General features: G+C 55.8%; 5 protein-coding genes, 1 long non-coding RNA gene, 3 other non-coding genes and 1 pseudogene across 21 annotated transcripts; 7 read left to right on the forward strand and 3 right to left on the reverse strand.

Moving 5' to 3' along the window:
- Positions 1 to 14,916: 14,916 nt before the first annotated feature.
- SLC29A4 (solute carrier family 29 member 4) lies at positions 14,917 to 40,253 on the forward strand. Of its 2 annotated transcripts, none has more exons than XM_074345602.1 (11): positions 14,917 to 15,007; positions 26,663 to 26,845; positions 29,943 to 30,068; positions 30,349 to 30,462; positions 30,909 to 31,037; positions 32,765 to 32,839; positions 34,100 to 34,347; positions 35,132 to 35,270; positions 35,412 to 35,599; positions 36,480 to 36,720; positions 37,794 to 40,253. In XM_074345602.1, exons 2-11 carry the CDS (start codon positions 26,674 to 26,676, stop codon positions 37,934 to 37,936), a joined length of 1,575 nt encoding a protein of 524 aa, XP_074201703.1. In that variant the 5' UTR covers positions 14,917 to 15,007; positions 26,663 to 26,673; the 3' UTR covers positions 37,937 to 40,253. The 2 variants fall into 2 exon arrangements, with proteins under 2 accessions (XP_074201703.1, XP_074201702.1); XM_074345601.1 differs by lacking the exon at positions 14,917 to 15,007 and adding an exon at positions 22,800 to 23,027.
- Positions 40,254 to 43,984: 3,731 nt separating this feature from the next.
- Positions 43,985 to 144,302, reverse strand: TNRC18 (trinucleotide repeat containing 18). 11 transcript variants are annotated; one of them, XM_074345606.1, is made up of 30 exons: positions 144,283 to 144,302; positions 127,006 to 127,435; positions 109,348 to 109,503; positions 106,954 to 107,079; positions 104,766 to 106,487; positions 97,746 to 97,848; positions 97,262 to 97,467; positions 96,739 to 96,885; positions 95,982 to 96,172; positions 94,245 to 94,674; positions 91,605 to 92,591; positions 85,868 to 86,043; positions 85,165 to 85,301; positions 84,825 to 84,953; positions 83,013 to 83,184; positions 81,265 to 81,649; positions 77,749 to 78,024; positions 72,961 to 73,209; positions 62,690 to 63,111; positions 58,855 to 59,007; positions 58,405 to 58,546; positions 56,365 to 56,482; positions 55,797 to 55,872; positions 55,600 to 55,708; positions 52,941 to 53,057; positions 52,106 to 52,270; positions 50,298 to 51,616; positions 46,080 to 46,316; positions 45,898 to 45,972; positions 43,985 to 45,526 (listed from the first exon to the last, which is right to left on the reverse strand). In XM_074345606.1, the coding sequence occupies exons 2-30, from the start codon at positions 127,190 to 127,192 to the stop codon at positions 45,320 to 45,322; spliced, it is 8,919 nt and encodes a 2,972-aa protein (XP_074201707.1). In that variant the 5' UTR covers positions 127,193 to 127,435; positions 144,283 to 144,302; the 3' UTR covers positions 43,985 to 45,319. The 11 variants fall into 11 exon arrangements, with proteins under 11 accessions (XP_074201707.1, XP_074201709.1, XP_074201710.1 ...); XM_074345608.1 differs by lacking the exon at positions 144,283 to 144,302 and adding an exon at positions 129,353 to 129,699 and having other exon boundaries at positions 94,245 to 94,671; XM_074345609.1 differs by lacking the exon at positions 144,283 to 144,302 and adding an exon at positions 129,353 to 129,699 and having other exon boundaries at positions 81,265 to 81,625.
- On the forward strand, positions 89,857 to 90,199 carry LOC105077493 (elongin-C pseudogene; annotated as a pseudogene).
- LOC105077485 (uncharacterized) lies at positions 129,891 to 132,267 on the forward strand. Of its 2 annotated transcripts, XR_012500231.1 has the most exons (3): positions 129,891 to 130,014; positions 130,423 to 130,550; positions 131,036 to 132,267. It is a non-coding gene; the product is annotated as an uncharacterized LOC105077485 (long non-coding RNA). The 2 variants fall into 2 exon arrangements; XR_006718857.2 differs by lacking the exon at positions 129,891 to 130,014 and having other exon boundaries at positions 130,021 to 130,550.
- Positions 144,303 to 163,260: 18,958 nt separating the features above from the next.
- On the forward strand, positions 163,261 to 163,338 carry TRNAV-AAC (transfer RNA valine (anticodon AAC)). Its single transcript has one exon. It is a non-coding gene; the product is annotated as a tRNA-Val (tRNA).
- An 11,885-nt stretch (positions 163,339 to 175,223) lies between these two features.
- FBXL18 (F-box and leucine rich repeat protein 18) lies at positions 175,224 to 209,189 on the reverse strand. The gene is made up of 5 exons (XM_010965879.3): positions 209,031 to 209,189; positions 203,333 to 203,548; positions 198,849 to 200,392; positions 190,632 to 190,850; positions 175,224 to 177,811 (listed from the first exon to the last, which is right to left on the reverse strand). Exons 1-5 carry the CDS (start codon positions 209,046 to 209,048, stop codon positions 177,655 to 177,657), a joined length of 2,154 nt encoding a protein of 717 aa, XP_010964181.3. The 5' UTR covers positions 209,049 to 209,189; the 3' UTR covers positions 175,224 to 177,654.
- A 3,300-nt stretch (positions 209,190 to 212,489) lies between these two features.
- TRNAP-AGG (transfer RNA proline (anticodon AGG)) lies at positions 212,490 to 212,563 on the forward strand. Its single transcript has one exon. It is a non-coding gene; the product is annotated as a tRNA-Pro (tRNA).
- Positions 212,564 to 216,708: 4,145 nt separating this feature from the next.
- Positions 216,709 to 220,125, reverse strand: ACTB (actin beta). The gene is made up of 6 exons (XM_074345616.1): positions 219,978 to 220,125; positions 219,138 to 219,266; positions 218,753 to 218,992; positions 217,882 to 218,320; positions 217,612 to 217,793; positions 216,709 to 217,456 (listed from the first exon to the last, which is right to left on the reverse strand). The coding sequence occupies exons 2-6, from the start codon at positions 219,258 to 219,260 to the stop codon at positions 217,313 to 217,315; spliced, it is 1,128 nt and encodes a 375-aa protein (XP_074201717.1). The 5' UTR covers positions 219,261 to 219,266; positions 219,978 to 220,125; the 3' UTR covers positions 216,709 to 217,312.
- A 26,370-nt stretch (positions 220,126 to 246,495) lies between these two features.
- On the forward strand, positions 246,496 to 246,569 carry TRNAV-AAC (transfer RNA valine (anticodon AAC)). Its single transcript has one exon. It is a non-coding gene; the product is annotated as a tRNA-Val (tRNA).
- Positions 246,570 to 260,904: 14,335 nt separating this feature from the next.
- On the forward strand, positions 260,905 to 270,267 carry FSCN1 (fascin actin-bundling protein 1). Its single transcript, XM_074345617.1, has 5 exons — positions 260,905 to 261,870; positions 267,584 to 267,740; positions 267,856 to 267,977; positions 268,246 to 268,413; positions 268,895 to 270,267. The coding sequence occupies exons 1-5, from the start codon at positions 261,039 to 261,041 to the stop codon at positions 269,095 to 269,097; spliced, it is 1,482 nt and encodes a 493-aa protein (XP_074201718.1). The 5' UTR covers positions 260,905 to 261,038; the 3' UTR covers positions 269,098 to 270,267.
- Positions 270,268 to 280,757: the final 10,490 nt, after the last annotated feature.

Consider the following 280,757-nt stretch of genomic DNA (forward strand, 5'->3'; position numbering starts at 1 on the left):
AAGCCAGCTGTGTCTTCTCTTCGCTCTGTGTGGCCCGAAGGCTGGCCCCAGAAGGTAAGCGTGAACCAGAGCCGCCTGGAGGCTCTGATGCTGCGGCGCCTGGGGTGGGGCCGCACTGCTGCACAGCCAAGTTCCCGGGTGATGCTGACATCACTGGTTTGAGGGGAGGGGGGCACACGGAGAACCACTGTCCTGAGGCCAGCGAGCCCGAAACACAACCCTGCAAGACAGTGGGGGAGCAGGACCACCTTCTGGACACCGTCAGTGGTCAGGCTCTGCTGCGCCCCTGACCCGGCAGGGCAGGCACCTCCGGCCTCACACCCAGCGCTCCACAGTGAGCGGCCAGTGGCCAGGGCGTCCTGCCAGCGGGGCGAGAGGGCCGGGCTCGTCCGGGCCGGCCCTCCTCCCCGCTCTCCGGGGCGCCGCGGGGGCCTCCGTCCGCCTCCCCGCCTCCACGCCGGCCTCCGGTCTGTGAGGAGTGGCGCCCGGGCGCTGGAAGCCGAGGCCCGACCCCTGCTCTTGAGTCTGGCTGGCTCACTGGGCATCACGCCCACAGGCCGAGGCGGGGGTCCTGTGTTCCCAGCGCCGCGTGGCTCTCCGTGCCGCGAGGCCCGCGCCGTGTGTCTGCGCGTTCTCCCGCGGATGGACGGGTGGGAGTTTTCATTTTGGCGCTCTCACAAGCACTGTCACTTCAAACGCCCTTGTGGGTCTTTTGGGGCATTCCTGTGGGGCTTGTACCTACGGCAGGGTCACGGGGTGTGCGGGTGTCAGCTCAGAAGACAGCCCCGGAGCGCCTGCCCAGACGCGCGCTGCAGAGGCCCCCGCAGCGCGGTGGGCCGCGCCTCCCCGTTGGCTGGAGCACCCCAGAGGCCGGCCCTGCTCGCTGGGCTGGGGGAGCTCGGAGGCACCGCCTTGCCCTCCTCAGGCTGCTGTTCGTCCTCGCAGCATGGCGGCGCCCGGGCCGCCAGCCTCCCTACCTGGCAGCTGACTTCCCGGAGGGGAAGCAGAAGCTACCAGCTTTCTTCACAAAAGTGATTAATTAATCATAATGACAATAATAACAAACAAATGGCAGGGCCACTCTGACGTCACTGCCTTGGCCGAAACAAGGCAGCAGACTGGGTCAGGTTGCAGGGAGGGAACCCCCCCCCCCAGCAGGCACCCGCCGGCGGAGGGGCTGGCCGCCCTCTTCGGAGGCTGCCCCGGGCTCGCACCACCTTCCCTTGCAGCGCGTGAGACCTCGATCGTTCCCATCTTCCTGGCCCCACTCTAGGCCCGACAGATGCGACACATTCAGATTTTTAAAACACGAGAAAAGGAGTATCTGCCAGCTCCCCTCCCACTGCGCTGTGGGAAGGCTGAATTAAGGCCCCGGGGGCGGCCGAGAGATGGGGGGGCCCCCCAGCCCCGCCCCGCAGGCCTGAAGGCTCCCGGTGGTCTCCAGAGACCCGGAGCCTGGTGGAGCGCGCTGTCTCTGCACTGGCAGTCGCGCGGGGGCTGCCTTCTGGGGGGTTTATATCGGCATGAGCTGGGGGAGAGCTTGGCTGGGAAAGAGCGCTGAGCAGAAGCTTGCAATCGCAGCACAAATGCTCTGAAGTGCTCAGAATAAAACCCAGTGGAGAACCAGGCCAGTTAGGAGAAGATGTGATTTTTAACTCATGTTCAGCCCCCAGATCCTCCTAAGTGTTTGCCTTACTTTCTATTTCAACTGGTCGTCGAATAGAGGCCTCGGCTCGGGTCCTGGGGGAGGGTGGCCCCGTGGTTCCAGCTGCGTGGATGGAAGGCTGGCAGAGGGAGCGGGAATGAGCTTGGGGGCCACGACACCCCTGCTGCAGCCTGTAAACACAAACGCACAACTGGGCTCAAAAGAGAGGCGGAGAAATTCTCAGGTTGAGAAAGTCAAAGGCAAAGCAGTGAGACTGGGTTTACAGCACAGGGCCCCGGGGTGTGGACCCCAGAGGCCAACCCCAGCTGGGGGCTGCACCTGGAATCTGTTTGAGGTGGAGAGAGAGACAGAGACTGCTCCAAACACAAATCACTGAGAGCTGCCCAGTGACAAGGGACAGGGCAGCGCTGGCCACCAGCCCCGAAGAAGACTCAGAATGCTTGTAACTTCCAGGAGGCCTGGGGTGGGCGCCAGGGCCCAGGGGAGGGCGGGGAGGCGGGCAGTGACTGTGCAAGGGCACAGTGTCTGTTTGGAGCGATCAAAAGTTTCTGGAAGTAGATGGTGTGGCGGCTACACAACATGAAGGTGCTTAACGCCAAGGAACTCTGCTCTTAAAAGAGGTTAAAATGCATTTTGTTATGTGTATTTTACCGCAATTCAAAACAAATGAAAACAAAAAATGTTGGCAAGGAGGAGGCAGGATGATCATTGTCTGCAAACAATGTGACTCTACCTGGATAACCAAGGGAACGTGTTAGGATCAATTAGAAGTGTGGTTTTGTAACCACACTCCACTAGATGTGTGGTTATGAAAGTCACACTCACAGATCGGTCATTTTCTCCATACCAGCAACAGCTAGTTAGAAAATAGAACAGTGACACGAGGCCACTTCCATGCCTGGAGGGTGTCACTCACAATAGCAGCAAACATCTTCACCGCTGAGTAATTAACTTAGTGAGACGAGAAATGATTCGGATTTCTATGAAAAAGGGCCACCAAATCGGGAACTGCTCAAGAAATACTTGTTGAATGAATGAATAATTACACATTTCTCCAGAAGGATATTAAAAAAAGAAAAAGAAAAGGGAAAAAGTATCTTTTTTTTTTTTAAAGGGAAATGGTGAGCAAAGACTTGAAAAGTCGGTTGGTGCCCATGCTGACGATGACAAAGGAAAAGGCATAATGACTTGTTCAGGGTGGCTTAAAACGTTGGGCACCCAGCAATGAAGCTCTGGATATCAGCAATGAAAGACGAGGCTCTTAACTTGTGAATCTAGGCGGAGGGGCTACAGGGGTTGGTAGCCTTGTTCTTTGAACCATCTTGTAAGAGTGACACGGGGCTTCGTGTCCGGCTGCACTGGCCCCGCAGGCAGAGCCACAGTGAGAGATGTTCCTGGGGGATGAGAAGGCGCCAGTGCCACGGAACTCAGCCCAGGCTGGGGGGCTGGGCGAGGGTCTGAGCTGTCCCACCTCAGGGACAAGGAAGCTGGGACATTCATCCTCCAACTGCCAGCCCTCCCAAGACCTTGGGCTCCCCACCAACGGTTCTTCTGCGTGTCTGGGCCGCGAGAGCCCTCAGGTGGAGGTGGCGGGTGTTTGCAGGTAGACAGGTAGGTGGGATGTCCTGGGCTTGTACCCCGCTGTAGGAGCTGGCGGGAGGGAGGTGGGAGGGATGGGGCAGAGACAGAAGAGAGGGAGAGGGGGAGAGAGACAGAGACAAGGGAGAGACAAAGGAGAGACAGGGAGAGGGGGTCTGTTCACTGCCCTCGCAAATGAAACAAACCCGCCATGTCCCAGCGCGGACCCTCACTCCCGTCACTGCACCCTGCTGTGCTGTCGGCCCTGGTCACCCATCCACCAAGACACAGTTCTGCTTCCTGGGGTCTGTGGGCAGAAGAGTAGCCTGGCTGGCCAGACCCCTCCCCTCCACCTCCTCCGTTCGGGCCAGCATCCTCATTCCTGGGATGAGAGCAGCTGAGGCTCCGTCCTGCCCAGCGAGCACCTGGGCTCTTCCCTCAGGGGCTGTCAGGGCTGAGGGGCCTGGAGGGCGGGGTGGGTGCCGGAGCAGAGCAGCCACCCCTCCGCCCGTCCAGTCGGATCAACCTACTCCATCCGCCACTGCGGAGGTGAGGTCAGCAGGCCAGGATGGCTGGCCCTGGGCCCCATGCTCCGGGCCCCCCTCCCCCAGGGCAGGCTGTTCTGAACGCACAGCAAACACTCATCTTCATGAGCGGGAGCTGCCAAGCCTTCTCCTGAGGTCAGGGACCCGTGGAGGTTCTGTAAGAGCCACTTACAGGAAGCCTGGCACCTGGCCAGACTCGCAGAGCTGATGATCTTGTGAAGCGTTTGCAAGCGGATTCGCCTCCCAGCTTCTCCGGGGGTCAGAGCTGAGAGGTGGGAGTGTGCTTCTGATTCCTGCATCCCAGGGGCTCCCAGGAGGCTGTGGGGGATGCCCACCCGTCCGCCAGGGCCAGAGGCCCGGCCATGCCACCTCTGACGCCCCCCAGTCTCCACCCTGGACCACGGCAGCTGAGGTCACATCCCATGCCTGAGACACACCCCACTCCCTGCAAAAGGTGAGAAATCTCTTCTGCCTTTTGCCAGAAATATTTCCACTCCAGCATTTCTGTCTGAAAGTCACTGGAAACCACGCGAGGGAAGAGAAGGGACCCCTCCCAGCCCAAGAGCCTGGCGCCCAGCAGGCGCTCAAAAGCTCGCGAGCAAAGCCAACTGAACCCACCAAAGGGCATCGCGTCTCCTAGCCAGGGCCTCACCCCAATTTTCACCGTCGGCTTTTTAGTCTAACGGATTTAATCCTATGTTTATGTCATTTAATTCTTAATAGTGCCTCGTTCAACAGCCAGCTTGCAGCATTTCTAAAAATGTATCAAGCAGCTCCCGGGAGTCCGTGGGAGCCAGCCTCGCCTGCTGGGCGGAATCTGGGATGAGGAGGGATTTGGGTGCTGGGCTCAGGCCGGTGTCTGCTGCTCGGCTGACTCTGAGGACATCTCCAGCCCTCGCGTGTGCTCGCCCACCCCTCTGTGCCTGGCTTATGTCAACACTCCTCCATCCGTTAAACCGGTTAGTTTTGCTGCCCTAAAATGCTCTGTGCTCCCCCTGGCCCTTCCTCCCCCTCCATCCCCTGACAGCCACTCATCTTTTACTGTCGCCATAGCTTTGCCTTTCCCCGCGGCTCACAGGCTTGGAGTCACACACTACGTTGCCCTTTCAGGTCGGCTTCTTTCACTTAGTCATATGCATTCAAGGCTCCTCCGTGTCTTTTCATAGCTGGGCAGCTCATTTCTTTTGAGCACTGAATAATATTCCATTGTCTGGATGGACCACAGTTTATCCACGCGCCTCTTGAAGGATATCCTCGTTTGCTTCCAAGTTTTGGCATTTTTGAACAAAGCTGCTGTAATCATCCGTGTGCAGGTTTTTGTGTGGACATAAGTTTTCAACTCTTCTCGGTAAAAACCAGAGGGTGAGATTTCAGGTTCACGTCATAAGAGCATTTTTAGTTTGGTAAGAAACCGCCACACTGTCTTCCAAAGTGGCTGCACCATTTGGCATTCAGCTTACTGGGATTTTTTTTGGTCAAAATATGCTAATGTTACTCATCTCGAGGTTGAGTTGGTCCCTCCTGTCCTTAATGCCACAACCAGCTTGGCAGGAATTAAGTCCATTTGGGCAAAATGGCTGTGTGCTTCTGGGAAATGAAGCTCTGGCGTGGAAGCTTCTATCACCTGGGGCAGCTGGAGGCTGTCAGAACACAGCACTGGGGTCTCACTCTGGACTTGGGACATGCCAGCTGCCAAGACGCCTGCAGCACCCTCGGGCCATCACGCCAGAGCTGGGGTCCAGTGCAGGGCTCTCTGGAAACCTGGGGCTGCCGCCAGCCGAGCCAGCCCAGCAGCAACGGCTCCTCCCACTGGTGAACCGGGACCCCCGACCTCGGACCTCTCCGTGACCTCACATTTTCCCTTGGGCATCTGTGACAGGTGGCCAAGGCTCTGTCTTTGAGGGCTGTCGGCCCACTCAGAGCTGTTCTGGGCACTTGGGTCCATACCCACCCAGCGCCCACCCAGCTCCAGCTCCAAAGCTTCCTGCCTGCAGCTTCTCGGGTCACTGAGTCTTCGATCCCATTTGATCCAACCTGACAAAATTTGTCCTGACACACACCCAGTGGAGTGTCAGGTTCTGGGGACGGGAGCCAGGCCCAGGCTCGGTGCCCTGGGGCTGGTGGTTTCAAAGGAAGACAGACAGAAAAAGAGACCACCCAGCCCAGTTTGGGACGTGAGCGTCGTCCCAGGTCCTGCAGGCGGGTGTCATGGATTAACTGCCGTGAGGAGGGGCAGACGACGGGGCTTTGATGGCCTAGAAAGGGGAGGCCGGCGGGCGGAGGGCCAGCCCATGCAAAGTCCGGAGGCACAAGTCATTGGTGCGTTGGGTGCTCTGGGCAGCGTGGCGGATGACGAGGGAGGACACAAGGCTGCAGGGGCTAGCCCCCAACCCCTGTTGCAACCCGGGATGTACCCTGAGTTCTACTCAGGAGCAGCCGAGACCCACAGCCCAAGCCACCAAGGGGCCAGTGACTGCAGCAGCTGAACCAATGTCTGCGCCTGCCCAGGCTGTTGGCTGCAGCGGCACACGGACCTCACAGAGAGCTCTCCCTTCTCCACAAGGATGAGCCCTGTTTTTGCTGAGTACCCACCATGCACCAGGATCCAGGCAGGGTATTCCCAAACAACCCCTGGTCCCTACATCAGCACCGGATGGATTTTTCCCATTTTGCAAGAAATCTGAGGCTCAGAGAGGTTGAGAAGTGTGATCAAAGACACACAGCAGAGCTGAGGGAGGGAGAGAGCCAGGTGTGTGCGTGTGCAAGATGGTCTGTTAGCATCACTGGGTATGGGAGCGGCTCCTACCAGCTTGAGAGCTGATTATACGCCCTCTTCCCAGCTCCACGTTCAGTGGCATAATGGCTGCCGGACACCTACTGAGGTGGGAGCATTTACACAGCAGGAATTGGCAAAAATCAGCTACAAATTAAGAGAGCTGGCGGTTCTCTGACTTGCACCTGCTCACTGGTGACACGGGTGTGCGTCTGTCTGAGACTGTGCTTGCATTCATGTCTGTGTGTGTCCCCGTGTGGGTGTCCTTGTCTGTCTGTGTCTGGGGTGTGTGTGTCTGTGCATGGCTCATGCACGTGGGTGTGTCTGAGTGTGTTGTGTGTGTGCATGTGTGTCTCTGTCCACGTGTAGTCTGCATGTATCTGAGCGTACGTGCATTTCTCTGCGTGTTGGGTGTGTTTATATGCGTCTCTGTGATGTGTATGTGTGTCATTGTGGGTGAGTGTCACTGTGTGGGTGTGTGTCACAGTGTGAGCATCACTGTGTCTCTGTGTCACTGTGTGAGTGTCACAGTGTGTCTGTCACTGTGTATGGCCTCTCAAGCTGAAAACTGCATTTTCAAGTGAAATCCAGTCTGAGCCAATAGATGTCACTCCAATTTGCTTGCAAATGTCCTTGATGAGGCAAAGGACACACAGCTGGGCGGCAGCCAGAGGGGAGGGGGGAGGGGACATGGGAGCCAGACAGAGGCAGCGCCAGTGGCAGGAATGAGAAATGAAGTCACGCAACAGAGTCGGAGGCAGCCCCCTGGGTCAGAGCCTGGGCAGAGCACCCCCCACCCCTGGGGCCACCGGGGGCCCCTGAGACCCTTCCATGCCCAGCCCGGCCCTTGAGAACACCATCGCTGGAGGGGATTCACAGGGATAAAAATACAAACTTCTTTGCTTACAAAATCCAGGGAGGCTTAAAAGCGCTCATCTCCCGGTTGTCATGGAATTGACAAAACCGATAAGGATCAAAGGGACCAGAATAGACGCACGGGGCCGTTTCCCACTCAAGTCTGAGAACCTGTTTTTCCCTCAACTTCAGGCTCTCGCTCTGCAGAATATTCTAGATGCCGTCGTGTCAGCCCATCACCCTGGTGCTGGCACCCTCTGCGGTCCTGAAACAGCACCCCTTCTTGGGAAGAGCGCCCAGCACCCCAGCCACGTGTCTGACCATCTGACAGCATCCTTGCTCACCACCTGCAGCCACGTGACCGGCACTGAGCCAAACAGGATTCTTCCTGGACCTTTCACACTGGACGGGAGAAGGGTCAGGCCATGCTGGGAGGTGGTGGTGGTAGCTGTGAGCCGGGAGCTGTGGGTGGCCAGAGACAGAGACAGAGAGGGCCCCTCCAGCCCCGCAGCCAACCTTCTTATCCCTCATTCATGCCTCTCTGAGGCCCAGCCTCACCTGGCCCTGGCCCCTGTTTGGTTACCCAAGCTGGGCTTGTGTCCCCTGCAACCTCCCAAGTCCTGATCGGGGGCCCCAGCCCACTCTAGCACCCCCAGCCCCGTGGAGCGGGAGGCGAGCTGTCCCTTCCAGGAACTGACCCCAGTTTCCTGGCTTAAACGTCACCTCTCTAGACGCCTTCCCCAACCACCTGTCTACAAACCCCCACCCCATCATCCTCCAGCCAGCCGCCTCATCTGTCGCCTTCATCACGTTTCTCACAGGGTGTCATCATCTGAAGGAGGGTGTCGCACTGGTCTGCTCCCCCGGGACTGTGAACGGCGAGGGCAGAGGCCTCGTTTGTCTGGACTGATCAGGTCTCCCAGAGCTGCATATTTCAGAAACCCAACTCTGGCTGCCTTGAGTGAGAGAGGGAACGCACGGCTTGCCTAACTGGGGCATCTGGACAAGAGCTGGCCCCCGGAGATGTCGCCAGACCTCCAGGGCCTTGTCCATCCATCAGCCCCTTGGTGCAGCCGGCTTCACCATCAGAGCTGGGGTGCAGTGGTCAGCAATGCTGTAGGCCCACACTCCCCAGGCAGGACAGCCTGCTCCCCACGTCCATGTATCAGAGCTCAGAGGACTGTGCTTGGCCCAGCAAGGGTCCTGTGGCCACCACTGAGCCAGTCACCACAGCTCGGGGCTTGAGCACCACAGCTGATTGGCTGTTGTGGGCCTGGTGCAGACGGAAGGATGTAGGGTCACATGGGGGCTCCTCCAGCAGGAAGGGCAACATACGTTCTCCGCAGTGACCAGGTGACCCAGCAGGGTCCACACTTGGCTGCCATGGAGTTGGCCCTCAGTGTGCGAAGGACTGAATGTCTGTGTCTCCTGAATCCCTGTGCTTAAATCCTTACCCTCATCGTGATGGCATTAGGAGGCGGGGCCTCTGGGGTGATTAGGTCATGAGCCCGGAGCCTTCGTTGCAGGGAGGGAGGGTATAGCTCAGGGGTACAGTGTATGCCTAGCATGCACTAGGTCCTGGGTTCAAGCCCCAGTACTTCCATCAAAAAATTAAGTAACCCCCCCCAAAAAAGTAAACCTAATTACCCCTTCGCAAAATAAATAAATAAACAAATAAAGGGACCCTGCAGATCTCCCTCCTCTCCCCCAACATCAGGACACAGTGAAAAGATGTCACGTATGAACCAGGAAGCAGACCCAGGGCTGACCCTGCCAGCACCTGACCTTGGACTTCCCGCCTCCGGAAACGGTGAGAAATACCACTGTCGCTGAAGCCGCCCATCCTGGGTTACTCTGTCACAGCCGCGGAGCAGACTAAGAACACCGCACTTTGTGCTTGAAGGAAAGGCTGGTAAATGAATAAAGACAGACCAGCTCCCCGTGCCCCCTTCCAGCCCCTCTCTGAGGCCCCGCAGAGTGCTTCTGGCTCACAGGGGCCTGCAGACTTGCTCCGCCCCAACCTGGGATGTTGGGCACAGAGGGGGCTGCGATCAGCTGGTTCAACCCCCTCTTTGCAGCCAGAGAACCCGAGGCCCAGACAGCAGAAGTCACGTGGTCAGGGCTCCAGGGCGCACCTCCCCACACATCCTGGGAGAACAGGAAAGCCTGGCTGGGACTGGGTCTGGGGTGGTCAGGCTGGAGGGGACATCAGTGCTGGGACCGGCAGGGTGTCCCAGGGAGTCGGCACAGTTGAGAAGAGAACGATGGTCAGGTGGAGGAGGAGGGACCAGGAAAGCCCCAGAATGGAGCAGAGTGGGAGGGCCCCCGGGGGGTGGGTGCTTGGCAGAGAAGGGGGCCCCGGGCACACCTGGCAGAGGCTTCTGGAAACAGGGAGCCACAGGTCAAAGGCACAGGGGCACACAAGGGCCAGGTCTGCCGGGAGAAGGTGGGTGGTGATCGTGGCTGCATCCAGAAGGGATTCCAGCTCTCAGCTTTGGCCACTCTGCACATCCCTGGCTGATGGTTCAGAGACTCCTGACTCAACCAGCCCAGCCTGGCCCAACAACAGCCCCACTCTCACAGACCAAGGTGATGACCAAGGCCCCAGGGTCGAGACGTGACCTGCCTGAGGTCACATGGCTGGGGTGCTGGGAGACAGGGTCCTAGAGAAGCTTCTGGGTGGCCTGCCACGTTCCCTTCTTCTGTGGGTTGAAGTGGAGAAACTCAAAGCTCCCTCGGCTCCCCGGGGTTCAGCAGGCAGCCGCGTCACCAGTTACTAAATACCCCTTAAAAGCCTAAGAAAACTGAGATGGGACGAGGCTGGAAGCCATCAGACCCTTCCAGCTTTCGGCTAAAAAGGGGGAAATTAGGTGGGGGTGGGGGTGGGGCACCGACCCACAGATCTCAGGGGCTGAGAGCTCCCGCTGCTGGAGCCCCTCTGGGAGAAGGAGATTTTGCAAATTGCAGGAGGGTCTTCAGGTGGGCTGTGTTCCTGTGACATGCTGGGGATGGGGGCCGTGTGACATGTGACTCTGTCAACCACACAGATGGAGGCGTCAAATCCTCCACCCTCCTGGGCTCCACAGACAAACGCTCAAGAATCCAGAGGGGAACGTCTGGCCACAGGCAGCGTTCCTTCACCCGTGATTATTTGTGAAGCCCCACGGAGCTTGGCTCACAGGGCTCACAGCTGTGCCGGAAAGGGATGCCCTGCCTGTGTCTGCGCTGGATGATGCGTTGTGTATATTTCACTACAATCTTCCTTTTTCTTTTTAAAAAAAAATGTTATTGAAGTGTAGTTGATTTACAATATTAGCTTCAGGTGTATTTTTTTTCAGTGGAGGCACTGGGGATTGAACCCAGGACCTCACGCGTGCTAAGCACGCGCTCTGCCCCTGAGCTGTACCCTCCCCCTCCCACTTTTCTTTTGAGTAGCCTCGCTTCCTCCCTCTTTTCCTTCTCACCACCAACTTTTTCTCCCAACCCAGCCACCCTCCAGTGAGAGGCCAAGGGCATCTGCAAATTCTTTGTCATTCTTTTTATCAAGAGGTGGCATTCGTGTCCCCACCCCTTGAGCCTGGGTGGTCCTCTGTGACTGCCACCAAGAACAGAACGAGGCAGAAATGATGACAGCGGAGGCTGCAGCAGAAAAGACAGGTAGCTCCTCCTGGGGTCGTTTCTGTGGGCCCTCAGCTGTCACATATTAGTGTCCTGTGGCAGCTGTAACAAGGTACCCCAAACTGGGCGACTTACAGCAACACCCGTAGTGGCTGAACTATGTCCCCTCAAAATTCGTATGTTGAAGCCCTAACTCGCAGGATCTCAGAATGTGACTGTGTTTGGAGATGGGGCCTTTAAAGAGGTAATTAAGGTTAAATGAGGTCCTTAGGGTGGGCCTGAATCCATTCGGAGAGGGGTCATTCTAGAAAGAGGAGATTAGGGCACAGACACAGAAGGACAGCCACGTGAGGACACTGGGAACAGGCCGCCTTTGGCAAGCCACAGAAAGAGGCCTCAGGAGATGCCAACCCTGCTGACCCCTTGTTCTTGGACTTCCAGCCTCCAGAGCTGTGAGTTAATAAATTCCCGTTATTCAAGCCACCCTGATTGTAGTAGTTGGTTATGGCAGCCCGTGCTCGCAGCCTAATGCACAGCACTTACTGCCTGGTCCAAGGCAGGCTCTGGTGGTCCAGGCTCCGGCCACTGTGTTTAGCGGGTGCTGTCCTGTGATTGGCCACCTGCTTCATGATTGACAGCCCGATCTCCCTATGGGGTGATGGGATGAGGAAGCTTTCCGAATCAGCATGCACTATGGCAACCACAGCCCACCCCCGCAGGCCCACAACACTTCAGGGACCACAGACCACCATCCATCTCTCTCCTTTACAGGTGGAGGAGCGGAGCCACAGATCAAGGTCACCCAGAGAGTCAAGAACAAAGTCATCTGGGCTTTCTCTTGGAAAGCCTGAAGCCTATTAAATCCTTAAACACATTATCAGGGGACGTGCATTGCGTTTCCTTAATCCTCCAAGAGGATTAGGAGAATTCAGCCTAGATAAGCTCCTTCCAGGGACGAGACAGGCACCTTCCAGCAACACCGTCCTTCTCCCGAACTGGGACCAGCCTCTGGAGGAGACAGTGGGCCTGCAGCAAATCCTGGGGCCTCGGATTTACAACGTAATCATAACACCACAGACATGAGTGGTTTCTGACAGCTTGGGAAGGCTTCCCAGGGGATGGGGTTCTGGGCTGGGGAAACCACACAAATGAAAGTGTGGAGTCTGGAACATAGGGTCAGATCTGCTTCTAAATTTGCAGGGCCGTGGGCAAGGGTCAAATGGGGGAAGGCTCACACACTGTAAGTCTAAATGGCTAAGAGTTAGGAAGAGAGCAAACAAAGTGTTAGGCAAACATGGATTGTCTCTACCTTCCTGAGAACCTAGAAGGCTAGGTGTGAGCTGAGCTCCCTGCGAGGACATGGGGCAGGTGGCGCTCTGCTGACCTGGTCCCAGATCCCGGCCAGTCCTGGTGTGGCGAAATGTCACACAGGCAGGAGCTCAGACACCGCAGCCTGTATGTCCAAGCTCTGTCCTCGCCCCCTGCACATGCACACCCCTTGGTCGCCCTTGGTTTGGGCCATACATGCCAGCCCTGTGGCCGGCCATCAGGGGAAAGCCCACGCAAGCCCTAGAAGGACGCTGAGGAGGACCAGAGGGGGCCTTGGGCAGGGACCCCTGACCAGGGCTCGCGAGTGGTTCTACTTGGCAGTGTCCATCTGGCAGAATCTGGGAGTGAACAGGGAAATGGACACAGCTGGACCTTGAGGACTGCTAAGGAGCTTGGATTTATCCTAAAGGCAGGTGGGAGCCATGGAGGATGTGGTGCTGTGGGAGTCAGCTTTGGGCTTAGAGAGATGCCTCTGGACGCCACGGGCAAAAGAGGTTGGAGGGAGCAGAGTGGGGCCAAAGGGCCAAGGAGACATGATGGACGGGTGACCCCAGGCTGAAGTCCAGGGCGCAGAAGTGCGGGATGTGTTTGGGGGACCCTCAGAGGAGAGGACTGCAGGACCCTAGATGTGGGGCGCGGCGGGGCAGAAGCGGTGGTGTGCTGGTAAGTGCTGAACAACCGGCTCTTTCTTTGGTGGGGAAGGCCCTGGTTTGTAGCCTTGGCCAATTTCCGCAGCGTGAATGCTCCCACCGTGGCCGATTTCAGGATGCCAACACGACGTCGTGGGCGGAGCTGGGAAGAGACATGCAGTAGCCCGCGGTCTTGTGGCGCGCCGGCCTGCTGGATACAGTGGGCGTCAGCGACCTCGAAAGCACGGATGATGGTAAAATAATTAGGACACAATGAATATGTATGACCTTGGTTCTCAATAGGGATTGCCTTGATAGGTTTACTTAATTTTTAATAATGGCTGAGTTTAACAACTGTTGAGCAAAATTTCCTCAGAATGTACTAAATGGCTCTCAGAGCCGGTGGGAACTGTGAAGGTGAGTGTGGCATCTCGAATGTTCCCTCCTAAGTGCACGATTCGGTGTGGGATGTGGAGGGCTGTGCCCCCTGCTCCCCAAAGGGCCACATCCAGCCTGAGGGAAAGCCTGGCCCCAGATGCCAACCACACCCACAGATCCTGACATGGGTCCCAGGTGGAGACGTCCTGTGTTGACCCCCGAATCCCAGCCCACACCCTAAGTGACCCTGCCCCACTACAAGAGGTGGGGGGCCCCAGCTTGGGCCTGCCCTGGTCCCTGGTTCCCCTACCCTGCAGGCTGGATGTTCTGGAACTGCCTGTGGGGGGAGGGGTTTCCACCACCACCAGACCACGCAGGTCACTGGTCAGCTGTCACAGGCACCCCTCTTGCCGGAGCTGTTCCCTTGAACACAGCAACCTCGGGAAACAACCTGGAAGTCCAGTCTGTCCTCAGGTCAGGTGGTCCCGCCTCACCAAGAAGTCCTGCCCCCCTGGCATGCCCTGCACGATCAGTTGTTACCGACTGGCAAGATGCCCAGGGCATTTTATTGTTAATCCTGCTGGTTGCAGCCAACAGCCACAGGGCCAGCCCCGGCTCGCAGATCCTCACACGTTATTAATGTAATTAGCAATGATCCCAAGACACAGCTACCATTGTTACCCCCATTTTACAGATGAGGTAACAGAGCTCAGCTCAGTGAGGCTAAGGGATGTCACAGGTCACATGACTGGGAGGCGGAAGGCTCAGGTCAAACCCAGATTCATCTGACAGTTCGAACCCAACCTTTCTGCTCCCCCGAGTGGGGGAAAAACATGGTTTGGGGGCACCGTCTCCGGGGACCTAGCAGGGAGTGAAATTGTCCCGGGATGAGGGCAAGAGGGCGGGAACCCCCCCAACTCCATCTCCACCTCTGAAATACCCCAGTCAGCACCCTCACCCCATGTGTAGGGCCCCTGCTGCTCCGAGAGCGGTCTGGGCAGATGTTCTCCTGGACAGATGTCCTCCGTCCAAGGAGAGGCGTCTCTCTCGGCTTACCTTTCTCAGCCATGCATTTCTGGACTGGCAAATTACCATCTTCATAATCAGAGGAAACCAAAAAGCTATTTTCAGCTTGGGAACAAATGAGTCCAACGGTAAATAAAGCCCCAAAGGCCAGTACTAGGGAGGCTGGAACTGTCCTCCTTGTGGTCCGAAGGTTCCCTCTGCCGGGTTGGGCGGGGCTCAGTCTGCACAGTAGGGGTGGGCAATGAGGATGAAGGAGGCAGACAGGGAGCATCCTGGAGTCACAAGGCTGGACAGGCCCCCTCGGCTTTCCAGGGGCAGCTACTGAGGCCCAGAGAGGGTAAGGGCCCTGCCCTGGGACACACAGCCTGCGGAGGCTGGTAGCGCTCTTGGCATCTCTGCTGGGCGCTCGGGTGTTTTCTCAGCACTTGGGAACAGATGGCTCCAGCTCCCACCCACAGAAGCCAAACATTTTCCCTGGTTACCCTGCTAATTTGCTCACAAGCGTCCTCTTGTAAATAGAGAGTACAAAGGCTCCTTCGCACGGCGTGTCTGATGGGCAAAATCTGACTCCACGGGAAGAGGCCTCGGAGGGAACACAGGCGAGTCCCAGGTAAGCTTCAGGTAAGGCCAGGTGAGGCCCAGGTGTGGCTGGTCCAGGTTCCAGTCCTGGTTCTGCCACTCCCGGGAGCCTGGCTGGGAAACCTCGGGCATCTGTTTTCTCATCTGTGAAATGGGCGTGCTAATTACAAAGGAGTCAAACGTGAGCCATCGTGTGGGCGTGCTGGGACTCGGGAGTATCTGTAAGAGTCTGGTCACCCTTAGCTGGCCATCCTTGGGCAAATGCCTTCACTCCTCTAGGACTCGTGCCCACCTGTAAACTGGGGTGTCCCGGAGCCTGTCTCAGAGGCCGTGAGGGTCCGGTGATACCTGATACCCAGGGAGTGCTCAGGGTCACCCCTAACATGCCAAAGACAGAGGAGGCTCCCTGGAGGAGGGGGCAGCGATGGTGAGAATCTGCAGATGACTAGGAGTTGGTGGGGGTAGGGAGTGTGTTGATGGGCAGGCCCTCCATGTGGCGGGAGGTGTGTGGTTATAAAGCTTGGGAAGAGAGTGGCCTCATTGCCAGGGGAGGGGACGCTGCAGGAGACTGGGTGCGGCTGCTGCCTCACGGGAGGGGCGGGGCGGGGCGGGCAGTCCCAGGTGGGCAGGAGGGTGGAAGGGCTTGGAGCTGCAGGAGGGGAGGAGGTGGGCGCTCCGGTGCAGCAGCAGGCCCGGGGTCCCCTGAGGCTTCCCGCCCCCACCCCTCGTCCTCAGCAGCAGTAATGAAGAGCTATTCCAGCTAAAAGCTCCTGGAGTCCGGCCAGCCTCCAGCAGCGGCCCCGGGAAGCGTTTATCCCAGCTCGCTGGCTGGCCTGGGATGTCCTGAGGGACGGAGGCCCAAGACACCACAAATGGCTCGGGGATCCCAGTCCGGGAAACCTGGCCCGGGGTGTGACTTGTTCTGATCCCCAGGCCTAGGGGGCAGGGCGGGGGGGTGCGGGGGCAGCACCAGCTGCAGGATAGATGGGGTGGCTGAGGAGGGACCCGCATCCGCCTGGCCTCGCTGTGTGACTTGGGTGAGGCAAGTCAGGGCTCTGAGCCTCAGCCCCTCCCCTCTGTGATGGTTTCCTCCGGGCGTCGCTGTGAGGATTTGAGCAGACGATGCACTTGGCTCCTAGTTTGTCTGTGTAAGCGCCAGCCCCCACCCGGTCCCGCTCAGGACCACACATGCCATCCTTGCCCTCTTAGGAGAGATTCCTGGGGTTTTGTTTATTCAGTTTGCCTTTTCTGCCCAGATGGTTGGTTCTATTTTCTCCTGAGTTTGATGACACAGTGCTCGAATGCAGAGGCAAAGGCAGTGACAGGACTGACTGTGTCCTGGCTGGTGACACCAGCCAGGGCCTCCTCCTCTGGGGCCCGGGGCCTGGGCAGTCCCAGGGGGCCTTTCTGTCCAGGTGGGAAGGCTGGGTCCCTGGGCCTGCCCTAAGGTGACCAACAACACTCCTGGGGTTGCTGTGAGCATGAAATCCAGTTCATGGACAGCTAAGACTGTGACCAGGGTTCCCCAGAGGGAATCCTCCCCCACTGGCTTCCTCATCTCTGAAAGGGGGCTCCTGGGGTACCCCGGTCCTTGTAAGAATCAGAGGAGGTGACGCAGATGAAGGCCACTCATTGTATCAGGGGGGAGACCCTCACCTCCCCATGATCTGCTGAGGCCTGGCCCTGCCCAGCGCGTCCAGGTGGCTGGCCCCAGAAAGCACCCTGTGGGCCCCCTCCCAGCCTGCCCTGCAGAGACCTGCAGACCCAGCCAGCCGGCTCCTCCTCCCTCCCCGGCTGTGTCCTGGGCAGGTCCCTCACTCTGGTCTCTGTCTGGCTCTTGGCTGCATGTGCAGGTTGATGGGAAGATTCTAATGTGCTTTAAGTTAATAAGTTGGGAGTAAATTAGGTTTGAGCTCCGCAGGAAGCAGATGGCCTGGGAAGGCCCTGTGGGAGCAGCAGTGGGGGTGGGGGCGGGGTGGGGGCGGGAAGGGGGTGGGGGTGCACCACTGGGCTCTCTTCCTTCTCCCCCTACCCCAACACTTCATTGTGAACGTTTTCAACATAAAGCAGAATTACGCAGGGAACCCTCAGAGGCTCCCTGACTGCATTTGGCTGTTTCTCGGTGAGCAGTCTGTCTCTCCAGCCCCCACCCGCAACCATCCACCAATCCACCTTCCTTTTTTTAATGCAGTTCTAGTCAATTTTCAACATCGGTACACTTCACCCCTAACCCTGCGTATCGTTAGCCAGAGGTCAATATTTGGTTTGGGTTTGGGGATTTTTTTTTTTTTGGCGAAATTTACAAACAGTGAAAGACACAAAGCTGAAGTGAACATTTGCTGAGTTCTGACAGATGGACACGTTGGATTAGCCAAATCTCTATCAAGATACAGAGCACTGCTCACCTTCTCTGCCCCCCACCCTCCCCAAGGCTAATCAGCGTCTCGATTACCTTGGATACATTTTGCCTGTTCTAGAACGTCACATGTGTTCTGTGTCTTGCTGAGTAGTGCTCCTTGTAGGGGGGGACCACCGTCTGTTTAACCACCTCCCCTTGAAAGGCCGCAGGCTATTATGAGTAAAACCTGTGTATGTCTTTTTGCGGGCATTGAGTTTATTTTTAAGACGATCCTGAGGCTCCCCTTGCTCCCAAGCAAGCCAAGCCCACTCTGCAGCTGGAGCAGACAGGAAAATACCTCAGTCCACCCGCTGGTCTCTGGGTGGGCGCATCGCCCCACACTGAGTCGCCTTGGTGGGACGTGGCAGTATGGGGTGGCTCCTACTCTCTGGGAAGGGATGGGCCAGGGGTGGGCAGGCTGGTAGCTATTGTCACTACAACAGTGGAGTTATTCTAAAAAGTCTACCTTGGTCCCCAAGTGCCTCCTCTGAGGATCAGAGACGAGGGCACCCACCTGGAGGGCTGGTTGGCTAGGCCACCAGGAGTAACAAACCCAAGAGCACTTGGGGAAGGGAGTCACCTAAAGGCAAAGATTAAACGTAGAGTGCTGCCCATAAAACGTGGCCTCAGGCCCAGCAGATGCTCCAGGTGCCACTGTCAGGAGTAAAAGACACAACTTAGGAATATTTAAGGTAGTGCCTCGAAATGCTCTCAGCTCAACAAAAGGCTTCCAAGAATCTTAAAATCAGGCATCTTTGACTCTCTGTTAGACTAGAGAGCTTCTAAAAAGCATAAGGGTCTTGTCCCACCACCCAGGACAGAGAGAAGATGTCTCAAAGAGATGTGTGGGTGTGGCTGTTACCTAGTGGAGGATTATAATCTGATACACAGGAAGCCCACAAGATTTTTAAGGTCATTATATCAGCTCGGGGGGAGCAGCTGAGCTGAATCCCTGCTGGTGGGACCTGAGGCACAGGAAGCTGACCATGACATGTACCCAGCCTTGCTGCCCGTTCCTTAGAAGTGAGTGTGTGGTAGGAAACGGGGGAGAGGTCAGCGGGGTCTGAACGCCTTGGGCTTTGGGTGTTATCCCTGCGGGCCCTGAAGAATCATGGGGGAGGGTGAGTGCGAGGAGGACACCTTCTAGAAGCTCACTCTGGCTGCCTAGAGAGGTGGGCTGGAGGGCGCCGTGGGGGAAGCTGGGAGACCAAGGAGGGGCCATGGTGGCCACCCTCTGAAAGACAATTTGGGGGGAGTGTCTGAGGCTGTTTAGAACAGTGCTCGGCACTTGTTTTGGTCCCTGGCAGTGGCACCCCAACCCCGGTCACTCTGTCCACAACGCAGACCCCTCCACAGCCTCTCCCTACACCAGCCCGGCTGCCCTCCGGAGCCCAGATGACAGAACAGGGGCGGCTGCGGGCCCCTCCCTCAGTCCCAGCCACAGCCCGTCACCTGCTCATTGGCTGGGGCCTTCATTGGCTGCATTTTTCGTCCTGACAGATTGCTTTTCTCCAAGGGAAGGTTGCTACCCGGGGCTGGAGGACAGGCGTCGATCAGCAGAGTCCGCACTGTGGTCCCTGAGGCGTGGGTGTCACAGCAGGGGCTGCGGGCCTGGCTCTGAGCCCCGCGCACCCCGGCACCCGCCGCCGAGAACCCTTTCCCGGGTCTGCCCCTCACCCCCCCGCCCAGAGGCTTCCGTGCCCAGCGGCACACTCACAAGGTGCGGAGCTGCCAGCCTCAGCTGGGACCTACCAGCTGGGGACCTTCCTGGGCCTCAGTCTGCTCACACATGACCTGGGCGATAACAGTAGCTGTCCCACAGCATAGGGCAGCTGGGAAATTAAATGGAAGGATGTCTGTAAAGTCATCCTCACCCATGTCTGAGGGCTTAGTGAGTGTCAGCCCCCCTGTGAAGTGTGATATATGTCTTTTACCCCTCACAATAGTCCTTTCAGAGCCACAGCTGGAGTCAGTTTATCTGCTATCACTGCCACAGCAACGCCATGTAACAAACCTCCCTAAAGGTCAGTAGAAGAGACAGTGAGTGTGTGTGGTTTTCACGTCTCAGGTGGCCCTGCAGAGCTCAAGGCTGGACTGTCCCTGAGGAAAGGTCCTGACATGGCAAGCTATAGTGGTGGTCTTTTCCTGTCAGTTCTGAGCCCTCCTGAAATGCATCTGCCACCACTGGCCCCCTGAGAGTCCGCACAACGCAGCCCTGAACTCCCCACCACACCACAAGCCCCTGCTAAGGTCCTTTGGACACTGGGCAACACATATCATCCTCCCAGACCTTGGCCTTCATCTAAAACCCGAAGTTTCTGCAACATCTAAGCAGACATTTTTGAAACCAAAAGGTCCTTCACCCCCAAGTCCTCATATAGCTTGATGCTGACAGGGGCCAGGGTGTGTGGACAGTGTGGGAACCGGGAAGGTGAGGCAGACAAGACGTCTCTGTCTCTACACACAGAAAGATTTTTAATTTCTCATGATAAATGTGTTCTTGGTGAAAAGCATTACAAACTGAAATGGTCTTACTACAGAAAAGGCAGAACAACAGGAAGGCAATCCCTCTCCAGTCCCCACGTGCAGGGAGGACCACGGTGCACTATTCTGCTGTTTCCTTCTAGCCTTTTCTCTATGCAGCGTGACTATACCGAATGCATAACTGTCCGTACGCACGCTTGTCCACCTAGTGTTAAAAAATTCAAAGTGTGCAAAAGGGTACAGTAAAAAAATCCTTTCTCGGACCCCAGCCCCCCAATCTCCTTTCTCAGAAGTAATCACTGTTTGCTAATATTTTTATTTAGGATTTTATACTGATATGCACAGGCGAAACTAGTCTGCTGTTTTCCTGGAGAAATCTTTGTCCGATGTAGGAAGCCTTTTCTTTCTTCCTGTGCTCTGGAGTGATTAAGTTGCATGTGGCTCTCTCTTCTTTGAAAGTGGGTAGAATTCTATAATTCTGTGAAACTGTCCACTCCTGGGGTTTGGAAGCAGAGGAGGAGGAGTTCTCTAAGGAAATCCTCAATTTCCTCTCCAGCAAGTATTCAGTGGAGATTTATTTCTCGTCTGCTTGCAGCTTGTCTTTTCATTTGTATTTTCCCAGAAAATCATTTACCCAGTTTTTGCAATTTGGGGGCACAAAGTGCGAAGTATCTTTTGTATTTCTTCCCATGTCCTGTTTCTGCGTCCCTTACTTTCACACTGCCATTTTCCCACATTACTGTAAATACTTCATCACCATGCCTCCTAGCAGTGATTTACATGTTATTCCACTAGTTTTCTTGTTTTTTTCCGAATATAGCGTCTGTCCCCTGCCACAATAATTATTCCTTATCCTGTCTTCTTGGATAATCAGGCTACTTGTGATGTTTGGCTATTAGGACGAGCATCTTTGTGTATAAAGCCTTTTCTGTATTTAGAATTATTTCCTTAGGCTAGATTTTTCTGGATCAAAGGGTAAGCATGTCTTTTAAGCCAATTTACTTTCAGGAAGGGTTGTTTCAATTTGCTCTCCCACCAGCTACCTCCGTTTAAAAACCTGGGTCAGGCCACGCTCCCTCCTCTGACTAACACTCCAGGGGCTTCAACAAGACCCCCTGTGGGCTGGTTTCTGCCCTTCGCCCACTTCTCCTCCCCCTGGAGTGGCTCCTCCCTTCCAGATACGCTGGCCTTCTTTCTGTTCTTGAATAGAATGAGCTTTTTCTGGCCTCAGGACTTTGCACTGGCTGTTTCCTCTGCCCAGAACACCCTTCCCACAAACCTCACAACAAGAGGCCAGTCTCTCAGGTCCAGTGTCATCTTCTCAGAGTGGCCTTCCCTGACCACTTGACAATGATGCCAACCCATCCCCACAGGCACATGCCCTTGTCTATCTCACCACCGTCTCCCAGTCTTCCAGGCATTGGATGCTTCCGGAAATGACTGTACCTGTTATTTGCCTGTGCAACCCCTGATGTGTCCCCTGCATCCAGAACCCAGTCTTACGGGCAGTAAATAACTTTTATTTACTGCATCTAGAATGCAGTTGTACGGGCACCAAGTAACTTTTATTTACACCCAGGGCAGCTCTGCATGGATTTCCTACATTGGCCCTCTCAAAGCTCTAGACCCAAGGGAGCCTTCAGGCTCATTAACTGTAAGATTAATTACTTTGAACAACTGGCCATCCCCCTAGCCCAGACAGCAGCAGACGAAGGTCAGGGGGCCGCATCCCACCCCCACATGCTCTCAGCACCCTCCCCAGCACATTTCCCATTCGCTTCACTTCACACACCCATATTTAACACCAAATTCAGTCCATCCATCAAACAATACTTTATTCCGGCCGAAAGCTAGGCACTGCATTGAGCACCCAGGAGCCAGAGAAAAATAAAGCAGACCCTTCCCCTGAGGGGGCTTCCAGTCTTCTAGGAGAGACAGGCGGGTCCTTGAGAACAGAGACTGACCCCTGCCACAGGCAGCTGGCCTCCGGGTTGATGGCGAGGGTGGGTCTTCAGGCGGGAGGAGAAGCCAGTCTGGTGGAAGGTGAGGTAAGGGCAATCAGGTAGGGGACTGGCACAGCCCTGGCAGGCACCTGTGCTGATTCCACGGCGGGGGGCGGGGGGCGGTGCTCAGCCCTAGGTGGGGACAGGGCTCACCTGATTCCTTCCCAGGGGCAGGCTCCTCTACCTCCCACCTGGTTCCTGTTCTCACCTTGCTGCCAGACTTTCTGGGAAGGAACATTCCCTCCCTCTGCCCCCCATGGAGGGCCCCTCCCGGGTGAAGCTTCCTGAGCCTCGGCACCATCTCTCTTAGAGGCACATTACAGGCGAGTAGACTGAGGCTTGGAGGGCAGTGTGCGCTGGGACCTACAGCCCTGGGGAAGGGTTATAATTCCATCTGCCTAGGAGAATACTGAGGCTTCTGGATAGGAAGCTACCTAATCAGGGTCTGACCCCAGGCTGCGGGTGGGGGAGACCGAGCAGGGCTGGGGACCCGGCGACGGAGCGGCACAGAGCGCAGCAGCAGCCTCTAGACCTGTCTGGAATCCGCACGTTCTCCTGCCCGCGGAATCCGACTCATCCTTCAAAACTTGAATCAGGTCACCGGGTGCCCTGTCTCACCCACCCTCCGAGCACCGCAGGGTTCCCCCCGCTAGGGTACCCGGGTTAGGGGAGTGAACCAGGGAAGGGGGACTGGAGGCCTGGGCACCAAGACGGGGAGCTGGGCATGGGGGTTGGCGGCTACATCAGTCACAGGTCACCCCGGGTCTCCAGGGCCGTCGTACTCTCCCCGGGGTGTCGGGGGCCGAGACCTCAGCCTCTGCCCCTCCCCTGCCTCTGCCGGTGCAACGGGCGGGGGAGGGCGGAGGAGGGCGGGGAAGGAGGAGGGGAGAAAGGGGCGGGGCTCCGCTCGGGGGGCGGGCGGGGGCGGAGCGCGGGGCCCCCTGCTGTGCTCGCCGATGCTGCTGCGCCCCCCAGACACGCTCGCCGACCCGGGGGCCCGCGGGCCCGGAACCCGCGGAGGACGCCGGCCACGCCCGGCCCGAGGCGGGGTGCAGGGAGCTGGGCGCAGCGGGCCGGGGCGCGGGCGCCCAGGGGTCCTGGCGCGGGGGCGTTGGGCGCGGGCGGGACCGCGCGCGCAGAGGACCCCCGGGCCCGGCCCGGCCGAGGTAAGCGGTCACCGCGGGGACGGCGGGCGGGGGCGGGGACCGGCTGGGGCAAGGAGACCTGTCGGAGCCTTTGTCTGAGGCGCGCGCGTCCCCACTCCGCGCCTCCTCTCCCTCTGCACCGGCTCCGGCCGAGTCCAGGGCCAGGGTCACGTGACCCCCAGGGAACATTTCGCCCCCTCACCCCGAGCCTCCAGCCCCCACCCCCTTCCGGAATGAACAGGCTCCCACCTCCAGCCTATCCAGCATCCAGACCGGGCCAGCCCCCACGAGCCCATCTGCGAGCGCAGGACCCAGACACGGAAAGGGTGAGAGTGGCCGGCGGCTCCAGGCCATGCCCAGCTCTAGGTGCCACCTGCTCCCCGGACACTCCCTAAGCGTTCTTCCACCTGAAGTTCCTCTCTGGAACCCCCTCCGCCCCACCTCGCCCCTTCCCCCAGCCAGCCCCCTCCCAGCTCTTGGGAAAGCCGCTGGAAGAGGTGCGGCCTGTTCCCAGAGGTCACCTCCCAGTGGCCCGGGAGTCTGTCCTTTGCCTAGGAGCACAGGCCTGGGAACTTTGTTGTTGATGGGGCTGGTCTCACAGAAGGAGCTTGGGGCTTGAGGGGAACTGTAGCACCAAGGCCAGGGGTAGGAGGCTGGGGCTGGGCACCCCAGGAGCCAGCCAGCGCCTGTGGCCAGTGCCCTCACACATCCTCCCAAGAATCCAGAAATGGAGTGGCCCAAGGGTCTTGAAACGCACTTTCCTGTGGGCAGAACCAACGAGGAGGATTTGGGGTGGTCCAGGATGTGTGGCTGGAGAAAGAACAGCAGAGAACTCATAAGCCAGCCCAGGCACAGGGGCCCAGGGCCATCCAAGGGCATCCCGCCAGCCAGGGCTTGGGGCTCACACAGGGACTTGGGGCTCACGAGGAGCCCAGGGAGGGCTAGCAGACTGGGTTTCCAAGTAAAATTCAGGCTCCCTTGTCCCCTCTGGATGGGGGTAGAGCACAGCCCCTGAGAGGGGCCAGCCTGGTCAGACATCTAGTGAGTGCCCTTTGCAGTGCCCTGGGACACAGTCAGAGCTTTGTCCACTCGGTCACGGCTGAAATGGCGGAGCCAAGGTGGTGGGCCTGCTGTGGCTCCGGTTACGAGCTGCGTGACCCCTGGGCCTGACTCTCTGTGCCTCAATATCCCTTTCTGCCAAGTGGAGGCATGAGCTGGGCCTTCAGGATGGCTGCGGTCAGCCCACAGCAGGTCCCTGGAGCGGAGGCTGTTGCTGGGTATCTCCTGTGTGCAGCCGGCCTGCCCTACTAACCACCCCTCACCCACTCATGGAGCACTTTCTCACCTTCCTTGTCCACAAGGAGATGGGGAAACTGAGGCCCAGGTGTGACCCATGGAGGCAGTGACTGGGGTCCCCACAGGATGGGGGAGCAGAGAAGTTCCCTGTCCCTGTCCTTACATTTTAATCAAAGAAGGACCCGGGAAGAGGAGGAGTGTGTTGGGGAGGAGCTGAGGTTCTGGGCTGCTGGTGTGGAGTGGAGGGGAGTCTGGGGGAGGGGAGTTGGGTGCCTGTAGCTCAGGAGAGGTGGGAACAGCCTCTTCAGTGCACCCTCTGCCCTGCCACCTTGTGAGGTCGTGTGAAGGTTCACCAGGCCTCAGCCGAGGCAGCCAGAACACCTCCCAAGAGGGGGCCAGGAGGGGCACATGGGGACAGTGGCTGAGGCGGGCACTGTGGGTGGCAGCTGCTGCCTCCGCCAGGGAATGGGAGGGAGCAGAGGGGCCGCCTCCTGGCTGATGCTGAGCACGTCCGCCTTCCCGGGTGGCGTGGCCTCTTGGCGGGGCGGAACCCTCAGCTCAGAGGCCAGGCGTGTGTGGGCACCATGTCTGTCTTGGGAACCTTTGCTGAACACAGACCAGGGCTCAGGGTCGGATTTCCTCCAGGGCCGGAGGGAGGAGTGTTCCATCATTGCTGACCTCCGCTCTGCTGCTGGCCCCTCCCGCAGCCCCTCCTGTCTGCAGAGGGAGGTGGATGGGTAGGGCCCGAGGGTGTCCAAGCCTTCAGTGCGGGATCCTGCCCAAGGCCACGGTCATTCAGACCCAGGCTGAGCTCTAAGTCCTGTTTGGCCCCCAGCTCCAGGTGTGCCAGGAGGCCCAGCACTGAGCATGGTGGGTCTCGCCTGGCTTCCCAGCCCCTAGAAGGAAAAGGAAAAGCCCACTACCCTTCTCTCCACTGCTCCTGGGTGCCCATCAGCCAGGTCAGGCCCCAGCTGGCAGGGGCAGTTTCCCCAGGCCCCAGGACCAACTCAGACTCTCTGTGGGGAGCTAGGAACGGGGAAAACACAGGACTGGGGTTGGAGGGTGCTCCGTAATTGGTGGGCACAACCGTCAGGAGGCTAGGGAGCGGGTAAACTGAGGCAGGGTTGCTGGAGGAAATTAGATGAAACAAGCAGAAGGGGGCAGGTGGGCGTGGCATGGGCCAACCTCAGAGAGCATGGGAGTGACTCTGGGCACGTGGGAGTGGTTCCCCTGCCCCCTGCTTCTTCCCTGGCTCCCCTACATGTGCTCGGGGTGGGCTAAGGAAGCAGAGATGCCACCCCCACTGCCCAACGCTGCCATGTCCCATCACTGTCTCAGATTCTCTCCCATAAGCGTGTATCCTTTTTGCAATCAGATAAATGAATAAAGGCTGTTAGAAAAACAAATTGATGGATGTTTTAGGGAAAAGCTAGACCCCCTCCTCCAACACACACAGGGTTACCTATACAGTAGGGGTTTCTCCATCGACAATCAGTCAAGTCAGCACCTTACGTTCCTCTGAAGAGGGAAGGGCTACAGATTCAAAATGAAGCAAGAGAAACCAAGGAAGACCAAAGGAAGGACTTCCTGCAGCTGCAGGGGGTCGGCCCCAGAACGGAGCGCTGCAGTGACTCCCGGCACCACTGCTGACTGAGACGGGCGTCGGGGTAGTGGCAGGAGGGCTGTTCACCCCCCCAACGCTCATTTTCCTCGGCTGTCAAATGAGGGAATATCGGACCCTCCTCCCAGAGGGAAATGTTTCGTGGGGCAGCCAAGTGCAGCGCTGCCATACAAAGTGTTCACAATATGTCTCCCCGACACCCCCCTCAATTCTATTTCTCGCCATGCCCCCCGCCCCCGCCCCCCACCGTGCACATCTCCATCCTTGCTCTCCACCATGGCCAGGGAGACGCAAATCATGTGACATCACTCGTCCGCAGAAGTTTGTGTGCTCCAGTGCACAGCTTCAAGGTGGGTGGGATGGAGGGTATAGCTCAGTGGTAGAGCACCTGCTTAGCATGCACAAGGTCCCGGGTTCAATCCTCAGTACCTCTGTTAAAAATTTTTTTAAAAAGTAAAATAGAAATTCAGGGAGAGAGTATAGCTCTGTGGTAGAGTGCATGCCTAGCGCGCACTAGGTCTTGGGTTCAATCCCATGAACCTCCAATAAGAAAATAAGTAAATAAATAAATTTAATTACCTCCTCCTCAAAAAAATTTTTTAATTAAATAAAATAGAAATTCGAAATGGGTAGGATGAGTAGAGAGGACGATCCCCAGGCATACAGGCTTGGCAACGTGGCAGGGGGTGGGGAGTCCTCTCCTGGGTCCCCCAGCCTGCTTCCTCTGCTTTCTTGGCAGCACGGGCTACCATGGGCTCCGTGGGCAGCCAGCGCCTCCAGGAGCCCAGCGTGGCGGGCACACCTCACAGGAGCGTGGTGATGAGCTTCAGCTTCGACAGTGGCCAGCTGGAGGAGGCGGTGACAGGGGCAGCTCAGACCCCGGGCGGTAGGGCCAGGGGCATCCCAATTTTCACAGACTCTGGTGAGTGAGGGTGCGGCCAGGGTACGCGTCTGCCCAGAGCAGGCTCTGTGCGAGCCCTCAGGAGCCTTCCTGGGACGGGGAGCTGTGGGTGGTCATTGAGCCTGGGAGGCAGCATCAGTCAGGACGGATTCAATGAGCTGTGGTAACAAACAAGCCCACCATCCCGTTGCCTTCACTAATGCCACGTGTCCAGAGAAGGTTCCATCTTAACATGGGCTTCCAGGACCGCTGGGCACACGGTGAGTCCTGTGCTGACCTGTGCATAAACTTCTGTCTGCAAGTGGCACATACGGTGTTGGTCACATTCTTTGGCCAGAGCAAGCCATGCTTCACTTCAGTGGAGGCAGGAGAGTGCCTGAAAAGAGGAGGATTGATGCGAGGTTCAAAGACCTGGTTTTCTGTCTTGCTCTGTGACCGTGGGCAAGTGTCTCAACCTCTGGAAACAGGCCAGGTGCCTGAGATCAGACTTGCAAGGTGGGCTGCGTGCGGGTCTGGAGTCAGGCAGGTTTGGGTCCAACCCTGTAGGTGACAGCCAGTTTTCGGATGGCTATGGTCATACTGGTACCAGCTCAGGCCCAGAAAGAGGGGCTTATTCTCAGGTCCCATCCCCTCTCTTTGCAGATGGGGAGTGGGGGTCCTGCTGGCCGAGCTGTGTGCTGGGTTTGGATAATCTCCCGGCACCCGTGTGCATGGAGAGTCAGCTTGGAGCCCATTCCCAAGATGCCAGACTTCTGGCCAGGCATAGCAGTGGGCGTCATGTGGCAGTGGCCGTGGAAGTGGTTGGTGGCCTTGGTGACTGTGGCAGTGGTGGTTTTAACTGTAATGGCTTCAGTGACGGTGGCTGGATCAGTCAAGGTTCAACCAGAGAAACAGAGTCAGTAGGAGCTAGATAGACAGACAGACAGAGATAGACAGTATTGAAGATATGATACAGGTATCAATATATAAATATTCCTATGGATTTATTACAGGAAATTGACAAACTAGAGGGGAGGCTGGCTAAGCCAGTCTGAAGTCCGCAAGGCAGGTGGTCAGGATGGAAGATCACAAACAGGCTGGAACCCCACAGGCATGAGCTGTCTGGGGTCCCTGAGCTCTGGGAAGGCCTCAAGGTCTTGCCTGATTAGGTCAGCCCCACCCTGGGTACCTCCCTTTTGATTAGCTTAACGTAACTAAGGAGAGACTTTAATCTGCAAAATCCTTTCACAGGAGCACCTCAGCCAGTGTTTGATTAAACAACTGTGGTTCAGCTGCCAAGTTGGCCTGTAAATGGACCATCCCAGTCTCCCCACCCCGCCAGCTTGGCTCCTACACACAGCTCCCTAAACCATAGTTAAGCTCCGAATAAGGACGCTAACAGTGAAACCCCCACCAACCGTGATGCAGCTGAGCCCTGTGCTAATGAAAACACACTCACCCTTTCCCCAGAAGAAGCAAAGTCCTTGTGCGATGCTCATACCTCTCCTTTGACACCCCGTACCTTATATACTGAGGTACAAAGACAGCTGTTATGCACGTCTTATGTTAGACGGGAAAGGCATCAGAGAGTGAATAAAACAAAAATATTTGGTTATTACATACACACGAACATACTCATATCAAAATAAGGAAGAGATATTCATAACACTTACTCCTCGTGTCTGGGACTGGTCACGTGGCGGCAGCCAGTGTCTATAACCACCCACCCCGTGTCTCCTTCGCCCGAGCTCTTCTCCTGGTGGGTCATGCAGCCTTCATTCCTGAAAGCTCAGGACCACTAGCAGTCCTGCTGGCACTGGGCTGGTAGTTTTCCACTGACTGTACCACAGGCCGTGGACGTCCTAAGAGAAGCTATAAAGGATCTCCTGTCTTGCAGACATACTCTTTCTTACTCCCAGTTTAGGAGCAGCCTGACTTCCCCTTGATAGTCAGGACCAGTCACCCCAGCCAGGACAGCAGCCCTCTCCTCGGCCGGTAGACTGGGGCAGGAGGCGCCCAGACCAGTCAGTGGCAGTCTTAGACTCGAGATCAACTATGTCACTGTGTCTCGGGGTAGAACCATTCCTCCCTCTGGAACTAAGTCCCGTGGACCAGCAGAGCCTCGGGTCGTAGGGGTGGGAAGCGAAGTGGATCTCTGAAGGTCATAGTGAGTTGCCCCATTCCCACCTCCACGCGTGGTTTCTGGATGTGTGAATGCTGACTGTGGGAGAAGCCGCCCGTATACTGGACGCTGACTTAGAGCGCATGCGGCCTCGCGGAGAATGCCGCCTCAGCCCCGCCGAGTCCCGCCTGGTTTGCTCTTCCTCTCCCGCTCGTCTGGCCCCATAGCTGAGTGTTCAAAAGGCCATTCTGTCATTCTGTAGAGCCAGCTGCTTCAGGGGCTGTGATGGTGATGGTCGTGGTGGACAGTGGTCATGGTGATGGTTGCACTGGCTGTGGTGCTGGCAGTTGTACATGTCGCCTCGCGGCCATGACTCGGATGACTGGGGCAGCTGTGGCCGTGAAGGTGGATGGCTGCCATGGTGACAGTGACTGTGGTTGGAGTGGCTGTGAAGGCGATGGCAGTGGCTGTGATAGTGACGATCACTGCCGTGGTGTAGTGGCTCTTGCAACCTTGGCTGTGGGGATGGATGGCAGCCAGGGGGATGATAGCCTTGATGCTGGTGGGTGCAGTGGCAGTGGCCCATGATGATGGACCATGGCTATGGTGATGGTGGTCACGATGGGGGCTACAATAGTAACAGTGGCCATGGTGTTTGGTGACTTTTGATAATGGCCATGATGGCAGTGGTGTGGGCAGCTGTGGCCACAGTGATGGAGAGTGGCCATGGTCATTATGGCTTGGTGATTTGGATATGGTGGGAATGGCCATGGTGATGAAGGTCATGACGGTGGCTAAGCTGGCAGTGGTTCTGGTGGCAGTGAGAGGTGAATGGTGGTGTGGGATGGTGAGGTGCTGTGTCTGTGGTCAGGGTGATAGCCGTAGTGCCTGTGGCTGTGGTGGTCCTGATGGGGGTGCTGTGGTGGACTGTGGCCATGGCAATGGTGGCCATGCCGGTGGACTGCAGCCTGGAGAGGGCTTGTCCACTTCCCACCTGGTGTCTGGGTTTATCGGCAGAGGAGCCGGTGCCCGATGACCGCTACCACGCCATCTACTTTGCGATGCTGCTGGCTGGTGTGGGCTTCCTGCTGCCATACAACAGTTTCATCACCGACGTGGACTACCTGCACCACAAGTACCCAGGTGGGCCCCCCACAGTCCTGTCCTGCCACCACAGGCTGACTTGCACACTCAGCTCTTGCCCCCTGCCTTCCAGTAGCCCCACAGGCAGTACCCTGCTCAGGGAGCCTATTTTATTCAAATCCTAGCTCAGCTGTGAACTGCTGTGTGACCCCAGGACAGCCATTCACCCTCTCTGGGCCGTCAGCCCCTTTTGGGCAGAGTGCGGAGGCAGTCCCTGGCGGGGGTGGGTGCAGGGGGTGGGGCTCTGCCTGAGCACCTGCTGCTGGCCGGCCCCCTGCAGGGACCTCCATTGTGTTTGACATGAGTCTCACCTACATCTTGGTGGCCCTGGTGGCTGTGCTCCTGAACAACGCACTGGTGGAGAGACTGAGCCTGCACACCAGGATCACGGCGGGTACGCTGCCCACCCAGGCCCATCCCTCACCCCCTCCATTTCCCTGTGCCTCACTCTCCTTGTCTGTAAAACAGGCACACCTCCTGTATGAAAATCGCATCAGGCTTGGATGCGTGCAGCACAGGCTGGCGTGATACTCCCCCTGGGGAGGCTTTTGTGCGCCCCGAGTGTGTCCCCGGGCCCTTGCTCTTCCCTCAGCCTAGTCTGCTCGTCCTAGCCCTTCCGTCTCCATGGTAGCATTCAGCTTCAAAGCCCAGCTCTAATGGCGCCTCCTCCAGGGAGCCGTCCGGGTGCCCTTCTTAGACCTCTAAGGTGTCCACACCTTCCCAGTATTAAGAGGAAGGGCAGAGAGGGGGCACTTCAGACCTGGCCCTATGGGAGAAGTGGGATCGGGGGCTCCCCAGCCCACTGCTCATTGCCCCCTCTCTGGCCTCTCCCCACAACAGGCTACCTCTTAGCCTTGGGCCCCCTCCTCTTTATCAGCGTCTGTGACGTGTGGCTGCAGCTCTTCTCTCGTGACCAGGCTTACGCCATCAACCTGGCGGCGGTGGGCACCGTGGCCTTCGGCTGCACAGGTAGGGCCGGAGGTCGGGGACTGGCCCCAGAGCGCCCCCTGCAGGCCGTCGCCCGCGCCCCGTTCGCTTGCTGAGGGCGGGGCGTGTAACACGAGGTGCGGGGCCGCATCCCCGCGCGCAGCGTTGTGTCTGCTTCCGCACGTGCACGCACACGGCGCTCCCGCAGGCCCCCACGCGCCGCGTGGGCGTGCAGGCAGTGCCCTGGTTTGCTCAGCTATAAACTGGGCTTCAGCACTCCCCTGCCCGTGGCACCGTGTCATGGTGTTTCTCCTGGGTGGTAGCTTTCCAACTTTTTTTTTTTTTTTTTTCACTTTTTGTGTTGAAACTATTTCACACCTGTGGGAAGTGGCAAGAATAATATAACGAGTTCCCGTGTGTCTTTCGCCCAGATTCATCAAGTGTTAATTGCTTTCTTTCCCTCTCTGGCTTTCTCTGTCCACCACCCCCTCCACCTTCTAAAGTATGTGTGTGTGTATATATATATATTTAAATATATATATATATAAATATGAAATAATATATATTTTCCCCTTAAACCATTTGGGAGTTGCAGACGTCATCACCCTTCTTGTCTAAACACTGACAGTTCAGAGTGTTTAACAGTTAAAGCTGAGACATTTACTCTAGAACCACATTTATAATTGCTAAAATCAGGACATCTAACGCTGATACAATACTATTATCTAATCTACAGTGCATACTCAAGTTTCACTGATCATCCTGATAACATCCTTATAGTTGGGTTCTGCTGATGCAGGACCCAGCCCAGGAGCACACACCGCATTATCTGTCACATCTTCAGTCTTCCTTAATCCAGATGTCTTAATCCAGCCTTCTTCTGTCGCTGGTGGCAGTGATGTTTGGAAAGGTCCAGCTCGGTTGTTCTGTCAACTGTCAAACTTTTTTTGACCATGACATCCAGGGAGAAATGCATTTCACATTATGACCTAGCAAACGTGTGTGTGTGTGTGTGTGTGTGTTTATAAATGAAATCAAGTCTTCGTGAAATAATATTCTCAGTCCAGGCATTGTACTCAGGTCTGTGTTGTCCTGTTCTGTTTCATTAACCAACAACGTTGACAACAAACGCTGGTAAGGACCAGGAGACGCCAGCTTGCCAGCCCTGCTCCAGAGTTCACATCCAGGTGTGGGCGAGGCTAGGACAAGAGTCAGTGCGGTTTGATTTCCCCAGAGAATGCTGCATTTCTGACCTGCTGGTTAGAATGGGAGAGGTTATGCTGTGGTAACAAATGAGCCTGGAAATCTCAGGTTTATTTCTGGCTCCTTCTACGCGTCCTGCGTGTCAGTTGGGTTGTGTCTGACACAGTCACTGGGGACTGACGGCCGCTCCTTGTGTATAACATGCAGCCTCTTCTGTCGCCACCGCTGGGAAAAGAGGCACTGGGAGGAAGACCACGTGGGCTTTTCTCACCTCGTCCAGGAGTGACACGTGTCATTTCTGCTCAGATTTCAGTGACCAGAGGTGGAGGAGGAGCCTGGCTGGCCCACGTGGCGGGGACGAGGGGGACAGTACAGCAGTAGGCAGTGGGCTTTGCTGTTTCCACCATGCCCTGCGAGGTGGCTGGACCAGACCCCTCTGCCACTAGCGGTGTTAATGTCTTTTCCCCGCACCCTCGCCAACACAGTGCTCTCAAACTTTCGAATTCTGTTCTGCGCGGACAGATAAGCGGTGTCTCACGGTTACTGCTCTCTCTCTCTCTCTCAAGTGCAGCAATCCAGCTTCTACGGGTACACGGGGATGCTGCCCAAGAGGTACACGCAGGGGGTGATGACGGGGGAGAGTGAGTATCTGCAGCCCCCGGAGCCGGGTGCTGGGACCCTCTTCCTGGGACTGAGGCAGGGCTCCCGAGCTCTGGGCGCGTGGGGCTGGGGATCCCCTGGCTAGTGGGGGGCGGGGCTCCCAGATGGAAGGGACATGGCTCTGATGTGCGTGATCTCGAGTGTGCGGTCCTATGTGATGTGGGAAGCACACACCCCTCTGAGCATGGGTTCAGGGTGTCTTGGAGAGCCGGTGCACCTGTGCATGGTATGCATTTTGCATGTCTGCATGTGTGTGTGTGTGTGGGTCCTCCCATCCACACCCCTGATGTACAGTGCCATCCCTAAAGGATCAAGATCCCTTGGAGCCCCAGATCCACAAGCCACCGCTGCTTGGCGTCCCAGACTAACTTTCCCAAGCCCACTTCATCATCTCCCACCCGCCCTTGCTCAGTGAATGGCACCCCTTTGCTCAAACCCCAGACTTAGCCAACACTGAGTCCTTCTCCCATCCTGGGGACCTGCCCTCCAGGCCAATTCCTTTGCTCCAGCTCCTGGTTCAGGCAGCTGACTCCCTCTCTCTCCCTGCCGCCCCTTTTCAGCCCTTAACCCAGCCCCACGCATCACGGGCCCCACACCTTGAAGCACCTTCCTGCAGGTGTCCTCAGTCTCCCTTCCGGGCCTGATGGGCCCGGCTCAGCCGTGCTGTCCGGCAGGAGGCTGGGCCCCGGCCAGGACCGACGTGGACTCTGGTCCCTGTTTCTCCTCTGGGGGTACTCTGCACCCTCTACCATACAGTGAGGTCGACCACATGCCCCCAGAGCTCCAAGCCTTGTGTCTACGGAGTTGGGTTCCAGGAAGGTACCCTGCTTGCAGTGACCCCCACTACTTTCCCCTGTAACCTCAGGACCTCACCCACGTGGTTCCAGGCCCATTACTTTCTTTCACCTCAAACACAAACGCACAGAGCTCGTGCCAGCCCTCTGCCAGGGATGCTCGGCCCTTAGTCTCTGCCTATCCCCCCAAATCATGCAGTTTTCGACATTTTTCTGTGACCTGTTTGTGGCCTCCCCCCACAGAGCCCCAGGAAGGAAGGGCCCGTGTGTATAAACCGCCCGTGTCCTCAGGGCGGGATGGTGCCGGGAATACAACAGGCACCCGATAAATGCTCCGGGGGTGTGTGTGAGCAGGGGGTGGCGCCGGAGGGGGGCGGCCTGAGCGGAAGCACTGCGGGGCCGCCGGCTGTGCGCGGTGGGGCCGACCCGCCCCCGGCGCTCCCGCAGGCACGGCGGGCGTGATGGTCTCCCTGAGCCGCATCCTCACCAAGCTGCTGCTGCCGGACGAGCGCGCCGGCACGCTCATCTTCTTCCTGGTCTCCGTGGGCCTGGAGCTGCTCTGCTTCCTGCTGCACCTGCTGGTGCGGCGCAGCCGCTTCGTGCTCTACCACACGGCGCGGCCGCGCCCCAGCCGCCCGGGCTGCGGGGCCGGCTACCGCATCCACCACGACGTCAGCACCGAGGACGTCCACTTTGTAAGTCGCCCAGATGGGGGGCGGGCAGCCGGGAGGCCCCGGGCACAGCCTCCGCCCAGTCCCGGCCGGGCTCCGACAGCTGCGCCTCCCGCTCCCGGAGTCTCAGGCGCCAGCTCCTTCTGTGGCCCGAGGCTCCTTCCCACCGGCCCTTCTTCGTTCTGTGGTCTGAGGGTTCGTCCCTTGGTGCCACCACCCGCCTGTGTCCGGAGACCCCTGGCTGTGATGGCCCAGATCTGCGGCCTGAGCCCCCTGGCTGTGATCTACAGCTGAGGCCTGAGCGCCCCCTGGTGGTGATGGCTCATACCTGCGACCTGAGCATCCGGGGGCTGGGGCGCCCTCTGGTGGCGGCAGGGCTGCATATCCCGCAGAGGGTCCAGGGATGGCAGGTGTGCCGGCCACGAGGAGGGCCAGGCAGGGGGAGCCAGAATGTTCTCAAAGACTCTGTTACAGCGAGTCACCCTCCCTGGGCCCTGGGCTGGGGACACTGCAGCGAGCCAGAGACCGGCTAGAGGGAGGCGTGCTGTGACAAGGCCTACGCCAGAAACGGGGGCCCCCTTGTTGGTCAAGGAGTTTCTCCGAGAAGTGGCTCTGGGCTGAGACTGGAGCCTTGGGGGGGGGGGTGAAGATCCACAGGAAGGGCGTTGGGGCAGAGGGAAGAGCATGCGCAAAGGCTCAGCGGCTGGGAGGAGCTGGGCGTGCTTGTGGGGTGGTGAGGAAGCCAGGGCAGGCGGGAGGCTGCGAGGGGGCTCCACCCAGACCCCTTCCCGCTCCGTCCTCCCTCCAGGAGCACCAAGGCCCAACCCTGTCCAACGGCGGGTCCCCAAAGGACAGCCCAGCCCATGAAGTGACCAGCAGCAGGGGAGCCTACACGCGCTTCGATGTGCCTCGGCCAAGAATCCGGCGGAGCTGGCCCTCCTTCAGAGGTGGGGGCGGGCTGGGCCCACGCTCCCATCGGTGCCTCCACCCCCGCGGGCTCGCTGGCCCCGTCTGCACGCCTGGGGTGCTCCGGCGGGAGGGGGCGGTCCTCGGGGTGCTGCCTCCTGACCCCCGCCTGGTGCCCACAGCCCTGCTGCTGCACCGCTACGTCGTGGCGCGCGTCATCTGGGCCGACATGCTGTCCATCGCCGTGACCTACTTCATCACGCTGTGCCTGTTCCCGGGTCTCGAGTCCGAGATTCGCCACTGCATCCTGGGCGAGTGGCTGCCCATCCTCATCATGGCCGTGTTCAACCTCTCTGACTTCGTTGGCAAGGTGGGCCCCCCTGCGGGAAGGACACCGTGGGTGGGGGCAGCAGATGCCGGGGAGGTCGTGGGAGCTGCAGGGAGGGTCCCCGGGGAGGCGCCGACCCCGAGCTGAGGATGCACGGGTCTCCGGGTGGGGAGGGTGGAAGCAGGAACGGCCAGCGCAGGGTAGGAGGGGCGCCCCAAGTGATCACAGGGCAGCTCTGTGGGGTCTGGCCAGGGCCGGCTCTCACCCTCCCACCCCATGCTCACTAGTTAATGGGTCTCTAATGACCATCAGGGGTGCAGGCACATGAAGTACAGGGGACAGGAGCACCTAGAAATGGCTCAGGGGCCAGACGAACCCAGGCAGAGCATCATGTGCTATGGGTGCAGGCAAGGTTGGGGTCAGGGCTCCGGCAAAACCAAAGCTGAGGTTTCTATAAGGCCCAGAGAGGGAAAGCCATCTGCCTGGAGTCACACAGCTGAGAGGTCTGAGAAACCCTCAAGTCCCTGCTTCCAGAGGGAGCGAGGCTAGTTAGTGGGTCCAGCTGCTGCCACTTCCTGCGAGTGGATGCACGTGGCCCTGACCTTCTGGGCCTCTGTGTTCTCGTTTCTCAAATAAGGTTAAGAGCCCCACCTGGCGAGGGTGATGTGAGGACTGAGCAGGCAGCACCTCCGTTGTGTTTAGCTGGGTGCTGGGTGCACAGCAAGGACTGTGTGCCTCTAACAAGGGATTTGGTGGGTTTTTGTGGATACAGCTAGGAAAGGGTGGGGACACGGCATGAGCTGGGCCGAGCCAGGAGTGTCCAGGGACCAGGCAGGATGGGGGCTGTCTGGAGGCTGCCAGGGAGATGCGAGGGCAGTGGGCTCGGGGACAGGTAGGAACGCACGTGTCTGGCTCCCCGCAGATCCTGGCAGCCCTGCCCATGGACTGGCGGGGCACCCATCTGCTGGCCTGCTCCTGCCTGCGCGTGGTTTTCATCCCTCTCTTCATCCTGTGCGTCTACCCCAGCGGGACGCCCGCCCTGCGCCACCCGGCCTGGCCCTGCGTCCTCTCCCTGCTCATGGGCATCAGCAACGGCTACTTCGGCAGTGTGCCCATGATTCTGGCCGCGGGCAAAGTGAGCCCCAGGCAGCGGGAGCTGGCAGGTAAGGCCCCCGGCCCATGCCCCCCTTGCCCGCGGGGCTGTCCGCTGCCAGGCAGGGAAACCGAGGCCCATGAAAGTCAAGGCCACACAGCGAGAAGGTACATTTGGGTCCCAGAGCACGTCAGCCTCAGAGCTCACAGGCGTGGGGACATCTGTCAGTCACTTACCCTTCATTCATCCTGCAGCTACTTGGTGAGCCCCTGCCGTGCACCAGGCGCTGTTCTACGCGCTGGAGACACAGTGGCAACAAAACAGTGACCCCTGTGCTTGTGGGGTTGACAGTCCAGAGGTGACAAGTAACAAAAAGATGTAATCTTTTGGATGGTGCTAGGTATGATGAAGAAATATGAAACAGGCAGTAGGATGGGGGAGTAGGGGTGGGGGCTTCACAGGGAGGCAGAGCAGTCTGGGAAGACTTCACTGAGGCAGTGACTTGGGCAAAGACTTGGAGGAACTAGTGAGGGCCAGCCTCGTGACAATGTGGGGGAAGAGTGTTGTGGTGGGAATAGCATGTGCAAAGGCCCAGAGGCAAAAGCAGTCGTGTGTGCCAGGGCAGTGGCATGAAGAGGTGGGTGGGGCCTGGACGAAGGCCCTGGATTCTGGATCGGTTTTGACGGTAGGGCCCACAGGGCCATTGGACAGACTGGGAGATAGGGTAGGAGAAAGGGACGGGGGTCCAGAGGATTCCCAAGTTTAGGCCTGCTGCTCAGCGAGAAGGTTGGATTGCCGTCAGCTGAGATGGGGAAGGGGCCCTGGAGCTGGGTTCTGCACAAAGTATGTTCAAGAGCCCATTAGACATCCTGAGGCGTCCGTGACGAGGAAGCAGCTGGAGATGGGAGACTGCAGTGGGGGAGGCGCAGGCCAGGCCTGGGGCCCCGGCCTGTGGGCGGCCGCCTCCTCGGGCAGGAGCCGACAGCGGTCCCTGCTTCACACCTGAGAACCCAAGGCTCGGGCTCCAGCCCTTTGTTAAGTGGCCGCTGGACTTGTGCGCGGGACTTGGCTGCTGTACCCCCAACCCGGGGCCTCTCGCAGCCCTGCAGCCTCCCTCCCGCTCAGGTCCCGTCCTGTCTGCAGGGAACACCATGACCGTGTCCTACATGACGGGGCTGACGCTGGGCTCGGCCGTGGCCTACTGCACCTACAGCCTCACCCGGGGCGCCCCCAGCAGCTGCCTCCACACCTCCACCACCAACGCCTCGGCCCCCGCCAGTCCCTGAGCCAGGCCCGCGCCCTGCGCTGCCCAGGGAGGGCCGCCAGGCCCCCCCCCCCAAAACCCCTGCCTGCAGTGCCTGCGGGGCCCCGCATCCTCCCCGCCACCCTCTCTGGACCCAGCTGCCATCACTCCAGCCCCAGGGTCCTGCCAAGTTCTTGGAGGCCTGGATGGGTCGCGGCCACCAGGGTTCTGCCAGCACTGTGCCCTCTGTTCGTCTCACACCTGCCCCCCGCCCTCCGCCTGTGTCCGTGGTCCCAGCGCTAGCCAAGCCAGTGCTCTGTGGGGTCCCTCACTGCCGTCCTCACCGGGGAGAGCAGACCACCAGCCGGTGTCTCTTCCTGGAGACCCTCACCCGCGTCTACTTTGAGGGCCCCCTGCCCCGATCACACGGTCTGCAGCACCTGACCCAGCCCCTCCCTTCACTGAGGACCCCACCCCACCCCACCCCACCGGCTTCCCCATTCTGCCCTGCTCTTAAACACTGCTTCTCCCAAACAAAATGAGTTCGCTGTGAAGGAGCTGTAGTCCTGGGTCTGAATGGTCTCAGAGCACGGCCTGTGCTGGCCTTTCTGCAACCCCAGCTTTGGTGCCGGCCTCCCCCATGCCAGCACGCCCTATGCACACTGGCACCCACCTAATGCCTCAGGCCTGGAGGGCTCTGCCTGCCTGGGGACCCCCATACACTTCTCTGGCTCCTCCCTGTCTGATACAATTTGGGGCCACAAAGCAGGGCCCACACCCTGCCAAAGTCAACTCTTGACCTCAGCCTTGAACCCTGTCCAGATAGGCCCAGGAGTCCTTGGCAAGTAGGAAGGGACAGGGGTCCCTCCAGAGCTCCCGCTGACTCGGTGCCCTGAGCTGGGGGGATTCTGGGAGCCTCCTGCCAAAGACGGGCCTCTCCAGGGGGAGGACACACGCCCTCCCACACCCCGGTACCGCTGTGACCACCCAGCCTCTCTGTGTCCTGTCCACCCGTCTGTCCACTAACTGTACCGCACTGGCCATTAAAGATGAAGGCAGAGCGACTGCCCCACCGCTGCCTCCAAGTAGTGTCCATGCCGCCGTCTCAGGCACTGGGGTGGGAGGAGGGCCCCTGGCAGGACGGGGCCCACCTGCCTGGCTGGGACCCCAGACTTCCTTCCACACACCTGGCAGGCCAGGGACAGGTTTGTGTGGATGGTGAGGGGGCCAGGAAGCATTTGGGGTTTGAAGGATACCTTGGTGCCCCTTTGAGCCTCAGGACGGTCAGGGAGGGTGGCTGCATCCCACCCACCTGAAAGGGGGGAAAAGAGGGGAGGCAGCTTACCACCTGACCCCAGGGATCAGAGCCAGAACCTAAGGCTGAGGGTTCTGGGATGGAGTCCCAGCCCTAGTGCTGATTTGTGTGATTTGGACAAATTCCCTCACTGTTGTGTCAGTTTCCCCAGGGAGCGGGGCTGGCCCACTCTTTGATGTGGCTCCCTTGGAGGGCAGTAGGGGAGGAGGGAGACGGCTGTCTGAGGCTGGCATCCTCCAAGAGGCCCCCCCACTCAGGACAGAGACCAGCTTGTTACCACGTGGGCCAAGACCGCGCGGGGCGATGCCACACGAGCCGCCAGGTGGCGCCAGCGCGCCGCTCCTCCCGAGACTGCGGGGATGGGGCGGGGGCAGACGGCCTCGTGATTCAGTTTCTCTGAAACCAAAGGACCCGCAAAGCCCTTTTTCTGGCCAGACACTGAGCTAGCTGCCCTCCATGATCGCCACACTGCCCTGAAACAGCAAAGCCACGACATCCGTGTCCTGTCCACGCCCAGTGCACTGGGTCGCAGGGCATGTACCCCTGGGGTCAGGCTGGAGTGTCCTGGGCTGGGAGTTGGGGGTGACCATGCCAGGACCTGGCTCACCCCCACCCCCACCCCCTGCCGCCTGGAGTGCCGTCCCTCTGTTTTGCACTGGCTCAGGGCCACTCAGACCATCAGCCCCGTTGTCAGCTCTGGGTGTGGGCATGGCTGGGAGCGCTCAGCTCTATGCATTTTGGGTTTTTTTTATTTTCTTATTGTCTCATTCTTCATAAAAGTCATCTCAGTTGTAGCCTCCTGCACTCTTCTCCTATTTTTTTATTTTTTAAAGTATCCTTGATGTATGATACGTAAGTTACAGATGCACAATAGAGTGATTCACAATTTTCATGGATATACTCCATTTATAGTTATTATAAAAATTGACTATGTTCCCCGTGTTGTACAAAATACCCTTGTAGCTTATTTTATACATGTTAGTTTGTACCCCTTAATCCCCTAAGTTGGTATTACCCCCACTCTTTTCCCTCTCCCCACTGGTAACCACTAGTTTGTTCTCTGTATCTGAGTCTGTTTCTTTTATGTTATATTCACTAAGGCGTTGTATTTTTTAGATTCCCATATAAGAGATATTGCACAGTATTTGTTTTTCTCTAATTTCACTGAGCGAAATAGCGTTCAAGGCTACAAATGGCATCTGTGTTGCTATAAATGGCAACATTTAATTCTTTTTATGGCTGAGTAATATTCCATTGTGTATATTTATCACATCTACTTTATCTATTCATCTGTTGATGGACACTTAGGTTGCTTCCATACCTTGGCTGTTGTAAATAGTGCTGCTGTGAACATTGAGGTGCACATTATCTTCTTGAATTAGTGTTACTGTTTTTTTCAGCAATATACCCAGAAGTGGAATTGCTGGGTCATATGGTAGCTCTATTTTCAGTTTTTTGAGAAATCTCCATACTGTTTTCCCCAGTGGCTGCATCAATTAACATTCCCACCAACAGTGTACAAGGGTTCCCTTTTCTCCATATCCTTTCCAACATTTGTTATCTATTCTTTTTGATGATGGCCATCCTGACAGGTGTGAGGTGATACCTCACCGTGGTTTTGATTTGCATTTCCCTGATGAATAGTGATGTTGAACATCGATCCATGTGTCTGTTGGCCATCTGTATGTCCTCTTTGGGAAAATGTCTATTCAGGTCTTCTGCCCATTTTTTTCCTGCCCATTTTTTAATTGTTTTTTTTTTTTTCTATGTTGAATTGTATGAGCTATTCCTATATTTTGGATATTAACCCCTTATCAGGCACATCATTTGCAAATATGTCTTTTCATTTTGTCAGTGGTTTCCTTTGCTGTGCAAAAGCTTTTCAGTTTAATTAAGGCTCATTTGTTAATTTTTGCTTTTATTTCCTTTGCTTTAGGAGACAGATCCAAAAAATATTGCTACGATTTATGTCAAAGAGCATTCTGCCTATGTTTTCTTCTAGGAGTTTTATGATTTCCAGTCTTACATTTTAAGTCTTTATGTATATGGTGTTAGACAATGTTCTAATCTTTCAGGCTTTTTATATGTAGCTGTCCAGTTTTCCCAGCACCAGTTATTGAAGAGACTGCCTTTTCTCTGTTGTATATTCTTGCCAACGTTGTCATAGATTAATTGACCATAAATGCTTGGGTTTAATTCTTGGCTTTTTATTCTGTTCCATTGACCTATGTGTCTGTTTTTGTGCCAGTACCATACTGTCTTGATTGCTGTAGCTTTGCAGTATAGTCTGAAGTCAGGGTGCATGATTTCTGCAGCTCCCTTCTTTCTCGAGATTGTTTTGCGTATTCAGGGACTTTTGTGTTTCCATAAAAATTTTAGCATTTTTTTTTCCAGCTCTGTGAAAAGTGTCATTGGTAATTTGAAAGGGATTACATTGAATCTGTATATTGCCTTGGATAGTATGGTCATTTTAACAATATTAATTCTTCCTATCCAAGAACATGGTATATCTTTCCATTTGTGTCTGTTGTCTTCAATTTCTTTCATTAGTGTCTTATAGTACAGGTCTTTTGCCTCCTTGGGTAGATTTATTCCTAGGTATTTTATTCTTTTTGGTGTGATGGTAAATGGTATTGTTTCCTTAATTTTTTTTTTATTTCATTGTTGGTGTATAGAAATGCAACTAATTTCTGTATATTCACTTTGTATCCTGCAACTGGTAAATTCACTGATGAGTTCTAGTAGGTTTCTGGTCGCTTCTTTAGGGTTTTGCATGTGTGGTGTCCTGTCTCCTGCACACCATGCCTGTTAAAGTCCTCCACCATTGTTATGTTACTGTCGGTTTCTCCCTTTATGTCTTAATGTTTTCCTTATGCATTTAGGCACTCTTACGTTGGTTGCATATATATTTACAATTGTTATACCTTCTTCTTGGATTGATCCCTTGATGATTATGTAGTGTCCTTCTTTGTCTCTTTTTAACAGTCTTTATTTTAAAGTCTATTTTGTCTGATAAAGGTGTTGCTAGTCTTTCTTTTGATTTCCGTTTGCATGGAGTACCTTTTCCCGTCCCCTCACTTTCAGTCTGTGTGTGTCTCTAGCTCTGAAGTGAGTCTTGTTGGCAGCAAATATACGGGTCTTGTTTTTATATCTGTTCAGCCACTCTGTGTCTTGATTGGAACATTTAGTCCATCTGCATTTAGGGTAATTACTGGTATGTATGTTCTTATTGCCGTTTGTTGTTTGGGGCTTGTGTTTGTAGGGTTTTTTTTTTTTATTCTCTTGTGATTTGATGACTACGTTTACTGATTTACTTGGATTCCTTTTTTTTCTTTGTGTATCTATTACAACTTTTGGTTTGTGGTTATTGTGAGGTTTTTATGTAGCAGTCTGTAGACATGTGATTAAATTGCTCATCTCTGAATCTCAAATGCATTTTAACAACCTTACACTTGTACTCTTCTCTCACAATGACTGTTTTTGTTATAATATTTTACGTCTGATTATTTTATATATCCCTTAACTGTGGGTGGGCTGGGTGAGCAGACTGCAGGATTGTGGCTTTCTGGTGTTTGCCCCCTGGTGGGTGAGGCTGGGCCAGAGGCCAGAGCAGCTTCCTGGAGAGCAAGCCAGGGCCCAGGAGTTTCTGGGGCTGCTGCCTGCCCACTGATGGGTAGAGCTGGTCCTGGCCCCTCTGGAGGGCAGGGCCGTGTCTAGACGTGGCTGTGGGCTCAGGAGGCCTTTAGGCAGCCTGACTGCTGATGGGTGGGCCATCAGCTGTATCCCCACCCAGTCAGGCGTTTGGGCTGAGGTGTCCCAGCACTGGTGCCTAAGGGCTGTTGGGTGGGGCCAGGTCTTGGCGCTAATGAGCCAGAGGGAGGATCCCACAGCGGAGACCGCCTGCACGAGCTTCCATGCACTAGACAGAGCCCCCAAGAATGGCCGCCACCACTGCGTCCCCAGGGTGAGCCACAGCTGCTCCCCTGACCCCAGCTCTCTCGGAGATGCTCCAAAGCCAGGAGGTGGGTCTGGCCCAGGTTCCTATCAAATGACAGCTTCCACCCTGGGTCCCAGAGCATGTGATATTTTGTGTGCGCCCCTTTAAGAGTGAAGTCTCCATTTCCCCCAGTCCTGTGGGACTCCCAAGATTAAATCCCGCTGGCCTTCAGAGCCAAATGTTCTGGGGGCTCATCTCCCCAGTGCAGGACCCCCAGGCTGAGCCGCCGGCGTGGGGCTCAGCACCCTCATTCCTGGGGGAACCTCTGCAGTGCAGTTATTCTCCAGCCTGGGGGGCGCCCGCCTCCTACCCGCCTCAGTGTGGTTCCTTCTTTGTGTCTTTAGTCATTGGAGACTTTTTTGGTAGGTTCCAGTCTTTTCCGTCGATGGCTGTTGTGCACGTAGTTGTGACTTTGCTCAGGGTCTTTCTGCTCCGCCTCCTTGGCTGGTCTCCAGTTCCGCGTTTTAAAGTTAGAAAAAGGAGATGCAAGTTCTCCAGCCCCAACCTGGCCAAGGAGAATGTTCTGCACTGGCGGACACGGTCCAGCTTTGGCTGCCCAGTACGGTAGCCACTAGCCATGGCTGGCTGTTGACCACCAAACACATGGTTGGTGCAACCAAGAAATCTTTCATTTCCTTTCTTTTAAATTAACTCCTGTGTAAACAGCCGCATGTGGCCAGAGGCTGCTGTCCCCCCAGAAATGCCCACACTGCCCCCCGGAGCCGCTTCTGGACACCAGGCCCACCCCAGCCCCAGAAATGAACTACTCCAGACAACCATACTTTTCCAATTATAGCTTTTTCTTTTTTTTATGAAAAAGATCACACAGAATCCGCCAACAAACAAAAAATTCCAAAAGAAACTTAAAAAAAAAGGAAAACAATAATTCCCCCAAAAAACGAAACCAAAGTCTGGCTTTTCCTTCCCTTAAGATTGTCTGGACGAGGCCTCCCGTCCCCTGGGAGGCGCGGGGGCTGCTAAGTGCTTTTGTGGGCTGAGCAGGGCCGCCGCCCTCGGCCGGCTCCCTCTCCGCCTCCCTCAGCCTCTGCTCTGAGTCCTTCTCCATCCTGGGGGCAAGTACAGTGCACCTGGGCCGGGGGGGAGCGGGGGGTGCGTTTGGGACAAGGGGCCGTGAAGCTGGGTGCTAGACACTCACAATCTAACAGGAAATAAAAAATAATATTCTGCACGTCAGAATGTGTTCGCTTTTTTTTTTTATAATTTCATAGCTATTTTTTCACAGTTTTAAAAAGTTTATATTTATATATATTTATATATATTTATCTTTATATATATAATTAAAAAGTTGACTCCATTTAAAGGCGTATGATACAGGGGAGAGAGTCTCTTGGTACAATAAAACTGTACAGGTTAAGAATTGCCGCCTCCCTCTGGGCTGGCCGGGGCCGGGATGAGGGTTTCAGCACCATCGGGGTTGTCTGTAGTGTGAGGGTCTGGGCCGGGGGGTGGGGCCTCAGGGCGCGCAGCCCCTCCACCTGGTGCCGGGCCGGTGCTCCTGGGTCCCACCCCCACCTGGCTCTGTTCCCCGAGTCCAGGCCATCCTGAGAGGGTGGAGGCCGGGCCTCTGGCAGCGCCCAGAGCAGGCCTGGCCTGGTCAGTGAGGCTGGCAGGTGTGGGGCTGCCCCTGTCCCACGGCGGGAGGCTTCGGGGTGGGCTCCATGCTGAGGGGGCTGGGCACGGGGAGGACCCACAAGCAGTGGGGACCCCCGAGCCAGCGTCAGTTTGGTTCCTTGGAAGCCCCCTCCCCTCTGAATCCCAGTCGGCATCAGCCTGGGGGCACCGGGGTCCTGGGGGCCCAGCCCGGCCAAGTGCTTACAAGGTGGGGGGGGCCCTGGGGGGCCGGCAGAGCCATACCCTGATAGCTGAGAGGAGCCCCTGTCTGGGGGCACCGAGGGGTTGCGGGAGGGGGTCTGGAGACGTGTGCACACGTGCGCACACACGTGCATGCATACGGGCACACACATGTACACACTCACGTGCCAGGGCGTCCACGGGCACACTTGCATGCACACAACCAACGCACGTGGCCCCGAGCCGTGGCAGTGATGGCGGTGGCCCGGCGGCCCTCGGGCGCAAGGCAGCGGGCAGTGCGCTCAGCAGAGCACAGGCACGCCGTCGGTGGAGAAGATCATGCCCGTGGTGGGCTCGTAGGTGCCCGCGAGGTAGTACAGGCCCTCGCTGTCCTGGTACTTCTTGGTCTTGAGCATCTGCTCGTACTGCTCCAGGCCCACCACCAGGCACTTGTGCGACACCGTCTGCACGTCGTTCTCATCCACGTGGGAGGACTGGTACAGGGCGCGCTGCAGGCAAGGCGGGCGGGCATCAGAAAGGGAGGACCCAAGAGAGAGCCCCCGGGGAGAAGCAGAGAAACAGGATGGACAGAGACTAAGAGACCCAGGGACTGATACAGAGACAGAGAGACTAAGAAACAGAGACTGAGAGACAGAAAGGAACACACAGACCAAAAGAGACACAGAGGAGTAAGAGACCTGAGGAGTAAGAGACCAAGAGTGACAGAGATGCAGAGACTGGGAGAGACAGAGACCAGGAGCCAACAGCTCAGACTCAGAGACACGGGGTTGGGAAGCTGAGGACACGGGAGCCCGGGCCCCTCCTGCGCCGGTTGGGGAGGGTTGGCAGAGGGGCCCCCACCCACCCTGTGCCCTCTTACCTCCATGAAATCCTTCCTCTGGCTGGAGGCCCGCAGGGCCGCGGGGAGGCTGCGGCCGGACTTCTGGTCCCAGTGCTGTGTGTGCAGACGGGGGGGGGGGGGGGGGGCTGCGGTGAGCCTGGGCCCAGCCCCGGGGCCGGCCATCACCCCCAGCACACCCGCGCGTGCGGGGCGGCGCTCACCTGGCCCTCGTGGAGGCGCTTGCCGGGGCTGGTCTCCTCGGGGTGGTAGAACCACTTGACGCGGACGACCATGTTGCTGCCCCACGACTCCCACATGCTCTGGATGCGGCCGATGTAGGGCAGGTTGGGGCGGCCGGCCGACAGGAACACGGCGCAGTCCCCGATGCGGATCATCTCCTTGCCGCGCACGATGGCCTTGTAGAAGAGCTTGCGGGCCTTGCCTTTCATGCCGCGGCGCTGCGGGCGGGCGGAGGGGTCAGGCCCAGGAGCCCCTCCCCAAACCCTGGGGCCCCACAGGGGCGGGCAGGAGGGCAAGACACCCCCTGCGTACTCTAACTGGGGAGCCCTTGTCCATACCCAGGGCAGATGGGGCCTCCAAGAGGGGCTTCCCATAAACGCAGGAGTCTGCTGCTCTTGGGGACAGTGTTGGCCCCCAAGGCTGGCAAGGGCCTGTGGATGTCCCAGCAGAATCCCCACCCCTCCCGCTGGGGCCTGATGCCAGCCCTTGAGGCACAGCCGGCCCCTGCTGACCCCCAATTTCCAGACAGGGAGGTCCAGGGAGGAGACACGGGCCATGAATCCAAGGGGCTCATGGCTGCGTCTCTGGACAGAGCACATCACTCCACGTCCCCTCGCTGCCTCGCACACTGGGGCTGCCACAAAGCAGATTCATTCAACACGCCCCGGGGTGACAGACACAGCTGGCCACTCACTGCAGAGCCTCAGTCTACACCACCCCAAGTGGCGCAAGGGCTCAGTAACAGTCAGCCCCCCAAGTGGCCTGATCAGGGGCAAGGGAGTGGGGCGTGGGCTGAGGGCTGTCCCTGAGACAGTATCAACCCCCAGGCATGGCCAACTGCCCCACCCCCTAGCTTCTCCAGGAAAGCCACTGACTGAGATCAGAGCCTGTGGCCTGCAGGGTCTGGCACTGGGCCCACATCTGCCAGGCCCATGATGTGTCTGGGTTTGTTTGTTTTTTTAAATTCATTCAACAAACATTTCCTAAAGCTTCCTTGGTGCCCTAGCCTGGGCTGGCAATGGGACAGACAGACATGCAGACTCCAAAGAGGGAAGAGACCTGCCATTAGAATCCAAAACCCACCACAGAATGTAAATTGATGCAGCCCCTATGGAAAACGGTGTGGAGATTCCTTAGAGAACTAAAAATGGAGTTTCCATATGATCCAGCAATCCCACTCCTGGGCATGTATCCAGAAAAGATGAAAACTAATCCAAAAAGACACCTGCACCCCAATGTTCACAGCAGCACTATTTACAGTAGCCAAGACATGGAAGCAACCTCAATGTCCATCAACAGATGACTGGATAAAGAAGTTGTGGTATATATACATAACGGAATACTACTCAGCCATAAAAAAGAATGAAATAATGCCATTTGCAGCAACATGGATGGACCCAGAGATTATCATACTAAGTGAAGTAAGTCAGACAGAGAAAGACACATATCCTACGGTATCACTTATTTGTGGAATCTAAAAAATGATACAAATGAACTTATTTACAAAACAGAAACAGACTCACAAACAGAAAACAAACTTATGGTTTCCAAAGGGGAAAGCAGGGAGAGGGATAAATTAGGAGTCTGGGATTAGCAGACACAAACTACCATATACGGAATAGATGAACAACAAGGTCCTACTGTATAGCACAGGGAACAATATCCAATATCCTGTAATGAACTATAATGGAAAAAATATGAAAAAAAAATGCATATATATGTATAACTGAGTCACTCTGTAGTACACCAAAAAGTAACACAATATTGTAAATCAATTCTACTTCAAAAATAAAATCAGAAACCAAAAAAACTCCCAACTCACCACAGCACCAGGCAGCTCTGGGATGTCACCGCACCCAGGGGAAAATGTCTGAGAAGCCAGGCCTGAGCAAAGCTCTGCTCTGCCCTCACGTGGAGCCAGCACCCGTTCACCTCAAACTGCTTTAAAACTCTCATTTCCCTTCTCATACTGGCCACTAGGTGGCTCTGAAGCTCCCCCTGCTTTTTTTTTTTTTTTTTTTTTTTTGGCCTAAACAGGAAAAACCTACGTGCTAATTTCCTACTTTATCCAGCTGTCCCTTTTCTACTCTTATCACTGGATCCCTGGTAGTGACAGATCTTTTGATGTCCAAGCCACTGATTTCTTACTGTTCTGTAAACTGCTCAAATTATTTTCAGCTCAAGGCATGGTATAAGCTGATTCAAGGTGAGACAGTCGGCTAAGATTTCTAAACCAACTCATCTTTGACAACAGTTATGTTTCTTGGCATCCATGACTACTCTCCGCACGGACTCACAGATGTCCCCCTCGGTCCACGGGCTCCCTAGTGGGGCTGACCCCGGCCCCCACTGGCAGGCACAGGACTTGATCTGGCCAATCCAAACATCCCACCGTCTTCCTGGGTATTGTAATTGGCTCAGGGATGGGCTCAGGACCTAAGCCAAACATGTCCCACCAACTTTAGCCTGAACCCCTGGGAGAAAGACACATCCTTCCTACCGTCACTTCTGAGCTGGCAGGTCAGCTGAAAGTGAAGGGCTCCCTGTTGCCAAGAGGGGAGGGGCTGCCAGAGAAGAAGACCAGCACAAAGAAAGGAAGGAGAAGCTGAAGCCTGAAGCACAGGCCCAAGAGTGGGTCTGAAGACAGCCTTTGGGCCCCTGGATCCAGCTGTACCTGAAGCTGACCACCCTGGACTGTTCTGGTAAATGAATTTGGCCCTATGCTCTAACCTCTGCAGCAGTAAGCACTCTCAGTGACACTGACATTGGAACCTGCAAATGGCAGATGCTAAGATAAGGAACAGGCCAATCACCATGGGGGCAGGGCAGTGAGGACGTGCCTGTCCTCAGCTCAGAAGCTATGGCTCCTTGATTTGTTCCTGGATAAAGTGCCTGCCAGGATCAGGACTCCAGGGGGCCTGGTCTGGAATGTCAGAGTGGGGCTTGTCAGGAAAGCTCCTACAAGAATCTACGTGCTCAAGTTTGCTGTCTCCAGTGGGGACCTTGCCAAGAGAGCCTGTGTCAGCCAGGAGCCAGCAATCCAGGGGGGTTTAAAGTCAGATAAGCTTACGCCCTGCAGGGTTGGAGAAGCGGATCATCTGCCCCAGAGTCAAGGAGGTGCCTCAGAGGCAGGGGAGCCAGAGGAGAGCAGGAGCTGTGGGGGAGGTCCCCGACTTCCTGCTCTGCACCCCTTGCCTGACAAAGGGGGGAACCCCACCCTATTCTCAAGAGCCTTTGGGGTGCAGCCTGAGTGGGGGCCCTAAAAGGCTGATGCTAAGACAGGATCCCCCAAGCCAGTCTTGATTCAGAACACCCCCCCTTGCCCGCTTCTCCAGCCTTGTTGACGCACCCCAGGAAGCTGACTAATACAAACATGCCAGAAGCTTCCCAAGCTCTTCAGAGGTACAGTGCTAGAGACCCTTTGAGTTCATCACTGTCAACCCCAACCCCTAAAATCTGCCTGGCAGAACTGGCGTCAGAACCAGCAGGGTGCCCCCTCCAAGCCCAGCTCTGGTGTGGTGATGGCGGAGGCTGTGGGTGAACCAGCGGGCTACACCTGTGGACCAGGGGCCTGGGGTGGACTGGTGACCACCACACTGTCCCCCTTCTGCACACAGAACCTGTGTGTGTGTGCACGTATATGCAGTTACATGTGTGTGTGTACGTGCGTTCATGTGTGCATGCACGTGTGTCTGTGTGTGCACAAGGCACAGGGAGGGCCAAGGGGCTCCTTCTGCAGAACAACCGTGGCCATAAGACTCAGACACAGCCAACCAGAACATTCTGCCTTCGAGCCACACTGATTAGCTCAGGGGTGGGAAGTGATCCAGCCAGGCCCAGCAGACCCAATCCTGGCAAACAGAGGGAAAGAAGTGCTTTCTGCCGTGACTGCTAAGCTGGCCGGCCGGCAGCCTCCAGCCATTCGTTTTCAGTGGGAATGAAGCTCAGGGAAAGCAAGCCAGGCTGCTTGGCAAGCTGTTTTGAGAGACCTGGCCGCACGGTAACTAAAGGCCCATGAAAGGGATCTGCGTGGGCCACCTGGGTTCTGCAGGGGACGGACCTGGGGCCTGGGGACTAGAGGGAGGGGAGTCAGGGAGAAGCCACGCCCGTCACCCCCCCTCACTGTGGGGCTACTGGGAGGGCTGGGGAAGGGTGCTCAGGACACCCCCCCACCCCCGGCCCCTCCAACACCGAGCTACCTGGGTGGGCTTCCCGAACCACTTCCAGAGCTGCCGGGCAGGCAGGAAGGCGGCGATCTTGGGCCGGTTCTCCACGGACGGCAGGCGCTGCCGCTTGGCCAGCTCCTTGGTGGTGGGGAGGTGGACGCCCTCTCTCTTCTTGGGTCGGCTCTTGGCCCCGGCCCCGGCCTGAGCCTTGGGCGGCGGGGGCTGCGGTGGGGGGGCCTGGGGCGCGGGCGCCGGCGCCTTCTTGCCCGGGGAGTGGGCCGAGGAGCGGGCCTTGCCCGCCTGCTTGGGTGCCTTGCTGGGCAGGGCCGGTGGGGCGGAGGGACCAGCCGTGGGGGCAGGGGCGGCCTCATCGTCTGAGCTGCAGGAAGAATCGTCTGTGGTGGAGGAAGAGGACGAGGAGGAGGACGAGGAGGAGGAGGACGAGGAAGAAGAGGAGGAGGAGGACGAGGACGAGGAGGAGGACGAGGACGAGGAAGAAGATGAAGAGGAGGACGAGGACGAGGAGGAGGACGAGGACGAGGAGGATGAGGAGGAGGACGATGAGGAGGAGGACGAGGAGGACGCCCTGGAGCTGGAGGCACCGCAGCTCCGGCCACCGCCGCCGCCCTGGGCCTCCTCCTCGCCCTCGGTCTCTGAGCTGCTGCTGCTGCTGCCACTGTCACTGCTGCTGCTGCCGCCGCCGCTCTCCGACTCCTCGGCCCCGTCCTGCTCGGCCCGGCCCTTGTCTGGGCTCTTGGGCTTCCCCGAGTCCTCGAACGAGAGCGCGGCCCCGGGCTCCTGGGCCAGCTCGCCATCCGCGGCCTTGGGTCGGGCCGCCTTGGGCTCGCCGCCGCCCGCTGCCGGCGGGTAGCTGCCCAGGCCCAGCAGGCCCTTGGGCTCCTGCCAGCCCCCAGCCCCAGGGTCCTCCCGCAGCAGCAGGGCCTCCTTGGCCTTCTTGCTCTTGGGCGAGGTCACACCCTCGTGGTCCAGCTTGACGAGCAGCTCAGCCTCCTCGCCAGGCCTCCGGGCGCCCTTGGAGGCCGCCTCCTCAGCGGCGCGGGCCTTCTTGGGCTTGGGGCGGGTAGCGGGCATGGTGACGAGCGGGGCGGGAGCCAGGGCTGCGGGGGTCGCCGGCAGCTCCCCAAAGGGCTCTGGAGCTGGGCAGCTGGCGAAGGTGGATGGCACGACGCTTGGCTGTGGCGGTGCTGGGCGAGCCTTGGGGGCTTTGGCCCGCTTGTCCACGGGTTCTGGGGGGCTCTTCTTGGAACTTGGGGTGCTGATTGGCTCCAAGGCCAAAGGGGTACTGGGGACCTCATCCGTTGAGCCCCCCTCCTCCAGGACAGCAGCTCTGTCTAGAAGAGAGAAGTAAAATGCACGCTGAGGCCAGGGCCAGGGCCAGGGCTTCTGTCGAGGTGCCGCCGGTCCCTCCGCCCCGCCGGCCCTGCCCAGCAAGGTACCCAAGCAGGCGGGCAAGGCCCGCTCCTCGGTCCACTCCCTGGGCAGGAAGGCGCCGGTGCCCATGCCCTGCAGAGGGTGGGCGGCAGCGGCTTGGGGTCTGGAGACAAGTGGCTCTCTCACACTGTCGTCCACGCATGTTGGCCCCGATCTGGCCCCTGAGCCTGAAGCACTTTGCTCTGGAATCCAGTGGGAGCACAGGCTGGATGAATCTCAGCTCTGCCTCCGACAGATCAACATGCCTCCCTGAGCCTCAGTTCCCTAATCTGTCAAAAAGTCTGAACAGCCTGGTGACATAGAGCCCCACAGAGGCGGGGAGCGGTCTCCGTGCAGAGGCCCGTGTGTGCAGGCCTGGTGTCCCGGTGGGCCGGGCACAGCCGACGTACCGCTCTTGGCTTTGGTGCTGGGTTTCCGTCCACGGCCCCGCGCCTTGGCACCAGACTCCTCGGACCCAGGCGTGGCCCCATCTTTGCTGTCCCCAGTGTCCTTGCTGGTCTTCCGGCTGCGGCGCTTGGCGCTCGGCACCAGGAGGGCCGGGGACGGCTCAGCACCTGCCGGGCAGGACAGACTGTGGCTCAGGCCTGGGTCTCCATTCCCCTGGCCCCCAGAGTGTCGTCTGTTGTGGGGAGAAGGGATGGGGAGGAACCCGATGACACGGCAGACCCATTTGGCCTGCCCGGATAGCTGGGAGGCCCCGAAGCGGGGATGCAGCTCAGGTGTCTACACACAGGCTCCACAAGGGTTCCTCCAGTGAATGAGCCGGGCTCACTCTGCGGTTTTAATGATCCATTTGAAGGATGTTCTGGAAGTCAAGCAGTCCTGCATCTGAATCCTGCCTCTGCCTCTAACTAGTCACTGGACCCTGAATAAGCCATTTCACCTCCTTAAACCCCAGTTTCATATTGGTCAAAGTGATGGAACTTCCAGACACATAGGACCAGACAAGACCTGGACACTATCACGGACACACGAGAGTATAAGTGTCAGTAACATTACTGATCCCTGCCCTGGCTGGGACCGCCCAGCCTGTGGCTGGTCCCATGGGCCTCGGGATGCAGACCTGGGAAGCCCTGGGACAGTCCTCGGGATCCCACCCTGGGGGTCCCCACCCACACTTTCTGCCACTTCCACCCCCGTGGGTGCAAACGGTCCAAACTGCAGAAAGAGCCAAGAGCCGGCTTGAAGGGGTCACCCCAGCTGGGTGGCAGGATCACCACTCACACTGGATCTTATAGTCAGGAGGCAGGAGGCGGATGTGGGAGAGGGGGATCCTCCCAGTGTCCCCGTCATCGAACTCCACGGTGATCAGGTCCCCATCATCCTCGAGGCCCAGCAAGCCTGGTGGAAGAAGGGCAGGGTCAGGGAGGCGGGCGGACCTGTGGCTCCCAGCAGGCACAGGGCATGGAGGGGAGTACAAGGGTGGGTACGCAGTGGAGCAGAAAGTGTCTTCAGAGCCACACAGTACTGGCGGGGTACAGGCTCCCCTGTTCCAGCCAAATGTGCCCCAACTTTGGGACACATGCCTGTGCCACTCCCAAGACCCCCAGACCAACAAAGGCACGGCTAGGGTGGGACCACCAAGGACAAAGGGAGCAGTCAAGGGGCTAGTGGTGGTGACAGTGCCTGCGTTCCGGAAGACATTGGTGTGGATGAGCAGAACTGCCTTCATTCTGGGCTCTCTGCTCGGTCAGGGGCCTGGAAGGAGGCGACACCACCGAGAAGGAACCCGGTTTTCACAGGCGAACCCTGGAAAGACTCAGCCCTGGGGAGCCCTGGGACACCCTCTGCTGAGCACCAAGCTCCTCTGCAGGCAGGTGTGTGGGGGACCCCACCACTGGACAAACCAGGGGTCACATGGCAGCAGGAGCTGGGAGGTTTATGCCTGGAAACTGAGCACAGCAGAGGGTGGTGGGCACCCTGCTGACCAGGGGTGATGGGGAGTCCACACTAAGGATGACCCCCAGCCTCATTCCCAAGTGCCAGGCGCTGAATCTGGATCCCCGAGGACAGAGGCCTTGGGCCATCTGATGGGAGAAGAGCCACAGGTGCTTATACTTGGTGTCCCCCAACAAGACGTTCCTGCCACCGCTGTCAGGAGGGCCTGCCCACACATGGAGCTTACAGCCTGCTTGCTAAGGAGCTCCAGTGACCAAAGAACAGCCTCTAATAAAAGACACAGAACAGAGAGGTTCTGGGAACTCAAAGAACAAGCACAGAGCCCCCACAGAGAGAGGAAGGGAAAAGCAGAAACGTAACGTGAAAACGACGTATCCTTGGAAAATGTATACGTGAAACAAAAAGAGGTTATAAAAGAAAAGAACAGTCAGAGAATGAGAAAGAACTGCTGGGAATTTTTTTTAATGACAGCAGAAATATCCAAAATTCAATGGAAGAGAGAAGGTAAGAGTTGAAGAAATCTTCCAGAAAGTTTAACAAAAAGATAAAGAAATAGACAACATTGGGGGGAAAATAAAAACCAGTGTTGAGGGCCACCAGATGTGTGAGTTCCAGGGGAAAGAGAGTAAGAGAGATGGAAATCTCAAAGAAGGAATACAAGGGAAGTTTCCAGGAATGAAGGAAATTTGCCTCAAAGTCTAAGCCCCCTTCCCCCAAACGCCCAACAAAACACACACACACACACACACACACACACACACACACACACACACACACACACACACAGAGCAAGCACATGATTCCATCTAGGAATTATGAGAAGATTCTCATTTTCCAGAGGTTTTTAAAAAGCCAGTTTTTCATGAAGATGTGGGAATAACCCTGGCGCTGAATGCCTCCAACATCAAAATCTAGGTAGAAATGGAACAGTGACTTTGAAAAGGTGAGGTGAAATTACTTCCAGCCTAGAACTTACACCAGCTCAAGTCACTCCGAAGAACAGGCTGGAACAAGGCGATCTGAGGCACGCGTGTACTGGAGGAACCTACCTCCCATGGACCCTTTCTCAGAAAGCCACACGCTGGGGGGGGGGGGGGGGGCGTGGCACAGGAGAGAGAGGACTGGAAGGCTCAGACTGACGCGCAGGAAAGTCCCGCGGGTGACACCCGTGAGGCAGCAGGGGGACAGACTGCTCTGGGAGAGCTGCATCAAGACGCACTTTGACCTTTTTAAGAAGACTTCCTGCCCAGCATCCCCAGTCCCCACCTTCTGGATTTGTACGGGTGACGTCAGGTGGCCAAGAGGCAGGCGACACCTGGCACCTGGTTTTGTTCTCTGGATATAACAAACATCCACATCCTCGTCTCCTGGACAAGGTTTTGCAACGCCGAGGGGCGCGCCGTCTGTCTGTCTGTCTGACGCCCAGAGCCACGGCTTCTGGGCTACCTGCTATTTTGCCTGGCTTCCAATCTCTCTCATCTGCTGACAACGTCAGCTTTCCTGGGGAAGCCACCTTCCCATCTCTCGGTCCACACACAGAATGAGGACATCAGTCTCACTCGTGAGCAAAGACGAGCACAAGACCGGGGCCGGCGGATCAGACTCATGGCAGTCAGTGAAATCCACGTGACCCAAGCCAGGTCAGTGGGGCTCCATCCCAGGACTCGCACGGGAAAAGGGGGTAGTTCTCTGATGGCAGGGTTTGTTGAGATGGTGAGATACAGCCCCCAGGAGTCCGGTGTGAAGCCAGCATGGGCGAGAGCACCATGGGCTGATGGATGCTGGGAGCTGAGTCCTGAAGACACTGTGCGAACAGTACCAGGGTCCGACCCTGCCCAAAGGCCCTGTCTGTCTGCGTTTATACAAGCTGATAAAACTATGCGTAAGCCCATGTGAGTTGGGTTTCAGGAACTGAATGAATCCATGCTGACAGGCTAGGAAACCGGGTGCCAGGGAGGGTCTTGAGGAGAGGGGAACATCTCACCTCGGACCACGGTGCCCGGGTAGAGGCAGCGGTACTGCTGGCTCCAGTAGGCCGCGATCCTGGTCCCTTGCGGCAAGAAGCGAGTGGAGGCCGGCCTCACATCGATGATCTGGGAAGGTGAAGGATTGAGTGCCAGGTGGTAACAGGGACAGCCCCAGCCCCATCCTCCCAGCAGCCCCGCTCCCCCTCCCCCTCACCGCCTCCTGCAGCAGCTGCTCCAGGCAATAGATGTGGGGCCGGTTCCCGCGTTCACCCTCCACCACCACACGGTATCTGCAAGGCCAGGGCAAGTGTGCTGTGAGGTTCCCATGGGGAGCCCCGTGCCCCAGACTCCCGGCCCCACCAGTGAGCACCAGCTCTACCTCCTGGACTACCAGGATGCCATGCTGGAGCTTGAGGGTTTTCTGACTTGCTGTGTAAACCTGGGGCAGGTCCCTCCCCTTCTGGGCCTCCATTTCCTCATCGGCACAGCTAGGGGCCACAGATCCACGAGAGGCCTGCACGCTCTCTCCTGCTCCTTCCCACTGAGCCCCTGCCACCTGGGGGCCCGCCGTGCCCACGCTGGCACACCCTCAGAGTGCACTGTCCTCCCAGAGTCCTCCGAGCTGGCCCAAGCCCCTGCGAGGGACGCACCACTAGCCCAGCCCTGTGGAGGGGAAGCTGCAGCTCAGAGAGGTAAAGCTATGTGCCTGGAGATGCCCAGCCAGGCCCCCTGGACACAGGACTGGGTGACAGTCTTCGGGCTCCCAGCCCGGCCCTACTCACATGTCCGGCGAGTGCACGGTCTGCACGTGCCCCGCATACAGCAGCTTGTCATCCATGGGGATGAGCACGCGCAAGCCGTCCTTCAGCTCGTCCTTGTCAATGATGCAGGAGCGAGGGGCTGCGGCGGGGGCAGTGAGGCAGGGGCAGCGTGAGACCCTCCCTCCCCGTGTCTCCCCTCTGCCAAGCCAGCCTGGTCACCCTCATCACCCCTCCCAGAGGGGAAGGCCCAGGGTGCCTGCAGGCCTGTGTGTGGGTAGCTTGCACCACTGTGCGCCCGCACAGACGGGCTCCCCTCCCAGCCCCAGTGGCTGCCAAGATCCCAGGCAGCTGTGAACCCGGGGTGACAACTTGCATGTGTTGCCCCTCCCCTCTCTCTGGGCCCCGGCTCTGCGTCCTCAGACTCCACCGCCGCCCCCTCAGCCACACCCCCAAGGCTGTGCCACTAGCTGTCCCACTGGAAAGCTGTCTGCTCTGGTGGAAACCGATTCCCACAGCCAGGCTGTCCGCACTCCCCTCCCCACTCCCCTATCTCCCCCAGGCCTCAGCCCAAGGCTGCCACTCCCTATCGCCGCCAAGGGCCACTCCCCGGTTTACACCATCCCTTCCTGGGACCCCCGCCCCAGGCGCCCCTCAGTTCTCCTCCTCTGGGCCCCGCCACGCTGTTTCGGCCCCTGGGGGCTGCTCTTCTCTCCCTGCAGGACCTTAAGTCTGGCCCCTCCTCGTTGTTATCTCACACAGAGACCCACGGCCCGCTGGGCAGACAGAACAATGGGCCCACTTCCTGGTCCCTGCCTGAACCTCCACCCCGGCCACAGCCTCGCCGTGGGTGGAGTGGACTTCCCACCTCTCCACCTTGGGCATGGCCACATACCTTCCTCTGGACAGTGGACAAGGTTAGGAAGTGCTTGATTCTGGACCTGGGCCTCAGGAGGCCTCAAAGTTTCTACTCTCCCTCTTGAAGCTCTGGCTGCAGGGCCACGAGAAGCACACACTTTGGCCAGCCCAGTGGTCCAGGTGGATAAGTGGCAGGGGGGCAGAGGAGTCCCTGCATCAGCGGACCCCTAGCCATCCCATCATTATGGGAGCAAGCCTAGATGAGGCCAGCCCCACCACCCTGCTGACAACTTATTGCCACCCACCACTGAGTCTGAGCAGTTGGCTGTTACATAGCAGTAGCTGACAGATACACTCCTAAACCAGGTGACAAAGTTCTTCAGGGTTGACTCTGCTCCTCCTCTCTCTCCATCCTCATCCCCATCCAATTCATATCCTCAGTCTCTCCTCCCAGCTCCAGGTCCCCAGGTCCAAGTGCCTGCTGAATGTCACAATCCTGGGATACCCTCTGGGCAGCCCCAACTCCAGCCAGCAAAGCCCAGCACATGATCATCCCCTGCTCCCCTCTGTGATCCATCTCAATGACAGCTGCTCCCCATCCCCCAGTACCCATCCACACCTCTTCTCCCCTCACCTGCTCACACAGCCCAGCCCACAGCCCACGTGATCTCCCTCCTAATGAGCTCAAACCCACCCTGTCTCCCTCCCTGCTGCCACCACAGCAGCCCCACCATCACTCATCTGGATCCTTACAACAATCCTCTCAACTGAGCTCCCTGCCCACCAACCCTTTCCCCAGCCCCTCCAACTCCTCCTCTACTCAGCAGAGTTCATTTCTAAACTGATCTGACCACACTGATCTCCCACCTACGACCTCTGACAGCTCTGTGATTACATCAGGACGAGGACCAAACTCCTACCCAGGCCCTCGAGACTCTGGGTGGTCTGCTTCTGCCTGCTCCCTAGCCCAAGGCTGCTCTCTCACCCCCTGCTTACCAACCCAGAGTCAGGCTGGCCCTCCTTGAGTTTACCGGTGGTACTGTGCACCCACCCAACCCCAGGGCCTTTGCACATGCCATCCCCTGTCACTCTATTCCCCACCCATCTCCATGCTAGCTTAGCCCATCTTAGGCCCTGGTGACTGCTCCATGGGAACCTCCTGCACTGTCATATTCCAGGCCCAAGTCAACATAGCATCACAGGTACCCGGAGTTAGTGGCCGCTCCACAGTCCCGCCACGTGGCAGATGCTCGTCCTCAGAGAAGCTTGAGTCTTGGTTGGGTTCAAAGTCCTCCTCGGCAGCCATGCTCTCCATGAGCTTGCTCACGGCTCCCCCCTTCCCCCGGTTCTGGGGACAGAGAAGGACAGACCATCTGCTTAGGGCATGACAACCGAGTCCTGCCCAGCCAGGACCCTCCCTGGAAATCTGGGGTCACAGTCAGGCCATGATGGGGTCTGCCATGTGGGCAGTGGGGCCCCAGCTGGGTCACCCCCTAGGCCAGGAGAAGGACGAAATGGGCTGAGGCAGCCACATGAGGGATGGGTGAGATTGAGGGGACACCCAGGCAGGCCCCCCTTCGTCAAGCAAGCAGAGCAGTTCACCCAAGCCCGGGCCCATGGGGAGCAGGGACCTGCCTTGTGGCCAGCAAGCCTCACCTCCTTTTTCACCTCCTTCCCTTTGGCCTTGGCCTTGCTCCTCTTGGCAGCGGCTGGGGAGCTGGTGTGAGGGGCCCGGGCCTCGGGGGCCAGGGCGGGGCCGCGGGGCGGGGGCAGTGAGCCTCCAGACCCTGCCTCCTTCCCCTTCTTCTTCTGGGGAGGGAGCAACAGAGTGGCCGTCAGAGGGTAGGGGAGGCCCAGGTCCCGCTGCTCACCCTCGCAAGAGAGGAACGAAACACCCTCCCACCCCCGGCAAGTATTTCTGGTTTTAATCTTGTTTTATTACTGCCATGTATCACCTATTGTTTTTTTTTTTTTAAAGAGACAACACACTAAAGTGTATAAACATTAGTTCCTCTCCAAGGATGCCACCAACCGCAGAGGTTAACTAGAGGGACCAGTAACAACATGGCGTGTCCTTCCAGAACCTTCCACAAGCACGTATCATCATGGAAACACGCAGGCTATGCAGTCACATTTGTGCACACCCAGTACTTTTATTTTTAAAACACAGACTGGAATTTACCAAAAGTTCCACTTTGCAACTTTCCCCTCCTGGCATGTCTACTATACACAGAGGTGGCCTCACTTTTAATTTTTAACAGCTGCCCAAGGTGCCTCAGTGGGGGGATCCAAAATTCACGTGACCACCCCCTCATGGTGGACATGAAGGCCGCCTCTTTTTTCCCTCTTCCAAATGAGGCCACAGAAAACGACAGAACCAATTCATCCTACAGGCACATTCCTGGAAGGAGCGTTTAAAACCGCACCGCTGCCACCTGTGCTGCTTCCCAATAGTCCAGCAGTGGAGGGGCGCCACATCTGCGCCAGCTCAGCACCCCCTGGGGTGGCTTGGGGATGCTCCCCGCACTGGTGAAGCGCAAGCTGGGCCGGGGCACAGCTCCATTTGTCAAAGGAGTGGAAACAACCTAGATGTCCAGCAAGCTGGTGCGTCCACAGATACAGTTACAAGATTTATCGCAGTGGCCCAGAGTCCCTTCCGAGGAAGAGACGCTGGCGTGGGAAGTGAAGTGATGCTACTCTGGGCAAGAGGCAGGCTCAGGCTACAGAGGTCACGGGGCGGCGGGGGTCGGGGGTCACTTTATGCCTTTTAAAACAGACGTGCCTAACATCCAACGACCAAGTCGAGGGGCCAGGGGAGATGGAAAATTAAGAAATAGGAAAATGGAAGACTGGGCCAATGTTACCAAGACAACAGCAGAATTCACAGCTTCCACATTAGACTAGTGAAATTCAAAGCAAACAGCATTAAAAGGAACAAAATGGGAAATGTTATAAGGACAAAAGCTATGCGTTTTAATCCCCACTTGGGGGGAGGAAAATATATATATAACACACATTATATCTTCTTGTTTCCGATGCATATTTTAATCCTAGTATCACTTCTGAGATCAGAAGGCACCTTGGGGGTTGAAGGATCATTTTTCACATGGTTATGTCTCCTTTTCCCCTACTTCTGTTACCACATAACAGTTCATCTTAGGGTGCCCGTCTCCGCAGCTGTACACACAGGGGCAGGGGGAGTCAACAGCAAGAAAAGTCATCTCCGAGTGGATTTTCACTTTCTTCCTTTTCATCATCCAAATCACTGTTACAATCAGATAAAACTGATAACTGTTCTTTTTTCATTGACCAGAAAGCCCATTTCTGGGAAACTTTTTTTTTTTTAACAAGAAAGTAATTCCAAAAGTGACAAGTTCTGTACACAGAACAGAGATGTTCAGTGCTTGTAGTAATTATGACAGCAAAATATCATCGTCAACCAAATCACAGACGGCTAGCATGGTTGATGGTGGGAGATACTGAAAACCACTACAGGATAGCCAGATGGTGGGATGTTATTCAGCCATTTAGAGATAGTGATTTTTAAAAAAATAAAGTAAAATAAAAGCTTATGGTATATGGAAATGCACGAGCTATAATGCCAAGTCTGAAAAGCAAGATACAAAAGTGTATCTCACAAAACTATGAACAGTGGTTGTTCCTGGAGTAATTTCCTTGATGCCTGACTTCTCCTTTTGTTGACAATGTATTCTGTTCCAGTCTCTTACTGTATCATCAGAAGGCTGGGATCGGGTGAGCCCCTGGTCCTCTCTCTCCCCACCAGAAGATGCCATCTCGGGAAAGGCCGAGAGAGGCAGGGTGGCCCTATGGTTAAGGCCCACGGTCTGGCTCTGGACCCACAGTGTTTGAAGCTCAGCTCTGATGATCATTAGCTGCTGGGCTACCTGGGCAGGTTCCAGGCCTACCTGTAAAGTGCAGTTAATATGAGTAACCTACTCACGTGGCTTTGTGAGTATTCGACTGTGACATCCTAAGAAATTTCTATTTGGTCTCGGCCCCCTTTCCTAACCCAGAGCTCCTAAATCCCTTGGAATTTCCTAAGTCACAGGAGGGTCTTTTGTTCTAATGAGGTGACTCTTGGTGAGCCCTTGCATGGCTTCAGGATGGAGCCTGGTCACCAGAAAGACCAGCCACAACTTGAGGCATGACATTTTCAGCCCCACCCCCACATCCTCCAGGGACAGGCGAGGGACAAGACTGAGTTACTCATCAACCGTGCCTCCGTGATGACGCCTCTGTGCGTCTCCTCCGATGGGTTGTTCCTGAGTTGCATCCTTTACGATAAACTGTAAATGTGAGTAAAGTGTCTTCCCATGTTCTGTCATTCTGGCGATTTATCAGCCCACAGAGGTGGTCATGAAAATCCCTGATTTATAGCCAACTGGTCAAAATGCATAGGTGATAATCTGGGACTCGGCGACTGGCGTCTGAAGTGGGGGTGGGGTGGGCAGTCCTTGGGGGCTGAGCCCTTCACCTGAGGGGTCTGCACCAACTCTGGGTAGTTAGTGTCAGACGTGTCATGAGCAGAGTCAAAGTTCTCCTTTACCAACAAGTCAAGTAAATGTGGTAAAAGTGGTTGGAACATGCCTGGCCCCTACCATGGGTCACCTGGTCTAATCATCATCATTATTTATTATTCCAGCACCTTCTCTCCGGGGGCCAGAAAAATCTGAGACGGCTTCAGCCGTGAGGAAACCAGAGGTGAGCACAAATCAAGGTGCCTGTGGAGGACACTCGAATGCAGCCCTGCCTTCATTACCACCCATTATCAGGAAACCAATGCCGAGTCTCACCCCTTTTTGTGGCTTTCTCTAGAATGACAGTTATTTGAGGGTTTGCCCTTCATCAGGGACACAGGGTGGAGAAGCCTGAGTCAGAAAGACCACTGTCCAGAGCTGGCTGTTAGGTCTCAATGCAACCACCTCAATGGGGAACAACTGGCCATTAGCTTCCTAGCAGCCAGTGCAAGAAGGGAAACAGGTCTAATCATCAGAGTTCTTGAAAAGCCAGTGTTCTTAGCTTGCCACGTAGGCGGTGGGAATTCAGGGAGCTGGTGTGCTTGGATGGGGGGAAGGAAATCCTATCTGTGTTTTCACTAAGCTCTGGAGAGATGAGGTTTTCCTTCAGGTGAGAGCTAAGACTTTTGTCACCAACAAAAATCGCTGTGACATAGCGCATGGCAGTTACTGCAGAGACTTCGAAATGTTTAAGCTCATCACTTCCAACGACGGCACTTAACTCACTAGCCTGGCTGCCGGGTGTCCTTATCAGAGACACACCTAAAGGGGCACACGGAGTGCCCATCACAAATAGAGGTTTTCGGTTCGTGGGTGACTGTGTTTCAGCATCACTGTTCCCCTTTGGGGTCCCTGCATCTCACACAGGTCTCAGAATCTCACTGAGACGGTAGGACAAAGGGCCCCCCTCCCCGGCCCCGCCCCGCGCCGCGCCGCGCCGCGCCGGGCCCTACCTTCCGGGGGTCCTTCCTGTCCTTGGCGCGGCCGGCGTCCTTGCGCGGGCTCGGCGGGCCCGCCTTGCCGCAGCGGCCAGGCTTGGCGGCGGCGGGCGCGGCGCTGCTGGGCGCGGGGGCGGCCGAGGCGTCGTGCAGGAAGATGCGCTCGCTGCGCCGCCGCGTCCACAGGTCGTCGTCGCTGGCCTCGGGTCCCGCCTCCAAGCCAGGCTCCTTGGGGCCCCGTGGCTTGCGGGCCTTGCGCCCCTTCTCGGCCGCCAGCTTGGCCTTGTCGGGGCTGCTGGGGCCGGGGCCCCGGGCGCCGGGCGCCGCCAGGGAGGGACCTGGCTCCCCCAGCCCCTTCTTGGGCCGCAGCAGCCCGGCGGGCGACCGCTTCCGCACCTTGACCTCGCTCTCCGAGTCGGTGTACTCCAACTCCGTGCCTGCAGGCGGGCGAGGGAGGGGCTGTGGACAGGGGCTCCTGGGTCCTCACTCCTCTCCCACCCAGCTGCCCTGGCCACCAGCAGAAGGGCCACAGCCCCATTCCTCCTGCAGGGGACCTCACCACGCGTGGGAGGCTTCTCCCCGTTTCCTGGGAGGAATCGGAGGCCGAGAGGGAAGGACTTACCAGCCACATGCCTGTGAGTGGTAGGTCCTGCTGGCCTCACGCCTGTCCCAAACCCCCCTTGTCTGCCCAGACTCTGCTCTAGACGCCTCACCCCAAGAGCACCATCTGGGAATGTGGAGATTCCTGCCTGAGCACGTGTGTGCCCCAGGGGAATCCCGAAGCCAGGGCAGGTGAGCTGGGGAGGGCCCCACACCTGCAGGGCTGCACTCTAAGGAGGCAGGTGGGAAAGCCCACACAAAATCCCCGAGCCCGGTGGGGCTTCTCCTCTGCTTCCTGGTGCCACTTCTTAGAGCTGGGCGGTCCCTGGCACCCACTCCCCCTTCTAGAAAACCGGATTCACCAGAACTCACACCGCCCTGGGGCCCAGCCCCTCCTCTCACCCTGGTGGAAATGCCCCCTCCCACAACCAAGAGGCCAGCTTCCCTCCACTGCTTAGAGCCAGGCCCAGAGACGGGAGCCAGGCCAAGAATCCAAACCAGGGAAAGAATCTGACCTAGGGGCTGGTAGGTGCCTCACCCCGTACCCACCACATGGGACATGAGGAGGCTTTCCTCCTCCAGGCAGACTTCAGGGATGCAATGTCTGTGAGAGCCCTGGGCTGACCACCCCAGATAGGGACTTGCCCTGGGTCCCAGAGCAGTGAGCTGAGAAGCCAGGGCTGGACCGCAGGCCCACTGTCCAGGAGGGCTCCTGTGGGAGGCCCAGCTCCATCACCCCAGCAGATGCAGCCGCAGTAGTAAGGGCGGAGCCAGGGGAGGGGGCACACTCCATGGGAAGGAGCCATTTGCAAAGCTTAATGATCCCATTAATTAATCTTTTGTTAACAGACTTCCTGCTGCAGGGGAGGCAGCTGGGGGCTTTCATGGCTGATTAAGGTACAGGCCATAAAACACCAGCCTGAGAGTTCTGCTTCTGAGTATGACGGAATGAGACCCCACATGACAACAGACACCCTGCATGAAAGCACCAGAAAACCTAGAAGATGCACTGCAAGGAAGCGAGTCCGAGACTGGACAGAGCAGTGACCGAGAGTGGACACTCGCTTGGAAGAGGGGAGACTGGAGCAGCACGGGTAAGACCAGGTCAGAAGACAAGTGATGATGAGACCAGTAAGGCAGCACGAATGGTGCCTGGGGCAGAGGGAGCCGCGTCTGTCAGGGTCCTGCAGGGGGGACAAGCGTGAAGCCCAGAGAGAGGGAAGGCGGGCCGGGGCAGGGAGCTGAACCCACGTCCTTGACCCCCACCCAGCGTCCTGTGCAACAGCCTCTTCCCCCAGAAAACAGGCAGTAAAGGAGGAACAGAGGAACAAAGAAATAGACCTAAAAACAGGCCAAAAAATAAGAAGAGAGGACGACACAAAAAGAGATTGAAATTCAAGGGGTAAAAAAAGATACAAGATACAAGTAACCAAAGGAGAGCTGGAGCAGCCGTACACACACACGTCACTTTACCACACTTCACAGATGCTGCGGTTTTTTTTTTACAATTCAAGGTTTGTGACACCCTGTGTTGAGCAAGCCTATCAGCACCATTTTTTCAACAGCATTTGCTCACTTCATGTCTCTGTGTCACATTTTGGTAACTCTCACAATATTTCAAACCTTTTCATTATTACTATATTTGTTATGTTGATCTATGATTAGTGATCTTTGGTGACATAGTGTGATTCACTGAAGGCTCAGATGATGGTTCTCATTTTTTATCAATAACGTATTTTTTAAGTAAAGTATATGCATTATTTTTTAAGACATAATGCTACTGCACACTAAATAGACTATGGTATATAAACATAACTTTTATATGTCCTGGGAAACAGAAACATTTGTGTGACTCACTTTATTGTGATACTGGCTTTTTGTGGTGGCTGTACTAATAACAGATAAAATAGATTTTAAGACAAAAGTTGTTACTAGAGACAAAGAAGGACATTTTTAAAATTTCAGATTATAAAATTGTCAATCCATCAAGAAGACATAACAATTATAAACAAATATGAAAATAATCCAGAAACCTGTAAAAAAAGGTTATACACCATGACCAAGTGGGATATATCCCAGGGATGCAAAGTTGGCTTGACATCCTTAAAAGAAAATCAATGTAATATACCATATTAATAGGATAAAGGATAAAAACCACATAGGGACACATTAATAGACACAGAAAAGCAATTGTTAACTGATTTTTATCATTTTACAAATGAAACTTCCTTAAACTGAGCAAAGACACCTATGAAAACCCCATCACTAACATCATACTTAATGTTGAAAGAATGAATGCTTTCTCCCTAAGATCACAAGATAAAGATATCTATTCTATCTAGTCTCACTAATTCTATTCAATATTGCATGGAAGATTCTAGCCAGAGCAATTAGGCAAGAAAAATAAAAGGCAAACAAACACATTGAAAAGGAAGATCTAAAACTATCTCTATCTGCAGATGGCATGGTCTTGTATATAGAAAATCCTAAGGAATCTACTAAAAAACTATTATAATAAATAAGTTTAGCAAGGTTGTAGGATACAATTGTATTTGTACACAGTAGCAACGAACACTCCAAAAATGAAAAGAATTCCATTTACAATAGCATCAAAAAGAGTAAGTTCTTAGGAATAAATTTAGCAAAAGAAGTGCAAGACTTGTACAATAAAAACTGCAAAACACTGTTGAAAGAAATTAAAGACCCAAATAAATGGAATGACATTTCATGTTCATGAATTGAACAACTTAAATGATTGAGATGTCAATACTCTCCAGTATGATCTACCAGTTCAACATAATTCTCATCAGAATCCCAGTTGCCTTTTTTTGCAGCACTGACAAGCTGATCCTAAAATCCATGGAAATGCAAGGGACTCGGAGGCACCAATCTTGAAAAAGAACAAAGATGGAGAACTCACATGTCCCAATTTCAAAACTTGCTACAATAATTCCCACAGGAGTCCAGACAATGTGGTACTGGCATAAAGACATATATACAGATCAGTGGAATAGAACTGAGGGTCTAGACACAGACCTAAATGGAAGTCTTAAACTATAAAAACTCTTAGGAGAAAACGGGACAAAATCTTTATGGCCTTTAATTAGGCAATACTTTCTTACACATAACACCAGAAGTACAAGAGACATCAGAAGAAATAGATTAATTGGACTTCATCAAAATTAAAATTTTTTGTTTCAAACAACACTATCAAGAAAGTGAAACAGACAACTCACAGAATGGGAAAAAATACTTGCAAACCATGTATCTTGATAAGAGAGTTGTATCAAGAATATATAAAGAACTCTTATGCAACAACAAAATGACAATACAATTTAAAAATGAGTAAAGAATTTAAATAGACATTTCTCCAAAGATGACATACAAATGGCTACTAAGCATATAAAAGGATGCTCAACACCATTAGTTATTAGAGAAATGCAAATCAAAACCACAATGAGATACTATTGCACACCCACTAGGATGACTATCATCAAGAAGACAGATAATAACTAAGTATTGGAGAGGATGTGGAGAAATTGGAACCTTCATACACTGCTGGAAGGAATATAAAATGATGCAGCCACTTTGGAAAATAGTTTATCAGTTCCTCAAAAGGTAACTACCAAATGACCCAGCAATTTTCCTCCTAGATCTGTACCCAGAAAAACTAAAAACATGTCCACACAAAAATGTATACATGCATGTTCATAGCAGCAGTATTCAAAATAGCCCAAAGGTGTAAACAAAAACAAAAAAGTGGATAAACAAAATGTGATCTACCCATAAAATGGAGCATTATTCAGCCATAAAAAGGAATGAAGTCACACAGAAGAAATAGACAATCTGAGGAGAACTTTATCTACTAAAGAAATTGTATCAACAATTAAACTTCTGAAACAGAAAGCACCAGGCCCAGATGAGTTCACTGATGAATTCAAACCAACATTTAAAGAAGAAGCCATACCAATTCTCTGCAATCTCTTTCAGAAGATAAAAGCAGAGGGAATACTTCCTAATGCCAGCATTACCCTAACACCAAAACCAGATACAGACATGACATGAAGACAACCGGAGATCAGTATCTCTCATGAAAATAAATGGAAAATCCTCAAAAAATATTAACAAATCAAATCCAAAAAGGTATGAAAATAATTATATACCACAACCAAGTGGGATTTAACCCAGGTATGCAAGGCTGGTTCAATGTTCAGAAATCAAAAATCAATTAATGTAATCCAATATATCAATAACCTGAAGAAAGAAAAAACATGATCATGTCTTGGATGCAGAAAAAGCATTTGACAAAATCCAACACTCATTCATGATAAAAACTCTCAGTAAACTAGGAATCGAGGGGAAATTTCTCAACTTGGTAAAGAATATCTACCAAAAACCTACAGCTAACATCATACTTAATAGTGAGAAACTAGAAGCTTTCCCACTAAGATCGGGAAGAAGACAAGGATGTCCCTTCTCACCACTACTTTTCAATCTCATATTAGAAGTCCCAAGCTAATGCAATTAAGATAAGAAAAGGAAATAAAAGGTATGTTGATTGAGAAGGAAGGAATAAAACTGTCTTTGTCTACAAATAACATGACTATCTAAATAGAAAATTTGAAAAAAATGACAAAAAAATCTACTGGAAATAATTAACAATTACAGCAAGGTTGCATGATACAAAGTTAATAAACAGAAGTCAATTACTTTCTTATATACTAGCAATGAACAAGTAGAATTTGAAATCTAAAACACAATACTATTTACATTCACACCCCCAAAATGAAATACTTAGGTTACATCTAACAAAATACATACAAGATCCATACGAGGAAAACTATAAAACTATGATAAAAGAAGTCAAAGAAGATACTCCATATTCATGGACAGGAAGACTTGATATTGTCAAGATGTCATTTCTTCCCAGCTTGATCTATAGAGTCAATGTAATCCCAATAAAAAATCCCAGCAAGTCATTTTGTAGATATCAACACACTAATTCTAAAGTTATATAAGGAGAGGCATATAGGAGAGGTAAAAGATCCAAACAGCCAATTCAATATTTAAAGATAAGACCATAGTCAAAGGACTGACAGTACTTGATTTCAAGACTTAGTATAAACCTAGAGTAATCAAGACAGTGAGATACTGGCAAAAGAACAAGCAGATCAACGGCACAGAACACAAAGCCCAGAAATAGCCTACTGTAAATACAGTCAAATGATCCTTGACAAAGCAGTAAAGGCAATACAACAGAGAAAAGGCAGTCTTTTCAATAAATGGTGCTGGAACCAGTGGACATCCACATGCCAAAAAATGAACCTAGACACAGACCTTACACCTTTCACAAAAATTAATAATTCATAATGGACCACAAGCCTCAATGTAAACCCCAAAAATATGAAATTCCTAAAACATGATATAGGAGAGAATCTAGATGACATTCAGTTTAGCAGTCAATTTTTACATAAAAAAACCAAAGGCACAAACTGTGAAAGAAAGAACTGATAAGCTGGACTTCACTAAAATTAAAAATTTCTTCTTTGTGAAAGGCACTGTCAAGAGAATGAAAAGACAAGCCACAGACTGGGAGAAAATATTTGTAAAAGATAAATCTGATAAAGGACTATTTAGCCGAACTATATAAAGAACTCTTAAAGCTCAATATTAAGAAAACAATCCAATTAAAAAATGGGCCAAAAACCTTAACAGACACTTTGTTAAAGATATACAGACAGCAAATAAGCACTGAAAAGATGTCCACATCATGTCACTAGGGAAATGCAAATTACAACAGCAACAAAATACTACTCCACACCCACTAGAAAGGCCAAAATCCAAACCCCTAACACCAAGTGCTGGCAAGGATGTGGAGCAACAGGAACTCTCATTCATTGCTGGTGGGAATGCAAAATGGTACAGCCACTTTGGAAGACAGTTTGGCAGTTTCCTAAAACACTAAACATACTCTTACCATATGCATATAATCCAGTAATCACGTTCCTTGGTGTTTATCCAAAGGAGTTGAAAACATGTCCATAGAAAAACCTACACACAGATGTTTGTAACAGCTTTGGTCAAAACTGCCAAAACCTGGATGCCACCCAGACGTCCTAGATGCCCTTGAGTAGGTGAATGATTGAATAAACTGTGGTCCATCCAGACAATGGACTATTACGCAGTGCTAAAAAAGAAATGAGCTATCCAGCCATGAAAAGACATGGAGGAGTCTTAAACGTGTATGACTAAGTGAAAGAAGCCAATCTGAAAAGGCTACATAGTGTATGATTCCAAGTCTACAACATTCTGGAAAAGGCAAAACTATAGAGACAACAAAACAAAACAAAAACTATAGAGACAATAAAAATATCAGTGGCTGCCAGAGATGGGGGTGGTGGGTATAGATGAATAGATGGAGCACAGAGGGTTTTTAGGGCAATGAAACTACTCTGTATGACACTATAATGGCAGGTACATGACATTACACATTTGTCTAAATCCATAAAATGTACAGCACTAGGAGTGAGCCCTAATGCTAATGTGGATCTGGGTGATAATGAGGTGTCAGTGTCAGCTCATCAAGTCTAACAAGTGGACCACTTTAATGGGGGCTGTTGATCATTCAGGGGGGTAATATATGTGTGGGGGCAGCAGGTAAATGGGAGATCTCTGTACCTTCCTATCAATTTTGCTGTGAACCTAAACCTGCTCTTAAAAAAGAAAGTCTACTTTTTAAAAAGGTGGGGAATTAAGTACTGATACACTTTACAACATGGATGAACCTTCAAACAGTTATGCTAAATGAAAGAAGCCAGACACAAAAAGCCACATATTGTATGACATCTTTTATGTAAACTGTCCAGAGAAGGGACATCCATAGAGGCAGAAAGTAGTCTTTGCCTAGAGCTGAGGGCTTGGGGGAATGGGTGTGGGATTTCTTTTGGGGATGAAGAAAATGTACTGAAATTAGACAGTAGTGGTATTTGCACAGTTCTGTGAATACAATAAAAACTACTGAATTACATAATTTAAAGGGTAAATTTTATGGTATGTGAATTATATCTCAACAAAGCTGTTTTTTTTTTAAGGTGGATTCAAACCCAGCCCTATCAATAATTACATTAAATACTAATAGACTAAAACATTGCCATGAAAAGACAGAGATTTCAAAAAGAATTTTTTTAAAAAGGACCCAACTATAAGCTATCTACACAAGACTGACTTTAAGTATGAAGACAAAGGTAAAATGAGAGTAAGTGGATGGAAAAAGATATACCACATGAATAGTAAGCATGAGAAATCTGGAGTGACTATTTAATACTAGATTAATGGATTTCAAAACAAAATATACTACAAGATAGAAAAGAACACTTTGTAATAACAAAAGGGTCAATTCAAGGGGAAAACATAGCAATCATAAACATGTATGTACCCAATAACAGAGCCTCAAGTAAGTGAAGCAAACGCTGACAGAATTAAAGGGAGAAAGAATTCTGTAATAATAGTTGGAGATTTCAACACCCATCTCTAAGAAACTGATAGAACCAGTCAAAAAACTAGTAAAAATATGTAAGACCTTAACACTTCCAATCACACTGACTTGACTGACAGAAGTGACTGAGTCATAGAATACTCTACCTAATGACATCCAAATGCATATTCTTTAAGTGCACACAGTGCATTTACTAGGAAAGACCATGCGCCCTGAAGGTTTTAAAAGATTGAAATGATACAAAGGATGTTCTCTGACCAAGAGGGAATTAAATTAAAAATCAATAACAGTAAGATAGCCAAGCAACCCCACCAACATTTGGAAAATAAGTAACATTGGTCTAAATAATGATTGGATCAAAGTAGAAATCAAAAGAGAAATTAGAAAATATTGTGAATCGGGTAACAGTGAAATATGACAGCATATCAAAATGTGTGAAATGTAACTAAAGCAGTGTTTGGCGCGGTTTATGGCTTTAAATACCTCTAGAAGAAAAGGAGGCCCCAAGTCAATGACCCACACTTGCACCTTAAGAAAGAGGAAGTGGTTGCAAATTATACCCAAAGAAAAAGGAAGGACAGAAATAACAAAGAACAGAAATCAATGAAATCGGTAACTTCTAACCACACTGATCAACAAATATAGGAGAAACAAATTATCTGTACCAACAATGAAAAAAGAAACATCACTACAGACCCTTAAGCCATTGAAAGTATGAAAAGGAGAAAATGTGAACTCTCTGCCAGTAAGTTTAACAACTTTTGATGAAATGGTTGTTTGGGGCAAGTGCAGAAGGCACAATGAGGTGGGGTGGAGGCTGTGGACAGGATGATGCTGTCTGAGCAGCCACAGTCTGAAGGTGGAGGGCCAGGTGCAGTCTTTCCAGAGGGCAATGGGGAGTGGGTGAGAGGTTCTGAGCAGAGAAGTAGCCTGGTCAAGTGCGAGCTTTGAGGAAAAGCCCTGCAGCTGCTTCTGTATAGAGAACACCTGAGAGGGCTGGGCCTGGAGGGAGGTCAGTGCCACTGTTCAGGGGAGCCAGGCCCAAAGCCCCCCGGGGAATCATGGCAGGACACGGGGGCGAGACACAAAGAGAAGGGAGGGAAAGGGGGCAGAACAGGGCCTGGAGCCTGGTGTGGGCTCAGGGGAGACAGTGAGACTGCCCCAGAGATGGAGTCCGGGGAGGTGGCACAGGCCACTGGGAATGGAGCTTTGGTCCTGGAGCCTGTGGGGTGCATGAAGTCAGGGGGGCTGGGGGAGTCCTGGGGGGCAGCAGGGTAGCACCACAGTGCCCATTTTCCATGCCCCAGCCCCTGCCAGGAGGGTCTCAAGGGTACTGCTGAGGCTTGGCAAAGGGCAAGGAGGCCAGGCTGAGGACCAGCCCCTGCTAAGGCCAGGTGAGCTCACAGCCTGAACACATGCAGAACCATCTCAGTGTTGAACACTAATGTCAGATGAAGGTCCCAAGGCGTCTGTTTGCCCCAAGAAGGCGGGAATATGGTTGGAGACACAGAGAGGAAGCAAGCAGCGCCAGGACAAGGTTGAGCCTCCTGCCGGAGCAGTGCCTGCTGCCTCCGTTTGCCCACACAGGCAATGGGATGGTGAGCCTGGCTACCCCCACTGATGAACCCCTCCAGGCCCCAACTCCGGGCCCCACAAGTCCTGCCCTATCTGAGCCAACCCATCTCACTGAAGGAATCCCCTCTAATGCCCCAAATGTAAGTAGACACCCCTTCCTGCAAACCTCTGCAGGGCCTGCTCCTTCCACCTGCCCCTCAAGTTCTTCTGCAGATGCATAGCCAGTTCCCAGTTCTCTCTCACAGCTCAGCCAGGATGCTGCCAACCTGTGCGACCTCCCTGATTCCCCAGGCCTCCCATGGGCTCCCACAGCCCCCCAGGATGTAGGTCTAAGACCTCTGCTTCCCAGAGCTGCCTGACATCGGGCACCTGAAGTGGCAGAGGAATCAGGTCCTGTTTATTGGAGCATCAATGGTGAAGGTCACCACACGGCTTTGGAGACCCCTCCCGGGGAATGGCAGGCCAAGGCCCCATCGCCAGCTCCCCTCTGCTCAGGACAGGGCTGGCTCCCCGTAGGGGCAGGGTTCCCAGATCTACTCCTACCCTTCTCTGGTGCCTCCTGTGTAGGATGGGGCAGTGATACCCACCTCCCTGCAGCCCACCTGCTGGCACTTACCCATCAGGCTCTGCCGCTCCTCCTTCTTGCGGGCCTTTTGCTTGGCCTCCAGCTGCACCACTGACAGGGATGGCCCCACTGTGGGGCTGGGGAGGGCGCTGGCTGCAAAGCGGGCCAGCAGGCCCAGCCCGCTCTCCTCCAGGCCTGGCGACAGGGCCCGCTCCCGGGCCCCCAGCCTATAGCCACCGGTGGCCTCGTCCTCCTCCTCCTCCAGCTCATCCTCCTCGTCCTCCTCCTCGGAGCTCTCATCTGGCGTGCAGAAAACAGGGAGCGAGTCAGAGCCTCAGCCTGAGCCTGCGCCACCCCCCACCGCCCCCTACTCGGCCGGAGCACCAGTGAGGCAGGGCTGCAGCTCCAGCCCAGCTCCTCATGCCTCACCAGCCCACGAGTCCCCCCGACGGCCCAGTGCCCCCATCAAAGCAAGCCCAAGACCTGGGCATCCTGGACAGCCCAGAGGTGGGCAGCAGCTTTGGGAGTCGAGTGTGAATCTTCAGGGGGAGCACGAACATGCACCTGTGCTGTAGGGAGGGGGACGGACACACAGACAAGGACTGGAGATAGCGTTCTCCATGGTCTCACGCACACACACGCACACACACGCCCCAACACACAACGTGAAGGCTGGGGAAGGAAGCAGGAGGAGAGAAGGAGAGAGGCAAGGGTGAGGCAGAGTCAGGTGGAAGGGCCCTGGGGGCTCAGGCTGGGGTCCTGGGGGCCGGTGGCAGGAGAAGGCAGGGTTTGGTCTCTTCTTGACGGGGTGGGAGGCCCCCATGACTGAAACCCTGAGTAGGCTCTTGGGTCCAAAGTTGACTTCCAGCAACAAGCCCTAGCTGGGAAGCCTGAAGCAAATCCCTGGCCCTCTCTGAGCCCCTGTTTTCTCATCTGTGGCAGAGGTGGCCCTCCCTACCCACCCAGCTAAGGGGAGGATCCAAACAGGACCCCAGATGCATAGAAGAAAACACTCTGCAAGTGTGAAAAGGATCAGACACAAGACCACCTCATTCTACAAAGAAAACCAACTGGGCTGTCCCCACAGCCACAAGCCAGGTACACTTCTTGACCCACGGGAGCTGGCGGTCAGCCCGCTTTGCTCCTGAAGCCAAGGGGCGTGGTCAGGCGCTCAGGCAGCAGAGCAGGACTCGAATCTGGGGCTGGCTGGCTGTCTCGTCACCCACAGTCTAGTGGGCAGAGACTCTAAGGCTGCCCCAGCTGGTGAACAGGGACAGGCTTCTCCCCAGGCACTGGCCCTGCCACTCGAGGACCTGCAGCCCGGAGCCCAGCTCGGGCCGTCAGGACAAAGGTGGGGCAGGCAGTGGGGCTGGCAGGAACAGCAAAGAGGACGATGCCCTCTGCATGGGAGCTGAGCCCTCCACCAAAATCAGAGTCTGTCTGGAAGCCCAGGCCTGCTTCCTGCCTTTCTAGGGAGATGGCCCAGCTAAACCCATGAGGGCCGGCTGTGCCATGAGGTGCCCTGGCCAAGGGGCTGCCGAGGACACCTACCGGACGGTGCCTGTCTGCCCTGAGTGGGGCGGGGGGGTGTGTGTGACAGTGGCTCTGGGGCCACTTGCCAAGGGCAGAGCCAGGCTAGGCTGGAGGCAACTCTCTCCAACAAAGAAGAGGTGGGAGGAAAATGAGCCATCTTCTTTCTGTCTTTAATCTGGGGGCAGGGAGTCTAGGGGGTGTATGGGTCCTAGACAATGGCCAACTCCACATTCTCCTGCCAACAGCCCAAGCTGCCTGCCTGCTGGAGCACTACCAGAGGCCAAAATTGGCAGCCCCAAGGGGTGCCAGTGAGGGCAGGGGTTCTGTCTGTTCACTCAACCAAGGGAGCCCTCGGGGAGGGAGGCGGTGATGAGCTCGAGGGATGCCCGAAGGGAGTTGAAAAGAGGAAGGAGGCAGAGGGAGAGGAGGTTTGTTAAGAGAGGTGAGAAGACGGAGACCCGGCTCCCAGAGCAACAGATGCAGCGGGATGGAGGCCAGCGGGGCGGGCAGGCGGCAGGCAGGCAGGCAGTGCACACTTGCGATCCATTCACATTGCGGACGTCACATGGTTCTGTCTCCGCCCAGTGGGCCACAGTGGCAAAGCAGGCTAAGTGTAGGCAGACTTTTGGCAGCGCCTGGGTCCCCCACATCAGGCCCACCGTGGGGCCGGCCAATTTGAGCAGGGTGGCGGGCAGGGGGCTGGCCAGGGTGGGGGTACGGGGTTGGGTGGGGGCCAGCTTTCCCTTCTAGAGGTACCCTTCCTGGGGCCGCTCAGGTGTGGAGACTCCAGAACTCTCCCATCCCGAAGGACTCCACTGGTGGGGCCCGGCGGGGTCAGTCTGGCTCTGGGTTTCTGATGTCTGGAATGACAAACATCAGATCCCCAAAAGCAGCAGTGGCCCCAACCCAGCACCCTGAGATGGGATAATGTTTGGAAGGCCAAAGCCAAAACCAAAAATGAGTGCTTTCCATGAAATGCTGCCGCAGATTCTCTCGGTCTCCTGAGACCCTCCCCGCCTCCCACTCCAGCAAGCCCGACGGGGCTGCCGGGGCTGCCAGTGTGCCTGGGCCGGGGTCTGAGGGGCAGGGGGAGCAGAGGAGCGCCACAGGACCAAGAAGGCCGTTCTGGAGTTGTCCACACCTGAGGCAACAGAGCTTGCCAAGGGTGGGCAGAAAAAGTCCCAACAAAGAAACCTGAGGAAATGCAGAAAAACTTCGTTTCTAATAGAAAAAAACTCTGGGCTCAGTATGTGGGGCTGGCCGTTGTCAGTTGGTTTTCTCAAACCCGATCCGTAAATGCCAAAGCGATCCGCTGCTGCCATAGCCGATGGGGGCAAACCCCGAGGAGGAGGGGTGCAGAGGGGACACAAAGAAAAGGGTTTTGCCTACCTACGGAGCAACGAGCCAGGCTCGGACCCAAGCTCAGTGACCCGCTGCGCCGTCTGCCCTACTCCCAGCCTTCGCTTTGCGTCCAGAGTGCAGCGTGAGAGCAAATGCAAGAGACCAAAACAGACATTCAAAGCATCATGGGTAGGGGTCAAGGGTGAAGGGATGGTCAAGCTGCTGGGGAAAGAGAGCAGACACACTAGAAAAGCCAAGCCAATCAGGTGCTTTAGTAACCAGATGTCAATGAGACCCTATTACCCAAATGCCCCTTTCAAGACCTGACCAGCGGTCTTGGGTGCAGCAGGGACTCCTCCTCTCTCACCCTGCACTCCCCCTATCTGGACTCTGTCCACTGCTGTGTCTGGCCCTGGTTTGAGGGGCCCTGGCTTCCTCTGAAGATTCTGGGCACTCTGCTATGTGATCTGGGGGAGCTGCCTGCCTCTCTATGGGGTCTGAGCTGGGGCAAGAGAGCTCAAAAACCTAGGCAGCTGGAAGTCTGGCTTTAAGGGGGAGGAGGCATTGGGGTCCAGCCCAGGGGAAGGGGAGGGGAGGGAGATGGCAAACTAGCCAGACTCATCCACAGAGGCCCACGCTAGGGGAGGCCTCGGGAGACAAAGCTAGCTGGAGAGCTTGTGGCCCGGGTTGCGCTCGCTCCGGCATGGCAGCAGCCCAGACCGAGCCATCTCCTGGTCACCCAAAATGCATCCCAGCCGGAGCATCAGGGTCTAGGCTCTGGGATCCCCCAAGGGGGTCTGCCCTGAAGCAAATCCTAAACCAGGGCGAGAAGCATTTAAGGACCCACTGGCTGCCTACCCCCGACCCCACCCCAGGGGTGCTGGGAGACACTGCTAACTCCCGAAGTCCTTAGAGAAGCCAGAGCCAGGGGGCTCTCGGGGGCACTGAGTCCAGCCCTCTCTTTGCGAGGCCAGCAAGCCCAGGGAGGACCTGAGAGCAGACTGGCCCGCGACCCGCGGGCCAGGCTGTTCCCGGGGCACTGAGCTTTGCCCCTCCATGAGGCAGTGAAGCCTTTGAATTTCACAACAAAACTCGGGGACAGAGAATGGTCTTGACCCTGCACTGCCTACACGCCCTTCAAAACAGAAATATGTGTTAGAAAACGAGTGTTTGTAAGTATTTTTTAACCACTGTTGCGTAGGGATAGAGCTTTAAGAAAATAAAAGACAAACAAGCAGCTTAAAAAAAAAAAAAAAGGATGAAGCTGGAGGTGAAAGCAGTTGACTTTAAACCTGAAAAATGAAAGGCATGCCAACAGCTACCAGGGATATTTGAGTAACAGAGAGCGGCAGACTGCGTTATTCCATCTACCCCTTCTGGGGGGGAGGGGGAGGGGGAGGCACAAAACGAGGGAAGCGGCAACCTAATGGTCTAGTAAGGACACAGCAAGAGAGACAAGGCACACGGGTTTAGTTAAAAATGAACTCGATATGTTTAATAAAGCTTGGTATGACCAAAATCGCGGTACAAACATCAAGTCACACGCCCACACGACAGAATTCCATTTACAAAACGTCCCCCCGGGAGGCCTCTACAGGCCCACGCCGAGAGGACCCACCCAGGCCTGCGGTCTAGAGGGGTCGAGGAGGCGAGGGAGGTGCGGGGCGGAGAGGGGAGAGTGGAGGAGGGTGAAGACCAAAAACAGTCCATATAAAAGCTCAAAAAGAGCTAGCCAATGGTATTATCACAATGATACAGGTACAAATAAAAACAAAAATAAAAAGACTCAGGCTGATAAAGCAGGCTACGCTGCCAAGAACCTGGACGGCCGCCCTGGCCGGGCCATCCCACGGACGGACGGACAGACGGCATCCGCCCTCCCTGCGCTCCCGCTCCCGCTCTCTCGCTCTCGCACTCACTCTCTCGCTCGGAAACACGGAAGGTATTGTGTTTGGAGCTAGTAACCTTGGTCAAACGAGTCCTCCGAAGAATCGCTGAAGGAGGAACGGGCCTCGACCTCTTGAAGCAGCAAACAAAACGGCTGCTTCCTGCTGGCGGCTGGCTTGGGCTTCAGAGTCCGGGCGGCCACCAGACCCCTCTTGGTCAGCTTGGGGCCTCCAGCTGGCTTGCTGTTCTTCGCCACCATGCCGCACAGGAGCGAAGACGACAGTTTGGAGCTGGAGGGGCCTTGGACAGACCACTCATCCTTCAGGAATTCTTCCTCCTCCTCTGAGTCCGTATCTGCAGTCAAAGTAGTTTTTAATAAAGGTAAGTCACAGAGCGCCAGAGGAGGGAGGGCCTGGTGCCTTTCTTTCATTATTCTCAGTGCTTCTGAGAACAGCCTGCTGCGTGCCAGAACAGAGAGGTCCAAATGCCAGCTGGCCAGGGAACCAGCTGAGTTCCACCACCTGGAGCTCTCCTCCCGCCCTGAGCCTCCCCTCTCACCTGGGAGGCCTCTGAACTACAGGCATCACACAGCCCATCTTTCCTGGGCCTGGACTCCAGGCCCTTTCTAGGCTGGGCGCTGCCAGCATCACCCACTACACAGTCACTCAGCAAACAGCCTTTCCAAGCCCGGGGGTAGGCAGAAGCCCCACTCTCAGGGAGGTTTCTCCCCTGGGTATGGAGGTCCCCGCTTAGTCCCTTCTATCCCACAGGGCTGCACCCAGCCCAGAGGCTTTCTGGGGAGGGGCCAGGGCCAGGCCCAGGAGGGGAAAGGCTCAGGTAAAGAAAGCCCGATCCCCAAACGGCAGCTCCCAGTGGTGCGCCAAGCAGCATGCACAGACTCCCGAAGGCAATCGCACACACCCCTTCCCAGCCCCTTGGCTCAGCAATGTCAGGATGGCAGTGATGGCTTGAAACAGCTACACCAAGGAAACTGGCAAAACTTATTCCAACTTGGGGTTCCCCTCACCTTTTTTCACTACCAGAGAGCCAGGTTACCAGCACACTGCTGCTGGCTTCCCACAAGTCTCTAGCCTTACTACACAGGTGAGGTCTTCCTAGGAGAGGATCACCCAGCTTTGGGGAGGGGAGCTGTCAAGTGGGCACAGCTCTCCCACCCCAAACATCCACCACACAAACAAACTCACACCACTTTGGTTCATTTTACACATGAGGCTGTTGAGCAAGATTTCATCAGACGAAAGGGCTCTGCAGCCAGACTGTAATCCCTTGATCTGATAAAATCCACTCCAAACACGAGGAATGTTCATGAACAAAGCTACAGCTCTGGCACCACCTGCTGTCTCCAAGTCCAAGAGAAACTACAGATGCGTGCGCGCGCGCGTGTGTGTGTTGGGGGCAAGCGTCCTCTGACTCCTCCAACATCTATGCTTTCCACTCCAAAACCCCAACTGCAGGATGGCCTGGCAACTCTGGGTAGGACAAGGACAAGCCTCTGCCCGTACCCCAGGCACAGCTCTTCCTCCCATGTGCTCCATCCCATCTTTCCTGAGGATGGAGCACAAAGGAGATGGAGCTCCAGGCTCGAGATGCCCGTGCATGACAATGACCAACCTGGCTTCCCACCAAAACCCACCGAGCATGCCACCCAACCCCTACAACCCAAAGTGAAAAAGCAGGACGGTAACGTTCTTTCTTCCCATCTCCTGCTGGCACAGCGTCTCTGCCAGGGAACATCTCGACCTGTTTGTGACTGCACATGGTCCGTTACTGAGAATGGCAGAAAAACCAATATAAAAAGAGAGAGAGAGAAGCGCATTCTCCACAGTCAGCTGCACATTATAGCCATCACCTAGCTGGAGAGGCCTTCTGACCTCCCTGTGGCAGTATCAACCATCTCTCCCTCCTGGACAGTGGAGTCTTAGACAAACGCATAACGGACTTAGACGGGGGATTTATAACTGTTCACGTGTAGGCACACGCTGCTGCAGCGCATTTAGGATCTCAGAGCACCCCAGAGCCCCAGCTGATCTCTGGCCTCTCCAGCTGTACCCCATCCACACTCACCTGTAAGTAGGAAGGACTCAGGGATTCTTCCAGCAACCAGCCAGGCCACATCCATCAACTTCTCTCCCCTGAAAGCTCAAAGGAGCCACAATCCTCCTGGCTCTCTCATTATTCCAAAATAAGCAGAGAATGAAAGAGCAGAGGAAAGTCCTTCCCTCCTCCTTCAAAGGTACAAGTGTCTAAACTGGCCCACAGCGGCCAGGGGCCTGGACACTGCTGCTTGGCTCACACGCATCAGAATCTTGAGGGATGAAAAGCTTTGGCCATCGGACACGTCCTCAGTACATAAGGCACAAAGGAGCTGCTTGACCCTACACCCATCTGAGCATCAACCCTGAAGACTCAGAGTAACCAGAAACACGAACATATTAAAAAAAAAAAAAAAAATCAGCAGTGGCTTAATCTCATGCCAGGGGCCACATCCAGCTCTTTACCCAAGTGAATGCACTCAGAGCTCCCAACAGCCCGGTGAAACAGGCAATGATATCTTAACTCCAAGTTCATAAAAACTTCATTTTCTTTCCTTAAGAAAACACACGTTACTATAAACGGGTCCATTTTTTGCACTTAACATCCTACACCCCCAACCCCAGGAACCAGGCAGAGCCAATCAAAAGCCGAGACACACAAATCCAGGCAGTTACCCACCAAAAAGCCTTCCACGCCAGCCGCGGCCTGGGGTCTCCCAGAACAAACCCCGCTGACAGATGCCAGGAGCCAATAAGCCCCTCCCTGGCCATTCTGCAGCGGCCTCGGTACTTAGCACCCATCCATCCCAAGCGTTAGATGTTCCGCCCACAAATACTTACTGAGCGCCTATTACACACCAGACAGCGGGCTCTGGGCCACCAGAGGCCCCGGAGAAACGGGGCGGGGCGGGGGGGGGGGGCGGGTAAGGCTGCCAGTTTCAGGAAAACCACATGCCCGAGTTCCTAGGGAAGGCGCTCCGAGGCCGCCAGATCCGGTTAGAGCTCAATTCTCCAGGCCTACAGACTGTTACGTTTCCGGGGCCCGAGAGTCGCATGGGCTGGCGGCCGCCGTCCCGGGCAGCGCACAGGCCGCATCCATCCTGGCAGGAAGCCCCGTGAGGCTGAGTCTGACAGGCGGGCCTGATTCCCGCCTGGCCTCAGCACCTAACCTCGCGGACAAAACACGTAACCACCTGGAGGGCTGTCGCCCGGACAGCCCTGGTGTGCGCGCCATTGACGTTGTTCGTACTAACGCTCGGCCCAATAACAGAGAGCCGCCTGCAGGCCAGGGAGCGTCATCTTTAAGATTCTCACGAGCAGCCGCCAACTTCCGCCCACCTGCCCACCAATCACGAGCTCCCACCAATCATAGGCAACCTCCCAGAGTGGCACCCGCCAATCACAGGCACTTCCGCTTCGGGCGGCACTTCCCCTTCCGGCCTGATGCCCGCACATAGGCAGAAAGACCTTCTCGAGCGCTCGAGGCAGAAAGAGAAGAAAGGAGAAGAGCGGCCCTGAAGCGGCGTGGCCCACTACTTACTGTAGGAGTAGCTGCTCACTTCCGAGGCGAACGGGGAGTGGGCCGACTTGGGCTGGCCTCTGGCCTTGAAGCCCACCTCCATCTTCCTGGCTTTGGCGGCCCTTTTGTGTTTACCTTCTCGGGAAGCTTTCAGAGACAGGCTGAGGCCTTTGGCCAGCGCCTTCCTGTCCTTGCCCAGCAGGCTGTCGTAGGGCGTCAGGAACCTGCCGCAGCCCCCGCTCGGTTTTGATTTCCCCCCAGAACTGTCCGAGAACTTGAAGGGAGACTTCAACTTGTCCTGCTTTGTGAGGGAGAGGGCTTTGTCCAGCTTGCTTGCCAACTGCTCCTGGTCGCTGGCCATCTTCTTCTTCTTAATCTTTAGCTGGAAAGGGAAGTTGGGAAGTCCCTGGTTAAGACATTAAGCAAAACGGGACAGTGGGTCTCAGTACACAAGCTGAGGAACCCAGGCTCCTATCCTCCCTGCCTCTGGGGCTTCTGGCAAGTTGCTTTAACTCCTCTTAGCCTCAGTTCTTCTACTCTGCAAAATGGGGATAATTACGTACGGGCATCAGCAGGTTGTTCTGATGATGAGCCCGGATAAGGCGCATGAGTCACCTATTAAATAGCTGTTACTGTGGTTACAGTTATCCGTGACACTTGGCGCTGTCTGGTGCTGCCTAGAGGAAGCACTTGAAGCAAGCAGCGCTGCCCATGAGCAGGAACTTGGCTGGATTAAGGGCGGAGGGACAGAACCAAGATGAAAAACCCAGATCACAGTGCAGCCGATCTGCTTATCTCAACCACCTAAAGCAGCTGATGAAGACAGCCGCACAGCCTAAATCAGCCCATCCAGCTCAGTGGGCTGAAGCTGCCAAGAAAATGCCTTGAGTGTGCCTCGGATGCCAAAGCAGAAAGAATGATTAGAGGTTTCACAGATAAATTCCTGCTTGTGCATCCCTCGTCAACTGTAGTAATTTGTTGTTTGAAATACGCAGTTTTGAAGGCCCTCATTTGAACATTTTATTTCTATTTTCTTTAATCAGGTAACATTTCATACGGAGAGAAAAGTTGGAATAGTATCAATTAAATGACTAAAGTATCCATCACAATTCAAGAGCATAAAGGATCCTAATGGACAAACAGACTCTCTTCCCTCCCCCTGGATCCAGTCTCCCTCGTGTGAATCCTTCCCTCAGACGGACAGCCCCCTCCCGCAGGGCTTTACTGGGAGGATGAGACCGTACGTTAGTATTTAGTGACAAGGGCCTTAAGAAGATGATTTCAGTGCTCTGCAGATATAAGAAAAATCAAGGCGTTGGCTTTTACCCCTTTGCCTCAGGAGAGTTCTCAGAGGAAATTACAATGGCATCAAGCTCTTGTTTCTTAGAACTAAAGAATGGTGAAGCAGCTCATTAAACAATTATCCTGCTAAACAACGGAGTAATTGCATTATTTGGTTAAGAACTTGCAGTCTCTTCTTGGCTTCAGCAAAGGGTCACAGAGCACACACACAGGATGTGGCTTTCAGTCTCAGCTGCACCTAAGGCTGTCACTTCGGTAAGTCTCTGACCTGCCCTAAGCCTTAATTTCCCCTTCTGTACAGTGGGGAAGACTGGAGGAGAGTTGCTGTGGCCCTAAGGCAACCATCTCTATGGTTTCTATGCAGCAACAGGGCCAACGGACCTGCAAAGGTGGGGCGTGTCCTCCGGCATCCCCTCCAGACCTTCCACCCCGAGCTGGCAGCACACCCAGAAGACAGGATTACTGACCTGACTCATGAAGTCTGAAGAGGCTTCGTGCTCATCCCAAGGCTGATTCCTCCCCCTAGCTTTCCCCGTTCCACTGAGGGCATCGTGGTCCTCCTCGGGCCCCTTGTGTCTCTTCCTCATCCCCGCTCCCAGCTCGTAGCTGTCTGATGTCAGCAGGGGCTTGCTGCTCAGCCTGAAACCCAGATGCACCCTGTCAGCACCTCGGCCAGGTAGCACTCCAGGGCTGGGGGGGGGGGGGTCTGTCCTCGTGGCCCTGAAGGGTGGGCTCTGGATGTCGAAGCACAGACCGTGATGACAGAGTCACGAGTCTGGGAGGCGGAGCCTGTAAAACTATAGTGCCAGGATTCTGGGCTATTTGTGAATGAGGCAGAATGAGAGTTTAATGGGAAAAAAAGAACTTCTCCAAAGCAGTGTATCCTCTGCTGGCCTCTTTCTCTCATGCTCCTTCACACACACACTCATACACGTAGCTTTATGTGGTCAGATACATCTGTACCCAAACGTGCCAAGAACAAGAATCAGGAATGCCACAGAAATCCACCAGGACGGGAGGGGTACTAAGATCCAGCGCTTCTATGAAGGGAAGAGCCTCTGGCTGGTCTCCTGAGCCCTGGGGAGCATAAGCAGTCGGGACACGGTCCTGGTTCGACGGCCTCTTCTGCCTGCTCTAAGCCAAACGCTGGTAAGTAGTGTGATAATAGTAATTTTTACTTGGTGCTTACTACGTGTCTTGCTCCATGTCTGTGCTTTATATTTTAACTACAGAACAATGCTTTGTTCTGTATACTGCTTCTTTTGTAGATGAAGGAACTCAGGCTCAGAAAAGCTAACACCTGGCCCGAAGTCACAGTGAGAGGCAGCCTGGAACTCAAAAGCAGGAGGTGCGCGCCCACCTCTGGAGTCCATACTCCGAACCAGTGGTCCCCCTCCATGCTGGCAGCCCCAGCCTCTGCTCTCTTCTCCCTACCCGCCTGTGGCTGGTGGTGGGATGTTTCTTCCTCTTCCATCCTCTCCTCAGTCAACATCCAAGAAGGTTAAATGCAAGATGTGGGAGCACTTGGGGCTGTCTTCTCCTGAGAAGACCTGTGGCCAACTCACTGCCTCTCCTGTGTCTTTGAAGGCGCCCTGTGGGCCCCTCTGCTTCTTCAAGCCGGCACTGGGCCACAAAGCCAGCCCCTTCCCATAATGGGCCGGGTTCAGCCTGTGCTACCCCACCCCCGACACCAGCAGCATCGTTCCTATCCCCACCTGGCCTGGAGGAATAGCTCTCACTCCAGCCACATGTGGCTTCTGCTGCTCCCTAAGGAGCCTGTCCCCACTGCACACAGAGGCAGCGGCCCAGGTCGCAGGGAGCAGGCTCAGGCACAGTGAGCCAGCAGGTGGGACCAGGAGAAAGAACAGGAGTGACACTGTCTGGCAGAGAGAACCGAGCAAGAGTGCAGGTGGGATCCCATCCCGGCAGGGCTGGCGGCTCAGTGCGGCCCTCATGGGAAGGGGTGCAGGGGGAAGCGTGGGGACGGGTCCCTAGCCTGGAGGAAGCAGGTGCAGCAGGAAGATGGGCCCAACGCTCAGGGGGCACACGACTCGCTCACCAGGGTAGGTCTGCCTGTCCGTATGCTCCACACTGGCCCGGCTCACCCTCCTGGCCTGCCTTGGGCAGCGCACGCCGTGCTGCCCAAGAGCTGCTGATCCGGGTGGGTCAGAGCCCGAGGGACTCGAGGTCCCCGGCGCCGACACAGGCCCCGCGTGGGCCCGTGCTCCTCCCCTCCGAGCTCTGTGCCAGTCCCCGACCCACCGAGGGGCCAGCCTTACTTTCCGCTACTGATGCGGCTCTTCCCTCTCTTGCGGGGGGGCGACAGTGTGCTCAGGGCGTGGGTCCGTTTCCGCGGCCTGCCAGGGCCTCTGCGTGCCAAGCTTCTATGGGGTTCCTCGCGCCTGTCCCTTAAAGAGAATCACACGCTTGGCTGTGAACCTGGGGGGTGGCGGGGGCGCAGAGGAAGGACACACGGCGCGCACATGTCACTCGGGGCCACGCACACCTCTGATGGCCTGCCTCGGTCGACCTACTGAGCGCCATCGCCTATGAGAGCCCGGCCAAGGCACAACCTGCCACCGCCTGGTCGCCCAGCCAGCCTGCAGGGTGCACACTCACTCGGAATCGCGGCGTCTCTGCAGCTTCACCAGCTCCCGCTGCTTCTCCTTGTACTGCCGCTGGACCTCTGCCAGCCGCATCCGGAAGTCCAGCTCCATGGCGTCCATGTTCTCCAAGGATGACTTCATAGCGTACATCTGTGGGAAGAGGCAGGGTGAGGATGCTGCTGCCCACGAGCTCCCACCACCTGGCTGGGCACCTGCTCTCTGTCCAAGATGGTGAGACCTCACAATGTGGACCGGGGGCCCAGGTCACACTCCATTTCTGCCACTCACTAGCCATGGCCCTAAGCAAACCAGACTCCTCATCTGCATGACAGGGACTGGAAGGCCAACTTTGCAAGGCTGTGTCAAGGCCGAATCAGCCCGAGACAACTGCTCAGGTAGAGCTGGCCATCGAATCATCTGTCCCTTCAGACAGAGGCTCAGAGAGGTAAAGCCACTTGTCCAAGGCTTATAGGCAGCAAGGAGCACAGCCAGGTCTGCTCTTCCTGATCCCAAGGGACACACTCAACACGTTATTACATGATAAACTGAGGCCCAGGAAGGAAGCAGTGTGCCAAGGACCACCCAGTAAGTTGGTGGTGGAAGCTGGATGCAGAACCGGCCCTTGGGAACCCAAAGCCTGCAGAGGCCCCAGCAAGATGGCATCTGTAGGGGGACCCCCCAACCCTGTTCCACAGGCCAGGCCCAGGACACCTCACCCGCTCGTCTTTCTTCTGCATCCAGCTGTACTTCTTGTTGGGGTTCAGCTCCCGTGGAAGCCGCAGGTTCTTGAGTGGATCCACAAATGGGCTGTCCAGCACTTCCTTCAGCATGTGGCTGCTGGCCGCCAGCAGGCTCTCCAGTGAGGGCCGCACCACCAGGCCCCGCTCTGCACCTGCAGGCAGGAGGCAGGTGAGCCTGTGCTCCCCTGTGGGCGGGGGCAGGACTCACGGGCATTGTAGCCTCAGACCCCAAACAGGGAAGAGGATGAGGCCCAGAGAGAGCTCATGGTTGGCCCAAGGCCACATGGCCCCCAAGATGCTGACAGACCATGGACTTTTCCCAGATCCAGGAAATAGCGCTGAGAACAGTTAGGGGTCCTGTCCTTCCCAATGTCTGTGCACAGAATGTGCAGCAAGCCACCAAAGGCCAGCAGAGATGTGTTCCAACAGTGTGGCTCTTTTTGCTCATCTGTCTTTAAAATCTTCCATGACGAACATGCATGGCTTTCATAATCAGAGAAAAAGAGCCCCAAATTAAGTTTTGTAAACGGTCAAAGTAACATGCACACAAACTAACCCACAAACCAAGCAGAAAGGTGTGATGAAACAAAAACCTTCCTCCTCGCTAACACACAGGTCCCTCCCTGGAGACGCTGCTGCTGACAGTTTCTGGAAGATGGTTCTAGAAACATTATACATATTCAAACATACATAATGTACCCAGGCATCCTTTATAAATGTAAAAATGGCCTCAGTCGGTACATACCATGTCACGCTTTGCTTTTTTTCTACTTAACATCTTTTCACGTTAGCACAGAAATACAAATGCATATTCATATTATAGCTCAAACCTTACAAAACTGCCATTTCTGTAGGTCATAAACAGCATCAGCAGTTCTATTTGGCCAAACTGAGTGACAGCAGCCTGAATTCCTCTCATGTTGAGTTTTGGTTTCTCTAATGACCCCCCGTGAACGGCATTCAGGTTGTTTCTGATTTCTTTTTTTTTTTTTTTTGTAGTGAATGGATAGGCGCACAGCCTGGACGGAAGTGTCAGGAAGACTACCCATGCAATTAATGTGGTCAAGGTGTGTGTGCTCATCTCTGATAAATGTCCCAGCCGCCTTCCAGAAAGTCTGCACCAGCTCAGAATCTCAACAGTCGTACCTAGGAGCCTATTTCTCTACAATCTTTCTACCCAAGTAACATGAGTTTTCATTTACTTGTTTTATTTGTGATCTAATACGTGACCAATTTTTGTGAATGTTCCATGTGCGCCTGACGGGAAAAGAACGTATTCTTTACTCTCAACGTGTAAAGTTCCATAAAATCGGCGTCAATAATTGTATCGCTCAGATCAGGGCTTCTGAACCGAGGCGCTGGTCAAACCGTGGGCAGGTATCTGCCGTAGGGCGGCTGTCCCGGGCGTGGTGCAGGGTGTTCGGCAGGGTCCCCTGCCTTTACCCACTAGATGAAAGCAGTACTCCCCTCAAGCTGTCACAACCAAGGGTCACTGGTGGCCAACTGAGTCACTGGCTTTGCTCCTCCACGTCTTACACAGAGGTCGCTAAGCAGTGAACCACATCAGCTCCCAGGGGCTGGCACTGGGCAAGCATGTGGCCCGCCCCCAAGTGACACCAGCCCACCCTGCCCGCTGCAAGGTCCTCCATGCTGTAAGATCTGCAGTTGCTGGGTAAGGCTGGGTAAGACCTGCTCTGTCACAGAGGGGACCAAAGAGGGCCTCCGTCGCCGCCTTCACCCTCTAACAAACCAGCTTTGCCGAGGCGCTCATGACCGAAAGCCCAGGGCAGCCCGATGACGCGAGGCCAGCAGCTATGGGCTGAATCATTTGCCCCCAAATCCATGCACTGAAGTCCCAACCCCGGACCTCAGAACGTAGAGTCTTTAAGTGGTAATCAAGTTAAAGGGAGGTCTTGAGGGTGGGCCCCAACCCAACACAACTGTGTCCTTATAAAAAGGGGACATCTGGATTCAGAGACACGCACAGGGGAAGACCATGTGACCACACAGGGAGATGCTGTCAGCGAGCGAGCCAGCCAAGAAGAGAGGCCTCAGCAGGAACCAGCCCAACCCTGCTGACACCTTGATCTTCAACTTTCAGCCTCCAGAAGTGTGAGGCCATACACTTCCGTTATCCAAGACCCACCCCCACCCCAGCCCCACCCACCACATCTGCAGTGTTTGTTACAGCAGCCCGAGCTGACCAGTACAACAACCTTGTGGCTTTACCAGTGACCTTGGAACAGAAGCCAGACATGCACTGGAACCCCCATGGGACAAGCATCAGTCACAGAGGCTCCAGCACCAGAGGGAGGGAAGGCTGGCCAGCACACCCGGGGACAGCCTAGTTCACTGACTGTGAGCAGTGCGTGGGGCAGGGTGGGGAAAGCGGGAGGCCAGTGGCTCCAGGAAGTGGGTGGGCCCTGGGAAAAGCTCTAACACAGCCCAGGCGCCTGGGGCCTGCTGTGCGACCCGGGACTACTCACTGCCCGGCTCTGAACAGAAGCTGCAGGGGACCGATGCTCAGTGTCCGTCAGCAACTACGTGAAGGGAACAGGGCCACCAGGGCCTCCTTCGCCTGTGTGGTTCACACATCCCTGCACACCGGTGCCTCCAAGGGCACTTTGCAGCCCTAGCTCGGCCCCCAGCCCAGGGTCACAGATCAGCGCTGGGCCAGCACGCCTCCACGGCACAGCACTGAAGGGCATCGCGAACACCCATGTCCACACCGACTGCTGGGTTCCCCCGGACCTTCCCCTCCCACCACTTCCCCAGCTCTCAGGTGGGCGGCGATTCCAGGCATCCGGCAGCTCAGGCCAAAAACCTTGGAACTGTCCTTTCACACCTACACTTAGTGCATCAGCAACACCGGCTGGCTCTACCTGAACTTCCACCCAGAATCCAACTATCCTCACCCGTGTGCCCCCAACCCCTCGGCCTGGGGCTCTGCACCTCCGCCCCTGCTCCTGTGACAGCTCTCCACGCAGCCCCCAAACACCACAGTTAAGTCTGAGCCCATCACTCCAATTCAAAACCATCTTCCAGCAGCTTCTCCATTTCACTCCAAGTGAAAGACCCCACTGGGATCGCCCACCCAGGTTACCCTGCAGACCTCCTTGCCCCCACTCCCCACTCCTACTCCACTCCAGCTCCTGGCCCCCTTGCCTCTGTTCTAACATAACACAACCGTCACCTCAGGGCCTTTGCACTTGCTGTTTCTTGGGCCTGGCATGATTTTCCCCAGAAGAATCTTCCTCCCCCGCCTGTAAGAGGGGCTTCCCTGGCTATCCCCCGTAGGAGACCACCCTTCCCACCTCTGCCCTGTCCCATTCCCAGGGTTTCCGCCTGACCCCGGTCACCACTTGACAATTCTGGGCACACAGCAGGAGCTTAACAAGTGAACAAGGTGAACAAGGCAGGAGTGTGAAAAAGAGGCAAGAGTGAGCAGAAGCCTCGAACTGCGTGACCCATCCTCAGCGCCCACCTTCCCAGACACCCCTGCCTCTGTGGTCCCCACTGAAAACCCACCAGTTCGTTCGATCAAGAGGGTTTTCACTTTCTTCTGGAAAAAAAATTTTTTTGTGTGCCAAACTATTTAAATGAGAGAAAATAAATAGCTTTAGAACAACAACAGAACAACAGACGCCTGCGGGGGAGTGGGCGTCACTTGTCCAAGCTTCCTGGAAGGGGGACATCTGACCATGACGGTGAAAAAGCCTCAAAACTATGGCCTTGTTCTGACCCAGCAGTTCTACCCCCGGGGAATAAATCCCCGGGAAAACCAGGTGTGGACAAAGATTTCTCTTCAAGAGTAATCATCACATTATTTACAACAGTAAGAAAGAAAGAGCCTGGTGTAGGGCTGTAGCGGTGTGCGGAGACCCGACACGGTGGCTGCGGTGGCTGTGGGGCCGACGAGAAACTGCTAAAGTTCCTGTGGACACAAAGTCGAATTTTATAAGAACATGATGGATGGAGAAGAGAAAACCTATGGTGGCTGCGAAGGCCTGATGCCATGTATCTTAAATTGATATCTTTGGATGGTCATGAATTTATCGTAAAAAGAGAACGTGCGCTAACACCAGAACAATAAAGGCCATGTTGAGTGGCCCAGGTCAGTTTGCCAAGAATGAAACTCATGAAGTCAGTTTTATAGAGAGATCCCTTCACATGTGCTATCAAAAGTATGCATGTATTTTACCTACAAGGTTCAGGATACTAACAGCTCCACGGAAAGTCCTGAGTTCCCAATTGCACCTGAAAATTGCACTGGAACTGCTGATGGCTGCAAACTTCCTAGATTGTTAAATAAAATAAATTATAATAAACTTAACTTTTTTCAGTATTTAAAAAAAAAATTAAAGAAAAAAGGGAAGGGAGGCAAATTAAAATGCCCAACAATCTGAGGTTGGGTCTTTGAAAGCCAGGGCCTCCACCAGGCAGGTAACTGGGCAGTCCCTAAAAAAAATCTTTAATAACATACAGCTTTGAAAAACGTTTCATAAAGGATATATACTAAGTGAAAAAGGCAGGTTACAGAACACTGTTTACAAAATGATCTTAATTTTAGAAATGCATGCCACGTGTGGAAAAGCTCTGGAGGAAATACACCAAAACATCTGGCACTGCTGTTATCTCCTTGACAGCTGTCGCCCGGGCATCTCCTCTGTGCCGGTTCTGGGCGGAGCATGGCCTGCTGGCACAGCCTCTTCATACATTTCTTGGCGCACCTCAATTTCCTATGTTGAACATGAGTGGTTTTTTTGTTTTTGTTTTTTGCAGGGTGCAGGTAATTAGGTTTACTTACTTATTTATTTATTTTAATGGAGTAACTGGGGATTGAACCCAAGACCATGTGCATGCTAGGCACTCACTCTACACTGAGCTATACCCTACCCCCATGAACATCAGTGGTTTTGTGCCAGCCCAGAATTCACTGCTCATTCTGCTGAAGACATCCCACTCCTTTTGAGAACCAGCCCCTTCCTACATCCCAGAGGTGACTGCCCACCCCGCATCTAGGGCTGGGCATGATCAGCCTGGTGCATCCCATCTCCCAGGCCACAGGGTTTGCTTCTCCCAGTCAGCCAATGGAAGCGACTCACAGAATCTTTATTAGAGCCAACAGGAAGGAAGTAGCCTCTTTTGTGTGTCCACTGAGCTGAGCAGGCCCATGGGTCTGGGAAGAAGTTATCAGTGACCCCCCCTAACAACAGTGGGCCTGCCTTGAATGAAGCCAACAGAAGGAAATGAAGCAAGGGGTGGGAGGGGACAGCGGAGAGGGAAAACCAACTCCTGATGACTTGGTTTTAGCACCTGGATCCAGCCATACCTGAAACTAATTACCAAATCACTGACATACTTCGGTTCCACAAGCCAATAAACTTCCTCTGCCCTTTTCTAAGCTAGTCAAAGTGAGAGTTTCAGTCCCTTGCAATCCAAAGCATCCTGCTCCTAGAAAACTCACCACTGACAGAGGAAAATTTTCACCACTAAGAAACCCACAGACTGGTTGCACAACGTGACTGCATATAATACCACTGCACTTAAAAAAAGTTAAAATGGTATAGTATACCATTTTTCTTTAAAAAGTGAGTATGAATAAACCATAGCCTGAAAATTTTGAAATTTAAAAATCTTATTAAAGCTTTTTTGAAAAAAAAAGGGAAAAAGTCCCCCATAGAACCCCCCCGCCCAGCTCAGCATGGCTCACCTGACACCTCCTGGCTCCGCTTCTCCAGCTCCAGCTCAGCGATCTCACTCAGCAGGGTGATGCCATGCAGGAAGCTCTGCTCAAGGACCAGGCTCTGGGCCACCTCCAGCTTCTCCAGGGCCTGGGCTCCAGTGCCCGGGGAGGGCAGGGGCCTGGCCTGGGGCAGCTCTGCCGCCGCTGCCAGGGCATTCATGCCAGCCAGTGGGTCCTCCAGGCTGGGCAGGAACTGGTCGGAGCCTGCCTCCTCCAGGAAGCAGGTGCTGCTTGGCACAGGTGCGGCCTCCCGGGCCTCCAGGCTCAAGCACTCTCCCTCCTCGGCCGGCACATCACAGTCCGGTGGTTCCAGGCTGGGCCGGGGCTCGCTTGGGGCCACCTGGGCCAGGTCTTCCTCGGGTACCGCCTCTGCCATGGGCACATCGACGGGCACCTCCACTGGCTCCTCCTTGGCCTCCACCAGCGTCTCGGGCGTCAGCCGCCCCCCCAGGTCCGGGGCAGCTGTACAGGATTCTGTCCGGCCTGGCGAATCAACACACGCCTCGGGCCCCTCCGCAAAGTCCGGGCACCCGGAGGGCTCCGCGGGCCCCTGGCTGCCGGCACTCAGCACCTGGGCCTCCAGCAGGCCACCGCCACAGCTGTCCACTGGGCTCGGGGCTGCCAGGGCTTCCTCGGGGGGCAGGGTCAGCGGGGACTCCAGGGAGGGCAGCTCTGCAGGGCCTTCGTCCATGTCCTCCACCTCCGCCTTCACCTCCCGGTCCACCAGCGGCTCTTCATCTGGGACCTCCTGCAGCGGCTCTGGGATCTTGGAGGGGGACAAGCGGATGGGCTTGTCTTCAGGCGAGAGCGCCAGGCGCTCAGGCCCATCAGCCGGCAGTGGCACGTCGGGGGCCAGGCCGTCGGCGTCGGCGGCCGCTGTGGGCTGCAGCAGGAATGGGTAGGGCCTCCCGTAGTGTGGCGGCAGGGCTTGGAACGGGTACCTGGGTGGGATATCTGCCAAGGACACTGAGGGTCAGTGGGGGCCCCTTCTCCTGCCACATCTGACATCCCCCGTGTCCCCATCAACACCCACCTACCAGCCAGCCCTCTCTGCTCGGCCAGCCTGCAAGGCTGGATCCCTTCCAGACAGGATCTGAGGAACCCCAGGGCCCTTCTGCACAGCTGGGCCACAGAAAAGGCAGCCACCATCCACATCCTGTCTCCGAGGGTCTTCAGTGGTCTCAGAGGCAGAAACCCCCATTGGCTCTTTCTTGAGTCCCTCCCGCCTCAGCACCCAGTACAAGGTGGGACCAGAAGCAAATGTTTAGTAAGACCCCAAACGGTCCCAGTGTGTGCTGTCTTTGGCCTCCACCCCACCCCATTAAAGCAGAGTTGGGGGATTCAAGTTGTTCAAAAAATGATAGTAATACTGTAACCGAGCAGGACCCTAAGGGACCTTCCCGCCACAGACCACCCCCCCATATCCTCTGCTTTAGCTCCTCTCTGAGGGACACACGTAACAGTATCTAATGCGTATTTCTTGAGTTTTTCAGATGCTAAAACCACTACCAAATGGAAGACATTAACTATGCCATGATCATGAGCACGTGACCTTCTGGCACCTAAGGACTGGTAACATTAACACTCTGTTAGCTCAACACGAGCCAATCAGAGAACCATGCGTGAGCTGCTCACAGACCCTGGGATGCCCCTCCCTCACCTCGCCTTTAAAAATGCTTCACTGAAACCCTTCAAGGAGTTCGGGGTTTGAGAGGCATAAGCCACCTGTTCTCCTTGCCCAGTCCTGCAATAAACCTTTCTCTGCTCCGAACTCCGCCCTTTCAGTTTGCTTGGCCTCACTGTGCGCTGGGCATATGAACTTGCGTTCAGCAATGATCCAGTGCGGCCTCCCCTCCCCTACTTTTCCCCACCCTGGAGGGTAACCTCCCTGAAAGCAGGATGGGGTGCAGCTGACTTTCTGCAGTGTTCCCAGGCCCTGCCCAGAGCTGGGCAAGCAGCAGGTGCAGTCAGAAGCTGACTGGGGGAGCCAGAGGCACAGAGCACCCCCAACCCTGCACCAGGGCCGGGCATGTGCCCCACATGTGACCTGAGTAACAAGACATCTAATCTCCCCAGAGAGGGGCAGCCCCTTGGCCTAGATCACACACAGCATTCTGGTGGCAGAAGTCTGAATTTTGGAATTGGAACTCAAGTCCTCCCACAGGAAGAGGCACCCAAGCCTCAGGCCCCACCAAGGCCACCTGCTGCACGGCCCTGCCGACACAGGGTGGGGCAGAGGGGTGTGCCCCCAGCACATGGGGTGGGGATACGACGCAGAATGGGCGTCGCTACACTATTATCATCAGCGTGACAACTGAGCACCTACTACACGCCAGGCATGGCGATGAATATCCTGCAGGCCTTACTTTGTTTAATGCTCAGCTCAGGTCCTTCTGAAGTAGGTTCTAATATCACACCCATTTTCTCTGCCCCTCCTACTGAGGGAAGGCTGGAGAAGGATTATGTCTGACTGTGTGCTCAGGTATCTATCCCAGAGCTCAGCTGTGGGCCACGTACATAGTAGGTGCTCAACAGAGAAGGGAAAGACGAATTGAGTGAAAGAATAAATGAATAAACAGATGGGGGCTCCGTTTCACCAGCTCCTACCTGAGAACAAGGCCTGGAAGGGGCTGGGGGCTTCCTTCTCCAATTCTAAGTCCTTCTTCTCGACAACGTTCTCGGGGGCCTCTTCCTTGCGGGTGATGCCAGGGGTGGGCGGCGGGGAGGCTGGCGGCGGGCTGGTGGGGTGGGAGCTGGGCGTGGCGGGGTAGGCGTAGGTGGGCGGTTTGGACACATCCTCCAGCTTCTGGATGACCTTAGCCTTCAGGGCAGCCACAGGGGACGCACGGGGAGATGGCGGTGGGCTCATGGCCTTGCCATAGGTGCCGGCGGGGCCGGCAGCCAGGCCAGGGGGCTTCCGAGGCAACAGCCCGGGGCCCGCGGTGGCCAGGCCAGCCTTGCTCGAGGCCTCCAGGCTCCGCTTGCTCACCTTCTCCTCCATCTCCACCCGCTGCTCCTGGGCCTTCAGCCGCTCCTGCTGGGGAGGAGGCCAGCCAGCAGGGTCAGCGCAGCAGGACCCATCACCCAGCACCTGCTCTGCCCTCAGGGCCCCCTGAGCCCACAGGACAGAGAACCTCAGACAGGTTGAAGGCTGCCCACCTCCCAGACATTCCATCACAGCACGCGTAACAAGCACAGCATTCCCTGTAGAATTCCAGCAGACGGGGCTGGGGGCACCTCCGGTCCAGGCCCTGGCCCCGCTGGGACCTCACAGTCAGGGCAGGGGTACCGGGTAGAGACATGAGGCTCCTGAGGACAAGGGACCTGCCCACTGCCCGGCTCCTCCATGGTGTCACGACACTACCTACACAGAGAACTCCCTGCCTGCGAGCACTCTCCTGTCTTACCATATTTGGGTCTCCAAACACCTCAAGGTGGGCAGGGGAAGCCTTTTCTCATCTTTGATGACTTGGGGAAATGGAAGGAAGCCAGCTCAAAAACAGCCATGCTCCCTGGAGGCCAGGCAGTCGGCACACAAACACACTGGGAAGAAAGGCTCCAAGCCCCAGCCACTCTCACGATTGTTCAGTCTCACTGAACAACTTGATGACACAGGAATTACTAGCCTCTGTTTCCAGAGGAAACTTGAAGCCCAGAGAGATGAATTCACTTGCCCAAGGGCACACAGCCAGGTGTGGCAGAACTAAGGTTCAAACCCAGGATGCCATGTGCTGAGTGTGTCACCTCTGCTGACTCCTCCAGAGTGGGTGCCACACAAGAAAGAAGGGACAAGGCCAAGGAGAGGACAAATGTCGGGGAACACCTTCAAGGAGGCTGGAGGGCCACAGGCTTTGGGGAGTCCACCCACAGAGGGGGACCCCTAATGTCACCTATCTTATGGGATCAGGCCATGTGGCTGGAGGCCAGTCCCAGCCCAAGAGGGGAGCCCAGGGCCATCAAGCGTCCAGCCAGGCCAGGCTGGGCTCAAGAAACAGCAGGAGCCCACTGGGATCCCTTCAGCTCCAATGCAAACGTTTCCAGTCCACAAGGCCACCTCTCCTGCCTTGGTTTCCCCATTGCTCCCGGCAAACTGCCCCTGCCAAGCTCTGCTCACCTTTCAGCCTGGCTCACACCATCGCCTCTCCACGGAGGACTCCTCCACAACTGACTTCTTTAGGTCTCTGGGCAGACATCACCTCCTCCAGCAGGCCCTCCCTGACCACCAGCCTCTCTAGACTTTTCTCCCTCGAGGTCCATAACTGGACTTTCTGCTGGCTGACCCCTCTGCCTCACCATCAAAGAGGGGCTCCGGGAGGGGTCTCTACTGCCCCCACGCCAACTCACCACCAGCTGGGCACTCCTCTGCAGTTCCAGGGCCTGGGCCGCCTGCTGCTGCAGGTACAGGAACTCTTGCTGCCGCAAGAAGTGCTGCTGGGAAAAGAGCTGCAGCTGCTGGGCGTGGTGCAGGGAGCTGCGGCCCGGCGGGTACAGGGCAGGCCAGAGCGGCGGCACCGCGGCCCGCTCCATCAGCTCCGCTGGGGGCAAGAAAGACGGTGAGGCTGTACCTACCGCCTGACGCCTGTCACCCGCTCTACAGATGGGAACGCCGGAGCCCCAGGATGGAACGTTAGTTCACACTGTGGTGGAGCTGGGCTTAGCTGGGTCCCTGCTTGCTTCCTGGGCGCCAGGAGGCCTATCCTCCCTACGCCACGGGCAGACGCGTCCTAGGCCCAGGGCACACGGGTCCTGTCCACACCCCACGTGGGACGTCCCTGAGGCTGCGGCTGGAGCGTGCCGACGTGGGAACTCCTCCTCCTCCTCCCACTACACCCAGTGGTCTGCCACGTGAATTCCTAAGGGGTGGGGGCAACAAGGCAGGAGACCGGGCCCTCCACTCGGCCAGCCTGCTCTGCTTCTCCATGTGAGCTCTCTGGGTAGGGACTCACCCAAAACAAGGACCCCTGTGGCTTTATGACACACCCACCCTGTTCTGCTAAGTGGACTCCCCCGCCAACCACACAGGAGGCCCATGATGTTTGGGACAGTTGTGCTAGGCAAGGCCATCACAGCCCCTGCCCCCCACCACGGGGCTGCCACTTACCAAAGTGAGGCAAGTGATCGCTGGGAATGACCACCAGCTGGCCCGACTGGGGGTCCCTGACGAACTGGTAGGCCGACGGCAGGGAGCCCCCCAGACCGGGTGGGAAGGCAGGCGCCATGCCCTGGTGCAGAGATGGGGGGCCCAAGCCTAGGAAAGACGCAGGCCTAAGTCAGTGCTGGGGGCCCAAGCCCAGCCCCTACCCCACCCACTCCCCAGTGCCCCTCTCTTGGGCCTCCAAGCAGGAAGTCGAGGACTAGGGCAGCCTGATTGTGAACATGCCCACAGCCACCCCCTCCTGGGCACTGCCCACCAGCAGGCTTGGCAGAGGAACCCCATCGGGTTGGTGCCATTATGACCCTGCTGGGACAGTGAGGGAGGGAGCTGGACTGTGGGGACAAGAGGAGTCCCATCCCTGCCCCCAGCCACCAGCACTGCCCTCCAGCAAGGACCACATCAGGCCTACTATCCCCCACCCACCACCCTGCCCTCCCACCAGATAAGGGAGAAGTCACCCCACACTCACCATAGGGGTGTCCAGCCAGCCACATGGAGGTGCTGCCTGAGCGGGGCAGCCAGGGGTGCGTGGCCAGATGGGCCGCAGGGTCGGCCGACCAGCGACCCGAGGCCCCCAGAGCCGGACCCCCAGTCACCATGAGGTTGGGGTTCAGGCCATTAGCAGCACCGCTGGTGGGGTGCAGGCGGGCCAGGTCGGCCAGCTCCTTGCTTTCTCTGGAAGGGGAACAGAGGCACTGGTGACAGCCCGGACGGCCCCAGGGATGGGAGAGAGAGAAGGGGTAGCACCTCAAGTAAAAGGGGGACACCAGGGCACTGCTGGGACAAGCCAGCGCCAGAGTACAGATGAGCCAGGCCCCGGGCCTTCCTCCGGGGACCCTCCCACACTCACTGGAGATGGGCTGGGGCTCCCACTCTTGGGACCACCAGCCAATCCACCCTCGCCCCAGGGGCTCCCAGACCCTCAGGCTCCCGGGCTGCCCCCAAGCCCTCACCTGAGCAGCTTCTCCTGGTCCCGGTCCAGCCGTGCCCCCAGCAGCCGCTCCTCCCGCTGCCTGGCCCGCTCATCCCCACAGCCCTCGTCGGCCCGGCCGTGCCCTGAGTGGGGCAGGCAGAGAGTGAGCCCCGCTCAGAGCCCCGGCAAGCCCTCAGTGTCCGAGCTGCTCCCTTACCCTGGCCAGATGTCCTCTTGTGCAGAATCGTCCCTCCACCACCCCCAAAAGAGCCCACTGTAACCCGCACAGGTAACCAGGATGCTGTACTAAAGCATCGTAAAACAGATCACGGAATAACACACTATGAATCCAATGGCATTTACTGACGTTGTTTTACTAGTTTAACGCCAGAAAGGCAGGCTGTGGGGGGCGGGTCAAGATGGAGGGAAACCACAACCCAAAAAAGCAGTCACCATTCAAAAGTACCGCCAGAGCCCGGTTGGGAGGGGGGCGGTCAGCCCCCACACCGAGGCCCTGTCACGGTTCTGCCTCAGACACGTGGTTAATCTCAAAATCAAGACAGAAAAATGAAACCAGAGAACACTATCCACGTCGGGGAGAGTGGAGGATGTGGGAGCTGCCAGCCTGCCCTGCCCCGTCACCTGTACCTGCCCCAGTGCCCAGGGGGTGCCCCCCCCCTGTGGCTGGTCCAGCTGCACCGTTCATGAGCTCCCCACCTGCCCCAGAGCAAAGAAGGCAGGTCCGAGTCCCAGCTGGGCATACAGCCAGCTCTACACAGACAGGAGCCCAGGGCCCCCACATCTGTCCCTCATCACCCTGCCACCTGCTCCAGTCCCTGCCCTAGCCCCTCTTCCTGGGCGTCTTTACACCATGAGCCATAAATCAGCACACATGTGGCAGCCCCGGGCAGGCCAGGGCCCAGGAGGCATAGCCACCAGCAGCAGAGGCCACTCAGGGTGCAGCTGAGACTTTTCTCAAAAGAGAAACCTGCTGAGGCTGGACTAACTACTTCTCTCAGGGTCAGCCGCCCTCAGGCAGGTGTCCTCCCGCCTGGGTCTTAGGAGGTGGGCCCAGGGAGGAGGCTGCCCCCAGCCCCCATGGCACATAGACTTTATCAGTTATTACTCTGCTGGAGACAAATGTCACCAGGGGTCCACCAGCAGCCCCACACTCATGGCCCTCGTGGGTAGGAACCTAACTTGGGATGCTGCCTTGGCCATCTCCCCCTCACTTCTCTCCCACTGTACCCCCAAAGAACAGAGCCTCGAGGAGAGGCTCAGGGACGCGAAGAAATCTGCTTCCCCTTCAGGGAGGTGGGAACCCACCGGCCCTGGAATACAGGAGAGGAGCCCGCAGGGAGGGTACAGCCATGCAAGCCCACGTGCCCGATGGACTGAGCATGTGCGGGCACAGCCTAGCATCAGGGAGGGGGCGCACCCCGAGAAGCAGCTGGAGATGGGCCAGGGGGGCCACCTGGGGCTGGTCTGGACGTTCCAGAGGTGGCTGGGACAACAGAGAAGCAGTGCACGTGGTGAAGCAGAGAAAAGTCAGAGCTGGGACACGGGGGGGGGGGGCGGGCAGAGGGGAGCAGGCAGGAGTGAGGGTGGGCAAGGACGTCTTCCCGACGTGGCCCCTGTGGGTCACAGAGGTTCATCCCCGGTCTCCTGCTAAGTCACCTCATGCCGGCCCTAGTCAGCAAAGGCACTGAGCAGACTTCATGTCAGTGCCAGTGCCAAGTCACCACCACTGTTTCCGGCACATGGCAGGAGGTAAAGGAAGAAGGGGGAAAGGCTGGCGGTGGGAAAGCAAGGCCGCGCCAACTCAGGGGGAGGTCCCGGCAGGGAGCCCTGGCCTCCAGTGTCAGCCTTGTCCCCAAATCAAAGAGGATCCTGAGTCCACCTGCCCCCTTCACAAAGGACTGGAAGGGTCCCTGCATACGGACCCCCACCCAGGAATGAGGCCCCAAAGGGCAGCCAGGCTTTTGATCAGGGCCACCCAGGAGTTCTCCAGCTGGACTAGAAAACCAGGCCATGTGCCCAAGGTTCCTTCCCCTGGAGGGGATGGCCTCCCAGGCCTACAGAAACCCCAAGGGCCCTCAGACCCTCTGGGCCACCCTGGGGTGTAGGACAGGCTTTGGCACGGAGCTCCTGGTGTCTCCAAGAGGGACAGGTGCCTGGAGCGTAGCCTGCCCTAAAGACCTCTGTCCTCCAGCCTGACACCTCTCCACTGCCCTGACTGTCACCACACAGGCTCTCAGGGGCTTCCCACCCCAAACCCCACCTGCACCAGAAACCCGCATGCAGGTCCGCCCATCTTGGAGCACCCACCATCCCCAGGGTCACTCAGGCCAGAGCCCCAGACCAGTCTCTCCAAATTCAGTTGGTCTCTGAAGAAATGTGACATGCCCTCCACATCTCACCCCCAGGCTGCACCCTCATCCTCCTGAGTCAGCCTGTTCCCTCTTAGCTCTGCTCACACCTGTCCCTCCCACAGAGTGCCTGCTCCATGAAACCAAAGCCCTACATGCCCCTGAACATGGCTCATGCCACCCAGCCGTCCACTCTAGCGTACCCCCAGCCTGTCTGCCTTCCAGTCATACCCAGGGCCACACACACTGTTCCCTCCACCCAGAATGCCCTTCCTCTACACTATTCAGCCACCCTAGAGTTCAACCCGAATGCCACTTCCTCCAGGAAGCCCTCCCTGACCACCTCTCCTCCATCATGATCCCTTATTTGTCTCCCTCACAGCACTGAGCGCAACACAGAGCCATTTTGCTTGTTAGTTGTTCACCATCTGTCTCCTCCGTCAGATTGTGTGTTAGTCTGGTTTGAGCAGAACCTCCATGGCTGTCCACCTCTACCCTACACAATGCCTGACACAGAGGAAGCTGCTCAATAAATATGCAAGGAGTGAATGAATGAATTTACAAGAATATCCTCAGGAAGAGTGAGCTAAGCAGAGAGCGCAAACAGCACATGCAAAAGCCTTGAGGCAGGAGTGTGTCAAGAAGCATCTAGAAGGCCAGGTGCAGGGGAGAGAGGGTGCAAATGAAGGCTGGGGAGCAGACCGCAGGGCCTTGTAAGCCGTGTGAGGGGATGTGACTGAGATTTCACTGCAGGTGAAAGGAGAAGCCAGAGGAGGCTCTGAGCAGGGATGAGACATGCTCAGATCTCCCTCCCAACTGAGGCTTTGAAACCCTCCCTCCCTCCGGCCACCTGTGGCCAAGTGAACCAGAGGGCCCACCACCTCTCTGTGTGAGCGCCAGGCGGGCACGGAACCAGCTCCTCCAGGAGGCAGGCGGATGGGGCAGAGGGGCACCTACTCTGGGGTCCCAGAGACACAAGACCCCTCCCCCACCAGCCCTTGAGGCATGAGCTCTGGAGACATCTGGCATTTTTTTTTTAATTTTAGGTACTTTTTTGGTGGGAGGTAGTTAGGTTTGTTGCTTTATTTATTCATTTTTAATGGCGGTACCAAGGATTGAATCCAGGACCTCAGCCATACTAAGCACACGCTCTACTGCTGAGTGACACCTTTCCCCCACCCCAACCTCAACTTCTGGCATTTTAAAGCTGCCTCTGTGCCCAGCAGGGTCTTAGGCCCTCTCCAGGCGTGCACTCATCCAGTGGCATAAACCCAGGAGGTGCGGTTCAGCCATCATCCCATCCCAGGTGAGGAATCGGAGATCAGACCACTGATTGGCAGGGAGGTGTCATGCTGGCATCGGGGTCTAAGTGGGTCTTCCTGACCACTGGCATGCAAGTCCCCCCACAGAGAGCCGCAGGGTGGGCAATCTGCAACCCTGCAGTGATGGCCCCTCTATGGGTCACACACACTAATCCCGGCAGTAACAGCCAAGGCTCTAGCTATGGCCCAGTTCCCATGGCAACCCCCTGCCGGCTCCATCTGAGGTTTTCGGCAGTTAGGGTGGCCACCACCTCCAGCCCACTCAGGGCTCTCTAGAGTCGGTGGTCAACACCACTGATTACACCCAACACAACCCCAGCTCTGCCAAGCATAATGGGGGGGGGGACCCCCGTCACTGCCCCTCCCCCCCAGATCTGGCCCCCAACTTGCCTCTACCACAGAGGTGACGACGGGCAAGGAGAAGAGATGGGAGGCACGGGCCTGGGCTTAGGGTTCAAGCTCAGCCCACCTCTTCTAGCCAGGTGACCCCTGGCGAGGCACTGCAACCCCGCAGACCCGGCTCTCCCAGCTGTGAAGCTGGAATAATAACAGATCCTCCTTGGAGGGGTTCAGGGGAGGAGATGGTGGCCGGGGTACCTGCACACGGCCCCCTGCTAAGCCGCAGGGACTGTGCCAGGCTGCTGGCCTCTCAGGTGTGGACACCTCTGGATGTAATGCCCAACCTTCACCCATCTCAGGGTCCAAGACCCCTAAAGCCAGACCAGGCCCTGGGTGAGCCCTCGGGGCCTTTCAAAAAGGATCTAGGGCTCACGGGCAGAAGCTCTGAGCTCTTAAGGACCTGAGTGTGAGCAGAGAAAAGGTAGGCCTATCTATGAAGCACCTACTACATGCCTGGCATCAGGGAAGGAGGCAGTCCTCCCTACCTCCATGGAGCAAATGTGGACGCCGGCTCCAGAGGGCTGAGGCTTCTGCTCCAAGGTCATGCAGCTGCAGGAGGCAGGGCCTGGACCTGAACCCAATGACAGGCTCACCCCACAAAGTGGACTGAGTAAGCTGGGAGGACCCAGGGCCCAGGGTTGACGACCACCATTCAGCAAAGGTACCCGGAACTCCTCCCCCTCCCTTGAGGTCACCCAACTGGGTAAAAATCACCACTTCTTATGGGGATTTTTGTTTTAAGGAGAATAAGAATCAAGTCTCTTACTTTTCAACCGTCACCAACAAGGAAAGGCAGCCTCAGCCCAAGCCCTGGAGGTCTCAGCCTAAAACTGTCCCATCCTCGCTCCCTCTCCACCCTCTCTCTCTCACACACGCACACACGTGCACACTCAAACCCACATTCTCACACACACACATTCTCACACACACACACACCCCCCGCATGAACACAGGTCCCTTGGGCACAGACAGGTACCCTGGGCACCAGGATGAACTCTGGAGACAGTGAGTCCCAACAGGGGTGGTAACATCATATCACATGAGCATCATGCCAGACAAAGGACCCCAAAAGATGTCCGGCCTCCCAGAGAGGCCTTCCGCGCCAAACTTCTCACCTACTGAGAGGGCTTGTCTACCTACCAGCCGGCCACCTCCAAGCCAAGAGCCACCAGCCTCTCCCTCAATCCTAGACTAAAGCAGGAACTCGTGTGAGCACCCAGGGTCAGAGGATAGGCCTCCCAGGCTCCAGAGGGGCTCCCCACAGAGAAATGGGCTCAGTCGGTCATTCAAGAAACATTTCCTAAGCATCACTTGCTCTGAGCTTTCTGGCCTGATAAAGATCTTCTGCAGCTATGCTGCATGCAGATGGGCGGGGACCAGGGGAGGCCCGGGGCGGTCTTCAGCCTTACTGGGGTGTCTGGGAGAGCAGGGCTGGGGCTGTAGGTGGAGGAGGCAGCCAGGACAGGACACAGCACTGGCTGCTCACCGTGGACTGAGGATGAGGCCCAGGCAGGAGTCAGCTTGGGAGGCACAGGAGGACCAGGCCTAGGGAGGGATGGGGATCCAGGAGATGTGCGTCCAAGATGCCTATGTAGCTTATAGGAGGAGCATCTGGGAGACACAGGAAAGGGGGCCACAGGCAGGAGCCCAGGACATGGACTTGAGCCAAGCCTGAGCTTGCAGCTGGTTAAGTCCCAGGAGTGAGCTGAGCTGGGGGCAGGGACAGAGACACAGGGAAGAAACCAGCTGCTTGAGTTTGACTGCGGAGAAGTCCCTAGAGCAAGGGGCAGTGGGACACAGCCTTCTGGGGCCCTTCCCTCAGCCTGCCAGCCCCTTACCACCGGCACACTAACCATCGCCTGGGGGACAGGGCGGCCTCAGTGCCTGAGGGGGGACCCTTGGCTCAAGAGTGGGTTCTCTCTGGGCAGATGGAGTCCAGAGTTTCAACAAAAATGCCACAACATCAACTCTCCAAAATCCCAGGAAGGAGTCCAACAGCAAAATACGTAAGGGACAAAAGAAAATGTAAACAATCAACCAAGTCCTGGAAAAACATTCAATTTCACTAGTAATTAAAAGAAACGCACCATTCCTCCCTACTGAGCTTAGTAATTTCTTTTTTAACAATATTAAAACACAATCCTGAGAAATCTAAAATGAAACAGACCATAAACAAGCATATAAAATCCCTAATTACCTAGGAAGTCACAAAGGCACTGAACGTCAAGACCATAGGAATGCTGGGACCCTAGTTTTCATCTATCACACTGGGTCACTCATTCACTCACTTATCAAACACCTACTATGCACCAGACTCCACGGTAGGTTTTGGGGACACTGAACTAGGTAAGTAAGGCACAGTTACCTCCCTCAAGGGCTTAGAATTGAAAGCTTAAAGCTAATCTATTCCTAGGAATCTATTCTTAGAAAATGACTCAAAATATCAGGAAGGTGCAATGCACAAAAATATTCAATGCAGCTTCCTAAACACAAAAACATCAGAAAAGGGAAAACTGAAATGCCACCAGGGAGTGGCTAAGTGAACCAGGGTGCACGCTCTGGACAGAATAGTAAAGGCCATTAAAAATGATACTTATAAAGAGTTTGCAAAAGCGAGAGGAGCCCATCCATGTAGGAAAAATGCAGGGGCCTGAGATGCGGCGCGCGGGGGAGCTCTGCAGATGCACAGGAGAGTAAATCTGGGAAAGACGTGAAAATGTTCAGGGGGGTGTAAAATATAATGGTCCCTTTTCTCCTTTCTCCCTTTCTGCATTTTAACATTTTTCTAAGTGCATAACGGAAAAAGCAATAAACTTCGGAAAGTAGCCACAGCCCACAAGTGGGATAAAAAACAAACAGGAACAGGAAGGCGGGAGAGAGGGCTGGAGGTAGGGAGGAGGCAGGTAGAAAGGGAAAGCAAAGGTGAAGGGGGAAGAAAGGGTGAAGTGTGGGAGGGGGACCAGGACTCACCTTTGACATTGCTCAGCGACAGGGAGCGCTCCTGGTCGGCCAACCCAGGCCCCAGCCGGCCACTGCCGCCACTGTCCTTCTGCCGGGCCACAGCCACCGCAATGCCCACGGGCGGATGTCGCACCTCCGCCTCACCCTGGGCACCGGAGCCCTCGCGACCGAAGGCCTTGGCGCTCTCGGGCCTCTCGGGGTCCCGCTTCAGCTGCCGGCCCCCAGCTGCTGCAGGGCCCCCGGGGTGCGGGAGGCGGGTCTGGGCGCGGGGGGCAGCCGTGGGAGCAGGCTCGGGTTTCATGGTGCCCAGGCCTCCGAAGGGGCTCTTCTTGCCACAGCCACCAGGGCGCACGGCCACGGCCTCGCGGTTGAAGCTGCCGCTGTATTTAATGAGGCTCTGCATGGCCGAGCCCTCTCCGGGTCCGTGGGCCGCAGCGTGCATGTCGGCGCCCGCGCGGGAGCAGGTGGCCGCAGTGCGGGGCAGCGCGCCTCCAGGGTCCAGATAGGCCTTCTTGGAGGCGGCGGCAGCGGCCTCCTCCTCGGCGCGGCTAGCGTGGTGGTGCTGCGCGGCCAGCACGGCCATCTGCGTGGTGGCGAAGTTGCCCAGCTCAAAAGGTTTCCACTTGTGCTCAGGGCCGGCAGGCGGGGGCGGCCGCCCGGGCTCCAGGCCGAAAAGCTTGGCGGCCTGCTGGGAGGCGGCGGCAGGCCCGCGTGGGACGCGCTCACAGGGCCTCGGTTCGACCTCCGGCTTGAGCAACTCCTTGGCGGGGAGGTAGGCCCGGGGGTCTGGGGAGGCGCGCGCTGCCCGCGCAGGTGGGGCCTCGGCAGGCGGCGGCCGCTTGAGGGAGCGGATCACAGAGCTCTTCTCGCGGAGGCTCTCGGGCCGGTCCGGGGGTGGCCGTGGGGACCCGGGTGGGGCCTGCAGGACTCCGGGCCTGCCTGCCTCGCGCTCCCGGGCCCGGGCGTCGCGCGCCTGCGACGCGATCTGGATGGGCCCCGGGCGCTCGTCGAAGGCCTCCACGGAAGGCACGAAGGTGGGCGCCACCACGCGGTGCTCGCGGCCTGGCTCCCGTGCGGCCGCCGGGGGGAAGATGGTGTAGACGCCGGCGGGGGCAGGCTGCGGTGCGGCGAAGGACCCGGAGGCGGCGGGGGGCGCGGGGACCGGCGGACCCTTGCTCGGAGGTGGCGGCGGGAGCGGTGAGGGGCAGGGGCAAGGCCCAGGAAGCAGGGCCTCTGCGCGCCGCAGTCGCGCGCTCTCGTCCTGGCGCGTGGCCTCCTTGGCGCCACGGGCCGCCTCGGCCACCAGTGCCGAGAGCCCTGGGTCCCCCGAGCCATTGCAGAGGCTCAGCACCGAGGGCGGCGGCGGGTTCTTGCTCTTGGGCTCGGTGGTGGCCGTGCCCGGCACTCGCGGGGGTCCGGGCTCGGCCAGGAAGGGAGACAGGCGCTCGGGGAGGCGCGGGGGCCCGCGGTCCTGGCGGCCCTCCGCCCTTGCCTCTTGGGTCAGGTCCACCACGCCGCGCGGCCCTACAGCCTCTTCGCGGGCCCGCGGGTCCTTCTTGCCGAATAGTGGGGGTGGCTCACCGCCGCGGCCCGCCCGCTCCTTGGCCGGAACGTCCCGAGAAGAGCCTTTGGTCGAGGCTCCTGAGGAGTGGCCGCCTGGGGTCCTGGAGGAGGAGGGCACATGAGAGTGCAGGGCGCCCGGAGCCCCAGGAGCAGGCAGGAAGAAGCCATCTGCGGAGAAAAAAAAGCACAGCCCGTGAGCGAGTGCTCCCTTCTAACGAGTACAGAGCGGGAGTCCCTGAAGGGTACCCTGGACTCCAGGGCAGGAGGGCCATGCACAGCACAACCCTGTAGAAGGCAGGCTCTGGAAATGGCTAGAACCAAGTTGAAAGCTCACCTTGGCCACCTCTAACCTTTCTGAGCCTCAGTTTCCTCATCTGTGAAAGGGGGAGAGGCCAGGGTTGAGAGCTACTCAGAGGGCCCAACAGGATGAGATGAGGACAGCACAGTGAAAAGGCACCAGGCTATGGGCGGGCCCAGAGAGCCTGTGGGTGCTCAGGGGCTGGGTCTCAGAAAAGCATCTAAGGCAGGAGCCTTGGACAACACAGCTGGGATGCTGCCTGGAGTACTGGGTAGTGGTCCCCCCAACCTCATCCCAGAGCTCCCCCCACCAGCCTCCCTACTCCTGCCCTCTGACCTTTCTGGGTATCGAAAATGCTGGGCTGGCCCAGCTGGCTGAGGAGGGGGCTCCCGCTGCTTGGGGGCTCCAGGTGGTTTAGGTGGAGGTAGGATGGGTACAGCCCGCTGGGCAGGTGAGAAAATCCTGGAAGAGAGAAAAGACGCTGGGCTGAAACATCTCCTGCCTCCCACAGGGACCTTCCTTCGACCCTCTCTTCTTGGAAGTAATGTCTCTTGGCTGTCAGCTCCCCCACCCCATGGTGGGAGCCCTGTGGTTTACTGCCAGCTCCTCAGAACAAAGACTACCCCTCTGAAGCCCGGCACTCAGGCCTCCCTCCAGTCCCAGGCAGCCCCCAGAGGCTTGGGCTCTCAAATCCCCCAGGAAGAGAATTAAACTGGATCCAACAAAGGGCAATGATGATGATGATGATGATGAAGATCGCGGTCTAATCACAGACCAAGCCCTTTTAACTGCTTTGCCTTTGTTATTCTCATTTACATTTCAAAGGAAAAAACCTGTGAGTCAGATACTCTTTAATATCCCCATTTTACAGATGAGAAAACTGAGGCTCAGAGAGGATCACTTGCCCAAGGTCACACAGCAGAGGAGCCTGGCTTTGAATTGAGGTCACCAGGACTCAACCTCAGCCCAATGTGGACCCAGTTGAGTGGTATACTGGTTTAACTTTGCTGTGTGACCCCAAGCAGGTCGCTTGCCTTCTCTGAACCTCAGCCCACCCAGCATCTCCAGCTGCTGGGTCTCCCAGGCATGCACTGCCAGGAGGAATTAGTCCTGCCGTGGTTCCTCCTAACTTCCCACAACTCCCCACCCCGACCCCACCAGTGATGCCCAGAACCTGGGCCTTACAGGGCACAGAAGACAGGAAGGGTAGTCACCACAGAAAGAAAAAAGAGGCCCAAGATGGTACACGGGGAATGGAGGTCCAAGAGCTGCTTGGCAGGGCCCAGAGGGCCAAGCAGGTGCTGGGGGAGGGACCTGCCTCTCTGCCTGGGCTGTGGGTCCTATAGGACCTCAGGCGCATTGGAGATCCCCAAGGGACTTGGGTCCCACATGTTCCCACCCAATTGCTCCCTCTGAGGCCAGAGATACAGGACCTAACCCTGGCCACCCTGGGCCCACACCTTCTCCCACATCACCACCGGATAATAACATTAACAACCACAAAACAATACTGATCAGCTGATACGTTATCTCATTACTGAAATAACACTCCTATCTAGGCACTGGTCACACTGCTTTCTCATCTGTAAAATGGGCATAATAGTCCCCCCTTCACGGCTTGTTCTAAGGATAAAGTGAGTTCAAGGATGCAGTGCTTCGTGCACAGGAAGCACACTGTGTGTTTGCTATTGTTACCATTATTACTAGTGTTTGTTGGCAAAGGAGAAGAGAGTCAGGGAGGGCAGAGAAGAACACTGATGGCACAGTCCCCGGAGACGACTTCTGCTCTCCAGGCCCCTCCAGCCCCCGCCCTAGCGGGCAGAAGCGGGAGGCTCAGATGGGACCCCAGCCCAGAAGGACTGCCCACCATCCCAGACCTAGAGGTAGGATGGCCCCCCTTCCATGTGGGGCACACATATGTCAGGACAATGACAGAAGCACTCGGTGACACTGGCACAGAGGAAGTGGGGATACAGTGGGCAGCGAAAGGCCCAGGAAAGTCTGAGCCTACAGCAGGCGCTCCCAAGGCCCCGATCTTCCAGGACCCGGGAGCACCACAGGAGGAAGCAGGAGGGAGCTGGCACCCAGCATCTAAAATCCACCAGAGCTGCAGCTCAGGGAAGAGCTGAGGCTCCCCCAGGCCCATCCCTTCACTGACAGAGGGGAAACTGAGGCTTCAGGGAGGCCCAGGATTTGCTAAGCCAGCAGGAAGCCAGGCCAGCCGAGCCCCCACATTTAAGGGCATCACTGCAGAACGACAATAAGGGAGCCCAGCAGCACCTGATCCCACTGCTCCCACAACTACTGACAAGCTGACTGTGCGCCGGGGAGACAGCAGTGAGCAGAACAAATGAGGCCCCGCCCTCAGAGCGCACTCTGGTGGGAAAACGTATTTCACGAAAAAACAGATAAATCTGTCACCACAAGTGACACACTCACAAGTAGGTGAGTGTTTGAGCCAAGCCCTGAAGGATGAACAGGAGATAGCCAGTGAGCTGGAGTGAGGGGCTGCAAGCAAAGGGAACAGCTCGTGCAAAGGCCCTGTGACAGCAACAAGAGGACCAGCTGAGCACTGGAAGAACAGCAAGGAGGCCGGATGACCAGGGCTGGGCCCCACTGGCCACAGCGTGGAGGGGTGACTGTGGAGGTGGGGTGGAGTGGGCAGACTTTAGAAGTGCTGGGGACAGTGCCCCAGCGGCCCTTGGCCCGCCCGCCTGGCTCACTCCTTACCTTCATGGGCATGGGCCGCCCACAGCTGCACCATGGGCAGGTTGCTGGGGGTGGGGGAGCGGAAGGAGAGGTCAGAGGGCAGGGGCACCGGGCTCCCATGGGATGAGGCCGACGGCCCCATCCCGCTGGCCACAAAGCTGCCCAAGAAGGCCTCGCCTGCAGAGAGAAGGGGGGGACTGTCAGGCAGCCAGCAGGCCACCGCTGCCCAGTCCACTGCCCAGAGACCCCCATCTCTCTCCACATCCGGAAGCTGACGTGGGCAGGGAGCCCACCGAAACCTCCTCGGCCCCGCCCCAGCCCCTTGGACTCAGGACAGGCAGTTTGAGAAAACTGTCAAGTGAGACCCAGGTGCCTCCAGGGCACCCAGCACTCTTAGCTGGAGGGCGTTACCACCCCAGACCCAGCAGGGGAATGTTTCTCCCCATGTGCAGATGGAAGCTGAGGCTCAGTGGGGGGCAGGCCTCAAGTCTGAGGCCACGGAGTGAGGAAGTGGACAGGGACTCACGTTCTGAGCTCCTGGACCAGGGAGGACACCCGAGAGTCAAAGAAGGACCCCCAGGGACCCCACAGTAGCCCTGGACAGGCCCAGACCAACCCCTCAGCCAACCCCGTGAGGGAGGAACCGTGTGCCCATTTAACGGATGAGGAAGCTGAGGCTTGGAGATGAGCAGTGTCTGATCCCACAGGCAGTGATCGAATGCACAGCGAGTAGAGTGCCCCAGAACTACAGAGAACTAGCAAACGAACCCGTGAATGAACGAGAGCAGTGGGCCTGGGAGCTGAGCACCATGCCAGGGAGCTCTGGCCCTGTGGGCCATCCTTCCAGAGAGCAGAACCTCCCAATAGGGTCCCTCAAATGAGGCTGTGGGGGCCGCCTGCTGCCAGGAAGAACAATCAGCATGGCAGGGGCCTGGATGCAAACCACACCCACCCCAGCCACGCCCCACTTGGCCAGGCCCCACCCGCAGCAATGCCTTCTCCTCACTCCGGCAACCCAGGGGGGCTGCCCCTAAGATCCACACACCCCACCCTTCAGGGGCAGACCCTGGCAGGCTCCCAGTTCATAGGCCAGGGGGAGGGCTACAAGACCTGGGCAGGGGGCTTCCCTTACCTGGCCTCCGTCTGCTTATCAGCAAAATGGGGCTAATAAGGCCTCCCTTGAGAATTGTAGTGACAGGGGAAGCACACATTTAACGATAATAATAATCACAACAGCAGCAGAGCCCATTCACGGAGAGCCACCAAGCACCAGCTCGGGCTGCCCGAGGTAAGAGGAGCCCCCTTGTGCCCAGTCAGACAACCTCTCCAAGCCCCTGGGAAGCGGGCACTGTCTGTCTAGCCCAGACAGGGAAGCAACTGCGGGGGGCTCACAGACAATGTGTGGCCCGCAAGGGGCCTGCAGACCCCCACCCAATCTCTGGGTCCCTGGCAGCCCCCCACGCAGGGCCTGCAAACCACAAGTCCTCACTCACCACCTTCTGGAGGGCACAAGAGCCCCCCACGTCCACCCACTCCCTTCAGGGTGCACGCAGGGAAACCGGGACTGCAAGGGGCAGGGCCTCCTTTTTTGTTCCCCAAAGCAGAGAGATGGGAGGACACCTTCTGGCCACATGTGCCGTCACCACCCCAACCTAGGTCCAGAGAGATCCCCACACACACTCCAGCCCCACCCCGCCCCCTCACCAGACTCCAGCACCAAGCCCTGGGGACCCAGAGCCATGGCGGCCAGGCAGTCCGTCCATACGGGCCAAGTCCAGGCAGTGGGGCCTCCGGGCCCCCCAGGCCCCAGGCTTCCTCCTTGGCAGGCAGGCGGGTGGACGGCTCCGGAAGCCGGCAGCCAGAGGTTTGCGCAAGGGCTTACATCAGCCGCCAGCTCTTCCTGCCCCGGGCCTTGCGGAAGCCCAGTGGCCCAGGCCTGCCCCTGCCTGGGCTTGTGAAACCCGCCTAGCGGCACCCCAGGCCAGGCAGGGCGTTGGGGCCCGGATGCCACCAACGGCTCCCACCTGCCACAGGGCTCAACGGTGCCCGACTTCCCTCCCCCGGGCCCAGCAGGGGAGCTGGTGCCCCGGCCAGACTGCGGGCCGCCAGCCTGTGCCCCGTGAGAGCCCCGGCGGCGTGTGGCTCTGTAAAATGGGCGCACCGCCTCCACCTCACCACCAGGGCCAGAACAACAGCACTACAGTGGCATTAATCTACACAACTTCACTGCGCTCACCCCTCCCCAAACTAGGCTCGGGAAGCAGCAGAGTGACAGATCTCAGAAGCAAATGAGATAAACCTCGGTTGCTGGAACCCCTGCTGCCTGCCTACCTTTCCATCCACGCCAGCTCCCAGGCCTCGTTGTAGACCCCTCCTCACTCATTCCCACCTTGGGCCCTTCCCTGGCCTCCACCTAGGATAACTTGGAAACGTTGATCTGAGTTCCCCTCCAGCAGATTCCCTCCCCAGCGGCAGGACCGGACCATCAGCCTCGCTTCCTGCCACATCTGAGGTGCCTGGGACCTGGCACACAGCAGGTGTCAAGTCTTGGCCTAAGTGACTGCATTGTATCTGGTCCTCTCAGGGCCAAAGCAGACGGATGTGTGTTAGGATTAGGAGAGAAGGCCCGCAAAGCCCCTGACACCCGAGGATGCACATGCCACCCAGGGCCGTCCCACCTTGTCCCCCTGGAGTGGAAGACGGGTAGCTGACCCCTCCAGACACATACCACCGGCGTCTCCAGACTGCTTTCTAAGCCCCGCCAACGTACCTGGCACCCTTTCGCGTGCCTAGGTACGCATCTTCCACCCCTCACATCCTGGGGCCCCAGCAGTGGCCTCCTGGGTTCACCAAGAAGGGAGCAGGCTTTAGGGGAGGCCAGGAGCCCACTGGCCACGGGCTGAGCTCGAGGCCTGGCACCCCCATGGCCCCAGGCGACAACCTAGTTACTAGAGGCCTCCGTACCACCCTCCCACCCACACAAGTATCTCAGTCCACGCCTGTCAAAACCTAAAACATAATGTAACCAGAATAAAGTATCATGGTTCACACTCAGAAAGGACAACGCCACCCCGCTGGAACAGGGCTTCACTGCTGCGCCTCCACACACTGTCACGTAGACACTCGTGGAATCTTCCCGCCAGCCTTTACAGAGTACAGTCCCAGGCCACACAGCCCTGGGCCAGGGGCAGAGCTGGGGCTGACCCCAAGCCCAGCCACGCAGCCCACACCCCTCTGCAGGCCACCAGGCCCCCCGTGGGAGTGTGTCCCCACTGGCCTGCCCACCATCCTGGACAGACTAGGACCGGGTACATCAGGGACACCCACCAGCCCACAACCGACAGCGTCCACCCCTGTTCTAGACCTTTGCGGGACACCCCAGGAGCCTCAGGGCACTTGTGGCTACTGAGCACTTGAAATGACTGGCTGATGAGACTGAGGAACCACATCTTCAATTTTATTAAATTTTAATTAATTTAGACTTAATTTAGCCAGTCTGGGCTGAAGGTTCCTCCCTGCTGGAAACTGGAGCAGGGGCAGGGATGGGGCCTCTGACAGGCCAGGCCCTGACCATGGACAGGGGTGTGAGAGAGGGACCCCCAAGGGACAGTGAAAGACAAATCCTGGCCCCAAGGCCCGGGCACTGTGACCCTGGGCAAGGTGCTTCATTCCTGCAGGCTGTGCAGCAGAACAGGGCCATATGCCCCCTCTCCACCCCCAGCCCGGTGTACGCACAGATCAGATGAGTTCACGTCTGTGAAATGCTTTCGTGAAGCCCCACATTATTTATAGTGACACAACCTGGGGCTTGGAGAAGGCCAGCAACTGCTCAAGGTCAGGGTCTGAGAGGGACCATAACTCTACCCAAATTCCATCCGTCCTTCCTTCAAATCAAATTTTCATTTTCAAACTGGAGAACTGCTGGTTGCCTGTTGTGAAGGCACTAAATGCCACTGAAGTGCATGCTTTTCCAACAGTGAACTGCGCAGTATGGGAATTTCACCTCAATTAAAAAAAAAAAAAGCAGCAACACATAAGCTCCTCTCTCTGCCTCTGAATCTGGAGCTGCACCTCCCCCACTGCCCAGGGTGTAGGGGTCTTGTCTCCTCCATTTTACAGACTAAGAAACTGAGGCTCAGAGGGGTCACCAGGCCTGTGCAGCCAAGTCACTCAGCGATGCCACAAGCGCCCCAAGGCCTTGGCTCAGGAATCCCACCACGTGGGGCCCTTATCTCCAGTAGGGCCACGGTCACTGCGACTCTGACTGAGGGAAGCCCCCCACGCAGGGCCTGGTGCTCGGAAAATGGTCTTCCCCTTCTCTGGACCCCAGTGAGAGGGGAAGGGCACTCCAGGTGGGGCAAGAAAGGAGGCACCAAGGCCTGGCTATGGGGCAACGGGACACTGTCACTGCCTGGGGGAGGGGTCCGGGGTCCCTGAGGGAATATGAGCAGCAAGGAGGCGGGCATGGACATCCTACTCCACCTGGCCTTGGCACCCCCCTACCCCATCTGTGCTCCCCTCCAGCACTGAGCTAACAGGCCCTCCCCTACCTGGAACCCACCAACATCCCAGCCCCATCCAGATGCACCTGGCAGGCCCTACAGAGAGGACAACAGTGAGGCCACCTTGGCCAGCCAATGGAATCTTGCCTCTGTAATGGATGGTGTCATAGGGGATCCTCCTGGAAGCTGACTGTATAATGGGCACCTGACGTCTGGGGGACTTGGATGAGGTCACAATGGGTACAAAGGTCTAGTAAACAATGAAGGACTCAGAGGACTTTATCCCAGGCTGGGATAAAGCATAGCCTTGCATAGCCTTGCAGGCTGCATCCCAGGGCCTTTGCACCTCAGCCTGGAATCCATTCCTCCCTCCAGATACCGCAAGTTACCTGCATACTTCCAGCTGTATATATCTCACTCCCTTGTCTTACAGCTCCTAGTGACACCAGATGAATGCGGCCTTCCCTAACCAGGGCTATCTTAAACTGCAACCCAGCCCACCCCCCACACCCTTTCCTGAATTATTTTTTTCCACAGTGCTTATCACCACTTATCATACCATATGCACATTAGTTCCTTCTTTATTGTAGTTTCTTGTTTATTGTCCTTCTCCACCCTCTGGAACAGGAGCTTTTTCTTGAAAGGGCCAGATAATAAATACTTCAGGTGTTGCAGGCCTATTCTGTCTGCTGAGGAGGAAAAGCAGCCTCAGACAATACTTAAAACTACTGGGCTTTGTTCCAATGAAACCTTATTTACAAAAAACAGGGGGGGGGCCAGATTTGGCCCCAGTGGGCAGACCCCAGCGTTACCATGTAGGTTACTCCATCCCCAGGGCCCCATGCACTGTATGTAGTAGGCGCTCAATTAATACTAACAGATGGGAGGGAGGGTGGACAAGGTCACGATCAGCTAGTGCTGAGGGAGGGACAAAGAGAAGCCTTTCCTGGGCCCTACTGCACAGCCACCGTAGGGCTTCAATGATTCAGTTCATCCTGTCTATCCCTCATCAGCTCTGGGAGGGGGGATTCCTGTCCCTTTAACAGATGAGAAAACTGAGGCTCTGACTCCACAGTCTACCCTTTGCCATTCAGCCACACCACCCAGACTCAAGACCCTATTTTCATCTTTTCATTCCCAAAGACCCCCTCCCCAAACCAATATAGAACAAATGTATCTGCCCTTCCTATTTTAAAGCGTTTTGGCCTCACAAAGGACCTGCATCCCTTAAGATGTCACCAAAGGCTATCAGGGCATCTCATCAACATGATCGGACCAGGGTTACTGCCCAAAAAAAGAGCTCGTTCTAGCCCAGAGCAGACACGTGACTTAGCCATTTCTACGACAGCAGCTGAAAAGAGTTTGAGGACCCCTGGAAAAATGACCTTCAGATTCCCATACATCCCAAGATTCAGAGATTTCTATAATATCCAAGCCAGATAATGGGTTAATACTCTCCTTTTATATAAAAAAGAGCCTTCTCATTCAATAAGAAACCCAAGCAATTCACAAATAAAGAACCATAAATAATGGCTGAATTCAGTAAAAAGTTACATCGCAAACAAGTATCAGAACAGAGTGCCATTACGTTCATCTATCAAACTAGCACGTTTTTGGTTTGATTGTGGGGAGGGGGAGGTGGGGCCTGAGAAGCCACACAAAGATGGAGACAGAGCCAGCTCACCCCCAGGTTTTGGAAAACAAATCAGCAGATTATCCAGGCCCAGACCCACTTCGGAGGGTTCCTCCCAAGGAGGTCACCAAACTTGTGGGTCAAAGATGTACTTCCTAGGATGCTCACTGCACCCCAGTGGAGCTAGAGATTTAATGCAATCCCAATCCAAACCCCAGCAGGGGCAGGGGTGGGTGTGGAAACTGAGAAACTGCTGATAAAAGTTACATAGAAATTGAAAGCAGGGATGTTTGCACACCCATGTTCACAGCAGCATTATTCTTATTCATGAGAGCCAAAAGGTAGAAGCAACCCAAGGGTCTACTGGATAAACAAAATGTGGTCTATCTTAATACAACAAAATATTGTTCAGCCTTAAAAAAAAAAAAAGGAACACCTGATCCTACGGGAATGAACCTTAAAGATACGATGTTAACCGCAATAAGCCAGATGCAGAAGGTCAACTATTGTTACAATTGCACTTCTATGAGGTCCCAGGAGGAGTCAAATTCCTAGAGACAGAAAGTAGAAGGGTGGGGACCAGAGGCTGGGGGGGGGGTGTGAGTTTTTAATGGGTACAGAGTTTCAATCTGGGAAGATGGAGATATTCTGGAGGTGGATGGTGGTGACGGTTACACAACCCAGTCAATGTGCTTAATGCCACCGAACGGTACATGTAAAAATGGTTATAGTGGTAAATTTATGTTCTTATGGATTTTTCCAGTTAAAGGAAAAAATTACAGAAACACAAAAAGTCAAAAATAGCCAAGGTAACTTTGGAAATGAATGTAGAGAAAGGATGGTCTTTTCAGTAAACACAGCTGGTCAGCGTGGACACCCATGTGGGGAAAGCCCTGAATCTTAACCCCCTACTTCACACCATACAGAAAAATCAATTCCAGGCGCACTGCAGATCCACACAGACGAGGCAAAAGCTTCTAGAAGAAAACACTGGAAAATTCCTTCATGACCAAAGGCAGGCAAAGCTTTCTTAAAGACCATATCAAAGGCACTAACCATAAAGGTCAAACTGATACACTGAGGTGTATTAAATGTACTGCGAATCAGTAGGAAAAAGACAGATGCCTCGGTGTAAAAACGGACGGGATTCAACAAGAGGGAGGCAGATAAGGACATCCAAGTGGCCGGGAAACCCATGACAAGGTACTCAGCGTCTTAGACTGCAAATCAAAATTAGAAAATAACCCAAATGTCCAACAGGAGCCGGATAAACACACCGGGACATTCTCGTCCGAGGGAAGCCCTTCAGCAAAAAGGAACGACAACCACAGCAATCCGGGCAGGGGGAACCTCCCGGCCTCAGCCCCTAGGGGACACACTGGACGCCTGCCTGTGAAGAGACCGTTCGGAGGGCTAGCGGGTTAAGCCATGACCGGGGCCACCCTGGGGCAGGGTGGCAGAACAGGACACCTGGGTCTTTCTTTCTCAACCTGGTTGGTTCCATTTGGGAAAAAAATAATGGAGCTGTACATCTGTGATCTGGGCTTATCTCTGTGTGCACCTTAAACCCCAATTTACAAAAAATTCTTTCACAAATTGGGGGCAGAGGGAGTCCAATCTGAACACAAACATGGAAAATATTATATTTGGGGTAATTTTTATAGAACTGTCACACTGACAAAATTAGCCAAAACCAAAACAAGTAAGTAAATTTTTTTTAATGAGCCCAGAAAGGAAAAAGGGAAGGAAAAGCAAAATTTGTATTAATACCAGCAGTCCCCAGCCCCAGGCTTTCTCACCAGGTAGCTCTGGTCTGGCCCCTAGAGCCCTCACTTCCTTGCTGTGTGACCTTGGGAAGGTGACACAACTTCTCTGAGCCTACTTTCCTCTAAAGTAAAACAGAAGGGCAGGACTGCTTCTTGGCACTCTCCTCTCTGGAAGGAAGACAGACAAGAAAGGCTGAGGGACACAATTAGAGGGTGGGGTGGCGGGTGAGGGGCTTACCCTGCACAGTCTTGGTGATGTGACTTGGCCACAGCACCTGTGGCCACTGCCAGCGTCCCCAAGCTCCCATCCCTGCGGAACACGTGGCTGAGACTCTTGTGCTGCAGAGATTCCTCTAAGCCAAGCAAAGGCTCAGGAACCACAGGCCAGATTAACTGGCTCCTGCCCCGCCCCCCCAGGAGGGGATGGGTCCAGCCAGGCCTGGGGACTGGCCCCGGGGGGAGGCAGGAGGGGCTTTATTCTTCTAGCTCCTTCATCCAGCCTAAGCGCTACCTCCAACCTCCCTCCCTCCTGCTGGAGCCAGCCCTGACGACTCAGATCCCAACAGGCACCCTTCAGCCATCCCAGAGTTCCCAGCTCCTCCCCGGCAGAGGTCACAGCGTGAGAAGCAACCTGGGTTTAACTCTGGTCCTTCCCCCACCCCAGAATCTGGGCCCCCTGCAGGCTGAGACTTTGCCTCGCTCAGACCAGACGCCCATCCTACAAAGTAGGTGCTCAAATCTAAATAAAAGGGCATCCCAAAGCAGCTGAGAGCGGTCAAGGCCTCGTCCCTGCCAATGATATGCAAATGCATCCACCCCAGCCTCGCCCCAGGGCTCCAGACTTCTCAATTCTAAAGCAATTACAGAGGATTTCCCCACTGATTTCTCTTCCCCTCAACAGAGGTCTAGGCCTAGAGGAAGTAGAGGCAGGAACGGAGGGAGGGCCTTCTAGGAACTCTGGGGCAAAAGCCAGGCAGCATTTGAGAGGGGAAGGCGGAGGCAGAGAGGAACCAGGTGTCCGGGGCACACAGGCCAGGGAAGGGGCTGCAGCTGGATCCCAGAGTGGTGGCACAGAGATCTCTCGTAACACATCCTTTCCCAAATGCCAGGACCTCACGAAAAAGACAGGAAAACAGTTTAAAAAGGGAAAAGTTTACTGGGGAACCATGGAGCCCTTGAGGGTCTAGGGCTAGATTCTCGGGGTTAGTGTGGGGACCAAAATGAAAATGTTACCTGAGTACAAATCTTCATCCTTAAAAGGTACCCTCTTAGAAGAAAAGCTATCAGGTTTAAACTCCCTGTAGGTAGGAAACAGGACTCCTGTCTGGGAGACTGAGGAAGGCAGAAAGGAAGACTTCCAGACAGATTCAGAAAGTTCCACCTCAGTCAACAAGTCCCACCCTTGGATCCCCAGTGCCATCACCTTGTTAGCGCCTCTTTCTTAAATAGGAAGAGACACCAGAGAACCAATCACCGGATACCCAAGGAAGTCTCCAACATGAAAGACTCAGAGGAACAGAGACTATGCATGAGGGAAGAAAACTCCAGGAAAAAAATACATAATTAATATTCTCCAAGTGATGAGAACTAATGTATTCATGAAACAAGAACAGGATGCTATTAAAAAAAAAAAAAAGAGGAAAACCCAGATTATAAGAAAGAGCTCCCTAGATATTAAAAATATGACCACCTAATTTAAAAATCACATTGCAGGTTTAGAAGACACAGCTGAGAATGTCTCCTAGAAAGCAGAAGAAACAAAGAGATGGAAAATAGAAAAGGAAGTCAAAGAAAAATAGATGATTGGTTCAAGAGATCAAGTATCTAATAGGAACACTAGAGAGAACAGTGAAAATGATGGGAAGGAAATTATAAAATACCAATAATATTAAAAGTAATTCAAAGAGTCCCCATACAAACCATAAAATGTAAACATTATTCATTTTACAAAAGAGAAAATTGAAGCATAGAGGATTAGGTAACGTGCGGCTCGCAAGTGGAGGAACAAGTATATGAATCTCAGAGCCCATGCTCTTAACTATTAAGCGGCTCTAAAAGATTTTAAGCATTTGTAAAGGGGGGGGGCTCACTTAAAAAGATCAAGTATCAAAATAACATCACACCTTCAAAAGTTGCATTAGAATTTAGAAGGTGATGTTGCATTTCCTTCTAATTATTTCCCAAATGCCAGTCAAGTGTGAAGGTAGAATAATCATTTTCAGGGATACTAGGCCTTAGAAAAAATCTGCCTTCTGTGCACTCTTTCACAGAAAGCTACTGCAAGATATGCTCCACCAAAACAAGGAAGTAAAGCAGGAAAAAGGAAAGCATGAGAATCGGGAAACAGGGGATGCAAAACAGCACAGAGTTCAGGAAGGGAATGTGAAGGATGATGGCCGAAGCACCAGACAAACCAGACTAGAGCAGAAAGATGGAAAATTGCAGGAAGGAAATCTCCAACAAAAGAAGGAGGCAGCTCACCCAACAGCTCTAAGCAATTGAAAAGTATACCAAAAGATTAGAAGATAGTGATTCTGATTCTAAGAATTCCCCACAAATTGGGGGGGGGGGAGTGAATAACTTTAGGAAATAAAGAAATAAACTGTATTATACCTGGCTCAAATTTGACCAATATTTACTATGTCCAAGCCATAATAATAAAGCTGGTTTACACAAAACTGTATTTCACATATACTGGGAGGATAGAGGAAATAGAAATGGGGAAAGGGTGAGGTGACAACAACAGTAAACATTTTACTAAGTGCTTATTATATTCCAGATAGTGTTCTAAATGCTTTACATGTATTAACAATTTAATTCTTCCAACAATCTCATAGACACTATTATTATCCCCCATTTTTCAGATAAGAAAACCAAGGTATGAGAGATAAAGACCTTGCCTACAGTCTCATGCTAATAAAGGGGAGAGTCAAGATGCAAACTTGGGCAGTCTATGCAAAATCCTCTTCTATAGAAGTCAGAAAAGAACCTCAAAATCTGAAAAATAACTAGCAGTAGAAGCAGGATATTACAGAGAAATATAGATGAAAAGCCCAAAAGGAAAAACTGGGGGGAGGGCATAGCTCAAGCAGTAGAGTGGCATGCTTAGCATGCACAAGGTCCTGGGTTCAATCCCCGTACCTCCTCTAAAAATAAATAAACCTTATTACCTCCCCCGCCAAAAAAAAAAAGGAAAAACCAAGAGAATTAAAACTGAGCATCAGGAATGGGGAGACAGGAGGTAAGGGACGCTGGCTCTCTTCATAACCCTTCCAACACTATCTGACTTTTAAAATGATATGTAACTTTTACCCTCAAGTTTATATGAAGCATAAAGCAGACGTGTACACTTTTACTGGGTGAATTTTACGGTAGGAGTTTTCCTCAGTAAAGCTTAAAACAAATGAAGAAAAAAACTTTAAAATGCACACACGATTAGATACCACTACTTACTCACCAGAATGAACAGGCTTTAAAGCACTGACACCACCACGTGTTGGGAGGACAGGGAAGCTGCCACTGGGATGGGAACGCACACACTCACAGCTACGAAAGCTGAAATCTACACACAGTGTCTAGGACTGGAAGTGACGGGTCACAGAGTGTGCGTAGATTTCAGCTTTCGTAGCTGTGAGGGTACATCCAAAGAAATGCGTACCTATGTGCACCGCAAGGCCACGTTCAACACCAGCACTATCCACAGCAAACACCGGAAACAACCAAAAGGTCCCTCAACAGAAGAGCGCGTAGACTGCATGCACTGTGTTCAACGCAGTGGAATAATACCACCCAAGAAACCAATACTGCCTCACGCCTTAGATACGGACCAACCTGACACAGTGTTGAGTGGAAACAGCCAGAAACCAAAAAAGGACCCACTGCACGGTTCCATTTATAGAAAGTTCAAAAATAGGCAAACCTAGATAAACGAGTTTATACTGTACAGCACAGGAGACTATATTCAATATTTTGTAGTAAGTTATGGTAAAAATGAATATACATATGTTCCTATGTGACTGAAGTATTGTGTTGTACACCAGAAACTGACACAACATTGTAAACTGACTATACTTTAATTGAAATATTTTTAAGAAAAGAAAATAGGCAAACCTAATCTAAGAGAAATAAGAATGATGTTGGGGCGTGCGGTGGATCGTGACCAGGAGAGAGCAGTAGGTACCCCCTGGATACAGGAAACGTCCTGATCTTGAGCAGGCAGTAACATGCTAGTAGTGACATGGGTGTTTTGTAAAACCGCAATGGATTGAACTCAAGAGTGAAACATTTTACAGAATATCTGTTACACACACACACGCACACACACAAAATGAGAAAAATTAAAAAGAGGAGTCCTGCTTAGGACCCTGAAGTCTAAGGAGCCTGTGGACCAGATAGAGGGGTTAAATACCCAATTCCAGAGGCCCTCAGACAGGACCAGATTAGAGCAAGGGATTCATGAGTCATCGGTTAATGACGATTGCAATTACAGCAATCACTTTCACTGTAACTGCTGCAGAAGGCTATTCCCGCACTAGGCACCTAGCTGGTGCTTGCTCAAACTCCACAACAACCAAATGAATTCAGTACCACTAAGGGAACCATTTCAGAGATAAGAAAATCGAGGCTTAGAGTCATCACACCCCCACTAAGTGGAGGAGCAAGATCTAAACTCGGGCCGTCTGACCTCAGCCCCTAGGCCCTCCTGCCTCCAGCAGCTATCTGGAGATGGCGTGACAGAACCTCTCAGCTTGTGCATGACGGCCCGGTGTGGGCAAAATTGTTAGTGAGAGTATGTGAAGTAGATTTATCACTTTCATTAGCTCATGAAGGAACCTGGGATACAGAGGGTAAATGCATTCACAGCCTGCAAAGGTGGGGAGGAGCTTCTGTGATTCCCACCAAATGGCCTTGACCTCCTCCAAAGTCAGAGGCCAGGTCTCTATGGGCAGCTAGGGTGGCAAGGACCGTAGCCCTGAGGGCCAAGGCTGACCACTGGCTGGGACTCCCCGCAGCCACTGGGGAGGCCCAAGACCTGTCCTGACAGCAGCTCCTGATGGTCCCTTCAAAAGCTGGGAAGTAAAGGACAGGGGAGGTCCAGAATGGGGGTAGAGTCTAGGTGAAAGACAGAGCTCCTAGTGACCCAGTGACAGTGAAGTGAAATCAGACCAGTCCACGCTGGGAGCCAAGAACACCCCAAGCTGGCCACATCCGAATCAAGAATGCCCAATCACTGCCGTCTCCTCAAATCTGTTCCTCCCCATCCCTCCAAAAGTAGCACCAACCCAAAATCCACATGTTGTCCTCCTTATCTGCCCCTCCACTATCTTAGCAGCACCACCTCCACAAGGCACCAAACCCTGGCCACCTCCAGCCTCCCTCCCTGGTCACTATCACCTACCTGACAGCCTCCTCACCACAGACTAGTTCCCTGCCTCTCTCCCGTCCACCAAACAGTCTCCAGCCAGCAATCCAGACTAATTCTGTTAAATGCCTATTTGGAAATAATTTCAAACTCAGAGAAAAGTCTGAAACAGTACAACTAACAAAGAATCTAGCTGCCACATGACCCTCCCTAGGTCTGGCAATTGTGAAGTGCTTTCTCACTGCACGTGTTATTTGAAGTCATCTGATTTATCGTTGTCTCCCATGTCTATAAATTATAGATCTTGTTTTTTTTCTCTTCCTGAGCCATTTCTGAGATTAAGTTGCAGAGGGCACATCCCCGGCCCCTAAACATTTCAGTGTTCTTACTTCCGAAGAGCAAGGACGCTCTCTTACGTAACCTCACTGTGGTTATCAACTTCATGAAACATGATATTGATTTGATGCTATCAGCTAATCTACAGTCCATATTCCAATTTCGTCAATTGCCCCAGTGATGTCTTTTAGTGCAATTTCTTCCCTGATCCAAGATCCAATCGACGGCCATACACAGCCTGGCCTTTTGTTGTCACATTTTTCTTTTAGTTTCCTTTAATCAGGAACAGTTTTCAGCCTTCCTTTGTCTTTGCACGCCATTGAAATTTTTTTAAGAGTCCAGACTAGTTCTGTAAAAATGTCCCTCAGTTTGAGTCACTCCCTCCATTTAAAACCCTCCACTGCTTTCTCATTCCTCACAGTTGGAAATTCCAAGACCTCATTACTGGCCTTCAGGGACCTGCAGGGTCCCACTCCCCTCCCCCCAGCTCTGGCCATTCTCAGGGCTCACAGCCCCTCACCACTTCTGCCCAAAAGGACCCTCAGCATTTTCTTTCCTTCATAGCCTGTATCTCTCTAAAATGACCTCCTTTGCTGGTTTCTGTTTACTGCCTGACTTATGTCACGCGGATGGGAGCGCCAAAGAGGGCAAAGATTTTTGTGTTTGGTCACTGCTGATTCCCAGGACACCCAGGAGGCACATGGAAATCCTCTGCTGAGCAAATGAAGAAGTGAGGAAAGAAAAGAGTGCTGGGGTTGAGAGCTAAAGAATCAGGAGGCTCAGAGAGCCATGGGGCTGCCGAGGCCCTTCCAGAGTCTAGTTCCTCCCCTAGGCCTCCCTTGTGCCTCTGCCAAGAGGAGGATGCACCCAGCAAATCTCCCTTATCTTGGGGATCGCATCTCTCCACCAGCCAGTCCTACTGATTAATCTTTTTAAATCAATCCGGTAGGCTGACGGGCTGGATTCCAGAGATAGAGTTGATCAGGCCCTGGAGAAAACCCTTGGCCCACTGTTGTCCACTGGCCAGTCCAAAGTGCAGGGCCCCCCATTCTGATCCTGGATTCCCACCCTCCATGCACATATTCTCCACGGTGTAGGGGCAGGGAAAATAAACATCCAAGTATACAATCCTGCTAATAGATCTTTAATTGCAACGGTGAGAAGAACTGACTCCAGGCCTCCCAACCCCAGAACAGAGGGCTAAGTCTCCTAGGTGCTTGTCACTTACTTGTCTGTTTCACAGACTGCTGTGAGCATTTAGGGCTTACATACATGCCTATCAATGCTCAAGGTGATGGGAAAGATAACCCAGACCCTTTATCCCAAACCCTATTTATTCTTCATTTCACCTCCTCTTCTGCAGAGGAAGGAGCCACCCCTCTTGGCCTAGTGAAATCAGACGTACAAGGCATCTCCTCCAGAAGGCTCTCACTCCCAGCAACCCCCCTGTCCAAACCTGCCTGAGTAAGGGTCCCAGCCACCACCCCTCAGGCAGGGTCCCTGCAAACTTATGAGCTCTCCTCAGGCAGCTCCCTCTGCCTAAGTGAGCTGGATCCACCTGGAGCTCCCGCCCAAGCTGTTGTCCAGAGGTAATTCAGCCTCTCACTCTAGCGCTGTGTGACCTCGGGCAAATAGCTCAGCCTCTCCAGGTTTCCCAGTACAAAAATAAACAAATAAAGATGAGGCTGATAAAGCTGGCGAGACTTAGGGAGCCGACAGCCAAGAAGGTGAAGCGTATTATAAAGAGAAAATTTAGCACCTGCACCCCCGCAAGAAAGGGGGGGGAGCTGGTTTGAGGAATTTGTAATCCGGCCCCACCCCAAGCAGTGAATGGGGAGCAGTTCCCCACCTTCTGGCTAATGGGATTAGCACAAGGCTGGGCTCTGGGTGTAGACCTGGGCTCCCCAGGTCTCAGCGAGGCCATTCAAGGAGCGGGGAACAAGAGGCAGCGCCAGCCAGCCACTATTCCCTCCTGCGTGACCACGGCCCAAGGGGCTGCCTCCGCGCCCTTCCCGGGCAACGAGCGCTTCCCGCGCGGGTCTGCTATTTCCTCCATGACCTCAGCTGCCAAGCACGCAGAACTCAGGCAGCTCCTAAAGCAGAAGGTGTCCCGACAGGCCTCTGCGGCCACCTCCCGCTGGACTTCCTCGTCATGCCTGCCCCTCCTCAAGTCCCTTCGCCCCCCGGTCTCAGCCTCTGCATCTCCCTAATGGGCAAGTTAGGTCTGGCTGCTGAGGTTGCACTCAGCGCGGCCCTGGCACGGTGCGCGCACGCAGAGGCCCCCTTGAGTAGTGGCTGTTTTCCCCGCTTTTGATTAGAACACATGGCCGCTGCCAGGCCCGAGCCAGATTGAAGATCGGGAGTTCGCGTTGCCCTCTCCCAGACTCTCAGAGGCCGAGTGACGGCTCCGCCAGGAGAGAAGACCCAGGGTCTGACTCCTAAGGCTTAGAACCCTGCCACCTCCCCAGGCGGAGCCGAGTGACCCATGAGTGCAAAGGCAAAAACTACCGCACCCTCCGGCGGCGCGCAAAAAGGGACAGCTTAAGTGTCCCTCTGTACCCCAGGGCCGCCCCCAACTCTTCCTCTAGGGTCTCCGGCACCCCTCCCTCCTTGGCAGCGCACCACTTGGAAGAAAATCCTAGCCCTCATCGGGGCCACCAGGGCAGAACGAGGCCCGCAGCCCCCCGGGGAACGCGCGCGCGCCCCAAGGCCACGACCCGGTCCTCGAACCCCAGCAGGCGGGGTCTTCGCGCTCCGGGCCCCCGCTCGCGCCCCTCCCCCGCCTGGCGCCTCACAAAGGTCCTTTGTCCCGCCGAGCCCCGGGACTCCGGTTCCTGAAAAGTTGCAAGAGAAAAAATCAGAGAGGCAAAAACAGCCAGCGCTGCAGAGCGAGCAGGGTCGATGGGGCAGGGCTAAGGCGGCTGCTGCGGCCAGAGGTGTCCCCTCCGAGACCCCAAGGCCAAGGGAGCATCGGGGACTCTCGGAGAAATCACACAAATTCTAGACTACACTTTGTTGGGGGAGAGGTGGATTTTTAAAAAGTCGAAGCGTGGTACGCCAGGCACAGAAGCTGGAGGCAGCCCGGGAGGAGAGACCGGGTCTCCAGCGGCGGCGGAAGGCAGGTCGGCAGGCCCCCGCGTCTCCCTTCCCACCTAGACGGACTGGAGCAGCCGAGGCCCGCCGGGGGCAAGCTCCTCCCTCCCCACCGAGCCTGGGCAGCCCCTCTCGGGGAATGGCAGAAGCCAGCGGGCCTTCTCGGCCACCTCCTTCCGCAGCTGTGTGTCAGACCCAGGGTGTTCCCTCCGCGAATCCGCTCCCGCGCTGCTTCCTTCTCCTAGCTTCGGGATGGCGGCATCTGTGTCCGCATCCCCGCTGCGCCGCGCGCCCGCCTTCCCGCCGGAAAACAAGAGGGCCCCATGGCCAGGGTTGCTACCCTCCTCCCGGGATATGGGTCCTGCCACCACGGTTCTCTTCCCCGGTGGATGAGGGGTCTCCCGAGGGCCGTCGCCCACCCGCCGGAGCCGCGTTCCCAGGGCTGGGGTTTCCGTCCTCCCGCACCCGCAGGCGCCCAGGCTGGATGGAAACCCTGCACGAAAGAGGAGAAGCTAAAGACGGAACCCAGGCCCACGGCGCCCAAAAGGACATTTGCCAAGAACAGTATTCCAGCTCTGGGAGCAGATGTCTCAAAGGGTATGGAGCTGGTTTGTTCTTTTCTCGCCCAGACTTTGAAAACTCCAACCAAGGCTCGAGCCGCAGGGGCCCAGGGTTTGGAACCGACCCTGGTGGCTCCGATTTCGGCAGACTCGAGCGCCTTGGGAGAGCCTCGAAAGCCGGGGAAGGCAGCTAAGCCACGCACCCCTCTCCACCAGGTGCTCCAGACTGGCCTCGGCCCCGTGCCCAGGGGTCTTCTCGCCCCGGGAGCTGAGTCTGCCCGCACCCCATGGACCGGCCGAAGGAGAGGGAGGCGCAGACCCCCATTGCGAACTCCGGCTTAGGGGAACAGTCTTAGTAGTTCTTCCAAGCCTCCCGCCCAGGATCCGGAGGGGACAAGAGGGGGCGGGCACAGCGCAGGGCACTTACCCGGGTGCGGGTGGAGGTTAAGGCCGGCCATGTACTTCCCGGGTGGCAGCGGGCCGGGCAAGCCTGAGGCAGGCAGGCGTCCGGCCGTGGCCGCGCCCACGCGGTGGCTGTCCATGGCCAGGCCAGACAGCAGCGGCGGCGGGGGGCCGTGCACGGACCGCGGGGGCCCGAAGTCTCGGCCATCCATCCTCCGCGGGAGTGCCGCGGCCAGACCCCCACCCGGCCCGCAGGCCTCGTTCAGTGGGACCTAAAAGTTCGGCCTCGGCGTAGTCCCAGAATCCTCGGGCGGCGGGGGCTCCGCGGCGGGCATGGCGGCGGCCTGCGGGGCTTGCGCTCGGTGGCGGGCCCGCGGCCCGAGGAGCACAGACGGCCAGCGATGGAACCCCTCCGGGCGGCCAGGCGGAGCTGCGCGAAGCGGAGCACAAGGCGTCTTGGCGGGGAGAGGAGACCGGCCGGGGAAGAAACAGAAGGGGGGAAAGAAAAAGAGGGGGGGAAAAATAAGTTCAGAAAATCATCTTGCTGTTCGGGGTCGGGGGCTGCCGATCTGGCGGCCAGAAATGAAATGGGGAGTAGCCCCTTTTCCATAAAAAGTAAAATTCCATGCTCCTTCCTCTGGCGGCTTCTGGGTCACGGGGACCAGGCTCAAAAAGTGGCCGGTGGCGCGATGCGCCCGAGCCCGGACTCTCCCTCGGCGGCTCACGGGTGCTCCCGAAAGTGGGAAAGGCCCCTCGGCTTTGCCCGGAGCGCATCAATACAAACCTCCGAAGAGTGGTGGACGACTGGGCGTCACATGCTCCTGGGTTTCAAACGATGAAACCTTTCCCGGAGCAGTTCGAAAACTCTCCCTAAACACTGTGTCACTATCTGATCCGAAAAGTTTAATATTTAACCTTTGGGGGCCCTTGTCTCCCTTTTCTGAGTTTGGTTCCCCTGAACTCGCCCTGAGACGCAGAATTAGTTTTTTTCGAGAGAGAGGGTGCTATATGAGTTTATTATTTTTGAAGAGATTCGTCGCCCCCACCCACCACCCGCCTCCGGCCACTGCGAGTCGCAAAGTCTAAGTCCTAGGACCCAAGACGTGGCATTCTCGCCCGAGGACTGGAAAGAATCCTCCAAAACAAGCTTTGGTTTCATTTTCCAACGCCCTGGCCTGAGAAGCCTACGGCCCGAGAACTTGTCCTGGCGCGGGGGATTTGGGGGGCGTCAGAGAGGAAGGGAGGGACTCTATGGTCTCGCTCCTACCCTAGCTTCCCCCGACCCCAAAAATAACCTACAAAGAAAACGTTTGCTGCGCCGGCCGACCGAGGGGCGCCTCCCCCAGCGTTGTACAAATCCCCCTGTAGTTCCAGTTTAAAGCTGTTTGTTTAAAAGATTTGTCGTTCGCCGATTCCTGTGGGGGCGGGAGGGGGTCTGGAAGCCAACTCTGCCCTCGCTCTCCGTCTGTCCGCAGCAGCTCGGATTCCTGATACCAAGAGGTTCGGGCGCTTCTAGAGCCGCCGATCACGCCAAAGCCACCGGCTCCCGGGTGCCCGCCCTGCGCCCCGCGACCGGCGCCCAGTCCCCCGATCTGCAGACCCTCTCAGCCGCAAACCCCTCTGCCTCCTCCAGCCTCCCTCCCCAACTTTGCTAAGGGTGCTTATTTTAACCCGGTTTTGGTTACAAACACCCCCTCCCTCCCTCCCCTGATCTCTCCCATCAGGCTCTGGTTACCAGATCCGCGTTTACTTTGGAAAAAATCTAAGATCGCCACATCCGAAGATACATGTCTTAAGGAGGCGATGAGCTTTCCGTGATTTTTTAAAAAATGTTCTTTGTGTAGCTGTCTTTTAAAAGCCAGCGCTTCGGGGCATGACCCGGCGCCCCACTTTGGGGAACTCGGGATGAAGCCCCCCCAGAACACCTTTGCTCTGGTAGAGAGGCTGGCTCGGCCATCTGCGGGCTTTGCTGCGTTCTCCCTACTTTTCTCCCCCTCTTAAATGCAGTTAAAATGGCTGAATTCCGGCTTTTAATTAAAAACAGCCTATAATCGAAAACGTCTCGGCGTCCCTGGCTCCCCCGCCGCCTGCCGGGAACCGAGAAGGGAACCGACGCCCCTCGGCCGTGCTAGGCGGGCTGGAGCAGGACTAGGGGCTCAGGTGGGCGCCCGGGGCGCAGGGACTCGCCCCCACCCCTCCCAGGGCGCCCCACCTCAGCGGCCCCGGTCCCCCAATTCCGTTCTCGGGAGCCGGAGAGCTGCAGGGATCCCCGGCGCACCCCAAGGGGGAGGCGGCGTGGGGGGCCATCTGGAGAAGTTTGGAGACCATCGCGCCCAGCCAGGGCCGGGCGGTCGGCCGGCCCGGCGGCGTACCTGGCGCGGCGGGGCTCCCGGCTCCGGGCGACGGCGACGGCGACTCCGGTGACGGCCCCGGCTCCCGGCGCAGCTAGGCGCCCTTGCTGCCCGCCATCCCGTGGTCGCTGCTCCCCTTCGCCACCCGCAACCGCCTCACACTTTTTGCCCGCCTTTCCTTTTTTTGGTAGAAAACCGCTCCCCGGGCCGAGAGCTCGGCGCGCCAACTCCTCCGCCCTCCCGCGGCCGGGCTCCCGCAGCCCCCGGAAAAGCCAGCTTTCCTCCTGCCGAGCTCCCCGCTTTTTAATAAAATCCAGGTAGCGCCGGTTTAAAGAATCCCAAATCTCCATATACAGCGCGGGATTGGAAAAGGTACATTACACAACCCCCCTTTCAAGTTCCTCTCGCTGGATCTAAAAAAAAAAAAAAAAAAAAAACCAGCGTGGGGGGGAAGGGGCGGCTGGGGGAGGGGAGCACTCTCCGGCGAAGAAACACGCATTGTTCCCGGGTGCCCGCCTCCCCCCAGGCCGGCCCTCGGCCGCCAACCATTGGCCAAGCGCGCCGCCAATCAAGTGCATGTAAACACCTTGGCCCTCAGCCATTCCTATAAAACCAATTACGGACCAAGGGGCTCCAGCAGTTTCCAGGCTCCCCTCCGCGGGGCTGAATGATCAAAACTGGTGGTGAGAATTTTTCCCGGCCGTTTCTAGGCAGCCCTCCCCCTCCACCGTTCGGACCCCCCCTTCCTCCTCCTCCCTTTTTCCTTCCCCCACCCCCCAGCGTCTGGGCTGAGTGATCAAAATAGAGGAAGATGGTTGTCGCCGCAATCCAGGGCTTTGCAAGGCGCGGTTTAATGGGCCGCCTGTCAGCTTCCTGCTCGCAGGAGGAGGTGACAAGCCAAGCGAGCCGGGAAGGGCTTGGGGCCTGGCGGGCTGCACCCCGTGCCCGGGCCCCAGGCCCCCCACCTCCCGTGGGGCGCGCCTTCTAGAACGCGCGGTGGAGACGCCAAAACAGACAAGGGCTGCTTTTTCCCTCCTCCCCACCCCCCCGCCTTAAAACAAAGCAGCGATTCATTCCCTCTCCCCCAGCAGCGCGGTTGGGTGGGACGGGCAGGCGAGAAGGCCGTTTTCCTAGCCCTGGTCTGCGGGTTCCTCCCTGAAACGCGGTGTCAGATGGTTACTGATTAATATTTTGGAGAGGCCTCGGCGGCGGGCAGCGGGTGAGTCTCTAATCTTCTAAAAGGGGTTCCTATAGAAACGCGGGCCAGGGTGCGCCCCTCACCCCGCCCGCCCCGGCCGGGGCTGCGGCGCTTTGCACTCCGCGCCCCTCCCCAAAGGCTCTCTTCGCGTGGGCGCTCCCCTCCCTTTCTCTACCCCCAAAAAAAATCAGAGCAGGAAAAAGGATTAGATCGGCTGAGCGCGAACTGACTCCCTCTCGATTCTGACATTTCAGCCTATTAGCATTTCTCCACGGGGCCTTCTGAAACCTATTAAAGTGTAATATTAAAAACCTCTTGGCTGGGGGCCTCTCTCGCCTTCCATCCGCCGCTCCCCCTCCAGGGAGGGCGAGACCGGGAAAAAAAAAATCTGTTGAGCTCAGAGGAAGCAGCAGCCAAGCCCAAAAAGTGCTTGGCTGGCTGCAGTGGCCAGAGGGGGAGGGGAGCCCCAAACCCCCAGACTTTGTACTTTTATTTTGCGCTTTCAGCAAAATCCTTTCTGGGTTGAGTCGCCGGGAGCTGCCCGCAGCAACCTACTTGGCTGTGAGCGCGAAGAGTGCGGACGCGGTCGGAAGGGCAGTCCTGGGGGCCGGCACACGCTCTCCGCAGCCCGGCAAGGACCCGTGCCCGGCTAGGCATTACGTACCCTCAAAAGGAAGCTTGGAGGGACAGAAATCCTTGCCGATCCTGCCTCGGAGAGCAACCGCGGTGATTAGATTTTAATTAAAACAAGAGAAGCCCGCTCTTTCGCCCCGAGCTGCGGACTCAGCGTTTTTGCATCGCTCGTTCTATTTTTTTTAATCCATTTTTAAGGCAACTTTTCTGGAGGGGGGAAATGAGCTAGTTAGCGCCCATTCGTTCTATTTTCTTTTCTCCACTTTTAGAAGAAGGGGGGTAAGCTTCGAGAGCGAACTGGGGGTGTCCAATTTAATTCCAGTATAAATTTGAGGAAAAAAGTTCAGCCTCTTGAGGGCAGTTTCAAGTTGCCCTTCCTGGAGCCTCCTGCGCTGGTTTCTAGGCTGCCCTCTTTAGGAAGCTGGAGCTCCGCGTGGGGGAGGGAGGGGTGAGAAGGAAAGAAAGGAACGAAAATAGCCGGAGCCGAGGGGAACGAGCGGCGGTGCAGGGCGCGCAGGTCTCAGTGGCTGCCGGGGCGGCGGGAGGCTCCCAGTGCAGCCCCGGGACGGCCAGGAGCAAAGACGGAGAGGAGAGGGGGGTTAGAGAAAGGAGGTATTGTGTCTCTGTGCCTTGGGGGAGGAGGGGGTGACTGCAGAAGAGAAATAAATGCAATTGAGCTGCAAGGGGCTGCTGCAGACCAAGGCAAGGGAAGGGGCCGTGCGTCAGGGCACAGCCCGGGTGGGCGCCGAGCGTTCTCAAGTCTTATGCAGAGGCTTTTGTGGGTTCCTAGTAAACCCTCCCACGCCCAAGCCCCCAACGCTCAACATTCAGACCCCGGACCCTGGTCCCCCCACTCCATTATCCCCGCGGGGTATCTGGAATGTTTTTCTTTAATACATCTCAAGAAAAAATAGAGGGAGAGAGCTAGCGAGTTGGGGTGGGGAATACAAAAGGCTTGCGGGGTGGAAAAAAAACAAAAGCCTATTTTTATAAATGTTTAATGTTTTCACCCCTGGATGCTCCAAGACGCCGTAATTGTGACGGCGGGGTATCTGTGCCATAAATCATTTAGTTGCTAATAAAAATTCTGCCTGTTTGCCCTGGATTTGCCAATGGCGTTTGTATTTTCCAAGTGTGCGCCTGGTCGGCGTGGCGAACCAAGCCTGCATTTCATTAGGGCCGAGGTTCGGGGCAGGCGAGGTCCCCTCCCCCACCCATATCCCGGGCCTTTGTGGGCCGCAGCCCCCTTGGGCTGCCCTTCCTGCACACACTCGAATCCGCGCGAGTCGCTGCGGGGCCCTCCCGCCAGAGCTTCGCCAGGGTGCAGGGTCTGGGAACACGGAGGTGGTGGCGGCGGCGGCGGCTCCTGGTTCCCTGCTGCGGAGCGGGACTCGCAGTACAGACCTTGCCTGCACCGGTTCTCCGAGCTGCAGCGTGTGTGAGGGCGCGAGGGGGCCACGCCGAGGAGCCGCCCGACCCCAGCGCGCCCTGATCTTTGCTCCCTCCCGGCCCGCGCCCGGTGCCCCGCACTCGCGGGGTAAACAGCGGCCGGGAGCCATCTTGGGGCGGGGGACGGATCCCAAGCCAAGTGGTGGGCGCAGCCCAAGCTCCTTCTAAGACCCCCACCGTTCATCGGGGGCCTTTAGGGCACCCCTGGCCGGGCTTCGGGGTCTGGGGAAGCACCCTCTCCGCTCTGGAAGCCACACAAATGTTAAAACCAGGCCTGGGCGCCCCGCTTAGTGCGGGTAACAGCGTGCAGCCCGCAGTCCTACCGGCTCCGGCCGCCATCTTCTGACCCCCTCCCTCTACATACTTGTGTTTACTCGGCAGGATCCGTGGCCAAAAAGAGTGTGTTGACGCAGTGTGTATGTGTGTGTATTTTGTACTGGCTGGACGGAAAATCGGCGGAAGGGGGGAACCTCCTCGCAACCCCCAACCTCAGTTCCCGGAGAACCTGCCCAACCACAGCTGTAGTCCGCGGCCATCCTGGGCGGCCGGAGCCGAGATCTTTAGAGTGTTCCCAGGCCTCCAGCTCCTCCAGTGGACGCGGCCCGACTGACAAAATTCTTCCCCTTTGTTTTAAAACCAAGGACAGGCCAACCTTGGGCTCAGCTCTCCCCGGCTGCACCTTTGTTGCGCGGGCTCAGCTCCCGCGCCTCGGTCAGTCCTGCCCTATTCAGCACTAAACCCCGCACTTCCCAGAACCCTGGTGTTGCTGGTGACTTGCACACGTTCTCCCCTACTCCTTCCCCAGAAAAGAAACCGGCATCCTTTCCTAGGCAAGGACGCCCGCGCTACCTCCACCGGCCGCCCAGAGCCGCTTTTCCTGGTGGGGACCAAAGTCCCCGCACTCCAGCAGCCTGTCCCCAGGTATTGGCCGGCCTCTGCATCCCGCTCGGGAAACCATGGCCCAGTCTTTAAAGCTCCAGTTTCCAGTTCCAGGTCCTGCAACCAGGGACCTTCTGGCCTGGGTGCTGCTAAAACCCGGAGAAGCCCCGCCCGGGAAAGCCAAGCTAGCCATCCCCTTGCTGCGGCTGGCCTAGTCAGGACTCGGTGCCCAGCTGAGGTTCGGCCAGCCCAGCCAAGATCCGTCCAGACCCGCCAGGAAGACCAAGGACGCGGTGCCAGAGCCCCAAAAGCCGCAGGGACCAGGGCGCACAGCGGGCAGAGCCTGAACCCAAGCTCCAGGACCGGCCCTGTTAGATTCCCGCAGCCCTCGGCTCCGCCTCCGGCCCTGGCCTCTTCCCTCGGCCGGCTCTGGTCTTCCACTCCACTGTTTGGCTTTAAGGGGACGGAGACACTCCATGCACAGAGGGCTGGCTGCGGCCATAAATCTCGGGGCAGGGTCCTCCTTCCCCATTCTCTCTCTCGCGGGTACTCCCAGTCTACCCCACGTCCTGGACAGCACCCAATGCCTTGCCCTATGCTCTCCTTGTCAGGGCCTGGGGGCCCAAGACCGCAGGGAGTCAAGCCAGGCGCTTCCTAGTTCTCCAGAGAGAGGAGGAACAGCCTTGCCCATTCCACTCGTTGCCACCATCTTCCATCCCTGTGGCCACTGGACCCAGACACGTCCTGTGCCTCGGGATAACTGGGGTAGGGGTGCCCAGGCAGGGCACTTACTGTTAGGGAGACTAGGTGCGGCTGGAATGGGCCCGTGTCCACCCGCTTACACCCCAACTCCGGCTCCACCATCGAGGGCACCAGGGTCAGGATCAGAGTGGCTTCTTAGGACTCAGACTGCCACCCCTCTCCGCAGACCCGGCTTTAATCTTGCTCTATGGTTCTGCCCTTGGAGCCCTCTGCGGGCGCACCACGCAGAGAGGGGAACTTTTTTTTGAGCGTCCGAGGACCAAGCAGTGTCGTGGCGGGGGCTCCTCTGGTTCCCCACCCCATACCAGCCCATCTTCTTGCCGGGGGTACCCCGGGCTTTTCGCTGTCTGAGCCCATTTGGCGCCCTCCTCGGCCGCCCGCTCTGGCACAAGGAGGCAGACCGTCAGGAAAGCAGGAATTGGTTGGTACTGGAAGCAGTCTTTCTACCCGGAGCATGAGGCGCAGTGGGTAGGAGGGGGAGCAGCCCCAGAGAGGGTGTATTTGCAACAATAACGCCTAATGTCACCAGCATTGTTTGCGTTTTTGCCAGAGAGGCCGGGAACAAGCCTTGGTGCTGGTGGCCCGCATCAGCCAAGCAGGCGGTGCGTGCGACCGGAGACAACCCCCTCGGGACAACCCCATCTTGCTCGGGACTTCGGGTGGGGACAATCACGGAAGGGGAGGCATTCACCCTTCCTGGGTGCCTCCCGAGAGCGTCACTGTGCCAGTAACACAACTGCAAACTGTGCCGTGGCAGACGCCGGAGGCGGAGGGTTTGGAAACCTCGCTTGGAAATACTGTCACCCAGTGAGCTTCGGCTCCTTCCTAGAATTTCTAGAAGCACACTTGAAGGGACCGAGGCCTTCTAGCCCGGACTAGGAGAATCGGAGCGCTGGCTCTGGCGGCGGCGGCCGCAGCCCAGCCCAGGAGCGGTGAGGTGGCTGAGCCGCATTCCGGCCGTGCCTCCCCCCTGGGCCCCAGCCCCGCGGCGCCCCAGGAAGCGCCTCCGAAAACAAAGCGCTGCGGTTTCAGCCCAAGGTTAAAGTCCACCGCGAGCATCCCCCCGCCCCGCCCCCATCCAAGAGCGATAGTGTTTCTCCAAATAAACCGCCAATAAATCAGCACTCGGGGCCGCCTGCTGAGGAGCTTTGCTGACCTTGGGGAATGGATTTCCTGCTCGACCCTTCAGAGGACAGGCGTGGGGAGGGGGACACAGTGCCAGCCGTGCCCTCCTCCAGAGGGAAGCAAAGAGGGCTTGGTCCAAGGCCATTTGTGGGCGTTTGTTGCAGTCCTTGTGTGCCCAGAGGGGATGGGGCTGCCGTGATTATCTGGGGGACTGGCAGTGCCCAGCGGTGGGGGGTGTTACTTTGGGAGTCGGTTGCTCTGAGGGAAGCTGACCGCGTGTTCACGGAGAGCCTCGGGTGCCTGCACTATTCTAGGCCCTGGAGAAGAGGCACGAGGGACAAACAAGGCCTCTTTGGGGGCCTTCTTTGTCTGGGTGTGCCTGGGTGTGTTCTGCCAGCGAGTTTGTGCGGGTGTGACTAATGGGATTTATGTATGTCAGTGCCAGGGTGACTAATGGAAGGCTTGGCAGCACGTGGGTTTGGGGAGGGGTGTGCCTGCTGGGGGAGGGGCGCTGCACCTAGGTGGGGAGTCAGTGCCCCAGGAGAGGGCCCCCCCATCTCCTGGGGCCCCCCTCTCCTGCTGCTGCGAGTTCCCAGCTTTGTTTGGGCCTCTGAACCCCTTCCTGGCAGGCCTGTGCATGCTGAGAGTTCTGGAGCAAATTCCACTGGCAGCCAGGCCCCCAAGGCGCCCCAGTCCCTGCCTGCTGCTGCCCTGACCCGAGTGGCCCCTGCAAATCCAGCCAGTGCCACCCCCTCCCACCGCAGAAACTTCCCAACTTCCTGTCTTTCAGTCTGAAAATTCCTTTTGATGCAAACCCCTGCTTCGTGCAGGCTTTGACAGCCCTCTGGCTTGGGAACCATGCCGCATCAGGCCCATTTAACAGATGAGAAACCAGAGGCACAGAGAAGAGAAGCAACGTACTCACACAGCTAAGAAGTGGCAGCAGGCACCCTCAGCTAAGCCAGGCAGGGCACTGGGGATACAGATGTAAATGTGGAGCCCCAGCGCCCCAGGGAGCTGCCAGCCTGACCAAGACTAGTTCAGGAAAAAGGTAAGCACCCGAAGGCTCTCACCACCCTACTGCCCACAGTCGCCCTTCCCCGTTAGTCCTCCCTGCCTTCTCCTGGGACCCCTCTCCGGCCTGTAGGGGAGGCAGCAGAGGTCAGAGGTTAACAGGAGTCCCTTTGGCCTGGGCCTGGTGGGGGCAGGGTGAGGTCAAGCTGGCGGGGAGCCCAGCCCGCGTTCCCAGCTGGAAGGCGGCTGCGGTCAGGGCTCAGGAGGGCCAGCGCTCCCGCTCAGGACCGAGAATCTTACTTACATCTCCTCTGGGTCTGCTGGTGTCTGACACACGCCCCAGTCTCTGGGCGTTCCTCTAGGTGTTATTTCTGCTCCTTGCACACGCATTCTGTCCCACACATCTGTGCCCTTGTTATAGACACACTCGCCAAAAGAGGGGGTGACTTCCTAAGGTCACCCGGCCTAGGTGGCACAAGCCAGCCAGACGTTTCTGCCCAGCTCCCCGCCTTCCCCGCGCCCAGCTGCTGCTCTGCGGCCCGTGGTGGCATCTCCCGAGGGAGGGGATAGCTGGCTCCAACCCTTCTTCCCAGGTCTCCTGGGATCCTCCCTCCCCTACAGTCTCCCAGAATGTCTCTCTCTCTGTCTCTCCGTCTCTCTCACATCTCACACACCCACACACAGCACACTCACACACTCACACAGGAGCCTCCCACTCGCTTCACCTCCCTCCCACCCTTTTTCTTTTTTTTAATCCTTCTTTGGCATTTTCTTTCAAGCAGAAAATAAAAACATTTCCCATGGCTACAGCTTTGAAAGCTTCCCTCTCCTTTCTCGCCCCTACCCCCATGTCAGTCCCTTTCCAGAGTCAGCATAAAGTCAAACACAAACCCCCACAGATCAAACCCGACGGCCCCCCCCACCCCTCCGCTTTCACTGCGTGTCTCGGTCTGTCTCCACCCTGAAGAGGAGCCCCCCAACACACACAACACAGGCTCACGTGCACGCACGTACTTTGTGGCCACAGGGAGTCTCTTAAGAACCTTCTAGAGCTGCCCATACTAGTAAGACCTACTTACTCGTCTCCTGCTGGAAATATGTGGGTTCTTCCCCACTCTCCCCTGTCCAGCCCTGCTCACCTGGCCCAGGCCCTGTGGGCTTTCCTCCAGGAGGCCATCTGTTGTGTGCTGAATACCCCCAAAATTCATATGTTCACATCCTGACCCCCAGTACCTCCAAGTGTGACATTATTTGGAAATAGGGTCATTGTACCTGTAATTAGTGAAGATGAGGCCACAGTGGAGTCAGGTGGGCCCCTAGTCCTGTATGACTGGTGTTCTTATAAAAACAGGACACAGGCAGAGGCCTGGAACAGCCCACAGAAGGAACCACCATGGCCAGCACCTTGATCTTGGGCTACCAACCTTCAGAACCGAGTGATAATAAATTTCTGTTGTTTAAGCCACCCAATCTGTGACCCTTTGTTACAGCAGCCTGAGCAAACTAATACACCACCCCAAATTTAAGGGTGGGAAACACAGAGGAGCAGAAGCGGGACAGCATCTAGAGGGGAGGACTCAGCACAGCCCAGCCGGTAATCCCCAAGGGCTCAGATCTGCTGTTGTTCATGGGAAACTTGTGTATCAGTCAGAATGAGCTAGGTTATGTGGCAGTGACAAAAATCCCCAACATCTCAGTAGCTTAACACAAGACAAAAATCCATCCTCCCCGTCACATTGCTCTGAGCCTGCGCAACCCCCCAGGGCAGCTGATTGCCATGTGGCAACTCAGCATCCCAAGCCACTTAGATTTCCCAAGTTGTCCACCCCCCTGTGAGGCCATCATTGCACAGAGGATTTTTACTGCCAGAGCATTTCTCCTTCCTTGCATTTATCCACTTGTGTTTGTTTAACAAATACAGGCTCTGTGCTAGGCCCTAATGATAAAGTGGTAAATACATTGGACCAGAGTCCTGTCCTCACAGAGCTTACAGTCCGGTGAGAGGGACAGTTGGTTCACAGAGAACTCTTAAGTGTAGTGAGCCAAGGAGAAGGCCTGGGAGCAGTGGAAGGGGCTGGACCATAGTCTAAACCTGGAAAGAGATGTTTTAAGTGGCTGGTATGCAACTGTATTAAATAAAAGAAATACTAAGTCCCACAAGTAGGAAGCTCAGAAGTATAGCACCTTCAGGTATGGCTAGATCAAGGACATATACCACCCTCCTCCCTCTCAATTTTAGTTCCCTTTCCACTGGCCCCATTCTCTCCTACAAACATCAGTTTCCTACGTGTTATAGGATATGACCAGCCTCACATTTGCAGCAAGAAAGAGGCAATTCCCCAAAGGTTTATCAGGAGAGAAGGTAGTCAAAGAAATAATGCTGGATGGAAACATACTGCCAATAAACTCTTTACCCATCACACTCTTCTCCAAGGGCAAGATCTAATCAGACCTGAGGAACGACTAATGGGTGAGATTCATCACACGGCCTTGCCCAAGAGGCAGAACTTCATCACAGGGCTTGTACTGGCCACAAAGCTGGTGGCTTCTCCAGCTGCTTCCCCACCCTCCTCTCCCCCTCCTTCTCTTTCTCCTTCTCTCATGTTCTCGCCCTGTGTCTCTCAGCATCCTGCCCAAACCAGCACACCAGGTTACAATTCCAACTCCAGATGATCAAATGCCATGCTGTGTGGCGTAAGGCCGAGTGGCTGTCATGACACGTATTCTCTGAGGATGGTCATGCAATGTGTCCCTTCTACATTGTGACCTTGACATTCCTCCCAGGGGAGGTGGGACCGTATGTCTCTAACCAGACACATGAAATGACACCAAGACTGCCAAGGCAAGATCAGGAAAGGAGATGAAATGCCAGCCTTTCCAGGCTGGAGTTCGACCTCAGTTCTGCCCATCCCTGGCCAGGCTGCCCTTGCTGGGGTGATACAGCCTGAATGACCGTGGGAGGGAGCAGGAGGGGACTGTGGAGCCAGCCAGCCTGGGTTCACATACTGGTTCTGCCATTTACTTGGTATGTGACGTTTACAAGCCATTTTCCCTCTCTGAGCCTCAGTTTACCCGTCTGTAAAGTGGAGCTGAACATAACCTCCTTTCCTGGGATTAGGTGAGGGTGTGTGTGCCTAAATCAAGTGCACAGATGGTCCCGAGAGAGATGCTTGTTGTTCTGAACACTAGCAGGCCCTCAGGTAGCCAAGGGGTGCCCACCACCTCACTCACTCTACCAGTGAGGGCTGGGTACTAAGCAGGTGCTCAGGAAAGGATGGATTCCCAACTGGCACTGTGTGGGCCATGGTCAGCCCTGTACCCAGCCCACTGCCGCAGCACTTCTGGACCAGGACAGGACTGAAGCCTACTCAGTTGCTTTCCTGGGGCCACCATGACAATGGCCACAACTGGGTGGCTGTGGACAACAGAAATTGATTCTCTCAGTTTTGGAGGCCAGAAGTTCAAAATCAAGGTGTCAGCAGGGTTGGTTCCTTCCAGGGGTCTGTGATGGAGAAACTGCTCCAGGCCTCTCTCCCTGCTCCTGGTGGCTGCCAGCATTCTTGGCATTCCTGGGCTGGAAGTTGCATCGACCCGTTCTCTGCCTCCATCATCACACATCTCCCTTCTGTGTCTGTGTCTGCACATAGCATTCTCTTCCCCGTGTGGGTCTGTCTCTGTGTCCTCTTATAAGGACAGCAGTCATGTTGGATTAAAGGCCCATCTGACTCCAGTGTGATCGCGTCCTAACTAATTACATCTGCAATGATCCTCTTTCTCAATAAGGCCACATACTGAGGTCTCAGAGGTCAGGACTTCAGTATATCTTTGTAGGGCTCACAATTCAACCCACGACCCTGACCTTGGGTCCTTGGCCCTTTGCTTCATTCCAGGGCCAGGACATAACTCGAAGAAGGACTGGGGTCTTCCAGGCAGCTGCGATGCAGAAGGGGAGACTTAGGTCTTGGGGTGTAAGGGCAGTGCTGGGGGTGACCTAAATCCCCTTGGCCCATGTTCCCTGACCACAGGGCCCTTTCTGAGCCCCTGTTGGCTTCTTGGGGGTGGAGATGGTGTGGCTGGAGTAAGGTCTCTCTTACAAGGGCACTCATCCCATTCACGAGGGTGCCGCTGTCATGATTTAATCACCTCCCAAAGGATCCCACCACCTAACAGCATCACCTTTGGGGGTTAGGATCTCAACATATTTGAGGGCCCACAGACATTCAGTCCATAATACAGCCCCTACCAGAAGCCCTTTGCTTTATTATCACTCTCCTCCCCCATACCCAGCCCAGTAGATCTCTGTGAATGTCCATTCAATGAATGAATGAAATATCATTTTGGTAGGGTTTTCAGGGATGAATAGAAGTTTGCCAGGCAGGGAAGGCAGAGACAGGCATTCCAGGCTGAAAGAACAGCCTATGCTAAAGTCTAGAGGGCCCCCAGCAGGATCTCCTGGCTCACAGGTAGCATGCTGGGCCTGGTGGAGGGGAGAGAGCCAGTCAAGGCCTCCCATCCCAGGCGACTGGGCACCCTGGGTCAGCACAGGCGACAGTAGCTGTGGGCTGCCCATTGTGGCCCTGCTGACCTCCTACCCCCTGAGCTGGGGCTCATCCTTGGGGAACAGGGCCCTACCCTCCTCGGCCTCCAGGAACCCAGCTCAGATGATTTTAGGCATCTCTTTTCCCCTTCATGCCTGGATGGGTTGAGTGGTATTTATTCAAACTTTCATTTTATTGGTGTTGTGTTGAAAGCATAGGAATTATTCATGGCTGGTTTCGGTTCTCTTCTGACAACAACCGCATCTTCTTCGTACATAAGGTGCAAATTATGTGTCAGCTCAACTCACGTCCGTCGGAGGCTGCCCCTGAGCGTCAAGTGACGGAGGCTCGGAATGCTCTGGAAGCCAAGTCTCGCTGGAGGCAGCAGGGACCTCAGTGGGTCATGGTCCCACAAGTTGCTAGGGCTGGGGGCTGGGGGTGGGATACCAGGGGGGGTCTCCTTTGCTCACATGTCTGCTGGTGGGTGCTGGCCACCAGCTGGGACCTCCGCCAGAGCTGTGGGGGAACCCCTACGTGGCCTGTCCATGTGGTGGGCCACGTGGCGGTGTCAGGCATTCTCCCAGAGTGGCTCCAGGTTCCAAAAGCAAGCATCTCTGAGAACAGACCTTTTCTGACGACCGAGCCTTGTGTGATGGGCTGAGTTGTGTCCTCAAAATTTCCTAAGTGGAAGACCTAACCCCCAGGACCTGAGAATGCAATCTTATTTGTAAGTAGGTTCATTGCAGATGTAAATAGTTCAGATGAGTCCAGCCAGAAGACTCTCTGAGCCCCTAATCCAGTAAGACTGGCATTCGTACAAAACTGAGACATTTGGACACAAACACACACCAAAGGAGAAGGTAGAGATGAAGGCAAAGATCAGAATGATGCTCCTGTCAGCATCAAAAAACAGCTTCCTTCCTCCATGGTCTTCTAGAATCTTGCCATGTCTCCAGTCAAGACACAAGGTCTGTGCCCCCTCCTCTTGAATCTGAGTTTGTGACTTGCTTGTACCCAACAGATTGTGGCAGAAGTAACAATGAGTAACTTCAATGGCAGCTGCTGCCTTGTTCATTGGTACACTGCCTGTGGTGCCCTAAGTTCTTACACGGACTCCATGTAAGACATCCCACACCCTGTGGCCACCACGTTGTGAGGAAGCCCAGGCCACACAGGGAGACCACGAGGAGGCATTCGAGCCGATGGCTCCAGGCGTGGCCCCCGCCCACTGCCATCACCAGCCACCAGACAGATGCCTCCTGACGACTCGCATAGCCCCGTCCTCTGAGTCTTCTCAGCTGAGACCCCAGTTATCATGGACCAGAAACAGGCCATCTCCACTGGGCCCGTCCCAGATCCTCAGCCCAGGGAATCCATGGGCGGAATGAAATGGTGTTTACGGCACTAGGGCTGGGGTCAGCTGCGTTGTGGCAGTATAAATTCAGTAGGTGCCCCCTAAAGCTGAGTCCCTCTCACCTGCCTCCTCTAGCACCTTCTCTTCTCCTGTCCCTCCCTCCCCGTGAGTCCCAGGCACTCCTCCTCCGAGCAGCTCTGTTGCCACACCTGCACCAATGCGGGAAGTTCAGGCCGCACCCCCACGACTGCTCTCCAGGGCTCACAGCTCCCTGATGGAGCCGGCCAGTGCCCCCAGGACAGGGATGAGGGGACAGGTAGAGATGGCGCTCCCCTCCATGCCTGGGGCCCATCCAGAGCAGGTCAGAGCCCCTGCATCAGCATCGATGGCCTCTACCTGCTGCCCAGCACCCTGTTCCCCAGCCTTGTCAACACCAAGTGCTTCCTAGGACAGCCAGTAGGACCTGGGACTCCACCTCCGGGTTTAAGGAGATGTGCCGGAGCTCCAGGCCCTTGCCCAGGCCTGTCTGGTCCTCCGTGAGCTCCAACACCCAGCACCCAGCTCTTGCATGTTTGGATATGGGGATGGTGAGGCTCAAGGGCCAGCTCTCTCGCTAGGAACTAGGACACCAGGCCACTCCCAGTGCCTCCCATCTCCGACCTCTATCCGTCACTCAACAGATAAGCTTTAGAGGGAGGGTACAGCTCAGTGGTAGAGTGTGTGCTTAGCATGCAGGAGGTCCTGGATTCAATCCTCAGTACTGCCATCAAACAAACAAACCAACCTAATTTTCTCCCCTCCAAAAAATAAAAACAAAACCAAACCAGATAATCTTGGACCGTTTGCCTGGCCCTAGGGCTGCTGGAGCTCCTCACCTGTGGGGGAGGGAGACCTGAGGCGCAGAGTCTGTGGCCATGATACAGAGAAGGGCAGCCGGTCTGCAGGGCCTGCGGGGTCTGCGGGGAAAGCCCCAAACACGACCTGGGGTGCTGCCGACAAGGACAGCATCCCAGAGGAGGGGGACGCAGAACGGAGTGTCTTACGCTCTGTTCAGTTTCAACAACGACACCGTACGCACTTGTGTAAAAGCTTCCAGCAGGAGTATAGAGTCAGGGGGCACCGGGGCCCCGTCCTGATCTTTCCCTTGGATACCACACAGTGAGCAGCTTAACCAACAGAAATTTCCTTCTCACAGGCTGGAGGCCAACAGTTCAGGTGTCGGCAGGGCTGGTTCCTTCTGAGGCCTCCCTCTTTGGCTCACAGACGGCCGTCCTCTCCCTGTGTCCTCATGTGGTCCTCCCTCTGTGTGTGTCTGGGTCCTAATCTCCTTTTTTTTTTTTTTTTTTTTTACTGAAGTATAGTTGGTTTACAATCTTGTGTTTCAGTCATACATATATTTTTTGGGGGGTGAGTAGTTAGGTTTATTTATTTTTAGAGGAGGCACTGGGGGTTGAACCCAGGACCTCGTGCATGCTAAGCACGCGTGCTACCGGTTGAGCTATACCCTCCCCCCATACGCATATACATTTCTTTCCATATTCTTTTTCATCGTAGGTTACTATAAGCTATTGAATATAGCTCCCGGTGCTCTGTAGCAGGTAGTTGCTGTTTATCTGTTTTATATACAGTAGTTAGTACCTGCAAATCCTGAGCTCCCAGTTTACCCCTCCACCCCCATTTCCCTAAGCTCTTCTTATAAGGACATCATCCTATTGGATTAGGGTCCACCCTAATGTCCTCATTTTACCTTAATTACCCCTCTAAAGGTCACATCTCCAGGTATAGTCATATTCTGAGGTGCTGCAGGTGAGGATTTCAACAGATCTGCATTTTTGGAGGACACAGCTCAGCCTGCAACAGCCCCTGCACCAAGGTCTGACTGACATTAGCTGGTGGCTGCGGAAAAAGGGCTCCCGGGCGGAGGACCCAGCCCGGGCAAAGGTCCCGAGGCTTGGCCAGGCTTCGCCTGATCATCGTCTCACCTGCTGCTCAGACTTACCTCTCTTGGCCCAGACTGAAGAGCGAGGAACCGGGCGATTCTCGAGGGAAGTGACTGGGCAGAAGAAAACATCTGTGGCTGCTGAGGTGAGGCTCCTGAAACACCTACAGTCGGGGAGCAGGTCAGTCACTCCACGGGGACCACAGGGTAGAGGGCCGTGGGCACCTCAGCAACCTCCTGGGTTAATGAGCATCTCCCCCAAATTCACATCTGCGGAACCTCAGAATTGTCCCTATTTGGGCAATAGGGTCTTTGTGGATGTCATGAAGGTGATTACAATTCAAATGTAGCTCAGATGAGGTCACACTGGGTTTTTAGGGGGGTCCCCATCCAGGGGCTCTTGTTCATATCAGAACTGGGAGACTTGGACACAGACACACACGGAGAAGGATGCTGGGCCACGCAGCTACAGGATCAGGAGCTCCAGCCACCGGAAGCTGGGAAAGAGGCCGGGAATGGGTGTCCCCCTCCCCCCTGAGGCTTCAGAGAGAGCACTCTGTTCAATTTCTTGACTGTCAGGACTTCTGGCCTCTGCAGTTGTGAGAGAATAAACATCTGTTTTGAGCCACGCACTTTGTGATAATTTGGGCAGCCACAGGAAACTGGTATAGCACGATTCCAGCTGGATCAGCCTCCCTGGACCCACTCTTCCCGGCTCCTCCAGCCTCATCCGCCAGTCTGTCTCCCTGGAGGAGCTTGGAGTCTGGCTGAGAAGGGAGGCAGGGACCCAGCCCACCAAAGAATGGGGGCCAGTACGGATGGCCGTCAACACATTGCAGGGGTTCTCTGTGGCTACTGACAGTTTTCAAGCATCCCACATCCAAAGGTGGAATCTGAGGCCCCTCCCTGTGAGCCAGTGCAGGCCCACGACTGCTTTGACCAATCGAGTAGGGCGCAAGTGTTGCATATGCTGTCCGAGGCTGGGTCACCAGAGGCCACACCGCTTCTGCCTGGCTGTCCTTGCACCAGGGGCAGGTCAGTCGCTGGGTGAGGCGTCCCAGGAGCCTGGGGCCACCATGTTGCAAGGAAGCACTGGCCGCATGGAGAGGCCATGGCCTCAGCTGAGCGCCCTGCCTACTGCCAGCAGGCCTTCCTGGATCCAGGCCCACCGAACTCTCAGATGCCTGCAGCGCCCGGGTCATCCGACTGTTACTGCCCGAGAGACCCCAGGCCGGGAACTGCCCAGCTGAGCACCTCCCTGATTTCCTGTGAAATCCTGAGCTAAATACAGATGGTGCCGAGAGTTACGTTTTGTACCAGTTTGTGGCGCAGTGATCGTAACCAGCGTGGCCGCCAGGCCCAGTGAGGGATGATGCTTGAAATGGGGTGGAGGGTGGCCAGGCAGGCCAAGCACCTTTCACCCACCCCCTAACTGGACGAATCCACACCAGTCTGACCAGCCAACATCCTGGAGAGGCTGACACTGTTGTCAAGTGGGGGTCGGGAGGTCTCATGGGCCACAGCAGCTGCTGCTCCCGGGAGAGGCCCCCCTACCCTATCCACAGTGGGAGCCAGGCAAGCGTGGGGAAGTAGCCACCCCAGGCTGGCTACAGCCCACCGCTGCCACACCGACACCTGCCCAACCCCACAGAATCTCAGACGCAGGGTGGAGGGGCCAAGACAGGCTGGCCAGGGGCCCTGGCTTAAAATAGCAGCCAGCAGTCCTTTATTTTGTCTGCAAGGCAGCCCTGCCTCTTCTCGGGCTGCTTTGATGTCAGTATTTAAACATCACGCGGAAAACCTGAGCCTCCCCAGAGCACAGCAGAGACCCACATGCACACACATTGCGCACGCCCACCCACCTGCTTCCCCGAGAAGCCCGTGGACGTCATTCCAGAGCAGCGCCCCCGCGCCCAACCCCACCTCCACATCTGGGTCCGCTCCCAGGGGCTGCCACGACTTATTCCTACACACTGGGCAGCTTCAAACGACTGAGACGCCCTCTCTCACAGTCTGGAGGCAGGAGTCGGAGATCAAGGTGTCAGCAGGGCCTGCTCCCTCGGAAACCTGCGGGGGGTCCGTCCTTGCCTCTCTGCCCCGCCAGCCCCTGCTTGTGGGGGCGGCGGGTGCCCCTTGGTGCTCCTGGGCTGACAGTTGCGTGACTCCAATCTCAGCCTCTCTCACCCCAGGTTTCTGCCTCTTCCTCTTCTTATAAGGACACCAGGCACATTGAATTAGGGCCCACCCATGACCTCATCTTAACTTGATTATCTCTGCAGAGACCCTCTTCCCAAATAAGGTCATGTTCACTGGTAACAGGGCAGGGGTGAGGACTGCGACATATCTTTTGAGGGGGAACATAATTCAACCCACAAAAATATTCTCCAGATGGTTCTGAGTTTAGGCTTCTCCGCCTCTGTGGGCACCTCCTCTGGCCTCCCCCAGCCCCTTGCTGCCCCCTCCCAGCCTGGTCCCCTGCCCAACTGTGGCTCTCTTGAGGTAGTGATGGCCATATTCCTCTCTGCCTCCCAGGTGCCACCCGGTACCCGGCGGGGGCAGAGCTCCCAGGCACACAGGTGGGTGCGGCTGCCCCATGCAGGAAAGACCACACTCGCTCCTGCACCAGATGACCCCCAGCCTCTGCCCGTGACAACAGGCAGCCCGTGGGATCCAAGCAAACCAATGATTCAGTTTTTACAATATTCCTGAGCCAGGTTGTGGAGAGCCGCTGGCCCGAGCCCCCTCAACCTGCCACCACCTTGGCCCTTCCTGGGACCCCCAAACTTCCTGATAGCAGAAGGATGGACACCTGGCCCAACAGGGGCCCCTGGGACACTCACCCAGGCTCTGTCTCCTCTGACTGGCTTCTGCCAGCTGTAAATACTGTGAATGTCACCCTGATCGTCACCCAGACAAGCTAGCCCCAAGCTGGGGGCTGGGTTCCGCCAGGGAGGAGTGGTTCTCGGGATGTGGCCTGAGCCTGTGTCAAAACAGGGTGTGTGTGAGGACAGGCATTTGGGGCCTGTGGCAGGGGCCTCACAGGGGTAACCCCACGGAGGTCATGGCCATTCTGAGCAGATATAGGCAGCTGGTTAAGGAAAAGGAAGGTACCACAGAGGCCAAAGAAGCTTGTCCTTACCTGGAAGGCTCCTCCACGCCCCCACACCCTGTGGGGTGACCATAATGGGGCAACAAGAGGAACTCCTCTAAGGGCTCCCAGAGAGTGAGAAGGTTGTGTGAGACCTGGGGCAAGAGAACCACCCGGGCAGGCCTCTGCCCTCTGAGCTGCCCGTTATCCCTTGGGATGCTTTCAGCTACAAGAAACAGAAAACTTGACTACCAATCACTTACACAAAAAAGGCACTGACGTTCTCACATAACAAGTTAGCTCAGCAGCTCAGTTACCTCAGGCTTTTACGCCATTCTCTTGGCCATTGCTTCGCGATCACGAGTTGGTTGCTGAAGCTCCAGACGTTCAATTCCCCCATCCCCTTATCCTTACCTTTTTGGTGTACTTTGGCCCAGCTGAACTTCCATCAGCCAGCACCAGCCCCTCTGAGGGCCTTCTCAGCACCTAGGGCTTGACTGGGTGGGGATTAACACCCTCCAGGGGCAGCCCTCCACCCTGACCGATGGGAGTTAGCGGGTCAGTGTCCCAGCTCCCTCGTCCTTGGGTGGCAGAGCTTGGAGGTGTGTGCTCTTCGCCGTCTCCCAGGCGGCTTGAGCGCCGGGTGCCCACGGTGCTCACTAACACTCCTTTTATTGGCCCTTCCCCTTGCTGCCTCATTTCCCTACTTAATTCAAATCCTTGTCTCAGGTCTGCCTCTGGGGAACCTGAGCTAAGACTACGGTGTCCAAGACAAGGAGGGAGGAGCAAAACTACTCCTGCCGCTTCTCCCCCTATTCTCGAGGGCAGGAACGCTTCCCCTCGCCCCTGCTCAGCTTTGCCTCGCGTCCCATTGGCCGGAAGTGGATCACGTGGCTGCGCTTACGCCAGTTGCGGGTTAGAGCAGGTGGATTTCACGCCTGTCTCCCTCCATCCGGTCACGGCTCAGCCCCTGGCCTGAGGAATTGCTGTGGCTGCCTTTGGACCATTCAGTCGGCCACAGTCTGCAAGCTGTCCCTGCACAGGCCAGCCAGGTCTGCAGAGGGAGCCCTGGGCCTGTGCTGGAAACCAGCCCTGCCTCTGCTCCCCATGGACCTGGTTTCCTCATCTGCAAAATGGGGCTGAAGATACCGCCTCTCAGAGGTGATGATCTGGAACAGGAAATGTGGCTGAAAGGTGGTGATTCAGGGGAGTGGGGTGACAGGGCCTGGCACTGCCCTAACTTCCTTCTCAGCCCCCCTGCAGGCGGTCCCCCACCCCCCTGTCACTGGGGCTGCAGCAGATGACATTGAATTAAACGTGTGCTTTTAACAACTTCGCTGGTTCTGTCTTTCTTCCGTCTCACCTGCCCAACTTCCTGTCTGAGAGCTTATGGGGCACTGGGGGGCAGTGAGGATTTAAGAGGGTGGCATGAGCCAGGGAGGAGACGGACATACATTGAGCACCTCCTACATGCAGGCTCCGGGAGGCTGTGTCCACGTAGGGCTCAGCAACTCTCATCAGATACCCACCTGGTCCCCTCCAATCCCTGCCAGGCCCAGGGGCTGGTCAGCTCTGAGACGAGGGATGCAGGGGAGCCCCTTGCTAGGCTGCCCAGGCCTAGGTCTGCGTGGCCTCCTCCCAACTCCCCCCCACCCAGAGGAGCAGAACCGGGACCTGAACGTGCTCATTAAAGGTCCAGAATCCTGCGGCTTAAAACACAGCCTCCCAGATCTGAAACCGGGGAATTCAAAGGCCTTCCTCAGCCTGGGAGACAGGCCTCCCGCCGAGGAGCCGGCAGGGGAGGGGGAGGGGGAGGCTGCACTGAAGCAAGAAGGGGTCCCAGGGGTGCTGATGACAGGGCTGGGGCAGGTAGAGGGGCCCGACCAGCTTTGGGGACCACATGGCGTCTCCTCCCCTCCTCCCCTCCCTCTCCTTCTCCTCCTTCTCCCCTCTCAACTAAAAATGCCTTCCAGCTGCTGCCTCATGCCTGAAATTCCACCTCGGCTCCACCCTGGGGCCTGAGGCTCTGGCTCCTCGCTGGGCGTGCAGTGCCCGGGCCAGGACTGCACAGGTCTTGCTTCGCTGATTTGCCTGCAGGTCACCCCACATCTCTGGGCCTCAGGGTCCCGTCTGTCAGGTGGAGGCGAGAAGGAGGACCATCCGGGAGTAAAGGAAGCCCTGAGGTCAGTCCAACTCCCAGCAGGTGTGGCCGGCTCCCACTCCGACAGGGACAGGGAGGACCCCCACATCGCCCGCCCCGGGGCCTGGTCGGCAGGGAAGAGGCACGGGGCGCAAACGTCACATCACGGGGCAGGTGTGGCTGCAGAGGCCTGACCCCAGCCACCTCACCCCGAGGCCTGGAGGGCCTTCCCCCAGCCCAGGAAGGGAGCAGGTCCCACCTGGTGAGAGGGACGACTCTTCCAAGGCCCTGAGGTGTAGTGTCAAGACCAACAGACCAACGTCCCTTCCCCAGATGAGGCCCAGAGCGAGGTGGGGGCTGCTGGAGGTCACCTGGTGGGGTTCAGCCGCAGTCCCAGACCTGTGTACACTCAGCCACCCCTTGGTTCACTGACCAGTCACTGGGAGAAAACAAGGCAGGGCCAGGCTGCCGGCTAAAGGCTGCCTCGGCTGCACCCCCAGGGAGAGCCCCCGGACCCGCACAGGCTGGCCCTTGATTCAAGCTGCCCGAGAAGTAGTGGGAAGGGGACCTTCCAGGGACCTGGCTCTGCCCACAGGCACAGCAGCTGCAGTAACCTAAGGGCAGGCCTCCGAGAAAAATGCAGGGATCTAAGGCACAACTCAGAGACAGAAAGTAGGATGGAGGGCCCCCCAGGCTCTGGGGAGGGGGAGGGGCCGTGGTTTCTGGGGGCCGGAGTTTCAGTTCGGGAAGATGAAACGTTTTGGAGATGGATGGTGGGGATGGTTGCCCAACAATGTAAATATGCTTCATGCCCCTGAACTGTGCGCTTTGTGATGTTTAAAACGGTAAATTTTATGTTACATGTATTTTCTCACAATTTTTTTAAATGTAAAAAAAAGGGGGGGGTAATCTCTAAGAGAGTCTGGGTGGGCACCAACCACGTCCACTGCACGCACTTTGCCTGCCGGCCTCAGTGGTGCTGCAACCCCCACCCCCGCAAGCATCCCAGGACACCCCGCGCCAAGTCTCGTCAGCACCCACGGCCAGCAGCCTGAACACACTTGACCCCGTCAGTGTCTACCCTGTGGCAGCCTCCGGGGGATGGACATAGAGCCAGTTTTGCTGCCCCGACCCCGTCTTTGTCCCCTGGACCCTCCAGGAGCACAGACTGACCCGCACCCCTGGCCTGGTTCCACAGGGTGGAGATGGAGGGGGGCGTGCTTAGCTTCTGCAGGAATCCTGCTGCCTGGAGAGGGCGGCCTGGGGAGTTTAATTTGGTTTTCTTTCCTCCTGGAATCACGTTGTCCCTGGAGACCTAATCCCTTCTGGGGCTTTAAAAGCATCCAACTTGCCGAGGAAAAGGCCAGCTCCTGGCCCGAGGCAATGCCAACTTCCCATTCTAATTGGGACCATTTTTATCTTTGAAGGGAGGCTCCCAAAAGTTCCCAGTGTCTCCCGCTGTCGTGCCCACAGGAACGGGGGACATGTGCCTGGCCTGCGCCTGGAGTGCCCAGGTCTCCTGAGCCCTGCGCCCCGCCATCCCCACCAGCCGCCTGTCCCGCAGGCGGGGCGTGGGGCGCCCTCGGCCCCGGCAGGCCAGCACCCACGATGCACTCCCTGCTGGAGGGCTGCTGGGCAGACGGGGGCCGCTCCTTCCGCCCGGGCCCAGCCCTTCACACCTGAAGCGCTGCTCACCGCCGATGTGCGAACCCCAACCCCAGGCCCCCGCCCGAGGCCGGTCTACCCGTCCAGTTGGCCAGCACTGTCCCACTTCTACCCCTGAAAATCTCGAGTCCAGGCAACGTCGCTTCCTGGGCCACCCGCCAGGTGGTGTAGCAGGTTGAGTGGTGTCCCCCCAAAAGATAATGCCCACCTCAGAATATGCCCTTATTTGGAAATAAGGTCTTTGCAGATATAATTAAAGTAAGGATCCCAAGATGAGATCACCTCGGATTAGGGCTGGACTTAAATTCAATGCCAAGTGTCTTTGTAAGATACAGGAAACACACACACACACACACACACACACACACACACACACGGGTGTGTGAAGACAGGCAGAGGTTGGAGTGACATATCCAGAGGATTGCCAGCTACCACCAAAGCTGGGAAGAGGCTTGGAGCAAGATTCTCCGTCGAGCCTCCGGCAGGAACCAACCCTGCTGACACCTGGATCTCGGACTTCTGGCCTCCACAGTACAAGAGAATACATCTCAGAGGTTTTCAGCCACCTGGTTTGTGGTCATTTGTTACAGCAGCCCCAGGAAGCCCCAGGGGCCCCCCTGTGCACCAGCCAACCCTGTGGGGAGCTAGGGAAGGGATCTCCGCGCTCCCTCCTGCCCCGGCCCGGCCCGAGGGTTACCGGGGGGTGCTGAGCTCCCGCTGCTCAGCCAGAGCTTGGCATGGAATCTGTTTCCCAACAACAGGTTTTAAACTGGGTTTCACTTTTCTCACCCAAGGGAAGAGTCTGGAGGAGAACGCCCAGGTCCTCGGGCTGCAGGGGGTTGGGGGGCGAGGGAGACCTGGGGGTCTGTTGAGGGGTTGTGCCCCCTTTCCTAGCATTGTCTGTCCTGATTTTCCTCTAATGAGCCGGGTGGGCAATGGCCTCTGAAAGTGGGTTCCCGTCCCCCAGGGCACTCTGAGATTGGGGTTGGGGCAGGGATGGGGCAGAGGGTAGAGAAAAGAGGTGGCAGGTTTCCCAGGGCCTGGTGGGCAAGACTGGAGCCCCTGAGGCTAGGCCTTTCCCAGGTCCCCACCTCCACCCCAACCTTCCTACTGGGCCCCTTTCCCCATCCGGGGTTGGGCCCGGAGGGGCAGGCAGTGGCCTGCCCCAGGAGCTACCCTGGCCCTACACCCCAGCCCCTCAGAAGGTCCTCTGGGAATGGGTCACTGGGGCCCCATCTCCTTGGCAGTTTCCAAAAACAAAATACCTTTCAAAAGCACCGGCTCCACTCTGCCTGCCCCTCTAGGACATTCCCGGGGGGCTGATGGCCATGCTCTGGCCCCTCCACTTTGCTGATGAGGAAACAGCTCAGGGAGGGACAGACAGGGACCACCTGGACCACACAATCCAACACAGCTACCCGACCCCGAAGGCACCCAGCGCCCCTCCATCCAGGCTCAGTTCATTGGTTCTGCAGCTCCCAGCGTTCTCTGCCTGCCAGCAGGTCTGGGACTGCTGGTGTCCCCGCAGGTGTCCTTGGGCTGCTCCATCCCCTGCTTCTGTGTATCTTGGCTGCTCACAGCTCACAGCTGCCCCCTTCTCCAAAAATTGCCCTCTGCTGCGGGGACCTGGCTTTCCCATGAGGTTACAGGGCCCTACCCCAACCCCTGAGCCACAGCGGCCTGTAGCCAATGCTGTGGGTTTACTCGTGTCTCCCCCCAGAAAGATACACTGAAGCCCTAACTCCCAGTACCTGTGGACGGGACCTTATGTGGAATTTGGGTGTTTGCAGAACATCAAGATGAGGTCTTTAGGGGTGGGTCCTAATTGCATGAGGCCATTCACGCTCCAGAGTTCCCCAGTGAAGGACACTGGCTCCAGCCGAGGCCACGTTCTTGCCGGGCATTCCCCTTCCTGGTCCTGCCTCCCTCGCTGCCTCATGGGCCTTCCCAGAGGGCCCTTCCTCACTGGGATCCTTGCACAAAAATCCCCGTCGTGGGCTCTGCCCTAAGATGGGAGATGTCAGTCAGTCTTGGATGGGTGGAATGAAAGAAGGAAGGAAGATGGATGGATGGATGGGCTGATGGGCAGATGAATGGGCCGATGGAAGGATGGATGGGTGGGGAATAGGTGGATGGGTGGGGATGGGTAGAGGGGTGGGGGGATGGGTAGAGAAGTAGGTGGGGTAGGTGGATAGATGGGGGATGGATGGGGCTGGGTAGAGGGGTGGGTGGGTGGACCAGTGCTTTCTGCCCAGGGCCCTGGCCTGCAAGCACTTCCCAGGCTGAGTGGAGCTATAGGGCCCCAGGAAACCCCCCTCAGACCCCCCTTCCCCCTTCCCTGGCAAGAGACAGAGGAGCGCCCTCTGTGTCTCCCTCTCAGCCTGTCTGGGACATGTCAGTGTCATCTGGAGCTTCCCGGTGAGGCCTCCCTCCAAGCGCGGCATGTTTCAATCTGCTGAGGGCTGGGAGAAGGGAGAAGGGCGGCTGCTGCAACCCAGCCCTGCAGGGCCTCATCCTGCAGCCCCTGGGCCCCTCCTGCCTCCTCCAGTGATTTGCAGCACGAGCTGGGACAGAGCAGGGGTGGATGCGGCCATGGCTGCTCTCCTAGCTCTAGGTTTCTCTGTTTTCCAACATTTCTATGGCGAAAACAGTTGCCTTTATAATACAGTCTTTTTTTTTTAACTTTTGCCAGGGGGAGGAAGTTAGGGTGATTTATTTTTAGAGGACATACTGGGGATTGAACCCAGGACCTCGTGCATGCTAAGCATGCACTCTACCACTTCAGCTATACCCTCCCCAAACATATAATATAGTCTTAGAGACACAGTGTGTACTCTGGAGAGGCTAACACCGGCCATGTGACAGGCTCCCAGCTGCTCCAATGTCCTGTCTGGCTGCAGAGCAAGGCAGGGCTCTGGCCTGGACCCTCCCAGCCATGGCCAGGGAGGCCCTGGGAAGAAAGTGGGACCTGGAGGGGCCCACGGAGGGAGCAAGACAAGGGAAGAGAAGGGAGAGGCGCTCCAGGTAGGGGACAGTGGGCAGCCAGTGACCCCAGGCAATCAGCCCTCTCTCTCGTGTGGCCAGGGAGGGGAGGATGCTGTCCTTTGTCCTCGGGGACTCTGGCTGGGATCTAGAGTGGGGTCCACAGGGCCATAAGCCCGGCCTCCCTGCCCCAGATGGCCCCCCCCCCCGGGCCCCAGAGGCCAGCAGGCCAGCCGCACCACCCCCCGCCGGGCAGGGACCCGTGGACGCAGCGCAGCCCCTCCCCCACCCAGCTCCCTCCGCAGCCTTTTCAACTTGCTTCGGTATAAAACAAGCCAACGGGGGCAGGCAGCGGAGACTTTGTTTAGGAAAAGAGCAGGCCTCAGCACCTCCCAGGGTTGGCAGCATTCCTGGGCCTGGAGAGGGGAAGGGGGAGAGGAGCACCAGTGGGAAAGGGAGGCAGGAAGGCCCCCAGCCGGGGTCCCCACCGCTGCCAGAGGCCGGCCTGCCTCAGTTTCCTCACTGATCAGTCACACGGCCTGGGTCCTGTGTACCAGCTGGGGTAAGGCATCAGGGGTTCCTGGAGCCCCTCTCACAGAGCCCCTGGGCCAGAGACCCACCCAAGGCTCAGAAAGGGGCACAGCAGGGGACAGCAGAGACAGGCCAGCCCGCCCCGGGCCTCAGTGACCCTGCTGTACAGTTCTGAAGTGAACTACATACAGACCCTGCCTGTGTGGGCCGTCCGCGTGCGTGTGCACCTTACTTCCTGGGGCAAAGTGGCTTCTGCCCCAGAGGAGCCTCCAGGCCCCAAGGGTAGCAAGGGCCCTGTTCCAGGTAAACCCTGGACCGCCCTCCTTGGCACAATTTTCAGAGGCGGAGACCGGGCGCAGAGAGCACGATGCAATGCCTTGCTCTTGCTTGGGGTCCCGCATTGGTGGAGCCTGGGTTCCCACTGGTGGGTTGAGGGGAGAAACTTCTCCCAGGGCTCCCCCAGGGCCCCACCCCAGCATCCTGCTGTCCCCAGCTGTGCACCCCATGGCAATGGCGGGACAGCTGTCCCAAGTTCGTGCAGAGACGGATCTGAGGGCCTGGTGGAGTTGGAGGGGTCCCTCCTGGCACAATTGGAGGAGGCCCCTGGAGAGGGGCTATGGGTGCCCCCCACCCATCCACACCTGCTCCGCCCCATTCTACAGGCTCTGCTGACACCTGCTGGCCACTTGTCCCATCACCATAGCAACCCCAGCTGTGCCTCCCAGCCCCCCAGCAGGGGGCGGATGGGGTGGGGCTTGCCCGAGGCCGGATGGTGAGGGATGAGAAGTCACAGGAGGGGGCCCAGCAGCAGCAGCATGCATCTTCCAGGGACAGCCCCCATCACTCCTGTTCAACTCCGTGCCTCCCACCCGACCCTCATCACCCCCCCCGCCCCCACACTCTACACCCAACCCCAGCCCATACCTCGTCCCACTTCCCCACCTCCCATGTCTGCCCCTCCTGCCTGACGCTCCCCAGAGCTCAGGGGGTATGCACCCAACCCCCTACCCGAGAGCCCCAGTTCAATCATCACCTCCCCCTAGGCTTCTGGGGTTCCCTCTCAGGAACAGTGACCCCTCTCACCCAGCTTGGACCCCCCAGAAGGCAGCGGGAGGCCTCTTGCCTACCCCAGCCCCTCTGGGTCTCCCCTCCTTGCTAGCTCTGGCCTGTGCCCACCTTACTCCACCTCCTCTTCTATAGCCTCACCTAGGCCCTGTCACATTCACCTGAGCAGCTGTCACATCTCACCTGGGTGGCTGTCACAGCCCAGCTCCTCTGTGGCCCGACACACACCCTGTGCCCCGGCGTGGCCCAGACCCTCCCTCAGGCTGGACCACACAGACTTGCTGTTCCCACGTGGGTCTCTGAGCATGCTGTGCCCCTCTCCACAACTCTTCCAGCTTTCTCTCCCGTCAGCAAAGCCTTCCAGAACATTCCACCAGCTGCATCCCTGGGCCAGGCATCACCTGGAAACTGTTCTGCCCCCTGCCAAGGTGCCGCCTGGCACTACCATGACTGTGGGGTCCCCTCTGGGTTGGAGCTGAGCCCAGGGCAGCACTGGGAGGTGTTGGCTGACCTGATGCCTCCTCGGCCCTTCCCTTCGGCCTGACTGGGGACTGACTCCTCTAAACCTACTCCCCCTTCCCCAGGCCCCCTTCCCCTGCTCCAGGGGTCTCCCTGGGGCTGCCGGCCACACCCTGTGGGATGACAGGGAGACTCAGGCCAGTCTTGACATAACCCGACCCCACCTGCCCCGCATAGGACTGCCGAGGATCCAATGTACTCAGGGCCCTGGTCCTTTCCCAAGGTTCCCTGGGGTTTGGGGCTGGTCCCTGCTCCAGGCCTCAGTACCCCCAGCTGCGCTCGTCAGGCTGGGCCCATGTGACTGACAGCTTGGTGATGCCAGGACAGATCTTGGTGGTGGAGGGGGGACTAGCCCTTCCCCAGATGCCCACTAAGCCCTGGGGTACCACCCAGTGCTGGGGAAACCCAGCTGCCCTGAGGATCTGGTCCAGCACCTGCCCTCAGCCTCACACCCTGCAGCCCGGTGGTGGCCCCCACACTGGTGCCTCTGAAGTTCGTGAAAGCCCTGAACTTCAACAGGCCCCTAAGAGGAGGCTGGTCCCACAGTGGGAGGGGGGAAAGGAAGAGAGGGGCTAAAACCTACCGTCTTCTCTTGTCCTTCCTTCATAGCCAGACCTGCTTTAATCATCAGTCCAATGGCAGCCCTGAGAGCCTCCAGGCCCTCCCCACCCTCCCCACCCGGGGAGGCAGCCAGAATGTCAGGGGAACTTGGCCATATCTGGCCACGGCCATGGCCATGTAAACAGTCAGGCCCAGAGAGGCTCCACAGACTGGTCAACAGCACAACCCAGCCTCCCAGGCTCCACTTCCCACTCCCTCTCTCCCTGCTAGCCTCTGTCCTCCTCTCTCTATCCACTGTTAACCTGTTAATCTGACTTCTCTCTGCTTCCTTGTCTCTGTCTCTAGCACTCCAGGCACAGGGAGCAGCCTGTGCAAAGGCCCTGTGGTGGGCCAAGTGCAGAGTATTGGGAGACTTGAAAGGAGACAGGAGGAGCAGAGGGGAGCTCACAGAGGGGAAGGCGAGCTGGAGAGGGGCAGCGTGGGTGCAGAGGCTCAGAACAGGGTTGTCTCCTGCAAGATCACACAGACTTGTAGGCTGACAGTCAGAGAAGGGCTCAGGTCTGCTCAAGTCAGAGCCACAATAGTCATTACACCTGTGTATCAGAAAAGGACTTAGGGGACTCCATGTGCTCCTCAAAATGCAATCTGTTCCACGCCCGTTCTGTGGTAGCCCCATGGTTTGGGTGGGCCTTGACTGTTCTAAGCAACCCAGGATGCTCTCATCCCCCTGGTGACAGTGACTAGTTCAGGAGGAGGAATAAATAAGGAATCCCACGGCCTAGTTGGCCAGTAGCTATCGCAAACAGTCCTTAGAGACACCACTGAGCTACTGGATCAATCCTGACCTGAAGTCTACAATACCATTCCTTTATTACAATAAATTCCCTTTATTGTTAAGCCATTTTGAGCATGGTTTTCTATTTTTGCTTCCAAACACATCCTGATACCGGGGATGGGAGTGCATTCCCCCAGCGACTCAACATAGCAATGAGACCACCTCAGAAGCTAGACAGCAGAACCGTTTCCAGATGGCCATAAAGCAAAAAGTGACTTTCCAGTGTCAGGGAGGATCAAGGTATATTCTAAAAAGCAACAGAAGGTCTGGGGACATTGGCCCTTAGATAGCAAAGAACTGCAAGGCCCCACAATGTCCCCAAGTGGCCAGGAGCAGGTGGGAGGTGGGGCAGGTGGCTGGCCTGGGTCTGAGGTCTGGCCCCTTGCTCACCAGGTCTCCAGGCCCCGTCCCAGCCGAATGCCACCACAGCCGCCGCGCCGGGCTGGCCCGCACCCACAGCCCGCCGTCCAACTCACTCAGTAAGTGTGCCGCCAGCTTCTGCACCACCCGAGCTGTGCTGGAAAACTGCCCAAAAGTTAAAAGAGATTTCTTTCCAGCAGACGTTGCTCCGGCGGATCCAAGCCCTTATCTTCCCCTTCCAGAACAAGTGTTGTTCATTTCACTTCCTAAAAAAAAAAAAAAAAAAAAAATCTAAACCACAAACTGAAAAACAGGTGGGACCGTTTCAGGATTTGGCTGGAGCTCGACAGGGAGCTGATAAGTAGCAGCCAGCCAGTTGCTGGGCAACACGGCAACAAGTCGCGGAGAGAAGTGCCCAGTGATTCTGGGGTATCCCCCCGCCCCCCCAGAATACAGCTGGGCACGAGCAGGCCCAGGGCTCCCCAAGACCTTTCTCACTCTACAGAGGTTGCACCCCTAAGTATTTGGGGGCCAAGCAGGACGGGTAGCAGAAGAGAGGAATCCACCTGTGCAGAAACAATGAACCGTCTTAACAGAGCAGAGATGCCAACACTGACTGCTCCCAGGGAGGCGAAGGGCACTGGGAAAGCGCTCACAAGCAAATGCCCGTCTGACTTGGGAACCCAGGCTGCAGGGCAAGATTTTACTAGGGGCTACTGATGGACATTCTGGAAGCAGGTCTGCAGAGATGGGACACAGGGCTCTACCTTGGCCCAGCTCTGGTCCACTAAATCATTGGCACCAGGGCCTAGAAGTCACGCAATCAAATGTACAGCTGATCCAAAAAAGCCATGAGACAAAAACAACCAAACCTACAAGGTACTCAGTGTCACGTGGGGGCCTACAGCTGTGAGCCCCGGGGACCATGTTACTGCAAAAGCTGGCAGTCAGCTGGTTGAAAATGGGAGAAATGACGGCTTTGGCTTCCCAAGTTGTGAGAGCAAATGCCTTAGTAGAGAGCGAAGGTTCAAAATGACACCTGATATGTAGCGAGTAACCCAGAAACATAAGCCCCTGTGAGTATACTTACAAGCTACTTAAATTTAATACAATCCTAAGAACACTCCTAAAATGAAAAGGCCAAGAGCTGAAGACACATGGGGTGACATCTGTCACTTGCACACCTGGCTCCTGCCCGCTTCTCTGTCTTCTTTCACCCTCTGCCCTCCTCCAAGTGATGCTTCAACTCACAGCTTTTGTTAGCAGTAGGGATTTTTTTCACCGCTTCCATGAAGCCTCTCCTGCTTCCTGTACGTGGAAGCCGCCTCTTCCACCACTCAGATCCCGTAAGGGTTTAGCACAGGGAACTATATTCAATACTTCGTGGAAACCTTTAAGGAAAAAGAATATGAAAATGAGTATATGAATTAATGTGGATGCCTGACACATTGTGCTGTACGCCAGAAATGGACACATTGGAACTGACCACACTTCAATAAAAAATAAAATTAATTTAATTTAATTTGATTTATTTTAAAAAGGAGAGCTCAAAAAAAACCCCAAATCCTATAAGGGTTTATTTGTCCCTCTCTGGTGACCTTTATCACTCCCTACCTAGAATAGTTATTTATATAGACATCTGCATGCGTTATTTATTGCTGGACAGTAAATTGCCCTAAAGCATAACAGCTTAAAGCAATAAGCATTTATTATCCCACACAGTTTTGGTGGGTAAGGCATCCAAGAGCACCTCGGCTGGGTGATTCTGACTCAGGCTCTCTCTCGAGGTTGCGGCCAACTGCCGGCAGGGGCTTCTGACTGGGCTGCAGGCTCCACATCCAAGACGGGTGTGTGCGTGGCTGCCAGCAGGAGGCCTCAGCTCTTGACCACGCGGACCTCTCCACGCGGCTGCCTGAGCACCCTGACAGCCTGGTGGTGGCCTCCCTAGGGTGAGCAGTCCAAGGGAGGGAAGCTGATGCTGTCTGTCCTTTTTAACTTAGTCTCCATCATTTGTGCAATATCCGGTTACTCAGGCCAGGTCTATTCGGTACACGAGGGGCCCCCACGGGGAGTTAATACCAGCGGGCAGGGACATTAGGGGCCATCTTGGAGGCTGGCCAACACGGTGTCTTTTTGTTCCTTTTGGAATATAAGCTTTAGTCCACACTCAGCATCTTACACTTAATTAACATTAAATAAACGTGTTAGATGAAAAAAAAAATGAACATGGAGACACCTACTCACTGGCTAACTATATTTTGTTCAACTAAACCCCACTGGCCTCCATGGATGCACAAGATGAAGTCCCCCAGGCCTGCATGGGCCAGGGAAAGAGGAGGAGGTGGCCTCTGTGTGAACAAGGCAGCAGGAATTGGGGTTGGGAGCCAGCAACCTCTGGAGGAAGGAGGGAGGGACGCCCAGGGGTGAGGTGATGATTTCCCAGGGGCTGGACAGCTGAGGGTGGTTAAGAGTAGGATTCAGAAAGGATCATCAACTTAACAGCAGCAACAACAAAGAAAGCAACTTAAAAAGTAGGCAAAGGGGAAAATTTTTAAAAAAAATTTTTTTAACGGGCAAAGACTTGGATAGACATTTTCCCAAAGCAGACAGACAAAAGGCCAGTAAGGAAACGAAAAGATGCTTGACATCACTAAACATCATGGAAATGGAATCCGAGACCACAAAGAGATACCACTTCATACCCACTAGGATGGCTATTATCAAACAAACAGATCAAAAAACACCAGAAAACAGCAAGTGTTGACCAGGATGTGGAGGAATGGGAACTCCTGTGCACTGCTGGTGGAAATGCAAAATGGTGAGGCCATTGTGGGAAACGGAACAGAGGTTCCTTAAGAATTAAATATAGAACTACCACACCATCCAGCAATTCCACTCCTGGGTTTACGCTCAGAAGAACTGAAAGCAGGGACTTGAAGAGATATTTGTTTATCGCAACATTATTCACAGGAGCCAAAAGGTGGTAGCAACCCAAGTGTTCATCAATGGATGAATGGATAAACAAAAAGTGGTCCATCCCATACAATGGAATAATACTCAAAATGGAATCATTTTTTAAAAGGAAGGAAACTCTGACACCTGCGACAGCATGGATGAGCCTTGAGGACATTATGCTGAGTGAAATAAGCCAGTCACAAAATGACAAACCTTGTGTGATTCCACGTATTCCACTTACGTGAAGTCCCGCGAGTAGTCATTCCCATAGACAGGACGCGGAGCAGCGGTTGCCGGGGGCTGGTGGAGGGGGTGGGGGAGTTAGTCTTTCATGGGGACAGAGGTTCAGTTTGGGAAGATGAGAAGGTGCTGGAGATGATGGTAGTGATGGTTGCACAACGTGAATGTACTTAATAAAGAACAGATCATAGGCCTAAACGGAAGGATGAACACTACACAACTCCTTGAAGAAAGCATGAGAGAAAAATCTCAGGGACCTCGGGTGTGGCAAAGATTTCTGAAAAACAAGAAAAGCCAAGTTATGAAGAAAATAAATCGGTAAATTGGATTTCATCAAATAAAATTTTTTTAAGTTTGCTCTTCAAAAGGCATGATGTTAAAAAAGCCAAAAAGGCAAGTCACAGCCCAGGAGAAAAGAGATATCTGACAAATGACTCATTCAGCAGCGAAAAAAAAAACAAAGAAAGAAAGAAAAAGAAAAACTCTTACAATTCAATAGTAAGACAAATGACCCAATTAAAAAAAAAACAGGCAAAAGAGCTGAACAGATACTTCACCAAAGAAGATACACTGATGGCGAATAAGGCCGTGAAAAGATGCGCAGCATCACAAGTCACTACAGAAACCCCCGTGACAACCACGAGGAGACACACACAGCCACCAAAATGGCTACAATGAAAGGCCCACTGTGCCCAGTGCTGGCGGAGATGTGGGGAAATGGGAACCTGCCCGTAGGAGTGCAGACGATGCAACCGCTTTGCAGAACAGTTCAGTAGTTTCTTAGAAAGTCAGACCGCTACCACAATACAGGCTTTCTCCTCCAAGGTACTTGCCCAACAGAAATGAAAGCCAACGCCTGGGCAAAATCTGGCATGTCAATGCTCAGAGTAGCTGTATTGGCAACAGCCAAGTCCTGGAAACAAGGCAAGTGCGCATCAGCAGGTGAACCAGGAGACAAACGTGGCTGGGGGACAGGGCGTTGGGTGACGGGGCGCTGGGCCGAGGAACACGCAGGAGGACGCTGATGCCACAGCCAGTGGGACCCTTACTGGTTGGGGCCGGCAGGTGGGGGTGCACAGTGGCCATCTGTGGGCTTTGATGCTGCACACCTTGGGCGGGGCTGGCACAGCGCGGGAGAGGACAAAGCCCTGCCCCCTCCAGCTCGAATTCTGGGGGAGGAGGGGCAGCTGCTCCCTGAGGATGGTGCTCCCCTCAGCGCCTTGAGTGGGGCCAGGGAGGGGCCGTGGCACCGCCAGGATCTGCTATGACATCACCCCGGCGCCCAGGCAGAGGGTAGAGGCCGGAGGGTCCCCCACCCAAAGGCCCCGACACACCCAGCCCTGCAGCTTTGTAAGCTGTCAGGCCTCAAGCCTCTTGAACAAATATGCAAAGCTTATCGCAGGCAGCCCTAGGGCTGGGGAGCCCCTCCCCGGGTGGGGGATCCCAGCTGTGATCAGTAAGAGGAGGGCCCCCTCAACCAGAGCGCTGCGCCGGCCCCCCCGGGCCCCAGTGCAGCGGGGATGCGGATGATTGTGCAGCCAGGCTTCTAAGAAGGCGGGCTTAAAGACCCCACCTCCGCCTGCCTGGGCCCAAGTCCACGCCGTGAGGAAAGACGCCAGAAGAAAGGTGGGTGGGAGGACAGAAGCGGAGGCGGGCGATTTATGGTGTAAACACAGCCCTTGTGCGTGGCAGAAAAATATTTTTCTTCGAACACTCAAGACTCTCAGCCCCGTTTCCCAGAAGCACTATTATCTCTGAACAACACTGCTTCCAAAAGGGAAGAAAAAAATAACGGGCGAGGGGGAGAGGGAGAAAAAGCTTGGTGGCCACAGAACAAACGCTCCGGGGCTTCAGGGGACTTGGCAGGCGGCCACTGTGGGAGGCGCTGGGGGGCCCGGGCTGCCCCCCCAACCCCCCAAGCCCAGGCGCTGGATCTGGGCCACGTTCCCTCACCTCCAGCGGGGACTGCAGCCTTTGGCTTGGAGTCATTTTGGGGGACCACACACGTGCCCACAGCCATGCTCCCAAATCCTGCACAATTACTCATGACCTACTGTGCGATGGACCTGGGGGGACACAAAACATGTGACGGGGCCTGGGGGGAGGGTGTAGCTCAAGTGGTAGAGCGCATGCTTAACATGCATGAGGTCCTGGGTTCAATCCCCAGTCCCTCCTCTAAAAATACATAAATAAATAAATAAGTAAATAAACCTAATTATCTCCCCCTGAAAAAGGGGGGGCCCGGACGCCAAGCAGCACAGAGGAGCCCAGGGCCCGAGCAGGGTCTGCCGAGCCGGGACTGGACCGCATCTTTCCTGCGCCGGCGGCACTGCTGCGTCCAGCGTGCACTGCGGTTGCTGTTGGTTGGTTGTACCACTGAGAACTTCAAATACATTTTGGGAACAAAAATCCCCAGCGTCAGATTTTTTTTTTTAAGCAGACAATGAGTGTTCCCAAAGCCTGACTTGTGGCAAACTGGATTGAAGAGTCGCTGCCTTCTCTGCACCCCTTGATTGAATCCAAGTCCCCAGACATGGAGCAGCCCGCCCCATGCCCAGCCTGTGTGCTCAGACAGGAGGACGCACCAGCATCTTCCGGCGGGGGCGGGCAGGGTCTTACCATCCAGAAAGGGAACGATGAGCCACTGGGGCCCTGTGATACAAAGCCATACTCCTGTTCCCTACCTGGGGGATAACGTCTGTTCTTTCTGGGGCTGAGCAAAACACCGTGTACTGACACCTCAAATTCTAAACACCTTGAGACCCTGAAAAAAAATTTTAATGGAGGCAGTGGGGATTGAACCCAGGACCTCATACATGCTAAGCACGCACTCTACCACTGAGCTCTACCAACCCTCTAGCCCTGAAATTTTATTTCTAAGGATGCTTTCCGTCCTGAAAAAAAAAAAAAACGATGCACAAATATTAAGTTTATAAGAATGCTCACTGCAGCACTGTTTACAGAAGTAAAAAGCTAGACACTACCTGGTCATCCCATCACCGGGGGTCAGTTAAGAACTCAAATAAGTAGTTAAAGCTGTCACAAACCATGCTGTAGGAGGTTATGTGAGGCAGAAACGTGGGCACCACCGAAATCATCAAAAAGGGCATTGGGTGAAGTTGTTTGCAGGATTTAATCCCATTTTAATTTTGTCGATATATACAGACACGTAAAAGTCCAAAGAGAAAGACTAGAAAGATAGACTCCAAAGTAGTCATACTGGGAACTAAATTCTCTTTCCTTTTGTTTGCCTGTGCTAGTTAGATTTTCCAAATGAACATTATTTTATTAGGGGAAAAAAAGACGAATTTAAAACCTGAATTTAGTAGGATAAGGGAAATGAACAGGGAAAATCTGAACAAGGTATAGAGACGGTGCAGGAAGAGAAGTGGTTCCTTCTGTCTGGAAGGGCCAGGACCGGGGGGGGTGGGGGGAGCGCTCTTAGGCTAACCTCAAAGTCCTCTGGATTTTGCCGGACACATGGAAGTTTGCCACAGTCACAAGAGGGGAAGGACAACTCCAGCAGAGGGAAAAGCACAACCAACCGACAGGAGACATCTAGTGCCCGTGTGTGTCCCTGAGCCTGGCACATCAGACAGCCGAGCCCCCGAGGAGGGCCCGGGGTCCTGGCCCTGTCCCCGGAGGGCAGAAGCAGCCTGTGTGGGAGCTTAGAGCATCTGTACTTCAACTGCCTCTGGGTCCATTGAGAGCAAGATGTGCCAGCAGTAAAAAGTCTTGGGAAACACACATTTATTTACGTAAAAATGAAGGCCCTCATCTCCTAATACAGAGAGTGCCTCAAATCAATAAGAAAAAAATAACAGAAAAAGGATAATCCCAGCGGCCTTTAAAAGAAAAGATGCTCAATTTTGCTCATAAAAGAAATGCTCAGTAAAACTGCACTGAGAGATTATTTTTCACCCACCAAGTTTGCAAAATCCAGAAGTTAAAGAACACCGTCTTTCAGCAAGACTACGGGAAATAGATACTCTTGTACCTTGTCAGTGGGAAAGTAAACTGGTTCAACCAATCCCGTGGAAGACAATTTGAGGAGTATCTATCAAATTTATAAATGTATACACTCTTTGACCCAGTGATTCCACTACTAGGAATCCATTTTATAGATACATGCATATGTGTCAAATGACAAATATTCGAGTTATTAATTTTCAGCATTGTATGTAATCAGAAAAAACTGAAAACCATCTAACAGGGGATGCATTAAATAAATTATAATACATCCATCCAGTGGAATACTACACAGCTGTCAAAACTAAATGAAGAGGTGATAGAGGCAAAAATGACCAGGTAAGAACCATCAAAAATCGACCCCTCATAAAATCAATGGGAAAAACTGGCAGAAATGATCAGAATCAACTTCTTCAGAACTCCAGAAATTAAGCAGGGGCTTGCAGCAACCTGGGAAGTGTTTATTCAAGAAAACTGACTGAATCTCAGTTGCAAGTTTGTGGATTTTGGGGGTGAGGTGACTAGGTTTATTTATTTATTTTTTAATGGAGGTACTGGGGAATGAACCCAGGACCTTGTGCATGCTAAGCATGTGCTCTACCACTTGAGATATGCCCTCCCTCTGCTTTGTGGATTTTTAACTTGTCCTGTCTCATGTCCGTTTCTCTAGCTCAGTGTCAGCTTTGAAAATTAACAGCCCACATTCCCAGTCTCAGAAGGAGCAGAATGGCACTGAGGCTCTTCCAAAGCCTTATTCCCAAAGAACTGGCGCTACTGGACATGTCCAGTGGACCCCTGGAAGATCCCATTGGAAAAAATTATCTTTACTTAACCTACCTCAGAACTCACTCAGTGCTAAAAAGCCTTTCACCACGGGGCATTTGTCTAAAACAATTACAAGTAAGTGTTTTAATGCTGCAGCTGCCTGAGACAATGAATAACAGTTGGAACAAGTAACAGACTAACCAAAATAAAAGATAAATAAATAATACATAGATAATAGGCTAACCAAATAGCTGAGGAATGAGATGTCCAAAGGAGGGCTTTGAAAAGCTCTGACATATTTGGAACGTACGTCCTTGGTGGGTAAGGGAGCTCCTTGTGGTCCCTCCTAAGGCACTAATCTCATTTGTGAGGGCTCTGCCATCGTGACCTAATCACCTCCCCAGGGCCCCCACCTCCTAATACCATCCCCTTGGGGGCTAGGATTCCAACTATAAATCTGGGGGGACACAAACATTCAAACCATACACTGTGTGATTCCACTTAAAGGAACTATCGAGAGTAGAGAAAGAAAGCAGAATGGTGGTTGCCAGGGGCTGCGGGAGGAGGCATGGAACTTCAGTCTGGGATGATGAAAAGAGCTCCATGGATGGACGGTGGTGATGGCTGCGCAACAGTGTGAATGTGCTTGATGCCACTGAACCGCACACTTAAGAGCGCTTACAGTGGCTTAAAAAGGGGGGAGGCAGATGGAATATATATTCGTATTTGCTTGTATATAAAGAAACTATAGAAAGATACATAAAAAACTGAAGCAGTGGTTCCCTGGGGACAAGAGAGGAAGAGGTGGTGAAGTGAGTGGCTGAGGGACAGAAGTAAGAAAGGGACTGCTTACCCGGAATCTTCTGATATTTATTCACTGTTGAATCACATGAATATATTCCTATTCCAAAAATTACATTTACAAAATCAAATCAGAAAGAACACAAATAACAAATGGTGGAGAGGATGTGGAGAAAAGGGAAGCCTCCTGCTCTACTGGTGGGAATGTAAACTGGTGCAGCCACTGTGGAAAACAGTGCGGAGGTTCCTCAAAAAACTAAAATTAGAGCTACCATGTGACCCAGCAATTCCACTCCTGGATATATATCCAACCCCCCCCCCCACTAATTCGAAAAGACACCTGCATCCCAATGTTCACGGCAGCATTATTTACAACAGCCAAGACACGGAAGCAGCCTAAGTGTCCGTGGACAGGTGAATGCATAAAGATGTGTATATTTATACACACACATGTATTGTGTATATGCAGATATTATACACAATGGAATAGGTACAGCCATAAAAAAGAACAAAATTTTGCCATTTGCAGCAACATGGATGGACTTGGAGGGCATTACGCTGAGTGAAATAAGTAAGACAGAGAAAGACAAATACTGTATGATATTGCTTATATGTGGAATCTATAAAATACAACACACTAGTGAATATAGCAAAAAAGCAGCAGACTCAGAGGTACAGAGAACAAAGCAGTGGTTACCAGCGTAGGGCAGGGCCTGCGGGGTGGGACTGCGGGAGGCACCAACCGCTGGCTGTGAGACGGTACAGGGGCCTATCGTACAAAACAGGGAATAGAGCCAATGTCTCGTAGTAACTATAAATGGAAACCTTTAAAAGTTGTATAAAAATTTTTAAAAATTAAAAAACATAAAAAATCAGCGAAAAGAGAATAACTTTGAACAATGAAGAGTCGACCCCGGGTCTGATCAAACCTCTGGATCCAGCTGCCAGTTTGTGGGAAATAATAGAACACACTGAACGACACCATGGGATGCAGTCGGCCAAATCCAGGCGCTGGGAAGTCCTCCAGGTCAGCTGGCGCAGGCTCTCCAAAACAGAAATTGTTCAGGAAGGAAAGGGATGGGTGGGCACCTCCGGACGTGACTCTGAGATACCGCAAACGAAAACTGGGTGAGGCGGGGCGCAGTGCCGCAGGGGACGGTCAGTGCAGCAGCGCGGGGCAGTGCCCGCTGGGGCAGGAGGGACAGTGCTTGTAGCCGAGGGGCAAATCTCTGCTTCTTGAGACTCTGATAGCTCATCAAGCGGCTTTCTGTGATCTCTGGTACTGTTCTGGTTTTTTTTTTTTTTTTAAGAAAAGATTAAAAGGAACGCAGGCCTTCTATACCCTCCGTGCCGAGCAGAAGAGTGATGCTCTGTGGCCTGGAACTGCGGAGTGTCCCCTGGCATGGGGCCCAGGGCTGATGGCCGGCGGGCAGCACTGTCAGAAGGGAGCTTCCCTGGTTTGTTCTGGAAAATGAGGTAACCATGCACAAAGCTCATGGCTTCTCTGTGCTGAAAACCAGGCTATGTCTTTGAAGAATTTCCTCAAATACCACCGAGGCTTTGTGAAATGCTCCCCTCCCCCATCCCCAGGGAGGGGCACCTGGACCCCCGCCCAGGGAAGGTTCCAGGCTTACCTCATCCCATCTGAATTTAAGGAGGGCCAGTCTCCACCCCCAGGGAGGGTCTGAACCACCCCATCTACGCTTCTCATGGGATCCAGCCTCATTTTGGGGAGCTGCTCCCCCCAAGACCCTCCCTCCACTCATGGCTGGTGGACACTTGTGTTGGTCCAGATTTTGCTCTGCACAAATTTATCCTGGTAAGGACTTTTTTTCTAACCAAAATAGGTCATCATACCTTATACAGCATCTTGCAACTTGCCTTTGGGATTAACAGACCGTGAACAGTGTTTCGTGTTACTAGATCTAGAGATGATCTGTCCTCGCTGGGAGCTTTGTCCTGGGATACGTTGTTCATGAAATGATTTTATTCAGTTGGTTTTTATGTGTGTGTGTGTTTTGTGTACATCTCAGAATTAATTTCACCCATGCCCCCTGTAGGAAATCCGGAAAAAGTAGAGAATTAAGTCACACACAGAGAAGCCCTTCCACTCAGAGAAAACGAACCCACACTTTCTTCCTATCACTCTTTCACTCACCTGCTTTCCTCCCTCACTTTGCTGGTGGGTTCTGAGCGCAGAAGGATGGGAGACGGAACAGGAAAAGCCTCTGATGGCGGATTCAATTCCTGTGGCTGGTATCGTGTCAATTATCACAAACTTAGTGCCTTAAAACAACACAAGTCAGTTTTCATACAGTCCTGGATGTCAGGAGTCTGACACAGGGTTCACTGGGCTAAAATCAAGGTGTTACCGGGGGCTGTGTTCCTTCTGGTGGCTCTGAGGGAAAGCCCATTTCCTTGCTTTTCCCAGCTTCTGAAGGCTGCCTGCATCCCTGTGCTCAGGGCCCCTCCTCCAGCCACGTTGGGCAGAGTCCTGCTCAGGCTGCCATCTCTGGGTTTCCTGTTTCCCCGCCTCTACTTTCAAGGGCACTTGTGATTCCTTTGGGCCCAGCAGGATAACCTCCCCATCTCCAGTCCTGCTTATGAGCCCATGGAATGTCACTTTGTCAGGAACCAGCATAGTCACAGGATCTGGGGATTAGGGCACGGACGTCTTGGGGGCCATATTCTACCTGCGCTGATGGCCTGGTGCGATGCTGCGGCCAGGCCAGGACTGGGGCCTGAGCCGGAGGTGAGTCGGGGCAGGGGAGCCGAGCTCTGGCTGAGACCACTCTCCTGCAGCATGGAACACCAGCCGGAGGTCCCTACCCACCCTGGATGCAAAGGCAAATGGAGAATCACCATTTGATAGGGTTTATGTCATCTTACATTTATTAATTTTAGTTTTTCTCTGCACTGCTCATTTGTATGCCTTAATGATCGCTGACATCCTGGGGAATTAGCACATCTGAAATCAGGGAAATTAGCAAATAAAAATACCCAAGGAGGGAGCCGCGGGGAGACGCCCTCCACGTTCCAAAGCCAGGGGCTGAGACTGAGTCTGGCCGCCCTGCGGGAAGGTGCTGAGCCCGCTCCCCAGACAGCGCCCTGCTTCTTCAGCTTCCTGGAAGCCTCTTGCCGGCCTCAAAAACTTCCTCCTCAGACCCACAAATGTCACTAACAAGAGTCTCTCCTAAGGAAATAATTCTAAATATAGGAAAGCACTCCAGCACCAGACACTCGGAGCCGCTTTCCTTGGAAGAGGGACTAATTAGAGACAACCTAATTGTCCGACAGCGGGGGGCCAGCGGGCACGTGAGAGCCAAGCCGCATCGTTAAAATGACGAGCCTGGGAGCGCGTGCGCGGGATGCTTTCATCGCGGTGCGCGAAGGCAGGCCCCTAAATCGGATGATCACAGCTACAGATGGCTTTTAAAAGTGAGGAACAAAGGCTCCAAAGGACATTAACCAAAGCAACGACAGAGATGCTCTCTGGCCGGGAGAGCGCGGGTGACTTCTCTTCCACTTTTGTTCTCCCTTTGAATGTTTCAGGCTCCCTGGGATGAACATAATTGGAAACTTTACCTTTAATTGAATTGGTTGTGTTAACTGATCGGTGTGCAAGATTAATCCAGTCCCTTGGTGCCAGTGTGTGAATGTGTGTGCATGTTACATGTGTGTGAGTGTGAGTGCACGTGATGGGGAATTGGAGTGTGTCTGAATGTTGTGTGTGAGAGTGTGACTGGGTGGGCAGGTGTGAGTACGAATGCTATGGATCTCGGGGGTGGGTGTGTGTGGAAATGTACGTCAGTGACCATGTGTGCACGTGTGAAGAGTGAGTCCAGGTGTGTCCACACAGATAAGAATGTGTGAGGGCATCCGTGTGGGTATGTGAGCAAACACGTGAATATGTGTACATGTGAATCCGTGTACGTGCTCATGTGAATACAGTCGTGTGAGGGTGTAGGCAAGTGTGAGTCAGAATGGATGGGGGGCAGGGAATAAAAAATAAACTAAAAAAACCAGAATGGATGGGGGCATTTTGTGTGACTGTGCAAGTGTGAATTGCATGTGTGTCTGTGACTGCAAGTGTGAAACCACACATGTGCTGGTGAGCCTTGTGTGACACGAATACAGACGTGGGGTGTTTGAACCTGCCCGTGAGGGTGTGAGGGTGTCATGTCAGGTGTGCGCCTGAGTGTAAGGCCATGAGCGTGCATGTTTGTGAATCTGTGTCTGTGTGCAGTTGTGAGTGGACGTGAGTGTGTGCAGGGGTGGGCGTGTTCCTGGCGGGGCAGCCCCGCCGTGCTGGGGAGCAGAGTCCCTGCGAACCTGGCCCACTGCCCACCCAGGTGGCCCCTCCAGCCCTGGAACTGGGCTCCCAGCTGCGATGCCCTGGCAGGCTGCCCACCTTCCCCAGCCCCTGCTCGGCTCCACACATGCTGTGCGAGGGGCTGCAGGGCCCCCCATGGCCTTGCCAGCCGCTGATGGACAGTCCAGCCCTGGCAGCCAGTCTGCATGGGCTGTGCCCTCATGTCCGTACAACCATTCTGCCCCCAGGAGAGATGGGGTGCCCGGTGAGGACCCAGAGTGGCCGCCCCATTCCTAGACCTTCCACACTCAACTCCCCTCCTGCCGAGGAGTCCAGGAGCCAGGGTTTCAGCTTAACAGAAAAGCCAGCAGCCCTGCGACAGCCGACAGCCGACAGCCGTGATGCTGAGCCTCACAGAGGAGACCCCAGGGCAGGGCCCAGTCACTGCCTCGGCGTCCCGGCCTGGCACCTGGAAGATGCCGGTCCCACAGGGAGGGCAAAGCAGAAATTCCAAACAAGGGGGACTGGGCCATTTTTAAGAGAAAGGCCTGCTCTGAGGGAAGACTCCCAACCTCCCCGAGGCTCCCTGACCCCCAGCCCAGACTGGGCGCCTTCTCTGCCATCCCCTCCTGGGGGGCACTTACCTCAGCCAGGAGCTCGGCTCGGGCGGGCATCTGGGACCCGGGAAGGGCCAGCCCTGCCCCTGGTCTCCCTCTCTCCACGGGACATCTTTCTTCCCCCAACAGGGAAGCGCGGGCATCCCCAAAAGGCTCTTTCCACCCTCAAGTTGGAGGTAGTTTGTTGTGTGGTTTTCTTTTTTTTTTTTTTTTTTGACCGTATACACTTTGTTTTAATAGACTAACTCAAATATGTTTTGTTTTGCTCCCCCTCCTCCCACCAACTCCCACCAACCTGTCACCCTGCTGATCATGGCTCACATGTGTCGGAAGCAGAGCTGCTGGGATTTCTCGCACCTGTGCTCCCGCCTCATCTCCCCTGCTGCTGCCTTTGGACTCAGCAGGGCAGAGGTCAGTCCGGCCCCTCTTAGGAAGGTCACTGCTGACTCCTTGAGGACTGTCCCCTCAGTTTCGTCCCCGGCTCCCGGCCGGAAGTGAACCATCACGGGGAGATCTGTGGGTACACACCATGCTTGGGCGACCGGCTCAGGCAGCATCGGAAAGGATGGAGGCTCCCGCCCCCATCACGCCCCCCTGCCCGCCTGCCCCCATCACCACTGCAGCTTAAGGACCAAGCCGGGGGCTCAAGAGGCATCACTGAGCCTTCCTCAGCCCACCTCAGCCCCCTTGTCACTCTGTCCTCAGCATCCCTGGGCCCACCTCTGTCCACGGCCCCTCCCTCCCCAGATGTCTGCCCACCTGCCCTGATGTCCCTGCCTCGGTTTCCACCTCCCACCTGCTTTGGCTGCGGGCAGAGCCCCGTCCCAGAGCCCGGGTCTGGTGAAGGAAGTTTCCGCCTAAAGCTCATACAGCAAATAAGCCAATCACAGAAGGACAAATACTTAATGATTTCACTTATGTGAGGTCCCGGGAGGAGTCAGGTTCATAGAGACAGAAAGCAGAGGGTGGTGGCCGGGGGCCGGGGCGGGGGGATGGGAGTTGGTGGTCAGTGGGGCAGAGTTTTCGTGGGGGAGGATGATGAGTTCTGGAAAAGGATGGTGGGGATGGTTACATGACAATGTGAACGTACTTAATGCTGCTGAACTGTACACAGAGAAACGGTTAAGAGAGTAAATTTTATGTGATGTATATTTTGCCACAATTGAAAAATACAAATATGAGTATTAAATACAAATAAAACTGACTTGGCCCCCATGGCCCCCAGAGAACGCCTGCGCCGCCTCGGTCCCTGCCGGCCACACGGAGCCCTGGTGCAGAGAGCAGCTCCCGGCCACCCCGGCGTCCCTACACCCCTGCCCGCCTCCTCACAGCCTCTGCCTCCCCAGCCTGCAAAGGCGAACTCAGCAGTCGCCTCCTGATGGCCCCAGATAGCACCTGGTCCCTACTTTGCGTCTCAGGTCTCCATTCAGAGAACCCCAACCAGCCAAGCACGGAGTCTGTCCTCAACACCTGAACAGCAGTGGGTGACCAGGGCCCCACCGCCCCGGCCCCTCCTCAGGGGCTGCAGACGGGGCCACAGGACAAAAGTCAGGGGTGTCCTTGCTGGAAGGACAACACAGCTGCCTGGTTTTCTAAACCAAGTCCACTTTATTTGAAACTTTTCACATGCCACAAATTTACATGAAAATATCCATTCAGGATGTGGTTGGAACACAAAACTCAGGAGCAGCATCGCCAGAGGACAGGGAGGTCTGTCATCAAAAGGCAGGTGACACGCACTTGGTCACGGAGCACCTGGTCACACACATGCCATGAGACACCCTGGCAACTCACCCCGACCCCCGTAAGAAGGTTAACATGCCGAGCACAACCGTGTCCGGTCAGAGCTGCATGAGGAGGACGGCAGTGGTCAGAGGGGCAGCCAGTGGCAGGGCCGGAGATGCCCCTGACCGCATGGGGAGTCATGTGCCCATGCCCGTGTGCCACCATCACCTTGCACACCCCGCTGCCCGCCGCACGGTGAGCAGAGCGGGGAGGCCTCCAGCTCAGACCCGCTGGGACGTGACGCGAAGTCTCTCCCATGGCAGGTCCAGCACAACAGCAGCTTCTGACTCAGACCTGGGCTTCTGGGCCGAGTGGCCCCGGGTCTCCCTCCATCTCCAGGTCTGGCTGGCCTGGAGGAGGGTGCAGCGGGCGCCCTGACCCTATGATACTGATGCAAACCCTCGTACACTTGTTTCCTGAGGGAGCTTTAGAAGTAATTTAGATGGCACTGGACGGCCAGCGTCAGACCAGCAGTTTTTAAAAATTTCTGTGGATATTCTTTGCTCATCTTGCCCAGTCGACCTGAGACACTTCTGATTAGAACACTGCACCCTACCCCCGGGCGCCCGAAACCCCCCTGCACAGCTGCGGCCCTCTCCTGTCAGAAGGGGAGGGTAGCCCAGGGCTGAGGCCCCAGGAACCACGGGTGTCGGCGTCCACGTCCCCCTCACCTTGGGTTTTACGGCTGAAGCTGCTGCAGCCTGCTGCCCAAGGCCACACTCCATCATTCTCACCCACTAATTTCTGGTTATTTTTTTCTTGCAAGGTCTCAACAACTTGCAAATTCTAAAGGAACAAATGAGCAGGACCAGAGGAAGCAGGCTGCCCATTGCCCGGAGCCACTCGGGGGGCCAGAGGGCGGGCCCCTCAGGCAGGTCCACTTCTGGGGAGGCCACTGGCAAGATCGAGGCTGTGATTGCTGGTTTCTGACCCTCTGGCCAACAGAGCCCCAGGTCCCTCGGCTCCCACGGCCTGGCTCTCCCAGCCCAGGCCTCTGCCAAGCTCCTGCGCCCAGGCCAAGTGGCCTGCAGCTCTGGTCCCAGCGCGGTGGTGATGACAGGAGAGTCACTCCCCAGCCCCAGCCCTGCAGAGCTGCCCGAGGAGGGGGCGTCTGTCCCGGGGCCATTTCCGATGTCTGAGGAGCTGGCGCCGTCCCAGGCCTGAGTGGAGAGGCCCTCTCAGACCTGTCTCCTGGGTTCCTCGGGAGGGCAGCTGACAGGCAGGGACAAAATCTGTCCCCAGCTTGGAAATAAAAATACTCACATGTGCAAATGAGAAAAGCCGCTGACAGCAGGGAAGGGGCTGCGGGTCTCTGCGCTCCTCTCCCGGGGGCACCTTCAGCCCTGCGAAGCCGCAGCCCCGGGAGCAGGCGGGGCCGCAGGTCCAGGGCCGGAGAGGGCGCGGGAGCAGTGAGTCGCAGGGTCCAGGTGGGGGTGGGGGGGCCCAGGCAGGAGGCGCGGCCTGGGGAGGTTAGGGGTTTCTCTTTTTAACAGAGATAAATGCCCAATCGCCCCCTCCCGCTCCCCTTCCTCCCTCAGTGTCTCTGTCTCATGCACACACCCACACACGCACAGCAGACTACACTCATGTGTAGGCACGCATCATGCACACACGCGCACACACACGCAGGCGCCAGTGCTGACCGGGCCCCTCTCCACAGGCAGCATATGGTCCGCCACTTAACAGCCCAGTTCTGCCGATTGGAGACCATTAGGGTGGGTTCTTTTCCCAGCATAAAATGCTGCAGAATATAGATTGCAATTAACACCAGTGCCAGAACAGCACTTAGCAAGAATAAGCACATTATTAACATCTGGTGAGCCCTGTCTTGGGTGTAGAAGCAGCGGAAATTCTTGCTCTAAGTGAAGGATGGGTTGGGGGGACACTAAAAATACAAGGCCTGCTGTTTGGGGGCTGCTTTCCAAGGCAGCTCGGGCCCCAGCCTCTCGTGAACAGCCCCGCCTCACCCTGTTTGTTGGCATAAATGATGCTGTTGGCTAAAACTGCTGGCTCAGGAGAACAGGCCATGCAGGCCAGAGTGCGAGGACAGCTGCAGCCTGTGGATAAACTCCTAGTGGAAAGATCATTCTCCAGCCTGAGCCCGGGGCGCTCTGGACAAAAGGAGACATGTACCCAGAGCCACAGGGGTCTCGGAGTCAGCCAGGCCACTTGCCCCCATCCTGGGCCATGTCCCCCTGCTGGCCAGGCTGTGGCTGGCCACCCCCCCTTGCATTGAGGATAAGAAGCAGTCAGTCCCTACACCGCCGGTCTTTCTGGTGGTCTCAAGGCGTCATCTGAAAAAAAAAGCCCAGAAGTTGGTGGGGTGGGATGTCCCACCACCTCTGCGACCCTCAGCTACAGCTGTGTGGATCCACCGGGGGCCTTGGCCCTCTCTCTGGGGCTGCGACTTGTAAGGCCAGGAGATCAAGCCTGGGTTGCAGCTCTCAGGCCAGGTCAGGACTGCACAGGGGAGGGCTGTGGGCTTGGGGGGGGGGGGCCGCTGCAGGGCATTCACCTGGATGCAGCTGGCAGACCGGTCCCGCTAGCCAAAAGGCAAGGAGCCAACTGTAGCCTGGGGAGGGCGCAGGGCACCCTATGCTCCTGACAGGAAACAAATGCACCCATGGCAAGAAAACACTGGTGCAGGGGGAGGGGCCCAGCTCCACTGGTGCAAACACGCCTTCCGCCTGGCAAAGGGAGGTGAGAGCAGACAGACTGCTTATGGAAGAACCGACCAGAGGCTTGGGCCTGTGTGTGTCCTGGGATCCCGACCCTAGGAGTACTTGGCTCCCGCAGCTGCCACCGCAGGCCTCCTGGACCCCCTCAGCCTGGCGGGGTGGGGGCTGCTGAACTACTTGTCCCGTGAGACCCCAGGGAAGGGCAAGTGAATGAACGCCCAGGGACCAGGGACCAGGGACCAGGGACCAGGCCCTATAACAGGCAAACTGTAGGACACAGAATGAGGATGACACCACACGGAACAGAGCAGGAAGACAGCAGGCCTGCGGGCCACAGAGCAGGCGGCGGCCAAGACGGGGCATCAGCCCTGTAAGGAGGGCCGGGCGGACTCTGCGCCCCCGGCCTGGCGCAAGGGGATGCCAGGGGCAGGACAGAGCCTGACCCGGGGGCCGGGGAGGCAGGCTCAGTGGAGACCCAGGTGCCCCTGGCTGGAGGTGGCCTGATGGTGCCAAGTCCCTGGAAGTCTCCAGAAGCATCACCAGGAGCGTCTAGGCAAGACTCTGGATGGAGGGAACCCAACCGGCCCCTCAGAAGCCCACCAAAGGGACGACAGCTCTGGGGAGTCTCCCAGTTGAGACGGCAGACACTCTGGGCTTGGCACGGGGAATTAGGCCCTGGACACAGGGAGCAGACTCTCGTTTTTGGAATAGCTGCATTGAGTTTTTTTAAAGTGCTAGATAAAGCTATCTGAAATGGGGTAATGTGATCACTACTCCGGCCTGACACATCCTTTCCGGGTTTTAATGTCAAGTTCTCCTACTGAGGTGAGTCTATCCATGTGCCCCTAGAAACACGGGTCTTCACAAGGGCCTGCGGCGGCTGAAGCCAGAAGTCGGGACTGGTGGGCGGCTGAACCGCCCCGCCTGCCGTCATCTGGCTGGAAATACCGGAGACACAACTGGGTCAAAAGGAAGGAGAGCCCCAAATCTGCAGCCACAGCGTGCGCAGGCCCCTCGCCGCCTCAGGCTCACAGGTGCCGAGGGAGGGGCCTCAGGTCATCACACAGGGAGCGTGTCCACCCACACAAGCACGGCACCCCCTGCACCAGGGCCCCGGCTGCCCCCCCTCCCCCGCCGAGCCCGACGGCAGGTGACCAGGAATGCAAGAGCAAAGGGACATTCTTGGGGTCTGGAGGGAGGGGACAGCACTGGGGCCACAAAGGGCTCTGGGGACCTGGCCCCGGACGGGTCAGCGCCCTGGCAACGCGTGTCTTAGTTCAAGAACACCCCGTAGCCAGCCCTTCCCACCTCATCCTCCTCCCTCAGCTCAGCCTGAATGTCACGGAGCATGGGGTCCTCACGAGAGGAAGCCCCGGGGGATGGCCAGGGAAGGGGCCTCCCTCCTCCCGTGACCCACAGGGGATCTTGGGGGCCCGGGGCAGGTGGGGCAGCAGCAGCAGCCGTGGCAGAGGCTGGAGGCCACACGCAGTCCCGGCGGTCCTGCTTCCTCGGCCACGGAGACTCAGAGACCATGGGCGGTGACGAGCAGATGGGCCCGTTCCTGTCACCACCACAGGTTTGGCGGCTCCTCGGCCACTCTACTTTTAAATAAGGTGACCTCATCCAGGTGCACCATGGGGACGTCCCGGATGACATCGGTCAGGCCCTCGTGGAGCAGAGGGAAGACGACGACGTTCAGCGCGGGCCGCTCGGCCTGGAAACTAAACCAGAGGCAGGCAGTTAGCAGGACCACGAGGGAGGCCACAGGGAGAGCCGGCCCCGCCCTCCCTCACACATGGCACAGGGTGTGTCCCAGAGCATCGCTGGGACAGAAAGGTGCCTCCGGGGCCCCTCACACGGGTCGAGGAGTGGCTGGGGTGGGACAGGCAGAGGAGCCTCGCCTGGGGGCGCAGGGTGCCCTGTTTCTGTCCAGCCGCGTGAGGCGCCCACGCAGCACAGCAGACAGAAGAGTCGAGGCCCAGGGAGGCCAGCCTCTCCAGCGCAGGAGCTCCCGCACCCAGGGAGAGAGCAGGACAGGAGGTGCCAGGGCCGGCCCCCGCGCTCCTGGGCAGCCAGGCCGGGGTCCCCAAAGGCGGCCACCCGAGGGACTGCAGAACCAGAACTTGTGCCTCTGACCACCCGCAGGGGAGTGGAGGGGACGGGGCCAAACCCGCACGCCACAGGCCACCCCAGAGGGACAAAAACCCCCAAGTCAGGTGATGCAGCAACTCTGCCAGGAGAGCAAACCAAGGTGGCCACTAGCAGCCACGAGCTTCCACCTGAACGTGTGACAGACGGTTGTCAGACTCCCCTCCTGCCTGCTGCGCCCACAGGTGACAGGCTCCACTCTGTGGGGCAGATGACCCCTTCCAGGGAGCATCTGCCAGGCCGGCACTGCACTAGGAGCCAACAGACATCACCTCATGTCACCCTCCCCACAACCCCAGGTGGCCGGCCAGCAAGGTAACCATCCCGCTTCCCATCGGGGAAGCAGGCTCAAGAGGGTGACACTTTGGCCGCAGTCCCTTAGCCAGCCAGCAGCAGAGTGGGCCCCTCCCTTCGGTGACCGCAAAGTCCCCACTCACCCGCCCACCCTGGGCAGCAGCCAAGGGAAAACACAAGAACAGACCCAAGGGGAGCTCGCAGCAAACGGGGGACACAGGGGACAGAAGACATTCAGACTCCAGAGTGACTCTGGTCACAAGAGATGCTTCCATCCGGTGGGTCTCGGAGGGCGAGAGGCAGGAAGGTACCCACATGATCGGCCAAAACCAAAGCCAGGCCCCAGCCCAGCGCCTGCTTCAAGGAATGAGGAAATCGCGGTCCAGGCCTCCTCCCTGGGCCCCCAGCGACACTGCACTGGATTTATGACATATGTAAAGTGAACGCCAGAAAGGCACTCGTAAAACTTGATGTTTTGGCAATAAAGTGCCGAGGAAGTGCCTCCCGGTTCTGTGCGTGGCCTTCTGCTCCCAGCAGCGGCGCCTGCGACCGTGAACCTCGCAGGCAAGTCTTCACCTGCAAACCCGCTGTGCGATCTGCTCAACTTGAAACAAAATATTATGGGATGTGGGGTGTGCGTGCAACACTCCTGCCCGCTTCCCCGCCTAGGCTCTTAATGAGCTGCTGTCAAGACACTGAAGGGGGATTAATTTCTCACCAAAAGCCAGGAGCATGGCGTGCTCTGCCCCTTCCATGCAGCCCTGGGCAGCTCTGGGCGGCTGCAACCATCCAGGTGACCAGGAACGCACACACGGAGTCCCAGGGTGATGGGTGGAGGCACCGTCCCAGAGTCAAACCGACTTCCCTCTCAAGGTTTCTCTGTGGTTTGACCCCCAGACCAGCTCCAACTCAGACAGAGCTGTGGAGGGCTCACACACACTCCTCTCTCTGTGAAGTCTCTCCCTGGCCCGGGGAGCCTGCACACTCTCCCAACCAGAGCCTCACTGTTCCTACCGGCGAGGTGACCTCACTCAGACTGAAGCCTGGAGTCGGTGACGAAAAGGGGGACAAGCGGCAAATGCAGAGAAAGAAATCACTGACTTCCAAGTGCAGGGCTGGGGCTCCCCAAGGGTGGAGGCGAGGTCTTGGCTGGGGCTCGTGGGGGGGGGGGGCGGGCACAGGCGCCGGGGTTTCTGCTCTGTCACTCTCATACATGTTAATGTCACAATGTTCATTCGTATGGTTCAAATATAGTTTGAGGTTTAAGTAAAAGATACAATGAAAGAAAGTAAAACTCCTTCCAGCTACCCACGTTCAGAAGCCAGGCTGGGCTGATGACTGCCGGCAGGACAGGTCACCTCTCGAGACCTCTCCCCTGACCAGGACTAATCAATCACTGAAGGGCCAAGGCGGCAGCCTGTGGCCTGGAGTCACAAGGACAAAAGCCAGGCCTGTGCGGTCAGGCAGATGGGTTCACCTGCAGGCATCAGCACACACCCTCCCCGAGCACACGTGCCCACCCAGGCCTGGCTCTGCCCTCGGCTACCCCCACTCCATCCTGGGCAACACTGGCCAGGGACCTAAGTCAGGCAGACCAGGGGGTCTCTCCTCCCTGGCAAGTCACCTGGGGGCAGAAGAGGCAGACTTACAGAGACCACGTGCTGAGCCCAGGACGGGGGCTGCGCACTCGCTCAGACACTCGGCACCTGCCAGCTCAGCCGCCTGGCTCCCGCAAGGGGCCCTAAATGCCCAAAATGTGGTGACCGGAGACACCACGAGCAAGGGTCACCTCTCAGAGGGTCTGAGGGCTCTCACTCAGGACTTTTAAAAACACAGAGGTTAAGAAAAGTGAAACCATACTTAGTCTCTGCCATTCGTAACAGTTGGAAGGGAGGTGCCACGCTGAAGGTAATTTTCTACCTGAGGCTGTTAAAAACACACCAGGGGACACAAAACGGGACTTGGGGCTAGCTGTAAAACTCAGCTGCCCAGATGCCTTCTCTGAGCACCCCAGGGAGCAGACAAGGTCTTCTGTTTGCTTCAAAGCCACTGCTTTGTTTAGACAGAAAACACTGTGGGCTCTAACCCCCCCCCGCGGGCCCGGCCCGGCCTCCCCGTCCTGTTGTGCCCAACACGCTGCCCCCAAAGCAAAGAGACACCCCGCGCCCAGGCCTGCGCCACCCCTTCCCGTGGCTCCCGCCCCAGGCAGCAGGGCCCCCCCATCTGCCTGGCCATTCCCCTAGGGCATAATTTAGGGACTCCTTTTACTATGATATTGATAAACATCATTAAATACAGTACAATTATATGTGTGTTCTCAACTGTTTCCTCAGAATAAATCGCAGAACTAGGGTCACTGGATCAAACCAATGTTTTTACACTTCAAGAGAGAGGCCTACAAAGGACTTGGGCACCACTTAGGGCCAGTGAGAAGCCAGCTGAGTCTCCTGCCCCAGCGGGGCCAAGAGAACACTGCTCTAGAGTGACGAGAAAGGAGGCCGGGGTGGGACTCCCTGCTTCCAGGCTGCCTGAGGCCATCCCAGGGGAGCAGAGAGAACAGGCCTGGTCAGGGGGCTGGGCTCCAAGCTTGTCCCCAACACAAGCAGATGACACGGTGGCCACAGCCCCCAAGGACCTCAGACCTGGTGCCTGCACGAAGGGGACGGGGCACACAGGGGACACAGGGGCCCCAGAAAGCTGTGTCCTGTGCAGCCATCACGCTGGAACCAGCTCTGAGCCTGACGCCCACCGCGTACATGAGGTGGGACAGGAGGGACCTTGGGTCTTTCTCTGCGCCTGGCCCTGCAGGTGCTGCAGAGCTAGAAAGGGCTCCCGGAGGGGCTGGCTCAGTCATCTCAGAAGCACCTGCTGGGTTTGTTTCTTTGCCTGAGAGACTGGAAAAAAAATTAAAGTCAACAGTTTTTTCCTCCCAAAATAAAGGTCTTATAGAGGCCAAAGCCATACAGTATTTTGTAAAAGCCATTCGCGCTGTAACAGCTATCTTCCAGAAGCACAAAGACGGATGGCGGCAAGAGTAAAACACCCATCACAGGTCCACAGAGCTCAGATGCTGCGCGAGGAGCTCCCCACTAGCCGTGGGTCGACCCAGAGAGCAGCCTGGCATCCGCCCTCACACATGGGGAGGGGCGGGAAAGACACTCAGCGTCAGCTGTCATCATCCAATGCGGCCCCCAGATCCCACATGGACAGAGGGGCTGTAAACCCACAGGCCTGGACCACAGGAGCTGGGCAACGAGTATGAGGCTGTCACCAGAGAGGCTGAAACAAGGGAGGCCAGGAGAAGCCAGAACACACAGGGGTGGGTCTGGGGCGTCCCTGAGGCTTCTCCCCTTCCCCCCACCCACCAAGACACCCCAGGGCCTCTCCCAGGGGACCATGACACAGATTTCTCATATCCTTCCAGAACTGTTTGTGCACATGCAAGCAGAGAAACAGACTACACCCCTGCTTTTGTTTGAAACACACCCTGAAAGAAGTTCCTTTGGTGACATCAAGCGCCTCCTCAGTCTTCTACCAGTTACGTTTCGTTTTATTGACTGGATGCTTCACGATTCCAGTCTCCTACTGACGGTCACCGGGGTTTTCAGTCTCTTGCTAAAATGAACAGCGCTACCCTGAAGAGCTCTGAGCAAACCACGCAGACAAGCCCGTCTGCAGGACCGAAGCCTGGTGGCGGGAGCTCAGTCAGCTCAAGGGTGTGAGCGCTGGACACGGCTGCATCAGAGACGGAAGAGCTCCCAGGCACCACCTGCAGCTCCGTCCAGATGGCCAAGGAGGACCACCTGGCGGTGGGAGGAGGCCTCCTGCCCGGCAGCGGGTGCAGCCACAGCCCTGGACACCCCCCCGGGCGGCCTGGACGGCCATGACCGCAGGAGACGCCCAGCAGTGACTGTCTCCCACGCTCAGCAAGAGCCGGGCTGCTGACGTTCCTCCTCGTCCCCACCCGCTGGCTGGTGCAGCGGGGCCCACGGTGTGCGGCCTGAGGCCTGCCAGCTCCCAGCCCCAGCCCCGTGGGCATCCCGAGAACAGAGCCAGAACTGGCCGGCCACCGAGCTCTGAGTCAAGACCAAGGATTCTCCCAGGTGGTCCTGCAGCAGCGAAGCCCTGCTGGCCTGGTCTTTTGGGTGACACCCTCCAAGCACCAAGCCAGGTTGGAAGGACAAATGGACCCCAGAGACCCGCCCCCACCACGCAGGGGGGCGCTGACGGCACGCGATGGAGTCGCACTGCCCCTTTAACGCAATTACGGTGGCCAAACAGCGTCAACTCTGTGTTTTAAAATTCACTTTCAATTCTGAAGCTCCCGGTGTGCCCCAGACTTAAACAACGTATCGCACCATCTGTAAACACCCCTCCTTCCACACACGTTTACAGAACACAATCTCAGAAGGGGCATTAAGCGCTGCATCTGAGCAGGAGGCCTGGGGCCCAGGCGCCCGCGTTTCCTCCCGCCCAGCCTGTGCCGCTGCCTGCCGGCCTCGCGGGCCCACATTCCTCACCAGCACGACCCTCCTGAGAAACACAGTCCACGACAGCTTGGGGGAAGGAATTTCCACATGGGCCTCAGAGGCGGAGGCGTGACCCCATCTAGTGGAATGTTGGCCCCAGTGGGGCCGGAGAACCAGACTTGCTTCCGCCTCAGGGGTGGGGTCCTGCTGTCCCAGAGAAAGGGGGCTGCGCTGCTCTGACTGGGGGACCCTCAGGCTGACAAACCCATGTGGTCAGCAACAGGTCAACACGCATGGCCTCGCCATGTGGAAAGCACTTGGCCAAGCTTCAGAAACAGCACGTCCTCACCTGGGACAGCTCGGACAGGGAAGCATCGGGGCAAGAGCCTTTTCTGTCCAGGTGACTGTCGGGGGCCCCATGTAACATCACCAGGGAGGGCACAGAGTTGCTGGTGAGCCACCACCAGACGGTGATAGCAGCGTGGGGAGGGAGGCAGGGACAATGGCTATTTTACAGATGGGAAACTAGGCTTAGAGAGGGAAGTGACAGTCTCAAAGTCACAGAGCTGGGGAGGGAAGAGGCCAGGACGTGAGCTGGGTCATGGGGTCAGAGGGCACGAGGGTTCAGCCTCCACAGATGCCATATAGGAAACCAAAAGAGAACTGAGGGCAGACCCACCCTCGCCCCACCCCCAGAGGCCACAGGGCCCCCCACAGGAAGCTTTCAGGAACATGAGAATCAAAGGAAATAGGAAAAGGAAATAGGAAAAATAGGAAATAGGAAATCCCCTGGGAAGGGCCTCCCGCCTGCTGCAATGTCTGGGAGAAAGTGGACCACAGAGGCACGGCTGGGCGCACAGCATGGAGAGGGAGACGCCAAGGGCAGTCCTGCGACCGGGGCCACACAGCCCAGCTCTGGCTTGTGACACTGCCCATGGTGCAGGCTGACCAGGCCCGACAGCCCCCTCAGCGCATCAGCAGCATTAACACGGCCAGGACAGGAGGACTCAGGATTTTTGAAGAGATGGGAAGTGAAACAGACAGAGGCTGGCTCTGGTCACTGGGCAGGGTGTCCCGAGGTCAGTGGGAGCAAACACCCCATGCCGATCTAGGGGTGTTCCCAGGACAGGAGAGGGAGGGAGGGAGGCAGGTGTGCTCCCCCAGGCGGCCACAAAGAGGCGCTGTCTCTGCAGCCCTGTCCCAAACTCTTAAGTCCTGCTGGGTGCTGGGGCCACTAGAAGGGTCCAGTGAGGAAGATGCAGAAGAAAGCAGCTCCAAAACCTAGTGGCCGACTGCCACACGACCTAAGAGAAAGGTCCAGAGGCTTACGTTTCAAACTTGGAAGAGCAAAATCAAGATCTGAAAGAGAACGAACATCGTCAGGATGCCGCTGTGCATGCACCACCTCCCACCGTGACGGCCGCCTCCCGTCAAGAGAGGAACCCGAGGCAGCCCACCTGAGGCCAGCCGCTGCCCGAGAGGTGGGGCTGGGACCCGAACCCAGGCCCCAGCAGGGCCAGAACCGCAGGTCTCACGGAGGGCACGACCACAACAAGAAAACAACTGCCAAAGGCCACCGGCTGAGACGTGCTCCCAAGTGGACAGATGTGCAAACCGGCAGGAAGGTGCTGACCCAGGCAGAGGCGACACCTTCCCAGGGACAGGACCACAGACGCAGCCCTGGCTCCCACTGGCTGAGTCACAGAAAAGAGGCAAAGACCTCAACACCACACAGGTAAGCGGGCAGGCGCTTCAATAATTCTCTAACCTAGAGGCAGGGAAAAGGGCGAGAACACAGAAATCAGGAAGAGTGACAGCACCAGCCTCTGCCCTTGCACACAGTCCCGGTGGAACGCAGGTGGGGGGCGGGGGGGCAACGCACGCTCGGCCAGGCAGCTGATTACCGTGAACCACGGCACCATCTGCTGGGCACCCAGCGGAAAAGCAGCAGGGACCCCACTGGGCGGCAGCCTGGGGCCTAGGGGGACACCAAGGCTTGTCCTTCAGTGCAGGGGTCCTGCCGCACCATTCACCCACCCCCCAAGCCTTGGTCTCCCCATCTGTACACTGTACTTCAGAGGGCTTCTGGGAGGTGGCAACAGCAGAGGTGGTACCCGGCACCAGAACCAAGGGAGGGTGGCTCCCCCAGCATCCAATGCCAGGGCTCAGAGCAGGGCCGCGAAGCACGTTTGCTGGAGGAACCCCAAAAGGGGAGCCACACCTGAACATGCACAGGGCTCTCGGCACCCCTCGGCCGGCACCACGCGCTTAGCGGGTCCCTGTCATGACCCAGGCCTGTGCCACATGCTGGGACACGGGGGTCAGGGGGGCCGTGCAGTTTCTGCCCAGGAAGCCCATGAAACGCATGCCGACCTCAGGACTGGTCTCGAACACCATACACCAAGGCCCCAGAAGTAAGAAAGAACTGTCGTGCGCTGGCCCTCAAAAACTCAGGAGCTAAAGGAGCTGCAAAGAACGTAACGATACTCGGGGGAAGGCGCTGCACTCCCCAGGAAAGGGGCAGGCAGCGTGCGGTCCGGGAGGCCAGAGGGGCGAGCTCACAGCCCCGTGGGAGGCCGCACCCGAGCAGGCCACGAGGCCCGGCCACAAGGAGGAGGGGTGGGCCAGACAGGGACCTGGTGAACAGAACCGACTGAAAAAGAGCAGCTCAGGGCAGGGAGCAGCACCTAGCGCCAAATCTGATCGACTGGCCCAGAGCACTGTGTCGAGAAGGATTCTGAGGATCGGAAGGACAAAGCAGCCTCACCCGCTAACGATGCCTGTGAGAAATGCTCCAACCCTCTCCGCCACAAGCACAGCTCTCTGAACTGCTTGGTGCCCTCGCACGCTCTCCTCTGGGAGAGGCTCCCGTGGGGACACACGGTGGGAGAACCAGCAATGCCCAGAGCCGGTTCCCCCATGGCAAGAGTCCCCCCAGGGCTGAGAAGTGTTAGAAACCCACATGGATCCCGGAGCTCCTGGCTCGGACACAGGAGGGGGCTGACAGGCCAGTCTGAGCCCCTCTGGCAGAACCTACCCACCAGGGAGGGAGGTGTCGGCGCCCCACGAATAGGATCCACTGCGAGTGGGGAGGGTGAGGGGTATCTGTGAGGGCAGAGCCGGGCACAGCCACATCTTCATCCCCGCACCCGAGAGGAGCAGCCTCCTCCTCCACCTGCCGCCAGACCAGTGGGCAGAGAGCGGGAGGAGGGAGAGCACTGGGCGAGCGGCTGCACCACCTGTCCAGCACCCTGGTTCCCCAACAGCTACCATCCGCCCCAAAGCCCCCATGCCTGGGTGCCATCCGGCCTGAACCCCCTTCAGCCCAGCCGTCAGTATCAGCTCCATCGCGCAGAACGCGGATGCCGAGGGGTGGAGACAGACGGTGAGTGGAGAACAGTGCGCCAAGCGCTGGCCCTCGCCCACACACCCAGCCGCTCCCCAGGCTCCGCAGCTGGAAAAAAACAAGGCCTAAGTGAGGGACAGTCAAGGACACACAGAGTTAGTTATGTGGGCCAGACCAGAGCCACCACAAGGCCCTGATGACGGGGCCCAGACGGCATTAAACACAACTGTTTGCAGCTTTACAGAATGACAAAGACACCTACAACGTAGCATTAAGTCAAGAAACCAGAGCGCAGAACACACAACGCCTCCATCCCTGGTCTGCCGGCCGTGCCGGCTGCTGGGACCACGGGGAGCTTTCATTCAAAAACACTCTGACGCAAAATCAACCACACTTCAATAAGAAATAAAATTAAAGAAAAATAGTTTGATGCCTATTCTAAATTTTAAGAAACACTATGAGCACCAGGGAGGGGAACCTTTAGCCAGGACTTCTCCTGAGAAGACAAGTGCCCACCACGATGCCCGTCCGGCAGGACGGCTGGAGCCTGTGACTCTGGGGACCTCCTGGCTGATGGTGCTTCTGGAATTCCTCGCTGTCACGTCCCCCTGCCCACGGGACAAGAAATGCTGGGCGAATACGAAAACGAATATATGTATGTACATGGATGACTGGGACATTGTGCTGTACACCAGTTGACGCACTGTAATTGACTGTACTTCAATAAAAAAAAAATTTTTTTTTAAAAAGAAAAGCTAGGTGAGAAAAGCTGCCACCCTCCGGTCCACACTCAGGCCTCTGCTGGGGGCGGCGCTGACGAGAGGCACCAAGTCCTCACTCCCTGAGCGCTGCTCCAGACCCGCTCCAACCCTGGGCTCCATCTAAGTGGAGCTGGACCAGCTGTCAAACGCCAGGACTCACTAGGGGAAGATGGGCCCGGCCTGCAGGGAACAGCAGGCAACAGGTCGCACACCTTGTACAAAGGCCCCTAACGCAGGGCACCCGCAGCCCCACGAGGAGGGAGGATTGCTCCAGACCCTCCGCCTCTCCCCACAGCCCCCCAAGCAGCCGCTGCTTCTAGATAAACCCAAACGAAGAGCAGAGACGTGGAAAATTCAGACTTATAAGTCCTCTGCACAGTTCACAGAAACAGCAGTGGAATGAGGTCCCCAGGGGCCGGGGGTGCTGGGTGGGGGGCTCATGCTTAGTGGGGGCAGAGCCTCAGTTTGGGAAGATGAACAAGTTCAGAGACGGGTGGGGCGGCAGCCGGACGACGCTGTCAGCGCACTCGATGCCACTGAATGGCACGCCTCAAAATGGTTAAAAGAAGAAACTTGAAGCTGTGTGTATCTTTAAAAATACCATCTTCTCTTATTTAAGAAAAGAAAAAAGACCTCTGCATCGCACAGAACCTCAGTACAGACACCCTCTGGTGCACACCCTTCGGCCCTCGTAACGGCTGACTTCGCGTGAGTCATTTTAGGACAACTTAAGACAGAGGGTGAGTAACCTATTATTAGGTAACTGCAGTCAAGTACTTTGAGACTTAAATTCCATCCCTCCCTGATTTCTCCAGTGTGAGCTGGAAGGCTGAGAAATCCCAAGGGTCTTTACACTGACGTGAGCGGCCCTCACATAGACCCCCCCGGACCAGGGGACCATCTGCAGGAACTACAGAGGCACACCGGGGAGAGAAGTCATCGAATTTCGACTTTCTGCTGCAGTGGACCCTATGGACATCACTTCGTTTACCTGCTTCCCTACGAACCAAGTTCACCACTCCCTGCTGGCGGACAGTGGATACGCACTTGACCAAAGGTAGCTGGCAACAGGCTCAGTTAACAAACACTCAGCGGGATCTGCATTTGCAGGAAGTCTCTGAACCTCCGGCACCCGCAGCAGCCAAGTTCATATCCGGCAGTCGCAGGGAGATTCCCTGTGGCCATCACTCAAAGGCCAGTCAGCTGTATCTTTCTCACAAGCCAAGAGGCTTTGCTACCTGGGTTCTCAGACCAGGCTACAGGACAAGCAGCCGACTTAAGAGGAAGATTTGGGTGTTTGGGAGTGTCGCTAAATCCACAGCTGTAGCATGAGTCAGCAGTGGACACAGGTGGGCAGGGAAGGCCAGGACCTGAGGACGTGGACCTGGCAATGGGACGCCAGTGCAGCCTCTCGCAGACAAGCTCCCCGGCCCCTCCCGAAGGCAACCCCACAGCCGAGCCCTGAGGGAGCTGATCACAGACAAGGAGTCATGACTGAGTAACGATGCCCCTGGGAACAGACAAGACGCAGGCTCAGATGGCAGGACCTGCTCCCCCAGGAGACCCGGGAAAGCCTGGCAGTGTCCCGGACAGGCAAGGACGTGGGCCAAGAACTCTTGCACCCGCTGGGGGAGGCCGGGCCGGCAAGAACCACCCTGGAGAGCAAGCAACTGGGCATCTGTCAAACACACCCTGCTCTGCCGCTTCCAGGAACCTGCACGCTGCACCCCGGAAAGCACGCACAGGGATGCCCACTGGGCTAGAGAAATATGGGAACAACCAGGATCTCATCAACAGAACTGACACACACAGCAGAAGGGATCTGTCCCCGCACGGCGCTTCACAGGGACGCACCAGCTGCACACGAGCCACAAACCACAGGCCTCAAAACGATGCAGGATGTGCCCCAGGGCCGCTCCCTGCCGCAACACCGCACACTCACGGACGCTGCGAGCACACGGCGCAAAACGCTGTGCTTCTCATGGGTACGGGGATGGATGTTCCAAATTTAGAAAGTAACCCCACACTGGGAGGTTCAGGGAGTCAAAGGGGCTTTATTTCAAGCCATATGTGATGATCCTTTATTTCTATTTTTTAAGTCCCTTAAACATCAAAAGGAATACAGAAAAAGCCAGACCCAAAGGACAAATACTATATGGTTGTACTCACAGGAGGCCCCTGGAGTAGAGACAGAAGGCGGAAGGGTGGGTGGTGGCAGGGGGACGGGGCTGGGGACAGAGTCTCAGCTCGGAATGATGAAAACACTTAAAATTTAAAAAAAAAAAAAAACCTAGTTAAAACGGTAAATTTTGTTATGTGTATTTTACCACACACACACACACACACACAAGCCACACAGAGCTATAAAAAGAATGAGGAAGAACTGTATGAAATAAGTGAAGTAAAAAAACAAACCAAGTCTAAGACAGTGGGGACAGGAGAAAACGTTCACGCATCTGCTCAGGAGGTGAACCAGAGCTGGGACCGCTTGTCTCTGGGGGGAACGATGTGGAAGGAGGGGGACGTGGTGGGGGGCAGGCAGGAGGGCTGAGGGGCAGCGCAGCTCCAAGCATCACCTTATATGGCTTTGACCCTCACAACTTCAGTGAGGCTGCAAATACCAAAGAGAAAAGAAAAGCAGGCCACGGTGTGGACACAAAATGGAGGTGAGGCAGTAGTGAACGAGGAGCCCGACCACGCTGGGGGAGGCAGAGACTCCCAGCCCGAGGAGCCCCAAGGGCAGTGCTCTGACCAGAGACCACAAGGCGAAAACCAGGGAGCAGGCGCAGGTGTCGCCTCAGGCAGCAGACCTGCCTCCCAGGGGGCGGCCGGCCACTCAGAGGACACGTTGGCACACACACCATGGGTGACGAGAGCAGGCTATTTGCTGCTGGAGGGACAGACTGCGGGACAGACAGGGGCAGGGTGCGATGATCCTGGGACGCAGGGCTGGAATCAGAGGTGACAGGACAAACTCGCCGTTTTTAACAGAAACGCCAATGGAGAGACATTCTACCAGGCACCTGGTCAGCGCTTTCCAGGAGTGCCGAGGTCACGGAAGCCAAGGAAAGCCTGAGACTGGCACGGCCTAGAGGGCTAGAGAGACCGACAACCAGGCATGACGAAGGCTCTGAAGTGAATCCTGAACCGGAGGAGGACATGATGGGGAGACGGACGGGATGCTAAGGGCTGCAGGCGGACCGGCAGCACCACGCTTGCCCCGGCTCTGACAACTGCCCCATGGGACACGGGAGGTTACATGACCAGAGGCTGGATGATGAACTGGGTCCCACCACACCCAACGGGAAGCTCCAACTACGCAGAAAGTTGCCCACGGGGCAGAGAGAGGGTCTGGGGAGAGACAGCTCTGCCGTGAGGAGAGGCCAGCCCTGTCCTCACCCCAGCCCTGCCCAGCACTTCTTAATGCTGAGAAATGACTGTCGGGCCCAAAGGGAAGCCGAGGGGGGATCTGCGACCCAGACCCCTTCAGGGACGGGCCGCGGGGACGGTGATGCCCACTCACCTGCGCAGGAGGGACTGCTGCAGGCTCCGGCAGGTGCTGAGGGACTCCCCGGTGAACAGGTGGCACACGACGACGTGCAGGCAGCGGGCCATGAAGGCCAGCACGGCCTCAGGCTGCAGGGTGCCGCTGCGGGACACCAGGCACAGGCGCTGCAGCGCAGAGCACTGGCTCAGCGCCTGGAAGAACTGGGCATTGGCACTGAAGTAGGGCTGCTCCAGCCTGCAGGGAGAGAGGACAGGGGCATGAGGTCCGTGGGGCTCCTGGTCCGGGCCCCCAGGCACATCTCTGGATGCTCAAGAGGGCCCAGACCAGCTGTCCCCACACCCCTCGTCTCCACAGGCCCCGGGCGTGCTGGGTGAGGACTCAGACCCCCAGGTCTCCCCAGTGACCCCGATTTGTGGGGAGGCCTGCAGGCCTGTGCACCCAGCTACCCACAGAGCCAGCCAAGTCGCTGCTTGGAACCCAGAGCCCACTGCATTCGCCTGCTCAGGATGCCTAAGAGCCAGGACGGGGAGGGGAGCCAGGGAGTTGAACTGTGTCTCCCAAAAGGTCTGCTGCAGTCCTAACCCTCGGTACCTGTACATGCGGCCTCATTTGGAAGCAGTCTTTGCAGATGCACTCGAGTTAAGATGAGGTCAGGCAGGATTGGGGTGGGATCCAGTCCAGTGACCGGGGTCCTTAGAAGGCCATGTGAAGGTATAGCAATGCAGGGACACACAGGGAGCTCTCCATGTGACAACAGGCAGACTGGACTGACATGGCCATAAGGCAAGGAACACGCAGCACTGCCAGCGGCCGCCAGAAGCGGGGGGACAGGCCTGGAACAGGCTCCCACCCAGAGTTTCCAGAAGGAACGAACCTGGCTGACACTTGACCTTGGACATCTGGCCTCCTAACTATGAGAGGATGACTCTGTTGTTTTCAGTCACCCAGGCTGTGGTCGTCGGTCAGGGACACCCCAGGACTCTAACAGAGCGAGGGGTGGGAGCTGAGGCACTGGCAGAGCACGGTTCCACGTAAGTTACGCAGAAAGCCCAAGACGGTCTTACAGACAGAGGCCAACGCGTAGCCTGTCCACCCAAAATCTTCCCAGAAGGAAGCACAGGAAGACAGGAGCTACCCCTGGAGGTCAGAACCAGACAGGGAAGCGTGTCTGTTTCACAGCCCTCACATCCTTCAGCCCCTCTCAGACACGCACGTGCGTCACTCGACGCCCTCAAACACCCGGTCTGACTGCTGTGGGGAGTCCCCGGTCACCTGGCCAGAGCAGTTTCAAGGCCGGTGGCACACGCAGGAGAGGCCGGGTGGAGACGTCCACCCAAAGTGGGCAGAAGGCGCCCCGGCGCTGGGTGGGCGGGGAAGGGGGCTGCCTTGGATGGAGACCAGGGGACGTCTGCGGGAAACAGCACTGCAGGGAGCTGCGCCTGAGCCTGACGCCTGAAAATGCGGCCACTTTAAAGGGCGGCCACCGGGCACCAGGTAAGGTTCTCTCTCAATGAGCCACCAAGGCCACTGAAGGACTTCGTGCCTCCCTCACAAGCAACCAGACCCTGGAGGCCAAGCACAGGACAGTGCTTGGCCTGGCTGTGGCCTGCACTGTGGGGACACTGCCACATGCCGGGGTGACACTGTCCTCTTCCCTTGACATTCTGAGTCTCTTCTGAGCCTGGCCACCACCCAAGGCCCAGGCACTGCACAAGTCACTCCTGGTACACACCTGGTGTCAGACCTGGGACCATGGGTCTCTCTGACAGCCTCGGTCCTGCCCACGGGACAGACACATACCCTTTGGGCGCATGGGGCAGCCGGCAAGACCTCCCTCTATGTGCAAGACCCACAGGGAACCCCATGAGGCCTGTTTCCCACCGTAAACTGATGACACCAGCTTGGTAACTTCCTGGGACGCACCTGAGAAGGTGGTCTGAAGCTCTGGGCTCTCGTCATAAAAGGAGAGAAGCTTCCAGAGTGAGCAAGAAAAGGCCCACACCCACCCCAGAAAGGCAGCAGGCCTGCGCTGGGGACAGAGTCACCCCCTGGGTGAAAGGACAGCCAAGTGCTCTGAGCGCAGCAATACCCCGGGAGAGGGCGACCTGGAGCAGGGGAGGGGCCGTCCACAGGTCCAAGCGAGAGCCCTGGGCCTTGCGCTCCAGCCTGCATCGCCCTGACCCCCAGGGACACCAACAAGTCACAGCACAGGGGGAAGGGGCTTAAAACCAGGTCTACGATGACAGATGTCTATTCTGTGCCTCCTGGACGGGAGCCCCCAGTCACGCAGATGCGGCAGTGAGGCTGCTTTATTTTATTTTAACTGCGTGGAGCAGAAGTTCTGGGAAGCTCCTAATGATAATCATAGAGGGACCAGGTCCTCCTGGGGTGGGATTTTGAAAAGCCTCACGTTCTCTCCCCACAGGAGTTCCAGGGGTGGCAGGAAGGAAGCCCCCTGGCTGGGCTTCTCGGGCACAGACACCAGGGCAAAGGCCCTGGAGCAGCCGAGGTGGTCAGAGGTGCCTCACCCCCGGGTGCCACTCAGTGAATCTGATCCCTGAACAAACCAGGAAGGTAAGAGATCCGAGAGCGGGGCCCAACAGGCTGAGGGCCCGTGTGGGGGCCCGATTCACCGCAGCCACGGGCAAGGAGGCCCTGAGCCACTCGAGCCAAATGTTCAGAGAAGCACGTTTCTTGAGAAAATGTTCGAACACATTATTCAGTTCTGTATTTTTTTAAAACCCTCCAGTGAGCATCCCTTTGTAGACGTGGAAGTGGGAAACCCGGAGGGGGCAAAAGCCCTGGCCCGGGGCTGCCGAGCTGCCCAGTCCCCACCCATCGGACCCAGAGCAGCGAGGAGGCAGCGCTGGCGCGGGCCGGTGGAAGAGACAGCCCCGCAGCACCTTGGTCACTAGGGGGCGACACAGGTCTGTGCGACCTGCTGGGGAATCCTGCTACCCAAGTAGGCAGAGAGGTGGGGGAGAGCCGGGGAGCTGCTTTTAAACATTTCTTTCGACTTGTCAGGCACCTCCAGATTCTTGTCCTCTAAGGAACCCCGTCACAGGCATTCAGGGTGGGGTAGTCCTGGGGGGTGCGTCCTGTCCATTCCACCAGCTGTGGAGGCGGGGGCAAGGCTGGCACATCCACAACTTCCCCTGCTCCACGTGGTGGGCTGGCAGAGCTGATCTGACGCGAGTGACCAGCAGTGTCGCGTTTAGGGCAGAGGGGGACGAAGAGGCATCCACCAGGACTGGCTTTGTCCTGGGGGGGGGGGGTCCTCTAGCCCAACCAGGAAGGATCTGGTCCCCAAAGCCCGCACCCCGAGATAACTTGGTCTCCCCACGGCTCTGTGGGCACAGGCAGGTGCTCGGGGCCACCCCGCTCATCTGCCTGCCCACCTGGCAGGCCCCGCTCTGAGCAGCACCCGGGCCTTGGGGGCAGCCCTGGGACAGCCTCCAGGGCCCGGCTCCAAGAAGGCCTCTTGCTTCCGCCCGGATGCTGCCCTGGATCCGAGGTCAGGGGCGGCCCAGGGTGACTCAGGGTAACGTTCCCCCTCCCTTCAGTCTTGGGAAAGAAGGTGCCCTTCTCTGTCCAACATGAAATACTCTCCCTGTCGAGGTGTGGCCAGAATCCAGAGCCTAGCGACGCCCCAGCAGGATGATGTATCCCGACTCCGCCTCCTGCAGGGGCCGCCCTGACTGTGCAGAGGCAGCGCCCACCAGGAGCCCCGGCTGGCACAGAACTTGATTCACCGACCTCACTGACAGGGACAGCAGGGGCAGTGGCCAGCCAACCTGGGTTCCTGAGGGCCGCCAGCTCAGGAACATCCCGCGGGGAAGTACAGGTGCCGCCCGGGGAGGCGAGCCCTGGCAGCGGTGTGCCAGCCTCTCCCAAGCACCTGCCCCTGGCAGATGGCACCACCTGCTCCTTTCACTCCAGCCTCCTCCCAGGCTCTGTTTGCCCCAGAAGGCAGGAATCTAGAGGAACGGGGCCATTTGGCCAAGTTCTAGAAACTGGTGTTTGTTCTGAACAGGCAGTACCCGGCTCTGATCAGACATGGTCTCAGCAGCCGGCGTGCACAGAGGGGCTATTATGTGTGGCGGGCGGTCGGATTCTCAGCCCGGCCCATAAAACCCATTTCTCCTGAGCCCTGTAGGCGCTGTAGGCCTCAAAACTCACGCTGCTTGCCTGGCCCTGCTCCCGGGGAAGACCTGGGCCACAAGGACCACATCCCAGATCCGGATGCCACTCGGCGACCACTCAGTGCTGCCAGGTTACCCCACTCACCATCCAACAGACCCGTGAGGCAGGATGCACTCCCAGCTACCTGAAGACCAGCTGTGTCACCTGAGCAAGTTCATCAACCCTCTGGGCCCCACTTTCCTCTCTGCAAAGTGGGACAATAACTACACTCTCGGGGGTGTTAAAAGAGCAAACACCTATAAGCAGGGGCAGAGCACCTGGCAGCCGTCATGCGTGCAGACACAAGCCAACAGCGGCAGCCACTGCGTCTCTTCCTGTAGCTTCCAGAACAGGTCCATCCCCTGCCTCCTCCTTCCCTGAGAGCTCCTCTCAGTCTCCTCTGCTGATTCCTCCCCATCCTGACCAGCTCCTGCTGGGGGGGTCCCTCCAGTCCGTGCACTGGCTGCAAGACAGCTCCCCCTGGAGGGTACAGGCTCCTCCAACTTGCACGTGCACAGCCTCACCCCTGTGGTCCTCTCTCGGCTGATGGCAGCACATCAGTTCAACTGCTTGGGCCAGAAGCCTCAGCACCATCAGGACCCACCTTGCCTGCCTGCCCACCCCATGCACCCGATCAACCAGCAAATTCTCCGTGAAGCCAAAGTCTGGCGTTTCTGGCCACACCACAAAGCCCACTGTCACCAGGTCACTCACTGAATGTCTGACACAGGCCTGGGCTGCCCTGCCCCCAGCCTGTTTTCAACACAGCAGCGCGACCTGCCTCCCTTCTTTTCTCAGAAGTGCCATTTCAGCTGCCCAGGCCCCTGGCTGCTCCTGAGAGACCCCAGCACACCCATCTTAGGGCCTTGGCGCTATTCAGCTCTGTCCAACAGAACCTCCCATGCAGACAGGAGTGTTCCACATGTCTCTGTCCAGGGAAGTGGCCCCAGCACGTGCAGTTAGTGAGCACCTGACAGGTGGCTGATGCCACTGCGGAACTGGATACTTGGTTTCATCTCATGGTAATTCATTTAAATGTAAGTCGCCCCCTGTGTCTCATGGACACTGCACTGGCTGACCGGCTCTATCCGCCTGGCCTGGAACATTCTTCCCCCAGGTTCTGCTTTCTAACTTGGCTCCTTGAATTCTTTGCTCAAAGAACTCAGCTTCTTCACAAAACGTATCCCAGCTGCCCCCCGCACTAGGCATCCCTCACACCCTGCTCTGCTTTTCTTCCCCAGCATTTCTTACCTCTAACACACCATACACTTCATTTCCTACGTTTACTGTTGGTCACTTCTCCCTACTAGGATGTAAGCTCCCCAAGGACAAGGATCTTTGCTTTGTCCCATGTCCTGGGTGCCCAGAACAGAGCCTGGCCTAAGAGGTACTCAGATATTTGGTGACTGGATAAAGAACTATGACGTGTGTTACAGGTGCCGAGCCCTGCTCTCAGTGCCTCGTAAGAACGAGTCCTGTTGGTCTCAACAGCCATACTTCACAGATAAAGGACCTGGGCACATACAGCCCAAGGTCCACCCAGGCCTTCTGACTCCAGGGCCCCTGCTGTGGGTCCTGCCCCATGGGACCTCCCTCCACCCCAAAGGCAGAGGCAGGGTTAGGGCCCACCTTCTGCAGGAGGATGAGATGCAGGGACAAGAACCAGCTCATGCGCCACGCCCACTTCCCTCTCTACGGGCAGAACAGCCCTGAAGGGGACGAGTACGGGCCCGGTGCAACGAACCCAGCAGCCCAGGTGAGTCTCCGGGTGGTTCTGCAGGCAGCAGACACTTAATATGAGACTGTGGATATGAGGCAGAGAGGATGCTGGGAGAGAGGCCAGTTTTCATTATCTGCCTTTGAGCACTCCAACTGTTTACGTGAATGTATTACGTTATTTTACTGTTACTGATTGCTTTTTATCAAACACTCCTCAATGATGACCAAGTAGTTTGACCACAGTATGGTTAGACAAGGTCCAAGGTCTAATGGGTTGGCAAGAAAGCTAAAAAATGGAGGCCAAACATGACAGATCCAGAAACCCTGGCTCTGAATTTAGTTAAATTCTAACTGAAACACTCACTCAGCTCCCCAAACTAAGGAACATGCAATTCCTGATCGAGAGACTCCAACAAGGTAACAGGATAGCAGACCTAGTAGTTTTTTGTTTGCTGAATGTACTTTGTGATCCACCTGCAGCTTCAAGTTAGGCATGGCCCACCAACCACGTACTTATCACCCTTCCCTCCAGAAAGGCCACTGATGTGACAGTGAAGGCACAAGAGGGACAAGGTGGGAGGAAGCTCTGGGTAGAAGTAAACCAGCAAAAAGAGGGCGCTGAGAGAAGGACAGGGAGGAGGACAGCATCTTCCAAAATGGGAGGCCTGGGCCCATCCTGCAAAGTGTGGTGAAGGGGCTGCAGTGAGAGCCCCTCCCTGCTCCTGGCAGGTAGGTGACTCCCCGGCTCCATGTGGCAGGAGAGGGCCCAGGCCAGGTGGAAGGCTAGGGCTGGGTCCCGGGCCCTCGCCCCAAGACCAGAAGGAACTTGGGAAGCAGCCTGTGTGCTGTGCTGGGTGCAGCAGGGCTTGGGAAGGTTCCGGGCTGGAGCAGGGAAGCACGCTGCTGGCTGGTTCATTTCCTGTCACGTGACACCTTCTGAGGGAGAGAATGGAGGTCTGAAAAGGAAGCACTCATCTCCACTGCGTGTGGCTAGAGGTCTAAGAGCAAGCTCTGGACTCAGCCTGGGGGTATCTCAGCCCCTCTCTCAAGCGTCCACTGCCTCCCTGGGAAGCAGGTGCATGAAGGGGCCGGCCTCCTGGCTGGTGTGCAGGTCAAACCAGAGAGGGCCTGAAAGCCCTGGGCCGAAGACAGAGTGAGAGCTGACCGATGCGAGAACAAGGATGCACACATGTCCTGGGCCCCAATGCCTCCCCCACCCACCCATCCCACTAGCTCCAGCCTACGAGACCAGCTAATTGATCGAAGCCCAGCCGCCACTTCCTCCCCCACCTGAAGCCCTCGTAGAGCTGAGGTCAAAGGCCCCCACAACATTTTGCAGAGTTTCTGGGCAACAATGCAGTTTTTTAAGATCAGATCTGCCAAGATTATCAAATGTCTTCAGTTAATGAAGGCTCACCCTTTAGATGCTGGGCCCTCACTCCATGGCACAATCCTGCTGAAGCATCTTCGTATCTGGGCTCTGGACCCTGCCAGTGGCCCCCGGACAGCGGCCTGGCGGGGGAGCTGCCCAAGGTCTACAGCTTCCCCTCCCCCAGACTCAGGTCAGCCCGGCCGTCCTGCTCCAGCCACTGTCCCATCTCAACAGGCAACAGCCCCTCTTCTGAGCCCATCCCTCCATCTCCTCCATCCTGGCCCCTCCAGCCCAGCTGGGACCCCAGAGGGACTTTTCCAAACTGGAACTCAGCCCCTCCCTCTGCGGGCTGAAGTCCCTCACCACCTCCACCTCACCTGATGTGCCCCCTCTCCCCTCAGAACCATGTGGGTTTTGAGTACATGGCGTATCTGTGAGCCTCTGGGGCTTCTGTACAGGCTGCCTACTTTTCCAGAAAGCCTTGGGCCCCCATCTCCTGGATGACTCCGGCCCAACCTTCAAGAGGTGCCAAGTTGGGTAGAAGCCCTGGTTTCCACTCCTGGCTCCCTCACTCACCAACTCTGCTCTATGCAAGAGCAAGTTGACCCTGTGGGATGGTCACAAGGACTAAACAAGATTATGGACCCGGCAGCATTGCCCAGCGCAAGCATTCAGACAGCCACGGTCACACAGCACCACCTTCTGCACACACTGCCCAGGCTCCACCAACCACTGCCCCCGAGCCCTCTGCCCCTCTGTGCCCTGCTACTGCACGGTCTCCTGTCAGGCCCCCACTCCCGAGACTCAGGACCCGGTTAGTCTCGGCAGATGCGCAGCAGGTAAGCAAATGCTTGCTGAATGAAAGGCCGTGCCCCTCACTCACTCCCCCCAGCCCCCGCTGCCCCTAGGGCCCCCAGTGGGCCAGTAGAGGCCACAGAGGAGCTGCCAGGCCCCCTTACCTGAGGTCCTTCAGCCGCCTGCAATGCTTCAGCATGTCCGAGAGGGCGGACATGTAGACCACTTTCCCCATCATGCCCAGGTTGGCGAGCGAGAGGGACTGGAGCTGCTGGCACTGCAGGCCGATGCTCACCAGCCCGGAGCCCGTCAGAATGCTGGGCAGCTGGGCCAGCGTCAGGTGCCGCAGGAAGGCCAGCTGGCCAATGGCGGCCACCTCCGAGTCCCCGACGCTCTGCGCCCGGCTGCAGGGTGGGAGGGAGTTGCGGATGGCAGGCTCGTTGCGTGGCATGGCAGAGGAGAAGTTGGACCCAATCAGCTCCAGGCGCTCCAGGAAGGGCACGTCCTTCAGCAGCGACCAGAACACGGAGGACGGCTGCGGGCCCGCCTGCCCGGAGAAGGGGTGGGGACAGGACTGCACGCCGATGCGGACCTTCTTGCCAAAGCCACGGGGCACAGCGTGCATGGCGGGCTGGACGGGCGCGCGGTCGGCCCGCGGCGCTGAGTCGGCAACGGAGCAGACAGGCAGGGACAGGGAGCGCAGGTGGCGCAGCCGGGCCAGCAGCTGGCACAGGTGCCTGCCGGCGCCCTCGGCACTGTGGTGGTGCGCGGCCGAGAGGTTGAGGTGGCGCAGGTTGCAGCAGGACACCACCAACGTCTCCAGGATGCCGCTGTCAATGTCGTCCTCTGCCTTGCGGAGCAGGGAGTCGGGGGCCAGGCAGTGCACGCAGCCACTGAGGTTCAGGCTGGCCAAGCTCTGCAGGTCCCTCCCGCCGTTGATGACGCGCTGGATCAGGTGGCCGCCAGACAGGGCGCAGCGGCTGAAGCTGAAGTAGAAAGGGTTACTAAACTTCATGTGCTGCAGGAGGGACGAGCCGTTGAGCCAGGACTTGGGCAGCTGCAGGGCGTCCAGCGCCACGTTGCGGGCCATGGAGTCCAGGAGGTTCTTGGTGGCCCCGCTCTCGGCGAAGCTGCCGGGCACGGAGATGAGGAAGGCATGGAGGTTCTCGGGCGTGCGGTCGCTGAGCACGGCCAGGTACAGGCGCACCACCTCCTGGTTGATGTAGCCGGGGGCCAGGCGGGCGTAGAAGACCCGCAGGTTCTGGTAGTGCGGCACGTTGCTCTGGCCCACCATCAGCTGGCCCGAGAGCACGGCGCCCTCACGTGTGCGGTCCAGGATTTCGAAGTAGAGCAGCAGCTTCTCGAGGCTGGTGCAGCAGGGGACCACGCCGTACGAGGGCGTGTACAGTGTCTGTTTGAGCTCCCGCACGCGGCTCAGAGTGGCCTTGCACTCACCGCTCAGCTGGCCAGCGTCAAAGCCGGGGCTCACGTCAATGGCCAGGGAGCGCAGGTGCTGCAGGGCCGAGAGCACCTTGGAGAGGCGCAGGGAGGTCAGGTGGCAGCCCGAGAGGTTCACCTTCACCAGGCCGCGGCAGCGGGCCACGTGTTCGACGGTGGAGCCTGACAGCCAGTAGCAGCCGGCCAAGCTGAGCTGCTGGATCTCCCGACCGATCTCCTTCACCAGCTGCTTGACCTTGTCCTCGCTGGCCTGTAGGATGGGGATGGGGAGGCGGGCTGAAGGCACTGGTGTCTCCTCCATCTCACCCCCTCAGGTCGCACCCTCCCCCACCATGGGCAGGGAGTCGCGAGGGGCCCAGCTGAGGAGGGACACTGGAGGGCAGAGCTGGCGCCTCTGTCCCCCGCCACGCGCTTACCTTCAGCCAACAGTCAAGAGCCCCGGCCAAGTGGGAATGGAAGATGGACCCAGTGAAAAAGTCTGGTGCTTCCTTGAAAAGCTAAACATGGAGTCACCACGTGACCCCACAATTCCACGGCCAGGTGCGTACCCAAGGGAACTGATGGCAGGGACTCAGACAGACACCTGTACCCTGGTTCTCGGCAGCACTGTTCACAGTAACCGAAAGGTGGAAACAGCCCAGCAGTCCATCAGCAGATGAACAGATAAAGGAAATGGGGCCCACCCGCACAGGGAGACTCTCCTCAGCAGGGAAGGGGACTAAGTCCCTGCACGGCTACGATGGGGACGAACCCTGAGGGCATGATGCTCCCTCAGAAAAGTCACTCACAGAGATCACGTACTGTGGGGCGGAGGGTACAGCTCAGGGGTAGAGCGCGTGCTTAGCATACACAAGGTCCTGGGTTCAATACCCAGTACCTCCTCTAAAAATAAAGAAGTAAACCTAATTACCTCCCCCGCCAAAAAAAAAAAATTAAAAGATCACATATTGCATGATTCCACATATATGAAATATCCAGAATAGGCCAAATCAGAACCAGAAAGGAGAACAGAGGCTCCCAGAGGCTGGGGAAAGGGGAATAGGACTTGCTGCTTAACAGTTTCAGAGTTTCTATTTAGCGTGATTTAAAAAAAGTTTCAGAAATAGCGGTGACAGTTGTGTACCATTGTGAATGCCCTTCAGGCTACGGAACTGTATTCTTAAAAACGGTTGAGATGGTAAGTTTCATGTCACGCAGGGTTTTTTAACATCACCCAGTGGAATCACACCCTGGAAGCTTGCTTTTTGGTTGTTGTTTTCCTTCACATCACATGCACTTTTACATCGTCAGATGTGCCTCAAAAACCTGGCCTGGACTGCCGAGGGGCCACGCACGGCCAGTCAGGGGCCTGGCGGCCACGACCTACAAACAACACAGCATCGAGCATCTGTACACATCCGCGAGGCTCGTGCATCTGACCCCTTCTCTACGGCCAACACGCATGGGAACGGTGCTGGCAAAGCACACGTGTTCTAAATCTCCAGACAGACTGCTCTGGCACCTGCCCCTTCCTCTCCAGGAAAGAACCCCCGTGGGCAGGAAGCCTGACCTCGGCGCTTTAGGGGGCGAGCACAGCGCCCTTGTGAGGAAGGAGCACAGCGCTCTTGCAGAAAGAGCCAGAGCCCCCAGGGGCCTCGTGCTGCGTGTCAAAGGCACCACTTCACAACCGGAAACAACAGTGGGAACCAGTCTCCTAAAATTTGAGTTTCTGCCCAGGTCTCTGTTTATCTTTAAAGATATGTCCTCAATTGATTTTTCAACCAAGGTTGCAGAAAATTCAATGACAGGATCATCTTTTCAGTAAATGGTGCTAGGAGTGACAAGTAAATGTGCAAAAAAGTGAGCCTCACCCTGACCCCACAGCACACACGGAGAGGAACACAAAAGGATCACAGACTGACTGTAAGACCTTAAACTATACACTTCCATAACTCAACATAGGAGGGTGCTGGAAAAACTGGACAGCCACATGCAAAAGAATGAAACTGGACCCCTATCTTACACCACACACAAGAATTCACCCAAAATGGATTAAAGACTTGAATGTAAGATCAGAAACCACAAGACTCCTAGAAGAAAACATAAGCATTAAGCTCTTTGACCTTGGTCTTGGTGATAATTTTTTAAAATCTGACACCAAAAACAACAAAAGCACAAAGAAACACATGTAACTACACCCAACTAAAGAGCTTCTGCCCAGCAGAGGAAATCATCAGTGAAGTGAAAGGCAGCCTACCAAACGGAAGAAGACATATCTGATAAAGCGCTAATATCTAAAAGACACAAAGAACTCACACAACTCAACAGCAAAAAACAATCCAATTAAAAAGTGGGTAGAGGATTTGATAGATATTTTTCCAAAGAAACATCCACATGGACAACAGGCACATGAGAAGATGCTCAACATCACTGATGACTCAGGGAGATGCAAATCAAAACCACAGTGAGACATCACCTCACACCTGTCAGGACGGCCATCTTCAAGAAGACCGGGCGGGGGAGGGGAGGGTACAGCTCAGGGGTAGAGCACCTGCTTAGCATGCATGAGGTCCTGGGTTCAATCCCCAGTACCTCCATTAAAAAAAAAAAAAAAGATGACAAGAGATAACAAGCGTTGCCAGGAAATAGAGAACTTTCGATGGTGTGTTACCAATAAAAATATCAAATCACTATATTGTATACCTGAAACTAATAATAATGGTGTAAGTCAACTATACTTCAATAAAAAAGAAAAAAATTTTAAATCGAGCTCATAGATCTAGAGAACTAATGGGGGGAGGGGAGGTCAAAAAGTACAAAGTACCAGTTATAAAATAAGTAAGTCCTGAGGATGTAATGTAGGGCCTCGTGACCATATTGCATGTTTGAAAGTTGTATGAGAAGCTCTTAAAAGTTCTCATCACAAGAAGAAAAATGTTGTAACTATATAAGGTGACAGATGTTGACTGACGTGGAGATCATTTTGCAGTGTATACAAACATGAAACCATTATGTTGTACACCTGAAACTAAGATAATGTTATTTAAAAAGAAAAAAGAAGAGGACAACACAGGAGAAAATCATGATTCCAGGTTTCATGATTTCTTCAACAGAATACAAAAAGCATGCACTCAAAAATCCAATAAATTGGGCTTCACCAAAATTAAAAACTTATGCTCTTTCCCCACCACCTGCGCCCGCGCCAGCTCACCTCGTAGTCCTTCTGCAGCAGCACCGTGTGGGTGAGGCTCTTGTCCAGGCACAGTGCAGCTAGCTTCCGGCAGGTGCGCCGGACGTTCAGAACCAAGTCTGTGCTGGGGATGTGGCTCAGGATGTGCAGGAGGATCTCATCTGAGAAGCCCAGCAGGTGGGCGTCGTCTGCCACTGAGGCTGCAGCCGGGGGCGCATCGCCATCGTTGGACACGTCCTGCAAACAAGGGACACCGAGTTCCCACGGGATCCCCAAGGGCAGCTCTCAGCCAAGAGAAGCCCTCCCTGCAGCCTGTGGGAAAGACGGGGCTTTCACCAAAACTCGTAGCTGCAGGCCAAGAACCCAGGCCATTCTTCAAAAGCCCCTTTTCCATCTGCACACCAGGAGCTCTCTTCAAACGTAAGAGATCTGAAATGAAATCTCAAAAAACTTTTTGAAATTTAAAAGGGATTTTTCCTACTGCAGGTCTCAAGTCTGGCAGGTTTCCAACAACTTATGACCACTAGCCAAGGCTGTCAGTCTCTGGAAGCTGCTATCCCCCAACTCTGCCCCAAATGTCAGGCTGTTTGCTGTTTCAAACCCTTAGGTAGGTGAATTCCAAGAAGAAACAATGATAAAGGGTCTTTACCAATAGTAGCAGTGTCTTCACCTCCCAGGGCTGCTGTGATGAATAATGAGTTACTGTGTATCAAGTCCTCAGAACAGTAGCTCTTTTCAGCCCTGTCATTAGCAATGAGAGGAACCATCACAGAATGTGAAACTATCAAGTCCTTAGAAACAAGCAGCAGCATGCACAGGACCAATGACATCTTTCAGTCTTAAGATTAGTAACAAACAATAGAGATGGCACAACTGATCTCCACCTACCACTTTCTGGTTAGAAACCTGTGCTGATATTTCCAAGAAGACGTCCACGCATCTTATTGTTTCATTTTGCTTTTGCAGAAATCTGCAAAAGGTTTTCTGCCCTAATGTGGGCTTCCCATCCTATGGGTCAGCAGCTTGTACAACCAAGAGAGAGAGGGGCTTGACCTATGTCAGTGTGACAGGAAATCCCCAAGCCAAGGCCAAAGGCACTGGGATGCCCTAGGAAGAGCCCATGGAGGGAGGAAGCCCTGTATCTTCCCAATACCCCACGAAAGGGATTCTCCTGCCTCTAAGGTATCCTCACTGAGGGGGTGCCTCTCTGACACTCCAAGGAGCGTGCCTGTAATAGGGAAAAACAACTCTGACTCCATATTGGAGCTGTTTCTTTCACTTTGACCTTGTATTCTATTGCTTTTGCTACAAATTAATCTTGCTCCCTATAAGCATAAATTATACATAATGGCTCATCTCTGGGAACCCTGCCTCCCAGAACATGAGCATTAAGCTAAAGTACCTTTGTTTAGCGCATAGGAAACATCCTGACCAGGACCACTTGGGAAAGGCTGCAGGAAGGATGAAATTAACATCCTCTCTGGGAGGCTTACCGGAAACAGGAAATGTTTGACTTTATTCCCACCCATTTTAGTATTAAAGAAGTCTGAATTCTACCTCATGCAAGACGGTTTTTGGGGGACACTGTCCACCATCCTCTCAGTCCACTGGTTTTCCGAATAAAGTCACTATTTCTGGCACCAAATACTTGTTCCTCAATTAACTGGCCTGTCATGGGGTGAGCAGTACGAGCTTGAACTCAGTTATATGCCCAGAACCCTTTCTACTGCCTTTTCCAATGACTATGTCTATAAGCCCCTGCCTGCCTCTTCTTTCGTACATATTTGCAGGGATGGAAGTGTGGAGGCTTGGAGAGCCCCGCTGCTTCCATGACAACCGTGATGTCTGGGGAGGAAGGGCCTGTCTGCACACCCCACTCAGGCACCAGGGGTTTCCCGCGAACTCTGACTGTGACAACCCTGCAGGCTCTGCATCCAGCCAAACCCTCACCAGGCCAGGAAAAGGTGTCCACGAATACCGCCCACCTCTTCAACAGCATCAACCCTCCCTACTCTCCCTTCTTCCAAAGACGCAGCAGGCAGACGTGATTTCCCTTCTCCCCTTCCATCTGATGTGCCCTCGACCCTATCTCCCTCCTCCCACCTTTATGGGGGCAGAAGGCAGTCATCAGACCCAAGTCCACAGCTGCCCTGGGCCGCTGGATTCTGCATCTAGTGTTTCCAACCATAAGTGACTTTCCTGAGAAATTACCCAGACCCAACCATCTGGATCACCCCCAGGCACCTGTTAAAAATCAGATTCCCAGGCCCCACCCTAACCCAAGGGACTCCAGAGAGAGAGAGAGAAACTGGAACCAGGGGAGACCCTTATCAGGCCAGCTTGGTGTACACAGCTCCTGGTGACAAGAGGGAGTGGCTGGGCCTGAATTCCACTGAGCAGCCTGAGGCTCACCCTCTTCTGACCCCAATATACAGATCTGTCAACGTAAGAATGCCACTGCAGAACAAAGAGAACACAGGACAAAACACTCCAAGAAATTCCAGCATCACAGAATTTCCACAGGTACACTATGGAATACTGAATTTCTCTTAAAACCATCTAGAAATTACAAGAATTTAAAAAAAAAAAAAAGGAGTTGTGTTCCAGCTCCTTCTGTCCAGTCTCAGCACCTCCCACCAAATCATTTCTTCCCACGTGCTGGGCCCCAGTGCTGTCCTGAGGCCATACACCCCCTGGCTGGGATGGGCACTCCAGGGTCGCGGGCCTGGGAGAGGAACAGTTGCCCAGGCGGCAGGTGATACTGGTTCCCCTGGTCTCCCGACCGCAGATCCCAGGAGGACCCAGGATGCTGGGTTTGCGACAGTTGAGTCTTTCCACTGGAACCGAGGCTTCATCTGAGACAGTGCACCTTCCCCCCAAGAAAGGCAGCAGGCTCTGGAGAGGCAACAGCAAACCAGGAGCCCCCACCAGGAAGGAGGGAAGAGGCCTCAGAGCTTCTTCATCCGTGAAACAAAAATGTGGTCCAGCCAACGCCCACCTCCACATGCACCTAAACACCTGTCACTGCTTCCCTCTGCCTCTCGGGGGACGTGTTCTCAGCTACCAGGGAAACCGAGGCAGACTCACTCTCCATCTTTAAAACAATGAGGTAAGCAGCCCGAGGTCAGAGAGCAGGCATCACCCAAGGCACAGCCTGAACAGCTGAGCCTGATAGTGCCCTTCCCACCACCACCAGGAAAGGGCCGCTGGGGCTTCCTGCAAGGCCCAGCCAAGCACTTCCTGGAGTCTTCGGAAATTCCACTTCAGGGCCAGGTGATATTTATCGGCCCAGAGGGGAACCATCTGGCTAGAACAGGATGACAGTTGAAAAAGGCCTGAAGAGTAGGGGTTCAAAAGGTTTAGTTATTCGATCAACTGTGTTTTACGTACTTTTTTAGGCTGTGTAACATTTCACAATTTTTTTTAACAAGTTAAGCAAAATTAAATATGGAAACCTAGGTACTCCCCCTCCAAAAAAAAACCTCCCAGGTGTTTACCAACTAACTGCTTACCGGTCAGGCACCGAAAGAAGTCACAGGATTCACATATCAACTGACGAGATGTCTGGGATGTGCTCTGAATAATCCAAGGGGTGGGGGGAGGTGGGAAGGTCACAGGTGAACCAAGATTGATCACCTGTTAACTATTAAAACTGGGCAACGGGTACACAGAGGTTCATCGCGCCACTCTTTGGCAAGTATGTGGAATTTTACGTTGTAATTTTTTTAATCCCTGGAGCAACCTGAAGGACGCTTCTCATATTGCCCCCTTAAGCCTTTGCTACTCGAGTTGGCATCTTCCAGAATGTCCCCTGATACACAGCACTCAGACCTCCAAGACTCGGCGCAAGCTGTTCCCACCAGCAGACATGCCACCACACAAGGCCAACTGCTACTTTCAGAACTTCAGCTCAAACGCTCCCTCCCTGGCAAAGCCCTTACAGCATCCCCCAGCCACACTCAACCCCTCTTCCTCCTCCTCCTCCCCCCCTCCCCCTGGTACTGCCCCAGGTACCCTCCTGCCCACGCCCCCGCCTCACCAGGTGAGTTGTACTGATCTGTTGCTTGCTTATCTCCTCACCAGGCCAGGAAGGGCTCCAGAACAGAGATCACCTTTTAATGCCCAAGAGGCATTGAACTAGGGGTCAATGAAGCACTGCTTAAGAATCATTTAGGGTGCTATTAAAAACGCAGAGCCCAGCTCCTCAGAGACTCAGGGATTTGTTCTGGGCACCTGAACTTTAAAGCCAGCAAGGACTTTTAAAATCAGTCCACCCCATTCTGGAAGTGGAAATGGTTGCAAATATATTTTTTTTAAACCACTGCATTATATACCATGAAAGTGCAAACTTTATGGTATGCAAACTATACCTCAGTCAAGCCATAATTAGATTATCCCAGAAAAAGGGAGTTTGATCTCCACATCCAGGATTGAACAAGACTCCCCTCTCTCCTCTCAAGCCAAGAGACAGACACTCACGATGCAACAAGAGGCGTCACTGGCCAGGTCCCCAATATGTGCTTCTAGGAACAGAGGGGCCTGGCGCCAGGACCCCATAAGACCAAGGTACCAGTCAGCACGCCCTCCCCTCAAGCACATGCAACTGAACAGAATCTGCTAACACAGCGAGGCTACCCACCAGGACTCTTCCTCAGGGAGCTGACACTCTGACCCTTCGATCCTACCACCAGCATGCGGGTGGACCCCTTACCCTCCCCCTCAATCAAGGGGCCAAATCTACTTCAAATAAAGATCTGTCAGCAACCCCAGCCACCTTCCACGTAGCCATACCCCCTTCACTCCTATTCCCTAGAGCACAGGTAGGCAGGCCGCTAAGACTTAGGAAGTACACTCAACGGTCTGAGTCTCAAATGATAGACATAAACACAAGTGCACACAGGTACACAAAGAGGTAGGTGGGAAGCAACAAAAAGGAAAGGCCCCAGTCAGAGTCCAGATCCCCCATTCCCTGGTCTGCAGAGAATATACCTTGCACCACATTACAGGAACCCAGTCGGATTCTCCATCGGACCACATTTGTAGAGCATTGGGGGAGAAATTCAGGGTAAGTCATAAGTCCTCCAGCTGAAATGGCTTTTCCTCCACTACCCCCTCAAGTTACACAAGCACGCTCAGAGAAAAGTGGGCTGGACTGAAACTGAACATTCAGAGACAGAGGATGCAATGTGAAGCGGGCAGGGAGGAAGAACGTCTCAGAGCTCCAAGGGCTGAGCACAGGGGTATGGGGAAAGGGCCTGAGAGGCCCAGAGCAGCCTGGAAACTCTGGGGAAGGGGGTGAGAGGGGAGAAGTCTAATGATCAGGAATTCGGAACTGGGGAATGTCTGGAAAACGGAAGGCTGAGAGAGTTTGTGCCTTCAGATACCAGGTCAGGTCCTGAGGCGCAGAATGGGGTAAGGAAGAGGCAGGGGACAAGGCCAGGGTTGGGATGGGAAGGACCGGCCAAGGCCGAGGCCGGGGTTGGAGCGTGAAGGACCAAACCAGGCCGACGCCAGGGTCGCAGTAGGAAGGACCGAGCGGAGGCAGGAAAGAGGTCAAGGTGGGAAGCACAGAGCCAGGCCGAAGTCCGGAAGGGAAGGATGGACCGGGGCAGGGGGCGGGACGGAAAGGACGCAGGGGGACCGGGATCGAGGTGGGGACGACCGATCCCGGCCGAGGCAGCCAGACAGGGAGGAGAGGGGAGACATGTGCTGGCCATACCTCTCCTGAGCTGGCCATGTCGGGGGCGCGCCGAGTCTCGGCCTCCGGTGCCACAGCTTTGGGACCTCCCGCCTGGCGGGCCAGGGATGCTCAAAGCCGGCGCGCCCGCAGCTCCACACAGACCCGGGCAGAAGGCGGGGCCGCCCGCAACTTCCGGCGCCCGCCGACACGCACTTCCGCTCGTCCGCGGGCGGGTCCCTGCGGCCGCCATGTTGGGTGCGGCGCGCCGCCAAGCCCCACTAGGGCGTGGGGTGAGCCTGGGAGGTCCGGGAGTGGCCCGTACTTGCTCTCTGCCCTCATCTCCCACTTCTCTGCCCTCTGCACGCCCCTTTCCCGCCACGCGGGCCTCCTCCTGCTGGCGCAGCACTCGCCTCCTACAGGCCTTTGCATGTGCCGTCGCACTGCCTGCAGTGTTCAGAAACCACCTGTCAGAGAGCCGGTCCCTGCGCACCCTGCAGACGATAGCATGACCTCCTCCCCGTCCTCAATTGTACACACCTACACTTGCCCTTATCCTGTGCTGTTTTTCTCCATAGCTCTTAGCACCATCCGATCTAATGTCTTTTTTTTTTTTTTTTTTTCCTGGCCTTCCCCAATAAACTGTATGTCCCTGTACCTAGGACACTCCCTGACATGGACACTGAATGAATATTTTCTGGATTCATTAATGTGTGGATGATACGATCTCACCCGTAACCTTCTGCGTTTGCAATTTACTAATAAAAATTCGTGGGGAAAGAAAGAACCGGATTTGAGTGTTGGTGCTTACTCCCTCCTGGGTGACCCAAGCAAGTGTGTTTCTCGGGAGTGGTAAAGTACTGCTAACTGGGGAGCTTAAACACTGGAAATTCATTCTTTCACAATTCTGGAGGCTAGAAGTCAGAAATGAAGATGTTGACTGCGCAATGCTCCCTCCAAAGGCTCAAGGAAAAAATCCTTCCTTGTGTCTTTCTAGCCTTTGGTGGTTTCCAGCAATCCTTGGATTTGGAGTTCCTTGGTTTACGGTTGCATACTCCAAGCTCTGGCTCCGGGGCCATCTTCCCTCTTTACATGCATGTGTGCAAGTGTGTGTGTGGGGGTGTGGACGCACATGCGTGTGTGTAGCCTCCCCTCTTCGTATAAAGACACCAGTCATGTTGGATTTAAGATCCACCTCAGGCCAACATGACCTCATCTTAACTAATGACATCTGCAAAGACTTTGTTTCCACATAAGGTCACATTCTGAGACTCCAGGTAAACATGAGTCTTTGGGGGACACTATTCAACCTATGATATGCAGCTTCATAGCAAACCACCCTTGGGCCTCGTTCCCCTCCCCCCTCATCAGGTTGAGCCAGCTGGTGCCAAGAGGCCTCTGACAGCTCCTACTGTGGGTGGGCCTCCGTGCAGCCAGGCACAGCCCTTGCCTCAAAGGGCTTACGGTTTAGTCGACAGTTAGGTACGCCTTCAGGCACAAGACACTCGTGTTCGTGCGGTTCCTGTTGTTTACTCTTGAAGCCCCAACGCTGGAGCCCAACTCTGATTCAGGCAGGCACCTGGGGGAGTTGCACATTGGCCCAGGTCCCTCCTCCAGCCCTCCTGACTCCCTGCCCCATCCTCCTCTTCCTCTGTAATCCATAATCAGGTATGTTTCTCCTCTGACAGCCGTGTTTACTGTCTCTCCCCTGCTAGAACAGGGCCCAGCAGCAGCAGTCCCTTGATAAACATTTGTGAAATAAATGATTGATGAAATGAGATGATACACGTATGTGTCCAGCACAGAGGAGCCATGCAATACACAGAAGCTGGAACCACAACTATTATTACTTGTTCTAAGGAGGAAGGAGTCCTGTGTTTCTTGGGCCTCCCCAATTCCAAGGAACATTGGAGCTGGAAATCACTAAATGTTGGGGCTCAAGGAGACTGGAGTGAGGAGTCAGCTCCGATGCCTCACTGTTCTCACCCTGTCACAGGCTTTCCCAGGTTTGGGTGACACTTCGTCACAGCATCCCCAATGGCTTGTGCTCTGAGAGCCCGACCCTGCAGCGCCTGGCTGACCAGAGCCAGGTCTGAGCGCTGGACCCCGTGGGTTCACCGAGAGCCTGGGGTAGAGTCTAGATATGATGCAGGCGAAGACGAGTGGTCTCTGTTATCCCCTACCCACTCCGATCCACCTAACAGTGGGGTCTGGAGAAAAGCAGCTCTTTCCTAATAGAAATCATGATGGCTGCCGTGCTCAAGTCACTGCTTGTGTAACTAACATTTTCCACTTGGGTCTCCATTGGAAATGTCACCCAACCCTGGTGGAGGTAGACCCTATTATCACCCCATCTTGCAGAAGAGGACACAGGTCCCCGCGAGTGGCAAAGTTGGGGCTTGATTCCACATTGTCTCTTTTCTTTTTTTTTTTTTTTGCAGGTGTAGGAGGAGGTAATTAGATTTATTTATTTATATTTTTAAGTGGAGGTACTGGGGATTGAACCCCAGACCTCATGAATGCTAAGCGCACACTCTACCATTTGAGATACACCCTCCCCCCACCAAGTCCATGTTGTCTCCATGCCAGAATCCAGAGGCCTCCAATTCTGCCTCCTTAACTGTATTGAGGGAAAAAGACCTCCAGGCATCGGGAGGCTGCAGTGAGGGGTGGATGGAGCCTGGTGAAGGTGTTCAAGACAGGGAGAAGGCCTTGGATGAAGCCCACCAGGAGAGCCTCCATGCTCAGGCCACCATCAAGGTACCCCTGTCCCCCTTCTAGGGCTGCATCCCACCAGAAGCATTTTTGAAGGAACCACACCTTGCCTAAGCTCCTCCCACTGCAGCCAGCCCATCCAAAGTGACCTCACGAAACTGCCCATCTAGAGGTGAAAACTTCCTCCCACAGAAAAATAACCTGCACACAGATGTCTACAGCAGCTTTTTTCATAATGGCCAAAACTTGGAAGCCACCAAGATGTCCTTCAGAAAATGAATGGAAAAATAAACCGTGGTCCATGGTCCATCCAGACAACAGAATATTACTCAGCAATAAAAAGAAATGAGCTACCAACTTATGAAAAGACATGGAGGAACCTTAAATGCATATTAGTAAGTAAAAGAAGCCAAACTGATAAGGCACATGCTGTGTGATTCCAACTATATAACATTCTGGAAAAGGCAGAATTATGGAGACTAGAAAAAGATCAGTGATCTCACAGACATAGAAAACAAACTTATGGTTACCAAAGGAGAAAGGAGGAGGGGAGGGATAAATTAGGAGTTTGGGATTAACAGATACACATTACTATATATAAAAGAGATAAACAGCAAGGACCTACTGTGCAGCACAGGGAACTGTATTCAATATCATATAATAACCTGCAATGAAAAACAATCTGAAAAAAAAAAGGATACATACATACGTACAACTGAATCACTTTGCTGTACACCTGAAACAATGTAAATCAACCATACTTCAATTAAAAAAAAAAAGATCAGAGGCAGGATATAGCTCAGTGGTAGAGTTCGTGCTTAGGAAGCACGAGGTCCTGAGTTCAATCCCCAGTACCTCCATCAAAAAAATAAACCTGATGACCTCCCGCAAAACAAAAACAAAGACAAAAAATATTTTTAGAGTGAAAAGAAAATACTAAAAAAAAAAAAAAAAATCAGTGGTTGCCAGGGGTTGGGGGGGCGGCCGGGGAGGGCTGACTAGGCAGAGCACAGATGCTTTTCAGAGCAGGGAAACGACTCTGTATGATACTGTAAAGGCGGATGCTTTTCCAAACCCATACAACGTGAACACCAAGAGTGAAGCATAATGTAAATGATGGACTTTGGGTGATGCGACATATCAATGTAAGTTCATCAGTGCTGACACTTGTACCACTCTGGTGGGGATGCTGAGGATGGAGGAGGTTACACAAGTGTGAAGGCAGCGGGTATATGGGAAATCTCAGTGCCTTCCTCTCAACTTTGCTATGAACCTAAAACTGCTCTAAAAATTAAAGTCTATTACTTAAAAAAATTTTTTTTACTTATTTATATATATTTTAATTGGAGGTACTGGGGATTGAACCCAGGACCTCATGCATGCTAAGAAGGCACTCTACCCTCCCCTAAAGTCTATCACTTTTTAAATATGTTTGTCTGAGCTACTCACTCCTGAAGGTGCTCCCTCTGCCTCTGCATGTTCTGCTCCCTCTGTCGGAGGGCTCTCACCCCACCTCCGGCTCGTTGCTCCTCACCCTCCCAAAGTCCCTTCCCCAGAAAGCCTTCCCTTCCCCCAGACCAGGTCACAGTTCCGTTATCCCCTGGCACCATCCCTCCAAGTTTTCCTTAAAGGTGTTCATCATAGTGGAGAATTCAAGAACCATCAGTGTGAGTTTGGGGTTCACGTCTGTCGTCCCACCAGGCCAGTGCCACCCCCTTGAACTTTCTACAGTGATGGTATGTTCCATACCTGTGTTTAGTGGGATAAGCGCTAGCCACAGGTGGCTACCAGGCCCTTGAAATGTGACTTGTGCCGCTGAGGAACTGGATTCTTAATTGTAATTCATTTCAATTTAAATAGCCACGTGTGGCTCGTGGCCCCCTAGGGGACAGCACAGCAAGGATGTAAACTCTTGAGGGCAGGGACAATGTCTGAGCCCCCTTCCCCCTAGTACTGAATGGCTGCCTGAAATATAAGCTGAATGATGAATATGTGGAGTGAAGTCACCAATCAGTGGCAAGGGTCTCTGAATCTCCCAGCCCGTGTCCCTTGGGTGATTCCTGGGCAGAGCGTGTGTTCAAATCCTGCCACTGCCAGCTCCAAACTGCCTCAGAACCTCAGTTTCCGCACAAGGAAGAGGACTATCCTGCAACAGTGCGACCACGAGCCGCCTCCCTGTGTCCTTCCCACTGAGCTCCAGGAAGACGTGTCGGGAGGAAGGAGACAGCCCCGGGCTCCGAGCCCCCGCTGGGACCAAGACCCTCCCCCTCTTTGGGCGCCTGTTGGAGTGCAGTTCCATCAGGCAGGGAGAGCTTTGCAGAGGAGGAACATTCTGGTGAGAGATGATTTCAGACCATTAAGAGGATGAACCTCAGGTGGTCAGGACAGCCTCACGGGGGAGCCAGCCACCTGAGGAAGCAGGGAGCTTCCCGTCCCAGGGCAGGGCAGGGCGCACTGCAGAGGTGGCTGGAGGGTCAGAGCAGAGATGCCAAATGTCTGTAAAACAAGAAGATATCGTGTTGGTCTGAACCTTGACGTATCTGGCCTGTGGATCTGTCAGGCTTCCCAAGAATTAGGGTCAAACTCCAGCTTCCTCACTTATAAGGTGGCTAACCTGGGGCCAGCGGACCTGTCCTCCCCAAGCCTCAGTTTCCTAATGTGTAAAATGGGTGCTGAGAGGAAGCTGGGAGGCAATGAAGCATCCTCTGGCTTAGCCTGGCTTGGCTAAGATGACCAGCCTAGCTGCAGCCCCGGGAGGGAAGGAACAGGACCTAAAGGGTCAATCGTGTGCCTCAGCTGCACCTCCAGAGCCTCTCAAAGGAAAAGATTGATGGAGCTCCTGCTCACCAGTGCTCTTACAAGGGCTCAGCGAGCCCTGCAAGTGTTACTAATGTTCCCATTTCTCAGATGAGCACATGGACAGGAATGTGACTTCTTGGGGCCACATAGACAAGATATATGGCCCCAAACACCCTCCCACTGGGCCTCTGTCCTCAGTCAGTCAAGGTCTCTGCCTGAGACACACACGCCCACACCTACACCTGGCCAGGTGACTGCACCAGCTCAAGCACCCCTCCCACAGGAAGCCGTCTGAAGAAGCCTCTTGCCCAAGAGTAGACGGCTGTCCCCCTCCACCACCAGCCGAGTTTATGGTCCTTTATTACCTTATTTGCTTTTTGAAAGAGGCAAAATGATGATTGCTTTTTTTTAAATCCATATTTCTTAAGTATTTTTCAGGTTCATTGACGAGTTGTGATGTTATATCTACACCCAAGACACATCGACGTGATGAACTTCTCCAACTCCCCGTGTCCTGTATCACACGCGACCTCCGCTCTTTCTTCTCATTGTCACAGTCGGTATGGTACATTTGTTTGCCTACGTATTTATTCTGTCTTCCCATTAAGCTGAGTGCCTCATGAGGGCAGGAAACACACCTGGTTTCTTCTCCACTGAGTCCCATTCCCTGGCGCAATGCCTAACACAAACGGTGGGAGGGAGGGAGGTTCCAGAACGACAGCTCCTCCAGGGCAGTGTCTGTGTCTGAGACATCAGTATACAGTAGGCACTCAACTATTAATCTGTAATGAATAAGCAAGCAGCCCAAGGTGGAAACTTACTTGCAGCTCCCAGAACCCAGGGCTCACCACCACCCCTGAATTAAACCAAAAGAGCTGAAACTGTCCCGGAGGGACTCCCCTTCCCAGACCCTGGTTCCTGGACCTCTAAGGCTGCACAGGGTCAGGGGACGGAGCCACCGAAGCATCCTTGGTGCTGCTGCCGTGCACAGGTAGAGGCAGGCAGCCTGGGATTCTCTCGAAACAGGACCACTTCTGGAGGGCACGCGCTGCACCTGCAGTGCTGTTTCACGTACTAACCTAGGAAAACCTGCCTGGGTGAGCCGGGGGACCGCAGGCTCCTGTTTGGTTTTGGAAGCCATCACGAGGTCAAGTAGTCTCCTTCCCACAACAGAGTTAATCACCTTGTACTAACAGTAACATTTCTCACGTTCCTCCAGGCCTGGAGTTGACCACAAGCCCCGTGAGATGCTGGGCTAAGGGTGCCTTTCTGAGGGTCTGCATCCCTTCCTGAGATGGGCAGCAGTTGGTCATCACCGCCCCCACCGAGGTGCAATGGAGCCTGGGGGAGCAGGGGTTCCTGGAAGGGAGAGGCTTGATTTGGGGGATTTTGAGATTAATTTGGAGGTTGGTTTCTGTGCCTCTCCCCCTCTGGAGATGATAAGGTGGGCGGGGCAAGGAGGGGCCTCCCCAATGGGGTGCCTCTCCCCCTTCCCCCCCAGCCTCTGCCAGTGTTAGTTGCAGCATCTAGCAGCAGGGAGACCAGGCTTGGTCTCTCCTCCCCTTAGCTGACCTGCAATGCCAGGCAGACCCCACCCTCGAGGAGCTGGGCTGCCTCCCACACAGGGGTCTTCGGAGAACTAGGCCAGATCCACACTTCCAACTGGGCCCTGACTACTCACAAGGTAGAATCCAGATCTTGGCCAAGTACTCCCAGAGGCAACCACAACCATCTCTGCCAACCCAACATCCCCCTGCCCACAGGCCCAGGATGAGGGGATAGGGGCGGCCCTACAGACACCCCAGGGCAGTTCCTAGGTCACTCCAGTGAATGGGCAGATTAAGTGCTGACGCCTTATTCATGTCCCCTGGGCCTCAACAGGGCAGGCACAGGAGAGAGAGAGAGGGCCAGGGAAGCCCCAGCCCCAAACCCTGGAGGACACCAAGCTCAGAAAATTAGGGAGCAGCACACAAAACAGCTGACGTGTGGGTACAACTCTGGCTCCCCACCTTTCAAGCATCTGATCTCAGAACTCGGTGAGAAATAAGGTGTGTAAGGGTCAAGCCAGGAAATTCATTTAGAAACAAGAGGCCAGAATCTGCCTACATAACCCTCATGTCTCCAAGATCCTTTAAGATCAAAAGTGCCCCAAAGCACCCCCACTGCCCCAGCCTCTTCCCAACACCACCAGCCACAAAGCCATGTGTTTCTTTAAGGTGTGCACTTTATTGAACTGGTCTCAAGTCAGTGTACAGGTAAGCCCTGGCTGCCTCTGCGCCTCAACCCGCTCTCAGGGGGACCAAAAGCCTTCATACATCTCAAGTTGGGGGACAAAAAAGGGGGGTCATGATGGCTGACCATTCAAAAAAAAAACAAACAAAAACAAGTATTAAGGCAAAGATTAAAAAAAAATTTGGAGTACATAATTTACACAAAAGCAATGCTATCACCCTCCCCTGTGTGGACTCGGGCGAGGACTGGCCCTTCTCCTTAGAGAGGCGGGGCTGCTTTTGGGAAGGCAAGGGACTTCCTGTAACAATGCATCTCACGATATTTGGAATGACTTAAAAAAAAAAAAAAACAATGTACAATCAAAGTCCTCGGCCACATTGTAGAACTTTGGGGATGCTCGATCCAACCGACTGCTGTCACCTTCACCGTTCCAGTTTTTAAATCCTGAGTCAAGCGCCAAAAACAAAAAAAATTCAAAAAAAAAAAAAAAAACACCAAATAAAGCCATGCCAATCTCATCTCGTTTTCTGCGCAAGTTAGGTTTTGTCAAGAGAAGGGTGGAACGTAACTAAGTCCGCCTAGAAGCATTTGCGGTGGACGATGGAGGGGCCGGACTCATCGTACTCCTGCTTGCTGATCCACATCTGCTGGAAGGTGGACAGCGAGGCCAGGATGGAGCCACCAATCCACACGGAGTACTTGCGCTCAGGGGGAGCGATGATCTGGGAAGAGAAGAGGACAGTTGGCATGAGGGTTCTGGGTGTCACAGCCCTGGGACCTGAGGGACCCACGCCAACATGGTTGCCTCAATGTCCATCTGCACCCAGGTGGGATCTCACCCGCCACATGACCAGGGCAGCTCAGGCTGGACACTCACCTTGATCTTCATCGTGCTGGGGGCCAGGGCAGTGATCTCCTTCTGCATCCTGTCGGCGATGCCGGGGTACATGGTGGTCCCACCGGACAGCACCGTGTTAGCGTAGAGGTCCTTGCGGATGTCGACATCACACTTCATGATGGAGTTGAAGGTAGTCTCATGGATACCACAGGATTCCATGCCTGGGGGGAGACATTAGTCAGACTTAGCATCCAGTGTGGCCACAGGGTGACCCTCGCTGGGGGGCGGGCATGAGGCCTCCTCACTCACCCAGGAAGGAGGGCTGGAAGAGAGCCTCGGGGCAGCGGAAGCGCTCATTGCCGATGGTGATGACCTGACCGTCAGGCAGCTCGTAGCTCTTCTCCAGGGAGGAGCTGGAGGCAGCAGTGGCCATCTCCTGCTCGAAGTCCAGGGCGACGTAGCAGAGCTTCTCCTTGATGTCACGCACGATTTCCCGCTCGGCCGTGGTGGTGAAGCTGTAGCCACGCTCCGTGAGGATCTTCATGAGGTAGTCCGTCAGGTCCCGGCCAGCCAGGTCCAGACGCAGGATGGCGTGGGGGAGGGCGTACCCCTCGTAGATGGGCACAGTGTGAGTGACCCCATCACCGGAGTCCATCACGATGCCAGTGGTGCGGCCAGAGGCGTACAGGGACAGCACGGCCTGGATGGCCACGTACATGGCTGGGGTGTTGAAGGTCTCGAACATGATCTGGAGGGAGATGGGCCAGGTCACACTCAAGAGGCCAGGAGGAGCAGTCAGGCCAGACTGGGGACATGCAGAGAGTGCAAGGAACACGGCTAGGTGTGCTGGGGATCCCGGGACAGGGACTCACTCCAGACATATTGTGCACCTACTGAATACACACTGAGACCACTTTATGGCAGCCTCGTTGGCTTTGTCACACAAGCCAGTGTTAGTACCTACACCCACAGCACTTTATGCTTTAAACCTACTCAGAAAGGCAAACACGAAAAAAAGATTCCATCTGGGGAAAAGCAAATAGAACCTGCAGAGTTCCAAAGAAGACTCAGGTCAGAGAAGAAAGTCCTAGGAAAATGGCAGAAGAAAGAACACGTGAGAAAGGGTGTGGCAGAGACAAGGAGGGGGTGGCCACCCAGGTGAGGCCAGCGGGCCACTGACCTGGGTCATCTTCTCACGGTTGGCCTTGGGGTTCAGGGGAGCCTCAGTCAGCAGCACGGGGTGCTCCTCGGGGGCCACACGCAGCTCATTGTAGAAGGTGTGGTGCCAGATCTTCTCCATGTCGTCCCAGTTGGTGACGATGCCATGCTCAATGGGGTACTTGAGAGTCAGGATGCCTCTCTTGCTCTGGGCCTCGTCACCCACATAGGAGTCCTTCTGGCCCATGCCCACCATGACGCCCTGCGGAAGGAAGGGCAAGGCGCCTTCATCACCCCACAGCCCCACCGACCCTCACCTGGAAAGCCCAAGGCCTCCCCTCCCCGTCTGCCTGCTCCCGAGAGGGCAGGCCCCACCCACCAAGTCCGACCGGAGGCTGACGCCCTACCTGATGCCGGGGGCGACCCACGATGGAGGGGAAGACAGCCCGGGGGGCATCGTCGCCTGCGAAGCCGGCCTTGCACATGCCGGAGCCGTTGTCGACCACGAGCGCAGCAATATCGTCATCCATGGCGAACTGCGCGGAGAGCAGGGCAGTGAGCCGGGGGTCGGGCGCGGCCGCCCCCGCCCTACTCACTTCCGGCGCGCAGCGCCATCGAGCCGCCAGGGGGCGTCGGCGCGCGCAGAGATTGGGGACAAAGGAAGCCGGCCGGCCGCGTTATTACCATAAAAGGCAAACGCTGGCTGGAGGCGGCCCCGCGGCGCGCGGCAGGAAGCCAGGCCTCCGCCCCCTCCCCACCGGGCGCCGGCCCCGCCCCGCCCAAAAAGCGCCACCCGGCGGGCGCGCGGCGGCCACACCCGCGGGAGCCGGCGGCGCGGGAAGTGCGCGCAGGCGCTTTCGCACCGCGGCGACCCCACCCCTTCCGGCCGACCGCCCCGCCCTCGCCTCCTGGGCTTAGCGCGCACGCGCACAAGCACGCGCACCGGTGTCCCCAGCCCCCACCCGGCTTGGTTGCCCCACCGCGCCTACCCACCCACCCACCCACCTTCCTGCCCCGCTGCCCCGCAGTCCCGCGGGCAGAGCGAGCTGCCCGCCCGTTCCGACAAAGACCCGAGGCCTCCCCGGCCCCGACGGAAACACCCTGGGAGCGCAGCCCCGGCCCCGAGCGCGGAGCGCATGAGTCCGCTCCTCGCACCCCGGCGGCTGTCCATGGGGCGCCGGGGCTGCCTGCCCGGAGGAGGCGCGGGTCCTGCGGCCGGTCAGGGCACGGCCGGCGCGGGGCCCTACCTGGTGGTGGTGTAGACCGGCGGCGAAGGCGGAGCGGAGAGGGGCCTGTGCTGGCGGAGTGGACGCGGTCGCGGCTGTGGCTGCGCGTCGCGCCGCTGGGTTTTATAGGACGCCGCCGCGGCCGCTCGAGCCATAAAAGGCAACTTTCGAAACGGCGAGCGCTGATTGGCCCCGCGCCGCTCACTCACCGGCCTCGCCGCACAGTGCAGCATTTTTTTACCCCCTCTCCCCTCCTTTTACAAAAAAAAAAAAGAGGGGGGGAGATGGATTGGGAGAGAGCGAGAGCGAGATTGAGGAAGAGGAGGAGGGACAGAGTTTTGGCGTTGGCCGCCCTGGGGTGCTGGGCCCGCGGGCGGGGGGCGCGCCTTGGGCCGCCGCCGCTGCCCCGCTGAGCAGTGCTCGGTACGGGCCCTCATGACCAGGCCTGCACCGGCCTGCCTGTCTCCGGGTCCCCCCAACCCCGGGACCCTCCGGGTGTGGATGCCCCGGTGCAGTGAGCGCCCCGTTGGGCAAGGGTCAGCACGGATGCCACGGTCCCGGTAGCTGTGGGTGCATGCTTAAGAAGCAGCTGTTGGTGGGAAGGAGGGGTCAGAGGGTCACACGCCTTGCCAACTACCCAGAAAGTCTGCTTTGGGGGCCTCTGACTCGGGGTGTTGAGCTTGCTAAGTGGGGCTTCTCCTCCGCCTGCTAAGGGAGCACATTGCTAAGAGACCTGGGGCTGAGGGCTACAGGGTGGCATAGGGGAGGCAGAGGGGCCTTCCAACCACAGGCCCCAGGGACAGGGCAGGCCCCAGGGACCAGTGGCTGGAAGTCCTCTGTGAGGAGGGCTCCAAGCCTCCCCTGCTGCAGGCCTGGGGAGAGGTGGGCTCTGTAGAACAGAAAAACTGTTCCCGTGGAGTCGGGCTGCCTGGTCACACCCAGCCAAGGCCTGGCCTGGGCCGTTAGCCGGCAGGCAGGGCCACTCAGCACAGCTCTAGGGCTTAGGGCCCACCTCCGTCGTCTGTCGTCCCCACAGCTGAACTGCCCTCCAAGACCATCTGGAGGCCATCAAGGACCAAGAAAGGACACTCAATGTGCCAGAGAGGAGTTAGAGTGAAGGGGGCGGGGCAGCCGGGACAGTTGCTGAAGCCCAGCTCCCCTCAGAGAAGACCCTCTCATGTACCCGCTCCTGCCCTGGGTCTCTCCATCAAACACTGGGCCAGACCTGGGTGCCCCGGAGTGTTCTGGGTGGTTTCCAGTCTGGCAGGTAGAGCCTGCACCCAGATAGTGGCCAACAGTGGTCTGTGTGGCAGAAGGAAGCCCAGGGGCCATGGAACCCGAGAGGGGCATTTGGCTCAGCCTGGAGGAGCACACACCCTCTCAGAGGTGGTGACAAGCTGAATGTTCACACAAAGGAAAGTCGGGAAGGGTGGTCTAGGTGGGGACCCTGACCTGTCGCCACAGGTCTCTCTCCAGCGCCCCAGGTCGGCCCAGGGCTTTGCTACACATAGTAGGTGCTCGCTGAGTATGTGTTGAAACCAGCAAAGGAGTAGTCCATATATGGATGTGGAATCTGGCCAGGGACGAGGCAGCTTAGTCCAGCCCACTGTAGGAGGCTAGTGGCGGGGCACTTTGAAGGTTGCAGAGGCTACAACCAGGTAGGAAGGGTGACATTCTCCCAGCGCATAGCAGAGCCCACACGCCCAGATCCACATGCTCTCAGCAGCTCCCCCGGCACCGCCCCAGGCCTGGGAGAATGTTCCCAGTCCCCTGTCCACTCCCTGCCTCCTGGGGGCCGGACTGCCCTGTCCCTGGCCTTGTGTCTCTCAGTCATGGGCGTCTGGCCAGCCACCTTGAGGCCTGCCAACCCTGTGATTAAGGACTGGGGTGAGGGTGGGGGAGTGGCCCTTTTCGCTGCTGGTTGATGAGGGCTGCTTCTGGCTATTCACTGAAACTGGTAGGATGCTGGGCAGATTGGGACCAGGGCTGCAGGGCAAGGCATGGATGGGGGACTCCAGGCAGCTACATGAGATGGAGAGCAAGTCTGATCCCCAAGCAGGACCTGAGCTGCCACCTCACCTCTACTCAACCGGGGGCCAGCAGGAGCACCAGCCCAACTGACCTCAGGCTGGGATACACTGGCTCTCTGCAGCAGCCTGGTGGTCTCCTATGCATCCTTCAGGGCACATCCCAGAAGGCCCCTCCCTGGGGGAGGCCTTTAGCATCTGCAGCATACACCTCCTCCCACCGTACCCTCCCCAGGACCCTGATCTGTTGAATGAACAAGTGGCCTGGATGTCCTCAGCCCTGAGAAAGGACCCTGGGAAGATGGAGGGTTGGGAGGGGGCCTGGGCCACAAGCCTAGGGGGGAGGGGAGAAGCTGAAGAGAGAAAGCCAGCGGGAGGAGGAAAAGAGGAAGTGGAGCGGCCGGAGGAAGAGGGAGGAGACCTGCGGGAGAGGAAGTGAACAGGTTCCCCCACTCTCTTTCCCTTGCAGGGAGTTTTCAGAGCTGTCACCCGGGCAGGCACACAGCCCCCGGGGCCCTTAGCCAGCTCTCAGCCAATGGGGACTGCACTTGCCTTTCTGGTGCTTTTTTTTTTTTTTTATCTTGTGGTTCCCCTCCCTGCAAGGCCTCCAGGCCAGGGGACATTCACAGTCCATACCAAAGGACCACTCCCTGCCTTCTTCCAAAACTGGCCATCCAGCCTCCTACCTCTGGGTATCCTGGCCCCACTGCTGCTCTGCCCCGCAGGGACCCCAAGCCCTATTTTTCAGAAGAAGAAACTGAGGTGGGACTAAGAAAGGGAGTTTGGACTGTTGGCTCCAGGAGGACAGAGACCCTGCACACAGCAGGTGCCCAGCAAGGGGCAACTGATGAATGAGGAGAAACAATCCAGCAAACATACCCTTTTCACAGATGAGGAAACTGAGGCTGGACTGGAAAAAGGATCCAGTGTGAAGGATTCTAGGTGCAGGGCCCCTGGCAGCCTTTCACTGCCCCTCCCCAGGTAATGTGTCCCCTGGCGTGTTCCCAGGGACTGGGGCAAAGTCTGAATCCCTGGGTCCCACCTTGCTCCTCAGCATTTATCTCCTGAGGCCCAGAGAGGACAGCCACTAGCCCTGGTCACACAACAATGGTTCCTGAGGCCCCAAGCCTGCTCTCTCAGCCAACTCTTTCCCCTGCCCTTCTCCCCTGCTCTTAGGATGGTCTCAAGAGGAGATTCTGGACCTCAAGATTCCTAAGGTCCTAGGAGGGACTGGACCCGGAATTCTTCTGCCACCTGCCCAATTTTTCCTCAGCCTTCAGGGCCAGCTCTTTGGGCTGCCCCCCTCCAGGCAGCCCACCATGATTTCCTCCCTTCTCGACCATAACAGCAGTGGCTTTCCTGCTCAGAGAGGGGAAGCAACCCAGCCAGGATCACACAGCAAGAGCACCAGCAGGAGCTGAACTTCCTGGATCATGCTGCTCCTATGTCCCAGCACTAACCAGCCAGGCGTGCTTCCAGAGAGGAAGAGCACCAGACACTGTTTTGAGCAATACCCTGAGTAAAGCAGGTGTGATCCCTGAGACAGACCTCCAACAAGAGAGCAAGAGAGAGCAAGTTCTGATGTCCGAGAAGGAAAACAGAGGAAAGGAAGGAGTCAGGGAAGGCCCTCTGAGGAGGCGCCCAGCCAGCTGAAGGGCTGGGCCCTGTGTGCTCTCCTGGGCACCAGCCAGGGCCTCGGTCCCCACCCTGACCCAGCCTCTCGCCAGAGTCTCTGCCAGGGCTGTCACTGGGCGGCCTCCAGCCCGCCGCCCTGGGCCTCCCCTCCTCCCTGACAGAGTCATCGGCCCAAGGGGGATCCCTGCCCTGGAGAAACTGGGAACTTCTGACACTTCTTGGGAGAGTTTTTAAAAATCCTTAGAAACTACCCTCACTCTTTCTGTCCCCCAGGGCACCCAGAGAAACACCCAGCCCTCCCGGGAAGTTCCCAGCCTCGCTTATTTGATTGAACTTTTCAGAAATAGATATAAGGTTCCCTGGGCTTCCCCCACTGCACACACACCAGCTGAGCCCTTTCTTCTGACCCTGAGCCCTTCTACTGGGAGAGCTAGTGTCCCCTTTCTCTGGATGGGACTCCAAGATGGCCCAGCCAGACCCTGAGTGCTGAGAGGGTGACAGCCGTCCCAGGCAGACTGGGGGATGTGGGGACCCTGGGGGCATCCTGGCCTCAGCCTCACCACCCCTGAGTTGTGGTCCCAGGAGGTCTCTGAGGTCCACTCCCTTCCTAGGTCCAATCAGCCCACCCAGAGTGGGTGGTGACCTGCTCCGAGTCACCTGGAGGCCAAGGTAGCCCTCAGACGCCAGGCTCCTCTGGTTCTCCAGACAGGTTGGACCAAGTGGGGCGGGTTCACAGCAACTTCAAGTTCAGGTCACGCAGGGTTCTGGAGGCTCCTGGGTGTTAGCAAACAATGCCCACACGGGAACAGCAAAGACAGGAGGCCCAAGGGACCTTGAGCCTCAGGCCTCTGTCCCTGCGCCGCGGAAAGGGCAAGGGCATTGGGCACCCAGGGGGCCAGAAGCAGTCAGTGACTTGGGCTCTCAAGTCTCAGGCCCAGGGCTGGACACCCAGGGCCGCGGCCAGTGTTGGGGGCTCCACCCCTTCCTAGATGGGTGGCCTCATTCTTGCTACTTGACTGCCTGGGCCAGAAATGCCCCTGGAGCTGGGGGAGTGGAGGCACAAGGGGAGGCCCTTCCAGAAGAGGCCTGAGGAAGTGAAAGGGGAAGGGAAGTGGGAAGGGAGCTGTTGGGAAAGTGCCGGCGGGCTGGGTGAGGCTGACTCACAGCCACAGGCTCACCCACCTTGGGACGCAGCCAGGCCACCCCGTCCAGGAGAGGACAGGGAAGGCAGAGTCCCCGAGGAAGGGCCAAGCCAAGCCTGCATCACCACACAGAGAGCTCACAGCACCCCCATGGCCAAGCAGGCATCTCCCCATTTCTCAGACAGGCAAACTGAGACCAGCGAGAGCAGGCAAATCGGCCTCACAGTTAATAACACACTATTACCAGAATGTACTGGAATCTGGGAGTCCAAGGGCCAGGCGCGGGGCCAAGGCCCACTGCAAGCCTCGAAGGGCCTGCTACAGCCCCATGTTCTAGGTGGGGAAACTGAGGCTCAGAGTAGCCAGTGCGCTGGGCTCCCTGCAGGGGCCTGGGGCACACACGAGGCCCCACGTGGGGCACTTCTCAGCCAGTGCTGGCTCCTCTGGGCTGGGGCCTGGGTCCCATCCAAGTGGAAACCCAATCGACTCAGTCATGCAGCTGCATAACCAGCCCTCCTCGGCCAGAAATCTCAGCCACCGGCTGGGCTGGCCCAGAACCTGAGCCCGCCCTGTGGCCTGAGCTTCCTTGTGTCTCCCCAGCATGTGGCCCCGTGCCAGCTGCTGGGGATACCTGGGGACCCCCTACCCCGACCTGCACTGTCCACTGGGGACGCAGTCCTGATGTGATGAACTTGGTTCTCTGTGAGCCCAGAGAAGGCCCCGAACTCATGGGCTGGGGTTTGATAGGTCAGGTGGGGAAGGGGTTTCCCCTGGAGAACAGGCCTTTGTTGGGGGCCGGGGACAGAGACCAGGGCTGCCCTTCCCTCAAGGGGCCCCACTCCCTCCATCTCCCAGGAGAGAGTTACTCCCACTAGGGAGTCATTGGGCTGTCTAATTATGTCACCTGGCCTGCTGAGACCCATGGCATGGGGACACACAGATGCATCTGGGGACACATGGGGCCACAGCTGTGACCTAGGACAGGTAGGGGCGAGGCTGGGGTGTCAGTCCAGACCCAGGGAGGACTCAGCAGTAAACCCCGCTGTGCCCTGGCCTAGGTGCGCCATGCCTGCTTAGCAAGGCCGGAGCGAAGGGAGCCTCTGTGCAGGTGGGGCTCCCCAGGAAAGAAAGTGACATCCTCCCCTAGGGCCACGAGGTCTCACAGAACAGTCTGCTCAGCACCACATCTTTTGGGGACTCTCGTCTTTCCTTCTGGGATCCACCCTCAGGACCTGTGTTAAGTAGGATTCAATTCTATCACTCACCCCTGCGTGTCCTTGGAAAGTGACCTGGCATCTCTGAGCCTGCCACGGTCAGCAAGAGGGTGTATGGATGGCGTCATCTGGGTGGGCCTTCTGGGCCATTCAGGGGATTGTCACAGCCTGGAATCTGGACATCACCTGCTACTTACCCAAGGGGGAACCAAGGCCCAGAGAGGGGCAGAGTCTCTCCCAGTGTCACACAGCACATGTGGCAAGCCAGAGCCCAGGCCTGGGGCGCTGGGGGTGTGTATTTTGTGTGCTGCCAGGATGGTAAGGATGAGATTGAATTTTCTGCGGGGCGAGCCAGGCTGGTGTGTCTCGGGTGAGTGCAGGACCCCGCTCCCCCAGATCAGGAGGGATGTGACCAAGAGGGCTGAGCTGCTGGGACAGCTCCTTCGGGGTGGAAGCTCACATCTGGTGGCCCAGGTCTGGCCACACCCAGCCCTGCGGACCTGCACAGCCTCATCCCCCATCCGACAGACTCTGGGTCCCTCAACCGGCCAGGCTCAGGGGCCTCCTTTCTGCACCCAGTTGCCCCCAAGGCCCGGCTGCTCCCTCTCTGCAGGCTGGGGAGAGGGTACCCTGGAGGGCAGGGCCCAGGCTGGATCGTCTTGGTTCCCGGACACGTAGGCAGTGGGACAGCAGAAGTGAGTGGAAAGTTACACGTGTCCAGCTTGGTCACCTCTACTGGGGAACACAGCTGAGCTGGTTGTGTGTTGGTGGCCTTGGCAAACTCACCCACCTACATTGCAGTGCCTTAGGGAAGGGACAGGTGAGCGGAGAGAGACGCGAGAGCTGGGCCTGCCCAGAGCGAGTCCGCGGCGGCCACTGCTGGTGATGTGGGCCAGGCATGCTGTGTCTTTGGGACATGAAGGCCATGGTAGCTCAGCTCTGTGCCAGGCTTGCCGGGGGTGGGGGTGCAGGAAGGGAGGGGCTTCAATGGGGGACTAGGGATGGTGCTCACTGGCCCCCCCCAGCCATCTCTCAGTTGGTCCCTTGCATCCTGGGCCATCTCCAGGAGGCAGAGGGGGGAAGTGTCAGGAAAAAAGACCCTCTGCTCCATGTACATGTGTCTGTGCGTTTGTGTGAGTGTGTGCCGTGTGTGCATCAGCGTGCCTCTCGCTGGTCTCCGTGCCCGTCAAACACAGCAGGGCCCGGGAGGGGTGGATGGTGAGGAGGAGGGAGCCAGCCGCTGCCACCTTCTCCTTCCCATCCTTCTGGATTGTTCTTCCACCAGAGACTCCTGACAGCATCTGAGCCAGAAAGAGAGAGGAAAAGGCGGGAAGGGAATAAGCGGAAGACCTGAAGGGGCACTATAAACAGGAGGCCACCCGGATCTGCACATCACCAGGAAAGATAAAACGAGGCTCAAGATCACGGGTCCCCTGGGAAATGCAAATGAAAACCACACAAGACACCACTGCACCTTCATGGGCCAGAGCAAATTCTCTGTGATCCTGCGTTCGTGGGTTGATGGTTGGGGGAGCAAATCTGCCGTCGGAAGTCAGGACAGTGGTGCCCCTGGGGGAGTACTGACCAGAAAGGGCATGAGGGAGGCTTCTGGGACCTGGGAACGTCTCCTGATCTGGGTACTGGGTTCCTGTGATTGTTCACTTTGTGGCCATTCATGTAGCTGCATACGAATGATGCACACACTTTCCTGAGGTGGTAAGCAGTTTGGGAGCACGGCCCCACCACCACCAGCCTCACCTCTGGCTCCAGACACGCTGGCTTCTAGTCCTTAGAGCACCAAACTCCCGCCTGCCTCAGGGCCTTTGCACTTGCTGTTTTCTCTGTAATGAACCCTTCTTCCCACACACATCTTTTCTGCTTCTCTAAGCTCTGCTTAGCCTTGAGGGCTCTGTGTAAACATCACCTCTTCTAGGAAGCCCTCCCTGACCTCTAGATAAGGGCAAAGTTTTGTGGCTCCTGTACCTCTTTGTCATGCTCATCACGTGATGACTGGATTACTGGATGTATCTGCATGATTATAAATTTACTCTTTCCCTCCACGCTCCATGGGGGACCACACTGATTTTGATTGCTGTGGGATCCCCATTTCATTGTGTATAGTTAGTGAAGTTTTTGGCTTCAATTTGGCAGAATGAAGGAAGGAAGGAAGAAAAAAAGGAAGGAAGGATAAAAAGGAGGAAGGAAGGGAGGAAGGAAGTGAGGAAGGAAGGAAGGATGGATGGATCCAGTTCTCTACAGAAGGGACAAAGGCAGAGGTGACAGGAATGGATGTGTTGTCTCTTCAGGGTGTGAGTATCCTGTCCCAGGAGGGTGTGGGCACAGCCCTGGCAGGAATGGTATCCCAGGACTGCCAAAGTTGATGAGGAATAAGCCCAGGGAGGAAGAGGTTGGGCCAGCTCAGTGCTCACACCTTCCAGCGGATGTTGGTGGGAGGAGAGTATGAGAGGGTGGGTATCACAGGAAGTCCTTAGGTCTCTGGGGTGCAGCTGACTCACCTCATGTCAGATAACACTCATGGGTCAGACTCCAACCTTGTTCTCCAGAGGTCCCTAGGGAAAACAACTGTCTGATATCCTGAATGTGTGAGGAGCTGATCTGGAAGGAGAGCAACCCAGCCTGAGGATCAAGCAAGGCTTTCCATAGGAGTGGTATTTTTGGCTGGGCTTTGAAGTTTGAATAGGAGTTCACAAAGGAGACAATTTAGAGGGGGCTTGACAGAAGGGTATACTGAGAGAACTGCAAATATCTAATGTGGCTGGGCACTTTGGGAATTGAGTCTGTAGAAACCTCAGTGCGGAGATCTGGGCTCAACACCATTTTTGTTCTGGCCAACCCTCAGTAGAGTACATGGAGGCCCCAACAGATAAAGAGCCCAACTGGGTGAGCAGGGTTGGGGTGTGCATGGGGTGGAGGGAGCCCTCTTAGCATGGTTCAGAGGGGGCTGTGAGTCCTTTACCCTTGGGAGGAATGTGCTGGGCCTTGAACTTGGGCCCTAGTATACAGATGGGGAGACTGAGGTGGCCAGGCACAGAGTTAGGCTCACATACCTGGGTTAAGCTTGGGTTCTGAAGCCCATAAGGGCAAGAGACAGGCCCTTCTGGAAGTTGGACACCCCACAGACATGAGTTTACTGGGCCGGCTTCTGGGGTCCAGCCCGAGGGTACCATCATACCCACCGAAGATCTTATTGGAAACCAGGAACTAGAAACTCTTCTACAGGTGACAGCTGCAGGGCCTCTGTACTTCTCTCCACCAAAGCTGTCAGGTGCCCTTCCTCTCCTCATCAGCCTCTGCCCTGGCCCAGAGAAGGAAAGCAGGCTACAGGGCCACACAGCAAGAATGTAGTCTTGGAACTCAGTCAGGAGGTGGGAAAGTGCTTCCTAAGTCTGGAGATTAGCTGGCACCCCGGATGCCTGGGGCGGGTGTGTTCTCAGGACTAGCATAAACTCAGGAACTGGGACTTTGTCTTGTCGGCAGGGGTGCTGGGGAGCTATAGAGGGTGTGGGAGCAGGAGAGGGGCAGGGCCAAGTCTAGGGTTTTACCAGATGGTTCTATATTACAAAAGGGCCCAGGAGGCTCTAAGACAAACTCTGTAGCCTCAGATTGCAGATTTCTCTCTGCCTGTGGCCATGTAGAAGTTCATATTAGAAATATTAGAGCTCTGTGAATAATCGCCGTAATAGTTAAGAGAATAATAACCTGTGTGTTTGTGATACTCTTTCAATTTTCTGACGTTCTGTAATTAGATTTTGTCCCCATGGCAACCCCAAGCGGCAGGAAGGGCAGCTCTCATTATACTGTTTTAGGGTTGGGAGTACCAAGGCTGACAGTTGAGGTTGGGGACCTGCCGGGGATCTGGGGTACATGCAGCTCCTTCATGCTCATACAGGGCCACGCTCACCTGGAGGAAGTGCTCACCTGTCCAACGTGAGGCAGTGAGGCCCCAGCTGAGATCAGCGGTCACTACATGCCCTTCACGGGCCTCTAGAAGCCAAGCCCTGCCCTACTCACTCCCCATCAACAGCTCTGTGAGGCAGGGGCCTTTGATGGCTCCCCGACCCAGGTGAGGCTCAGCAGGGTGAGGGGACATGGCCAAGGTCACACACAGCTAGGGGAAGATGGTCAGCAGGGGCATAGCTGCCCACCATCTCTGTGACTCTGGGCAAGTCCCTTTACCTGGAAGGGCCTCAGTCTTCTCACCGATAAAATGCGAGTGAAAACTGTATGGTGCTGCGGGAAGGATGAAACCAGAGTGTGAGCTGAGGGGTCAAAAAACCCAGAGCTTCTAGTGGGGAGGGTATAGCTCAGTGGCATGCATGAGATCCTGGGTTCAATCTCCAGTCACCTTCATTCAATAAAAAATAATAAATAAATAAACCTAATCACCTCCCCCACAAAACAAAAAACAACCCCCCCAATGTATAGCACAGGGAACTATATTCAATATCTTGTAATAATTTTTAATGAAAAAGAATATAAAAATGAATATATGTATACATATGCATGACTGGGACATTATGCTGTACACCAGAAATTAACACATTGTAACTGACTATACTTCAGTTTAAAAACAAGGATCTATTTTCAATGTCTTGTAATAACCTATAATGAAAAAGAGTATTTAAAATATATATATAGTTGAGTCATTATGCTATACACCAGAAACTAACACAACACTGTAATCAACTATACTTTGACTAAAAATAATTAAAAAACAAAAACAAAAACCCAGAGAGCTTCTGGGCTGTGGTTACTACTGTTCTTGTTTCCAGGGAAGAACTGGGGGCCAGCGGCCTCTCTGTGCCCAAGTGGCACCTGCTTGTGGTTGGTTTGAGGGGAGGGGGTGGCAGGGTGTAAGGAGGAGAACGATGTTCATGGATCAGCTGATAAGCTAAGCCTTCTGTCTTGGCCCTAGCCCACTCCCAGGGTCCCTGTGAGCAGAAGGCAAAGGGCAAAGTGCAGGGGCTGGAGTCTGGCCTCTCCCTGTCATCCAGGGCACTTGCAGGGATTATCTAGGCTTAATCAGGACAGCCACCTTTCCCCAAGGCTGTACTGGGTGTGGTGCTGCCTTCCAGCTCAGGAATCTGCAAGTATATTCCCCCACCTGTCTCCACCTGTCCCCACCCTCCACTGAACCATCACCCCAGGCCCAGGATCAGGGGGCAGGAATCTGGTACAAGCCAAGAGAACTCTGTAGCACACCCACTTAGGAAGGGCGGGGCCCAGACACCTGGCCAGGTCTTGCTGACCCCCAGAGGAGGGAAGCAACACTGCTGTGTCACAGGGTGTTTGCTGAGGGACGGGACCAGAGCCCTCAGGCCCGGCCTCAGCCCCACCTTCTGCCACTCAGCTCCTTAGGCCTGCGAGCTCTCTTCAAGACCTGGGAATTTCTAGGGGCACTCAGGAGAATCACAGCTTGTCATAGGCCACTCAGGGGGACTCTCTTTGGGCATACCTGGGACAGCATCCTCCATGTCCAGAACTCTCTGGCTGGGGTTCACATGGACCCATGGCAGAAGAGTTGAACCTTTGCACCACTTCAGCCATGATCTGCTCTGCTGTCTCTGGGCCTCAGCGTGCCCATCTGTACAATGGAGCCCAGTGGCCTCAGACCAGCCTCCCAGGGTCCCAGGTGGACTCTGGACCACCGGGATGCTGTGGAAGACTGATCTCAGCATCCCACAGCGCATCCTGGCCCTCTTGTGAACATGTATAGCTTTCGTGGCCAGGGCTGGAGGGGGTGCCTGTTGAAGGTGGAGGACTTTTTCTGCTGGGAGTCTGGGCTCAGATACTGAGCTGCTGGACAGAGGTTCTGACTCTTGCAAGTTGCCGGGGGTGTCTACGACAAATCAGAAGGTGGAGGGCTCATTTGGACACCCAGGTAGGTGGGTCCAAGGTGAGCTGGTCAGACCCATCCCCAGGCAGGTCTTCCACCCCAGGTCGGTTGGAGCCCAGGGCCAGGGCCGGCTCAGCCCCGCCTCCTCCCCGAGCTGGGGGCTGGGGCGGGGTGGGGTGGTCATTATCTGGCTCTCCCAGGCCAGAGCGGCTCACGTGGCTGGGAGCCTCCCGCGTCCCAGTGACACACAGCCCTCGAGGAGATAAGCCAGACGCCCCCAGTGGGTGTCCAGCGCGGGCCCGGCCGAGCCGGAGCTCCTGCAGGCCCCGGCCGGTCCCCACCCCGCCCCTCCGGCCGGCCCGGCCCACTTGGCCCAACTTCCTCTCCATAAAAGGCGAGATTTGGGAGCGCCCAGGGAGGGGGCGCTGGCCCCAGAGGCCAGGCCATGTTGTTTGCCTGGGCCGCCCCCCTCCCTGCCCTTCCCCCCAGGGAGCCGTCTCCGACCGGTTGGGGAGGGGGAGCAGCCCAGTGCCTGGGTTTTCTAAATCCCTGCCTTGCCCCTTCCCGCTCCGAGACCACCACCTTGACCTCGCTCCCCTGCTACGAACCGACCCCCAGCCCCAGGCGCCCTGCATTCTCCCCATTTTGCGTTTGAACAAACTGAGGCTCAAAGCAAGGCAGGGCTGGGGGCGGGGCGCCGAAGAATGTCAGGAAACCGCAAACGTGCCCCAAGGGTCACACTGCAACTCAGCTTCCCATAGATGCATAGGAATCTTATTTCGTGGCCGTTGTGGGGGGCGGTGGTGTCTGCATTTTGATACCTCTAGGATTGGGGTACCCGGTCCCAGACAGGCCCCCAACATTTCGACTTCGCTCCCATGACCTGGGGCGCACGTTCCTTTTGCTCACAGCCTCAGTTTCCCCTCTGTTAAATGGGGCGGGGTGGGGGTGGGGGTGGGGAGACGATTTTCCTGTCCGGAGTTTGTGAAAATGTGAAGTACAGCACTTAGCTGGGGCCAGGTGAGAGGGAAGCGGGGAACCCGCATGGGGCTGTGGATCACAGACCCTAGCCTGCCCTCGAAGGACTGCTGGGAGGCAGACAAATTATGGACGCCAGGAGGCAAACAGTGGGTGCTCAATAAACGCAGCTCCGCGCCCTTGGGAGTGAGTCATCTCTGTCCAGGCCCTGGGTTGGGAAGCCCGGCCTTCGGGTGTCATCTGGTACCACTCCGACGGCTGCGATGTGACCTTGGCAGGACTCCGCCCCTCTCCGGGCCTCAGTTTCCCCGTCTGTAAATCCCGAGGCTGGGCCTGGCCAGCTGCGGGTGGGGGTGGGGAGGCTGGGTGGCCCTGGGGGGAGGGTGCCCGCAGGCCCCTGCCGCCCCTCGGCCAGTGGGCCCCGGCGGCCACGTCCGCTGCCCGCGAGTCCGCCATAAAAGGCAAACGGCGGCGGGGCGCGCGGCCAGACTTAGTCATCCGGCCCGCGGGCCGCCGGCGCGCGCTTCCTCCCCGAACTTCCCGTGTTCCGAGGGGCCCCCGAGGGGGTCCACGGTGCGGCGGGGCCTTTCGAAACGTCCCCGCTTCTCCCCGGGGCCGGCGGCTGCTGAGCCCTGGGGTGGGGTGCCCTCGGGAAAGCTGGGGGGCTCTCTGCGGACGCCCCTAGCCGATCCCGGCGCTTTCACCCCGGAGCTGCCGGGCAGCCTGGCGCCGGGGCGGGAGGGCGCCGGGCGCCTGGCCCCTGGGGGTGACCTCCAGAAGATACCTGCGAGCGAGGCCGGGGTTGCTGCCCAGATAAATCTCAGCGAAACCACGAGGAGAAAAGTGCAAAGCAGTCCCGGCCAGTTTGTAAAATGTAAAAACACCCCGTGAAACCACCAAATACCGGCCCGCAGGGGCAGGTTTCGATCAGAGGAATTTGGGATGGAATTCGCGCGAAGTGAGGAGTAACTCACTAGTGCTACTGTCAGCAGTCAGTGGATGGGCTCTGGAGCATCCAGATGCCAGCAGCCTCATGCTTCCTGGTTTGGGTTCCCCTCACAGCCAAAGCTAACTAAATGGTGAGGGCAGCAGGATGGGAGTCATCCAAGGTGATGGGTGGGTGTGCGACGGGGGATGAGAAGCCTTCCTACAGAAAAGTTTTGTGTGCTAATTAGACATGGTGACCTCATGTCTGTACACTCAGGACCTGGCTGTACACTCATGGCTGGTGCCCTCTCCTGTTGGTAAATTATACTCTGATACAGAGCTGTAAACTATACCCTGATACAGAGTTGTAACAGAGAAAACACACCCAGGACACTCCCATTATGATAGGGACATCCAGGCTGAGACAAAGGCCATGGGAACATGGGAAGCGGCCACCACAGCTTCAGGGTGGAGGTGTGAGGGGGCATAGAAGGGTGGGTATCCTTTGATTCTGATACCGTATATTTCTTTGAGAAAACAGAGCTAAAGAAAATATGGTGAATTAATGACCAGATCTGGGGGTGCCTTATATTGCTCTCCATGCTTTTCTGTATATTTGAAATATTTCAAAAAGAAAAGATACATACAAAACAAGTAATTTAAAAAATAAAATTCTAAAACATATATATATTTGAAATATTTCACAGTTTTCAAAAAGGAGGAGGAAAAGCACAGAGCTGGGAGCTGGATGTGGTGGTCAACCTCCATGACCCTTAGTTTCTTCTTCTGTGCAATGAGCCAGTCAGTAATCCTCCTGGGGCAAGTTTATTAGAACCAGATGAGGTGACGCAGGCAAAGCACTGAGCACGAGCCCCATGCACGCAGTAGGTGCTTGACAAAGGGGGCTGGTGTGGGGCTCCCCATTTCCTCAGCAAGCCTGGGAGAAGGGAGGACTTGCTGGGGTAGGGGCCAGGGTGGGAAAGGTCTTTAGGCTGTAGCTCCCTTAGGCTAATGGCCTGGCCTGGCCGGGCTGGGCTGGAAAGGCTTGTGTTTCTGACAAATGGGACCAGCCAACCCCATGCTCTGCCTGTCCTGTCCTGTCCTGACTGTCCTGTCCCTGGGGCGGGGGTCACTCCAGGTAAGGCTCACAGTGGCATACCCAGCAGGACACAGGCCTGTAGGTCACCTGGCCTCGGATTCCAGGTGGCAGGATCTGTGGACAGCCAGGACGCTCTGGATGGTGGGTGCCAGCCCGTGGAGCCTGGAGCCCTGCCCTGGGAGCACTGTTGCAAGAGCATAGCCCAGAGAGTTTTGGGCGCTGTGGGCAATCCTAGCTCGCAGGAAGGGAGGGAGGAGGGTGTGGGGTTAAGAAAGGGCATCCGGGAAGGGAAAGGGAAGAGAAAGCAAAAGGAGTCTGCTTTTCTTCCCATTACTTATGGCCCATGAGTGGGCACTGCACCCAGGTGCTCTGATGGAGGCCTCCATGACCTTGACCAGGAAGGAAGACTCCCAAATGCAGTGAAGTTAGGAGACCAGGTCAAGGTGACCTAGCTGAGAAGGGCAGGTATGGGCAAGAGAGAGACTGACAGAAGGGTGGCCAGGGGACAACAAGGTGGGGAGGGGGCCTGGAAGAGCCCGGGCGAAGGGAAGACCTCAGGAGCGGGAAGAAGGGCTGGAGGCGCTGGGGAGGGCCAAGGGTCACAGAGAAGTGAACGATGGCTGGCTGCAGCCGGGCTGAGGGCAGCACTGGCGGGAAGACACGCCTCTCGGGTGCCCTCTAGTGGGGACATTCTCTTCCCTGGAGAGGTGGACCTGTGACGACGACCCCACACGATGCATTAGGGACTGAACTGGCCAGGTTCTCCCTGTGCCGCCCAGACCTCCGTAGGCACCCCCATTCAAAGCCCTCCTTCCTAACCCTCCCTCACCTCCGCGGGCCCTGCCTCCCCCAGGCCTTGCTGGACAAGAGGTGGGAAGGCAAGCCAAGCATCCTTAGCCGCCCCAGGGCCCAGCCATCATCCACCCACCAAACTGCAGCCTCCCAGCAACCCTACTAGAGCGGACATTTCTCTCCCCCTTTTCTGGATGAGGAAACTGAGGGCTAGAGGATACTGGGCACACCCATCACTCATGCACACGGACACGCTATGGAGCTGGGCACCATGAGTCCAGACACCTGGATGGATCAGGATGAAACTGAGAATCTGGTGTTCTGAGCTTCTCTGGCTGGCCGAAACAGCCCCTCCTCCAGTATCTGAGGAATCCAACCTTTCCTGCCTGGAAGGGGCTGTAACGCCCTCACCTGAAGGGAGCCTCTTGCAGGCTCCAACCCCACCACCCCTGTGGCCTTTAGCCCCAGAACTCGGATGAGATTTCAGCACATCCCAAGGGCTCAGAAGTCAATGTTGACTGTGGAGGAAACAGCTTATACTCCAAGAGAAAGACAAATGTTGCTCATTTCCATCAGCAGGACCAGTGTTAGGCCCACAGGGGTTTGTGGTGACACTGGACCAGGCTGGATGGACAGGCGCAGAGCGTGCATCCCAGAGTGTCAGAATGTAATGTGTCAGCTGGTGCAGCTGGAAGGGCCTTCAACAATTTGCTTGGTCTGTTGTCTGAAGTTGCAAACCATGAGTGGCCTACATTCAGTGAGGCAGACACACCAGAACTTCCCAGGCACAATTTGGAGGAAAAATGAGAAGAGTGATGTGTGACCGCACACCTCTGAGAAATATATCGGTGAGGCAGCGCCAGCATCCCTGGACACCGAGTAGCTACCCTCTGTGGGCTGGTGTGAGGGGGTGACGCTCTACTGTCTCGGGCTCCTGATCTCAGGGGGCTGATGGCACCCCAAATGGCAGGGGCTGAGTGGCAACCCTTAAGCACTAGAGACAAGGTGGGCAAATTACACGGAGATGAAGCTATTTCCAGATAGTTCTGACCCATGGGAATTTTTGATGGAGGCTCATGGACAGTGGTATTCTTAGAAGTGAAGTAGATGTGCCACATACTGAAGCGTCACTTAAACTATAACATTGGAAAACTCAGGGTCTGGTGGATAGAAATCCCACTGGAGCCCCCACGGTCTAGAGTTTCTAGGCTTGAGATAGGTTATTTAGTGCTTCAGTAAAGAAATATTCTTGGTTATTGTATCACGTATCTGTGCTTTCAACTTGGTGACAACTGTGCTCACATAATTAGTTTCTTTCTGTAATTCCTTTGTAATTCAATGCATTTTCTTTTATGCATTTAAAGGCATGTTCTGACCAATTGTCTGTGGATGGATGGATGAATGGATAAACAAAATAGGCACATATGTACAATGGGATATGATTCTTACCTTAAAAGGAAGGAAATTCTGACACATGCCACAAGGTGGATGAACATTATGCTCAGTGAGTAAACCAGGCACCAAAGCGCAAATACTGTACAATTCCACTTCCGTGAAACAGCCAACGCAGTCAAACTGACAGAAACAGAAAGCAGAAGGGTAGTTATCAGGGTCTAGGGGGAGGGTGAAAAGGGGAATTTACTGGGTGTAGAGTTTCAGATTTGCAACTTATTAAAGTTCCGGAGAGACGTTTCACAACAGGGTGAGCGTAATTAACACTACTGAACGGTGCAGTAAAAATCAGCTGGGAAGGCAAATTTTATGTGTATTTTACAGCAATTAAAAAAAACACAGGATGCAATAAACACAACTTAAAGGCTTAAAAAAAAAAACCCACAAAAACGCATGATTCGGATAAGGGTCGCCTAAGTACGGTCAGATGCTAACTAAACACCGTCGGCATGGAGCCACGCACAACTCCCAAGAGGCTAACAGCCCCGGCGCCTCCTATTGGCCGAGCGGAACAGGAATTCCGGGGCGATCAGGAATTCTGGGAACCGTAGTTCACAGCCCCCTGCCGGATTCTCGCGTAGAAGGATGGGCTTGGAGCTAGGAGACAGTAGCTCCGAGACCGACAATCGGGATCCGCGGGGTGCACGCTCGGCGCGCCTGTCCCCACGCTGCCCATGGGCACGCGGTCGCACAGACCCAGTACACACACTTGTGCTCTTGCACCACGCAACGCGTGGCGCTCCCAGTTTGCAGTTTGCACCTGCACATCTTTTGCAGTACAAGCGTGCTTCCGAACGTCTGCGGGTCAGGCTTGCAAACTTCCCCCGGCTCTTCCCGGGCACATCCCCGCTGGAGCAGAGGCCTTGGCAGTGACCGTGGGGAGAAAGCGCAGGCTACAGGTGCCCTGGGGAAGAGTGTCCCAGGCAGAGGGCACAGATAGTGCAAAGGCCCTGAGGCGGGATCCTGCGTGGCCACTAGGATGGATGGGGGAGGACGGCAGGGGACAAGGTGGGGTTGGCCTCATTGGCCATGTAAAGGCGTTTAGACAGGCGGGTGGCGGGGTCTCCCAGGTGGGCGCTGGGCCTCTGCTTAGTGAATTGAATGACACATTGTTCTCACCATGTTTCCAGCAGCGGCCTCGGAAGTGACTCAGCGGAATTCCTGGGAGCTGGGAGTGGGTGGGAGGGATGCTCCGAAAAAGCTGGGGAGGGGGCGTTGCCTGTGCAGAGGCCCCACCCCCAAGCTCTGGCTGACGGCAGGGCACACCCACCCTGGAGTTCTCCACCCCACCCCCTCCAGGCTTGTGCAGGTACCAGCCGGTGTTGAGGGGACGGAGGCGGGGGGAAGGGGTGTCGGAGAGAAGGCGGGAGGAGGGGGGAAGTACAGCCAGAGGATTCTGGGAGGGAGGGAGGGAAGGAGCTGGAAACCTGGCCTTGGGGAGCGGGGGGCAGGGCACTTCTCCCCATCTTTGAACATCCATCCTTGAACCTAGCCTTGGGTGGGAGTGGGGCAGACTGGAAGGAACTGGGGTGGGGTGGGGGCTGGTTCTGTTGTCAGTCCCTGGGACTCAGGCCTTTGGCAGGGGGCTGGACAGAGTTGGCCCAGGCTAGACTCCCTGAGTGACTTAGCCAGGTCAGGGCCTCTCCGGAACTAATCCCCTTCCTCTAAATCAAGGGAATTACTCAATAAGCAGATTTCAAGGATGATCATAAATTCGAACGTGGCAGACTGGGCATTTGGGTGGGAGCTCCGGGGGTCAACGTCCCCTTCCCCAGCCTGGGACAGGCTTGAGTGAAGTTCTGAGCACTGGACCAGGGCCGCGGTGCAAATATTCTAAGAACTTAGACTGTTTTCCAATGCATAAAATAAGTGTAACTACCCCAAGAATGAGGTTTGCTGGAGTTAGCGGCAAGCTGCGCGCTGTACACCTAATTCAAGGCAAAACCCTACTCTGCCCTGGCACCCTGGGGTAGCCGGAATGAGAAGGCGAATTAAGAAGTGTACTGCGTGGCCCAGCTCCAGCTTGCCCTCCTTAGGGAGGCCGTCCACGACTACCAAAACAAACTACACGGCCTGTTCCCTCCTGTGGACCGGGCAGGAGAGGGGAGGACCCCTCCTAGGACCCGGCAACCCCAGGGACTCCACTACCCTCTCCACCGCCCGATTGGGCTGCAGGGCGCCTGGCGGCCTCCAGGTGGCACTGGAGACGCGCCTGCCACGCCAAGCTGGGCGGGGCTGGACTCGTCCTGGGGCAGGGGCCACGCTGGAAGCCCCCCAGACCCATTGGGAAGCTCTTTGGACATCCCCCCCCGAAAAAAATACTGCTTTCAAAAAAATGCAGAATAAGAGTCAGCACAAATTTAATAGCAACACGTATTTCTTCTGCGGTCGTGTTGCAGCTGAACTTGCCTCGTCCCTCTGAGTTGGGTGTCCAGAGCAGGGGCCAGGGGACCCTGTCCTGGCTACGGGACCGGCCAGAACTGGCTGGGGTGCTTGTCAGAGCAGAGAGGTTTACACAGGGCCTTGAAAGGCAAGTAGAATTTGGAGCGGAGGGGAAAGGGAATTCTGTGCTGGAAGGTGGGACTGGTTCCAACAAGTACAGAACAGGAGTTCATTTCTTTGGGTGAGAGGGTGGAATCTGGCAAGTGGAGTAGATGGGGCCGGGTGATGGCCCGGACTCGTCCAGCTTGGGCCTGGCCACAGTTTTTCTCAGGGACACAGAGGGAAGCAACTGTCAGCATGGTGTCCTGGCTCCACTGTGGTCGAACCCTGACATTGACAGATACTGAGGGTCATAGTGGGCTGCCCAGCCCTGGGGATAAAGTAGGCCTGCCTGTCTTCTCCCAACCCAACATCATCCAGAGCTCCCCAGGGCCTTGGAGATAAAATCTGGGGCCTTGGCCTGACTCTACAGGCCAACGGCCGCTGGACATTCCCTGGCAGATGGAGATCAGAGAGCTGTGTCTGCTGGGCGCTGGACCGGGAGCACACTCCAAGCTCCTTGGTCAGAAAGACATAGATAAGGAGGTGTTGGCGCAGATGCTAGGGTGGGCAGGGTAGTGATTCTGACCTGGGAGCAGTGTTTGTGTATGTGTATGTGTGTATGTGTGTCGGGGGTGGGAGTGAGCACTGAGGGAGAACCGGGCCTTGACCTCCACCCTGCCCAGACCTGATCAAGGTGGCCAAGGTAGAAGGACCCAGTGCGGGGAGGCAGGTACAAAGTACGAGTTCCAAAAAGCCAAGATCATGACTCTCATACAGTTAGAAAATGAATGTTTGTGAAAGATTTAATTCAACTCGTTAATTAATGAGGGAATGGTAAGATGGTAAAATTGATGCAAAGAGCATTTGTGGAACTGGGATTATATAGTCCATTAAAAAATGCTAAAATAAGCAGCACTATTTACAACAGCCAAGACATGGCAACAACCTCAATGTCCATCGGCAGATGAGTGTATAAAGAAGTTATATATAAAGCCACATTATATATATATGCACATATATATATAATAGAATACTACTCAGCCATAAAAAGGTGAAATAATGCCATTTGCAGCAACATGGATGGAACTAGAGATCATCATTCTAAGTGAAGTAAGTCAGACAGAGAAGAAGAATACCATATGATATCACTTATATGTAGAATCTTAAAAAAAAAAAAAGACAGACAAAACAGAAACAGACTCACAGACATAGAAAACTTATGGTTATGAAGGGGAAGGGGGTGGGAAGGGACAGATTGGGAGTGTGAGATCTGCAGATAGGAACTACTATGTATAAAATGATAAATAACAAGTTTCTACTATATAGCTCTGGGAGCCATATTCAATATCTTATAGTAACCTATAAAGAAAAAGAATATGAAAATGAATATATGTGTGTATATGTATGACTGAAACATTACACTGTACACCAGAAATTGATACAACATTGTAAACTGACTAGACTTCAATTAAAAAAAGAAGAGAAAAGAAAATGCTAGGGTAAGATTCCTGAATTGGATTAAAAAAAAAAACAAACTCCCAAACCTGACTATATCCTTTGGAGCAATCAAGAGTAGCTTTTGGTGGGGGGAGGTATAGGTCAAGCGGCAGAGCACGCATGAGGTCCTGTGTTCACCCCCCAGTACCGCCTCCGAAAATAATAAATAAATAAACAAACAAACAAACCTAATGACCTCCCCCAACCAAGGGAAAAAAACAGTAACCTTTGGCATTATCTTTCACCTCAGACACAAAGCCACAAGTTAACCTGTAACTTCACTGAGTTTGAGCCCTTAATTAAAAGTAAATAGCAAGGCAAACCAGAATTTTCCTAGAGAATTAAATACCCTTGGGTGGGCTCCTTACACACAGTGCAGTCCTTCTCTGGGCCTCATTTCTGGGTCTCAGGTGATTTTTCCTGACACAGGAGACATGGGTGTTCTGCTGGGCCCTGGCACATACCAAGGTTGGGAACAGTTTTCACTCTTTCTTGCCTCAGTTTCCTGAGCCAGAGGTCTTGGACCGCATCTCTGTGCTCTGACAATATCCTCCATCCCGCAAGATTTATTTTACCTCTAGATATATACCCAAGACCCCCACTCCACTTCATCTCCACCCCTACTGTTGCCCCACTCTGGTCCAACTGCCTTAGGGGCCCCGGGAAGGTAGTGACAACTGGGTTCAGAAGGACTTGGTGCAAGCACAGTCTCCACCTCTGCCCTGAGGTGCTGTGTGATTCCCTCTCTGCGCTGCTACGTTTCCAGTTGAGTGAAGGGCAGGGTGGAGGGGGGACAGAGGCTGCCCCTGCCTGCCGTCGGGCAAAGGCTCTGAGATTTGAGAGTTTGGGAATCTACCTTTTCCTTGTTTCAACAGGAAACCATTCAATTCACAAGGACTGAGCTAGTGGGGAAGAGAGACTTGATAAGCTCCTAGTGTTCAAGAGCTTAGAAACAAGATCTGATCTCCTAAGAGAAGAGAAGGGAGGATTCAGCTGTGTCTCTTTTGTGGATCCAGCAGAAATAGTTTGGCAGTTGATTAGTAATGTCTGCCAAGAGTGCAAAAGTGAGAATATGCTGTGTTTTGTGCATGTCCTCACTTTGGCCTAGTAGATACAGCACCCAAAAGGGAGTCAGGAAAACCCACATTCTGGTCCCAGTTTTGCCACTGCTTTGCTGAGTGAACTGAGGAAATTAGCTACTTTGAGCCTCAGTTTCCCTAGCTATTAAATGAGAATTAATTATCTCCCCAGGTTTACTGCGAGGATGGAATAAACATGTTGTCAGTGAACATCTTCATGTTGCAAGAAGTGGAAAATACCAATGTATCTTTTTTAGAACAACAAATATTGGCTTCTGTAGCTGTCTAGAGGTAATGGGATGTCAAGTATGGCATGATCAGGGCTCTGGCTCAATTTCTCTCTGACTGTCTAAGCCTTGTCTGCCTCATGGCTCAGCTCTGTCTATAGGGTGTCCAAATGCTTGCTGCAGGGCCAGGGGGCACATCTGTAGGCCACAGTGACTTGGGGTGGAGAGCAGTGTTCTGGGCCAGTGTGCTAAGCATATCCAGTGGTTGCTCCAGATTGAGCAATTTAGGTCACAGGCCCATCCCTGAAGCAATGACAGTGGCCTGGATGGGGGGGAACAGGGGTTGGCCCCAGGGTCAGGAGATGAGAGGAAGAGTGGAGAGTGGAAAGAGCCTGGGCTGTCCTTAAAAGGATGGGGAGAGGTGGATGTGGGGAAGGAGCCCACAGGAAGTACAGTGGAGGGGGAAGGCAGAGTGACAAGGAAGTCCCTCAGGTGGGCTGAGGATGGTGTAATCATCAGGCCTCGGGGACTGTCAGGCTGGGAGGGGGTGCAGGAGCTGAGATGTGGAGGGTGGAAGGGGCTCTGGGTGAGAGTGCAGCTGGGGGGATCATGGGGAGGGGGCCTCAACCCCGGGATTCGGGACCAGACACCAAACCCAGCAGGGAGCCAGTCAGTCTCTGCCAGAAGCTCCAAGCTCCCCAAACCTCCTGCTGCGCCAACCGCGGTCCCGGCCAGCTGGAAGCAAGAGGGGAGGGGCGGCTGCTCGCGAAAGGGGGCGTCGGCCAGGGCCGTGATCCTGGGACTCTGCTGCTGTGGGAAGTCATCGGGAAGCAGGGGTTGTAAAGGGGGGTCCAGGGGGCGTGGGATCTGCCGGGGCGGGAAGGGCGTGAGCTCCACGGGGCCTCGCGGATCCGGGGACGCCCCCTTCCTAGCCGCGCTCATAGGTGGAGGCTTTCTCATCCCAGGGGGGCTCTGCTCGCCCAGATCTCACTGCTGGATCCCAGGTCCCTTCCCCTCAGGACGCCCTTCTCCCCCAGGCTCTTCCTCCCCACGGGGCACCCCACAGCCTCAGCAGGACCCCCAAAATCCCTCAACTACAGCTGCGGGGAGGAGCCCAGCCCCTCCCCGATGACCCCGCCCACTTCCGTGCCACAACCCCGCCATTGGCTTCCCAATGCTGGGCCCTCCCAGGATTGGCCCATCTCCCACTAGACCACGCCCTCCCGCCGGCACAAAGAGAGAGGCCTACTCAGCCCACCCCCACCTCAGACTCCAAGGAACTGGGGGTGCTGGGTCCCCAGGCTGCGAGTCCCATCCTCGCCCTGACCGAGGCGGCCCGGCTGAGTCACAGCCCCCAACGCAGGGCTTTAATAGTAGCTGCGGTCGAGGTTGTGAGCCCCAAATGCGCTGACTCAGGCCTTGGGGCCCCGCTGCTGCCGAGGCCTCGGGCGGTCCTGGGAGGGGGAAATCCCGGGTCTCCCTGCCCAGACCTCGCCGCTGGGCCCCATTCCCACCCAGGAACTTACCCTCTAAGCCGCCTCCCCTCGCCGTTTCCTCTCCCTGCCTGTGTGTTGGGGTGGGGTGAGGGGTGGTTCTGATTTACTCGCTGATTCTGAGTTACTTGATTATGAAGCTGTTACATATGAGAAAACTAAGGCTCAGGTAGCCTGCCCCACGTCACACAGCAGTCAGGGGTAGCGGAGAAATAATGAAGCGTGGAAAGAGGAGAGGCCTTCCGATGGTGTAATCGTCCCTGCCCCCTCCGCCATTCCCTCCCCACCCACCTGAGATTCAGCAGCTAAGCCAGAGAGGGGTCTTCAGGCTGAGAGAAGGGTATGCCCAGGCAGGCACCCAGCCTGCAGGCTGGGGGAGGGAATTTTAATAAGAAGGCTTGGCAGTGGTGTTTAGAGACCAGGTACAGGCTTTGTTCCTACCTCCACCTCCCAGGCAAGTTTGCCTTCTTGAAACTTGACTTTCCTCATCTGTAAAATGGGATGATAACAGCTGTGAGGATTAGCAGAGACCCTGCCCAGTGCCAGACACACAGTAGGGGCTGGACATGCAGTAGCTTTGGTGACTTTGAAGCAAAAGGGGCCAAAGTCCACAGAACATGCACAAGGTGATGGGTCTGCCAGTGGGAGTTCTGGGGGGCTTTTGCATCTGCTGATGGGCCTGTGGGTCTTGGGTTGTGGGATGGCCAGAGCTGGGAGGGTAGGGCAGGGTGAGTGTCCAGGCGGCCTGGGAAGGGTGGGAGTGGGGTGCCATGCAGGGCGTGCCAGGCAGGGGTGATGTGAAAGGGAGGGTGGGGCTGGAGCCTCTCAGCAAGGAGCAGCAGAGGGTGTGGGCAGCCTAAGGACCTCAGACTTCCCAGAAGCACCTTAGGCTGTTTCAAAGCAGGTGGCACTTCTGAAGCTCTGAGAGCCGGTAGGCGGTGGGAACACTGTCGAGGGCTCCTGGGTTCAAGCTAGAGGCATGTGGCGTATCTCCAGGTGTGAGTCTTTCACGTGTGTCTTGAGGGCTCAGGGCTGTCGCCTTGTCCCCAGCCAGCCCGTAGCCCTGTCTTCCTGGAGGAAACCTCCTGCTCTCTCCATTTCCCTGGCTGGTTGCTGGGGCCTTTCTGTCCTCCCTCCTGAACACAGGAATCCTAACCCTCCTGCCACCTGCAGGATCAATGCAAGGTACCACCCTCGGCTGCCTGGTTTCATGCGGACCAGCATCCTTTCTAAGGAGCATGGACCCCTCGTTCCTGCGGGCCTTCCCTGCACTGGCTCCTGCCCACTGTTTCCTAAAGAGCCTCCATCTCTCAGAATGTCTTTTCAGTTTCTTTTTAAATGTTGGAACAATCACACAAAGTCCCAGGGACAATACAAAATAATTTTTTGAAAAAATCTGAAAGTAAGTTGCCACCCTGATGACTCATCACCCCTTGTATTTCCTCCAGACAGGTTCATTCTTTCATATCAGCAGCCATAAAACGACCCTCAAACTCAGGAATTCCATACGTTCCTATTACTGCTACCTAATCCTCAGCTCTCATTCAGGTTCCTCCCATTGTCCCCCAAACGGCAAAATGCTCCAACCCATGAGTCGGGTTTCGTTGTCATGTCTCTTCAGCTGACTCACATCTGGAACTCTTCAGTCCGTCTTGGGCCTTCGTGCTTTTGACACTTTCAAAGATTACAGACCAGTTACAGGCTAGGAGTAGACTGTTCCTCAGTTGAGGTTTATCTGGCTCTTTTCACGGTTTTGCTCGGATTTTGCCTCCCTGGCAGGAATGTCACGGAGGGGACGCTGTGTTCCCAGCTCACCCCGTTCCTGGTGGTGATCCTTCTGAGCCCTTGATTAAGAGGGTGTCTGCCAGATTTTCTCCATGGAAAGCATCTCTCTTTCCCTTAGTAAATAATCAGTCTTCTGGGGGAGGTGCTATTTGGTGAACTACCACCTTCCTTATCAAACTTTCAATTCATTTGTGTATTTATAGCGCCTTAGCATCCTATTTTCCTACTTTATTCAATGAGTTGTAATCTGTCACTATAATAATTTTTGTTGATGCTAAAATTGTCTCAGGGCTGACCTGTGGGAGCATCTTCTAGCTGGTTCCTTTGTCCTTTTGACATGTCACATCAATTTTTTTTTTACAGCTTTACTGAGGTCTAATTGAAAATCACAATCAACTGCACATATTTGAAGAGTAGAAGTGAGTAAGTTTTGAGTGTACACACCTCAGAAGACATCAGCCCATTTAAGATGATGAACAAATCCATTACCTTTAACATCTTTCCATGGGTCTTTGTAATCCATCCCTCCCACCCATCCTGGGCCTCAGGCAACTGCATCTGTTTTCTGTCACTACAGTTTAGTTCAAATTTTCTAGAATTTTTATATGCATAAAACCATACACCCTTTTTTGGTCTGGCTTCTTTCACTCAGCCTAATTCTGTTGAGCTCCCCCAACGATGCTGCCTGTATTAATAATTTGTTCTTTCTTATTGCTGAGTTGATATTCGTGCTTCCTTCTTGTAAAATTCACATTACATGAAATTAACCATTTTAAAGTGAACAATTCAGGGTCATTTAGTGTACTCACAGTTTTGTGCAACCACCACCTCTATCAAAACATTTGCAGAGGGGAAGGTGTAGCTCAAGTGGCAGAGTGTGTGCCTAACATGCACAAGGTTCTGGGTTCAATCCCCAGCACCTCCACTAAAAATAAACAAACCTAATTACCCTTGTCCCCCCAAAATAAGTAATACAGTAAAAAAGTTTGCATCACTCCCAAAGGAAATCCCGTACCTGTTACGCAGTCCCTCTCCATCCCCCGCTAATTCTCTGTCCCTGGTAACCACCAACCAGCCTTCTGTCTCCATGAACTTACCTATTCTTGATACTTTAGATAAATGGAATCATATGATGTGTGGCCTTTTGTGTCTGGCTTCTTTGATTTAGCATTCTATTTTCAAGGTCCTCCCACACTGTACCATGTATCCAAACTCCATCCTTTTATATGACTGAGTAAAATTTCATTGTATGCATTCAACACACTTTGTTTGTCCATGCATCCTGCGTTGGACATTTGGATTGTTTCCACCTTTTGGCTATTATATCAGTGCTGCTATGACCATGTCCAAGTTTTTGTTTGAACACCTGTTGTCAGTCCTGGGCATACACCTAGGAGAGGAGTTCTGGGGCACATGTTCATCTACCTTAACTTATTGAGAAGCCGCCAAACTTTCTGCAGCGTCTGACTGTTTTACACTCTCACCAGCGATGGAGGAGGTCCATGTCCCCATTTTGCTCCATGTCCCCACCCACGCTTCTTATTCTCCTTTTTATTTTCTGTTATGGTCCCTCTAGTGGGTGCGAGGTGGTGTCTCAGTGTGGTTCGAGCTGCAGTTCCCGCATGGCAGTCTTTCCATGTTCCTGTTGACCATTTCCACATCTTCTTTGGATCATCCTGTTTTTCAGCACGACAGGATGTCCCAGCTCTGGAATCAGTTACTTCTCTTCAGAGCCCTGATCCCTTGAGTGGAGAAAGGGGGATGTAGTCCACCCCAAACCAGCTCAGGGGACAGAGCTGGGAAACGTGGTGTGTTTATCCACATGAACCATGTGAATTCCTTTATCTATAGAAATCGAAAGTCGTGAGTTGACACTGATAGGCCCTGGGTTCACTCCAGTTTCCTCCCTTTCCATGTTTATGGCTCCCTTCTCTGCCAGCAAGAACCTGGCTGCCCCTGTGCTAATGTGCCTGTTTATTTTCTCAGTCCTCGCCTGGCCACTGTCATCCCTGGGCCATGCAGACACCCTCTGGTCCTGCTCAGCCACCCTGCCTTGGTGGGGCTGCCTCCCCACCTCCCGAGCTCTCCACCCCTCATTCTGACTCCCCAAGCCCCGCACCCTATTCCTGCACACCCACCACAGAGGCCCTCTCCACCCTGTGCGTGGAGGCCCACCATGCTTGGTTCCAGCCAGTGGCTTTGGGACCCATTTGTTCCAGAAGGGAAATGAAAGAAGGGGCAAAGGGGAGAGGAAGGAAGAGGTCCTCTCTGCTTCTTGCTTTATCTGGAAACTCATGCTAAGTGTGCACTTTCTAAGCAATGAGCTTCCTTTTGATTTAACGTGATAGAGTCCCCCCACTCCTCTTCTGGCGGACTTGGGGCCTGGTGTCTCCAGGAGCCAATCTGGGTCCGAGACAGGTGGGGAAGGCTGGAAAGGGGGATGGGTGAGGGGGGCGGGGCCTCTGGGCCTCTCCCCTTCCCTTCCCTTCCTTCCAAGACAATGGGCTCCCATAGGATGGAGGTAAGAGGCTGGGTTGGATCAGAGTGGAATCACACCCTCCCACTGCTACCTGGGGGAGGGTGGCTTCCCTGGGGATGGCCCCCCTCAGCCTCCATGGCCTGGGTCCTCATCACTCTGTACCTTCGTGGAAGGGAGGCGTGAAAGCTGTGCCCAGTCACTGGGGCCCCTGCCCTGACTCCAGGACTGACTGACTGACTGACTTCCTTCCTTCCTTCCTTCCTCTTCCCTCCCTCTTCCCCTCTCCCTTCCTTTCTTTCTCTCTTTAAATTGAGGCTTAACACAAAGTTAAAATACACAAAGTGCACCCACCTTCAGCACAAGCCTGTGCCCGCTGACACGTGCGTCTGGCCAGGGTGTCAGCCCGTGGAGCCCAGGACCGGCCAGTGCCGGGGGTCCTCAGGGGTGGCTCGGCCGAGTGGAGGTGGGCTGGACGGCTTAGTTTGGATGGAAAAAACCTAAAATTTCTCAATAACTTTTATACTGATGACATGTGGAAGAGATCAAATTTGGGGCATACTCGTGTGCTAAATGCAACATTAAAATTGATTTCACTTGTTTATTCTTACTTTTGTTGTTTTGTTTTTTGGGGGGGAGTAATTCAGTTTATTTATTTACTTATTTTTAGTAGAAGAATTTTTACTTTTTTAGTGGCCGCTGGAACACTTCAGGTTACAGCTGGGGCGGGTACAGAACATCTCCAGCTCCTGGAAGCCCCCCAGCCCCACCAGGCCAGCACCTCCCTGGAGGTCGCTTGGTTGCTGTACCCACCCAGCGAGCTTTGTTCTTAAACTTCGTAAATGGAGTCAGAGAAAGATGGGGACACAGAGAGACACGAGGAAGAAGGTCGTCTGAAGATGGAGGAAGAGGTGGGGTGATGCCGCCACAAGCCAAGGAAAGCCTGGGGCAACCAGAAGTAGGAAAAGGCAGGAGGGGCCTCCCCTGGAGCCTCCAGAGGGAGCTCAGCCCTGTGGACACCTTGAGTTCTGCCTTTGGGGCTTCAGGATGGTGAGAAAATAAAGTTCTGTTGTTTTAAGCTAACCAGTTGAAAGAAATTTGTTACCGCAGCTGCAGTCTCCAAACGAGCTCATCCACGGAGCTTGCAGGAGCCCTTGCACCAGCACTCACCTGGGAACAGGGCGGAAACTGAGGCGCCGGGCACAAGTGAGCGAGGCCTCCTCACAGAGCACAGGTTTGGGGCCCCACCCTGACCAGCTGGGTGTCTCCCAGCGAGTCACTGCACCTCTCTGAGCCCCACAGCCCCTCACCTTGAAGAGGCGCTGTTGAGAGTAAACAGAGACCCTCTTACCCAGGGGTGGAGGGCACCGCGGGGTGGCAGGGAGGGGGCATTTGTCCCTCGGACCCCAGAGGTGTTCTGGGGTTGGCCCCCATGGGACACTGATGCTGCAGGAATCCGCCATGCCCCACCGTGGCTGTGGTCAGCCTCGGGGCACCTGGAGGCAGCACCTTCTCGGGCATTCCTCGATTAGGATTTTGCTTTGCCCAGTTTTTTTAATCAAACAATGTATAACTTGGCCAGATATGAGGCCAGGGCCCGGCCAGAGCTGCTGAGAAGGATGTGGACCCTGCGGGCATTTCCCAGCCTTTGCAGCCCCATGGTCCCCAGCAGCTGCCTTCCTGCTGGTCACGGCCTCCTGGGTGGGGGAGGAGGGAGGAGTCCCGGACAGTGGGAGGCAGAAGGAACTGGGGGTTCCAGTCCAGTGTGGAGAGGCTGGGGCTGGGGGAGGCCTTGATCTGGGCTGACTTGTGACCCCCAGGTGCCTTGCTGGCCCTGCTCAGGCTGCCCCCTCCCAGCCCCTTAGACGATGTCAAAGTTCTTCCCCTGCAAACAGAAACTGCTTTCTGAGCACATCCTCCAGGCCCTGCTCTGCCCTTGTGACCCTCAGGATGTGGGGTTCCCAGGCCCCTGCCCCGCCTCCTATCATACTGACTCATCCTCCTGCTCACTGCACCTCTTCCAGTCCATCTTCCCCCAGGCGTCAACAGGAGCACATCACACTCCTACTCAAACCTTGCTTGGCTCCCCAGTGCTCTCAGGATGACCCCCTGAGCACAGACCTGCAGGGCCCAGCCTCTCCAGCACCCTCCCCACACCCCAGGTCAAACCCCAGCTGGTCCCTTGCTGGCTCCCAGGGACATGTATCTTTTTCAGAACTTTTCCCCCAAGCCCTGTGAGGTGGGCAGTGTTGTACCCATTTCCCAGGGGAAGACGTTGAGGCTTGAGAGAGAAAGGAAGTTAGAGGATGAGCAAAGCCTGAGCCCAGGTGGCTCTCGCTGCCCCGCTTCCCACTGATGTTGCGTCCGTGTGCTGACCTCTACTGCTTTGGCACCTTTGGTGAAAATCAAATGAATGGATGAGTCAGTCTGAGCTCAATATTTCATCCCACTGATCTGCATGTCTGTCCTATTCCAGAACTTTGCTGTCTTCATTACCATGGCGTCAGAGTAAGTCACAAATTCAGTCAGCAGTAATTCTCTGACTTTGTTCCATTTTTCCTCCCTCTCCTGACCCCTGGCCACCACCCTTCCACTTTCTGTTTGTGTGTGTGACTCCTCAAGGACCTCATATAAGCATAATCTTACACTATTTGTCCTTTTGTGTCTGGCTTGTTTCACTGAGCACCACGTCCTCAGGGTCCATCCCCATGTTGTAGCAGGTGTCAGAGTCCCACTCCTTCTTAAGGCTGGATGATATTCCAGTGTGCAGATGGACCACATTGTGTTTATCTGCTCACCTGGCAGCAGAGACTCGGGTTCCTTCCACCTTTTGGCTACTGTGAATAAATGCTGCTGTGAACATGGGTGTGCAAATTTCTGTTCAAGTCCTTGCTTTCAGTTCTTTGGGGCTTATACCCAGAGTCGAACTGTTGGACCAGATGGCCATTCCATGGGGCGTGGTTTGAGACGAACATGTTGTCATCTTGGCTAAGAGAAGTGAGGAAGGTCTGCTGGAGGGCTTCAGGAAAGGGTTCTTCCATTGACAGAAAGAGCCCTACCACAAAGCTGCTGGAGTCAGGGAGTCTGGAGTCTGTGAATTTGGATGAGAAAACAATCACATCCTGATCATCACCGACTGAATTCAGCATTTCCCTCCTTTGTGAATGTAGCAGCAAACGCCAGAGGGGCCTGTGGCTTTGTCACCAACACCGAAATATATTACATTTATTGTAGAAATTTCAGAATATCATTTGGACTCAAGTCACAGTAGTTCTTGAATCCATCACTAGATGCCACTATTTAGTGTGTCAAGAAGCAGCACGTGTTAGCACAATACAATTAAACATTGACAATTGCAACGTAATTGGCTCCCTTGATAATCCTATGTATTTTGTCTTCTGCCTTTAAAAACATGATACTGAAAAGGGATTTGTCAAAAGCCTAGTTTAGACAGTGCCGGGAAGATGTGACTTCTGGAGCCCTGGCAGCCATTTTGTCACTGAAGGGCTCAGCCTGAGGGTAAAACTGAGTCAGGAAGGACAGCAGAGTGAGGATGGACGGCAGCATGAGGAGTGGGGGAAGTTCCAGGGTGCTTTCCCAGCTATTATCAGAATTAACCAGGGAAACTCCTCTGGTCAGGACTTCTTATTTCTTGCCATAACTGATGGCCTTCTCCTTTAGCCAGCTGAGTCAAGAGTTTTCTGTTTTTTGCCATGAAGATTTCATGACTGAAAGAGGGTGTTTCCAAAGGGGTCCAGGAATGGCCTAGGGAAAGATGGCTGAGGACAGAATCCTGCTGGCCTGTACACAGCCTTTGTGTGAATTAGAAAGAGGTGCACCTCCAGGAGGCTCAGAAGTCCCCTGGCTGGGGGCGATGACTTCCGGCAAAAAGAAGAGCCTCTTTTCCTCTGGCTGACAGCCCCCAAGCTAGGGCACGGGGCTTGTCTAGGGGGCCTGAGCTGGCTCTCCCCCATCCACCCATCTACCACACAGCCTTTGTACGGGATACAACCTGTCCAGCTTCACATGGAGGTTCTGGGAGAAGAACCCAGGTTGAGGAGAGCAGGTGGGCTTCATGGAGGCCGTGTGGGGAGGGCAGAGCCTGCAGAAGTCAGTTCTCACATGCAGACTCTCGGGCCACACTTGAGGGAGACCCTCAGACGGTCTGCGACTCCCAGGCTCATGCAGATTCCTCGGCCACAGACTGCCTGGCAGATGTGCCTCTTGTTCATGCCCCCCAACTGCCCCTGTCCCCGTCCAAGGATTCCCATCCATGGCCTGGACCCTGGTAAAGTGTCCTGGACATGCATTGGGTGGGGCAGGGAGGGGCTGGCCGGTCTCCTGAGCCAGGCAGTTACTGAAAGAACCCACCCCCCCCACCGTATGGGCATCTCAGATTCCCCAGGCAGCTGGGAGGGTCCGCTGGCCAGGGAGGATTGAGCCAGGACAGGCCTGGGCAGCAGGGAAGGTGAGGGAGGGTCTGGCGTCCAGGCCCCTCCTGCCTCTGTGTCCCTCCCTTGTCTTGTTGGGGCAGCCTGGCTGCTGGAGGGGTTGAGGGGACAGACACAGCCTTGCCCACTGGGTGGGGGAGGGCAGAAGAGCCAAGTCACTCACTACAGGCCAGGGCGCCCGCAGACACCTGTTGTCACATCTGACACCTCCCGGGAAATCCTTCTAAGCCCCAGACTCTGTTCCCGCCCCCCCGGGGGCTGCCCAGATGCCACCCCCACCCTCACCCCCAGAAATGCCCAAACCTGCGCTGTCCTGGTCACAGGTGGCTTTTTACATTTAAATGAAGTAAAGTGAAGAAAATGAAAAGCTCCTCAGTCACATAAGACACATTCCAAACGCTCAGCAGCCACACGTGGGACCAGAGGCCCCATACTCGGACAGAACAGATTCCAGAACACGTCCATCATTGCACAAAGATGCCTGCGGACCCCTGGGGCACCTGGACCTGCACAAACAGTGCCAGGGTTCCCCCCACTGGCGCTCAGGGAAGAAGCCAGGAGCCTCCCCAGAGGAGGAGAGGATGTCTGAGCTGGGTCTTTCTGAAGAGCAGGAGTTTGGTAGGTGGAGAACACGGGAAGAGGAGGAGAGGGAGGAAGAAAGGAGGCAGGAGAGAACAGAGGTTGGACCGCCGAGGGCTCTGGGCAAGGCGGAGCCGTGGGAGAGGTTTGAGCTGGGGAGGGGCATGATCAGCTTTGCCTTGTAGGAGGCCACCTGGTTACCAGGTGGGTGGATTGGAGGCAATGAGGGTGGCGGGCAGGGCAGCTGTCAGGGTGGAGATGCTGGTCATTCTTTACCCCGGTGAGCATCAGAGGATCAGAATAGCGCTCAGTGCTCTCTGAGCTGGGAAAAGCAGGCCCCCTGTTCCTTGCAGGTGACCTTGGCAATGCCTCTGGACTTCGAGCATTTCCAGCTGAAAAGGTTCTGCGCAGGCTCAGGGAGGACAGATGACCACACCATCTGACAGGCGGGGCCTGAGGCCAGAGATGGGCCTGTCCTGCTGGGGTCTCACAGGCATCGGTGGAGGGGTGGGGGAGCCCTGAAGGGCCGGCACAGGCTCTCTGGGGCAGGAGTGGGGTGGCGGCCAGGTTGGGGGAGGCTGAGGCCTGGCACAGCCAGCAGCCTCTCCGCAGCCAGGGACTCGGCCCTGCTCTTGGCAAGGACATCTTGGCAGGAGAGGGCATCTGCCCAGGGTGCTAATGCCCTCTTAATTAGCCAGGCACTCGCCAAGCACCGGCCATCAAAGCCTTGCGCAGCGCGCCCGGGCCTCAGGGCTGGCCCCGCACCTGCTGTACTGTGAGTCTGGTGGATGGCCAGGTGCGGCCTCTGAGCTGCCCGCTGAGGCCAATCCAGGCCTTCCCCTCAGGGCATCATCGTCCATGATGACGGAAGCAGGAACGATTTGTAGGGACATGTTTTCAGTAACAAATACGGGGCAGGTCAGCCTCCATACCTTCGCTCCAGCAGGCCCGGCTCCACCCTGCGGGACTCCCTTTCACCCAGCATCCCTCCCTCCTGGGGCCCTCCTGGACCTCCTGGGTGACTCTGGGGTCCCCCCATACCCAGGACAGCTCTCTATGTGGGCCAGGCGCTGGGCACCTCCAATTTGGTTCCTGACTTAGGGGGGGGTCACAGTTTAGGGCCAGGAGTGGGGTGTCACAAATCTCTTGGCAAATCTGACAAAACCCATGTGCCTGAGAGCTGCGTGTCCCTCTGCAAAGCTGGGCCAGAGCCTCTCTGTTCCGTCCAGGCCTGTCTCCCTATTTGTAACCCGAAGGCCCTGGGATTGGCAGCGATGTTTCTGGAGATGGGGTGATGGGTGACAGCCGGTCCTGCCCTCCTTGGCTCCGACCAGATGGTGCTCGGGAGCAGCCGGTGGCCCTGGAAGGCACAGCTGTCCTAGAGTCCCCCCGCCCCTGGTACCAGTTCCTTTCACTTAGGGCGCCCGCGGGGGACACAGGCTGTACCAGGCTGCCTTGAGGGGCCCACGGAGGCAGCAGGCACAGAGCAACAAAGGCGCCCTTCACAGGCTGTGGGCCACGAGGCGGGTCACCGTGGTGGGCTGGGCCGTGGACATCTGTGCGTCTGTAACGTGGACGGCACTTCTGGCCCCTGACACACGCCGGGGCCACGCTTCCCTCCTGCTGAGAGAAGGGACAGTGAGGCTCAGAGAGGACGGGGAGCTCCCTGTCCACGGCTCCAAGTGATGCTGGAGGGAAGCCCCCAGGACATCACGCCTGCCCTTTTGCAGACGAGGAGCTGAAGCTTCAAGAGGCTGCGATTCACCCAGTGCCACACCTGGGGTCTCAAACCCTGGTCTCTGGACACAGTTAAGACCAAGGTCAGGGCCCAGACTCTGAAAGCCGGCCACGTCCTGGGAGGTATGACGGGAGGTGTGTAACACATTGGGATCCGGAGAGGCAAAGAGAGGGTGCGAGACCACAAAGCTGGTGTGGAGGGGGAGCCCCAGGAAGGAGCAGGAGGCGTGGGGGGGCCCTGGGAGCGTCTGGTTGGGCTGGAAGCACGTAGCTGACAGTCTCAGGCCTGGGTTCAAGGCCTGGTCTATCTCTCCCAGCTGTGTAATCTGCTCGTGTTGTTTTTTTTACCCTCCTAAGATTCATCGATTTTTTAAATTGCGGTAAAGTTCACATACATAAAATTAACAATTTCAAAGTACACAGTCCTGTAGCATTCAGTACGTGCACAGTGCTGTGCAGCCGCACCTCTGCCTGCCTGGATCCAAAACGTTTTCACCACCCGCTGAAGGAGCCCCGTCCCCACCCAGCGCGCGCTCCCCACTCCCCGGCCCCCAGCGCCTGGCGGCCAGCACTCTGCGTTCTGTTTGGTCGCGTTTCTTCACCTCTTAGGCTCAGTCCACTCATCTGTGAAATGGGGATGACACCCGGCTTGTTGGAAAGTTCAAGCAGCAAAAGCCCTGGGCACAAAGCCTGTGGTTCCTGTGATTGTTAGGGGCTCAGTGCCCTCCTCCCTCCCTGGAGCCCAGCGCCGGGGTTCCCAGGAGTCGCGGGAGAAGTGGGGCTTGGGGAGATTTCCTCAAGGAGGAGCCCGAGGCGCCAGATACCCCCAGGCAGCACAGCCGAGCCCTGGCCCAGGTGAGGGGGCCCCACTCTGGGACAGGTGCAGGTCGGGGCCCAGCAAATCCAGGCAGGCATCCGGTGGCCAGGCATCCAGTCTGAAGCGTCAGGCCTGCACGACAGCCTGGTAGGAAGCTGATGACCTTCCACACCAGTGAGGATGGGGTGGAGACAGCGTGGGGGTGGCAGGGGGCCACAGGGACAAGCCATCGAGGGATGTAAACTAGATAAAGAGCGAAAAAAACCGAAGCCAAAACCAAATAAACAAAACCCTCAGAAACAAAGCTATTCATTTCTGTATCTGAACATCTATCCACACCTCCTCTCTACCTATCTACCACCTCTCCGTCTGTACCTACATAATATATTTCTGAACAAACATAGAGAGAGACGTGGCAGGATGCAGTCCCAACATGACAGAACAGCACATAGGCCAGGACAAAGGACAGGTGAAGAGACGGCTTCAAATAGTCCATCAGGTTCATTAATGTTATGAAGATGTTCACGCAGACATCAAACCACAGTGTAGAGAACCTTCTCCTGCTGTCACCCTGTTGGCACAAAAATTTTGTCCCACCTCTCCCCTATCACCTCTATTTTTTGCAGGGAGGGTGACTGGGGTATTTTATTTTTTATTTTTATTTTTAGTGTGCTTATCTCAAGTTTTTTTTTAAATTATCTATTTATTTGTTTTTAGGGGGGTAATTAGATTTGCTTATTTATTTATTTTTAGAGGAGGTACTGGGGATTGAACCCAGGACCTCGCTGTGCATGTGCACGCTAAGCATGTGCTCTACCACTGAGATATACCCTCCCCCTCAAGCTTTTTTATTATCGGAATATCCAAACATTTATCCAAGTAGAGAGACTCAGGGAAGGCACCCCCAGGGATCAACTACCCTGTCCAGAATAGTTTGAGGCAAAACCCAGGCATCATGTCATTTTATCGGAAGTGTTTTTGTTGGGCAAAGACTTTTGTTTTTGTTTTCACAGAACTCTGGGCCATTACCATATCTACACCTGTATTCTCTAGGAGAAACTCAGCATGTATTTTTATTCCCGTTTGACAGGGGAGGAAACTGAGGCAGAAGGGTGAAGTAACTGGTCAAAGGTCCTGTGGGAAGCATGTGTCAGAGCCAGGAGCCTAGTCAAGGCCACCTGACTCCACCTTCTGCTCCTTGACTTTCGCACTGGGATGCACCTTGGGATGTCATTTCACAAAGTCCCTAAACATTGGTAGTGGGGGCATGGGGAATTCTCCAAGGCTGCTGGGCTGGGGAGGAGGCTGAGTCTTCGTGGCTCACTTGGGGGCCTGGGCCCAGAGCTAGCCAAGCAGCCTTTCCTGGTGGCCTCATTTCCCTCCCCTGATCAGGCAGGAGGGCGCCGGTGGCCAGCCGGGAGCCGCTCAGGCCTGGCCCAAGCCAGCACCCCCGTTCTCCCAGTGCCATGCCCTCGTTCCAGGCAGCTCAGGTGGCGCCTGGGTTCCTGTGGGGCCCAGGGACACAGCGTCCGTGTTCCTGTCCTTCCCCAGAGGGACCCGAGGTGGAGCCTGCAGACAGGGCTGTGTGACTGCCCTGGACACAGAGGTGCCCAGTGTAACCGGGACTCGGAGAAGGCAAGAGTAGGGAACATGGGTGCAGAGCAGTGAAGGATTTTTGAAAATGTTCTTCTGTTAAACTGACCTGAGATTTTGTTCCTATGTTGGCTTTTCAACAATAATTAATTATAACAGTAGTATAATTATATATTATAATTATAATATTAATTATAATTTCCAATAATAATTATGTTGGCTTTCCAACAATAATAATTATAAATATTAATTACAGTAATTTTTTAAAAACTGGAGATGCTTCCCTCTTCCCATATCCAAGGATCTAAGGTCATGAGATTTGGCCATTTGGTAGCTTTCCCTGTGCACAGGACACCCCTGTTTCCTGGCAGCTGCTGTGGGCCAGGGCTCCTTCAACCCGCAGTCTCCAGACAAGCTAGAGCGGGGCAAATACATATCACCCACACTAGCTTTGGACAGAGGACAGAGTGAACTCCCCATTACCAGAGGCAATCAAGTCAAAACTGGACAGGCTTAATTTTTCACACGGTGCCTGGGCCACAGCCAAAGAGAAGCACAAAAACATGTGGGTCTGTGGTTGAGGGCTTCACTGCTGGGAGGGCATTCTGGCCAAAGCAGGGCATCAGCAGCAACAACCCAAATGCCCCTCCCTACGGCACCAATTAAACAGACGGCACAATCAAGAGGCGGGATATCACACAGCTGGGAAAGAGAGAGAGGTAGGCACTCAAGTACTGAACCAGAAACCGCATTCAGAGGCATCAAGGAACAGAGCAGGACTGAAAATGCTGCCTTAAGACGGAGAGAAGAACGAGAAGACAGATGCATGATTGCTTGTCCTTGAAGTTCAAGGAAAGGAAAACACATCTAACAGCAGTCATGGAGGTAGTCAGGTGGCGGGACAAAGGCCTTTTTACATTTTTGGATATTTGAACTATGTGAACGTATTCCTATTCAGAAAAAATTTTAAATAATCGGTTCCACATCTGTTGAAATTAACCTTGATTCTTCGTATACAGACCCCAGCTCACCTAGCAACATCCGCTCCTGCCCGACTCAGGACTATCCTGGGCTTCCTCAGCACTCCCGGATCCATTTCGTTCACTGCCCTTGTCCTTGGGGAAATGCAAGGTCCCCTTGCTATGCCCCAGCTCCCCCCACCTCTGCCATCGCTCCCTTTGATTTTTAAGTTTATTTTATTTATTTATTTTTTTAATGGAGGTACTGGGGATTGAACCCAGGACCCCGTGCATGCTAAGCGCACACTCTACCACTGAGCTATTTGATTTGTAACTTATTCAGCATATCGGCACAAGGCTCGTGCTCCTGGCAGATTGGTCCTAAAGCTCTGTATTCCAGCATCGCTCTGACTCCAGGAGCAGCGTCCTGGGGATTCACGGGGAACCCAGGGGCTGGAGGGAGCATGGTCTGCCAGTGTCCCTAGGACCAGCTGGCCTTTCTTGGACACTGACCATGTGCCAGGCACTATCTTCTAGGTGCTTGATGGGTGGAGTCATCAACTTGTACCCGTTTGCCCAAGACCTTTCTGGCTTGAAAACTGAGTGCCACATCCCAGGAACCCCCCCAGGTCCGTTCATGTGTGTTGGCTCCTTCTGTCCCCTCAACTTCCCTCCCAGGGCACGTACTATCATTATGCTCTTTTTAGAGATGGGAAAACCAAGGATCAGGGATGTGCATTTGAGCCCAGGAAGCCTAATGCAGGCACCCAGGCTGCCCCTATACCCATCCGGGCCCACCAGTCTTTCTCCCCTTCAAAAGCATCCCCTGGAAAGGCCTGGACCCACTTCCACCCCCGCCTGTCTGAGAGGCAGGGGCTCCCAATCTCAGCCCCTTTCCTGGCCTGGGGAGCAGCAGAGTCACCCAGCCCCTGTTCCAGTGGGTGGGTCTCAGCATACTCCAGTTCCACTGCCAGCACCCAGCCTGCGCCCCACAGTCTCCTGTAAATGCCTACAGTTATTCAGACTCCTCTACTCTGAGCCTTGGTAGTTGACCAGAGGTTTGTGGTCTCCCTAACTAGGCATAGGGCTTCCTGGGAAATGGAATGGTTTCTAAGGGTGGTCAGGCACAGTGTCTGAGCTCTGTGCCCCCAGGAACTCTCAGATCACCCAGAGATGGGGGAGCTGTATCTCTTCCACAAAAAGGGAAACAGGCTCAGAGAGGTTAAGTAACTTGCCTTGCACACAGCCAGCAAGACCCTGGGTTTCAAGCCTATTAGATGACCTCAAAATGAGAAACTTGATTTCCCTGCTCTCCAGAGGTGAGCTTTGTGGGAGGGGATGCTATGGGCAGTGCCTGCCTGGGGCTCAAGGTAAACCCATTTGATCCACAATGATGAGAAGGTAACACAAAATTCCCCTGAAAGATAAAAATCCCTGGAGGGGATTGCCTGGGGGAGGCAAAGGCACCGACCAAGCAGCATGGGAATGAGTTCAGTGCACTCTGCCTTTGGCCTCAAGACCTTGTGGGCAGCCTGTGGTCATGCTGGCATTCCAGGGGCCTGTTTGGCATGTGGGGAATGTCCTAGCAAAAGCCTTGGCCTTCAGAGATGTTCAGAAAAGGGAAGTGTTCCTCTATGGGGGTGGGGGTGGGCTCCGTAGGGAATGTCCACTTTGAGGGAGGAGGATGGACAGCTGAGGTCCTAAAGGAGGCGGCTGTAGCCAGCATCCCCCCTCCCTGTGTGCTCAGCCTCCAATGAACTGGGGCCCTGGGGGTATAAAGTGGGAGGCACGCTGGCCCCAGGAGCTGGAGACCTGGGTTCTACCCCTACCGGGTGTGCTGCCTGAGTTACAACACGTCTCTGACCTGCTCAGTAAAAGGGCACGCTGCTAAAACTGCGCCCGGGGAAACTCACCAGAACCCTGTGGCTTCTGCATTCTCAGAATGGGAATGCTGTCACTGGTCTCAGTCACTACCACGGAGACCGATTTAGGTGCCTGGGCCATTGGGAATGGTGTGGGTGGCCTTCAAGGCAGTGTCCGGGGAGGGAAGCCTCCGGTAACCACAGTCTCAGTTCTGGAGGCTGTAAGGCCTGGATTGAGTGAGTTGGGGTCTTGCAGGCCCCTCCCCAGCTTTTGGCTGCCCTCACCATCCTTCTGCCCACAGGCCCTTGGAGGGTCCCTTCTCGGCTTCTTCAAGGCTCTGCTCTAAGGCCACCTCCTCCGAGTAGCCTCCGGACCGCCTCCGCTTAGTACTGATGTGCTCTGTGGTCTTTGCGGTCTTAGTCACAACCTCAAACCTGGCTCGGCCTTCCTCCAGGCTAGGCTTGAGATGGGGGGCCTCTGAGGGGTCCCGAGCTCAGGCTGCGGCGCTGCGGGGGTGGGGCCCTGGCACTGGGGGGAGCGGGCGGGGGCCTAGGCAGGCACTGGGAAGGAGGGGGCGGTGGCCCGAAGTAGGGGGAATGGAGAAGACGGCGGTGCAGAAGGAGGAGACACGGCGAGCTGAGCCGCCACCCGAGCCCCTCCGGGCCCCTGCGCAAGGCTGTGCGCTCGCTGGGTCCCGGCGCCCCTTCCCCGGCGAGCCCCGGGGCGGGGCGGGGGCGGGGCCTCACGGCGCTGACGTCACCCCGCCTATAAAGGGACCCCGGCTTCTCCGGCCGGCTTTGTGGAGCGCTGCTGAGAGTGCGCGCAGTGCCGCGGCTGCTGAACAAAGGAGCAGGGCGCCGCCGCGGGGACCCGCCACCGACCTCCCGTGCCGCGCCGGGGCCTCCCGCTCGCAGCCACCATGACCGCCAACGGCACGGCCGAGGCCCTGCAAATCCAGTTCGGGCTCATCAACTGCAGCAACAAGTACCTGACGGCCGAGACGTTCGGATTCAAGGTGAATGCGTCGGCCAGCAGCCTGAAGAAGAAGCAGATCTGGACGCTGGAGCAGCCGCCCGACGAGGCGGGCAGCGCAGCCGTGTGCCTGCGCAGCCACCTGGGCCGCTACCTGGCGGCGGACAAGGATGGCAACGTGACCTGCGAACACGAGGTGCCCGGCGCCGACTGCCGCTTTCTCATCGTGGCGCACGACGACGGCCGCTGGTCGCTGCAGTCCGAGGCGCACCGGCGCTACTTTGGCGGCACCGAGGACCGCCTGTCGTGCTTCGCTCAGACGGTGTCGCCGGCTGAGAAGTGGAGCGTGCACATCGCCATGCACCCGCAGGTCAACATCTACAGCCTGGCCCGCAAGCGCTACGCTCACCTGAGCTCGCGGCCCGCTGACGAGATCTCAGTGGACCGCGACGTGCCCTGGGGTGTTGACTCGCTCATCACGCTGGCCTTCCAGGACCAGCGCTACAGCTTGCAGACGGCTGACCACCGCTTCCTGCGCCACGATGGGCGCCTAGTGGCTCACCCCGAGCCCGCCACCGGCTACACGCTCGAGTTCCGCTCCGGCAAGGTGGCCTTCCGCGACTGCGAGGGCCGCTACCTGGCGCCGTCGGGGCCCAGCGGCACGCTCAAGGCGGGCAAGGCCACCAAGGTGGGCAAGGACGAGCTCTTTGCCCTGGAGCAGAGCTGCGCCCAGGTCGTGCTGCAGGCGGCCAACGAGAGGAACGTGTCCACGCGCCAGGGTGAGTGGGGACGCCGTCCTCCGCCCCTCCTGGGCAGTGCACAAAGCGCACCCCACCCCCGTCCCCACAGCCTCCCGCCCTTTCTCTCCCGCGGCGCCGCTGCAATCCCGAGCGACGCCCGGTGCGCCCCCGCTGGGCGCGCAGGCCACCCCACCCTGCCGCAGGACATGCGCTCCAGCCCAGAGGAAGGGGCGAGGGGTGGGGCTTTGCCTATCCTTGGGTTCTGCTGTACAGCGCCCACTCCACCTTGGGCTTGGGGGTCCCTGGGCCGAGCTTAGGTACCGCCCCCTGTGCCACCGTCCGAACCACCAGCTCAATCTGGGTCCTCCCTACGCGCGCAGATCCCTGGGATCGGCGGGCTCAGCCTTTGCGGAGGGGACGCCCCTCCCCCCCCCCGTCAGTGGGCCTTTAGCTCAAGGGCGGAGACGAGGGGTCGCCACAGGCCCGGGGCGCGCCCCCACTCCCTAAGGGTTGCCTTTAGCGGGCTGGATGAGGGAACCTTTGATCTCCGCAGGGTGCGCTTCCACCTCCCCGCCCTCCGGGCATTTCTCCACCCCTCCTGGCGGCGGGGAGGGGTTGGCCTCTGGTAGAGGGGGGCGTCCCAAGTGTCTGCCCTTCCCCCCAGCCCCTCCTCCCGCGTCTGCCCCGCGCTCGAGGCCGCGGCCTTTGTGAGCAGGGGGGCGGGCTCCTCGACAGGGCCCTCCCTCGCCCCCTTTGTCCTGCTCGGTCTCTGCAAATGGGAAAATCAGATGCGGCGGGGCGGGGGAGGGGCTCGGCTTTCTGCGGGTTCCCCCCGCTGAGGACTCCCCGCGTCACCCCCGGGTCCAGTGCCCCGTCCGAAGCCGCCCCAGGAGGCTGCCTCCTTCCTCGCGCCCAGGCTCGGGGACGGCGTGGCGCGGATGGCCACCCGCCCGGCACCCCGCCCTGCGTCCGCCGCGCGTCTCCGGACCGGTGCGCTCTGCTCCGCGGGTGCCAGAGGGGGCCTTGGAGAGAGCCGGGAGACTCCTGCCTGGTTCCCTCGGGAAGCCCCCTACCCTCGAGTTAACTCCCTCCCGGAACAATTGGCTGCAACGCGCTGCGTCCTCTCCCGGGGCCTCCCGCTGGCCTGGCCATTTCCTACCGGCCTGCGCGCCAGGAGTGAGCCCCACTCTTTTCCTTCATAGATCCCCCTCCAGGCGTATTTTCTTCCTTCTGGCGGCCTCGCCCCTCCTCTGGCCAAGAAGGCAATCGATTCTTTCCCACTGGGGGACCGTGGGGGTCTTGCTCCCCGATATGGGAAGTGGGACCCCAGCTTCTGGAGATGGTTGGATGGAAGCCCAGTCAGTGCCCCCAGCCCCTCCTGATGGCCACCGCCCTGACTGGGCTCTGTTGAGGGGGTCGCGGCTCCATGGCAGTTTTGTGCCTGAGTTTGCTGACTGAGGTGGGTGGTGTCTCGTCCATCCTACAGATGGGTGGGCTCAGGCACAGAAAGGTGAAGCCAGGTCCTCAAGGTCATACAAGTAAGCAAAATACAGAACTGGGTTTGACTCCAGAATGGGTGCTTATGTGGACCCCCTGAGGCACAGTGGGCCTCCTCTTTCCAGTCTCACACAGCAGTAGGTGGGGCAGGACTCCCCAACTATTCAGCAAACACTGTGCCCCTAGCAAGTGAGACATGCTGAAGCCTGAGTGGTGAGCAAATGGGCATGTCCGGGATCCTTTCCTGTTGGGCCCAATGTTCTTGTTGGGACATGAGCAACATCCCACAGGTGTCCAGCAAAGGCCTCGGGGTCCAGGAAGTACATGAGGGTCCCAGATTTGATGGGGGAGGTCCCTTTCTGAGGAGGACACTTGACCTGAGGATGAATAGAAGGTAGCATGTATCTCGGTGTTGCAGGCACAGGGCACAGCTTGTGCAAAGGCACGGAGGCAGGAAGGAGCAGAAAGCTCATTGTGGCTGAGAAGAGGCTGGTGAGGTTGGTAGGTGGGACTGGAACAGCCAGCAGGGCCACAGGACCCATTTGGGTGCTCATAACACAGCACTCTGTGCTTGCTGGGCTGCATCCAGCACCTTCCCTGGGGAAGATGTGGCTGGAGCATGTAGCCCTGGCCCTCGCCCTTAGGGCCAGGAAGGTGCAGAGAGAACCTGGGGGTGTTTTTGGCAGACACTGGCAAGCCTAGGCAGATGCCCTCCTCTTTCTAGTAAAGCTCACTGGGGGTGTCATGGTGTGATTCAAGCTGCTGGGGCAGGAGGAGCCGGATATTGGGCCAGGAGAGGTGTTGGCCCATCTGTGAGTTTAAAGGGGAAGGGGCTTTGGAAGCCAAGATTAGAACTCCACTGGCCTCAGATTTGGGGGTCCTCATCTTGATCTTATGTTGGCTGACCTCGGGTCTTCCTGGTGGGATGGAGGATGACCAGAGGACCCGGAGCCGGCATAGGATGGGGGGGCGGGGCGTGTCTGCAGAGGCCATTTTGGACAGGACTGCGTGGCAAGGAGGCGGCCTCTGTGCTTCTGACACATGTTGGGAAACACCAGCCAGGAAGGAGGAGGATCCTGAGTTTAGCTGGCTGGGGGATGTGAATCATCCCCACAGGCCTGCACAGGCCATGCCTGGAGGGGGCGGGGTGCTCCCTGCTGAAGCTGCGATCTGCTCTCCGGCCTCAGTTTCCCCATCTTTAAAGTGCTGGCCCAGGGCTGCCCTGGGAACATTTTTTGGCCAGGTTATATTTCTGGGAGGAGGCCATTACAGCCACCATCAGAGGCAGGGTTGGCCACCAGGGAGTAGGGGTCCGAAGAGCTGATGTAAGGCAGATGGCAGACAACCGTCCCAGGTCCTGGGAGGTGGTATAGCTGTGACCACACGGAGGGGAACACAGCTTGGGCAGGGACGGAGGATGGTAGGGCCACTGAGTGGCCAGTACTTATGCTCCTCTGGAGCCTCACCTGCCCTGGACTACAGCCAGACTCTGGGTGAAGCCTTACCACATTTCCCAACTGGTGTCACAGCTTCTTTGCATCTGGCCAGCTATGCCCTGGGGACTCTGAGCTCAGGAAGTACCCAGTCCTAGTTGCTTGAAGGTCAAGCTGGCTGGCTGAGGAAGGGCTGGTCGAGCTGGGCTTTGCAGGATGTATAAGAGTTCTCCTGATGAGGCAGGGCATTTCAGGCCCAGGGAATAGCTTGTGGAAGGACGGAGCAGGGATTTGAACTGCTCAGGTAGTGGCAGGAGGTGACTGGAAAGAGGGGAGGTCAGGTGACGCCACAGATGATTCTAGGCTCCCTCGCTTAAACTGAATGGGGGCGGTGGCAAGTGCTTGATTTGAACAAGCCAGGGGAATTGGAGAACTGCTAAGACTGAGGGGGTCCATGGGGTGTGCTGGCAGGCAGGGGGTGCCCCCTCTGAGCCACTGTACAGGATGGCTCAGAGGCTGGAGACCGGGAAAGCCATGATGGAGAGGGCAGAGGCGGTATCTCACTAGGGCTCTCTGGAGGGGGGATGGGGATGGGCCCGTGGGCTCAACTGAGCCCCCGCGTCTCCTGCCTCCCCAGGGCTCCTGTGAGCCTGTGACTCAGGTTTTCTGTGCTGCTGTTGATGAAAAGAAAAATCCTGAAGAAAACCCTGTTCCCATAGTAACCCAGCTCTAATTAGAGACTCCAAGGCCAAGTGGGGCCTTTCCAGTCTGGGCAGGGCCGCGGAGCCAGGAGGCGCCCCCTGGATGCGCAGGAAGACAACTCGCTCCCCTGCCCCCTTCCTGCTGGGGGTGGAAGACCTGGTGTCTGCTTGGCACCAGGCCCCCGAATCCTTTCCATATCCTGGCAGAATGGAGAGACCGGGCCCTCTGGACGGGCAGAGAGGGAAACTGAGGCTGAGCGGCACCCAAGGGTGGCTGGCGCTGAGGACCTTGCTGGCTGGCCTAGGCCTTTTTATCAAACCAGTTCCAGGACTGGACACAACCAGGCTGGACAGGGTCTGAGCGAGCGAGCAGATGGCGGTGGTTGTGTGGCCCTGGGCGAGCGCTGAGCACCGCAGAGCCTCGCTTTGCTCCTCATGGGAGAAGGAGGGTGATAGGAATCATTCCATGGGATCGCTGGGCCAGCCAAGCTGAGGGACGTCCGCATGAGCACGGGGGCTGCCCCTGGCTAAGCGCCCAGTAACCAGAAGCCCCATCGAGAGCGAGCCACTGTGCTTCCTGTGTTTGTTCCCGGGCTGGCTGGTACGGTGCTGGAGATTTGACTGCTATCCAGGGCCCTTCCCTGTTCCCGTTGCCCCTCTTCCTGGAGACCCCCTCTATCTCTGCTGCTGCTGAGGTGTGCCCTGTGGGGCTTCTCCTCTTGTCTCTTCTTTCCTTCCCATCAGCTGGCGGGCCGTGCCTTCGGCAGGTGTTGCCTTGTGGCCAGGCAGGCAGGACTGGGGCAGGCGGGCTGGATGAGGTCTGAGCAAGGAGGGACCCCGGCCCAGGGCTGTGCCCCTGGGCGTGGCCTTAGGATGGTCCTCTTCTGGGTGGCTCAGGCACCCAGTGGACCCCTGACGTTGGGGCTGAGGGGGCCCAGTGGGCCTGAAGGATTGAGCTCGGGGGTTCTGAGGGTCTGGTTCAGGGCCCAGGGTGACCCATGGGGGTTCCTGCAGAGTCCTCCACCCTCCACAGAGAAGAAGGAGGATTGGGGGAGAGGGCATGGGAGGAGGCCCACATTTGTCCACCTCTCCTCCTGAGAGGCCCTGGAACCCTTGCTTTCTTTCTGGGTGACCTTGGCCAAGGACATCACCTCTCTGCCTCAGCCTCCTTTGTGAGGTGGGGGCGGCACTTATACAGGGACACCAAACCTGGTCAGCACGGGTTGACGCCCTCAGGCCCTTTGGGTGGTGGTTGGAGGGCTAGGGCTGGGTCCTGGGGGAGGGGCTGGGGGCTCAGACCGCCGCCTGCCAGCTCACCTCCCCTGAAGGCACGTCGGCTGCCCACCACCACTGTGGTCCCCGCTTTATAAAGGTCTCAAAGCCCGAACAGTGACTCACACACACCGACCCACAGCCCTGCTGCTGAGGCGCTTAGGATCCACGGCGCTTGGGGGATAATTGGTTGCTGGGACCAAAGATCCTACTTCCAGGCGTTAGCTGGAGGGGCCACACGGTTATGCAAAACGATGGGGCCACAGCGTGTGGGAGCAAAACCCCGGAAGATTTAGGGACGTGGAAACTTGTAAATCTCCTGATGGGAACGTTGCTCTTATGCCTCCTCTTAACTTTAACACGTATACAAAAGCAGGACGGATATGATGAGCTACCCAGCACATGCTATTCTGCCTTTCTAGCTCCATCTGTCCCTTGATTCACTGCTTTGGTTGTACTTAAAGCAAATCCCTGACATCAGGGCATTTCATTTTGAAATGTTTGTCTGTATCTCTAAAAAACAAGGCCATTTTCTTACATAATGACAAGATTAACAACAATTAATCCTCACTACTTGATCCTGGGCCACATTAAGATTCTCCCAGTTGATTCTAGAATGTCTTTTTGCATTTGGTTTGTTGGAAGGGATCACTTCTGTACTTAAAGTGACCTGTAAATGGGCGTAGCCAGCCTTGGTCCTTGACTGGGACCCTGGGTCCTGCCCCCTGAAGTGGAGGCCGAGGGGCCTCAGCAGCCCCTCTGTGTTGGTGTGTGAGGGCAACGCTGTGGGTCAGCCCGAACCGGGGGGGCGTAGGGGGTCCACGTGCTAGCTGGAGGCTCTCCCCACAGGTATGGACCTGTCGGCCAATCAGGACGAAGAGACTGACCAAGAGACTTTCCAGCTGGAGATTGACCGTGACACCAAAAAGTGCGCCTTCCGCACGCATGTGGGCAAGTACTGGACGCTGACGGCCACCGGGGGTGTGCAGTCCACCGCCTCCACCAAGTGAGTGCCCCGCTGCCCACCTGTCACTGCCCTTGCTCGCCAGGCCGGCCTTTCCTGTGGGACAGGGCCCCAGGGCCTGGGGCGGCCCCGCCTGACCCTGTCCCGCCACCCTCAGGGACACCAGCTGCTACTTTGACATCGAGTGGCGTGATCGGCGGATCATACTGCGTGCATCCAATGGCAAGTTTGTGACAGCCAAGAAGAATGGCCAGCTGGCTGCCTCGGTGGAGACAGCAGGTAGCCACCTGTGGGCACACCCCAAGTCCCGGTTCCCTGAAGGGTCTGACTGTGCCATGGTCACTTACCAACCGCACCCAAAGCCTGCCCTGTGCTAGGCATCCCCCCAAACTGGCACCACCCAGCCTCACCCTTGAGCTGGCATGCTGTGTGACCCCAGGCTCCTGCTCTCCCTCTCTGAGCCACACCCTGGGCCTGGCACCCCCCCACCCCCCACCCCCACCCCCACCCCTATGAGGCTCACGGCCCCTCCCACCTCCTGGAACAGGGGACTCGGAGCTCTTCCTCATGAAGCTGATCAACCGGCCCATCATCGTGTTCCGCGGGGAGCACGGCTTCATCGGCTGCCGTAAGGTCACGGGCACCCTGGACGCCAACCGCTCCAACTACGATGTCTTCCAGCTGGAGTTCAGGGATGGTGCCTACAACATCAAAGGCAGGTTCTCCTGTGGGTGAAGCTGGGTGAAGCCCCCTGGGCCTAGGGGGCCAACGTTGGGGCACAGGGAGCAACACCCTCCTGCCCTACTTGGCCCTGGCTTTGGGGTTCAGCTTGGTTACCTTGTGATGTGGCTTGGGCCATTCCAGGCCCCATGTGGCCACCAGGGGTCTAGGCTGGGGGTAGCCCCTTCCCCTCTTGTCTGTATAGGAGGGAGATTTCCTGGCTTAGCCCAGACAGAGCTAGAGAGGGAGACAGGATTCTGGAAGGGGTGGGCAGGGGAGGCGTCACACACGTGAGTTACGGGACCAGAACCCTGGTGGGAGGCTGGGGAAGGGACTCCAGGCCTGCGTGGGCCAGAGGCTGGGGTGGAAGTGCCAGACCCCGCCCCCACTCTGGAAGCCATGATTGCAGGGTGGGGAGCAGAGCCTAGGACAGGGCCTGAAGGGGTCTCCCTCTGCCCTGCCCCCCCACCCCCCAGATTCCACGGGCAAGTACTGGACGGTGGGCAATGACTCCTCGGTCACCAGCAGCAGCGACACCCCCGTGGACTTCTTCTTCGAGTTCTGCGACTACAACAAGGTGGCCATCAGGGTGGGCGGGCACTACCTGAAGGGGGACCACGCCGGGGTCCTGAAGGCCTGCGCTGACACCACTGACCCCGCCACGCTGTGGGAGTACTAGCCCCCGCCCACCGCCCCGTCCCCACCCTGCCCAGACCCCTCCTGCTAACTCTCTTCTCCACGTGGGCTCCGCCGCAGGTGGCGAGCCCCTTGCCTTTCAAACTGGAAACCCAGAGAAAACGGTGCCCTCACCCGTTGCCCTATGTGGCCTCCCCCAGGCAGGTCAGCGGCTGTGGCCTGACCCTCAGAGGGATTTCAGATCCCGCTGCCCTCTCTCCTCTGCCCTGGGCGAGGCTGGAACCTTTCTTCTGACCTCAGATGACTCTGAGCCTTATTTCCCTGAAGAGGCCAAGGAGAAGTGTGGGGCTGGGAGGCCTTCCCAAGCCCCTGGGTGTGGCGGGGTGTGTAACTGGAATCTCCTGTCCTCTCCCGAGAGCTCCCAGCCCGCAGCTTCCCAGGAGCCAAGCACTTGCCCCAGGCCTGTCTGAGGGTGGCCCTCCTGGGGTACCATCCCTGCACTGGGGGAAAGCCGGGCAGCGTGGGGCTGGAACCAGAGAGCCCCTCCTGTCCCTGTGCCTGGTGGAGGCCCGGCCTAGCGGCCGTCCGGGCCTGCCCACTGCACAGGGGGCCTTGCTCCTGTCTCTTTCCTTTCACCTGGCCTGACTGGAAGTAGAAAATGACCAAATCAGTATTTTTTTTAAATGAAATGTTACTGCTGTGGGAGCCTCAGGCAAGCCTGGTAGTAGCCATGAGTGGGCTAAAAGGGGTCTTGTGGGGTTTTGAGATGGATGGCATCTCTGGGCCTCAGTGCCCTCTGCCCGTCTAGTGGTGGGGCAGGTGAGGTACCTACCCGAATCCAGAACCCACCCCCGACCTTCCCAGGGGGCTCTCACTGGCCCCAGGCCTGTGTCCCCATCTGGTGGTGCTGGGCCTCAAACCGCCTCAGCCAGAGCCCCCGGTGTGATCGGTGCTCCTCCTATGACTGGACTCCTCCGTCTCAGCGCGATGAAGCGGGGCATCGCCCTCAGCCCGGAGCCCTGTGGAAGCCACCGGCCCCTGGCTCCCAGTCCTACCCCTGCCAGCTCCCTCATCTCCGGTTAGTGTCCACCATGCATCTCACTCTGGGTGTCTTGGTCTTTTATTTTTTGTAATTGTCATTTGTATAACTCTAAATGCCCATGATAGTAGCTTCAGACTGGAAAGAGCAAAATAAAATAATGCAAGTCTGCAATCCCGAGGCCTGTATGTGTGTTGCGGATGAGGGCAGATGGGAGGGGTGGGCCCAACGGACCGGCTCCTGCAGGTTTAGGAGTCAGAGGACAAGCATACACAAACGAGTAGAGCGAACTTCTTTTGCCTCAGGGCAGGTGCGCCTTGACTTGAGCTTGGCGGCGTGGGGCCTGGGCTGCCCCCTTTTCACTGTGAGGGGGTTTGTGGGCCTCCAGCCACACCCCTAAACAACAGGCTGTGGCCCCCTGGGACTGGGGTGTGCTGTCTGGGTCGCCCTTGGAGGACAGGCCCAGGTAGAGGTGGGCACAGGCCCTGGAAAGAGTCAGCTGGAGTCCGGGGGTAGGGGGTGCCTTTATCGAAAAAGGACCCCAGGCCCCGCATGTGGAGAGGAGGTAGTTCTCCACCTAGCAGACAAGAAGTTGAAGTTTTTCCAGCCTGTAGGCGGGGACTTGGGTCCTGAGCCTACCTTGTGCTCATGGCCCCTGGCCATTTCTGCAGGGACTGCCTCCAGAGAGGCAGGTACTGAGTCTCGCCCTTTTTTGCAGTATCTCGTTACCCAGAGCATACCTGTTGTTCCCATTTTACAGAGGAGACTGAGGTTCAGAGTAGCAAGGCACAGCCTTGAGGGTGGAGCGGGGTGCCCCATGGGTGTCCAACAAGCAGGCGGTGACGGACTTGGGCTGGGCAGCGGGGCACCGCAAGATCCAGGGGGGTCAGCGGAAGCGCTGATTGGCTGCTCCTGACGAAACTGGGGTGCCTGCGCTGTGATTGGTGGTCTCTGGGGGCGGGAGTCTCGAGATTGACATGGACAGATGGCGGCCACAAAGGGATGTTGGGCCCCCAGCGGGGTCCTGGCGGCCAACCCTCCACCCCTGTTAAAGCCAGGCTGGAAGCCAGAAAAGTCTCAGTGACGTGGAAGGAACAGATGAATCCTCCGTAGCCAAGCTCTTACAGACATGGGGGTAGGGATGCACTGGAAAGGACTGGGGGGAGGTCCCCAGTTGGGCAGTTGAGTGGGGTGGTTCCCTGCGGTGTCCAGGAAGGGGGGCTGCCCAGGAGCAGGAATGACCTGCCCTGGAATCACTGCAGGGACCCCTCCCCGCATCCTCTGAGCCAGGCCTAGACACTGATTCTGAATTCCATGCATTCTGCAAAAGTGGGCGGCGACCACATGGCTGCGTGTTCCAGGGGCTATGCTCTCCCCGCCTTCCCACCCCGTTCGAATGAGACACACAGGCTGCTGGGAGCGGGGGTGATCACACCTAGGGAAGGATGAAGACCTAACCCAGCACAAGGGACAGGAAGGGCAACCAGGGCGAGGGACCCGCAGAAGCAAAGATCAGGTGGCAGGAACCCAGGCTAGAGTTGGGGTGGGGCCTGGTTGGGTCCCGGATGAAGAATGGGTTTGACTGAGTTACATGGAGGCAACGGGACATCTTCAGAAGGAGGCAGACACTCCCGTGGGAGCCCGTGAAGCACAGGTGGGGACCACCAAATTCACTTGCATGCACCCCATGTCCTCGTCTAAAGGTGCCCCCTGTCAGAACTGGCTCTGGGGCCCCCAGGGCTCAGATTCCAGAGCAAAGGATGCAGTTCTTCCTCCAGCCAGAAGCGTTGGCTTCCTCAGCAACTCGGAGCTTACAAGGGCATGGTCCATCAGGTGACCCTGCACATATGCACAGGGGTTTATGTACATGCATGGGTGTGTGCACACATGAACACATGCAGGCATGTACAAGGAGCCCAGTGCACACACAACACACGTGCACACGTGAGCAGAGATGCACAGACCAGCCCCAGGAACAAAGAGCTGACTGCTTGCTCACCAGCCTGCACTGACTCAGCCCCAGGGTTGCGACCACAGTGCCTGGGGACACTGTTCCCCCTCAGTTCTCCCAGACCCTGGCTGGCAGCTCCTCCTACCTCCAGCTGGGTCAGGGGCCAGCAGGAACTCCAGAGTTCTGAGGGCGGGTTTCCCCCAAGCCCGCCATGGAGGGCCAGCAAGAGTCTAGCCTCTTATTGCTCAGATGGGGAAACTGAGGTGCCCAAAGAGTCTGGGCAGGTGCAGCCAGTGCTCCAAGTTACTCATTGGAGTTAAATGTGAGCCCCAAAGATTATGGTTGAAGGAAAAATAATTCAATTAAACTTGTAAGAAAGACAGCACAAACTAGTGGTACCAGTGGAGAGAAGGAAGCGGGGAGGGGCAAGATAGGGTAAAAGATTAAGAGATACAAACGATTAGGTATAAAATAAGCTATAAGGATATACTGTACAACACAGGGAATATAGCCAACATTTTATAATAAATATAAATGGAGTATAATCTTTAAAAACTGTGCATCTATACTGTACACCTGTAACTTATATAATATTGTACATCAACTATACTTTTGAAAAAAATTGTAAAGAAGAAAAAAGAAAGGAGAGGCGAGCCTTCTTCCCTCCTGTGGATTGTTCCCTGTCAAGGGCAGGAATGCCAGAGGCCAGGCAGCTGGGGGCAGGCTGCAGTCCTTGGGATGTGGCCTGGCCAGAGTAACAGGGTGTCCTAGGGCCTCCTCATTCCTGTCTACGGGCATCTCTGCAGGCTGGCCCTTCATGTCCTTGTTGGGGTGGGACCCCAAGCCCTGCTGGGGGCTCCAGCCCCAGGAGGACTCGGGTGGGCCCCTCTGGTGAAGGAGGCCTCTGCGCTTCCTACGCATGTCTCCATAGGACACCCCTGCCAAGTCCCCTGTCCTCCCCAGCTCAGGCTCCTCCCCTGTTCATTTCTGGGGAGACCTTCGTGGAGGACACCGCAGATCTGTCTGGGCCCCACTCCCTCCAGGGCTAGAGCAGCCTCTGCCGGAACTGGGAGGGATGAGAGGTGACCTTCAGTGACTCTGAGGGCTCATAACTTGCAATGAAGTGTAAGCTGAGGCTACGAAGGGACCCCTGCCACTCTGGACTCCCTGGGGGGCCCCTGGCCTCAGTTTCCCACATTTGAGTAATGGACAGCTGGTCCCCTGGGCTGTGTGGCACAAGAGTATCTGATGGGGGAGGGGCTCTGAGACCCCTGGGGCAGAGAAAGGAGAAGGGAACAGATGGGGTTTCCCCAGGCAGAGGGAGGCCTGGAGAAGGGGCCCAGGCCTGGGAGGGGTGGGGCAGGGCTGAGCATTTGGCTGAAGCTCCAGGCCCTTAGTGGGGCCCCTGGGCTTAACCAGGAGGAGGCTGATTCTCTGTGAGGTGTAAATAATTAAGACAAAAGCTGCAGCAGGTGGGGGGGGGGACCTCCACTCCTCTCCCCTCACCCCCCACTACACCCAGGCCTGACTCCCAGGAGCGGAGGGGAAACCCACCTTCCAGGAAGCTGGAACTGGGCACCTGCTCTGAAAGGGTTACTGTTATTATCATTATTGTTACTTTAAGAATTAAGAAAATAAATACCTAGAATATAAAGTCAAAGGGGCCCAGGCCCCAGCCCTTCTCCCCACCGGTAACACTGTTTAATACACTTCCGAAAATTTTATTTATTTAAGGAATACGTAGTTCTTACTGTGTCAGGGACTAAGCCCTTTATTAAGTCACTTAGTCCTTGTGACGGGCTGAACTGTGTTCCCTCCAAATCCGTATGTTGAGGTCCTAACTCCCAGTACCTCCGAAAGTGACTGGATCTGGGTATTTAAAGAGACTGGGTATTTAAAGAGGTGATTAAGATTAAATGAGGTCACTGGGGTGGGCCCTGCTCCAATCTGATGGGTGTCCTCATAAAAGAAGGGAAATAGAACCCAGACAGGGATGGCGGGAAGACCACGTGAGGACAGAGGGAGAAGACAGCCATCCACAAGGAGGGCGGCCTCAGGAGAAACCAGCTCTGCTGAGCCCCTGATCTCGGACTCCCGCCCCCAGAGCTCTGAGGGAACGCAAGTCTTTGTTTGAGCGGCCCAGTCTGCGGTGCTCTGTAACGGCTCCCCCTGCAAGCTAACACACAGACCTTGTAACTACCTCACATGCTAAACAGTGTTGCTGTTCTCATTTATTGGTGCAGAAACTGAGGCACAGAGAGGCGAAGTAACTTGCTCAAGGTCACATACCCAGCTCATGGTGCAACCGGGATTTATATATAAAAACATAACAGGTGGGAATGCAAATCAAAACCAAATGAGATGCCACTCTACACCTGTCAGAATGGCTAATCTCTAAATGAACAAGTGTCAGCGAGGACGAGGAGAAAGCGAACCCTCGTGTTGGTGAGAATGTAATTTGGTGCAACCACTAAGAAGAGTATGGGGGTTCCTTAAAAAACTAAAAATAGAGTTACCATATATGATCCAGCAATTCCACTCCTAGGCACATACTTGAAAAAAACAAAAACACTAATTTGAAAAGATACACGCACCCCAATGTTCATAGCAGCATTACTTAGAATCGCCAAGATATAAAGAAAACTGAAGTGCCCATCAATAGATGAATGGATAAAAGTGGATAAAGATGTGGTATAAATACAATGGAATATTGCTCAGCCATAAAAAAGAACAAAATCTTGCCATTTGCAACAACATGGGCAGACCGAAAGGGTATTATGCTAAGTGAAACAAGTCAAACAAAGATAAAAACCGTATGATTTCACTTGTATGTGAAATCGAAAAAAACAAAACAAATGAGCAAACATAACAAAACAGAAATGGACTCACAAATCCAGAGAACAAATAGGTGGTTGCCAGAAGGGGGGTTGGGAGGATGAGTGAAATAGGTGATGGGGATTTAGAGGTACAAGCTCCCAGTCACAAAATAAACAAATCACGAGGATAGAATGTACAGCATAGGGAATATCGTCAATAACACGGTAATAACTCTGTATAGTGACAGATGGTGACTAGGCTTATGGTGGTGGTCACTTTGTAATGTACATGACACTGGTGTAATGCACACTGTATACAGGTAGAGTCTAATGTACACTATACCACGCACCTGAAACCAACGTGATATTGTGAGTCAGTTATGCTTCAATAAAAAAAAAAAACATAACAGGTACGTACAAGCACTTAGGTGCTCAAAGTCATGTGACTGATTCCCCCAGAAACAGATGGATACAAGCGTTCTAGGCCAGGACAGGGAGAGGAGGGGAAGAGAAGGCAGGCAATGGTGGGTTAGCACTGTGGGCACCAGGCCCTGAACGCCGCTGGTTGTTTAGGAGACCAGGAGGACACACTGCAGAGCCTTCCCCCGGCAAGCAGGGATGCGGGCCTGTCACCCTGGGCTGCTTTGCGGAGCGCTAACCTGTGCTTTGGACTTTCACTGTGCAGGCAGGTAGGGTGCACGCCTGCAGCTGGGGGCCACTGGGGGCAGAGGGCGGCTGAGTAGGGGCTCACAGGCTGGAGGAGGAACTGAAGGGGTACGTCAGGGGCACCAACACGGCCGCTACCGCCTACATTGTTATGCCCTTAAGATCATGACCCCCATTGTACTTATTTCATTCCAATTAATTAATTAAGTAACTTTCAATTGTGGTAAAACACATCAGTATAAAATCTACCATCTTAGCCATTTCTAACAGTTCAGTAATATTATGTATAATCCATGCTGCGCCATCAAATCACCACCATCATCTCCAGAACTCTTCATCTTCTAGCACTGACACCCTGTCCCCATTAAACACTAGCGCCCCTGCCACCCACCCTTATACTTTGTCTCTATGAATGTGACTGGTCTAGGGACCTCATCTACATGGAATCATACAGTATTTGTCTTCTTGTGACTGGCTTATTTCACTTAGCATAATGGCGTCACGGTTTATCCCTGCTGTAGCCTGTGCCAGAATTTCCTGTTTGTTTTTTTTAAGGCTGAATAATATTCCATTCTATTGATCTCTCAGTGGACATTTCAGTTGCTTCCACCTCTTGGCTATTGTGAAAAATGCAGCTATGAATATAGGTGTACAAATACCGATTTGAGACTCTGCTTTCAGTTCTTCAGGGTACAGACCCAGCAGTGCAATTGCTGGTTCATGTGGCCATTCTAATTTTAAGTCTTTGAGGGGCTGTCATGTTTTCCATAGTGGCCGCACCATTTTACCTACTCATCAATAGTGCACGAGGGTTTTATTTTATTTTGTGACGTTCATGGCATCGTATGTGTCCACTGGTCTGTCCTCCCTTCAGCTGTCACCTAACAGATGCTGGTTGGTTTTCCTTATCTGCACAGATAGACCTAATGCTGTCTTCTCATGCTTGGCCCTGCGACGTCCCCCTTATCTTTCTCGTCCCAGGCTCGTGGACATTCACACCCTTTCTCATCTGTCATGCCTGGCGCGAACACTGCTGAATGCAACAACAGTGAGCAGGAGCCTTTTTACGAGTCTCTGGGGTAAATTCCTGGAAGGATAATTCTTGGGTCACTTGACATTTTGATAGATGTGGTCAGATGGCCTCCCCAGAAGACCTTCCCCCCGCTCCTGCCCAGCTGTGGTTGAGTGTTTCTTTACACTCCCCCCAGCCTAGATGGAACTGCTCTTGAAGTTTCTTGTTAAGCCGAGGTGAGAATCGGAGTCCTGTGTATGTCAGCGTGTGCCATGACCCCTCGATCTGGTTAGCCTGCGCTAACTGGGAGCACAGGCGGCATGGACTAGGGGGCTCCTGCCTGCTGCGCTTCCTTCTTCTCCAGAGCACCACTGGCGGATTTGAGGGGTGCAAATAAAAGCCTCACACATCTCCCAGGGATCCACATAAAGTCTCATCAAAGAGCTGGTAACCAGGGGAAGGTGTAGCTCAGTGGTAGAGTGCATACTTAGCATGCTCAAGGTCCTGGGTTCAATCCCAGTACCTCTACTGAAAAAAGATAAAAGAAAAAAAAGAGAGCTGGTAGCCAAGGAGGCCTTGGGTCCCTGCAGCTTCAGATGTGCCCATGGGGGTTCCAAAGTGGCTGGTGGTTGGCCAGTCCCCTCAGTCACCTGGCTAACATCCTCCCAACAAAGCCTGTCGTCCTTGAAGGTGTAGCCCATGCCCGGTCTGGCTCCCTTCTTCTGCTTATTTTTTTTCACTCTTTTCTCTTGTGTTTCTGTGTTTTGGATAGTTTCTTGCTATGTCTTCAAGTTCAATAACCTTTTTTTCCCCTCTACAGCATCTAATCTGTTACTAATCCCACACAGTGCATTTTTATTTTTATTTATTTTATTGAAGTATAGTTGATTTACAATGTTGTGTTAGCTTCATGTGTATAGCAAAGTGATTCAGCTATACATATACATATACATATATTCTTTCAGATTCTTTTCCATTATAGACTATCACAAGCTATTGAATATAGCTCCCTGTGCTATACAGTAGGCCCACTGTTTATTTGTTTTATATATAGTAGTGTGTATATGTTAATCCCAAACTCCTAATTTATCCCTCTCCTCCCACCCTTTTCCCCTTTGGTAACCACAGTTTGTTTTCTATGTCTGGGAGTCTATTTCTGGTTTGTAAATAAGTTCATTTGTATCATTTTTTTTTAGATTCCATATGTAAGTGATATCATGATATCTATCTTTCACCACCCAGTGTATTTTTAAAAATATAAAACATTGTATAGTTTCATTTTTAGAAGTTCAATTTGGGTGTTTTTTTCTTTTTATCATGCTCATATTTTCTTCTACTTTCTTTAGGGAATCAACTTATATATATATTTAGGTTTATTTATTTAATTTCATTATTAAAAACTGTGCGTGTGTGTGTGTGGAGGTAGTTAGGTTTATCTATTTTTAAACGGAGGCACTGGGGATTGAACCCAGGACCTCGCACATGCTAAGCACACACTCTTACCACTGAGCTATACCCTCCCCCCTCCATATATTTGTAACTGCTGTTTTAATGTCCTTGTCTACTACTGACTCTAATCTTTTGGGTTTGTTTCTAGCGATTGATTTTTCCCATCCTTCATATAGGTTATAATTTCCTGCTTCACTGCATGCCTTGTCATTTTTTGATCGGATGACAGACATTTGGATATTCATGTTGTTGTATGTGGGATTTTTCTTTTTTTGTATTTCTTTTTATTATCTGTGAGCTTCAGATGCTTTTGCTCTGAGATGAAGTGAAGGTCCTTGAAACAGCCAGATCCTTTGGAGGCTTGCTTTTGAGTTTGGGGTCAGGGCAGCCTCTCATCCGCGGCTGATTTTGCCCAGCGTGGTGGCAGTATCTTTCTGAGAATCCTTGCCCTGCTCCCTGCACTGAGGTTCTCTGCTCTGCTGTAACGCGGACGGTTCCCAGCGCTGTGTGGACTCTGTGGGTCGTTTTGTCTGTCCCTTTCCACTGGTTCTTTCCTGGCCCGGCACCCATTTCACGTGTGCGTTAAGTCATCAACAGTCAGCTGAAGACAGACGAGGCCCCTCTGCAGATCCCCAAAGCAGCTTCCTCCTCCTTTCTGCTCTTCTGCTCTGCGGATTCCCGACTTCACCAAATTCTCAGCCCTCCTCACCTCTTGGAGTCCGTTGGTCACCGCCTGGGTTTCCTGTTCCCGTGCTGCAGCCTGGACAGCTCTCCAGGAAGAAAGCTGGGGCAATCGCAGAGTTCACTTCATCTGTTTCCCTTGTCTCAGGGGTCACTGATTTTGCCCTTCTTGTCCAATATTTGAAGACTATCGTTTCATATATTGTCTGATTTTTTAGTTATTTAAGAGGGGAAGGGTAAATTCAATCATCCTTGTTAGTCCACATGGCCATTAGTGGTATTCCCCCCCTTTTTTTCATTCTTCTGTTTTAAAAACATCCTTATTAAGAGTGATAATGCACATACCATAAATTCATCACCTCAAAAAGAAAGGCTATAGTCTTTAGCTGTCACCCTCATCTGTCCATGGCCCCCTCCAATCCTAAGCAACCACAGTCTACTTTTTGTTTGCATACATTTGCAGATTGTGGACATTTCATATAAATGGAATCACACAATCTGTGGCCTTTTGTGTTTGGCTTCTTTCACTTCGCATAATGTTGTCAAGATTCATCCACATTTCAGGAGGTGTCAGGACTTTTCCTCTAAGGCCAAATAATATCCCATTGTTTGGATAGACCCTATTTTGTTTACCCATTCATCAGATGATGGATATTTGGATGGTTTCCGCTTTTTGGCTATTTATGAATAATGCTAAATTTGTCACTGTATGAAATATTACAAACATCCTAGGGAAAGATCTCTGCAGACTTATAATCCCAGCCCTTGATACCTGGGCCATCAGGACACCTGTAAAATCCCAGCCCATTATAGTGGGGAGGGCTTTTCAGACCCAGGCCAGCCACTCCACTTTACAGACAGGGAAACTAAGGCTCTGGCTGGCAGGTGGCTTGCCCACCATGACACCAGTGGAAAGAACACTCATCCACATTTTCTGATTCCGAAAACAATGAAGCTGCCACTGTGTGGCTTCTGTGGGTCAGACTGCATCTTCCCGTACCATCTCATTTGATGCCCCCCAGCCCCCTCCTGAGGTGGGTCTTTTATCCTCATTTCACAGATTTCTTTTTCCAACAATTATTTCCTGAGCGCCACAGACCCTGAACTCGTGCTGGAGGTGCTGAGCTGAGCAGAACGATGCTCCTGGGATTTCAGGGAGGCAGGTGCTATAGAAAATATTCCAAAAGTAGGGAATTAATCCAAGATGGCCAGCGCCTCATGAGGACAGAGGCCAGGGGATGGGGCTACAGCTCAGAGGCAGGAAACAGCAGAGCTGGGTAGGAACTCCCAGCTTCGAGGTCGCCCTAGGCTTCCTTTTTGGCCTTACTCCCCATCAGAAGGGAGAGAAAGGAGATGTCTGTGGGGGAGGTGTCAGCATCCCCAAGGTCTGAGGCTGAGCAGGCCGGGCTCTCAGGGGGCAGTGGCTGGGTCTCCAGCAGGCCACAGAGATGCACATCTGCTGGCAGAGTGCCCTTCCCTTGAGTCTCAGGCATGTCTCCACCTCCATCTTGAAGACTCGCTGACCCTCGTAACACGCATTTCAGCAAGTGAGGTGAAGCTGCCTTTGAAGACTGGGCAAGGCCACCTGGTGGAGGTGCACGTCAAGCTCTAACTTTGGGCCTTGTCCATTTTCTTATCATAGCTTTGCTTTTGCTCCAATTTGGTTTTTCTGCTTGTTTTTATATCGTGTTATTTTTGGTAAGTGGCCTTAAACTCGACAGAATAAAGGGGGAGAGGGACAGGGAGAGAGGACCAGACTTGGGGTCAACAGAGAAAGGAGGGACAGGGCCACTTAAGAAGGCTGTGGCCACCATCTTCCCATGGCCACATCCTGGGCACGGGTGCTGGCACCTATTACAGCCATGAGAGGGGAGCCGCACACACAGGGCTTGGTTTGGGGCACGCTGGGTGAGGTGGTTCACGTGGGCGCGCCCGGCGAGCCCTTGACAGGCCAGTGCTTGGAAGCCTGCACCCACAGTGCTGGGGGAACCTCTGCCGCAAGGGGCGAGGGGCCCGGGGAGGCCATCGGGGTGGGCGGGCAGTCTCAGCTGAGCCACAGCAGAGCTCAGAGCCGACGGCTCAGTCCATG

The sequence above is a fragment of the Camelus bactrianus genome, chromosome 18 (genome assembly GCF_048773025.1).
Source record: "Camelus bactrianus isolate YW-2024 breed Bactrian camel chromosome 18, ASM4877302v1, whole genome shotgun sequence".
NCBI lineage: Eukaryota > Metazoa > Chordata > Mammalia > Artiodactyla > Camelidae > Camelus > Camelus bactrianus.

Excerpts from the sequence above, each read along its gene's own strand:
- SLC29A4 (XM_074345602.1), top strand. The coding sequence starts at position 26,674 with ATGGGCTCCGTGGGCAGCCAGCGCCTCCAGGAGCCCAGCGTGGCGGGC. Across the intron at positions 34,348-35,131 it reads GCACCGAGGACGTCCACTTT|GAGCACCAAGGCCCAACCCT; the intron begins GTAAGTCGCCCA and ends TCCTCCCTCCAG. Across the intron at positions 35,600-36,479 it reads TCTCTGACTTCGTTGGCAAG|ATCCTGGCAGCCCTGCCCAT; the intron begins GTGGGCCCCCCT and ends GGCTCCCCGCAG.
- TNRC18 (XM_074345606.1), bottom strand. The coding sequence starts at position 127,192 with ATGGATGGCCGAGACTTCGGGCCCCCGCGGTCCGTGCACGGCCCCCCG. Across the intron at positions 73,210-77,748 it reads GGAGGACTCGTTTGACCAAG|ATGAGAGCTCCGAGGAGGAG; the intron begins GTTACTAGCTCC and ends TCTGCACGCCAG. Across the intron at positions 51,617-52,105 it reads CAGCACCAAAGCCAAGAGCG|ACAGAGCTGCTGTCCTGGAG; the intron begins GTACGTCGGCTG and ends TCTCTCTTCTAG.
- FBXL18 (XM_010965879.3), bottom strand. Across the intron at positions 190,851-198,848 it reads AGGCGGCTGAAGGACCTCAG|GCTGGAGCAGCCCTACTTCA; the intron begins GTAAGGGGGCCT and ends CTCTCCCTGCAG. Across the intron at positions 177,812-190,631 it reads CAGCAGTCCCTCCTGCGCAG|TTTCCAGGCCGAGCGGCCCG; the intron begins GTGAGTGGGCAT and ends CCTCTGGTTTAG.
- ACTB (XM_074345616.1), bottom strand. The coding sequence starts at position 219,260 with ATGGATGACGATATTGCTGCGCTCGTGGTCGACAACGGCTCCGGCATG. Across the intron at positions 218,321-218,752 it reads ACCGTGAGAAGATGACCCAG|ATCATGTTCGAGACCTTCAA; the intron begins GTCAGTGGCCCG and ends ATCTCCCTCCAG. Across the intron at positions 217,794-217,881 it reads CTTCCAGCCCTCCTTCCTGG|GCATGGAATCCTGTGGTATC; the intron begins GTGAGTGAGGAG and ends GTCTCCCCCCAG.
- FSCN1 (XM_074345617.1), top strand. The coding sequence starts at position 261,039 with ATGACCGCCAACGGCACGGCCGAGGCCCTGCAAATCCAGTTCGGGCTC. Across the intron at positions 261,871-267,583 it reads GAACGTGTCCACGCGCCAGG|GTATGGACCTGTCGGCCAAT; the intron begins GTGAGTGGGGAC and ends CTCTCCCCACAG. Across the intron at positions 268,414-268,894 it reads TGGTGCCTACAACATCAAAG|ATTCCACGGGCAAGTACTGG; the intron begins GCAGGTTCTCCT and ends CCCACCCCCCAG.